The sequence below is a fragment of the Procambarus clarkii genome, chromosome 20 (assembly GCF_040958095.1).
Source record: "Procambarus clarkii isolate CNS0578487 chromosome 20, FALCON_Pclarkii_2.0, whole genome shotgun sequence".
Lineage (NCBI taxonomy): Eukaryota > Metazoa > Arthropoda > Malacostraca > Decapoda > Cambaridae > Procambarus > Procambarus clarkii.
The window spans coordinates 29009816-29265330 of record NC_091169.1 but is presented as its reverse complement, the minus strand read 5'-3'; the positions used below and the strand labels follow the sequence as shown (position 1 = coordinate 29265330).

At 40.1% G+C, this 255515-nt stretch overlaps 8 protein-coding genes across 17 annotated transcripts; 4 read left to right on the top strand and 4 right to left on the bottom strand.

Annotated features, from left to right (window-relative positions):
• Positions 1-15721: 15721 nt before the first annotated feature.
• LOC138366643 (zinc finger protein 62-like) lies at positions 15722-36737 on the bottom strand. The gene is made up of 6 exons (XM_069327831.1): positions 36654-36737; positions 35023-35209; positions 34554-34708; positions 33391-33672; positions 29226-29264; positions 15722-20068 (listed from the first exon to the last, which is right to left on the bottom strand). The coding sequence occupies exons 1-6, from the start codon at positions 36703-36705 to the stop codon at positions 16059-16061; spliced, it is 4725 nt and encodes a 1574-aa protein (XP_069183932.1). The 5' UTR covers positions 36706-36737; the 3' UTR covers positions 15722-16058.
• A 5423-nt stretch (positions 36738-42160) lies between these two features.
• LOC138366789 (zinc finger protein 11-like) lies at positions 42161-64038 on the top strand (the record flags this gene model as incomplete). Its single annotated transcript, XM_069328071.1, has 7 exons — positions 42161-42271; positions 44627-44714; positions 46159-46345; positions 46740-46813; positions 47696-47977; positions 52096-52134; positions 61283-64038. Coding segments are annotated over exons 1-7 (3537 nt in total), but the record flags the coding sequence as incomplete, so codon positions are not given.
• A 12-nt stretch (positions 64039-64050) lies between these two features.
• On the bottom strand, positions 64051-103193 carry LOC123755356 (zinc finger protein 729; the record flags this gene model as incomplete). Its single annotated transcript, XM_045737901.2, is given in 10 exon segments — positions 64051-64334; positions 64337-66235; positions 66238-66819; positions 75885-75923; positions 78415-78696; positions 79568-79722; positions 80037-80223; positions 81669-81756; positions 89542-91151; positions 103051-103193. Coding segments are annotated over 10 exon segments (5178 nt in total), but the record flags the coding sequence as incomplete, so codon positions are not given.
• A 3677-nt stretch (positions 103194-106870) lies between these two features.
• Positions 106871-114007, top strand: LOC123755357 (uncharacterized). 3 transcript variants are annotated; one of them, XM_045737903.2, is made up of 3 exons: positions 106871-107157; positions 110319-110463; positions 110768-114007. In XM_045737903.2, the coding sequence occupies exons 2-3, from the start codon at positions 110326-110328 to the stop codon at positions 113798-113800; spliced, it is 3171 nt and encodes a 1056-aa protein (XP_045593859.1). In that variant the 5' UTR covers positions 106871-107157; positions 110319-110325; the 3' UTR covers positions 113801-114007. The 3 variants fall into 3 exon arrangements, with proteins under 3 accessions (XP_045593859.1, XP_045593860.1, XP_045593861.1); XM_045737904.2 differs by having other exon boundaries at positions 106878-107838; XM_045737905.2 differs by lacking the exon at positions 106871-107157 and adding an exon at positions 109267-109661.
• A 9409-nt stretch (positions 114008-123416) lies between these two features.
• On the top strand, positions 123417-128642 carry LOC123755359 (uncharacterized). 5 transcript variants are annotated; one of them, XM_045737908.2, is made up of 2 exons: positions 123417-123557; positions 126494-128642. In XM_045737908.2, exon 2 carries the CDS (start codon positions 126521-126523, stop codon positions 128411-128413), a length of 1893 nt encoding a protein of 630 aa, XP_045593864.1. In that variant the 5' UTR covers positions 123417-123557; positions 126494-126520; the 3' UTR covers positions 128414-128642. The 5 variants fall into 5 exon arrangements, with proteins under 5 accessions (XP_045593864.1, XP_045593865.1, XP_045593863.1 ...); XM_045737909.2 differs by having other exon boundaries at positions 123485-123703; XM_045737907.2 differs by lacking the exon at positions 123417-123557 and adding an exon at positions 123591-123744.
• Positions 128643-132365: 3723 nt separating this feature from the next.
• LOC123755360 (tubulin alpha chain) lies at positions 132366-153096 on the bottom strand. Its single transcript, XM_045737912.2, has 3 exons — positions 152940-153096; positions 148130-148352; positions 132366-133807 (listed from the first exon to the last, which is right to left on the bottom strand). Exons 1-3 carry the CDS (start codon positions 152940-152942, stop codon positions 132639-132641), a joined length of 1395 nt encoding a protein of 464 aa, XP_045593868.2. The 5' UTR covers positions 152943-153096; the 3' UTR covers positions 132366-132638.
• A 5630-nt stretch (positions 153097-158726) lies between these two features.
• LOC123755361 (zinc-regulated GTPase metalloprotein activator 1) lies at positions 158727-251235 on the top strand. Of its 2 annotated transcripts, none has more exons than XM_069327828.1 (13): positions 158727-158939; positions 165121-165345; positions 167588-167684; positions 189328-189419; positions 195995-196054; positions 241363-241400; positions 242588-242634; positions 244998-245084; positions 245620-245664; positions 248734-248845; positions 249069-249203; positions 250176-250302; positions 250812-251235. In XM_069327828.1, the coding sequence occupies exons 2-13, from the start codon at positions 165135-165137 to the stop codon at positions 250883-250885; spliced, it is 1125 nt and encodes a 374-aa protein (XP_069183929.1). In that variant the 5' UTR covers positions 158727-158939; positions 165121-165134; the 3' UTR covers positions 250886-251235. The 2 variants fall into 2 exon arrangements, with proteins under 2 accessions (XP_069183929.1, XP_045593869.1); XM_045737913.2 differs by lacking the exon at positions 195995-196054 and adding an exon at positions 216269-216328 and having other exon boundaries at positions 158729-158939.
• LOC123755362 (uncharacterized) lies at positions 172061-181962 on the bottom strand. 3 transcript variants are annotated; one of them, XM_069327829.1, is made up of 4 exons: positions 181547-181679; positions 179228-179847; positions 176170-176287; positions 172061-172381 (listed from the first exon to the last, which is right to left on the bottom strand). In XM_069327829.1, the coding sequence occupies exons 1-4, from the start codon at positions 181555-181557 to the stop codon at positions 172372-172374; spliced, it is 759 nt and encodes a 252-aa protein (XP_069183930.1). In that variant the 5' UTR covers positions 181558-181679; the 3' UTR covers positions 172061-172371. The 3 variants fall into 3 exon arrangements, 1 of the variants encoding a protein (XP_069183930.1); XR_011229203.1 differs by lacking the exons at positions 176170-176287; positions 181547-181679 and adding an exon at positions 181948-181962; XR_011229202.1 differs by lacking the exon at positions 176170-176287.
• Positions 251236-255515: the final 4280 nt, after the last annotated feature.

Here is a 255515-nt window from a genome sequence, read left to right as displayed (position 1 = left end):
TGTGTTGGTTAGGTAATGAATGGTAGGTTTTAAAATATACGCTGCATTTACGGCTTCGCCGAGTAAGTGGTTCCATGGGTTCACTCACCCTGTCGGTGAAAAAGCATCTCCTGTTCTCAATCCTACTTTGTGGCTTGTTGAGCTTGAAACCTTTGCTCATTGCTTGTTACATCGGACCTTTTAAAGAAATTGTTCGGATCAACATCCTCCAAATTGTACAGTATTTTAAAAGTTTCAATGAGATCCGCCCAGTTATGCGTGGATTCAATAACATTTTCATTTCCCACTTTACCATAAATTTGTGTAGCATCTGCAAATTTGATGATGTGGTTTGTAATATTCTCATCTATGTCATTGACGTAATGGACAAAAAGGGAAGGATGGACCCCTGAGGTTCCCCAGTTCCCACATTTCTCCACTCAGATTCGTTCCCATTTAGCATGACCTTTGTTTTCTTTGTTTTAACCATTGTTTTACCCATTCTAGTATCTACCATTTATTCCATGTGTCTGTAATTTCCTTTCTAGTCTTTCATGTGGTACTTTATCAAGGGCTTTAGCAAAATCCATGTTTACTACATTAACCGGAAGTCCCTTGTCTTAGTAGCTGGTGACCGCTTCCAAAAATGTGAGCATGTTTGTATGGCAGGATCTATTTTTAACAAACCCTTGTTGTGTCGATTTTAAAAGTGTGTTCAATGGAAGATGGTGAATGATTATAAGTTTGCACATGTGTGGCAACATAGCCTCCCGGTTTGGTGCCTTCATTTGATAATTACTTTCTTGCAGATGTGTGATGTCAAACTGATCGGACGGTAGTTTTCTCCTGAGATCTGTATTTTTTCTGCTGTTCCATAGGTTTATAACCCTGTTGTTGAAAAAGCATCTCCTGTTTTTTGTCCTACATTGTGGCTTGTTGAGCTTGAAACCGTTGCTCCTTGTTTGTGTTACATCTGACCTTTCGAAGAATTTGCCTGTATCAATAATCGATGAGATCCGCTCTGTCATGTCTAGTTTGCAGTGATGTTAGCACTGTGGCCCTCAACCTTTCCTAGTATGAGAGCTGATTTAGTTCTGGAATGATTTGTTGTTGCCCAGTTGAACTATCTCCAAAAAAAGCTGTCATTCTGAAGATGAGGTATCGATGCTTGGATAAAATAATCCACGTGCCCCCCTCCCATCCCCCAGAGATTTATACACTTGAATAACTACCTTCTTTTCCTTAAAGTCAAAAGTTCGTTTGATTATTTCTTAGGCTTAGTTAGCTTTATTACTGCCTACCTTGAGGTGAGGTGATTGAGGTGCCGCTCCCACTTGTGCAACTTTCAGTGAAAGATGGATTCTGATTCCAAGGTCATTCTCTTCATCAATTTGCTGAAAGGTAATGGTGTTAATTTGGTAGTTGTGACATGGATTGTTATGCCCCGCATGCAAGGTCTTGCATTTATCGATATTAAAAAGCATCTGTCAAAATATATTTGTATTTAAACAAATGCTAAACTCTACGGACGTTGGGTTGCACATTTCATGTCCACTGACTTGGTGAATCAAAAAATGTTTATTCAGGCAAAAGTACATGCAATCTTTATGTACTTAATCCAAACAACTTTATCATTGTGTCCATTGCTGTCTTCTTTTATGTGCTAGCCATATGCTGTATTGTGCCTACTAATTTTTTTTCAAACTACCATTCAAGCTGTCATTGCAATCAATCTGAGCTACCTATGTGCTTTAATATACCTACAAATTTCTCTCATTTTTTATTTTTTTCTTGCTATGTACCTGTTATCATTTTTATAAATATTGCTAGTATTTACCTACTTAAAATTTTCTTAGATTAAGGACTTACCAGAAACGCTGCGCGTACTAGTGGCTTTACAAGAATGTATAATTACTATGCTATGTATCCTCACAATCCCAATATACCTTCTTGTATATAAATAAATAAATAAATAAATAAATAAATAAATAAACTTTGACTAAACCCTAATACTAATTGAGATTAAAGTATAAATTGTGTAGGAAAAGGAAAAAAACGGGGGAGGGGGAGGCAGAAATCAGCAATTATGCAACTTGGTCAACAAACAGTATTGTTTGAAAATATCAAGACATGAGTTGACATTTAGGGGGTAAGGTAGGTTACATGGAGTTTATTAGGTAGAACTTAGTTTTCCTCTTAAACTGATTGAGAGAAGTACAGCCTTTGACATGATTGGGAAGGTCATTCCACATTCTGGGTCCCTTGAGTTATATAGAGCATTTCTAATTTGGTTAAGCCATTTTATATCATGTCTTTGAAATCATAAACCGCCCACAAGATGGGTATGGGGTGCATAATAAATGAACTAAACTAACTTAATAATTAATTCAAATAATTAACATGTACGCTATGTGCATAAAACGATTTGAAAAGATGATAACCCAGACTTAAATTCCAAGAGTTTGGTTAACTCTTGGAATATAAAATAGGTATTTGTTTCTGGTGTGGTGCCCATGGGTTCTGTTACAACCTTCTAGGAAGTGTTTAAGGTCAGGATTGACATTCCAGTTCAGAGTTTTAAATATATAATAAATATACTGCCCGAAACGCTTTGCGTAATAGTGGCTTAAGCATTGTATGTACTAGCTCTATCTATAAAGCCAACAAACTTTGTAAAATCTCTTTATGTATGTACCTTACCTAAATAAAAATTATTATTATTATTATTATTATTATTATTATTATTATTATTATTATATAGAGTACACATGAGAGGATGTACAGTGACATACTTTCTGACATATTAAAAGATTTAAGGGGTACCAAGTGCTGTCTGGGGCCAGAGTTTGATTTTGTCCTAATAGCAGCTTTGTGTTGAGTAATTAGAGGACGTAGATGATTTTGGGTAGTAGAATCCCAAGCACAAATACCATAATTGAAATAAGGATAGATGAGAGAGTAGTAGAGCGTCACCAGGGCAGGGCGAGGTACATAATATCTGATCTTAGAAAGAATGCAAACAGTTTTAGAAACTTTTTTTGCTATATTTAGAATGTGATCCTGAAAATTCAGCTTGTTATCGATGAGGACACCAAGGAATTTACCATCCACTTTGTTACTAATTTGGATATTGTTTATTCTTAGATAAATTTGATCTGAGGATTTATTACTAAACAAAATATAGAAAGTTTTGTCAATGTTAAGGGTGAGCTTATTAGCAGTTAGCCAAAAATGGACTATATTTAGCTCAATATTCACTGTGACTCTTAGAGCAAAAAGGTCAGGACTGGAGAAAAGGAAGATTGTGTCATCAGCAAATAAAATAGGTATGAGGTGTTGAGAGGCATGTGGAAGGTCATTAATGTAGATGAGAAAGAGGAGAGGACCAAGGACCATGAGCACCACACCAGAAACAAATACAGTTTTGATATTCCAAGAGTACGACTTAAGAAAACTAGAAATGCTTTACAAATCAAGGGACCTAGAATGTGGAATGACCTTCCCAATCTTGTTAAAGACAGTACCTCTCTCAACCAATTTAAGATAAAAACGAAGCACTACCTAATAAATTCCCTGTAACCTACCTTACCCCTGTATTGTAAACCCATGTTTTTTTTTTTTTAACACCGCTGTTTGTCGACCTAATTATATTTGTGCTGCTTTTTCAGCCATGTTCCCCCGTTTCTTATTTTTATTTTTATTTTGTTCTCAACACATTTTATACTTTAAACTCAATTAGTATTAAGTTTTAGTCTTTAATGTTTTTCCTGCCCGAAACGCTTTGCGTAATAGTGGCTTTAGGCATTGTATGTACCAGCTCTATCTATAAACCTAGCAATTTTTGTAAAAATCTCTGGTATGTATGTACCTTACCTGAATAAACATTTATTTATTTATTTATAAATATGCTGCCCTGTGGAACACCAATGTTGATGGGTAGGGTGGGAGAAATGGAATTACTGTAGTCACAGAAACATACTGGAGGTAAGTTAAGACTGAATGCACTGGAGAGAGAGTAACCTCTAACTCCATAATGATGTAATTTAAGAAGGTTTTTGTGGTTAACAGTTTCAAAAGCTTTATGTAGGTCAACAAATAACCCACCAGGGAACTCATTTTTATCAAGAGCTGAATGTATCAATTTAATCATACTAATCAGAGCATCGTTGGTGCTTTTTTGGGGTCTGAAGCCATATTGGCAAGAGCTAAGTATATTGTGTTTGGCTGGATAAGAGTAAAGCTGCTTGTAGATTTTCTTTTCAAATATTTTTGACAAGGTTGGCAGAATTGATATAGGTCTGAAATTGTTGAATTCACACAGTTGAGGAGGGGCGTAAAGGTCGATTCCCCTTCAAAGAAGCAAATGGGGCTATCCTAAACTACCCTATGAGATTATCCAAAAATCACCAATTACCATGCAACACTAACCCCAAGAGTCTGACTTCCAACCATGGAAGGACACAGACAGACAAGACTGACTTTCCCTTTAATAGATAAACTATAGATGGAGATGGCATATCCAGCTGTGCTCACAGTAATCTGTGTGTCTGTTTTCCTGTAAGTCTTCCTTTTTTTCGTCTACCTTTCTCACTGCTTGTCTCTCTCCTTCCCATTCTCTATACCTCCTTTCTGTTCTCCCTTCTTCCCACCTTCACTCCCTCCCGACTGTTCTCTCTCTCCCTTCTGTTAACTTCCATCTTGTTCCTCCTGCTCTCCCTGTATCTTACTCTTCTGTTATCGCCCCTCTCCCTCATTCCCATTATCTTCTTCTTTTATTCATATTTTATCTATAAATTTTATTTTATTTATAAAAGAAATTATATTTTCTTTTATCCCCCATTTTCTCTTCCATTGTGCAAAATATGCTTGAGTAACTTTGAATCAAAGTTATCGATGTTTATTCAACGTCGATGAAAACAGGAAAATCTGATGTAAGCACTCTGTGGATAAGCAAGCCCCCATTTCAGAATTCATACGAGTTGCTGGACTTTAGAATAGGAGCCAGTCCTTCTTAAAGAGGTGCATGAGTTCAGAGGGCAACCCGTCCTCGACTCAAGTCCATTACATCCAGCTGTCGACCCATAGATGCATTCATAAATTTTTACATGCTGTTCATTCAAAACAGGAATTTTCTCAAATGTAATTTAATATTATAATATATTTGCATATTGTACATATAAAGGCATAGGTTAGGTGTTTATGTTGTTGTGATATGATGTGATGTGTTATGTGATGTGATATGATGTTGTGATATGTTGTTGTGATATGATGTTCGAACATCAACAGTTGTGAGTCGTGTGTAAACCATTTTTCATTCATAAACAGGGGGTTTGGCGGGTGCATGTAATCACTTTTGGGTCTTTATTTGTAGGACGGGCTGCAGAGGGTGGTTGGAGTTGATCCGAACCACACTCTGGCACTCACCGAACAATCACAAGTCACCATGCAAAGTTATGTGAGGCTAGCCCCAAGCTTCAGGCTTCTATCCTTTGACAGACAGACAGACAGCCACAGAGACATTAGAAAGAACATTTTCAGTGTCAGAGTAGTTAGTAAATGGAATGCACTAGGAAGTGATGTGGTGGAGGCTGACTCCATACACAGTTTCAAATGTAGATATGATAGAGCTCGAGAAGCTCAAGAATCTGTACACCAGATTGGGAGACAGATACACGGAAAATTAAAAGGAAACGTGTGGAACATTAAATGAAAAGTTCCAAAGTGTGTTTGTACAAAATGAGATCTTCAGAGAACCAGACACAATAAGAATTCCAGAGAACAGCATAGAGCACATACAGGTGTCTAGAGACGAAGTGAAACAAATGCTCTTGGAGCTAAGTAAGAACAAAGCAGTTGGCCCAGATGGAGTTTCACCATGGGTTCTGAGAGAATGTGCAACTGAGCTCAGCATTCCACTTCAGCTGATTTTTCAGACATCCCTGTGTACAGGACTCGTAGCAGATGTGTGGAAAAAGGCTAACATAGTTCCAGTCTACAAAAGTGGCAGCAGGGGAAGACCCCCTCAGTTATAGACCTATATCATTGACAAGTGTAATAGTGAAAATATTGGAAAAAATAATAAAAACTAAATGGGTAGAATACCTGGAGAGAAATGATATAATATCAGACAGACAGTATGGTTTTTGATCTGGCAGATCCTGTGTATCGAATTTACTCAGTTTCTATGATCGAGCCTCATACGTCAGGCTGCGAGCAGCCGCGTCCAACAGCCTGGTTGATCAGTCCGGCAACCAGGAGGCCTGGTCGACGACCGGGCCGCGGGGACGCTAAGCCCCGGAAGCACCTCAAGGTAACCTCAAGGTAAGGAGCCACAGAGATTTTACAGGAAAGAGATTGTTGGGTTGACTTCATCTATCTGGACCTAAAAAAAGGCTTTCGACCGAGTTCCACATAAGAGGTTGTTCTAGAAACTAGAAAATATTGGAGGGGTGATAGGTAAGCTTCTAATATGGATTACAAATCTTCTGATAGAAAAATGAGGGCAGTAATCAGAGGCAATGTATCGGACTGGAGAAATGTCACGAGTGGAGTACCACAGGGTCCAGTTCTTGCACCGGTGATGTTCATTGTCTAAATAAATGATCTAGCAGTTGGTATACATAATTATATGAACATGTTTGCTGATGATGCTAAGATAATAGGAAGGATAAGAAACTTAGATGATTGTCATACCCTTCAAGAAGACCTGGACAAAATAGGTATATGGAACACCACTTGACAAATGGAATTTAATGTGAATAAATGCCATGTTATGGAATGTGGAATAGGAGAACATAGACCCCACACAACCTATAAATTATGTGAGAAATCTTTAAAGATTTCTGATAAAGAAAGAGATCTAGGGGTGGTTCTAGATAGAAAACTATCACCAGAGGACAACATAAAGAACGTTGTGCGAGGAGCCTATGCCACACTTTCTAACTTCATAATTGCTTTTAAATACATGAATGTCAAAATACTAAAGAAATTGTTCACGACTTTTGTTAGGCCAAAGCTAGAATATGCAGCGGTTGTGTGGTGCCCATATCTTTAGAGGCACATCAACGAACTGGAAAAGGTGCAACGACATGTTACTAAGTGGCTCCCAGAACTGAAGGGCAAGAGCTACGAGGAGAGGTTAGAGGCATTAAATATGCCAAAAGTAGAAGACAGAAGAAAAAGAGGTGATATGATCACTACGTACAAAATAGTAACAGGAATTGATAAAATCGATAGGGAAGATTTCCTGAGACCTGAAACTTCAAGAACATGAGGTCATAGATTTAAACTAGCTAAACAAAGATGCCAAAGAAATATAAGAAAATTCACTTTCACAAACAGAGTGGTAGACGGTTGGAACAAGTTAGGTGAGAAGATGGTGGAAGCCAAAACCGTCAGTAGTTTCAAAGTGTTATATGACAAAGAGTGCTGGGTAGACGGGACACCATGAGCGTAGCTCTCATCCTGTAACTACACGTAGGTAATTACCAGTAGATTGACGGTTGAGAGGCGAGACCAAAGAGCCAAAGCTCAACCCCTGCAAGCACAACTAGGTGAGTGCAACTAGGTTGGTACAGACAGACCTAGTCTTCATTGAGCAATCTGAACTAGTTGAGAAAATGGAAGAATTTGACAGTACTGTACTCGGAAACAGTTAAACCCAACATTTAAAATGCTCCATGACTATATAACAATGATGGAGTGCTTGCTCAAGATCTCAATGTTGTGATGACACATTTCATTAGTTGAAACAGTTGTTCCATATTTCTTTGAATTAGATATGCATTATTATTCTGGGATGATGGTATACTACCTTACTGATTAATAGAGTTCCAAAGACATCAGATCCGTTGCAAAAGGCATTGGAAAATGTAACTGGGTAATAAAACAAAGCACCACTCCATTCTGTTTTTTGGAGCAGATAGACATTAGAACATCAAAACAGAGCCATGAAGGTTACAAGTGGAATAGTTGGCTCTGATAATTTTTAATTATGAGTTCAAGAGAGATAGGCTCATATCAGAAAATAGCACCTTAAACTTATGGGATCCTATAACAAACCTAATTTGTGTTCAATTGCAAAGAAGAAACAAAAAGGGAGATTAAATTGGACTGTCAAGGAACTACGGGTTGACAGATTCCCTTTTGCCCACCTACAGTACCAGTTATATGCCAATCTCAGCATCAAGTAGATTTAATGGTTATTAGGATTAAAAAAAAAAAAAAAGTTGTCTGCTGTACCATGATTCCTGTTTCCTTTTTAACGGGTGTGTCCTACTGCACCATAAATTCATCTACACTGATGCAAAGACCTCTCTCCCTCTCATCTCAGCCTAGACACCCAACCTTTCCAGCAGGTGGTCAGACGACCCAAGTGGGAGCCCCTACATTGGTCTCCATGGCAAGTACACTGCCAGGAGAGGGGTAGGGGGGGTAGAGGTGACCCCCTACCAGGCTCAGAAAGTCATGTGTGAACATTCCCCTCACCATGACAATGCAAGACCTCAGAGGGGGGTCAAGTGCCTTTAAGTGCCACAATGCAGTTCTGAGATTAAAGAAGTCTCTGTTCCAGTAAGTGCCCATGTATTGATCTCATGTGGCAGACACTTGACCTGTTGTAGCTAAAGACATTCCTCAAGTATGCTTATCAACTGGAGATGAATAAGGAAAAAAAAATAAATTTCTTGCAAAAATATATTTGCTTCGGAATATTTCATTTTGGAATACATCAATATCAATACAGTTCTGTACTTGAGCAGAGGCAAAAATTTCAAAAGATTTTATTTTAAAATTATGAACACTGAATAGTTTGAATACTATCCTAAAAAAAAAAAGTAGAGGACACACTATCTAAACTGTACCCTGAAAATTATTGTAACTTACATCAAAGAGTATGTATATTGCATGAAGTATATGAAAATACAAAATATACAATGAAATTTGCAATATATGTGATGGTTGTCAATAGCTATTAAAGGAAACAATGGCATAATCATAAAGTATACAATTTCATGTATTGCAAATCTTGAAGCACTGAGTTATACATTTTACAATATTTATGGCAATCTTGCCTTTTAATTTTATACTGTAATGTACATAGATCATTTGGATATAGATTTCAGGTTTTAATATCAATACTGTACACATTAAATTACAAAACATACACCACACTGAGCTGCAGTGTTCTCCAAAAATCCAATATTCTTATAATTATATACTACTGTTCGACAACAGACATTAAACTCAATGATGGCCACTGACCAAGATGTTAGGTAAGAACACACACATAGACTTTAATGTGCAGAAAAAGCCTTTATCAGGCAGAGAGGTGTTGGCCAAGAACAAATGACCATTATACCATTAACATAATTTATATAGTTCCCACATCCAAAATATGTCAGCTCTAAAGATTGGTGTTACCAAGAAGGGCCAACTTTGTCTAGGCCATCAATAGGTCAGTAGCCAATTCTGTGAATTTCATAAGCCAAACTGATCCTCAAGCTTTGCCCGAATCAGAAAATAGCGATTACTGGTTGAGGAAATGTTTGATGAGAAAAATGTTATCCCATACACAACCCTCAGACTTTATTAATTAAGCAATGTTTTTAGTGTTGGGGCTTAAAGCCTTTCAACTGCATTAAGGTAATTAAGGCCAATGCAACACCTTACTGAGTAACCAGTAAGTATACTTGAGTTCAAAAAATAATCAACGACTAAAGTAAACTGTCTTTACTAAAAAAACAGAGAAGAAAGGCATGTTTTATTATTGAATTATTGAAATAAAGTTCAGTAATTACTTGACAGGTAATTATGCATTTTCCAAAGGCAGTTACTTTAACTTGTGAAACAAAACAGTTTGTCACCATCACTAGGACTGTATGGCATCAAACCCTGGGCCTAAGAAGAATGTAGTGCCTCTGAATGTACACTTTAACAGATCACAAGTCCTAATCTTTATGAGCTGATATATGGCACCTTATGCAGCACATGTAATATACAGATATGAACCCTAAACAGTAGTTATTATGGTTTGCTCTTCTTTAGCTTTCGTGAAAGTAGCATTTTCACAATAATTTCACTGGTGAAATTATCATACTAGAGAAGTTTAAGTACAGTATGGTTAGTTTCATTCAAAGATTTTAAAAAGCATGTCTCATTTTATTCATTTTAATAACAATGTGCTGTATACCCTTGTCAAGAGGCTAAATTGTTTGAATTACCCCAATTTGTGAGAAAGAAAAGTCATATTTAATATGCAGTATACAGTATGTGACATTTGTATGAAAGAAATTTGTACATTTTAGAAAAATTCATAATATAGTAGTACAGTGCTATATTTATCACATTCATAAATGTATGCTCAGAAGCCAATTTTACTGTATCAAGCAGTATACATGTGGCTGAGATTATGTTTATATGTATGCTGTGACACTATTTACATATATTGTAAACTTAATGTACTGTATTCTGTAATTTTAAAAATCCCAATGCAGTAATATCACCACACTGAATTATGTCTGAGTGTATTCTGTGCAATGTCAAGTATTTTCTACACACGAGTGCTGATCCAGTTGCAGTTTAAGGATGTGTTAACTAAAAAGCCTTTTTGACTATTTTTTGCATAGAATGCTCCATACAGCATATTCTCTGAATGTCAGTCACAGAATATGTTTGTAAATATCCATATATGCATCTCCATATATCAAACTATTTTTCCCACTTTGTACTTTTCTATACTTTTATATACTGTAATTTGATTTATCTGGGACAAGAAACCTTGAGCTCCCCCATCCCCAGGATGCAACCCCACAACAGTTGCCTACCTCCTGGGTACTTATTTACCAATAGGTGAACAGAGGAATTAAATAAAAGGAAAGGTGCCCAACCATTTCTGTCATACCTGGGAATCAAACCCAGAATCTCTGAATGTGAGTCAAGAATGAAGCCAACTGTGCTACGAGACCCAAATGCATTTTCTCTAAAATAATGAGTACAACACTGAAATCACTTGGGAAAACTACAGTACATCATTATTAACAACAATCAGCCATAAAATAATTTGGCACTTGTATTTACTATTATTATTCTTACTTATATACAGCTACAATAGATTACATTAAAGCCACCCATTAATATCCCAAGTTCTAATGTAAAGGCTGCTATAATACATCAGCCCGTCCTCCAAAAATAGGGTGGTAAATGTAAGAAGACAAATAAGTGCAATTATGTACTATTCATAGCAGTTAGGAATTGTACTTATTTTCACTTAGTATTAAATCGTACTGTCAAATATATTGTGAATATTTGAGTTTACCTGAAAAACTGAATAGAAAACCACAACCTCACCTAACCGTCTTAGTTTTTTAAGATAATAATTTTGTTGTTTCTTAATTACAATTAGTACTTAACCTATAGCTGTATTGATATTACAGTTTGATAAAACTAATAAAAAAAAAAATATCAATAAATTGTAAAGTAATTCAGGATATTTTAAAATTTTGCATAAAATCTATATTGCTTAATAAACCTGAAAAAGAAATTCCTGATATTTAAAACTTGTGTATAGCAAATTGAAGTTGAAATCTTCATCCTAAAATTCTGAGTGTCTTAACAGAAAACAAGGAGAATTAAATCGGGGGAGGGAGTTGGGTAAATGTAACAGCCCTGTAAGTGTAATTATGCACTGTTTATGACAATAAGAAAGTGTACTTATTACACTTAGTATTAAATCGTACTGTCAATTTGGAGGATGGGTTGCATACATACAGGTACAAGGTTTAGTCTTATTCGACTTAACAGACAACTAAAGTAAACAATTACAATACATACATACATTCTGCTTAATACAACACTGCAATTTTAGATACAGTACTTGTATCTGACATTACAAATGTTATACAAGTCGGTTCATAAATTTTTGTTATAAGTACAAGTATACCACATTCATTACAATTGAAACCTTTAAAAAGTAGAGCATAAAATTTATTTAACCTGCAATATGACCAGTCTTTAAGTAAATTTATAATTATTTATACAAGATCACTCTTTGTTCGATGCTGAAAATTGCTTTGAAAATTTAAGATACTTAGTTAAGTCATAAGAATTAAGCAAGTAAGCAATTATTCAGAAACATATTACCCAAATATTTCATACATTTTATACATATATTGTTCCGTAGAATACAGGAGGTTGTGCATGTGTAGGGCTCAGCAGTATTGAGAGGGAAAGATATCTAGAAATTTATTAATATTCAGTGACAGTGCTATATAGAAAGTACTAAGCAAGGATGACTATGTAGCACTTTTGGGGGTACTGTACCTTTCTGTTCTTTCTTTTTCTTTTGGCTTGAGTTGATCTAGTATCCCGTTGCCTCTACTAGGGGGAAGCCAAAGTCTGGTTTTGATCCTTGGTAGGTCCCCTTGACTCAAAAGGGCCTGGTAGGGTACTTTAGGCCTTGAGCTAATAGAGTAGGGAACTTGGGAAGCCACTATAGGAAGCCCCTCCTAAGATATACCATGAAAACTTAAAGTTTTTTATGAAAGGCAGTACTACAAATGTCTATAAATAATGTACCATGTATTAAAACATTAAAGATTATTAACATATGATATAATACTGTACAGTACTATACAATAAAAAATTATTAAACAATAATTATCAGTAATTATTATACCTGTAATAAAACTTAATCAAACTTAAAAAATTATACACAAACTGTTGTTATAGAGCATCCATTAAGAAAAGCTCCCTAGAGTACAAGTCCAGCACACAACAGTGTATTTTTCTTTTGTCTTGGTGGTACAGTTGGGTTTGTTTTCGAATCACAATTGGGGATCCCGGGTTTAAATCTCAGATCGGACAGAAAGGGTTGGGCACATTTCTTATCACCTAGCAGCAAATAGGTACCCAGGAGTAGTCAGTTTGTTGTGCAGCTGCATCCTGGAAAAGGGTCAGTAGTTCGACCTTGGAGAACCTCCATATAAGCCTAACATATAGTATATACTAAAGGAAATAAATAAAGGATAGAATAAAGGAAAGGAAATAGAATAAAGATAATAAAGAAAGAAACAGAAAATAAATAAAGGAAATGCATATATATACATATACAGTATACACACACACACACAATTGGGCTTCGACTTACGATGCTAATCCATTCCCAGAGACGGATCGTAAGTAGAAGCGATTTTTCCCATAAGAAATAAAGGGATTTGAATTAATCCATTCCTCACCCTCCAAAATATTAACATACAAATACATTTTATACTGAATGCAATGTTTTTTTTTCTAACTACAATACAGTACCTAAGTTTATCTTACCTTTATGGAGGGTTCTTGATGGCATATGGAAGATGGTGATGATGGGGGAGGAGGAGAGTTGTTACTGTTTGGAAGGGGAGTCCCCTTCCATTATCACATCAGGCAGTGATGTTTTCTCTGGGGTACTCTCTCTCCTAAGTTTTGCCTGAATACCACTAGGACCTGGTTGTGGTTCAGTGCTTGTTTGTCTTACTACAAATTTGTCAAAGAGACATTTGTTTTTCCCTTTGTTTTAACATTTGTCTGTAATGATGCATCACTTTAGCACCCATAATGTCCTTTTTCTTAGCCAGTATGGTGGATATCGTTGACTGAGATTTGTTGTACTGCCTAGCCAGTCCAACAACCCGCACACCATCTTCATATTTACGAATGATCTCTTGTTTCTGCTCTATGGTCATCCTTACATGGGATCTCATATGTTGAGCCTTACCACTGACTTTCCTGGGACTCATGGCGTGATATATAATAATTACTTTAATGTTCAAAATGCAAAAAATCACCACAAACGCGGAATTTCTTATAGGCGCGATCATCACTAAACGGGCAGCTGTAGTAAACTGAGGCAGGTCAGACCGCGTGACCGGGAACCACGTGCTCGGTCGACCCGAACGTGTACCAACAAATATCATTAGTTGACGACACCATCGTATGTCAAGTCGTATTTTTTTATGAAATTTACATCGTAACTCGAAATTATCGCAAGTCTGGGCAATCGTAAGTCGAGGTGCCACTGTAGGTTTATTTTCTCTATTTCTATTGTAAGTACATCTGCCACCTCATATGTAGAGTTTAGGAGCTCTGAGCATACAAGGTCCACTCTAATATACAAACCTACTTGTCCATGTGACCTATTTACTGTATCACATCAATATAAATCATATTTTGGTATCCAGCTCTTACTGTCAAAGTATGGATAGCCATACAGTTGCCAAATGTGCTGTGTTGTTATTGTGAGTGTACAGCAAGTATTTGTATTATATTAAGTTTGTTAACTACTATTACACTTCTGCAATATTCATATATTCATTTGACAAATCCTATTTGTTGGTCCATTTATCTAAATTAGTACTTAGTTGTACATTGTCAATATAAATCTGGTGACATCCTGTGTTGTGAAGCTATCTCTTCCTTGGTCAAGAAAGGAAAACCCCAGACCTCTTCCATCCAGAAAGCCTCAAGGAGAAGTCAAATATCCTTGCACTGCTATGGGTGAGGCACTCTTTCAATGAAGTATAGGGGTACTCTTACCCAACCACTTGGGCTGGATGATAGAGCGACGGTCTCGCTTTGTGCAGGTTGGTGTTCAATCCCTAACTGTCCAAGTGGTTTGGCAACATTCCTGTCCCCGTCCCATCCCATATTCTTACCTTAATCCCTTCCCAGTGCTATATAATGTAGTCATATCTTTCTCCTGATAGTTCCCTTCTCTTCAGGAACAGCCACCCAAACCCACCAAGGAAAATAACCCTGGCTAGGTAATGACAACACCAACGAACACCCAGAAATTATTACTCTAGGCACATGCAGTTTGAAGTGAACAGTTAATCAGTCACATACAAGTGAGGCATAGATAAACATGCATTGCGAAACCAACACTAAATTATATAACAAATACACAAGCAAATGGCAACCGAAGGACAAAAATCATGTCCAGGATGGCTAACACTTCTGAATAATAATTTAATATCTGGGACTTGAAGAGATGGCAGGAATGAGTGTAACTGCAACATTATAGATGTGCATGCCAGGCAAAATGACTAAGGTTCAAGACTAGGGAAATGAGGAAGACGGTGTGCATTTCCCTGGTGGTGTGCAGGTGGAGCTACTTCACAACCTGGGTTCGAATTCATCAAGCAGTTACGCAAGTACTTACAAACCTGTACATTTTTTCTCAATCTTTGGCGGCTTTGTTTACATTTACGTATTAAACAGTTTACGAGCATCGAAACTTCCCTATCAAATACATCATGGCCCTTGTGGATTTGTTCCCAGTCAAATGTTGTTATTGTTATAAACAGCCTCCTAGTGCTTCGGAGCTCATAAACCATTTAATAAATGTAAACAAAGCCATCAAAATTAAGAAAAGATGTACTGTACAGGTTTGTAAATACTGTAGATACATAACTGCTTGTTGAATCCTGGCCCTGGTGGTTCATCTGTTTTAGGAGTTCGTGGTCTCATTTTCTACGTTTTGTTTACCTTGCTGATTGTATAGTTTGGTTTGCCCACCATTCTGGTTGCTTCTTGGTTAGGGTGATCAAGGATTCCCTGCTTCTTGTGACTCTAGAGGGGTCAGGTTTTGGCCTCTGGTCCCTGGGAGGCTTACAATGACTCATAAGAGCCAGGTGTGGATTGAATTGGGTGAAGATATCTATGTATTTAGCACCAAGGAGCCCTCTCAGAAATAAGATTCAAAACAGACAAGTACAGGTTTAAAATATTTAACACCACAGTATATACAATATATACAACAAACTTAATTTCATATAATGTGTCTTGTTTAAAATAAACAAATGAGAGAGAAAAATACTTAAGACTATGAATTTGTCAAAGGCTTGAATTCATAAATACTGTATAACTACTTACACAGAACAATATTTAAACACATTCCAAGATTTATATTTACTTGACTGGGAAATTCTTCAGAGGATATGAAACTTACTGAAAAATTATAAATATAAGCTACTACTGTATTTACAAAAAAATTGGCATCCAAATACCTATACTGTACTATGATGGTGAAACTTATAAATAGGTTATTCATCAATTGCATTAACATGAACAACAGCTTGTCCATCTGTGATAGTAGTAGTAGCATCACTGCGAACTTGTTGAAGGATAGATTGTAAGAGTTTGGGGTCCATGTCATGAGTTGCTACCACCTGTGGTCCCCCCAGCAGGTAATCTTTTAGGTAATCTGGGTGAACCTCCACTACAGAGTATGCTGCCTGTTGCTCTTCATTTGCTAGCAAATCAGCATCCATAGTTATTTCAGCCTCTTCTACAGTGGCCTGATTGCTTCCCTCCATGGTAGCCTCAGGAACAGAAGAAAGCATAGATATATCCACATTTTTTACCTCTTCCATACCCTCCATGTTTTCAACTGCTTCTGCATTTTCCAGGGAGTTCATTGCTTCAATCTGTGAAACATCTAAAATTTCATGAGCCTTGGCCAAGTGCTTTATCAGAGTGGTTCGTTGAGTGTAGCCCTTATTACATATACTACACTTGTAAGGATGTGAGCCAGTATGAAGTGACACGTGGCGCTCAAGCTGCAGCTGTGTGGTGAAGCCCTTACTACACACTGAACATAAAAATGGGTACTCTCCAGTGTGACGCATTTTGTGGTTAAGGAGATTCACTTTACTACGGAAAGGTTTGCGACATATATCACACTGGTATGGACGCTCTCCTGTGTGTTTGATTTTGTGTACAGCAACCTCAAACTTTTGTGCAAATCGTTTTCCACACACATCACATGCATGTGGTTTAACCTCCCTGTGCCTATATTTATGCTTTGTCAAATACTGTTTCTTGGCAAAAGATTTACCACAGTCATCACATGCAAAAGGCTTTTCAACCACCCTCTCCTCGTCCTCATGTTCTTCCATTTTTTCATGCACCATAATAACCTCTGGTTGTGGTACATTATCTGATTCAACCTGTTCTTGCTCTGGATCTGGTGCCTCTGTGAGCTCAGAATATGGTGTATTGGCTCCTTCAGGAAAGACCAAAAGTGGCTGTGAACCATCAACTAAAAACTGCTGTTGACTATTATCAACTAACAGCTGCTGGGTTGAATCCATAGCCTCACCAACCTCTCCCACTGTTTCAAACACATACAAGTGATGGGAATTATCTGCTGTTGTTACACTTTCTACTCCTGAGTTCATTATCATCATGCCTTGCATATGGCTTGCTTTGTGCTGATTCAAAAGCTCTGAGTTATAAAAACTCTCATCACATACATCACATCTTAATGCACTCACATCCTGGGCAGGATGTGAACGCTCATGACGTTTTAGATTTGATGAGCTACGGAATTCTTTTTTACACTGACTACACTTAAAGGGCATTTCTCCAGTGTGAATTAAGTTATGGTTCTTCAGTGCAAGACGAGATGCCAGTTGTTTTCCACAAAAACTGCATGGAAAGCTACGCTGACGTGAGTGAACATTGTGATGAGTATATAGGTATTTCTTCTTATCAAATACTCTACCACATATCTCACACATATAAAGATGGACCTCTACATTTCCATCTGTCTCAAGGCCTAGATTGGCATTCTGATATTGCTGTTGAAGGTGATGAAACTGTCTGTGCTTTTCAAGGTGATGCTCTCGCCGAAATTTGTGGTTGCAAATATCACACTTAAACATCTCCTCCCGAATGTGGTCCCGCATGTGTAGATTAAGACTACTGTTGTTTATGAAAGTCTTACCACAGTTACCACATTTAAATGGTCTTTCTCCAGAATGAATTCTCATGTGAATTTTGACTGATTCATGATTGGCAAAGTACTTGCCACAAGTTTCACATTGGTATGGCTTTTCTCCGCTATGCATTCTTTTATGCTTTATAAGCCGGCCACTCTGTGAACACCTGTAATCACACATATCACATTTGTATGGCTTTTCACCACTGTGAATACGCTTATGAGTGTTGTAATTACCACTTGTAGAAAAGCTCTTGCCACACTCACACTTGAATGGCTTGTCATCAATATGTTTCTTCTTGTGCATGATAAATAATGATCGCTTGTGAAAGTTTCGTCCACACTCATCACAGGTAAACATGAATGAATGCATGACCTTATGTCGAATTATATCACTCTTGTGCACAAACAATTTATTACACAAGCCACACTTTAGAAGTGGAGTGCCAGAGTGTAAAAGTTTATGGCGAACAAAGTGACTTTTATGTGCAAAATCAATACCACATTCATCACACTTGAGGATTAACGGAAGTGTACTTCCACTTATCATCTCCCCTCCCTCCTCTCCTTCCTCATGAATGAAGGGCAAATCAGGACCAGGACGAAGAGCTTCACGCAGATGCACATGAGAGTGTCTGATTAAAGTTAGTTTTGTGGCAAAAGCTTTCTTACAAATGTCACATTTCCAACTCTTCACTCCTTTGTGGGTTAATTTATGCTTTTGCAGATACCTTTTCTCACGAAATGTACGGTGACATACATCACATTTATAAGACGCTGATAGTTTATGTGTAAGTTTGTGAGTGAGAAGCGAGACATAAGATGGGAAAATCTTATGACAGTACTCACAATTATGCTCACCTTCACTCCTTAAATCTTTACTAATTTCTAAGTCTATTCTTTCTTCTTGCTTAATGCCACGACGTTGCTCTAATAACTGCTCCTCGACTTCTGATATTTCTACAAGACGAGATTTCACAGACTGGCCTGCATCTCCATGGCTATCAAGGTGATATCGAAGCAGGGCTGGAGTAAAGAAAGTTTTACCGCATAATTCACACTTATTTTGGTTTTTTAATCTGTGAGTCCACAATTTGTGTCTGACCAATGCTGCACTTTGTCGGAAACTCTTTAAACAAATGTCACATTTAAATGGTCTTTCACCAGTATGAACTAAAACATGCTTATCCAAAGCAGACTTCAGTGGAAAACCAGCACCACAAAGATCGCATTTATAGTTCTTTTCTTGTGTATGTCCTCTTTGATGCCTTACAAATTCTTGATGTTTTCTGAAGTTCTTTCCACAAATAGAACAAACATAAGGAAATTCCTCTGTTGGCAAAGTGTGTATTATAGATTGTTGTTCTTCAAAAATATGAAGCTGTTTGTGCTGCTCAAGTTGTTGTTCTGTAGCACAACCAACACTACATACATCACAGTACACTTCTTGATCACCAGTGTGAGAATTTGTGTAGTGATCACAGAGCACATCAACATCCGTGAATGATTCCTCACATATGCCACATTTGAATGGATTTGTAGGAAACTTGCTTTCAAGAGTTTCTGACTGTTTAGGTTCATCATACAGTTCAGAGGTTTTAGGTGCATACCCTTCATTGAGCTGTTCCCGAAGCTGTTCCACAATTGAAACTTCATCTGAAAATGGTTTCCCAGCAGCTTCATCTTCCTCTTTGACTTCAATGCCATCCCCGTGCACAGTGGTCATATGCTTTGTCAACGTTCTTTTGTAAGTGAAATTGGCTTGGCACACTGTGCATTTAAGTTCATCCTGAAGACCTCCAACAGGGTCACTAGATCTCTTGTGAACCTTTCTGTGCCGGTTGAGGCCACTGCTAGTGACAAAACCAAGACTGCAAATGTCACAGATAAATGGACGATTTGAAGTATGGGTTTTCATGTGAGTGTAGAGAGTATCACGGTGAGCAAAAGTGCGATTACACACTGAGCACTTGAATTGATGATTTTCTTCATGAATAGTTAAATGCTTTTTCAGCTGTGATGCCTGTGTAAATGCCTTGAAGCAATGCTGGCATTGATGAGGTCTCTCTCCTGTGTGTGTAAGAATATGCGTTTTAAGATGAGAGGAATCAACAAAACCTTTTCCACAGTAATCACAACGATGTGGCCTCTCTAATCCATGAACTTTGTGGTGAGCTTCCAGAGCTGTATGAGATGTACAAGTCTTGCCACACTGATCACACTCATATGGCCGAAGATTATGCTTCTGACGCAGGTGACGGATGTAGTCGCGTTTAAATTGGATAATGTCTCCACATTCTTCACACCTGTGACCATTGACACCAACATCATCTGAAATGAAGTTTTATGTAACTGAACTGTAACACTTTATATGTATTATATGTAAAACATGCACTCTTTATCATTGTTATACTGTATAACTTTTTATGCATTTATAGCAAAGTAGATAATGCAGATTTATCATAGAAAATAGAGCATCAAGTGTAATGAAATGCCACTTTCTGTGTGGCAGTTCAGTTGCTGTCTGGAGCTTATAGCACTTGTATTGCAGGACCACCCCTTTATTATCAGGTTCCTGACAATTTTGGGTCTACTGAGACCCAAATCCAGAATCTGGCTCTCTTTAATTAACATGTTCATTTCTGAAGCATGTTCCTTTGAGGAGAGCCAGAAAGAGATCCAACGTAGAAAGAGAATGCAGACGACACTATAAAAGAAGGAAAAAATAATGGAAATGCTTATGCAGACACGAATTTCCCGTCAAAGTAGGAATAATTTAAATAGGGAGACTGAAAAAAATCGAGCGGAAATTGAAACACTCATATCAAACTGAAAAAAGGCAGTTAGAACAGAAAGCAATTCAGGAAATAAAGAAAAATCCAAAATACTTCTTCACATATACAAAATCAAAAGCAAAAACCACTGCCAGTATTGGACCTATTCGTACAAGTGAAGGTTCATACACGGAGGATGACAAAGAAATTAGTGAAATCATAAAAAAGCAGTGTGAGGACATGTTTAGCACTCCAATAAACAACATGAAAGTGGAAGATCCAGACAATTTCTTTATGCAGGATATCCAAACCCCTGTAAATATAACTGATATCAACACGAGCGTACTAGACTTTGAAAGAGAAATTGAAAACATGCCCATGCACTCGGTCCCGGGTCCAGATTCATGGAATTCAATATTTATAAAAAAATGCAAAGTGCCAGTAGCACAGGCACTCAGTATAGTGTGGAGGAAGAGCTTGGACACGGGGGAGATACCAGATGCACTTAGAGTAGCAGACATAGCTCCTCCACACCAGGGAGGGAGCAAAGCATTGGCAAAGAATTATAGAACAGTTGCACTAATGTCACACATAATAAAAGTATTTGAGAGAGTGATTAGGAGTCAGGTCACCAATTTCATGGAGACCAATGACCTTCACAGCCCAGGCCAACATGGATTTCGAGCGGGAAGATCGTGCCTCTCACAGCTACTGGATCACTACGACAAAGTCACCGAGGCATTAGAATAGAAACAGAATGCTGATGTGATTTACACGGACTTCGCAATGGTTTTCGACAAATGTGACCATGGTGTGATAGCACACAAAATGAAGTCATTGGGAATAATCAGTAAAGTAGGACGCTAGATACTCAGTTTTCTGTCAAACAGGACTCGGTGAGTAACAGTTAACCATATAAAATCTAGTCCAAGTGCAGTTAAAAGCTCTGTACCTCAGGGTACAGTCCTTGCACCACTGCTTTTCCTTATTCTCATATCAGATATAGAATAAAAATACAAGTCACAGCTTCGTATCATCCTTTGCAGATGACACAAAAATCAGTATGAAAATTACCATGGCTGAAGACACTGAAAAACTTCAAGCTGATATTAATAAAGTTTTCGACTGGGCATCAGAAAATAACATGATATTTAACAGTGATAAATTCCAGGTACTCGGGTATGGTAAAAATGAAGACCTTAAAAATAACACAGGGTACAAAACACAATCAAATGTGCCCATAGTGGGAAAACAGCATGTAAAGGATTTGGGAATAATGATGCCTGACGACCTAACGTTTAGGGAACATAACCAAGCAAATATTGCGTCAGCCAGAAAAATGATCGGATGGATTACGAGAACTTTCAAATCCAGGGATCCTATCACAATGGTTGTACTCTTCAAGTCACTTGTGTTGTCCCGTTTTGAGTACTGCTCAGTACAGTACTCACCTTCCCCTTCAGAGCAGGAGAGATTGCTGAAATAGAGGGAATACAGAGAACATATATGACACGCATAGACGCGATAAAGCACCTAAATTATTGGGATCATCTCAAAGCCCTCCAAATGTACTCACTAGAAAGAAGACAAGAGAGATATCAAATAATATACACATGGAAGATACTGGAGGGCCAAGTACCAAATCTACACAGTAAAATAACAACGTACTGGAGTGAACGATATGGAAGAAAATGCAGAATAGAACCAGTGAAGAGCAGGGGTGCCATAGGCACAATCAGAGAACAATGTATAAACATCAGACGTCCACGGTTGTTCAACACCCTCCTAGCGAGCATAAGAAATATTGCCGGAACAACTGTGGACATCTTCAAGAGGAAACTAGATTGTTTCCTCCAAGAAGTGCTGGACCAACCGGGCTATGGTGGGTATGTGGGTCTGCGGGCCGCTCCAAGCAACAGCCTAGTGGACCAAACTCTCCCAAGTCAAGCCTGGCGTCGGGCCGGGCTTGGGGAGTAGAAGAACTCCCAGAACCCCATCAACCAGGTATCAATCAGGTAACCCTTGTGTTGCTAAGGGCTATTTAGGCTTTGTCACCCACAGGCACATAAAAAAAAAAAAAATCTTCCTAACCTGTTAATTTGTGTTCCCTGACCATGAGAAAGAAAAATTTAATTGTACTTACCAATGACGTAAATGAGCCAACAATATGAGCGATGACGTCACACCCTGCATGATTGCTCATGCAAGGTGCGTCCCGGAGGCGTCGCGCGAGGTCTTCAAGCAGCCAGAGTTGCCACAAATTTATTTTTGCCGCATTATATACAGTGTCTAGGCATATTTTATCACAAATTTTTTTCACTAATTGTGTTGCATATAATGTTACTTCATGTTCAATGATAATACAACTTGCATACATGAGTATACACATGTGCACACAAATGTTTTCAATTACGCCAATATAATATGTGTTCACATTTTTCATTATTATTATTTACACACATCCACGCACTATTTACAGGTTTTTGCACTATTATTGCATATTTAGAAGTCTTGGAGACAGCTATAGTCATTGAAGCAGTTGACAGCACACAATGGGACTGCACATGCTTCACACCATGTTTGCACCAGTTTACGTTTCTGTTCTCTTTTTTTTTTTTTTTTTGTTCTGCAAACTAAGCAATCACGTTGGCCTATTGCACGCTTTCCAGCTGGTGGCAAATGTTTTAGTCTGTGTGCTTGAAAGTCCTCCATGGAAGTGAGCCTGGGTGTAGCAGCATGCTGCAACACTGGGTTCATGATGGGTCTTTGTATGCCAGGAACATCTTTGCTAAACTTTGTTAGTAACTGTGTCACAAGTGTTAAACCAAATGAATGGAAACTTTGTTTACGTCCAGTTTCCATCAGATACATATTGTAGCTACTCAGCATGCTTATGTCAACATGATGGAAAAACACTTTTTTTGTCCACTTCAATGTTTTTCTAACACACTCGACAGTGCCCACCATCATGTCAGATTTATCAACCAAATGCATGTTGATATTATAATCAAGAACACAATCTGGTTTATATACTGGTTCTTGCGTTACTCAGTTCACCTTGCCACTGTTCACCATTGTACCATCATGAATGGTTGTCAGCAAGTTCACTTCTCTCTTGTCTTTCCACCTAACTGAGAGTATTTGATCACTTTTTCTTAGCTGGCAGTCACCAACTTCAAGATTACTGTCAAACACTGGCATTTCCCTTTTACTTGGCTTTACTGTGCCAACCATTCCAGTTCTATTTTCAATCAAGAACCTAGCTAGCAAGGACTTGTATAGTAGTTATCCGTGTATAAAATGTGGCCCTTGTTCATCCATGGTGCCATCAATGACTTCACCACACTACCTGAGAAACCATGTTGGTCGTTACCAGGAATGTCTACATTGCTAGCAGAATACAGAATCATGTGTAACACGTATCCAGTTTCACAATCACAAAGAACAAAGAATTTAAATCCAAATCTGTTGTGTTTGGAGGGAATATACTGCTTGAAGGCAACACATCCTTTGAAAAGCACAAGGAATTCGTTAATCGCCAGCTTCTGTGCTGGTACATAGAAATCTCTGTACTTTCCAATTACTTCATTCATAATGTGCCTGACTCTCGAAAGTCTATCATCCTCTGTCTGGTCTTCATTACTTGCAAAATGAAGACACCTGAGGAGTATCTGAAACCTGTCTTGGGACATATATTTCCCAAACAAAGGTGTTGGAACAGTCTGGTAATAATCCAATGATCTCTGACAGCGTGTTTAACAGTTTCATCAACATACATAGTGCCAAAAATACATACATTTCACCTACAGTAGTGTTTTTCCAACACTGTAATCGTGAAAATTCTGTTATATTTTTTCCAATGAGATGTGCCGCATGAAGATTCGTTTGATGTACAATATATTCCATGAGCGTCTTATCATAAAATGCTATAAAATAGTCTATTTCCCGCATGTCCTCATCAGTATCAGGGGAAAAGGTCTGTAATCCCAACGTCTTTATTGTCAAAGGCATAAATTACAGGAACAAAATCGTCACCATCACTCCACACAAGTACACCTGGTGCCCTGCGAGACGAAAGAGCGGCACGACGGCGAGAAATTGTTGCACACCATGGACCAGGAGTGAAGCCCGTCTAGGCAATGTATGGGTGCTACGTGAACGTGAGGTAAAATCATGTGAACATGAGGGTCTTGGTTCTTCATGTGGTGCCATGCGGCGGCGCTTGGCTGGGCGAGATGCTTCTGACACAACAAAATCTCGCTTGGTAACACCACTGGCACTAGCAACAGGCATGGTTATCTTCAGGTTATCTTGAGATGATTTCAGGGCTTTTTAGTGTCCCCGCGGCCCGGTCTTCAACCAGGCCTCCACCCCCCAAGAAGCAGGCCGTGACAGCTGACTAACACCCAGGTACCTATTTTACTGCTAGGTAACAGGGGCATAGGGTGAAAGAAACTCTGCCCATTGTTTCTCGCCGGCGTATGGGATCGAACCCAGGACCACAGGATCACAAGTCCAGCGTGCTGTCTGCTTGGCCGACCGGCTCCCTGGGTGCCCTGGTAGTACTATGCTCTGAATCCACTTCACTAAAACTAGAAAAAAAGAGTCACCTTTCTCTGACTCATCACCCAAAATATCCTCATACTCTAAATAAGCACAAGAACTGTGTGGTTGTGAGTGAATTGGAGTAGACACTGGGCGAGGTGGAACTGGTGAGCATGTAGGCCTCGCCCTGGGAGCAGGCTGTATCTCATATTCACTGTCTGTGCTACTATCATCAGTCAATTGTGTGTAGTCCTTATCAATGTCAGAGTCATCATCAGAAAATAATTCATTGGTTATTTGCTCTTGAGTAAGTGACTGCGTGCTGTGTGCCCGGGAGGCGTTTGGCCATGCACTCGCCATGGTGACTGCTGGGTAACTGAGGCCTCCCACGCGTTGGTGGCGAGAGCAGGATTTTTTTTACAAAATGGCGGCTGTTTACTGTAGCCCTTAGGCAGCGTATGCCCCCCCCCTACCTCGTTGGCCATTCAAATCTTGCGCGGTACTCCATCACATCATATGACATTATCTTGAGATGATTTTGGGGCTTTTTAGTGTCCCCGCAGCCCGGTCCTCGACCAGGCCTCCACCCCCAGGAAGCAGCTCGTGACAGCTGGCTAACACCCAGTTACCTATTTAACTGCTAGGTAACAGGGGAATAGGGTCAAAGAAACTCTGCCCATTGTTTCTCGCCGGCGCCCGGGATCGAACCCGGGACCACAGGATCACAAGTCCAGTGTGCTGTCCGCTCGGCCGACCGGCTCCCGTGTTGCGCAATTTTGCGTAAGTTACTCAACACGTCATATGACGTGTTGTGTAGTTTAAGGGTTAAAGAGGTTAGGGACACACATATGGGATCAAAGATTGCCTTACAATAAAGATGAACTGACCGAGAAAAAAGGTGAAACAAAACAATCCATTACTGTATGAGAAATTAATGAAATCAAAGAAAGCAAGGTAAACTATACTGCAAGAGCTCACTAATCTGGACCCCATTAACCTGGACTTTTGGGTAATCCAGCCAAAATCAAATCCAAGTTTTTGTCTGCAAAACTTCAACAACTTGGACAGAAATCTGGGTTACTGGGAGTTTGGGTAATCCAGCCAAAATCAAATCCAAGTTTTTGTCTGCAAAACTTCAACAACTTGGACAGAAATCTGGGTTACTGGGAGTTTTTGCTGGATTACTTAATAACACTGGAAGACCTATGCTCACAAGAAACCAAGGGCCTTCAACCAGCAAAGCCTCAGCAGCAGGCAGTCAAAACTGACCTTGCCAATCTCATGTACAGTAATTTTAGTGTTGTGTTGTGTTAATAAATGAACATTATTGTAAAGAATAAGAAAAATATAATACCAATAGTATATCAAATAATAATTATTTCTAAAAATTGTATGTCTAGGTTGTACAGTGTGTTTCCCTGCTAAAATGGGTATTTATTTTCACTTATGTATCAAATCTGATAGAGAGGAGGTCTATGGGAGGGTTCTGGATAGAAACTGCCACCTGAGGACCACATAAAGAACACTGCAAAGAGCGTATGCTACACTTTCCAATACATTGATGGTATATTCCTTAACTGGACACTAATTATGGTAGCCCTTGGAAATGGATAAATGAGAAGTGTGTTAACTGCAGTAGTTCTGGTGTTAAGCTCTGTGGAGGGAACATTTGAACTTAAGTGAGCAGTAACTGTTTGGTCCATGCAAGAGGGTAGAATACATAAATTAACTATGCTATGATGTGAGCAAATCATAGTGAACATTCATTGAAGTAGCAGTAGCCCAATAAAGGGGTAGAATAATTCAAATGAATTATGCAGTGTGAGGATGGTGTAACAAGCACTATTATAAGAACCAGAACAAGTGACAGTTATTCCTCTTAGAGAGAGACCCCTATGTGAATAATAGATTTTTTATTGTGTTTGAGGTGCTGACAACAAATACAGAATGAACTGAGCAGTGTCAATTGGTCATGGTAGCATGCATTCAGCTGAATCAAGAAAAACAAAGCTTGCGATATAATGCGCGAAGCTGTGAGATGCAGCATTACATTGCCAATGGGATGATGGAAGAGCCTAGTCAGGACAACCTGTGGACAGGGAAAGGAACTATCAGGAGAAAGTGCCAAGCCATTATGGCTATATAGCACTTGGAAAGGATCAGGATAAGTATTTGGGATGGGACAGGGGAAAGGAATGGTGCCCAACCACTTGGATGGTCGGGGATTAAACGCCGACCTGCATGAAGCGAGACTGTCGCTCTACCATCCAGCCCAAGTGGATGGGCACAGTCTGAGGAAATAATTCCTTATTGGGAATACAATTATTAGTGTTCTTCAGATGAATTTTAATGCAGTGCCCTTAAGAAAAATATTTAATAATATATTTGCATTAGAGAGAGAGATAAAGATATAAAGTTTGATGTCTATGCATAGCTTTCTGAAAGGAGATTTATTTACATTGATTACAGTATAACCATTCACTTATCTTCCAATGAGTGAAAATGATAAATATATTTGTGTATTACAGAATAGATAAATGGTGACAATAGGACCTAAGTGCCAAATTATCAAGTAGTGATTTCTATGCCATTACATATTTAAGAGGCAGTGTTAGACACAGTATATAATATTCCTATTTTATTTTTTTATTTTTTGTACTAGCTAGAAAAAATGTTGGTGTTTCAAGAGTCCCTTTCTTCATACCATAATGAGTGATGCTTGGATGGTAGAAATCTGTCAAAACAAGCTGGTGACCAGTAATTCACAACTGTTAGTTCTAGCATCCTAGAACCAGTAAGAAGTAGCAAGATGCTGATAGATGCACAGCGCCTGTATCAGTGTTGAGGGGAATCTAGCACTCAAATGTGAAGTACTTGGTGAGTAGTTTCAATATGAACATTTAGAATAAAAATGCGACTTGGTGTGCCAAAGTAGGCTCAATTCTTCTTAACACTTTCGTCCAGCGGCGACGCAGTCTGTGTCAATAAATAAATTAACGGATGTCTGCTGGTGACGCATGCTGCGCAAAATTTTTAAATATTTGTTAAGATTGCATTTATTGTTCAATTATTATGGGACTAGTTTTAAAATGCGCAATATAAACGATTTCATGCCAAAATGAATGACATAGCACAACAATTGAGGTCAGAACACTGGAAAGATTATAAATACTTGTGTGGTGATGAGCATCCAAAAATTAAAAATATTTGGTAAAATTAAATTTATTATTCGATTATTATGGGACTAGTTTATAATGCACACCTTTAGATTGTGAATAATTTGATACCATAATGAACGATGTAGCACAACAATTGAGGTCAGAACACTGGAAAGATTATAAATACTTGTGGTGATGAGCATCCAAAATATACTAGTACTGTATTTGTTAAAATTTCTTTTATTGTTCAATTATTAAGGACTAGTTTTATAATGCGCACCTTTAGATTGTGAACAATTGGATACTTAAATGAACGACGTAGCTCGAAAATTGAGGTCAGAACACTGGAAAGAGTACATATGTTAGTGTGGGTGAGTGCTCCCAGGAAACGCCAGGCCCACCTTGGGGTGGGTTTGGGCGCACGTGCCAGATGAGCAAAAGTGTTAACTGGGCAATCGGAGCCCAACAAGTCTCTCTGGGTAGTTGCGGCTCCTGTAGGGACTGAACAGATTAATGTTCTTTACTACCTTCCCTTGATGAAACTGATGACACCTAATGCATCTGTTCACCTAGCAATGAGTAGGAACTCAAGAGTTAGTCAACTTGTTGTGGGGATGCAATCTGGGCAGGGGGTCAGTCATTCGACCTTGGGTGGGGACCTCAACATAAGCCTGATGTATATGAATACACTATGGCTGCCTGTCTCCAACACAACGAATTATTATATTATTATTATTTCTTTGAGTTTTAATGAATGTACCTCTCTTCATCATTCTGAGCAAGTCTGAGTGATTTCCAGTGGCTCTCAAGCACCCATTATCACCCAGCAAGGATGCTCTGAAACTCTCTGAGGCACCTGGTGCTAGAATATCATCCTACTTGACTGTTTGTGATTTTGGTCAATAGACACATGTAGATCTTACCTTAGGAGGCAACAGAATGTGATGTCTCAGAAAAAGAAATTCACAATATTTTACTCAATATAATAATGTATAAATAAAATTAACTTACCAGTTGTAAGATCCATATCCTCTTCTGTCTGAGTACCTTCTGAAAATGACAAATAAAGCTTAAAAATAAAGTGAATTACAGTACTGTTCATATTATTTATTATATATATATATATATATATATATATATATATATATATATATATATATATATATATATATATATATATATATATATATATATATATATATATTATATATATATATATATATATATATATATATATACATATATATATATATATATATATATATATATATATATATATATATTAGTATATTTTGGTAGCAGTCTTTCCTGTAGACATATATTATTAAATATGACCGAAAAAGTAAGATTAATAATTCTAACACGAATTTTCTCAATCTTTCGTACATTTCTTTTCACTGTTGGAGGTAAATCAAAAATCAATTCTCCAAAATTCATTTTTATTTCTAGTCTGACGCGACACGAGCGCGTTTCGTAAAACTTATTACATTTTCAAAGACTTTAGTTTACAAATACACAACTGAATAGAACTTACGCATCTCCGATTTTATATCTACATTTTAGTGAGGTGGATGAGGTGAGGTGGCATTAATAGGGTATTAATTTCATCAACACAAGACAGAACAAGAGGTGGCATTAATAGGGTATTAATTTCATCAACACAAGACAGAACACGAAACAATGGGTATTGAATAGAAGTGTTTGTAGAAAGCCTATTGGTCCATATTTCTTGATGCTTCTGTATTGGAGCGGAGTCTTGAGGTGGGTAGAATATAGTTGTGCATTAATTGGCTGTTGATTGCTGGTGTTGACTTCTTGATGTGTATATGTGTATTACACATCAAGAAGTCAACACCAGCAATCAACAGCCAATTAATGCACAACTATATTCTACCCACCTCAAGACTCCGCTCCAATACAGAAGCATCAAGAAATATGGACCAATAGGCTTTCTACAAACACTTCTATTCAATACCCATTGTTTCGTGTTCTGTCTTGTGTTGATGAAATTAATACCCTATTAATGCCACCTCTTGTTCTGTCTTGTGTTGATGAAATTAATACCCTATTAATGCCACCTCACCCCATCCACCTCACTAAAATGTAGATATAAAATCGGAGATGCGTAAGTTCTATTCAGTTGTGTATTTGTAAACTAAAGTCTTTGAAAATGTAATAAGTTTTACGAAACGCGCTCGTGTCGCGTCAGACTAGAAATAAAAATGAATTTTGGAGAATTGATTTTTGATTTACCTCCAACAGTGAAAAGAAATGTACGAAAGATTGAGAAAATTCGTGTTAGAATTATTAATCTTACTTTTTCGGTCATATTTAATAATATATATATATATATATATATATATATATATATATATATATATATATATATATATATATATATATATATATATATTATATATATATATATATATATATATTATATATATATATATATATATATATATATATATATATATATATATATATATATATATATATATATATATATATATATATATATATATATATAAGCCTATACTTGCATAAACCACAAGTGAAGATAAATAATCTTTGGACAACACCCACCAGTGGGACTCGAACCCAGAAAGCACAACTACCTTCCAGTAGCTGGCATAACTAGTATGCTTTAACCCACTACGCCATCAGACCTTACAAAAGAAGTAGATAGTTCGAGATATATATATCTCAAACATCTCCACCTCCCGAAGGCACCAGATGAGTGAGGGGTCAGTCTGCATTTTTCGTCAAGCCACTGTCAATGTGAGAGAACTCGTGTCCAGCTTATAAGCCTATACTTGCATAAACCACAAGTGAAGATAAATAATCTTTGGACAACACCCACCAGTGGGACTCGAACCCAGAAAGCACAACTACCTTCCAGTAGCTGGCATAACTAGTATGCTTTAACCCACTACGCCATCAGACCTTACAAAAGAAGTAAATAGTTCGAGATATATATATCTCAAACATCTCCACCTCCCGAAGGCACCAGATGAGTGAGGGGTCAGTCTGCATTTTTCGTCAAGCCACTGTCAATGTGAGAGAACTCGTGTCCAGCTTATAAGCCTATACTTCTTTTGTAAGGTCTGATGGCGTAGTGGGTTAAAGCATACTAGTTATGCCAGCTACTGGAAGGTAGTTGTGCTTTCTGGGTTCGAGTCCCACTGGTGGGTGTTGTCCAAAGATTATATATATATATATATATATATATATATATATATATATATATATATATATATATATATATATATATATATATATATATATATATATATATATACATACATATATATATATACATACATACATATATATACTCACACACATACATATATACATATACACACTGTGGTACCTCGGAATACGAGTGTCCCTGTATACGAGTTTTTGGGAATACGAGCAGGATTTGCTCGGAAAATTTGCCTCGGAATGCGAGGGTTACCTCGGAAGACGAGGGTGTTGATACGCTTACAGGTCGACTAGCGCATGGTGGCACGGCAATCGCGCCCAGTGACTATCCCACCTGAATTCTTCACAAGGATTTACAGTTTTTTGTCGGATTTTTGGTCATCTGAGCATAAAAGTTGTTATTATATATCTTGCCATAGGTCCCAAGAAAGCCAGTGGTAAGGTTCAACCTAAGAAAATAGTTGTTAGTACTGTAGAGGCAGTAGAGGATGTCCCTTCGTCAGTGAAGACTAACATTAGTACAGTGGGGCCTCGATTTACGATGGTAATCCGTTCCCAGAGACGTATCGTAAGTTGAAGCGATTTTTCCCGTAAGAAATAAAGGAATTTGAATTAATCCGTTTCCTGCCCTCCAAAATATTAACTTACAAATACATTTTATACTGAATACAATTTTTTTTTCTCTAACTACAATACAATACATATGTTTATCTTACCTTTATGGAGGACTCTTGATGGCGTATGGAAGATGGTGATGCAGGGGGAGGAGTAGAGGTGTTACTGTTTGGAAGGAGAGTCCCCTTCCATTATAACATCAGGCAGTGATGACTTTTCTGGGATACACACTCTGGCATGTTTTGCCTGCATACCACTAGGACCTGCTTGTGGCTCACTGCTTGCTTGTCTTACTAAGAATCTGTCTAAAGACACTTGTTTTTCCCTACATTTTAACACTTGTCTGTAGTAAGACATCACATTGTCATTTAAAGGTCAATGCAATGGCCTGCTACAGCTTTATCTGGGGGAGTTTTTTCAACAAAGCTTTGCAGTTCTTCCCATGCTTCACACATTTTCTTAATGAGGAAGGGACATCCTCTACTGCCTCTACTCACAACTATTTTCTTAGGTTGAACCTTACCACTGACTTTCTTGCGACCCATGGCGTGATATATAATAATAATCAGTTTTATGTTTGAAAAGCAAAAAATCACCACTAAAACGGAATTTCTTACAGGCATGATCGTCACTAAGCGGGCAGCTCTAGTAAACTGAGGCAGGTCGGCCTGCATGACCGGGAACCACGCGCTCGTTCGGCCCAAACGTGTACCAACAAATATTGTTAGTCGACGACACTATTGTAAGTTGTGTCGCATTTTTCGATCAAATTTACATCGTAACTCGAAATTATCGTAAGTCGAGGTGCCACTGTACTTGATACATATCTCGTCATCAGTGTAATCATCTCTGTCAACTTATATTGTAGTTATATGTTGATATAAATTTTTGCCACATTGTACCTTTTCATCTTACCTGATATTTTAGATTTAAGAGCTGCCCAAAATGCTATGTGTGTGTTAGTTTCTTTGCAAGAATGTAAAAATACTAATCTTATGTAAACTCACAAACCCATTGTACCTTCTTGTAAATAACAATTATTATTATTATTATTAATCATCAAAAATAAGCAAGTGGAGAGTATCCCAATTAAGCAATTTGTTTCAATTATGAACTTATGTGGCAGGAGGTTGCAGGTCTGTTGAGTATTAGAAAATAGGGACATAAGTTCAAAATGGTTGGGAACTACTGGTACGGACATTTTCATCTATGAGAATCTGTCATTAACCACCTCCTCTTTAGCACTGATGTGCTTTAGTAGTTTCATAAGTAGTACAAAAATAACTGGAAGATAGGATACTTAACTGAGACACTGAACAAATACTGAAGATATAAACAACATGAGACTGACCTGTAGTTGTATGGTCATGGAATTCACTCTGATGCTGAGCTGCTGGTGGCGGTGGAAGCATGGTGATCACCATCTCCCCGGTCTCAGGCCTTTGGAATGTGATAAGCAAGTTGTGCTTTTCTGCATCTGTTAATTCTCCATCTGTCATGCTAGTGACCAAGTCACTGGCACCAACCTCAGTCATGTGGGCAGTATCCATGGCTCCTCCTAGAATGTGGTGCTGATTGTCTGGCTCCAACTTGATCATTGTTGAAGAACATGGCCAATGCTTCCTTGGGCGCCCTATTAAGAGAATTCTTAAATAATACCAAAATTATATGAAAATACTTCTAATAACACTTCCAATAAAATACAAAGCAAATTACTGACAAAATCAGATTGTAAAATCAGAATAAATTAAATAGTAATTTATTTTACAAAAATTATGAAAAATTCAGTGTTGATTAAAATATAACATCTCATTCTGGTGTGTCCCTCAAATGGGTCCCACCTGGGTCCCACCTGGAACTTTCCAAACCTTGAGTACCACACCAGGGTACTGCATTACCGTCACTGGATAGAAAACATGATGGAAACCCCACCTGAGCAAGCTTCATTCATGAAAGGACCCTTCTGGAAACCTGTGGTCATACTCTTTGCTATAAGGGGCACTGAAAGCTGAAGATGAATATGATGATTTACATCACAAGACCAAAAGAACAGAATTTCTACTTCCAGAGAAACATGAAGTTCACAACCCAACAACCAGAAGTGAAGGCCAATAAAGACAGCCTTTAAAAAGGATGTGCTCATGACCCAGAATGAGCACATCATCACTGGGTCATGGTTAGCAAGGACTACCTCACCTTTGACTAGGGCTGACAGATTCACTGTCCCCAACAAGGAGAAACCACCATTTATTGATGAATTACAGAATTATAGCCCAACAAATACATGTGTGCAGTCTACCAAAAGTCCTACATTTTTCTTGTTGCAATTGATCAATGCAATCATACGATACTACTGTAACAGAATGCTTCTATTACTTCCAGCTCTCCAGTATACAGTACTCAGTTCCATTCAAGTGGGAATCCACTGTACTTGTAACATTAATAAAGGCATTACACTCAATAAGGTTGTCTCTACACACTTTACACTGGGTGGTATAATAAAAGTTTCACTACCTCGTTTGCCTGGCCCTGATGTTCCTCTTGTTCGCGGTGCAGGTGGTGGTCGACGATATGTCAGGTAGTCGGGGGAAAAGTCATCTTCCTCACCCATAGAGAAGTCATCATCGTCATTTTCGCGCTTCTTTAAGGCTTGAATCATTTTCTCATATCTTAAATTAAATCATAATACTGTATACCACTACAAAAAATTATACTAATAATCTTTATATGATTTCAATAATAATTTGTAAAACCTGCTAAAGTATTTGTACAGTAATTCTAATACTATATGAATACTCCTTACAAGAATATTCCATATTTTCAGTATTGCAATGCACCTATATAAAACATTTAAAGTTTCCAGCAAAGTACAGTATCATAGGAGTCCTGTTCACAAGAAGTGTTTACTTTATCTATATACTATACAGTAAAGCATTTCTACCCAGTGGGACAAGTGCTTCCAGAACAACAGCATTCAACTTACCGTAATCCTCTCCGTCTGGGTGGCAGTTTTCGCTTATTGGGGTCAACCTCCTCTTCTTTCTTAAGCTCATAATCTAATGGTTCCTGCTTCAGGGTTCCCATCTCCAACACTCGCAGTTCTTGCAATCCATCATTCCCGTCTACACCTGCCAGCTCAATTGTTGGAGCATTTTCTGACAATTCACTTTCTGTAAAATGTTGAAACAAATATAGTCAATTATGAACATTAATCTATGCTACAGTATTATGATACAATTACATTTAACAAATTTCATGTAAATTAACTACTCACTAAAATGTACAACACTTTAATTTCACAGAAAAAATTATTTGTCAAGAAGTTTGTACTATTCTTTAATATAATACTGCTCACTACAATTGAAACACAAATTTTGAAACATTGCAAAGTTAGTTCAGTTTTCCTGTAAAGGGATAAGGTACTTTAATTCCAGCTGATACAATTGAAAATTCACTATCTACCTTCCAAAATACATAATTTGATTACTTTTATTTTACCAAATTAACAGCAATAACTCTAAATATGCAAATATGCATCTGTCATCAAAATTGTCACTTTGTCAATGTGGAAAAGAAGAATATAATAAATAACTATTTGTCTGGTAATGTAGGTGTACACGGTAGCTTGGTAGAGGGGTCAATGAGTGCACTATCACAGGATAAGCAATTTGTTGACTCAAGGTATATGGCTGTGGATTCGAGTGATCAAGATGGATCATTATGTTTGTGACGTCACTTATCAGTTTACATAATGTATTTTTGTGTTGAATAACTTGATTTATGTACACATGACTGACAAAGGCAGCAATTATATGTACGTAATTTCTGTATATGGACATACAATATAATACAGTATATTGCATATATTATATTGTATACCCATATGTACATTGTGTACACCCTATATGTAATATAGGTGTATATATAATATATACACCTATATTACACATGTAAACCAGTTCCTGGAATAGCTCATGCCAAACTCCTTTGCTGCTATTCTGTCTAGGAACAATGCCCAGAAACAGATTCAAACAAAGGCGGAAAAGACTAAATTGTGATCTGACAATATTTGTAAGTCATTAGTAAGTGATAGCCTCATCACAATTAAATCTGACTGCAGAATTTTTCTATAGGTCTTGGGTTACTCCATTACATCCATAAAGATGTACAGTATTATAACCATATTCACATTGATTGTATAAAAAACCAGCGATGAATTTAATGAAAAGCCCTTTTCTGGGTGAGCCCCGGAGGCTACCTGAAGCTATCGGGCTAATATGCGATACATTAGACCAGGGCTTTATTCAATGGAATTCTGCCTACCGGGGACCATGAGCCAGAACCTGGCCCCATTGGGTTCTACCATTGTCTGAACTGTCTGAATAATGTATCGCATATTAGCCCAATAGCTCCAGGGAGCCATAGAGGTTCCCCACAGAAAACTGGGGAAAAATTGCTAAAATTAAGAAATGATGATTTACTTCGTTGGCTCAGGGATCCACATATGATATAAAAGACCTTTAAGAATTAATGGAATTATTATTTCTAAAAATTAAAATTTAATGGGTAAAACTGTTTATATTTTAGCACTATAATGTGTATAATTTCACCAACCTTGGTCATCCTGTTCTTCATCCAATCGAGTATCTGGTCCAGTGTGTATCATGCGGGCTCCATGAGGTCCTTCAAGCAACGTCTCGACCTGATGGTGAGGGATTCTTTACTTCGCAAGTTAAGAATTTATAATTTGCTTTAAAATTTACTTTTTTTTCCAGTAAAGAATTCGGCCACAATAATTTTTTAATTACAAGGAGGTTCATATGAATTATGAATTAAAAACATACAAAAGTTTATTCTATCTCCAGTAGCATGATTTACACAATGTAGATAACATTAAATTAATAATTTAATCATTTTAACTTAATAACAATAATTCCTTGTGATCAGGAAGCCAGCATATATATATACATGTTAGGCTTATATGAAGATGTAAGATGTACATTGGGTCCCGGTAGTACAGTTGGGTTCATTCTCGACACACAATCGATAATTCTGGTTTTGAATCCTGGGCGGGACAGAAATGGTTGGGCACATTTCCTTTCACCTAATGCCTCTGTTTATCTAGCAGTGAGTAGGTACTCAGGAGTTGTCAGGTTGTTGTAGGGTTGCATCCTGGACGGGTCAGTAATTCGGCTTTGGAGGGGACCTCGATAAAAGCCAAACATGTATGCATGCACTCTGGCTTCCTGTCTCCTGACACAGTGAATATTTATATTGAGGTCCCCACCAAGGTCAAACTGCTCACCCCCCACCTCCCCTGAAATATGGAACCCCCACAACAAGCTAACTAGTTTCCTGGGTACCTATTTACTGCTAGATGAACAGATGCATTAGGTGATAGGACATGTGCTCAATTATTTCTGCCCCACCCAGGATTCAAACCCGGAATTCCCTATTGTGAGTCGAAAATGATCCTATCTGTACGACTGGGACCCTACATTAAATTAAGTACAGTAAATTGTTTTGTCTTCTATTTTTATAGGCTCAGTATTAATACTTTCACTCGCGGTGCAGGTGCACCGCAGATTTTGATGTCGTGCTCCCGGCGGAGCAGGCGAGCGTGCGGCGACACTGAAATGTGTATACTCGTTTCAGTTTTTTCACCTTAATTCTCGTGCTATGTCGTGCGTTTTTATATCATTGTGTTCGCAATAGAATTCCCTACAGGGGTATATGCATATAAGGTCCAAAAGCCCGTCGTGACTCCCTGCAGCAAGCCTAAAGTTGGCAAAGTTACCCATGAGCGCACAAAATCAGTAAAATGTGTATACTCGTTTCAGATTTCACACCTTAATTCTCGTGCTACGTCGTTCGTTTTGGTATCAATGTGTTCGCAACTGAATTCCCTACAGGGCTTTATGCATTTAAGGTCCAAAAGCCCGGCGTGACTCCCTGCAGCAAAGCCAAAAGTCAGCCAACTGTTACCTGTGAACGCGCACCAACTTGCACATCGCAACCTAATGTGTATACTCACTTAGTTTGATAACATCAATTTTCGTGTTACGTCTTTCATTTTGGTATAAAATTGCTTTATAAAGGCGCATATTTTAAAACTAGTCCCATAATAATAGAACAATAAATGGAATTTTAACAAATATTTTAAATTTTGGACGCTCATCACCACAAATTTATTTAAATCTTACCAGTGTTCTGACATCAATTTTTGTGTTACGTCTTTCATTTTGGTATCAAATTGTTCACAATCTAAAGGCACGCATTTTAACACTAGTCCCATAACAATAGTACAATAAATGGAATTTTAACAAATATTTTAAAATTTGGACCACAAAAGTATTTCTAATTTTTCAAGTGTTCTGACCTCAGTTGTCAGGCTACATCATCATTATTGTATCAAATTGTGCGCAATCTAAAGGAGCTCATTTTGAAACCACTCCCAGATTGATCGGATAAAATATAAAATTTTAACAAATATTTTAAAATGATGGACACAAGCACGAGTCCACCGCTCGGTATCGGGAGAAAAAATTATGGGCTCAAGTACGAGTCCACAGAGTGCAATAAGTGTAAAAATTAATATTTTTAGAAATTTTAACAATTACTAAAGTTGACATTGTCTTTATGATATGATACTGAATAAATGAAAATGAGCCTACCATTTTATTGTGGTACAGTATACTGAATAATGCATAGTTATAATGATCAACATTTGCCTACAATTATTACTTTCCTGGAGGGTCAAAAAGTGGCTTCCTGTTGTTACGCACACTAAGATAGCTCCACATTGTTAAGTCGCATCAGCTCTTGCGAGTCATTAAAAAGATTACTGGAGAGGGAGGCCAAAACTTGACCTCTTCAATGAGATGCAGAGAGCAGGGAATACATGATTACCCTCACCAAGAAATCAAGCCCCAGAAAGAGCAAAGCAAACAGAGAGCAGCAAGGTCTAGAGTAAAGAGAACAAACAACACAGCAAATAATCCACCTAGTAATTAGGTCAATGCCCCATCCTCTCCACCAGTTACTGCTGCTCATCATCAGGAGGTAGTACCGCTGGAGCTGCTGCTTCCATGTCAACAAGCCATCACTCATTCTACTGATGACTGCTCCATAGTCACCAATTTGCCAAGTCTCAGATTTTCCTAGATAAGTGTTGGCCATCCTTTTTCCCATGGGGTCCCATTTGCTTGTGTATCTTTCCAATCTTTAGTACAGTATTGTATCAACGTCGGTGTTCATCAGTGTTCAGTGTTCCGTATTGCATCAACATCGGTGTTCCTCAGGGCAGCATACTTGGCCCTCTCCTCTTTCTCATCTGCATTAATGACCTTCCAAATGCCTCCCAACACCTCAAACCAATTCTATTTGCTGACAACACAACCTTCATTTACTCCAGTCCTGACCCCCTTGCTCTAAATGCCACAGTAAATACTGAGCTAAATAAAGTCCATCTTTAGCTAACGGCCAACAAACTCACCCTTAATATTGACAAAACTTTCTATATTCTGTTTGGCAATAAATCCTCTAATCAAATAAATCTCAAAATAAACAATACCCAAATTTGTAACAAATTAGATGGCAAATTCCTTGGCGTTCTCATTGACCACAAGCTGAATTTCCAGGGACACATTCTAAATACTAGTATATCAAAAAGTTTCAAAAACTGTTGGCATTCTTTCTAAGATCAGATATTATGTCCCCCGCCATGCCCTCGTGACGCTCTATTACTCCCTCATCTATCCATATCTCAAACTATGGTATTCGTGCTTGGGGTTCTACTACCCAAATCATTTACGTCCTCTAATTACTCAACACAAAGCTGCTATTAGGACAATATCCAACTCTGGCCCCAGACATCACTCGGTACCCCTACTCAAATCTCTGAATATGTTAGATATTAAGTCACTGCACATTCTCTCATGTATATTATACATATATATAAAATGCTGAACTGTAATGCCAATCCTGACCTCAAAAGCTTTATTGAAGGTTGTAACAGATCCCATGAGCACCACACCAGAAATAAATTCAGTTTTGATATTCCAAGAGTACGACTTAATCAAACTAGAAATGCTCTACAAATCAAGGGACCCAGAATGTGGAATGACCTTCCAACCATGTTAAAGACTGTACCTCTCTCAACCAGTTTAAGATAAAAACGAAGCACTACCTAATAAATTCCCTGTAACCTACCTTACCCCCCTATTGTCAACCCATGTCTGTTTTCTTAAACAACGCTGTTTGTCGACCTAATTGTATTTGTGCTGCGTTTTCAGCCATGTTTCCCCCTTTTTTATCTTTATTTTATTTGTACTCAACACATTTTATTATTATACTCAATTAGTATTAAGTTTTAGTCATTAATGTTTTTCCTGCCCGAAACGCTTTGCGTAATAGTGGCTTTAGGCATTGTATGTACTAGCTCCATCTATAAATCGATCAAATTATGTAAAATCTCTTGAATGTATGTACCTTACCTGAATAAACATTTTATTTTATTATTTATTTTATTGTATTAGCTTCACATGTGTGTGTTTACAAGTCTTACTTGCTATGTGAACTGTGGCTACAATTTACCTCAAGCTGCATGTGATTAGGGCTACCCTTCCTTAAGCAATCACAGGAGATGCCCTGCACTGATAGGGGCATCTCCTGTGATTGCTTAAGGAAGGGTAGCCCTAATCACATGCAGCTTGAGTAAATTGTAGCCACAGTTCACATAGCAAGTAAGACTTGTAAACACACACATGTGAAGCTAATACAATAAAAAAAATAATAAAATAAAATGTTTATTCAGGTAAGGTACATACATTCAAGAGATTTTACATAATTTGATCGATTTATAGATGGAGCTAGTACATACAATGCCTAAAGCCACTATTACGCAAAGCGTTTCGGGCAGGAAAACATTAATGACTAAAACTTAATACTAATTGAGTATAAATAATAAAATGTGTTGAGTACAAATAAAAATAAAGATAAAAAAGGGGAAACATGGCTGAAACGCAGCACAAATACAATTAGGTCGACAAACAGCGTTGTTTAAGAAAACAGACATGGGTTGACAATAGGGGGTAAGGTAGGTTACAGGGAATTTATTAGGTAGTGCTTCGTTTTTATCTTAAACTGGTTGAGAGAGGTACAGTCTTTAACATGGTTGGGAAGGTCATTCCACATTCTGGGTCCCTTGATTTGTAGAGCATTTCTAGTTTGATTAAGTCGTACTCTTGGAATATCAAAACTGAATTTATTTCTGGTGTGGTGCTCATGGGATCTGTTACAACCTTCAATAAAGCTTTTGAGGTCAGGATTGGCATTACAGTTCAGCATTTTATATATATGTATAATATACATGAGAGAATGTGCAGTGACTTAATATCTAACATATTCAGAGATTTGAGTAGGGTACCGAGTGATGTCTGGGGCCAGAGTTGGATATTGTCCTAATAGCAGCTTTGTGTTGAGTAATTAGAGGACGTAAATGATTTTGGGTAGTAGAACCCCAAGCACGAATACCATAGTTGAGATATGGATAGATGAGGAGTAATAGAGCGTCACGAGGGCATGGCGGGGGACATAATATCTGATCTTAGAAAGAATGCCAACAGTTTTTGAACTTTTTTGATATACTAGTATTTAGAATGTGTCCCTGGAAATTCAGCTTGTGGTCAATGAGAACGCCAAGGAATTTGCCATCTAATTTGTTACAAATTTGGGTATTGTTTATTTTGAGATTTATTTGATTAGAGGATTTATTGCCAAACAGAATATAGAAAGTTTTGTCAATATTAAGGGTGAGTTTGTTGGCCGTTAGCTAAAGATGGACTTTATTTAGCTCAGTATTTACTGTGGCATTTAGAGCAAGGGGTCAGACTGGAGTAAATGAAGGTTGTGTTGTCAGCAAATAGAATTGGTTTGAGGTGTTGGGAGGCATTTGAAGGTCATTAATGCAGATGAGAAAGAGAGAGGGCCAAGTATGCTGCCCTGAGGACACCGATGTTGATGCAATACGGAACACTGAACACTGATGAACACCGACGTTGATACAATACTGTACTAAGATTGGAAAGATACACAAGCAAATGGGACCCCATGGGAAAAGGATGGCCAACACTTATCTAGGAAAATCTGAGACTTGGCAAATTGGTGACTATGGAGCAGTCATCAGTAGAATGAGTGATGGCTTGTTGACATGGAAGCCAGCAGCTCCAGCGGTACTACCTCCTGATGATGAGCAGCAGTAACTGGTGGAGAGGATGGGGCATTGACCTAATTACTAGGTGGATTATTTGCTGTGTTGTTTGTTCTCTTTACTCTAGACCTTGCTGCTCTCTGTTTTGCTTTGCTTCTTTCTGGGGCTTGATTTCTGGTGAGGGTAATCATGTATTCCCTGCTCTCTGCATCTCATTGAAGGAGGTCAAGTTTTGGCCTCCCTCTCCCAGTAATCTTTTAATGACTCGCAAGAGCTGATGCGACTTAACAATGTGGAGCTATCTTAGTGTGCGTAACAACAGAAGCCACTTTTTGACCCTCCAGGAAAGTAATAATTGTAGGCAAATGTTGATCATTATAACTATGCATTATTCAGTATACTGTACCACAATAAAATGGTAGGCTCATTTTCATTTATTCAGTATCATATCATAAAGACAATGTCAACTTTAGTAATTGTTAAAATTCTAAAAATATTAATTTTTACACTTATTGCACTCTGTGGACTCGTACTTGAGCCCATAATTTTTCTCCCGATACCGAGCGGTGGACTCGTGCTTGTGTCCATCATTTTAAAATATTTGTTAAAATTTTATATTTTATCCGATCAATCTGGAGTGGTTTCAAATGAGCTCCTTTAGATTGCGCACAATTTGATACAATAATGATGATGTAGCCTGACAACTGAGGTCAGAACACTTGAAAATTAGAAATACTTTTGTGGTCCAAATTTTAAAATATTTGTTAAAATTCCATTTATTGTACTATTGTTATGGGACTAGTGTTAAAATGCGTGCCTTTAGATTGTGAACAATTTGATACCAAAATGAAAGACGTAACACAAAATTGATGTCAGAACACTGTAAGATTTAAATAAATTTGTGGTGATGAGCGTCCAAAATTTAAAATATTTGTTAAAATTCCATTTATTGTTCTATTATTATGGGACTAGTTTTAAAATATGCGCCTTTATAAAGCATTTTATACCAAAATGAAAGACGTAACACGAAAATTGATGTTATCAAACTAAGTGAGTATACACATTAGGTTGCGATGTGCAAGTTGGTGCGCGTTCACAGGTAACAGTTGGCTGACTTTTGGCTTTGCTGCAGGGAGTCACGCCGGGCTTTTGGACCTTAAATGCATAAAGCCCTGTAGGGAATTCAGTTGCGAACACATTGATACCAAAACGAACGACGTAGCACGAGAATTAAGGTGTGAAATCTGAAACGAGTATACACATTTTACTGATTTTGTGCGCTCATGGGTAACTTTTGCCAACTTTAGGCTTGCTGCAGGGAGTCACGACGGGCTTTGGACCTTATATGCATATACCCCTGTAGGGAATTCTATTGCGAACACAATGATATAAAAACGCACGACATAGCACGAGAATTAAGGTGAAAAAACTGAAACGAGTATACACATTTCAGTGTCGCCGCACGCTCGCCTGCTCCGCCGGGAGCACGACATCAAAATCTGCGGTGCACCTGCACCGCGAGTGAAAGTATTAATACTGAGCCTATAAAAATAGAAGACAAAACAATTTACTGTACTTAATTTAATGTAGGGTCCCAGTCGTACAGATAGGATCATTTTCGACTCACAATAGGGAATTCCGGGTTTGAATCCTGGTGGGGCAGAAATAATTGAGCACATGTCCTATCACCTAATGCATCTGTTCATCTAGCAGTAAATAGGTACCCAGGAACTAGTTAGCTTGTTGTGGGGTTCCATATTTCAGGGGAGGTGGGGGTGAGCAGTTTGACCTTGGTGGGGACCTCAATATAAATATTCACTGTGTCAGGAGACAGGAAGCCAGAGTGCATGCATACATGTTTGGCTTTTATCGAGGTCCCCTCCAAAGCCGAATTACTGACCCCGTCCAGGATGCAACCCTACAACAACCTGACAACTCCTGAGTACCTACTCACTGCTAGATAAACAGAGGCATTAGGTGAAAGGAATGTGCCCAACCATTTCTGTCCCGCCCAGGATTCAAACCAGAATTATCGATTGTGTGTCGAGAATGAACCCAACTGTACTACCGGGACCCAATGTACATCTTACATCTTCATATAAGCCTAACATGTATATATATATGCTGGCTTCCTGATCACAAGGAATTATTGTTATTAAGTTAAAATGATTAAATTATTAATTTAATGTTATCTACATTGTGTAAATCATGCTACTGGAGATAGAATAAACTTTTGTATGTTTTTAATTCATAATTCATATGAACCTCCTTGTAATTAAAAAATTATTGTGGCCGAATTCTTTACTGGAAAAAAAAGTAAATTTTAAAGCAAATTATAAATTCTTAACTTGCGAAGTAAAGAATCCCTCACCATCAGGTCGAGACGTTGCTTGAAGGACCTCATGGAGCCCGCATGATACACACTGGACCAGATACTCGATTGGATGAAGAACAGGATGACCAAGGTTGGTGAAATTATACACATTATAGTGCTAAAATATAAACAGTTTTACCCATTAAATTTTAATTTTTAGAAATAATAATTCCATTAATTCTTAAAGGTCTTTTATATCATATGTGGATCCCTGAGCCAACGAAGTAAATCATCATTTCTTAATTTTAGCAATTTTTCCCCAGTTTCTGTGGGGAACCTCTATGGCTCCCTGGAGCTATTGGGCTAATATGCGATACATTATTCAGACAGTTCAGACAATGGTAGAACCCAATGGGGCCAGGTTCTGGCTCATGGTCCCCGGTAGGCAGAATTCCATTGAATAAAGCCCTGGTCTAATGTATCGCATATTAGCCCGATAGCTTCAGGTAGCCTCCGGGGCTCACCCAGAAAAGGGCTTTTCATTAAATTCATCGCTGGTTTTTTTATACAATCAATGTGAATATGGTTATAATACTGTACATCTTTATGGATGTAATGGAGTAACCCAAGACCTATAGAAAAATTCTGCAGTCAGATTTAATTGTGATGAGGCTATCACTTACTAATGACTTACAAATATTGTCAGATCACAATTTAGTCGTTTCCGCCTTTGTTTGAATCTGTTTCTGGGCATTGTTCCTAGACAGAATAGCAGCAAAGGAGTTTGGCATGAGCTATTCCAGGAACTGGTTTACATGTGTAATATAGGTGTATATATTATATATACACCTATATTACATATAGGGTGTACACAATGTACATATGGGTATACAATATAATATATGCAATATACTGTATTATATTGTATGTCCATATACAGAAATTACGTACATATAATTGCTGCCTTTGTCAGTCATGTGTACATAAATCAAGTTATTCAACACAAAAATACATTATGTAAACTGATAAGTGACGTCACAAACATAATGATCCATCTTGATCACTCGAATCCACAGCCATATACCTTGAGTCAACAAATTGCTTATCCTGTGATAGTGCACTCATTGACCCCTCTACCAAGCTACCGTGTACACCTACATTACCAGACAAATAGTTATTTATTATATTCTTCTTTTCCACATTGACAAAGTGACAATTTTGATGACAGATGCATATTTGCATATTTAGAGTTATTGCTGTTAATTTGGTAAAATAAAAGTAATCAAATTATGTATTTTGGAAGGTAGATAGTGAATTTTCAATTGTATCAGCTGGAATTAAAGTACCTTATCCCTTTACAGGAAAACTGAACTAACTTTGCAATGTTTCAAAATTTGTGTTTCAATTGTAGTGAGCAGTATTATATTAAAGAATAGTACAAACTTCTTGACAAATAATTTTTTCTGTGAAATTAAAGTGTTGTACATTTTTAGTGAGTAGTTAATTTACATGAAATTTGTTAATGTAATTGTATCATAATACTGTAGCATAGATTAATGTTCATAATTGACTATATTTGTTTCAACATTTTACAGAAAGTGAATTGTCAGAAAATGCTCCAACAATTGAGCTGGCAGGTGTAGACGGGAATGATGGATTGCAAGAACTGCGAGTGTTGGAGATGGGAACCCTGAAGCAGGAACCATTAGATTATGAGCTTAAGAAAGAAGAGGAGGTTGACCCCAATAAGCGAAAACTGCCACCCAGACGGAGAGGATTACGGTAAGTTGAATGCTGTTGTTCTGGAAGCACTTGTCCCACTGGGTAGAAATGCTTTACTGTATAGTATATAGATAAAGTAAACACTTCTTGTGAACAGGACTCCTATGATACTGTACTTTGCTGGAAACTTTAAATGTTTTATATAGGTGCATTGCAATACTGAAAATATGGAATATTCTTGTAAGGAGTATTCATATAGTATTAGAATTACTGTACAAATACTTTAGCAGGTTTTACAAATTATTATTGAAATCATATAAAGATTAATTAGTATAATTTTTTGTAGTGGTATACAGTATTATGATTTAATTTAAGATATGAGAAATGATTCAAGCCTTAAAGAAGCGCGAAAATGACGATGATGACTTCTCTATGGGTGAGGAAGATGACTTTTCCCCGACTACCTGACATATCGTCGACCACCACCTGCACCGCGAACAAGAGGAACATCAGGGCCAGGCAAACGAGGTAGTGAAACTTTTATTATACCACCCAGTGTAAAGTGTGTAGAGACAACCTTATTGAGTGTAATGCCTTTATTAATGTTACAAGTACAGTGGATTCCCACTTGAATGGAACTGAGTACTGTATACTGGAGAGCTGGAAGTAATAGAAGCATTCTGTTACAGTAGTATCGTATGATTGCATTGATCAATTGCAACAAGAAAAATGTAGGACTTTTGGTAGACTGCACACATGTATTTGTTGGGCTATAATTCTGTAATTCATCAATAAATGGTGGTTTCTCCTTGTTGGGGACAGTGAATCTGTCAGCCCTAGTCAAAGGTGAGGTAGTCCTTGCTAACCATGACCCAGTGATGATGTGCTCATTCTGGGTCATGAGCACATCCTTTTTAAAGGCTGTCTTTATTGGCCTTCACTTCTGGTTGTTGGGTTGTGAACTTCATGTTTCTCTGGAAGTAGAAATTCTGTTCTTTTGGTCTTGTGATGTAAATCATCATATTCATCTTCAGCTTTCAGTGCCCCTTATAGCAAAGAGTATGACCACAGGTTTCCAGAAGGGTCCTTTCATGAATGAAGCTTGCTCAGGTGGGGTTTCCATCATGTTTTCTATCCAGTGACGGTAATGCAGTACCCTGGTGTGGTACTCAAAGGTTTGGAAAGTTCCAGGTGGGACCCAGGTGGGACCATTTGAGGGACACACCAGAATGAGATGTTATATTTTAATCAACACTGAATTTTTTCATAATTTTTGTAAAATAAATTACTATTTAATTTATTCTGATTTTACAATCTGATTTTGTCAGTAATTTGCTTTGTATTTTATTGGAAGTGTTATTAGAAGTATTTTCATATAATTTTGGTATTATTTAAGAATTCTCTTAATAGGGCGCCCAAGGAAGCATTGGCCATGTTCTTCAACAATGATCAAGTTGGAGCCAGACAATCAGCACCACATTCTAGGAGGAGCCATGGATACTGCCCACATGACTGAGGTTGGTGCCAGTGACTTGGTCACTAGCATGACAGATGGAGAATTAACAGATGCAGAAAAGCACAACTTGCTTATCACATTCCAAAGGCCTGAGACCGGGGAGATGGTGATCACCATGCTTCCACCGCCACCAGCAGCTCAGCATCAGAGTGAATTCCATGACCATACAACTACAGGTCAGTCTCATGTTGTTTATATCTTCAGTATTTGTTCAGTGTCTCAGTTAAGTATCCTATCTTCCAGTTATTTTTGTACTACTTATGAAACTACTAAAGCACATCAGTGCTAAAGAGGAGGTGGTTAATGACAGATTCTCATAGATGAAAATGTCCGTACCAGTAGTTCCCAACCATTTGAACTTATGTCCCTATTTTCTAATACTCAACAGACCTGCAACCTCCTGCCACATAAGTTCATAATTGAAACAAATTGCTTAATTGGGATACTCTCCACTTGCTTATTTTTGATGATTAATAATAATAATAATAATTGTTATTTACAAGAAGGTACAATGGGTTTGTGAGTTTACATAAGATTAGTATTTTTACATTCTTGCAAAGAAACTAACACACACATAGCATTTTGGGCAGCTCTTAAATCTAAAATATCAGGTAAGATGAAAAGGTACAATGTGGCAAAAATTTATATCAACATATAACTACAATATAAGTTGACAGAGATGATTACACTGATGACGAGATATGTATCAAGTACAGTGGCACCTCGACTTACGATAATTTCGAGTTACGATGTAAATTTGATCGAAAAATGCGACACAACTTACAATAGTGTCGTCGACTAACAATATTTGTTGGTACACGTTTGGGCCGAACGAGCGCGTGGTTCCCGGTCATGCAGGCCGACCTGCCTCAGTTTACTAGAGCTGCCCGCTTAGTGACGATCATGCCTGTAAGAAATTCCGTTTTAGTGGTGATTTTTTGCTTTTCAAACATAAAACTGATTATTATTATATATCACGCCATGGGTCGCAAGAAAGTCAGTGGTAAGGTTCAACCTAAGAAAATAGTTGTGAGTAGAGGCAGTAGAGGATGTCCCTTCCTCATTAAGAAAATGTGTGAAGCATGGGAAGAACTGCAAAGCTTTGTTGAAAAAACTCCCCAGATAAAGCTGTAGCAGGCCATTGCATTGACCTTTAAATGACAATGTGATGTCTTACTACAGACAAGTGTTAAAATGTAGGGAAAAACAAGTGTCTTTAGACAGATTCTTAGTAAGACAAGCAAGCAGTGAGCCACAAGCAGGTCCTAGTGGTATGCAGGCAAAACATGCCAGAGTGTGTATCCCAGAAAAGTCATCACTGCCTGATGTTATAATGGAAGGGGACTCTCCTTCCAAACAGTAACACCTCTACTCCTCCCCTGCATCACCATCTTCCATACGCCATCAAGAGTCCTCCATAAAGGTAAGATAAACATATGTATTGTATTGTAGTTAGAGAAAAAAAAATTGTATTCAGTATAAAATGTATTTGTAAGTTAATATTTTGGAGGGCAGGAAACGGATTAATTCAAATTCCTTTATTTCTTACGGGAAAAATCGCTTCAACTTACGATACGTCTCTGGGAACGGATTACCATCGTAAATCGAGGCCCCACTGTACTAATGTTAGTCTTCACTGACGAAGGGACATCCTCTACTGCCTCTACAGTACTAACAACTATTTTCTTAGGTTGAACCTTACCACTGGCTTTCTTGGGACCTATGGCAAGATATATAATAACAACTTTTATTGCTCAGATGACCAAAAATCCGACAAAAAACTGTAAATCCTTGTGAAGAATTCAGGTGGGATAGTCACTGGGCGCGATTGCCGTGCCACCATGCGCTAGTCGACCTGTAAGCGTATCAACACCCTCGTCTTCCGAGGTAACCCTCGCATTCCGAGGCAAATTTTCCGAGCAAATCCTGCTCGTATTCCCAAAAACTCGTATACAGGGACACTCGTATTCCGAGGTACCACAGTGTGTATATGTATATATGTATGTGTGTGAGTATATATATGTATGTATGTATATATATATATGTATGTATATATATATATATATATATATATATATATATATATATATATATATATATATATATATATATATATATATATATATATATATATATATATAATCTTTGGACAACACCCACCAGTGGGACTCGAACCCAGAAAGCACAACTACCTTCCAGTAGCTGGCATAACTAGTATGCTTTAACCCACTACGCCATCAGACCTTACAAAAGAAGTATAGGCTTATAAGCTGGACACGAGTTCTCTCACATTGACAGTGGCTTGACGAAAAATGCAGACTGACCCCTCACTCATCTGGTGCCTTCGGGAGGTGGAGATGTTTGAGATATATATATCTCGAACTATTTACTTCTTTTGTAAGGTCTGATGGCGTAGTGGGTTAAAGCATACTAGTTATGCCAGCTACTGGAAGGTAGTTGTGCTTTCTGGGTTCGAGTCCCACTGGTGGGTGTTGTCCAAAGATTATTTTATCTTCACTTGTGGTTTATGCAAGTATAGGCTTATAAGCTGGACACGAGTTCTCTCACATTGACAGTGGCTTGACGAAAAATGCAGACTGACCCCTCACTCATCTGGTGCCTTCGGGAGGTGGAGATGTTTGAGATATATATATCTCGAACTATCTACTTCTTTTGTAAGGTCTGATGGCGTAGTGGGTTAAAGCATACTAGTTATGCCAGCTACTGGAAGGTAGTTGTGCTTTCTGGGTTCGAGTCCCACTGGTGGGTGTTGTCCAAAGATTATTTATCTTCACTTGTGGTTTATGCAAGTATAGGCTTATATATATAATATATATATATATATATATATATATATATATATATATATATATAATATATATATATATATATATATATATATATAATATATATATATATATATATATATAATATATATATATATATATATATATATATATATATATATATATATATATATATATATATATATATATATATATAATATATATTATTAAATATGACCGAAAAAGTAAGATTAATAATTCTAACACGAATTTTCTCAATCTTTCGTACATTTCTTTTCACTGTTGGAGGTAAATCAAAATCAATTCTCCAAAATTCATTTTTATTTCTAGTCTGACGCGACACGAGCGCGTTTCGTAAAAACTTATTACATTTTCAAAGACTTTAGTTTACAAATACACAACTGAATAGAACTTACGCATCTCCGATTTTATATCTACATTTTAGTGAGGTGGATGGGGTGAGGTGGCATTAATAGGGTATTAATTTCATCAACACAAGACAGAACAAGAGGTGGCATTAATAGGGGTATTAATTTCATCAACACAAGACAGAACACGAAACAATGGGTATTGAATAGAAGTGTTTGTAGAAAGCCTATTGGTCCATATTTCTTGATGCTTCTGTATGGAGCGGAGTCTTGAGGTGGGTAGAATATAGTTGTGCATTAATTGGCTGTTGATTGCTGGTGTTGACTTCTTGATGTGTAATACACATATACACATCAAGAAGTCAACACCAGCAATCAACAGCCAATTAATGCACAACTATATTCTACCCACCTCAAGACTCCGCTCCAATACAGAAGCATCAAGAAATATGGACCAATAGGCTTTCTACAAACACTTCTATTCAATACCCATTGTTTCGTGTTCTGTCTTGTGTTGATGAAATTAATACCCTATTAATGCCACCTCTTGTTCTGTCTTGTGTTGATGAAATTAATACCCTATTAATGCCACCTCACCTCATCCACCTCACTAAAATGTAGATATAAAATCGGAGATGCGTAAGTTCTATTCAGTTGTGTATTTGTAAACTAAAGTCTTTGAAAATGTAATAAGTTTTACGAAACGCGCTCGTGTCGCGTCAGACTAGAAATAAAAATGAATTTTGGAGAATTGATTTTTGATTTACCTCCAACAGTGAAAAGAAATGTACGAAAGATTGAGAAAATTCGTGTTAGAATTATTAATCTTACTTTTTCGGTCATATTTAATAATATATGTCTACAGGAAAGACTGCTACCAAAATATACTAATATATATATATATATATATATATATATATATATATATATATGTATATATATATATATATATATATATATATATATAATATATATATATATATATATATATATATATATATATATATATATATATATATATATATATATATATATATATATATATATATATATATATAATAAATAATATGAACAGTACTGTAATTCACTTTATTTTTAAGCTTTATTTGTCATTTTCAGAAGGTACTCAGACAGAAGAGGATATGGATCTTACAACTGGTAAGTTAATTTTATTTATACATTATTATATTGAGTAAAATATTGTGAATTTCTTTTTCTGAGACATCACATTCTGTTGCCTCCTAAGGTAAGATCTACATGTGGTCTATTGACCAAAATCACAAACAGTCAAGTAGGATGATATTCTAGCACCAGGTGGCCTCAGAGAGTTTCAGAGCATCCTTGCTGGGTGATAATGGGTGCTTGAGAGCCACTGGAAATCACTCAGACTTGCTCAGAATGATGAAGAGAGGTACATTCATTAAAACTCAAAGAAATAATAATAATATAATAATTCGTTGTGTTGGAGACAGGCAGCCATAGTGTATTCATATACATCAGGCTTATGTTGAGGTCCCCACCCAAGGTCGAATGACTGACCCCCTGCCCAGATTGCATCCCCACAACAAGTTGACTAACTCTTGAGTTCCTACTCATTGCTAGGTGAACAGATGCATTAGGTGTCATCAGTTTCATCAAGGGAAGGTAGTAAAGAACATTAATCTGTTCAGTCCCTACAGGAGCCGCAACTACCCAGAGAGACTTGTTGGGCTCCGATTGCCCAGTTAACACTTTTTGCTCATCTGGCACGTGCGCCCAAACCCACCCCAAGGTGGGCCTGGCGTTTCCTGGGAGCACTCACCCACACTAACATATGTACTCTTTCCAGTGTTCTGACCTCAATTTTCGAGCTACGTCGTTCATTTAAGTATCCAATTGTTCACAATCTAAAGGTGCGCATTATAAAACTAGTCCTTAATATTGAACAATAAAGAAATTTTAACAAATACAGTACTAGTATATTTTGGATGCTCATCACCACAAGTATTTATAATCTTTCCAGTGTTCTGACCTCAATTGTTGTGCTACATCGTTCATTATGGTATCACAATTATTCACAATCTAAAGGTGTGCATTATAAACTAGTCCCATAATAATCGAATAATAAATTTAATTTTACCAAATATTTTTAATTTTTGGATGCTCATCACCACACAAGTATTATAATCTTTCCAGTGTTCTGACCTCAATTGTTGTGCTATGTCATTCATTTTGGCATGAAATCGTTTATATTGCGCATTTTAAACTAGTCCCATAATAATTGAACAATAAATGCAATCTTAACAAATATTTAAAAATTTTGCGCAGCATGCGTCACCAGCAGACATCCGTTAATTTATTTATTGACACAGACTGCGTCGCCGCTGGACGAAAGTGTTAAGAAGAATTGAGCCTACTTTGGCACACCAAGTCGCATTTTTATTCTAAATGTTCATATTGAAACTACTCACCAAGTACTTCACATTTGAGTGCTAGATTCCCCTCAACACTGATACAGGCGCTGTGCATCTATCAGCATCTTGCTACTTCTTACTGGTTCTAGGATGCTAGAACTAACAGTTGTGAATTACTGGTCACCAGCTTGTTTTGACAGATTTCTACCATCCAAGCATCACTCATTATGGTATGAAGAAAGGGACTCTTGAAACACCAACATTTTTTCTAGCTAGTACAAAAAATAAAAAATAAAATAGGAATATTATATACTGTGTCTAACACTGCCTCTTAAATATGTAATGGCATAGAAATCACTACTTGATAATTGGCACTTAGGTCCTATTGTCACCATTTATCTATTCTGTAATACACAAATATATTTATCATTTTCACTCATTGGAAGATAAGTGAATGGTTATACTGTAATCAATGTAAATAAATCTCCTTTCAGAAAGCTATGCATAGACATCAAACTTATATCTTTATCTCTCTCTCTAATGCAAATATATTATTAAATTATTTTTCTTAAGGGCACTGCATTAAAATTCATCTGAAGAACACTAATAATTGTATTCCCAATAAGGAATTATTTCCTCAGACTGTGCCCATCCACTTGGGCTGGATGGTAGAGCGACAGTCTCGCTTCATGCAGGTCGGCGTTTAATCCCCGACCATCCAAGTGGTTGGGCACCATTCCTTTCCCCTGTCCCATCCCAAATACTTATCCTGATCCTTTCCAAGTGCTATATAGCCATAATGGCTTGGCACTTTCTCCTGATAGTTCCTTTCCCTGTCCACAGGTTGTCCTGACTAGGCTCTTCCATCATCCCATTGGCAATGTAATGCTGCATCTCACAGCTTCGCGCATTATATCGCAAGCTTTGTTTTTCTTGATTCAGCTGAATGCATGCTACCATGACCAATTGACACTGCTCAGTTCATTCTGTATTTGTTGTCAGCACCTCAAACACAATAAAAAATCTATTATTCACATAGGGGTCTCTCTCTAAGAGGAATAACTGTCACTTGTTCTGGTTCTTATAATAGTGCTTGTTACACCATCCTCACACTGCATAATTCATTTGAATTATTCTACCCCTTTATTGGGCTACTGCTACTTCAATGAATGTTCACTATGATTTGCTCACATCATAGCATAGTTAATTTATGTATTCTACCCTCTTGCATGGACCAAACAGTTACTGCTCACTTAAGTTCAAATGTTCCCTCCACAGAGCTTAACACCAGAACTACTGCAGTTAACACACTTCTCATTTATCCATTTCCAAGGGCTACCATAATTAGTGTCCAGTTAAGGAATATACCATCAATGTATTGGAAAGTGTAGCATACGCTCTTTGCAGTGTTCGTTATGTGGTCCTCAGGTGGCAGTTTCTATCCAGAACCCTCCCATAGACCTCCTCTCTATCAGATTTGATACATAAGTGAAAATAAATACCCATTTTAGCAGGGAAACACACTGTACAACCTAGACATACAATTTTTAGAATAATTATTATTTGATATACTATTGGTATTATATTTTTCTTATTCTTTACAATAATGTCATTTATTAACACAACACAACACTAAAATTACTGTACATGAGATTGGCAAGGTCAGTTTTGACTGCCTGCTGCTGAGGCTTTGCTGGTTGAAGGCCCTTGGTTTCTTGTGAGCATAGGTCTTCCAGTGTTATTAAGTAATCCAGCAAAAACTCCCAGTAACCCAGATTTCTGTCCAAGTTGTTGAAGTTTTGCAGACAAAAACTTGGATTTGATTTTGGCTGGATTACCCAAACTCCCAGTAACCCAGATTTCTGGTCCAAGTTGTTGAAGTTTTGCAGACAAAAACTTGGATTTGATTTTGGCTGGATTACCCAAAGTCCAGGTTAATGGGGTCCAGATTAGTGAGCTCTTGCAGTATAGTTTACCTTGCTTTCTTGATTTCATTAATTTCTCATACAGTAATGGATTGTTTTTGTTCACCTTTTTCTCGGTCAGTTCATCTTTATTGTAAGGCAATCTTTGATCCCATATGTGTGTCCCTAACCTCTTTAACCCTTAAACTACACAACACGTCATATGACGTGTTGAGTAACTTACGCAAAATTGCGCAACACGGGAGCCGGTCGGCCGAGCGGACAGCACACTGGACTTGTGATCCTGTGGTCCCGGGTTCGATCCCGGGGCGCCGGCGAGAAACAATGGGCAGAGTTTCTTTGACCCTATTCCCTGTTACCTAGCAGTTAAATAGGTAACTGGGTGTTAGCCAGCTGTCACGAGCTGCTTCCTGGGGGTGGAGGCCTGGTCGAGGACCGGGCTGCGGGGACACTAAAAAGCCCCAAAATCATCTCAAGATAATGTCATATGATGTGATGGAGTACCGCGCAAGATTTGAATGGCCAACGAGGTAGGGGGGGGGCATACGCTGCCTAAGGGCTACAGTAAACAGCCGCCATTTTGTAAAAAAAAATCCTGCTCTCGCCACCAACGCGTGGGAGGCCTCAGTTACCCAGCAGTCACCATGGCGAGTGCATGGCCAAACGCCTCCCGGGCACACAGGCACGCAGTCACTTACTCAAGAGCAAATAACCAATGAATTATTTTCTGATGATGACTCTGACATTGATAAGGACTACACACAATTGACTGATGATAGTAGCACAGACAGTGAATATGAGATACAGCCTGCTCCCAGGGCGAGGCCTACATGCTCACCAGTTCCACCTCGCCCAGTGTCTACTCCAATTCACTCACAACCACACAGTTCTTGTGCTTATTTAGAGTATGAGGATATTTTGGGTGATGAGTCAGAGAAAGGTGACTCTTTTTTTCTAGTTTAGTGAAGTGGATTCAGAGCATAGTACTACCAGGGCACCCAGGGAGCCGGTCGGCCAAGCAGACAGCACGCTGGACTTGTGATCCTGTGGTCCTGGGTTCGATCCCATACGCCGGCGAGAAACAATGGGCAGAGTTCTTTCACCCTATGCCCCTGTTACCTAGCAGTAAAATAGGTACCTGGTGTTAGTCAGCTGTCACGGCCTGCTTCTTGGGGGGTGGAGGCCTGGTTGAAGACCGGGGCCGCGGGGACACTAAAAAGCCTGAAATCATCTCAAGATAACCTGAAGATAACCATGCCTGTTTGCTAGTGCCAGTGGTGTTACCAAGCGAGATTTTGTTGTGTCAGAAGCATCTCGCCCAGCAAGCGCCGCCGCATGGCACCACATGAAGAACCAAGACCCTCATGTTTCACATGATTTTACCTCACGTTCACGTAGCACCCATACATTGCCTAGACGGGCTTCACTCCTGGTCCATGGTGTGCAACAATTTCTCGCCGTCGTGCCGCTCTTTCGTCTCGCAGGGCACCAGGTGTACTTGTGTGGAGTGATGGTGACGATTTTGTTCCTGTAATTTATGCCTTTGACAATAAAGACGTTGGGGATTACAGACCTTTTCCCCTGATACTGATGAGGACATGCGGGAAATAGACTATTTTATAGCATTTTATGATAAGACGCTCATGGAATATATTGTACATCAAACGATCTTCATGCGGCACATCTCATTGGAAAAAATATAACAGAATTTTCACGATTACAGTGTTGGAAAAACACTACTGTAGGTGAAATGTATGTATTTTTGGCACTATGTATGTTGATGAAACTGTTAAACACGCTGTCAGAGATCATTGGATTATTACCAGACTGTTCCAACACCTTTGTTTGGGAAATATATGTCCCAAGACAGGTTTCAGATACTCCTCAGGTGTCTTCATTTTGCAAGTAATGAAGACCAGACAGAGGATGATAGACTTTCGAGAGTCAGGCACATTATGAATGAAGTAATTGGAAAGTACAGAGATTTCTATGTACCAGCACAGAAGCTGGCGATTAACGAATTCCTTGTGCTTTTCAAAGGATGTGTTGCCTTCAAGCAGTATATTCCCTCCAAACACAACAGATTTGGATTTAAATTTCTTTGTTCTTTGTGATTGTGAAACTGGATACGTGTTACACATGATTCTGTATTCTGCTAGCAATGTAGACATTCCTGGTAACGACCAACATGGTTTCTCAGGTAGTGTGGTGAAGTCATTGATGGCACATGGATGAACAAGGGCCACATTTTATACACGGATAACTACTATACAAGTCCTTGCTAGCTAGGTTCTTGATTGAAAATAGAACTGGAATGGTTGGCACAGTAAAGCCAAGTAAAAGGGAAATGCCAGTGTTTGACAGTAATCTTGAAGTTGGTGACTGCCAGCTAAGAAAAAGTGATCAAATACTCTCAGTTAGGTGGAAAGACAAGAGAGAAGTGAACTTGCTGACAACCATTCATGATGGTACAATGGTGAACAGTGGCAAGGTGAACTGAGTAACGCAAGAACCAGTATATAAACCAGATTGTGTTCTTGATTATAATATCAACATGCATTTGGTTGATAAATCTGACATGATGGTGGGCACTGTCGAGTGTGTTAGAAAAACATTGAAGTGGACAAAAAAGTGTTTTTCCATCATGTTGACATAAGCATGCTGAGTAGCTACAATATGTATCTGATGGAAACTGGACGTAAACAAAGTTTCCATTCATTTGGTTTAACACTTGTGACACAGTTACTAACAAAGTTTAGCAAAGATGTTCCTGGCATACAAAGACCCATCATGAACCCAGTGTTGCAGCATGCTGCTACACCCAGGCTCACTTCCATGGAGGACTTTCAAGCACACAGACTAAAACATTTGCCACCAGCTGGAAAGCGTGCAATAGGCCAACGTGATTGCTTAGTTTTGCAGAACAAAAAAAAAAAAAAAAGAGAACAGAAACGTAAACTGGTGCAAACATGGTGTGAAGCATGTGCAGTCCCATTGTGTGCTGTCAACTGCTTCAATGACTATAGCTGTCTCCAAGACTTCTAAATATGCAATAATAGTGCAAAAACCTGTAAATAGTGCGTGGATGTGTGTAAATAATAATAATGAAAAATGTGAACACATATTATATTGGCGTAATTGAAAACATTTGTGTGCACATGTGTATACTCATGTATGCAAGTTGTATTATCATTGAACATGAAGTAACATTATATGCAACACAATTAGTGAAAAAAATTTGTGATAAAATATGCCTAGACACTGTATATAATGCGGCAAAAATAAATTTGTGGCAACTCTGGCTGCTTGAAGACCTCGCGCGACGCCTCCGGGACGCACCTTGCATGAGCAATCATGCAGGGTGTGACGTCATCGCTCATATTGTTGGCTCATTTACGTCATTGGTAAGTACAATTAAATTTTTCTTTCTCATGGTCAGGGAACACAAATTAACAGGTTAGGAAGATTTTTTTTTTTTTTATGTGCCTGTGGGTGACAAAGCCTAAATAGCCCTTAGCAACACAAGGGTTACCTGATTGATACCTGGTTGATGGGGTTCTGGGAGTTCTTCTACTCCCCAAGCCCGGCCCGACGCCAGGCTTGACTTGGGAGAGTTTGGTCCACTAGGCTGTTGCTTGGAGCGGCCCGCAGACCCACATACCCACCATAGCCCGGTTGGTCCAGCACTTCTTGGAGGAAACAATCTAGTTTCCTCTTGAAGATGTCCACAGTTGTTCCGCAATATTTTCTTATGCTCGCTAGGAGGGTGTTGAACAACCGTGGACGTCTGATGTTTATACATTGTTCTCTGATTGTGCCTATGGCACCCCTGCTCTTCACTGGTTCTATTCTGCATTTTCTTCCATATCGTTCACTCCAGTACGTTGTTATTTTACTGTGTAGATTTGGTACTTGGCCCTCCAGTATCTTCCATGTGTATATTATTTGATATCTCTCTTGTCTTCTTTCTAGTGAGTACATTTGGAGGGCTTTGAGATGATCCCAATAATTTAGGTGCTTTATCGCGTCTATGCGTGTCATATATGTTCTCTGTATTCCCTCTATTTCAGCAATCTCTCCTGCTCTGAAGGGGAAGGTGAGTACTGTACTGAGCAGTACTCAAAACGGGACAACACAAGTGACTTGAAGAGTACAACCATTGTGATAGGATCCCTGGATTTGAAAGTTCTCGTAATCCATCCGATCATTTTTCTGGCTGACGCAATATTTGCTTGGTTATGTTCCCTAAACGTTAGGTCGTCAGGCATCATTATTCCCAAATCCTTTACATGCTGTTTTCCCACTATGGGCACATTTGATTGTGTTTTGTACCCTGTGTTATTTTTAAGGTCTTCATTTTTACCATACCCGAGTACCTGGAATTTATCACTGTTAAATATCATGTTATTTTCTGATGCCCAGTCGAAAACTTTATTAATATCAGCTTGAAGTTTTTCAGTGTCTTCAGCCATGGTAATTTTCATACTGATTTTTGTGTCATCTGCAAAGGATGATACGAAGCTGTGACTTGTATTTTTATTCTATATCTGATATGAGAATAAGGAAAAGCAGTGGTGCAAGGACTGTACCCTGAGGTACAGAGCTTTTAACTGCACTTGGACTAGATTTTATATGGTTAACTGTTACTCACCGAGTCCTGTTTGACAGAAAACTGAGTATCTAGCGTCCTACTTTACTGATTATTCCCAATGACTTCATTTTGTGTGCTATCACACCATGGTCACATTTGTCGAAAACCATTGCGAAGTCCGTGTAAATCACATCAGCATTCTGTTTCTATTCTAATGCCTCGGTGACTTTGTCGTAGTGATCCAGTAGCTGTGAGAGGCACGATCTTCCCGCTCGAAATCCATGTTGGCCTGGGCTGTGAAGGTCATTGGTCTCCATGAAATTGGTGACCTGACTCCTAATCACTCTCTCAAATACTTTTATTATGTGTGACATTAGTGCAACTGTTCTATAATTCTTTGCCAATGCTTTGCTCCCTCCCTGGTGTGGAGGAGCTATGTCTGCTACTCTAAGTGCATCTGGTATCTCCCCCGTGTCCAAGCTCTTCCTCCACACTATACTGAGTGCCTGTGCTACTGGCACTTTGCATTTTTTTATAAATATTGAATTCCATGAATCTGGACCCGGGACCGAGTGCATGGGCATGTTTTCAATTTCTCTTTCAAAGTCTAGTACGCTCGTGTTGATATCAGTTATATTTACAGGGGTTTGGATATCCTGCATAAAGAAATTGTCTGGATCTTCCACTTTCATGTTGTTTATTGGAGTGCTAAACATGTCCTCACACTGCTTTTTTATGATTTCACTAATTTCTTTGTCATCCTCCGTGTATGAACCTTCACTTGTACGAATAGGTCCAATACTGGCAGTGGTTTTTGCTTTTGATTTTGTATATGTGAAGAAGTATTTTGGATTTTTCTTTATTTCCTGAATTGCTTTCTGTTCTAACTGCCTTTTTCAGTTTGATATGAGTGTTTCAATTTCCGCTCGATTTTTTCAGTCTCCCTATTTAAATTATTCCTACTTTGACGGGAAATTCGTGTCTGCATAAGCATTTCCATTATTTTTTCCTTCTTTTATAGTGTCGTCTGCATTCTCTTTCTACGTTGGATCTCTTTCTGGCTCTCCTCAAAGGAACATGCTTCAGAAATGAACATGTTAATTAAAGAGAGCCAGATTCTGGATTTGGGTCTCAGTAGACCCAAAATTGTCAGGAACCTGATAATAAAGGGGTGGTCCTGCAATACAAGTGCTATAAGCTCCAGACAGCAACTGAACTGCCACACAGAAAGTGGCATTTCATTACACTTGATGCTCTATTTTCTATGATAAATCTGCATTATCTACTTTGCTATAAATGCATAAAAAGTTATACAGTATAACAATGATAAAGAGTGCATGTTTTACATATAATACATATAAAGTGTTACAGTTCAGTTACATAAAACTTCATTTCAGATGATGTTGGTGTCAATGGTCACAGGTGTGAAGAATGTGGAGACATTATCCAATTTAAACGCGACTACATCCGTCACCTGCGTCAGAAGCATAATCTTCGGCCATATGAGTGTGATCAGTGTGGCAAGACTTGTACATCTCATACAGCTCTGGAAGCTCACCACAAAGTTCATGGATTAGAGAGGCCACATCGTTGTGATTACTGTGGAAAAGGTTTTGTTGATTCCTCTCATCTTAAAACGCATATTCTTACACACACAGGAGAGAGACCTCATCAATGCCAGCATTGCTTCAAGGCATTTACACAGGCATCACAGCTGAAAAAGCATTTAACTATTCATGAAGAAAATCATCAATTCAAGTGCTCAGTGTGTAATCGCACTTTTGCTCACCGTGATACTCTCTACACTCACATGAAAACCCATACTTCAAATCGTCCATTTATCTGTGACATTTGCAGTCTTGGTTTTGTCACTAGCAGTGGCCTCAACCGGCACAGAAAGGTTCACAAGAGATCTAGTGACCCTGTTGGAGGTCTTCAGGATGAACTTAAATGCACAGTGTGCCAAGCCAATTTCACTTACAAAAGAACGTTGACAAAGCATATGACCACTGTGCACGGGGATGGCATTGAAGTCAAAGAGGAAGATGAAGCTGCTGGGAAACCATTTTCAGATGAAGTTTCAATTGTGGAACAGCTTCGGGAACAGCTCAATGAAGGGTATGCACCTAAAACCTCTGAACTGTATGATGAACCTAAACAGTCAGAAACTCTTGAAAGCAAGTTTCCTACAAATCCATTCAAATGTGGCATATGTGAGGAATCATTCACGGATGTTGATGTGCTCTGTGATCACTACACAAATTCTCACACTGGTGATCAAGAAGTGTACTGTGATGTATGTAGTGTTGGTTGTGCTACAGAACAACAACTTGAGCAGCACAAACAGCTTCATATTTTTGAAGAACAACAATCTATAATACACACTTTGCCAACAGAGGAATTTCCTTATGTTTGTTCTATTTGTGGAAAGAACTTCAGAAAACATCAAGAATTTGTAAGGCATCAAAGAGGACATACACAAGAAAAGAACTATAAATGCGATCTTTGTGGTGCTGGTTTTCCACTGAAGTCTGCTTTGGATAAGCATGTTTTAGTTCATACTGGTGAAAGACCATTTAAATGTGACATTTGTTTAAAGAGTTTCCGACAAAGTGCAGCATTGGTCAGACACAAATTGTGGACTCACAGATTAAAAAACCAAAATAAGTGTGAATTATGCGGTAAAACTTTCTTTACTCCAGCCCTGCTTCGATATCACCTTGATAGCCATGGAGATGCAGGCCAGTCTGTGAAATCTCGTCTTGTAGAAATATCAGAAGTCGAGGAGCAGTTATTAGAGCAACGTCGTGGCATTAAGCAAGAAGAAAGAATAGACTTAGAAATTAGTAAAGATTTAAGGAGTGAAGGTGAGCATAATTGTGAGTACTGTCATAAGATTTTCCCATCTTATGTCTCGCTTCTCACTCACAAACTTACACATAAACTATCAGCGTCTTATAAATGTGATGTATGTCACCGTACATTTCGTGAGAAAAGGTATCTGCAAAAGCATAAATTAACCCACAAAGGAGTGAAGAGTTGGAAATGTGACATTTGTAAGAAAGCTTTTGCCACAAAACTAACTTTAATCAGACACTCTCATGTGCATCTGCGTGAAGCTCTTCGTCCTGGTCCTGATTTGCCCTTCATTCATGAGGAAGGAGAGGAGGGAGGGGAGATGATAAGTGGAAGTACACTTCCGTTAATCCTCAAGTGTGATGAATGTGGTATTGATTTTGCACATAAAAGTCACTTTGTTCGCCATAAACTTTTACACTCTGGCACTCCACTTCTAAAGTGTGGCTTGTGTAATAAATTGTTTGTGCACAAGAGTGATATAATTCGACATAAGGTCATGCATTCATTCATGTTTACCTGTGATGAGTGTGGACGAAACTTTCACAAGCGATCATTATTTATCATGCACAAGAAGAAACATATTGATGACAAGCCATTCAAGTGTGAGTGTGGCAAGAGCTTTTCTACAAGTGGTAATTACAACACTCATAAGCGTATTCACAGTGGTGAAAAGCCATACAAATGTGATATGTGTGATTACAGGTGTTCACAGAGTGGCCGGCTTATAAAGCATAAAAGAATGCATAGCGGAGAAAAGCCATACCAATGTGAAACTTGTGGCAAGTACTTTGCCAATCATGAATCAGTCAAAATTCACATGAGAATTCATTCTGGAGAAAGACCATTTAAATGTGGTAACTGTGGTAAGACTTTCATAAACAACAGTAGTCTTAATCTACACATGCGGGACCACATTCGGGAGGAGATGTTTAAGTGTGATATTTGCAACCACAAATTTCGGCGAGAGCATCACCTTGAAAAGCACAGACAGTTTCATCACCTTCAACAGCAATATCAGAATGCCAATCTAGGCCTTGAGACAGATGGAAATGTAGAGGTCCATCTTTATATGTGTGAGATATGTGGTAGAGTATTTGATAAGAAGAAATACCTATATACTCATCACAATGTTCACTCACGTCAGCGTAGCTTTCCATGCAGTTTTTGTGGAAAACAACTGGCATCTCGTCTTGCACTGAAGAACCATAACTTAATTCACACTGGAGAAATGCCCTTTAAGTGTAGTCAGTGTAAAAAAGAATTCCGTAGCTCATCAAATCTAAAACGTCATGAGCTCACATCCTGGGCCAGGATGTGAACGCTCATGACGTTTTAGATTTGATGAGCTACGGAATTCTTTTTTACACTGACTACACTTAAAGGGCATTTCTCCAGTGTGAATTAAGTTATGGTTCTTCAGTGCAAGACGAGATGCCAGTTGTTTTCCACAAAAACTGCATGGAAAGCTACGCTGACGTGAGTGAACATTGTGATGAGTATATAGGTATTTCTTCTTATCAAATACTCTACCACATATCTCACACATATAAAGATGGACCTCTACATTTCCATCTGTCTCAAGGCCTAGATGGCATTCTGATATTGCTGTTGAAGGTGATGAAACTGTCTGTGCTTTTCAAGGTGATGTTCTCGCCGAAATTTGTGGTTGCAAATATCACACTTAAACATCTCCTCCCGAATGTGGTCCCGCATGTGTAGATTAAGACTACTGTTGTTTATGAAAGTCTTACCACAGTTACCACATTTAAATGGTCTTTCTCCAGAATGAATTCTCATGTGAATTTTGACTGATTCATGATTGGCAAAGTACTTGCCACAAGTTTCACATTGGTATGGCTTTTCTCCGCTATGCATTCTTTTATGCTTTATAAGCCGGCCACTCTGTGAACACCTGTAATCACACATATCACATTTGTATGGCTTTTCACCACTGTGAATACGCTTATGAGTGTTGTAATTACCACTTGTGGAAAAGCTCTTGCCACACTCACACTTGAATGGCTTGTCATCAATATGTTTCTTCTTGTGCATGATAAACAATGATCGCTTGTGAAAGTTTCGTCCACACTCATCACAGGTAAACATGAATGAATGCATGACCTTATGTCGAATTATATCACTCTTGTGCACAAACAATTTATTACACAAGCCACACTTTAGAAGTGGAGTGCCAGAGTGTAAAAGTTTATGGCGAACAAAGTGACTTTTATGTGCAAAATCAATACCACATTCATCACACTTGAGGATTAACGGAAGTGTACTTCCACTAATCATCTCCCCTCCCTCCTCTCCTTCCTCATGAATGAAGGGCAAATCAGGACCAGGACGAAGAGCTTCACGCAGATGCACATGAGAGTGTCTGATTAAAGTTAGTTTTGTGGCAAAAGCTTTCTTACAAATGTCACATTTCCAACTCTTCACTCCTTTGTGGGTTAATTTATGCTTTTGCAGATACCTTTTCTCACGAAATGTACGGTGACATACATCACATTTATAAGACGCTGATAGTTTATGTGTAAGTTTGTGAGTGAGAAGCGAGACATAAGATGGGAAAATCTTATGACAGTACTCACAATTATGCTCACCTTCACTCCTTAAATCTTTACTAATTTCTAAGTCTATTCTTTCTTCTTGCTTAATGCCACGACGTTGCTCTAATAACTGCTCCTCGACTTCTGATATTTCTACAAGACGAGATTTCACAGACTGGCCTGCATCTCCATGGCTATCAAGGTGATATCGAAGCAGGGCTGGAGTAAAGAAAGTTTTACCGCATAATTCACACTTATTTTGGTTTTTTAATCTGTGAGTCCACAATTTGTGTCTGACCAATGCTGCACTTTGTCGGAAACTCTTTAAACAAATGTCACATTTAAATGGTCTTTCACCAGTATGAACTAAAACATGCTTATCCAAAGCAGACTTCAGTGGAAAACCAGCACCACAAAGATCGCATTTATAATTCTTTTCTTGTGTATGTCCTCTTTGATGCCTTACAAATTCTTGATGTTTTCTGAAGTTCTTTCCACAAATAGAACAAACATAAGGAAATTCCTCTGTTGGCAAAGTGTGTATTATAGATTGTTGTTCTTCAAAAATATGAAGCTGTTTGTGCTGCTCAAGTTGTTGTTCTGTAGCACAACCAACACTACATACATCACAGTACACTTCTTGATCACCAGTGTGAGAATTTGTGTAGTGATCACAGAGCACATCAACATCCGTGAATGATTCCTCACATATGCCACATTTGAATGGATTTGTAGGAAACTTGCTTTCAAGAGTTTCTGACTGTTTAGGTTCATCATACAGTTCAGAGGTTTTAGGTGCATACCCTTCATTGAGCTGTTCCCGAAGCTGTTCCACAATTGAAACTTCATCTGAAAATGGTTTCCCAGCAGCTTCATCTTCCTCTTTGACTTCAATGCCATCCCCGTGCACAGTGGTCATATGCTTGGTCAACGTTCTTTGTAAGTGAAATTGGCTTGGCACACTGTGCATTTAAGTTCATCCTGAAGACCTCCAACAGGGTCACTAGATCTCTTGTGAACCTTTCTGTGCCGGTTGAGGCCACTGCTAGTGACAAAACCAAGACTGCAAATGTCACAGATAAATGGACGATTTGAAGTATGGGTTTTCATGTGAGTGTAGAGAGTATCACGGTGAGCAAAAGTGCGATTACACACTGAGCACTTGAATTGATGATTTTCTTCATGAATAGTTAAATGCTTTTTCAGCTGTGATGCCTGTGTAAATGCCTTGAAGCAATGCTGGCATTGATGAGGTCTCTCTCCTGTGTGTGTAAGAATATGCGTTTTAAGATGAGAGGAATCAACAAAACCTTTTCCACAGTAATCACAACGATGTGGCCTCTCTAATCCATGAACTTTGTGGTGAGCTTCCAGAGCTGTATGAGATGTACAAGTCTTGCCACACTGATCACACTCATATGGCCGAAGATTATGCTTCTGACGCAGGTGACGGATGTAGTCGCGTTTAAATTGGATAATGTCTCCACATTCTTCACACCTGTGACCATTGACACCAACATCATCTGAAATGAAGTTTTATGTAACTGAACTGTAACACTTTATATGTATTATATGTAAAACATGCACTCTTTATCATTGTTATACTGTATAACTTTTTATGCATTTATAGCAAAGTAGGTAATGCAGATTTATCATAGAAAATAGAGCATCAAGTGTAATGAAATGCCACTTTCTGTGTGGCAGTTCAGTTGCTGTCTGGAGCTTATAGCACTTGTATTGCAGGACCACCCCTTTATTATCAGGTTCCTGACAATTTTGGGTCTACTGAGACCCAAATCCAGAATCTGGCTCTCTTTAATTAACATGTTCATTTCTGAAACATGTTCCTTTGAGGAGAGCCAGAAAGAGGTCCAACGTAGAAAGAGAATGCAGACGACACTATAAAAGAAGGAAAAAATAATGGAAATGCTTATGCAGACACGAATTTCCCGTCAAAGTAGGAATAATTTAAATAGGGAGACTGAAAAAATCGAGCGGAAATTGAAACACTCATATCAAACTGAAGAAAGGCAGTTAGAACAGAAAGCAATTCAGGAAATAAAGAAAAATCCAAAATACTTCTTCACATATACAAAATCAAAAGCAAAAACCACTGCCAGTATTGGACCTATTTGTACAAGTGAAGGTTCATACACAGAGGATGACAAAGAAATTAGTGAAATCATAAAAAAGCAGTGTGAGGACATGTTTAGCACTCCAATAAACAACATGAAAGTGGAAGATCCAGACAATTTCTTTATGCAGGATATCCAAACCCCTGTAAATATAACTGATATCAACACGAGCGTACTAGACTTTGAAAGAGAAATTGAAAACATGCCCATGCACTCGGTCCCGGGTCCAGATTCATGGAATTCAATATTTATAAAAAAATGCAAAGTGCCAGTAGCACAGGCACTCAGTATAGTGTGGAGGAAGAGCTTGGACACGGGGGAGATACCAGATGCACTTAGAGTAGCAGACATAGCTCCTCCACACCAGGGAGGGAGCAAAGCATTGGCAAAGAATTATAGAACAGTTGCACTAATGTCACACATAATAAAAGTATTTGAGAGAGTGATTAGGAGTCAGGTCACCAATTTCATGGAGACCAATGACCTTCACAGCCCAGGCCAACAAGGATTTCGAGCGGGAAGATCGTGCCTCTCACAGCTACTTGATCACTACGACAAAGTCACTGAGGCATTAGAATAGAAACAGAATGCTGATGTGATTTACACGGACTTCGCAATGGTTTTCGACAAATGTGACCTTGGTGTGATAGCACACAAAATGAAGTCATTGGGAATAACCAGTAAAGTAGGACGCTGGATACTCAGTTTTCTGTCAAACAGGACTCGGTGAGTAACAGTTAACCATATAAAATCTAGTCCAAGTGCAGTTAAAAGCTCTGTACCTCAGGGTACAGTCCTTGCACCACTGCTTTTCCTTATTCTCATATCAGATATAGAATAAAAATACAAGTCACAGCTTCGTATCATCCTTTGCAGATGACACAAAAATCAGTATGAAAATTACCATGGCTGAAGACACTGAAAAACTTCAAGCTGATATTAATAAAGTTTTCGACTGGGCATCAGAAAATAACATGATGTTTAACAGTGATAAATTCCAGGTACTCGGGTATGGTAAAAATGAAGACCTTAAAAATAACACAGGGTACAAAACACAATCAAATGTGCCCATAGTGGGAAAACAGCATGTAAAGGATTTGGGAATAATGATGCCTGACGACCTAACGTTTAGGGAGCATAACCAAGCAAATATTGCGTCAGCCAGAAATATGATCGGATGGATTATGAGAACTTTCAAATCCAGGGATCCCATCACAATGGTTGTACTCTTCAAGTCACTTGTGTTGTCCCGTTTTGAGTACTGCTCAGTACTCACTTTCCCCTTCAGAGCAGGAGAGATTGCTGAAATAGAGGGAATACAGAGAACATATATGACACGCATAGACGCGATAAAGCACCTAAATTATTGGGATCATCTCAAAGCCCTCCAAATGTACTCACTAGAAAGAAGACAAGAGAGATATCAAATAATATACACATGGAAGATACTGGAGGGCCAAGTACCAAATCTACACAGTAAAATAACAACGTACTGGAAGTGAACGATATGGAAGAAAATGCAGAATAGAACCAGTGAAGAGCAGGGGTGCCATAGGCACAATCAGAGAACACTGTATAAACATCAGAGGTCCACGGTTGTTCAACACCCTCCTAGCGAGCATAAGAAATATTGCCGGAACAACTGTGGACATCTTCAAGAGGAAACTAGATTGTTTCCTCCAAGAAGTGCTGGACCAACCGGGCTGTGGTGGGTATGTGGGTCTGCGGGCCGCTCCAAGCAACAGCCTAGTGGACCAAACTCTCCCAAGTCAAGCCTGGCCTCGGGCCGGGCTTGGGGAGTAGAAGAACTCCCAGAACCCCATCAACCAGGTATCAATCAGGTAACCCTTGTGTTGCTAAGGGCTATTTAGCCTTTGTCACCCACAGGCACATAAAAAAAAAAAAATCTTCCTAACCTGCTAATTTGTGTTCCCTGACCATGAGAAAGAAAAATTTAATTGTACTTACCAATGATGTAAATGAGCCGACAATATGAGCGATGACGTCACACCCTGCATGATTGCTCATGCAAGGTGCGTCCCGGAGGCGTCGCGCGAGGTCTTCAAGCAGCCAGAGTTGCCACAAATTTATTTTTGCCGCATTATATACAGTGTCTAGGCATATTTTATCACAATTTTTTTTCACTAATTGTGTTGCATATAATGTTACTTCATGTTCAATGATAATACAACTTGCATACATGAGTATACACATGTGCACACAAATGTTTTCAATTACGCCAATATAATATGTGTTCACATTTTTCATTATAATTATTTACACACATCCACGCACTATTTACAGGTTTTTGCACTATTATTGCATATTTACAAGTCTTGGAGACAGCTATAGTCATTGAAGCAGTTGACAGCACACAATGGGACTGCACACCCTTCACACCATGTTTGCACCAGTTTACGTTTCTGTTCTCTTTTTTTTTTGTTCTGCAAACTAAGCAATCACGTTGGCCTATTGCACGCTTTCCAGCTGGTGGCAAATGTTTTAGTCTGTGTACTTGAAAGTCCTCCATGGAAGTGAGCCTGGGTGTAGCAGCATGCTGCAACACTGGGTTCATGATGGGTCTTTGTATGCCAGGAACATCTTTGCTAAACTTTGTTAGTAACTGTGTCACAAGTGTTAAACCAAATGAATGGAAACTTTGTTTACGTCCAGTTTCCATCAGATACATATTGTAGCTACTCAGCATGCTTATGTCAACATGATGGAAAAACACTTTTTTTGTCCACTTCAATGTTTTCCTAACACACTCGACAGTGCCCACCATCATGTCAGATTTATCAACCAAATGCATGTTGATATTATAATCAAGAACACAATCTGGTTTATATACTGGTTCTTGCGTTACTCAGTTCACCTTGCCACTGTTCACCATTGTACCATCATGAATGGTTGTCAGCAAGTTCACTTCTCTCTTGTCTTTCCACCTAACTGAGAGTATTTGATCACTTTTTCTTAGCTGGCAGTCACCAACTTTAAAATTACTGTCAAACACTGGCATTTCCCTTTTACTTGGCTTTACTGTGCCAACCATTCCAGTTCTATTTTCAATCAAGAACCTAGCTAGCAAGGACTTGTATAGTAGTTATCCGTGTATAAAATGTGGCCCTTGTTCATCCATGGTGCCATCAATGACTTCACCACACTACCTGAGAAACCATGTTGGTCGTTACCAGGAATGTCTACATTGCTAGCAGAATACAGAATCATGTGTAACACGTATCCAGTTTCACAATCACAAAGAACAAAGAATTTAAATCCAAATCTGTTGTGTTTGGAGGGAATATACTGCTTGAAGGCAACACATCCTTTGAAAAGCACAAGGAATTCGTCAATTGCCAGCTTCTGTGCTGGTACATAGAAATCTCTGTACTTTCCAATTACTTCATTCATAATGTGCCTGACTCTCGAAAGTCTATCATCCTCTGTCTAGTCTTCATTACTTGCAAAATGAAGACACCTGAGGAGTATCTGAAACCTGTCTTGGGACATGTATTTCCCAAACAAAGGTGTTGGAACAGTCTGGTAATAATCCAATAATCTCTGACAGCGTGTTTAACAGTTTCATCAACATACATAGTGCCAAAAATACATACATTTCACCTACAGTAGTGTTTTTCCAACACTGTAATCGTGAAAATTCTGTTATATTTTTTCCAATGAGATGAGCCGCATGAAGGTTCGTTTGATGTACAATATATTCCATGAGCGTCTCATCATAAAATGCTATAAAATAGTCTATTTCCCGCATGTCCTCATCAGTATCAGGGGAAAAGGTCTGTAATCCCAACGTCTTTATTGTCAAAGGCATAAATTACAGGAACAAAAGCGTCACCATCACTCCACACAAGTACACCTGGTGCCCTGCGAGACGAAACAGCGGCACGACGGCGAGAAATTGTTGCACACCATGGACCAGGAGTGAAGCCCGTCTAGGCAATGTATGGGTGCTACGTGAACATGAGGTAAAATCACGTGAACATGAGGGTCTTGGTTCTTCATGTGGTGCCATGCGGCGGCGCTTGGCTGGGCGAGATGCTGCTGACACAACAAAATCTCGCTTGGTAACACCACTGGCACTAGCGACAGGCATGGTTATCTTCAGGTTATCTTGAGATGATTTCAGGGCTTTTTAGTGTCCCCGCGGCCCGGTCTTCAACCAGGCCTCCACCCCCCCAGGAAGCAGGCCGTGACAGCTGACTAACACCCAGGTACCTATTTTACTGCTAGGTAACAGGGGCATAGGGTGAAAGAAACTCTGCCCATTGTTTCTCGCCGACGTATGGGATCGAACCCAGGACCACAGGATCACAAGTCCAGCGTGCTGTCTGCTTGGCCGACCGGCTCCCTGGGTACCCTGGTAGTACTATGCTCTGAATCCACTTCACTAAAACCAGAAAAAAGAGTCACCTTCCTCTGACTCATCACCCAAAATATCCTCATACTCTAAATAAGTACAAGAACTGTGTGGTCGTGAGTGAATTAGAGTAGACACTGGGCGAGGTGGAACTGGTGAGCATGTAGGCCTCGCCCTGGGAGCAGGCTGTATCTCATATTCACTGTCTGTGCTACTATCATCAGTCAATTGTGTGTAGTCCTTATCAATGTCAGAGTCATCAAAATCACTTTCCTCATCATCAGAAAATAATTCACTGGTTATTTGCTCTTGAGTAAGTGACTGCGTGCTGTGTGCCCGGGAGGCGTTTGGCCATGCACTCGCCATGGTGACTGCTGGGTAACTAAGGCCTCCCACGCGTTGGTGGCGAGAGCAGGATTTTTTTTACAAAATGGCGGCTGTTTACTGTAGCCCTTAGGCAGCGTATGGCCCCCCTCCCCTACCTCGCTGGCCATTCAAATCTTGCGCGGTACTCCATCACGTCATATGACATTATCTTGAGATGATTTCGGGGCTTTTTAGTGTCCCCGCAGCCCGGTCCTCGACCAGGCCTCCACCCCCAGGAAGCAGCCCGTGACAGCTGGCTAACACCCAGTTACCTATTTAACTGCTAGGTAACAGGGGAATAGGGTCAAAGAAACTCTGCCCATTGTTTCTCGCCGGCACCCGGGATCGAACCCGCGACCACAGGATCACAAGTCCAGTGTGCTGTCCGCTCGGCCGACCGGCTCCCGTGTTGCGCAATTTGGCGTAAGTTACTCAACACGTCATATGACGTGTTGTGTAGTTTAAGGGTTAAAGAGGTTAGGGACACACATATGGGATCAAAGATTGCCTTACAATAAAGATGAACTGACCGAGAAAAAAGGTGAAACAAAACAATCCATTACTGTATGAGAAATTAATGAAATCAAAGAAAGCAAGGTAAACTATACTGCAAGAGCTCACTAATCTGGACCCCATTAACCTGGACTTTTGGGTAATCCAGCCAAAATCAAATCCAAGTTTTTGTCTGCAAAACTTCAACAACTTGGACAGAAATCTGGGATACTGGGAGTTTTTGCTGGATTGCTTAATAACACTGGAAGACCTATGCTCACAAGAAACCAAGGGCCTTCAACCAGCAAAGCCTCAGCAGCAGGCAGTCAAAACTGACCTTGCCAATCTCATGTACAGTAATTTTAGTGTTGTGTTGTGTTAATAAATGAACATTATTGTAAAGAATAAGAAAAATATAATACCAATAGTATATCAAATAATAATTATTTCTAAAAATTGTATGTCTAGGTTGTACAGTGTGTTTCCCTGCTAAAATGGGTATTTATTTTCACTTATGTATCAAATCTGATAGAGAGGAGGTCTATGGGAGGGTTCTGGATAGAAACTGCCACCTGAGGACCACATAAAGAACACTGCAAAGAGCGTATGCTACACTTTCCAATACATTGATGGTATATTCCTTAACTGGACACTAATTATAGTAGCCCTTGGAAATGGGTAAATGAGAAGTGTGTTAACTGCAGTAGTTCTGGTGTTAAGCTGTGGAGGGAGCATTTAAACTTAAGTGAGCAGTAACTGTTTGGTCCATGCAAGAGGGTAGAATACATAAATTAACTATGCTATGATGTGAGCAAATCATAGTGAACATTCATTGAAGTAGCAGTAGCCAAATAAAGGGGTAGAATAATTCAAATGAATTATGCAGTGTGAGGATGGTGTAACAAGCTCTATGATAAGAACCAGAACAAGTGACAGTTATTCCTCTTAGAGAGACCTATGTGAATAACAGATTTTTTATTGTGTTTGAGGTGCTGACAACAAATACAGAATGAACTGGGCAGTGTCAATTGGTCATGGTAGCATACATTCAGCTGAATTAAGAAAACAAAGCTTGCGATATAATGCGCGAAGCTGTGAGATGCAGCAATGGGATGATGGAAGAGCCTAGTCAGGACAACCTGTGGACAGGGAAAGGAACTATCAGGAGAAAGTGCCAAGCCATTACGGCTATATAGCACTTGGAAAGGATCAGGATAAGTATTTGGGATGGGACAGGGAAAAGGAATGGTGCCCAACCACTTGGATGGTAGGGGATTAAACGCCGACCTGCACGAAGCGAGACGGTCGCTCTACCATCCACCCCAAGTGAATGGGCACAGTCTGAGGAAATAATTCCTTATTGGGGATACAATTATTAGTGTTCTTCAGATGAATTTTAATGCAGTGCCCTTAAGAAAAATATTTAATATAATATTTGCATTAGAGAGAGAGATAAAGATATAAAGTTTGATGTCTATGCATAGCTTTCTGAAAGGAGATTTATTTACATTGATTACAGTATAACCATTCACTTATCTTCCAATGAGTGAAAATGATAAATATATTTGTGTATTACAGAATAGATAAATGGTGACAATAGGACCTAAGTGCCAAATTATCAAGTAGTGATTTCTATGCCATTACATAGTTAAGAGGCAGTGTTAGACACAGTATATAATATTCCTATTTTATTTTATTTTTTTTTTGTACTAGCTAGAAAAAATGTTGGTGTTTCAAGAGTCCCTTTCTTCATACCATAATGAGTGATGCTTGGATGGTAGAAATCTGTCAAAACAAGCTGGTGACCAGTAATTCACAACTGTTAGTTCTAGCATCCTAGAACCAGTAAGAAGTAGCAAGATGCTGATAGATGCACAGCGCCTGTATCAGTGTTGAGGGGAATCTAGCACTCAAATGTGAAGTACTTGGTGAGTAGTTTCAATATGAACATTTAGAATAAAAATGCGACTTGGTGTGCCAAAGTAGGCTCAATTCTTCTTAACACTTTCGTCCAGCGGCGACGCAGTCTGTGTCAATAAATAAATTAACGGATGTCTGCTGGTGACGCATGCTGCGCAAAATTTTTAAATATTTGTTAAGATTGCATTTATTGTTCAATTATTATGGGACTAGTTTTAAAATGCGCAATATAAACGATTTCATGCCAAAATGAATGACATAGCACAACAATTGAGGTCAGAACACTGGAAAGATTATAAATACTTGTGTGGTGATGAGCATCCAAAAATTAAAAATATTTGGTAAAATTAAATTTATTATTCGATTATTATGGGACTAGTTTATAATGCACACCTTTAGATTGTGAATAATTTGATACCATAATGAACGATGTAGCACAACAATTGAGGTCAGAACACTGGAAAGATTATAAATACTTGTGGTGATGAGCATCCAAAATATACTAGTACTGTATTTGTTAAAATTTCTTTTATTGTTCAATTATTAAGGACTAGTTTTATAATGCGCACCTTTAGATTGTGAACAATTGGATACTTAAATGAACGACGTAGCTCGAAAATTGAGGTCAGAACACTGGAAAGAGTACATATGTTAGTGTGGGTGAGTGCTCCCAGGAAACGCCAGGCCCACCTTGGGGTGGGTTTGGGCGCACATGCCAGATGAGCAAAAGTGTTAACTGGGCAATCGGAGCCCAACAAGTCTCTCTGGGTAGTTGCGGCTCCTGTAGGGACTGAACAGATTAATGTTCTTTACTACCTTCCCTTGATGAAACTGATGACACCTAATGCATCTGTTCACCTAGCAATGAGTAGGAACTCAAGAGTTAGTCAACTTGTTGTGGGGATGCAATCTGGGCAGGGGGTCAGTCATTCGACCTTGGGTGGGGACCTCAACATAAGCCTGATGTATATGAATACACTATGGCTGCCTGTCTCCAACACAACGAATTATTATATTATTATTATTTCTTTGAGTTTTAATGAATGTACCTCTCTTCATCATTCTGAGCAAGTCTGAGTGATTTCCAGTGGCTCTCAAGCACCCATTATCACCCAGCAAGGATGTTCTGAAACTCTCTGAGGCACCTGGTGCTAGAATATCATCCTACTTGACTGTTTGTGATTTTGGTCAATAGACACATGTAGATCTTACCTTAGGAGGCAACAGAATGTGATGTCTCAGAAAAAGAAATTCACAATATTTTACTCAATATAATAATGTATAAATAAAATTAACTTACCAGTTGTAAGATCCATATCCTCTTCTGTCTGAGTACCTTCTGAAAATGACAAATAAAACTTAAAAATAAAGTGAATTACAGTACTGTTCATATTATTTATTATATATATATATATATATATATATATATATATATATATATATATATATATATATATATATATATAAATATATATATATATATGTCGTACCTAGTAGCCAGAATGCACTTCTCGGCCTACTATGCAAGGCCCGATTTGCCTAATAAGCCAAGTTTTCATGAATTAATATATTTTCTCAAATTGTTTTCTTATGAAATGATAAAGCTTCCCATTTCATTATGTATGAGGTCAATTTTTTTTGATTGGAGTTAAAATTAACGTAGATATATGACCGAACCTAACCAACCCTACCTAACCTAACCTAACCTATCTTTATTGGTTAGGTTAGGTTAGGTAGCCGAAAAAGTTAGGTTCGGTTAGGTTAGGTAGGTTAGGTAGACGAAAGACAGTTAATTCATGAAAACTTGGCTTATTAGGCAAATCGGGCCTTGCATAGTAGGCTGAGAAGTGCGTTCTGGCAACTAGGTACGACATATATATATATATATATATATATATATATATATATATATATATATATATATATATATATATATATATATATATATATATATATATATATATACATACATACATATATATATATATACTCACACACATACATATATACATATACACACTGTGGTACCTCGGAATACGAGTGTCCCTGTATGTATACGAGTTTTTGGGAATACGAGCAGGATTTGCTCGGAAAATTTGCCTCGGAATGCGAGGGTTACCTCGGAAGACGAGGGTGTTGATACGCTTACAGGTCGACTAGCGCATGGTGGCACGGCAATCGCGCCCAGTGACTATCCCACCTGAATTCTTCACAAGGATTTACAGTTTTTTGTCGGATTTTTGGCCATTTGAGCATAAAAGTTGTTATTATATATCTTGCCATAGGTCCCAAGAAAGCCAGTGGTAAGGTTCAACCTAAGAAAATAGTTGTTAGTACTGTAGAGGCAGTAGAGGATGTCCCTTCGTCAGTGAAGACTAACATTAGTACAGTGGGGCCTCGATTTACGATGGTAATCCGTTCCCAGAGACGTATCCTAAGTTGAAGCAATTTTTCCCGTAAGAAATAAAGGAATTTGAATTAATCCGTTTCCTGCCCTCCAAAATATTAACTTACAAATACATTTTATATTGAATACAATTTTTTTCTCTAACTACAATACAATACATATGTTTATCTTACCTTTATGGAGGACTCTTGATGGCGTATGGAAGATGGTGATGCAGGGGGAGGAGTAGAGGTGTTACTGTTTGGAAGAGGAGTCCCCTTCCATTATAACATCAGGCAGTGATGACTTTTCTGGGATACACTCTCTGGCATGTTTTGCCTGCATACCACTAGGACCTGCTTGTGGCTCACTGCTTGCTTGTCTTACTAAGAATCTGTCTAAAGACACTTGTTTTTCCCTACATTTTAACACTTGTCTGTAGTAAGACATCACATTGTCATTTAAAGGTCAATGCAATGGCCTGCTACAGCTTTATCTGGGGGAGTTTTTTCAACAAAGCTTTGCAGTTCTTCCCATGCTTCACACATTTTCTTAATGAGGAAGGGACATCCTCTACTGCCTCTACTCACAACTATTTTCTTAGGTTGAACCTTACCACTGACTTTCTTGCGACCCATGGCGTGATATATAATAATCAGTTTTATGTTTGAAAAGCAAAAAATCACCACTAAAACGGAATTTCTTACAGGCATGATCGTCACTAAGCGGGCAGCTCTAGTAAACTGAGGCAGGTCGGCCTGCATGACCGGGAACCACGCGCTCGTTCGGCCCAAACGTGTACCAACAAATATTGTTAGTCGACGACACTATTGTAAGTTGTGTCGCATTTTTCGATCAAATTTACATCGTAACTCGAAATTATCGTAAGTCGAGGTGCCACTGTACTTGATACATATCTCGTCATCAGTGTAATCACCTGTCAACTTGTATTGTAGGTATATGTTGATATAAATTTTTGCCACATTGTACCTTATCATCTTACCTGATATTTTAGATTTAAGAGCTGCCCAAAATGTTATGTGTGTGTTAGTTTCTTTGCAAGAATGTAAAAATACAAATCTTATGTAAACTCACAAACCCATTGTACCTTCTTGTAAATAACAATTATTATTATTATCATTAATCATCAAAAATAAGCAAGTGGAGAGTATCCCAATTAAGCAATTTGTTTAAATTATGAACTTATGTGGCAGGAGGTTGCAGGTCTGTTGAGTATTAGAAAATAGGGACATAAGTTCAAAATGGTTGAGAACTACTGGTACGGACATTTTCATCTATGAGAATCTGTCATTAACCACCTCCTCTTTAGCACTGATGTGCTTTAGTAGTTTCATAAGTACAGTAGTACAAAAATAACTGGAAGATAGGATACTTAACTGAGACACTGAACAAATACTGAAGATATAAACAACATGAGACTGACCTGTAGTTGTATGGTCATGGAATTCACCCTGATGCTGAGCTGTTGGTGGCGGTGGAAGCATGGTGATCACCATCTCCCCGGTCTCAGGCCTTTGGAATGTGATAAGCAAGTTGTGCTTTTCTGCATCTGTTAATTCTCCATCTGTCATGCTAGTGACCAAGTCACTGGCACCAACCTCAGTCATATGGGCAGTATCCATGGCTCCTCCTAGAATGTGGTGCTGATTGTCTGGCTCCAACTTGATCATCGTTGAAGAACATGGCCAATGCTTCCTTGGGCGCCCTATTAAGAGAATTCTTACATAATACCAAAATTATATGAAAATACTTCTAATAACACTTCCAATAAAATACAAAGCAAATTACTGACAAAATCAGATTGTACTACATGATAGTAATTTATTTTACAAAAATTATGAAAAATTCAGTGTTAATTAAAATATAACATCTCATTCTGGTGTGTCCCTCAAATGGGTCCCACCTGGGTCCCACCTGGAACTTTCCAAACCTTGAGTACCACACCAGGGTACTGCATTACCGTCACTGGATAGAAAACATGATGGAAACCCCACCTGAGCAAGCTTCATTCATGAAAGGACCCTTCTGGAAACCTGTGGTCATACTCTTTGCTATAAGGGGCACTGAAAGCTGAAGATGAATATGATGATTTACATCACAAGACCAAAAAAACAGAATTTCTACTTCCAGAGAAACATGAAGTTCACAACCCAACAACCAGAAGTGAAGGCCAATAAAGACAGCCTTTAAAAAGGATGTGCTCATGACCCAGAATGAGCACATCATCACTGGGTCATGGTTAGCAAGGACTACCTCACCTTTGACTAGGGCTGACAGATTCACTGTCCCCAACAAGGAGAAACCACCATTTATTGATGAATTACAGAATTATAGCCCAACAAATACATGTGTGCAGTCTACCAAAAGTCCTACATTTTTCTTGTTGCAATTGATCAATGCAATCATACGATACTACTGTAACAGAATGCTTCTATTACTTCCAGCTCTCCAGTATACAGTACTCAGTTCCATTCAAGTGGGAATCCACTGTACTTGTAACATTAATAAAGGCATTACACTCAATAAGGTTGTCTCTACACACTTTACACTGGGTGGTATAATAAAAGTTTCACTACCTCGTTTGCCTGGCCCTGATGTTCCTCTTGTTCGCGGTGCAGGTGGTGGTCGACGATATGTCAGGTAGTCGGGGGAAAAGTCATCTTCCTCACCCATAGAGAAGTCATCATCGTCATTTTCGCGCTTCTTTAAGGCTTGAATCATTTTCTCATATCTTAAATTAAATCATAATACTGTATACCACTACAAAAAATTATACTAATAATCTTTATATGATTTCAATAATAATTTGTAAAACCTGCTAAAGTATTTGTACAGTAATTCTAATACTATATGAATACTCCTTACAAGAATATTCCATATTTTCAGTATTGCAATGCACCTATATAAAACATTTAAAGTTTCCAGCAAAGTACAGTATCATAGGAGTCCTGTTCACAAGAAGTGTTTACTTTATCTATATACTATACAGTAAAGCATTTCTACCCAGTGGGACAAGTGCTTCCAGAACAACAGCATTCAACTTACCGTAATCCTCTCCGTCTGGGTGGCAGTTTTCGCTTATTGGGGTCAACCTCCTCTTCTTTCTTAAGCTCATAATCTAATGGTTCCTGCTTCAGGGTTCCCATCTCCAACACTCGCAGTTCTTGCAATCCATCATTCCCGTCTACACCTGCCAGCTCAATTGTTGGAGCATTTTCTGACAATTCACTTTCTGTAAAATGTTGAAACAAATATAGTCAATTATGAACATTAATCTATGCTACAGTATTATGATACAATTACATTTAACAAATTTCATGTAAATTAACTACTCACTAAAAATGTACAACACTTTAATTTCACAGAAAAAATTATTTGTCAAGAAGTTTGTACTATTCTTTAATATAATACTGCTCACTACAATTGAAACGCAAATTTTGAAACATTGCAAAGTTAGTTCAGTTTTCCTGTAAAGGGATAAGGTACTTTAATTCCAGCTGATACAATTGAAAATTCACTATCTACCGTCCAAAATACATAATTTGATTACTTTTATTTTACCAAATTAACAGCAATAACTCTAAATATGCAAATATGCATCTGTCATCAAAATTGTCACTTTGTCAATGTGGAAAAGAAGAATATAATAAATAACTATTTGTCTGGTAATGTAGGTGTACACGGTAGCTTGGTAGAGGGGTCAATGAGTGCACTATCACAGGATAAGCAATTTGTTGACTCAAGGTATAGGGCTGTGGATTCGAGTGATCAAGATGGATCATTATGTTTATGACGTCACTTATCAGTTTACATAATGTATTTTTGTGTTGAATAACTTGATTTATGTACACATGACTGACAAAGGCAGCAATTATATGTACATAATTTCTGTATATGGACATACAATATAATACAGTATATTGCATATATTATATTGTATACCCATATGTACATTGTGTACACCTTATATGTAATATAGGTGTATATATAATATATACACCTATATTACACATGTAAACCAGTTCCTGGAATAGCTCATGCCAAACTCCTTTGCTGCTATTCTGTCTAGGAACAATGCCCAGAAACAGATTCAAACAAAGGCGGAAAAGACTAAATTGTGATCTGACAATATTTGTAAGTCATTAGTAAGTGATAGCCTCATCACAATTAAATCTGACTGCAGAATTTTTCTATAGGTCTTGGGTTACTCCATTACATCCATAAAGATGTACAGTATTATAACCATATTCACATTGATTGTATAAAAAACCAGCGATGAATTTAATGAAAAGCCCTTTTCTGGGTGAGCCCCGGAGGCTACCTGAAGCTATCGGGCTAATATGCGATACATTAGACCAGGGCTTTATTCAATGGAATTCTGCCTACCGGGGACCATGAGCCAGAACCTGGCCCCATTGGGTTCTACCATTGTCTGAACTGTCTGAATAATGTATCGCATATTAGCCCAATAGCTCCAGGGAGCCATAGAGGTTCCCCACAGAAAACTGGGGAAAAATTGCTAAAATTAAGAAATGATGATTTACTTCGTTGGCTCAGGGATCCACATATGATATAAAAGACCTTTAAGAATTAATGGAATTATTATTTCTAAAAATTAAAATTTAATGGGTAAAACTGTTTATATTTTAGCACTATAATGTGTATAATTTCACCAACCTTGGTCATCCTGTTCTTCATCCAATCGAGTATCTGGTCCAGTGTGTATCATGCGGGCTCCATGAGGTCCTTCAAGCAACGTCTCGACCTGATGGTGAGGGATTCTTTACTTCGCAAGTTAAGAATTTATAATTTGCTTTAAAATTTACTTTTTTTTCCAGTAAAGAATTCGGCCACAATAATTTTTTAATTACAAGGAGGTTCATATGAATTATGAATTAAAAACATACAAAAGTTTATTCTATCTCCAGTAGCATGATTTACACAATGTAGATAACATTAAATTAATAATTTAATCATTTTAACTTAATAACAATAATTCCTTGTGATCAGGAAGCCAGCATATATAAATACATGTTAGGCTTATATGAAGATGTAAGATGTACATTGGGTCCCGGTAGTACAGTTGGGTTCATTCTCGACACACAATCGATAATTCTGGTTTTGAATCCTGGGCGGGACAGAAATGGTTGGGCACATTTCCTTTCACCTAATGCCTCTGTTTATCTAGCAGTGAGTAGGTACTCAGGAGTTGTCAGGTTGTTGTAGGGTTGCATCCTGGACGGGGTCAGTAATTCGGCTTTGGAGGGGACCTCGATAAAAGCCAAACATGTATGCATGCACTCTGGCTTCCTGTCTCCTGACACAGTGAATATTTATATTGAGGTCCCCACCAAGGTCAAACTGCTCACCCCCCACCTCCCCTGAAATATGGAACCCCCACAAGCTAACTAGTTCCTGGGTACCTATTTACTGCTAGATGAACAGATGCATTAGGTGATAGGACATGTGCTCAATTATTTCTGCCCCACCCAGGATTCAAACCCGGAATTCCCTATTGTGAGTCGAAAATGATCCTATCTGTACGACTGGGACCCTACATTAAATTAAGTACAGTAAATTGTTTTGTCTTCTATTTTTATAGGCTCAGTATTAATACTTTCACTCGCGGTGCAGGTGCACCGCAGATTTTGATGTCGTGCTCCCGGCGGAGCAGGCGAGCGTGCGGCGACACTGAAATGTGTATACTCGTTTCAGTTTTTTCACCTTAATTCTCGTGCTACGTCGTGCGTTTTTATATCATTGTGTTCGCAATAGAATTCCCTACAGGGGTATATGCATATAAGGTCCAAAAGCCCGTCGTGACTCCCTGCAGCAAGCCTAAAGTTGGCAAAAGTTACCCATGAGCGCACAAAATCAGTAAAATGTGTATACTCGTTTAATGTTAAATACTATTTAACTATGTATACTATTTAATGTTAAATAGTAAAACTCAAACCAAACAAATCCCCAGGGCCGGATGAAGTGTTTGCTAGGGTGCTTAAAGAATGCAAAGAGGAGCTTTGTGACCCACTGTCAACCATATTTAATAAATCAATAGAGTCAGGCAGAGTGCCAGAGTTTTGGAAAGTTGCTAATGTGATACCAGTTTTTAAGAAAGGAGATAGATCACTTGCGTCTAACTATCGACCAATTAGCCTAACGTCTATTGTGGGAAAGTTACTCGAATCTATAATAGCAAATAAAATTCGTCTTCATCTTGAAAAACATAAATTAATAATTGAGTCGCAACATGGTTTTATAAATGGCCGTTCATGTTTAACAAATTTGTTATCTTTTTATTCTAGCATTGTTGAGGCAGTTGATAGTGGTAAGGATTGTGATGTTGTATACCTTGACTTTAGCAAAGCTTTTGATACAGTGCCACATGAAAGACTGATTAAAAAAATAGAGTCTCATGGTATTGGGGGTGCTATATTAAGCTGGATTAGGGCATGGCTATACCAAAGGAAACAGAGAGTTAGTATAAATGGAATCAAGTCAGAGTGGGAAAATGTTGTAAGTGGAGTGCCTCAAGGCTCTGTCCTGGGACCTCTGTTGTTTATAATATATATAAATGATTTAGATTCAGGTTTGAGTAGCAACATTTGCAAATTTGCCGATGATACGAAAATCGGTAGGGAAATTAATTCGGAGGAGGACTCACTATCACTCCAAGTTGATCTAGATAGGGTTTTGAAATGGTCAAAGGATTGGCAGATGCAGTTTAATGCTGATAAATGTAAAGTTCTGAGGTTAGGTAATGATGATAGAGTTACAAGATACGAGCTAGATGGTGTTGTGATTGCGAAGTCGGATTGCGAAAGGGATCTGGGAGTTATGATTAGTAAGAATTTAAAACAAAAGGATCAATGCATAAATGTTCGTAATAAGGCAAATCGGACACTTGGATTTATTAATCGCAGCGTTAGTAACAAGACACCTGGTGTGGTTCTCAAGCTATATCTTGCTCTAGTTAGGCCCCATTTAGATTATGCAGTTCAGTTTTGGTCGCCATATTATAGAATGGATATAAATTCACTTGAACGTGTCCAGCGTAGGATGACTAAGTTAATTCCCCAAATTAGAAATCTTTCATATGAAGAAAGATTAACAAAGCTTAAGTTGCATTCACTGGAAAGGCGAAGAGTTAGGGGTGACATGATAGAGGTTTACAAGTGGATGAATGGACATAACCGGGGGGATATTAATAGGGTATTAAAAGTATCAACACAGGACAGAACACGAAACAATGGATATAAATTGGATAAGTTTAGATTTAGGAAAGACTTGGGTAAATACTGGTTCAGTAACAGGGTTGTTGATTTGTGGAACCAATTGCCGCGTAACATTGTGGAGGTGGGGTCCCTCGATTGTTTCAAGCACGGGTTGGACAAGTATATGAGTGGGATTGGGTGGTTATAGAATAGGAGCTGCCTCGTATGGGCCAATAGGCCTTCTGCAGTTACCTATGTTCTTATGTTCTTATGTTCTTATGTTTCAGATTTCACACCTTAATTCTCGTGCTACGTCGTTCGTTTTGGTATCAATGTGTTCGCAACTGAATTCCCTACAGGGCTTTATGCATTTAAGGTCCAAAAGCCCGGCGTGACTCCCTGCAGCAAAGCCAAAAGTCAGCCAACTGTTACCTGTGAACGCGCACCAACTTGCACATCGCAACCTAATGTGTATACTCACTTAGTTTGATAACATCAATTTTCGTGTTACGTCTTTCATTTTGGTATAAAATTGCTTTATAAAGGCGCATATTTTAAAACTAGTCCCATAATAATAGAACAATAAATGGAATTTTAACAAATATTTTAAATTTTGGACGCTCATCACCACAAATTTATTTAAATCTTACCAGTGTTCTGATATCAATTTTTGTGTTACGTCTTTCATTTTGGTATCAAATTGTTCACAATCTAAAGGCGCGCATTTTAACACTAGTCCCATAACAATAGTACAATAAATGGAATTTTAACAAATATTTTAAAATTTGGACCACAAAAGTATTTCTAATTTTTCAAGTGTTCTGACCTCAATTGTCAGGCTACATCATCATTATTGTATCAAATTGTGCGCAATCTAAAGGAGCTCATTTTGAAACCACTCCCAGATTGATCGGATAAAATATAAAATTTTAACAAATATTTTAAAATGATGGACACAAGCACGAGTCCACCGCTCGGTATCGGGAGAAAAATTATGGGCTCAAGTACGAGTCCACGGAGTGCAATAAGTGTTAAAATTAATATTTTTAGAATTTTAACAATTACTAAAGTTGACATTGTCTTTATGATATGATACTGAATAAATGAAAATGAGCCTACCATTTTATTGTGGTACAGTATACTGAATAATGCATAGTTATAATGATCAACATTTGGCTACAATTATTACTTTTCTGGAGGGTCAAAAAGTGGCTTCCTGTTGTTACGCACACTAAGATAGCTCCACATTGTTAAGTCGCATCAGCTCTTGCGAGTCATTAAAAGATTACTGGGAGAGGGAGGCCAAAACTTGACCTCCTTCAATGAGATGCAGAGAGCAGGGAATACATGATTACCCTCACCAAGAAATCAAGCCCCAGAAAGAAGCAAAGCAAAACAGAGAGCAGCAAGGTCTAGAGTAAAGAGAACAAACAACACAGCAAATAATCCACCTAGTAATTAGGTCAATGCCCCATCCTCTCCACCAGTTACTGCTGCTCATCATCAGGAGGTAGTACCGCTGGAGCTGCTGGCTTCCATGTCAACAAGCCATCACTCATTCTACTGATGACTGCTCCATAGTCACCAATTTGCCAAGTCTCAGATTTTCCTAGATAAGTGTTGGCCATCCTTTTTCCCATGGGGTCCCATTTGCTTGTGTATCTTTCCAATCTTTAGTACAGTATTGTATCAACGTCGGTGTTCATCAGTGTTCGGTGTTCCGTATTGCATCAACATCGGTGTTCCTCAGGGCAGCATACTTGGCCCTCTCCTCTTTCTCATCTGCATTAATGACCTTCCAAATGCCTCCCAACACCTCAAACCAATTCTATTTGCTGACAACACAACCTTCATTTACTCCAGTCCTGACCCCCTTGCTCTAAATGCCACAGTAAATACTGAGCTAAATAAAGTCCATCTTTAGCTAACGGCCAACAAACTCACCCTTAATATTGACAAAACTTTCTATATTCTGTTTGGCAATAAATCCTCTAATCAAATAAATCTCAAAATAAACAATACCCAAATTTGTAACAAATTAGATGGCAAATTCCTTGGCGTTCTCATTGACCACAAGCTGAATTTCCAGGGACACATTCTAAATACTAGTATATCAAAAAGTTTCAAAAACTGTTGGCATTCTTTCTAAGATCAGATATTATGTCCCCCGCCATGCCCTCGTGACGCTCTATTACTCCCTCATCTATCCATATCTCAACTATGGTATTCGTGCTTGGGGTTCTACTACCCAAAATCATTTACGTCCTCTAATTACTCAACACAAAGCTGCTATTAGGACAATATCCAACTCTGGCCCCAGACATCACTCGGTACCCCTACTCAAATCTCTGAATATGTTAGATATTAAGTCACTGCACATTCTCTCATGTATATTATACATATATATAAAATGCTGAACTGTAATGCCAATCCTGACCTCAAAAGCTTTATTGAAGGTTGTAACAGATCCCATGAGCACCACACCAGAAATAAATTCAGTTTTGATATTCCAAGAGTACGACTTAATCAAACTAGAAATGCTCTACAAATCAAGGGACCCAGAATGTGGAATGACCTTCCCAACCATGTTAAAGACTGTACCTCTCTCAACCAGTTTAAGATAAAAACGAAGCACTACCTAATAAATTCCCTGTAACCTACCTTACCCCCCTATTGTCAACCCATGTCTGTTTTCTTAAACAACGCTGTTTGTCGACCTAATTGTATTTGTGCTGCGTTTTCAGCCATGTTTCCCCCTTTTTTATCTTTATTTTTATTTGTACTCAACACATTTTATTATTTATACTCAATTAGTATTAAGGTTTAGTCATTAATGTTTTTCCTGCCCGAAACGCTTTGCGTAATAGTGGCTTTAGGCATTGTATGTACTAGCTCCATCTATAAATCGATCAAATTATGTAAAATCTCTTGAATGTATGTACCTTACCTGAATAAACATTTTATTTTATTATTTATTTTTATTGTATTAGCTTCACATGTGTGTGTTTACAAGTCTTACTTGCTATGTGAACTGTGGCTACAATTTACCTCAAGCTGCATGTGATTAGGGCTACCCTTCCTTAAGCAATCACAGGAGATGCCCCTGCACTGATAGGGGCATCTATTTGCACTGCACTGATAGGGTTACTTCTGGATTTACCTGAATTTACTTGTGGGCCACTATGTCTCTAGTGGCCTCAACGAGAACTTAAAGTTGATGACGTGTCAAAGGTTCCCTCATATCTCCTGATGCTTTTCATCAAGCTGGATTTTGAAATTCAGCAGTGTTTTGGTATTTATGGCTTTGGCGGGTATGCAGTTCCATGGGTTTATAATGTTATGGGTGAAAAAGCATCTCCTGTTTTCTGTCCTACTTTGTGACTTGTTGAGCTTCAAACCATTGGTCCTTGTTTGTGTTACATCTGACCTTTTAAAGAAGCTGTCTGGATCAATATCCTCCAAATTGTTAAGCATTTTAAAAGTTTTGATGAGATCAGCTTTGTCATGTCTGGTTTATGTCTGGTCATGCTGTTAGCCCTGTGGCCCTCAACCATTCCTGGTATGAGACTCAACTTAGTTCTGGAATGATTTCTCATGCACAGTGTTGAATTTTCTTCAAAGTAGATACGTCTTTCTGAAGGTGAGGTTTCCTTGCTTGGATACAATAATCCAAGTGGGGTAATTATCTAAGTGTAGTTACAGGATGAGAGCTATGCTTGTGGTATCTTCAAAAAGTGTTGCAACACCCTTTGTTGCAACACTTTGCTTTGCTTTGAAACTACTGATGGTTTTGGCCTCCACTTCCTTCTCATTTAACTTGTTGCAATCATCTGCCACTCACTTTGCAAAAGTGATTTTTTTATATTTTTGGGGGACAGCATTGTTTAGTTAACTTAACTCTATGACCTCTTATTCTTGAAGTTCCAGGTTTGAGGAATTCTTCTTTATTTATTTTGTTTATTTCCCATTATTATTTTGTACATACTGTACTGATCATATCACATCTTTATCTTCTATCTTCTAGCTTGTGTATGTTTAATGCCGCTCCTCATGGCTTTTGTCTTTCAGTTCCAGAGGTAATTTAGTTGCATGTCTTTGCAATTTCCAGTTTGTTGATGTACTTCTTAAACTATGGGCACCATACAACCGCTGCATATTCCAACTTTGGTCTCACAAAGATCATGAACAATTTCTTTAATATTTCACCATCCATGAACAACAATTGTGAAATTGGAAAGCATAGCATATGCTCCTCACACAATGTTCTTTATGTGGTCTTCAGGTAACAGTTTTTTATCTAGAACCACCCATAGATTCCTTTCTTTATCAGAGTTTTTTAAAAGCTTTTTCACATAATTTGGAGGTTGTGTGTGTGGCCTATTTTCTCCTACTGTATTCCAGATAAATGCAGTCAATCAAACCATCTCTTTCCTGTAAAATCTCTACAGCTCTATCATAGAAAATAAGTAGATTTACTACAAAGGATCTTCCAGATCAAAAACCATATTGTCTGTCTGTTATTATGTCATTTCTCCCCAGGTGTTCTACTCGTTTGTTTTTAATACTTTTCCAATATTTAGACTACTACACTTGTCAACCACACAGGTCTATAATTAAGAGGGGTCTTCCCTGCTACCACTTTTGTAGATTGGAACTATGTTAGCCTTTTTTCATATATCTGCCAAGACTTCTGTACACAGAGACTGAAAAAATCAATTGAAGTAAAATGCTGAGCTCAGGTGTGCATTTTCTCTTTTGTTCTGCTCATAATTAAGGGTTTGTTAATATTGGAGCCATCAGCTTCAGTGGTGCTGCCACCTGGTTGTGAGCAGTCATAACCAGCAGCAGGAGTAAGGGGTGACCTAACTACTGGGTGGATTGTTTACTAGGTTGTTTGCTTTGTTGTTTTGTTTTTATAACAGTACTCTCTTTTGACCTTGCTGTTGTCTACTTTGGTTTGCTTCTCTCTAGGGCTTGATTTCTTGGTGCTGCTGATCGTGTATTCTCTGCTCTCTCTGCCTCTTTGAGGGGGGCCAAGTTTTGGTCTTTGATCCCTGGTAGGCTTTTAATGATTTGCAAGTGACTGATATATCTTGATGTGAAGCTATCTCATTATGGCTAGCAACAAGGAACCACCAAGAAAGAAGTACAGGTATTTCATTACATTCAATGTTGTTTTCATAAACGAAAAATATTCTAAATTTTGTAAGCTACTGTAGGTCAATTATAAATTTACAACTGTCTATGAATAAAGTTACAGATTGACTGATTTATTTATTTCACCAATTACACACTAAAATAAATTTACAAAGTGAGAAGTAAACTTAATACTGTACCTTTTTTGGTCTTCCAGGTCTCCGGCCTGTGGAGGATATGACATATGTTCCTCTGGGACGTCCACGACCTCTTTTTTTACGACGCCCACGACGAGGAATAATTGGTAAGGTGCAATTTAATTCTGGTAGTACAAATTCCTCAACCTCTGGTGGGCCTTTCACCAAAACAGCTGATGCTGGTGATCCACCAGGTAAAGTCATATCTACCAAAATGCCTTCACTTCCTGAATCCTCCAACTTAATGCTGCAGCCATCCAGGTGATGATCTGCAGAGGTCTCGGCAAGCAATATTGAATCACCTGCGACTTCCTTCTTCAGCAGTGACATAGTTTTAGCAAATTGTTCATTATCGTCTCTTACATCTATTCTAGATAAAGGTAGTGTTCTGCCACGTCCTCCCCCTCTGCCTCTTCTTCCATAGCGTTGATGGGGTCGTACTGGCACTGGAATCTTTCTGGTTCGAGGACTTTTTGACCCATAAAAATCAGAGTCACCAGATCCTTTGACACTTACAATTAAAGACTTGCTTTCTTTCAGCTTCTTCAAGTCTTCGGGACGTGGCAGGACAGTGACCATTCGGTTTCCAATCCTCTGAAGAACACCTTGTGCAGATATAGCCAGTGGACCAGTCCCAATGAACTTTCGAGGTTGTTGATTATAATTCTGCTTTCCTGACATGTAACTACTTGTTTTTAGGACGACAGGCTTTGAACTTGAATTATGAGACTTGGATGTTGCAATTGGAACATGAATGTGTTGAGTGGTTGGTATTCCATTATGATCCCTGTGAATAGTAGACTGAGAAGTCATGACACTAAATGTGCCACTAGCCGTAGTAGGTATAGTTGAAGATTGAAGTACTGAAAGAACTTGACTGTGCGTAACATCTGCACCACTAACGGAAGTCATATTATTTGAGTCAACTGTAGATGTTAATGTAATTGAATCTCCACTAGTTTCTCCTACTAGTGGTAACTGAAGATGGCTAAGCCCCTGTAATATGGACACCCCAGCACTGTCATTCAGAAATGAGAGTGGCAGTGTTATGGTGTGTGCTGACCCAGACTGATCACTTGCAGGTATCTGAATCAGTTGCTCACCTAAGATAGCTGAAGCGGACCCATCACCAGTATCCTCTGCAGCCGTAAGATATGTAATGGCTTGTGTCCCCTCGCTACTGGTCATGGTGACAGTTGAATGGCCATGTTCATGGTCTAACAGGGCTAGCTGTTCCCCAGTATCATCTGCAGTCACTACAGTGATTGGTCCTTCTCCTGAGAAATCTTGTTGAAGCACCATATCTGTTTCCTCTTGATCTAACGACAGCTCACCATGCACTCCAGGAAGGTCAACAAAGTTGACCAAACTTCCATCTGGTGTTCTGATCAAGGGCAGTGCAGACTGAGGATACACAACAGTGACTGCATTTCCAGACTCATCTGTTGTTACATAATGCACTTCATTTTGTAGGGCAGTATGACTTATAGTGTGTCTGCCATTATGTGTCATCATGGTGGTAATCTTGAGGGGGTCATTATCGCTGTCCATTTCGTCCTCATCATCATTATCGCCAGCCTCCACCAGATGATGAGTTGTAACTCCATGAACACCTTTAAATAATAATCAACATTTTATTAGAGTAAAATAGAAAACACAGATGTTCACACAAAATAAAATGTGCACTAAATTTATTTAGGCCTACCTTTCCTAGGACACTACTACATCTGTCCAGGAGACCCCCTCAGTAGCTCCCAGAGCTAGGTACTGGTCCAGACATGAAGCATCAGGCCTATGAGACCCACCCTCTTGCCTAGCATAAACTAGGACCAGAATCTGGGTCTCTATAACATAAAGGGACCTTGAGAAGCAGAGATCAACCAAACTGAGAAACAAAAACATAAAGCATAAACTCAACAAAAATCAGCGTTGAATGTAATGAAACAAAATTTTCTGGGTGAGACCCGAAGACTTCCCAGAGCTATCCAGGCTGATATGGATATATTAGATATCTAGCATTAGTCAATGTGTATGAGTTCTAGGCCTACCGGGGACTACGAGCCAAAATCTGGCCCCTTCAGAGAGGCCTGAGGAGGAGCAATGACCTATAGAAACCCCCATGTGGTTAGAGGCATTCTGTGTCTGCCATCGATCGGGTCAGGCACCTAGAAAAGTAAGCGCCCCAAAACAAACCCCTATTCTGGTAAAAAAACATTCCTAAAAAGAGCCGAACGAGTAGACAGAACTCCCCAAATGAAAACAAGCAAACTAGCATGACATCCCCACATTGCTGAGCCACTGTCTGCGCAACCTCCCCCACCCGGGAGGGAAAGGGGAAGTCCAGACCTTCACGCCAGCTACCCACCCTTCAATTCAATTCTTAAGGCTGGATGTTAAAAATGCGAAAAACCACCGACCGGAGGGAGGGAGGGTTGCCAGGGAGCCTCCAGGTCTCACCCAGAAAATGGCATTTCATTACATTCAACATTGGTTTTTTGAAGGGAGCCCCATCGGTTCCCTGGAGCTAACTACCCAAAGACAAAAACAAAAATGGGGACTTATCCGGGAGGCAGTCGGCCCTCGCTCCTCAACTCGAAGTCGAAACAACTGGCTGCAACCTACGACCCAATGCAACACAGGCCCTACGAGGCCCAGGAACATTGACAAGATAGAGAGCAGCCAGAACCCTGTTCGACCTCCAAAAATCCCATACCAGAATGTCAACCCAAAACATATTACCGAAGACGGCAGCCAAAGCAGCAAACTTACAAATGTCGTGGGGCACGAGGATAGACCGCTGGCTGGCTAGACCTGATAACTCTGCGGACGACCTAGGAGACCCGCTCCCTGGAACAGGGAAGAAGGGAAACTGGGTCAACCCAAAGCACGTCCCCGGCCACTGAAGCCGTGGCGTGCAGATAAAGGCAAAGACCTGCAATCGGACACAACACACGATGCACCCCTGACCTGACCAACCAAGCATCAACAACCCAAGGACCTCTCCGGAAACCAACAGACTTTGCCAGAAAAGAAGGAGACGGCTGCAAACGAACCAACCTACCACCAGGACCAAAAGAACAGAAACCTTTGTGCCAGAGGAGAGCATGAAGCTCCCCGACCTGACCCTCAGAGGACAATGCCAACAGGAAAAGAGCTTTAGAAAAACTATCCTGAGCCGAAGGGGCCACTACAAACCGAGGAGAAGAGAGAAGAGAGAGCACCCGGTCCAACGACCAGGACAGCTCAGGCGGCACATTAGCAGGCCAGAAGGGGAAACAATGCCCAAGAAATCTTGCGGAACCCGAGGAAGACCTTCCCTCGGGTCTGTGAACACATCGAGCGAGGGCTTAGGTAGGCGCCACGACACTGAATTCCAAAAAAAACGAAGAGGGAGCCGGCGACGCAGCTGCTGATGCAAGAACCCCAGGGTCCAAACCCAGCGATCGCAAGAGTGGCGGAAGGGACGTCCCTCGAAGGAACCAGAACAGATGCCAAAGCCAGATCCAACCCGACAGGTAGATCAGTACGGCAAAGTTCAGACTCCCGCACAGCTGCTCGAACAACTGACGAGTGACCCAGGTGCCCTCCAAACATAGCAGAAGGCTTGACTGAAGCTGCAGCAACACTGTTGGAGGGAGAGACAAGGAAGCGGTCCGAGAGTCCCAAACAAGACCCAGCCAACCTGAGAGGGAACCTAAAGGGACTTCCTCCAGTTCACCAAGAACCCAAACCTGGCGAGCTGGGAAAGAACCCAGAACGGCTGGAAACCCAGACCAGCCAGTCGTTGAGGTAAGCCAGAACCCAAACCCCTAACAGACGCAAACAGGTCACCACGACCTGAGTAAGGCGTGTTAAAATGTGAGGCGCCAGCCGTTCAAGCCAAATGTAAGGCAATGACAGTGGTAAGCTTTCCGCCCCACGAGAAAACCGCGCCAGGTCCTGAACCTTGGATGAATTGGGACGTACCAATACACGTACCGGAGGTCCAGGGACACCATCCAAGTGCCCGGCTCCAAAAGCAGCCAGACCTGGGACAGTCGTCATCCGAAAGGAGGGGCAAATGACCCAGGGGTTCAGATGGACAAGTCCAGAATGAACCTCAGATCTGCACAGTCCCATTTCAGAACTGGAAACAGGCGGGAAACCCACCTGAGGATGCCGTCGTTTTGACCATGCCCAAGCGTACCTACTCCAGGATAACCCGACAGAGCTCAGGGAAAGAGGCCTGCCCTGCCAGCCCCAAACCCCCCCAAAGGAGGAGGAGCCACCCAACGCCACAGCAGGCTGGAGGAAACGACCCGAAACGCCCATGAATTGTAGGACCAAGCAAGAGCAAAGAGCGCAAGCCTTTCCCCCATTGCCCCGTTGATGAGGAAACCGCAAAAAGGCAGACAACCCTTGCGAGAGCTCGCCCAACTCTCAGAGTGAGCATGGCTCCTCAGCAGGGGCCAGCACCGAAACTCGCACTACTGGCTTATGATGACTGAAGGAACCCCAAGTCCTGGCACCACCCTTCCAGGCAGGAATTGCCCCCCCCCCCCAAGATAACCAACAGGTGAGGCAACTAGACAAAGCTGCCTGCAAAAATATGCACCACCAGAGACTCTGCTAATAGCAACGAACAAAAAGGGACACAAATCTAAGAGCCAGAGCCAGAGAAGAGTCCAAAGAGTTGACGAGCACCGCCTGTCACCACACGGGGCGAGAAGCAAAGAACAGAGACACCGCTTCCTTCAGAATCAACGCAAACAACTTCATCAAGGCAGCAGATGCCCGAGCCACCAAAGCAAGCACACCAGATGCTAGCCCAGAATCCAGCTCCACATCCTCCTCGAGCCAGTCCGAAAACAGTTCCAGTAGGAAAATGCGCAAGACCGAAGCCAAATGCCCACGGGTGCACAAATTCTCAGCGACCAGGGACACCAAAAGGGAGGGAACCTGCACGTGAAGCTGCACCTGGCCGGTATTGCTAGAAAGCACAAGGGCGAGTAAGCATGCATTGAGATGCTCCAACTCGCCCCCAGGTAAACCTGAACGAACGTAGTCAACTCCCGCCAATCAAGCATGCTGGTCCGACAGAATGCATGCCATGCCCCCAATGAAAAGAAAGGGCAGTCTGCCAGCCAGGAAGACTCTGGCACCTTGTAATGCACCCAGGAAGGAAAAGAGGAGTCAAACTCAAAAGAAGGCGGCTCCATTATCAAGGTGTAATCTGTGCCTCGCAGGAGGTAATCCACAATGACCTCCCGCACCTCCCTAGGTGGGATTTGGGAAGCCAAAAAACCTCCAGAAAGAGGCACCAAGAAACCTAAGGGAACCCGGAACCGAACCTGGGGAGGAGCAGAACTCATATCAAATTCGTACAGGGAGGGGGATACAAAAAACCCTTACACCGTAACAACAAGCCCTGCGACGTGGGTACCACCACTCAATCGGGGTCAAATGAGGACCAAGCCCCCCCCCTCCCCAAGTCAACTCCTCCCCAGCCCTGGGATCCTCCAGATCAGGACTTGGGGCAGAGCCGTCCTCCAAACCATCAGCCTCTAGAGAAAAGGCAGAGTCCACCAGAAATGCAGGGAAGAAGGGTGTCCACTGACACAACCTGAAAGCCCCAGCAGGAGGAACAGGCTCGAATGCCTCCACCGCCGATCTGGAAGGGGCAATCTCCGAAGCTGCCCATATCTCACCACCAAGAAAGCCTGCCCAGACTCCGAAACCCTCAAACGTTTGGGAGCAGGGAACAGGAGGGGTGGAAAGGGGAGAGGAGGATGAACCACAGCAGGGAAAGGACAAGGGGGTGTGAACGAAACCAAAGGGCATCCAGAAAGGCAACCAACCTAAAGCGTTACAGCAATGTAAACCTCGCATGCAATGCCAAAGCTGCCTGCACACGAATATCAATAGCAATGGACTGAGTGAACTGGAGTACAAGCAAGGAACACCACTCGTAGGACTCCAGGGTCAAAGGTGTCATTGACAGGCAGGGCAGCAGGAAACATGGCGGAGGCAAAAGCGGTGAATGTCACCCAGAGACGAGGGGACAGAGCAACCTTCAAACTTGCACGAAGCGAGATGGTACTCAGAGGATGTATCAATTGGCCCAATGAGCCCAATGGGGGTTTCCAGGGCCCTTAGGCTGACTGCTAAGGGAAGCCTAGGCAAGATACTGCTAACCGGTTATCCCAGAACTACCAAACAAACAAAAGCTGAACCCGTGTGATGTGTGCACTCACCCGGACCTAGTGGAGGGCCACCAAAATAATACAAGTGGTTCTACAGCCCCACCAGGCAAAAGAAAAGAAAAGAAAATAAACACCCCGCAAAAGCACGTCTCCAGGAGGAAAAGAACCGATCGATATGTGTATTATAAAACAGCTGCACAGTACCTCGCACCTCAGCTAGCGACGATACTACCTTCTACCCAAGGCTAAACAGTGGTAGAAAAAAAAAAAAAACAGCTGGCCCCAAGGGCGGGCAATCACTGAGCAGCAAAAGAACCTTGCGGAGGTAGTCCCCGAACAGTTAGTGGAAGGTAACCCCAAACTGCAAGGGTACTACTTACAGGGCACCTAGGGAAGGTGACCCTAGGCGCATGCAGCCCCAGTACTTTGTGAATTACACCTGGCTCGCACACCACCACACAGCTCCAGAACCTCGTAGAAGAACCACAGCTCCAGAACCTTTGAGCAGTGCTGCTCAAAGGAGGGAGATAGAGTCGATCGACTGCCACTCAATACAACACCCACAGAACTGGGATTGGGTAGCCGGTGCTGGAGGTCTTGGGCTCCTCTTTCCCTATTGATGAGGGGTAAGAGCTTTCGTTCGACTTTCGGTTTGGAATTTTTAACCAGCTGTAGTTTGTTTTGGGATTCCTACCTTTCTGGGTGCCTGACCTGGTTGATGGCAGACAGACTGCTTCCAATTACATGGGGGTGTTTATAGGCCATTGCTCCTTGTGCCTCTCTGAGGGGGGCCAGGTTCTGGCTCATGGTCCCCGGTAGGCTAGAACTCCATTGATTGACTGTTGCCACGGTCTAATATATACACATCAGCCCGGTATAACTTAGGGAAGCCAAAGGGGCTCTACACAGAAAATATGGTATTTAGAAATTCTACTCAAGTGCTATCCATATACACGTCTAATAAAAGTCCATATATTTTTTCTCCAAGATTTTAACCAAGTTTTAAAAACCTTATATTTTGTCTGGCTTTTGACAGCCCATATGAAGCAGCGACACACAGTTCTCTAATTTCAATTGAAATAACTTTGGCTGGGAAAAATACTGTATCAAGTTCTGAGGAACTTGATAATGTTGAGAACAGAACATGAAAAAACCAGTGCTGAATGTAATGAAACACTAATTTCTGGATGAGCACCGGTGGCTCCCTGAAACAATATGTTGAGATAGTACCATCCACTAAGTCACATCAGCTGTGGCATTCAATAGGCCTTCTGGGGACCAGAGCCTGGGCCCTCTCACAGAGATACTGAGATACTGGGAACTGTGATATTTGTATTCACCACTTCATTGGGGAATGCAACCAGAAAATCAGAAAGTCAAAACAAACTACAATACTGCTGGATTCAAGAGAGACCGAAGCCTCAAAGCCTGCCTAAAGAACTCCCCCCAAACTATGTAAACAAATGGTGCCCCACCTCCCCCACTTGGTTGGGAAAAAGGGGGAGGTAGCTTACCACCTGCTGGGGTCTGAGCTCCAAGTTCTAGAGCAGATGTAGACATCGGGCACCTGACAGCTGGGTGGACAGCACTTCGGATTCGTAGTCCTAAGGTTCCGAGTTCGATCCCCCGGTGGAGGCGGGGACAAATGGGTAAAATGTTTCTTTCACCCTGATGCCCCTGTTACCTAGCAGTAAATAGGTACCTGGGAGTTAGACAGCTGCTATGGGCTGCTTTCTGGGGGGTGTAACAAAAAGGAGGCCTGGTCAAGGACCGGGCCGCAGGGACGCTAAGCCCCGAAATCATCTCAAGATAACCTCAAGAGCGTAGACATCCACCCAATGACCTGGAAGGGAGGGAGAGGATCAGGGAGTCACTGGGGATCACCCAGAAATTGACATTTCTTTGCATTCAATACTGGTTTTCTGGTAGGAGCCTCTTATGGCACCCCTGAAGCTAACTCTCACAGAGAAGGAAAAACACCAGGGAGGAGAAAGTACTGCAGGAATCATGACAGTGATGTGTTCCCTGGCCGAGAGAAACAACCCAAAGCCACACAAAGGTGCTGAGTCCTCTGAACATTCACTAAATACCAGGCCACCAAACCCTGTTTGACCTCCAAAACTGCACACACCCTAATATCATCCCAGGACATGTCTGCAAACACAGCCAGAAGAGCAGTATACTGCCTAATGTCATGGGCATAAGGGTACTCTGTAAGCTGGGGAGACTTAATAACTCTGCGGACGACCTGGGAAATATGAGGCTTGGAACAGGAGGCTGTAACGGTTCTATTGTTACGTAAAGTTTGGTGACAATAAACACAAACACTAAGAGAATATATATATTTGGTCGAGTATACAGAAATATGCAGGTGATACTTTGGCGAGCAATGGTGTGAGTTGAGCACACTAAGAGTCGTTACAGTATCTCGCAAGTGTCTGTTCTAGACCACACTTCAAAGTAGACTCGATATTATTCGCTACTCTGCTGCCTAAAAGCTCGGGCAACACCTCACCGTTCTCCAAAGGTTGACAGCAATATTAACTGGAAGTAGGGAAAGGTTTGAGTTCCATAATTAGTACTAAGAAGAGCTTTGCTTCTCTCATTAGGCTAATGCGTTTGGAGCGAGTATATTATTGGGATAATCTACTCGCTACAAGGCCAAGGAAACAGGATGGGCCCACAAGGCATCCACCAAAACAGAATTGGTGGCACAAAGGTAGCAGCAGAGAGCTGCCACTGGACACAGCAAATGATGCACCACTGGCCAAACCAACCAACCATCGATGACCAAAAAGCTCCTCCAAAAGCCAACCAACTCGTTCTTTGCCAGAAAAGAAGGAGCCAGCTGCAGATGAACAAAATGCCCATTAAGGACAAAAGAACAAAATACCCACCGAAGGAAAGCATAAAGCTCCCCAACTTAATACTCAGAGGCAAGAAAAACCAAAAACAATGCCTTTGAGATAGAATCACAAATCGAACAGAACACTGTGAAACAAGAAGAGAAGCAAGACCACAGTCCAGAGACCATGCAGGTACAGTGGATCCTCAGTTTTCGAATGCCCATTTTTTAATTTTTCAGTGTTTGAGCTCAATTTCTTAAAAAAATTTGACTCGGTACTCCGTAGTTTGCCTCTGTGCTCAAGTTTGTTGATTCATGTAAGGGCCGACCGAGCACATGGCGCACTTCAGTTTACCAGTGTCTCCCGCCTAGTGATGGTCGCGCTTGAATTCTTTGTGAAGAATTTCATTGTTTTTGTGCTTTTTTGGGTCTAAACATAAAAGTTCTTATTATATATCATGCCATGGGTTCTAAGAAAGTCAGTGGTAAAGTTCAACCTAAGAAAATAGTTGTGAGGATGACGATAGATGAAAAACAAAGAGATCATTCATAGTGAGTCAATGTGATGTGTCACTATAGACAAGTGCTAAGACGTAGGGAAAAACAAGTGTCCATAGACAGATTCTTAGTAAGACAAGCAAGCAGTGAGCCACAACCAGATCCTAGTTGCATGCCTGCAAAATGTAAGAGAGTGAGTACCCCAGAAATGTCATCACTGCCTGATGTTATAATGGAAAGGGGACTCCCCTTCCAAACTCTTCCCTCTTCTCCTCCCTCCCACTCCTCACCATTTTCCATATGCCAACATGATTCCTCCATAAAGGTACGGTACCTATGAGTAGTTTTCTGTATAAAATGTATTTTTCAGTTAATATTTTTGGGGGGTGTGAAACGGATTAATTTAATTTACATTATTTCTTATGGGAAATTTTTTTTCAGTTTTCGTATTTTTGGTTTTCAAACTGTCTCTGGGAACGGATTAAATTCCAAAACGGAGGTACCACTGTATAGGCATCGCATGAGGAGGCCAGAGGTGAAATAAGGCATGAGACAGCAGATCCAAGGTAGTATCGATACAGAATGCAAGTTACAGTGGTTCTGCCAGCACTGCATGATACGAGACAACAGCATTCGGCATGAGATGCCAATCAAGAAAAAGTGAAGAAAGAAAGGAGAGCACCACACGCTTAGAACTGAAGAGTGAAGGAAAGGAAATGGGAAAGGAAGTGCTACAATTCCTCATACAGTCCATGTGAACAGGAAAACAGGTGGGACTCCAATAAAGAAGCCACTTGCTTGCTTTAAAGATGGTGATAAAGACGCTTCAATAAGACCTAATATGAAAAGCTGAGGATAAGGCCAAACCAGTGAAGTACATCACAGTGCCAACCTTCTGATGGATACGGATAAGCAGAAATATGCCCGGGTTTGGACATCCTAGCAAGCAGAACCTGGGCCAAACAATCTCGCACTAATTCTAAGAGAATTGAATCATTTGTTTACATAACTGGGGGAGTTCTGTAGGGAGGTTTTGATGCTTTGGTCTCTTTTGAATCTAGCAATAGTTTGTTTTGACTCAGACATGCTGGATGCCTTCCTCCAGTGAGGTGGCAAATACAAATGTCCCTGCACTCTTGAGCATTTGTGAGGTGGGGCCAGATTCTGGTGCTGGTACTTGGTAGGCCTATACAACTCCATGGCTGATGAGACCCAGTAGTTGGTACAATCTTAGTGTATGGTGCCACAAGGGACTTTTCCCAGAAAATTGAATAAGATTATTTGATAATGAACTGAGATGCAAATAGGTGATACAGATTTTAAAAGAAAGGCAATGATTAATTATGCTGTTTCTTGTGGCTTTTTTTTTAAACAACATGTAAATGCATAAATAAATTATAAATATAACATTTTAATTAATACTGTACTGCTAATACTACTATAGTAAAGTAGATTGAACTAGAGATTTAAAGTGGAAATGAATTTATCTTTTAATGAGAAAAATAGGGTGTTGCAGGTCATTAATAGAACCCAATGATGTGTATTGCATTATTTTTATTTTAAATAATTGTAAAATGAGCTTATTTGATTAAAAATTAAAAAAATTCATGCTTCACATTCTGGGCCATTGTAGTAGTAATAAATTAAGTTACATTTACCATTTATTTCCATAATTATACCTCCTTTTGAGTCCTTTTTGGCATTTCATGGGATCACCTTTGTTCACACAGCAGAACATAGAGGGTATTTGTATTTGGGGACCTGAGTATAAAGTGAACAGTGGCTCTTATTCTGGGAAAAATAAGGTAAGGCCTCAGACTGTTATTATTATTACTACTTTATTATTATTATTATTATTTTACATGTGGGACAAGAGTGTAATCAGAGTCTCTTGCCTTACAAAGGAAGCACATCTCCAAATCTGTGCCACAAGCATGATGGAAACATTTACCATTCTCTACCAAAAAAATGGAACAGTTAAAACAAAGAATGCTTAGCATTTCTATTACTATGAATTGATAGGAAACATTGTCCAGCTTAATTAATACAGTAGAATTCAGATGCTCGGGTCCTTCATTTATCAATAAGGCATTATGACCCCTGAAGCTATTGTCATTCCACAAACTGTAACTTTAAAGCTAACTAAACCTATTTTTAAAAGAAATGCATAGATAGGAAATAGGAAAGGTTGGAAAATGGAGGATTAGTTAAGATATAGGCACTTTCATACAGAAGACACTTTTGACTTCCTCTGCCCTTCTACACATTCACTCCATGTACCTTCCTCTGCTCGCACCTCCCTTACTTTCTCATGTCTGCTTGGTGCCTGCTTCCTACATATCCTTCGCTTCCCACCCTCCGTCCCTCGCTTTCTTTACTGAGGTGACGCTTTGTGTTCGCCTTCCGTACTCCTCATTATTCAAGTCCTGTGTCCCTTCCCTCTCATCTGTTTCTTTTGCCTTTATCCTCATCCACATAGACGATGTTATCATCTTCCCGCCTCTGTCACATTGTGACCGTTGATGTGCCACTGTACATTGTAGCTGATACATCTTTCTACATTACCACTCGTGCAGTAATTGGGAGGATACACCTTCATGCAAACGCCACATATTGCAAAGACGACGACACTCTGCATACAAGTATTGTGACCTAACCAAACCTAACCCATGATACACTTTGTGAATGTGAAACCATGTAATATAGCATAGAAGCTTTATGAGTAAATGTTAACCCATTTACATCATAACCCTTCCAGTAAATTTCACATTTCTGGACACATTTGATAAGTTCAGTTAGGCAGGTCAAGTTAAGGCTAGGATAAATTTGGTTAGATTTAATAACTAATAATTCATTTGGCTGGGACAGGAAGCCTGTGTATATGTATATATATACTTTAGGCTTTTATCAAGGATTCCACAAGGACGAAATACTGACCTTTACCAGGATGCAACCTTGCAACAATTGCTTAACTCCCCAGGCACCTATTTATTGCTAGGTGAACAGAGGCATTAGGTGTAAGAAAACTTGCCCAACCTTTTCTGTCCAGCCAGGAAATCAAACCTGGCAGGCTTGACTGGGAGTTGAGAACAAAACCCATCATTTAAAACTGGATTTGGTTTATTTTGCAAACATTCATAAAAAAAATACAGCAGCCTTTGTGCCAAGTGGCAAAGTTTTATTTACAGTAAGTGCATAAGTAGTGGCTGTTTTACACATTTTAGTAGTGTAAAATGGTACATTTTCCTAAGGTCACTATAGGCTAAGTGTTTTGAGTAAATCTTGGATCTACCAAGTTGTTGAAGTGTACAGTGGTAGTTAGCAGTGACACAAGTCACATAGTAGCAAATCTATTCCACTACCACAAGTATCTAGGTAATAAAAAATTAATTTTAGTGATTGATGTGACCTAACCTAGCTTGTATGACCAGTCCGGAGTTGGAATTATCATAATTATAACCTAGCTTGTGGCAGGCAAAGATTAAATGGAAATTAATTCCAGAAATTAATCAAAGGGTGGATTAAAAATGACTTATCTGTTAGCCGTTTTATTCCCCTCTCATAATGGTTCTAATCATTTGTAATACTTATGCTAGGCTTTATCCCAAGCTTTCCAGCATTTGTGACAACTGTAGTAAATTATACAGATTCAGAGTAAGCAAAAAGTGAAGTAATAGAGTAATCTTTCAGGAATTCCTCCATCCTGCAAGAATTCACAAAATCAGGGAGGGATGAGAGTTAAATCCAATATCATTGTCGTGAGATAAGAGTGAGAGTGTATAGGAGAGTGAGAAGACATAGCTGGTGAGGGCCTCCACCCGTGTTGTGCACTTTTCACAACATGTTTATACTTCATCACTAACTAAAAGAAGTTCCAAAATTCGATGAGTAAACTGGATTGAGAAGCATGATTGGAACACTCACGATTCCCAATTATTTTGCAACATACGGCCCCCGTAGGTTGACCAACATCTGCTATAATATTACCTTCATTTATATGCTGCGTAGAATCCCCGGTTTCCACTTCAGAACTGGCCATTTTTGGTTTTATTCACTAAGGCAAAAGGCCTTTCTTCACAAAGGGATATCCGCCATGTTTGAAAGCCTAGAAATCCCGGGCCAATCAGCGGCGGCGGCGGCAGTGACGTCACAGGGGAGGCGGCGCCATATTACGACTAGTGTTAGTAACTCATTATTTTCTGGTTTTTATTTACAATACTTACAATAAAATTAGAATGTGACATATAACAATGTAGGTATGGAATTTATGTTCTTTGAAAGTCACTGATCCGCATACTGTTTCCCTTTAAACCTAATCATTTAGCCTCCTGACGTCTATAATTTTCAATATAATTTTGTTTATTAACATGCTGCTTCATCTTTATTTTTACTACTTCATTATCTGCGAGTTTCAAGCGATGTGTAAATTGCTCTTATAACGGGAACAACATAAATATTTTTTTGTATTCAAATATGTAGGCCGAAAAAATTTATATAAATTTAATCAAGAATTCTATTATTTCAATGTACTGAACGATAAAGAAAGGCGTAACTAATGAATTTGTCACATTTAAATAAACGTCATCATGCGTACGTGCAGTAAATAATTAAGTTACCCATGTAATTGATATTTACACCGCCAACTAATCTAAATTAATTAATTTTTTATTGACAGGTCGTTGTCTCGTTGTCTCAGAGTTTACTCACCGATAACCCTTTATATATCGGCCAGATACTGTATACATTTTATTGGGTTTCCTTTGCATGTAATGCAGTAGGAGTGAAACAGGCCTTTGTCTTCAGTTTCCTCTTTGTTGTAGGCATCGCATACGACGTCTGTGTTGACTTTTTTGTTATTAACAAGCTTAGGTATACACAGCAATGTGTTGTTATGCTGTTCTAAATTATTTAATTATTATATATACAAGAAGGTGCATTGGATTTATGAGAGTACATAGCATTGATGTTTTTACATTCTTGTAAAGCCACTACCACACATAGCGTTTCGGGCTTTGTGAAAGACTGCACTGTAGATTAAAAACAAGCTATAAGTTCATCTACTGGGCTGGACGGTAGAGCGACGGTCTCACGTCATGCAGTTCGGCGTTCAATCCCCGACCGTCCAAGTGGTTGAGCACCATTCCTCCCCCCCCGGTCCCATCCCAAATCCTTATCCTAATTGATTGATTGATGAAGATTAAGCCACCCAAGAGGTGGCACGGGCATGAATAGCCCGTAAGTGGTGGCCCTTTTGAGCCATTACCAGTATCAAGAGCTGATACTGGAGATCTGTGGAGGCGCGACTGCACCCTTCGTGACGGGAGATGTCTCCCGTACCAAATGGTGACCAGATGGTCCTTATCCTGACCCCTTCCCAGTGCTATATAGTCGTAATGGCTTAGCGCTTTCCCCTGATAGTTCAATTCAATTCATCTAATATCCCCATCTCATAGGATGGTTAGTCATACATGGAATCAGGAGAGAACATTAAATGCCAGGCTGATCTATTATAGCCTCCACTGGTAAAATCTGGGTACAGCTCAAGAATATCTTCCAATATTCGTGAGTGTATGAAGTATTTACAGAGCTCAAAGTACCTCATACCATTTGGTCTGAAATCACTGATAACAAGCCAATCAGCAAATATTGTGTTGGAGAGTATGTCCCAGCTCTTGTTCACAGAGTTTACAATTGGAATGTTCACCGTTGAGGCATTCATTGCCTGCAGTCCACCTGCCATATATATCGATATCCTAGCCAAATTTTGGCAATTACAATGTCACACTGTCTAGTGGAAGTTTTATGCTACCCGGACATATAATTCTCGGCTCTAAATATGTCATAGCTCTTTATACTCGTGCCTTGATTAATTGATAAAGATTAAGTCACCCTAAAAGTGGCACGGGCATGGAATAGCCCGTAAGTGAAGGCTCTTTCGAGCCATTATCAATACCAATAGCTGATACTAGAGATCTGTGGATGGATCATGGTGGATTTCACCCTCGGAGGGCTGGTTGTACCAGTTATGGAGCTGGTGGGTTAGTGTAGACCTCTAGGTCCTTCCGTTTTTCTTTCACGGAGACTTGCTGCGAGTTGATATGATCGTGCTGTCGTGGGAGTTTGGTGAGGTGGCCTCCATGAGAGATCTTGTACCGAGTATTTGTGCTGCGGAGGTGAAGCTCCTACTAAGATGATCTGATGAGTCTGTAACATCCGTAGTTGGTGGTTTCGTCTTTCGTGTCGCAGGTTAGTGGTAGAAGCTATTTCAGGAGCGTTGGTGGTGCTGTAAGTATTTGTAGACAGCACGTCTGCTGAGATGGTGATGGTAGAAGTGTTGGTAGACGCTGGAGAGGGAAATACCTTTTGTTTGTGCCTTCCGGGTCATGAGTGGTTTTGGAGTCTGTGTTGAGATCGACCTCGTGGTCGTCCGTGTGGTAGTCTCCGGAGTGGTAGTGGAGGCAGTGATACCTGTGTCTAGGGCGATGATGGGGTCCAGGCCGTTGGCTAAGTACAGCGTGTTGATTGAGTTCCTTGATGAACCATTGATTGTCTGGTCCGGCAAGCCACTCCGCTAGTCGAATAAGATCAGGAATTAATCATGCCTGCACGTGATACAAGGGACTGTGAGGGTGCTGGTTGATTCTTAGGTCCCCAGTGTGGGGGCCGGGTGGCCTGTTGGGAAGAGCCACTGGTAAACTTAGGAAGTCGGGCGCAAAGGTTACGCTTCAGGACTATGGTGCTGACACTTGTTGGTGGGGTGGGAGCAGTTGTAGTACGGAAAGCACTGTAAACTAAAGTAAATGTTTTTTAAAGTAAACTTTTATTTCATTTATTTATATATATACAAGAAGATACAATGGGGTTCATGAAAGTACATAACATTGATGTTTTTACATTCTTGTAAAGCCACTAACACGTATAGCTTGTTAACGTAGCGTGTTAGTGGCTTTACAAGAATGTAAAAACATCAATGTTAAAGATGGCTTTTCATGTTGCCTTTTGCTTCTTTAAATCTATTCTCATAATAAGATTTTGCTATTCTTACTATATTGGTAAGCATTGATGAGTACCTCTTAACTACTTCTTTTGTGACCTGGCCAATCCTAAGGGAAGAAGGCCTAAGGCCAATGTCTCCGTGGTGTAGTGGTAAGACACTCGCTCTGGTGTTCCGCGAGCGCTTTGTCATGGGTTCGTATCCTGGCCGGGGAGGATTTACTGGGCGCAAATCCTTAACTGTAGCCTCTGTTTAACGCAACAGTAATATGTGTACTTGGATGAGAAAAACGATTCTTTCGCGGCAGGGGATCGTATTCCAGGGACCTGCCCGAAACGCTACGCGTACTAGTGGCTGTACAAGAATGTAACAACTCTTGTATATATCTCAAAAAAAAAAAATGTGACTAAGGGGAAGAAGTTGCAGAAGCCACCTCCATTCACAACTTTAAGGAAAGGTTCGATAAATATATTGAGTATTAGAATAATGAAGCTTTAAAGCAACGGGTACAACAAGATAAGGAGGCGGGGCATAAAGACCTAGACCTCACTTTCCCGTAGTCACTGATAGGTAAGTAATCAGCTGGATTGGTCTCCCCTGTTCCCTCGAAGGGGTGGTGGGGGGACTCACCCGGAAGATAATACACTTATTTATCTTACTGTGTTGTTCGTTGTATAGTATGTTTGTAGCAAGTGCACTATAAATTCAAAATAATAAAAAAATTTACACTAGTATATTTAAAATCTTTGTTTTCAAGAAGTATGGCAAGTAGTTCGGTGTGCAGGGTAGACGAGGCCCTGTCTAACATAGAAAACGAAATCCTGACTACAAAAAAGCAGCACGGATCAGCTGTCGCCATAAACACAACATCCCGCCCTCGTCGCCATGCGCATCTAACTCTAAACCACGTCTGGTTTAGTGGTGACCCTTGCATCAGCTGGAAACACCAACACCTTCCAAGCCTGGCCCTATGACCCCCGAGGTTCCATTGTGACGCTTCTCCCAACATTTCCGCTCGTGCAGTGATAAGGAGGAGGAAAATATCTTGAAGAAAAGCTGTATTCAATAACTGTATGCCTGTCAAAAAGAAAATTTTAACTGTTAGTAGCATTATATTGTCGTTGTAATATTAATCAATAATTTATATTTGAAAGGTAAAAAAAAAAATTGTCCGAACTGGTAAAAATATATGGGTGCAAAGTGACTTAATTCATCCAAAAAGAGGCATTGGGTGTAAGGAAGCATGCTCAACGACTGCTGGAATCGAACCTGGAGCCAATCCGGTTACAATGAACTATATAATCAGTTACCCGCTATGCCATGAGACGCCAGCAGCTAGCAGATCTTGGAGTATCCTTGTGTGCTCTTGAGATGTGATAGTCGTCTGGCTCTTACTTCATCCATGACATTATTGTCTTGCACACACTAGGCCTACACTGTGTGTGGTGTGATCGGCTGGCTCCTTCCCTGCCGTGGGTCACCAGGTGTCATCAAGTGATTTACTTTTGCCAGTTGGCTTTGTTATTTTTAGCGATATTGGTTTCCACTCTGGAAGCTGGTCTGGCAAGCGACACAGCAGAGTTCCATCTTCGTCTTTAACTCAACAAGAAGTTCTCACATTAAGTCGGCTCCAAGAAACTGCATTCAAGCCTTGCCCAACCATCAATTGTGATGTGCCATTGTTACATTTCTCCCAACAATACCACTCGTGCTGTCTCTGGGAGGAGACCACTTCCATGCAACTTGTATATACCTTAAAGAAGAATATTTCTCAGCTCAAGGTATGAGACATCCTGCATGTTATTGTGCTTTTGTGACATTCTAATTACCTGAATTTACCGGAGGGGCCACTAACACATTAGTGGCCTTGACAAAGACAGGAACCTGGCAGCGTGTCAAAAAGGGTCCTCCTATTTGCCCCTGATGATTTTTTCCCAGCTGGATATAAAAATTCCAGTTTTAGCATTTACAGCATTGACTGGTAGCCAGCTCCATGGGTTTATATATATCCAACCACTTGGGCTGGACGGTTCTCCCTTCTCGCAGGCCTGTGTTCAATCCCCGACCATCCAAACGATTGGGCATCATTCCTTCCCTCCGTCCCATCCCAAAAATATTATCCTTTCAAGTGCTATACAGTCACAATGGCTTAATGCACTCTCCTAATAATTACCTCCATGGGTTTAGAACCCTGTGGGTGAAAAAGCATCTTGTGCTTTCATTTCTACATTGTGGCTTGTTGAGCCTTAAACTGTTGCTCCTTGTTTGTGTTGCATCTAACCTTTTGAAGAAATTGTCCAGATCAACATCGTCCATATTGTTCAGCATTTTAAGTTTTAATGCGATCCGCGATGTTCATACACTTAGGCTTATATCGAGGTGACCCTTCTCCAAGGTTGAATTCTGGCCTTTCTCCCCCAGGATGCAACCCCCACAACAAGCTGACTAACTCCTGGGTACCTACTTGCTATTAGGTGAACAGGAGCATTTGGTGATAGGAAATGTAAATCGCCTCATGGATGTCACTCTGGGACAGGCGTGGAGAATTGCTGTGAAGAGATTTTTACCTGTTTACGGTGGAAACTCAGTTGACACATGGAAGAGAGGCGTTAGTGATTGGAAGGAGAATCCCCTTTCATTATAACATCAAGCAGTGATGACTTCTCTGGGTTACTCTTTCTCCTACATTTTACAGGCATACCACTAGGACCTGGTTGTGGTTCACTGCTTGCTTGTCCTTACTACTACTACTATGTCCCAACCATGTTAAAGACTGTACCTCTCTCAACCAGTTTAAGATAAAAACGAAGCACTATCCTAATAAATTCCCTGTAACCTACCTTACCCCTCTATTGTCAACCCATGTCTGTTCTTTTTAAACAACGCTGTTTGTCGACCTAATTGTATTTGTGCTGCTTTTTCAGCCATGTTCCCCCCTTTTTTATCTCTATTTTTATTTGTTCTCAACACATTTTATTCTTTATACTCACTTAGTATTAAGCTTTAGTCATTTAAGTTTTTCATGCCCGAAACGCTTTGTGTAATAGTGGCTTTAGGCATTGTATGTACTAGCCCTATCTATAAATCCATCATTCTTTGTAAAATCTCTTGTATGTATGTACCTTACCTAAATAAACATTTATTTATTTATTTATTATTAAGAATCTGTCTGAAGACACTTGTTTTTCCCTACATTTTAACACTTGTATGTAGAGAGAGATCACATTGTCATTAAAAAGGGCAATGCATCGGCCTGCTACAGCTTTATCTGGGTGAGTTTTTTCAACAAAACTTTGCAGTTCTTCCCATACTTCACCTATTTTCATAATGAGGAAGGGACATCCTCTACTGCCTCTTCTCACAACAATTTTCTTATGTTGAACCTTACTTACTGACTTTCTTCGGACTCATTACATGATATAAAATAATTACTTTTATGTTCGAAAACCAAAAAAGCAGAAAAACAATTAAACTCTTTACAAAGAATTCAAGCACGAACATCACTAAGCGGGAAGCACTGGTAAACTGAACCACGATTGCCTGTGCCACCAAGAACCACATACTCAGTCGACCCATACTGTACTTGTATCAACAAAGTCGCAAGGTGAGGCAACATTCGTAACCCAATTAGAATTTTCCAAAGAAATTGAATTCGTAACCCCAAAAAATTGTAAAGAGGGATATTCGCTACCCCAGGTTCCACTGTATAGGGTACACTTGAGAGGATGTGCAGTGACTAAATATCTAACATATTCAAAGATTTAAGTAAGGGGGCCGAGTGCTTTCTGGGGCCAGAGTTTGTTATTGTTCTAATAGCTGATTTGTGTTGAGTAATTAGAGGACTAATCATCTTCAAGAGAAAATTAGATAGTTTTCTACAAGAAGTGCCAGACCAGCCTGGCTGTAGTGGATATGTGGGCCTGCGGGCCACTCTAAGCAACAGCCTGATTGGACAAATATCTCACAAGTCAAGCCTGGCCTCAAGACGGGCTTGCGGAGTAGAAGAACTCCTAGAACCCCATCAAGCAGGACGCAGATGATTTTGGGTACGAATACCATAATTGCGATAAGGATACATGAGAGAGTAATAGAGCATTACCAGGGCAGGGCAAGGTACATAATAACTGATTTTAGAACGAATGCCAACTGTTTTCGAAACTTTTTTAGCTATATTTTGTTACTCAAAGTTTTAGTTATATTTTGCTATTCATAGTTACTCAAAACTGCATTTTTAAATTACCCAATGTCATTCATTTTTCAGGAGCATAATGCCACGTAAATGTGTGGTGTGTGGAGCGTCACACAGCGTCAACCTTTCGGTGTTTGCCTTTCCCAAGTCACACTACCAACGCAGTGCCTGGGTGACTGCTATTCAGCAGATTTTTCCTGCATTCTGTGATCCACAGGTGTGTGAGCAGAGTTTAGACTGAAGATGTTCAGAAATTATTCTTCCAGCCAGATACTTAAAGGACTGGAATCTTTTGAAGAAAACTTAGATTACCATTCATCAAATGCTTGTTTTCATCCTGTAATTCATTTATTCAGACATACTGTAATTTCATTCTCACCCACTTCACTTTCATTAGTTTCTGAAATTCTTGATACATTATATATATGATATAATTTTGTAGGCCCTCCCTTGCTTAATTATTATGTTTAATGTAGGTAGATGATGTATTAAAATTAATTAGGCTAATTTTTCTCTCTTAGACTGATGGCCATGTAGCTGGTGCCCGAAATGGTGTATGTGTACGGCATTTCCATCCTGAAGATGTTAAAAAGGGAAAGACATCAAGCCTTCATCGGAAAGCTGTTCCGCTACTAGTTACTAACCTCGGTAATGATGAAGGTGTTGCTCGAGACAAGAGTAACCTTTCACTATCATTATCTGTACATGAAAGTGACAAGAGAAAAGAAAGTTTCATAATGAGTGAAAACATTTTCAAGGGTACTGCTCTAAATCATATGTCTGCTAATAGCAAGAAAGAAAATAACTGGCATGGAGACCAGTCAAAAGCTGAAAATTGTCTGGGTATTAATATCAATGATTATCTTCCAAATGAAAATTCTTATGTGGACTCGAACAAGAGCAGCATTAATGATAATGTATTTGCATTCAACAACATGGAAAGTTCAGGAAAAGATATTTGTCTTGTTTGTGGAAAAGATGATAACAATTTTAGCTTAATATGTATTTTAAGTGCCCATGATTATTCTGGTAACATTCCAATGAGTTTGTTGTTGGCAAAAATTGTGGGTAGGGCAAAACAAGAGACACTCTGTGTGAGTATGAAGATTTGCTCCAGGTGTGAGAATCTTGTCCAAGAAATAGCACAAATTGAAGATGATCTCAAATTTAAAAAGCAAGTTATAAAAAAAATGTTTGAGTCAACTCTCCAAGAGCACAAGGTGAAATCTAATGTGGTGGTATCCACTCCTAAAACCTCTGATGTATATTCAGAGGATGTAAATTGCAACGAAAGTTTAATAGCAGACTCGTGTCACATTGATGATGTGAATTGTTCAGAAAAGGTTCGAAAAAGTTCGAGAAGGCAAGCATCCTTCAAAAAATATCATTGTCCTCAGTGTAAAGAGGTTTATTCTAGTCTTGCATTATGGGTTCACCATTTATCAAAACATTCTGACATCGAAGATTTATCAATGAAAAATAAACCCAAACAAGTGACATCCAGAATGAAGAAGCATAAAATGGGTATTCATATTTGTGAGGAATGTGGCAAGACATTCTTTTGTAAACAGACCCTTCTAGCCCATGCATCTGCTCACCAGAAAGGTTGTGAGTGCTCTGTATGCGGTCGGTATCTAACCACTAAGGCCAGGCTCAAAGTTCATCTCTTTAAATTTCATGGAATAGGAGAAGAAAAGCATAAAGAGGTTGCATGTCAAGACTGTGGAAAGTGCTTCGGTACCAAAGCTGGACTGCGTTATCATCGTAACGTTGTGCATCATGTAGGCACCAAGTATGTATGTGAGCACTGTAATAAAGTGTTTTATTATCATGTACCATATAGAAGTCACCTGTTATATGCTCATGGGGAAAAAAAGATAGTATGCGAAACTTGTGGGGAGAAATTTTTTACAATATCCAAATTGAACACCCACATTAATGCTGTTCACAGAAGTGCCCAGTCGTGGACATGCGATGAGTGTGACTCAAAATTCACAACTTACACAGCATACCGCCATCATGTAAATGTGAAACATCTAAAAGTGCAATACACTTGTGATTATTGCAGTGCACAATTCCGAAAAAAATCATCACTGATGCTCCATTTCTGGAAACATTCTGTTTATATTTGTCAACTTTGTAGGGAGAATTTCTCTAATAACAACGAATTACGAAGTCACATGTCTCTTATTCATGGTAAGAATGTTAACTGGAAGAGCAAGAAAAAGCAAAATGCACAATTGCTAGAGAAGAAACTTGTTGAGGAAGTAGATGATCTGCAGAAAAACCGTGAATCAGATGAACATATTCAGCAAAATGAACATGTAACATCCATTGTAATAAATGATCTCCTTATGACTGCAGAATCTTACGATAACAGTAGTCTTCAGCCCTTTTCTCTGTCGTGTGAAAAGCTACCCGAGAAACATACATATGCAAATGATGAAGATATGAAGGTTAAAACTCTAAGCATTATTGATGCTGCCTCACAAGACCTCAGAGGTGTTGATCCAGTACAGTTTGATACAGTGGAAACTTTGGAGGTAAAGTCCTCCCATGATCACATTGAAATGACACCAGGAGTGTCTCTCATCAATGTGCAGATTCTTGGAGACATGGAAATTTCACAGAGTGATACACTGGGAGACTTGAAGAGTACTATGTTAACAGATGCTGCAGACCACCTGGCCCATGATGATCAGCTTCATAATGAGGAAAATATGCCCAGCCACTTGGCAGTTGAAACTCACCTTTCAGGAGAACATCTTCAAGTTGGAGGCGGCTTGGAATCTGCAAATCACACATTAGAAACTGCAAACGAATTGCAAACTACATGTCATTTAAATGCTGCAGAACATTTAGAATCATCTTGTCACTTAGAGGGTACAGACCACCTAGATGCAAGGAGCCATATTAGTCCTGAAAGTCGTATAGAAGTACCCAGCCAACTTGAATCTCATCACAGCCTTGAAACAGGAAACCATTTGGAGGTTGCAGGACATATTGACACAACAAACCACATGGATGTCACTAGTCATATTACTGATTCCAACCATCTTAATTCTAATACAAGTATGGGTGTTACAAGCGATCTTGACATCTCGGATCATTTACAACCAGCAGAGCATCTCCATATTCCAACTAATATCAATGACCCAGTACATTTAAATTCTTCAAGTCATTTGGAGCCTACTGATCAGTGCTCTCTCCCATCAATGATAAGTCAGATAGAGGAAGAAGTTGATGAACAGATGGTAGACCCGGTGGATACTCCTATGGTAACAGAAATAGATCCAGAAATATGTGATATGACAAGTGAAGTGAACACTCCAATCAGTGAGTGTGCAGGCACACACTTGAGTCAGGAAATTAGTCAGCATATGCCTAAAGGAACAGAAATTGAGATGGCAGATCAGAGTTTAGACAAACAAATTGAAAAAATAGATGATGTGGAACTAGAACCATTTTCTGTTACTCTAGATGGAAAAGGAGATGTTCAATATCAGTATGTGATGTATATATCTGCTCCTGGGGAAGATGATAATCGTAGTTGAAGGTGGTCTATATTTTTTTAATTTAATAATCGCATAGCTTATTCAAAGTGGAATACATCTTTAGACATCAAGGGTTATGCTTATTCTTAATCCCTTGTACATTTACGACATGCTTTGCATTTTCTTAATTTTATCTTTTACCAGATTCATATGGAGAGAAAGATGGATAGCTGTTACAAATATCAAATTACATACTATCAAATATGACCCATCACCACTGTCTTTATCCTACCATCAAACTGGAAGAGAAATATCTTTGGCTAGGTTACAAATTGGCCACACACAATTAACTCGTTTATGCACTTCCTTGTAGAATGTCCTGATTTTCAGATTGGTCAGAAGTTTTGCATTCCCACTGTTCCTTTGAGTCTAAGTCCTTCGATAAAATACTTGATGAATCTAATTCCTGATTTCTTTTAAAATGCTTATGTCATTTGAATATTCTCTGACATAAATGGTGTTACTAAGTCTTGTGGGTTTGGCACTTTTGATTACTACAGTAATTACATCTACATTTAACAAATTTCTTCTTGAATTGTGAGTGGTGACCATTTAATGAACATGATGATAATACAGAAGAGGACTGTTACAGAGTGCAGCTATTCAACTACTGTATGTATACACATCACACTAAGCATATTTAACTTAAGCTAATGGGTTGATATTGGATACCAGAGGTTATTTGCCTCTGCATAATTGTCTTGTAGTGGATTTGGTCCATTATAGGGAGGTCTGGATTTGGGAGGGTGCTCGGCATTTGAAGTGTTTCATGTGCACACATTTGTGATCCCAGAGATATAAATGCACTCTCATTAGGTAATGGTTTACATAGTTGAGAGTGCTAACAGGGAACAAATTATACTGTACTTGTGGAAAATACATTCCCTCAAGCAAGCTAAACCAGCATGTGATTGACATGGCAAATGGGTGGTTGATTTGCAAAATAATATTTTGTTGAGAACTTTTTTAGAATTCATGTGTATGATGTGTATTTTTAAAAGGAGGTCTGAGATGTATTAAGACACTATATAGACTGAGAAATGGGGCAGCAACCTGGGTCTTACTTCCCCTCTCACCAGTGTCACTGTCCACTTAAGGGGAGAACCTCAGTCACTCACAGGGGAAATGTCCCACATTAACTTGGTATGGAGTTGCAAGGCTAAGGAAACCGGCAGCTCCCAGATCTCCAATCTATGTGTCTGCGAACACAGATCCAGGCTCTTTGCTGCCAATTTGCCCCACCAAGTTGATATCCAAGGTTGCTAATCTGACTAATATTTTATTCAGGCCAGATCATTTCTATCAATACAGTGGTAATTCTGTCCCAGCCTGGCATTTTCTTAATTGTGCTCAGTGTTCCACCAGACCCAGGCAAACAATATAAAGGGTGAAGAAAGGAGTGAAACGAAACACAATGTAAAAGAATAAACAATTTACTGGAAATAAAAGTACATTTGCTTAAGGCCGAAAATATCTTAACTACGTATGATATATGGCAACACTCCTGCGGTGAAATTCAATAACAATATAGCAACACCTTTCAGTATTTTTAATAACAGAATTCATTAGACTTTTGATTTACTAAGTGTTCCAGCAAAGAGTATCACTATGAATTCACTTATATAATAATGTATTCATTATTATATAATATCCTTTTCATTATGTAATAATCATTTCGTTAATCACACACAATTTATCAAGGTCAATAAAATATGGTGCAACTCAAATTCATACTTATTCTGATACTGTCTTGAATATTGGCTCTCTCTCACCACAATAAATCGCTCCGCAAACATAGAAATAAATAATTTTCACTTCCTATGAAACGAGGGAAATTTAATCTACATTAGTACTGTATTGAAGAACAGAGGCTGTAGTCCTAGCAGCCTGTTGCAGTTGACAGATGCTTCAGGTGCTCTCTTGTGTGTTTCCTGCAAAGTTTTTCTTCTTATCCTCTTTAAAAACAATGGTAGATCATTTCTTCCAGCTTGTTAACAATCTTCTGACAACTGATCTTGGACGATCTCGCTAGGATCAGGCGAATGACTCCCAGACTTCCATCAATCTACCATGCTGAATACTGGTCCCCTTCTGTGTGGAAGTGTTCAGTAGCTACTTCCCCCAGGGCTGCTATGTTCCTGAGACATCAGGGCCAGGACTTCGCACCTACATTCTTCTCACAGCTCTAACCCGGTAATGTCCCGCAGATCGATTCTCGATCCCCCAGCACTGCCTCTTGAGTCATGCAGGAGTACTGATGTTACGGAGCTTCTTTCGACCTCCTGTCATGTTCCAGCTCTCTAAATCTTCCTCTAGAAGTTGACTATTAGCTCCTCTACATTGCCTCTTGAGTACTGCTTAGAGTAATGTCCCTTTTCGTAGCTTAAACCTCACCTATGTGGGACTGACATGCGACATGACCTGTCTCGTTCCTTCCTAGGTGGCTAGTGATAGCGGGTGGTGTTCCCATCAAGCAGTTCTGTTATTAATGTCATGCCATGGCCACTCTCTGGTCAAACTAGACACACCACCGCATCCAACCAGATTTCTTAAAACCAGGAATATTGTCGTCTCCTCCCTGCTGAGCTGCCATATTTGGTGCAGTGCTCACTCTCACCTCCCCAACAAATTAAAAAACTTAAATAATTCAAATCTTTGGCATCTCGCCTCCCTCTAAATATTGTCGAACAAAACTAGGGGCTTTCTTGGCTGTTTACATGGGTACGACTTTCTGGTCGGGTGAGGAGCGTATTTAGACGGTCCACCTAACACAAAGGGCAGTAATTGAATTTTCCATATATGTAATGCATACAGTGCTGGTATGATGTAGTTCTGTAGGAATATGATAAGGTTGCCAACCACATGTTTGCTCTGGCATATACAAGGATGTTGTGACATGCTGAAATTCATGCCTATTATAAGCTTTTGTGTCTGGGGAAGGTGACCCTGTTTAAGTGTTAAGACAAAGAAGTTAATCCTTTTTTCTTTTATTTTTTTTTATTGGAGGAACCCATTGCTGGCTCCCCATTACTGGGTCACATCAGTCACACGAGTCTTGTTTGGCCTACTGGGGATGAGGGCCAGAGCCTGGCCTCCCTCGCAGAAGTGCAGAGAGGAGGGGACTATTATCCTCACCCTCATCAGGATAACATCCGGGAAGCCAGTGGAGCTTTAAAGGCAACTGCAAGGTTCATAAAAAATGAAGCATAGAAAGAGCCAAATGGCTCTATGAATTATTCAGAAAAAATTATGTTCATTCTAAACTAGCTCAAATATGTTAGTACCAAGAGCCACCATCAGGAGGCCCAGAGACCCAGCCCACAGCCAGCTCCAATGGTCTGTCCTGTCACTGATGTGGTTGATGCCATTAGTGTGCTCCTCAGGTCTAACTTACAGCAAGTGCCACTGCTTTTGGCTAAATGCCAGCCATCCTTCGGACATTGTCCTGCAGGGGCCATTTGCTTGGTTTTTTATTTCCTTTGTGAACAGGGTATTTGGTTCACATGTGTGTGTTTCCTTCCTGGCAACTTACACTTCGAGTTGCATGTGTTCAGGGTTCCTTCCCTGTGTGCTCTTTTAGCATTGCCACTGTACTTACAGAGTTCTAGTTCTGGTGTGTTTGGGAGTTTGCTCTTTAGAGGCCTGATCATGGGTGGTGTGCCTCACCTTGGGCAGTGTCTTAATTAGTTATGTGGGGTGCACTAGGGTACACACGCACTTGCTTATATGACATGCCACATACACCCTTCATAGCTGGGTTGATGCTGATATGGACTGTGTTTGGTGTCTATTCTTTTGCCGAGCTTCCCTAGTGCCTGGGTGTCCTGCTTGACTAGTTACCTCCAGGGCCTGGCAATTTTCCTGCAGGTCTAGAGCATAGCTCGTTATGGGTCGACTCTTCTTATTTGAAAGATGCTCGTTGGTCGTGCTACTGGTTGTTGCTCATTTTCTCTGCCTCTGCTGCTATGTTTGCTTTACTGCTATTGGGTCAGTGACACCTATGACCCAGGGCCCTGCATTGTTTGTGCATGCATCTCCATTCACTGTCAGTTTGCTTCTCACATGAAACTTGCCAGGTAGCTGCTACTTTATTTGAATGATTTTCTATATTCGGGGTTTGCATCTAGATGCTCTTTGGATATCCAAGAGCTGGGCCTGCGTTGTATCTGGGTTTTAGTGTACTCTGCCCGAGTTCCTCTGCACTTTATTCCCTCCCCCTGAGTGTCTGAGGGTCTCACAGTTGGGGCAGGGTTTGCTTGGCCGTCTCCAGGGGTATTTCGATTCATTTCACAAGCAAAGGCAGTTGAGCTATCTCTTCCTGATAGAGATGCAAATCTTTACACCTAGCTCACTACCTCCAGTCCTTCTCCTTGGGATGACACATTTCTGTCCCAGGCAGTGGGTGTGGAACATGGCTCTGCCTTGGGGCCATCATGGTTGGCTTCAGTGTGCTATTCAGCATTTTCTTGTCTTCTTTGGTTGCTCTGGTCATGGGTGTTTGGACCTTGTTGCCTGCATACCAGCTTTGGCAACCTTGGCTGCATTACTGAACCCATTCCTTAGGGGGAGGGGGGCAGTGGCAGCATTCCACTTGTCTTATGTGTTGTGCTGGCCCAGATTTTCCATTCAGCCATGTCCTTCAGCCTTTTTTGGCTCCTCTTACCAAGGGTGCTGTTGCTCCAGTTGTTTTGATTGCTGCTGCCTGTCATCCTGTCAGTCAGTTGTTGTTTCTTTGGGGGTTCTGCTGTCGCCATTTTTTGGAGGCAATCTGGTAGGGTTGAACCTTGCCTGTTGTTGGTCAGGTATCTTGAGGTTATCTTGAGATGATTTCGGGGCTTTAGTGTCCCCGCGGCCCGGGGACACTAAAGGCCTCCACCCCCAGGAAGCAGCCCATGACGGCTGACTAACACCCAGGTACCTATTTTACTGCTAGGTAACAGGGGCATAGAGTGAAAGAAACTCTGCCCATTGTTTCTCGCCGGCACCCGGGATCGAACCCGGGACCACAGGATCACAAGTCCAGCGTGTTGTCCGCTCGGCCGAGCATGGTAGGTCTTCAGCAGTGTCAGATTTGCAGGCCCTTGAGCTTATTTTGGTGGTTGCCACTTCTGCTTGTCATCTCCATTCTGCATCATGGAAGGTTGTTATTGCTTGCTCCTCTTCCTGTAATTTGTGGGTCTTCAGGTCTCCTCCTTGGCCTTTGGTTCCCCCTCCTCTTTTTGGGTTTGGAGCTGTTGGGTCAGGAGTCCTCTCCTCAGCTGCACACAGTCTATGCAACATAGGTTGGACTGGAGTTTCTTCGAGCTGCCCAAATCTCTTAAGTGGGTGTCTCAGTTATTCAAAAATCACATACAGTACAATAAACTATGACAACAAAGCACTATTATCAGTTTATTTAAAAATGCTCTCACTGTATGCCATTACTCAAAAACTCACTGTTGCACAGCTACAGATGCCACCGAGTCATCAGTTCTAGTCCTGTACTAATTGTCTGTACTGTGTGTGCAGTGAGGCTAGTTGCTTTATACAGAAACAACAAACCAACCAGTGAAAAAAAATAAAGGTACGATAGCACGCTCGGACTTGGTGACTTGCAAATATCTGTTCTGGTACAAATTTGGTCAAATCATCTAAAAACATCCAAGATTTTATTTAAAGCCATGTAGATCATCTAAATCGGAATAGCATTTTCTGACAACCTGACATAACTAAATCATCTAGATCTAGATGTAAAACATCCAAATTGCTAACACTGACCTATAGGATGAACACGACCCAGTCCTGATCTAATTGTGCGTGACTGTGGATCACTGAAGACATTCAAGAGCTGCCCCACACTGCAACATTTTCATCTTTCTTGTAACACCATCCCACAGACTCCCCAAACCCAGCACTGGCATTTGTGATTGCTGACACACACACCCCTCTACTCCAACTCACTCCCTTGTGCACACCTTTTCAAGGGTGAGGGGCTTATGCCTGACCCCCCATCCCCATCTTACACCCCCACTTTTACTTCTGTTCACAACTTCAACCAGTTGCCTGCTAACTTGCACTCTCCCCTTACCCTCCTTACTTCCTCATGCATTCCTCACACACATCTTGTTACCTAGTAGTTTATGTTCACTGCCCCAATACAGCTTCCTACAAATTTGGACCTTTGGTTAAGCTGTATTCCCTTCCTACTACATGCACCTGGAATTTGTTCACATCACTTATGCATGCACAGCACCTCTTAACTGTGCTTACTTACATGAATACCATAACAATGTTCATTTACGCTTCTACTTTGTGTTACATAATTTTATTTATAGTTAAATAAAAAAAATCCTGCATTCTGTGTTTTGCTTGACCTCAGAAATACCCATCAGTGTTTACCACTTATGTTTGCTAAAGATAAGCTGGTTAGGTCATTTAATACAAAAATTATAAACAAAACTATTATTTCCTGAACTGAACTGGTCGTTACTCCATCAAGCATTAAGGTGTTATGGAAAAGATTGATGCTGGAGTTTATTATGATTATTAACTTCAATACCAAACTTACCAACATTGTCAAAAATATTTGACAGCATAGTCCTGTCCATTGGAATGACAGGACCTTGCTTGAAAGAGTAACTATCCATTCAACCACTTGGTTTGTCAGTACACTACAGGGATAGCCTCGCTTCATGTAGAGGGCATTCAATCCTCAAGTATCCATGTGGTTGTGCACTGTTCCATCCCTCCGCCTTATAGATAAGAACATAAGAATCAAAGAAACTGCAGGATGTCTATTGGCCCATATGTGGCTGCCCCTATTTATATCCACCCAAACTCACTCATATATACATATGAATGTCTAACCTACACTTGAAACAATCAAGGGATCCTATGTCCATTATGTTGACTGCTAATTTGTTCCACAAATCCATAACCCTATTACCACACCAATATTTACCCATGTCTTACATAAAGACCTGGGTAAATCCAAACTTAATCTTGTCCTCCTATCCATTCCAAATTCTATAGTCGCTTCTGGCTGTGCTTTATCCTGAAAATATCCTCCCTTTCATTTAGTTCAGAAAATAGTTTTATGTTTATAATTATTTTTGAATTAATTGATATTGGTTTATAATCGTTAAAGTCAATGTGAGCTGCACTTTGTTCTGTAGTTACTCTGACATTTATCAGAATACTGGTATTAGAGAATGCTCAGCGTTCTGGTAATTTCTTGTAATGTTATGGACTGCTAAAATACCTCGCAAAGCTCTTATAGGTTTAGTATTATCACTTAGTAGATTTCACAGGGGTTGTCTAAATTAGTTCCAAGTGAGTAGATTATACAAATAACACCTAAAGAACCTGCTGGGAAATGATATATATACAAAAATTGGGATAGTTGCCTGTGAGATGGATATGCAGTAGATGAAGTTGGTTTGTGATGTTTGGATCTAATATGCAACTAATTGTTCCGTTGAAGATTTACCTGATTTTTACCAGAGGGCCACTAACATAAGTGCCCTCGACAAGGACAGGAAGCCGGCTGCTTGTCAAAGGGGCCACCCCATTAGCCTTGATCTTTTCTAGGTGGATTTGAAAATCTAACAGTTTTGGCATTTGCAGCTTTGGCGAGTAGGCAGTTCTATGGGTTTATAACCCTGTGGGTGAAAAAGCATCTCCTGTTCAATTGTGGCACTAGCTCTCCACATGTCAGTTGCTTAATTTAAAAACTGTACTTGTGGTCGGTCTCGAGCCCATTGTTGATGTGACGATGTGCATTGAATTTTGTAACTATTATAGTTCATCAAGATTGTAACTTGCTTAGCAAAATAAATTGTGGGGTTTTGTCCCCGAGACTATTATGTGCCTGTAACCCTTTCCACTGGTGCAGGCTATTAAACACATGGCCCTGTATGACTAACCATCCTGCGAGATGGGGACTTGTATTACCACTGCTACCTTATTCAATCTTGTGTTGTTGATATCCTCAAAATGCATCCGGAGTCTGCCAGTGCAGACCGCCTATCACATGTCTCTGTATGACTAACCATCCTGTGTGATGGGGATTTTATAGCATCACCTAGTTAGTTTTTTTTTGACACACTGTACTCCACTTCATATAGTCTAGGGTAGCTGCACTAATGCAGATGTACCTCATAACTTAATAAAAAAAAAAAAAAAAATCCACTGCCGCCCACAAGATGGATATGGGGTGCATAATAAATGAACTAACACCTGTTCCCAGTCTTACATTGAGGTTTGTTTGCTCAACCTTGCTCCTTGTTTGTATTACATCTGACCTTTTGAAGAAATTGTTAGGATCAACATCCTCCAATTTGTTTAATATTTTAAAGGTTTCAATGAGAACCTCCCTGTCATGCCTTGTTTGCTATGTTGTTAGTCCTGGGGCCCTCAACCGTTTCTGATACGAGAGATGACTTTTTTTTGAGATATATACAAGAGTTGTTACATTCTTGTAACACTTGGCTCCTGGCTTGGCTCTAGAATTACTTTTGTTGCCCAGTGTTGCACTTTCTCCAGAGTAGCTATGACCTTCTGAAAGTGAGGTCTCTATTCTTGGATACAGTAATCCAAATAATACATTACAGCAGATTGGTGAAGAAAAGGACCTGGGAATCAAAATCCACCACTGACTAAAAGTTGCACAACCGGTAGGATCAGCAGTCAGAAAAGCTAATCAACCCCTGGGAATAATCAAACGTACTTTTGAATTAAAGGAAAAGAAGGCAATGATTCAACTGTATAAATCTCTGGTGCACCCCCCCCCCATTTGGATTACTGTATTCAAATATGGAGACCTCACTGAAAACTGATTTAGGAATTTCCTAAACTGAAAATCAGATGTTTTTTTTAACCCCCTGGGTTATAAGCCCATGGAACCGCCTACTCGCCTAAGCGGTAAATGCCAAAACTGTGTTAAGTTTTAAATTCTACATGGAAAAGATCATCAAGGCAAATGATGGGGGAGGGGGGAGTACTTCGACAAGCCGCCGGCTTCCTGTCCTCATTGAACCACTAGGGTTAGTGGCCCACAGGTTGTTGTGTTGTTTTTAGATTCCGCTACTTGAAACAAAAAGTTCCAAGTAGCACGGGATATAGCCAGTAGTGAACCACAGGTAAATCAGGTATACTGTGTTTTGGTATACAAGGTATACAAGGTTTTGCCCGAAACGCATTGCGTAATAGTGGCTTTAGGCATTGTATGTACTAGCTCTATCTATATATCAATCCATTAATGTAACATCACTTGTATGTATATACCTTACCTGAATAAACATCTGAATCTGAATCTGAATACTGTAAGGTGAGTATGATGCTTGACATCACTATGGTGAACAGGTTTATTAGGTGAGAGGAAATGCTCCCATACCATTTCTGTCACGTCCGGGATAAACCAACAAGGAATTATTGATTGTGAATTTATTTATTTATATACAAGAAGATACATTGGGTTCATGAATCGGATTATATTTATGCAACCCGTGAATTATGAAGTACTGTACCCATAAATTATGCAACTGTTGTGGTTGTTTTAATAAAAAAATACAAATGTTTACTAAATATTCACTGTAATCAGATCCTCTGTATTTGTTACAAATATGAATTATTATATTATTCTCTAGGAGGACCTCGATTAACCAACTAAGGCTTCCTGTCTCCGATAAGGGGAACCCATAGTCACCTTCAGCCTAGTCAGTATACAACATCTAAATCATCTGAAGCAACTGAGCGTTAGATAGTCAACTTCAGAGTTGTAAGCCACAGACATTTTCAGTCACTTATCATTCTCTCCTTGTATGTATTAGCTTAATTTGTTATCGCTTTCATAGGAAAATGAAGAAGGTGACCCTGACTTGGAGACATCTTAGCCGGTACGCGAGTGTGGAGTTTGTTTACGTGGTGAGTGCGTCTCAGCTGTTGGACATCTCTGGAGATTTTCGGTTGGTGGCACTAATAGCGGTAAATTACTTTTAGCAGACACTGACTCTTCTCATTTCTACCATTGATAAACCCTTCTATGCAACAGCAATTGAGTGCCGTTTATTGCCGCCAGGGCATTTTTGGTTTGGTCCAGTGTAAGGGGACTCATTTTACTGGTTCAGTTGTAAAATGTTTTAAGCTTTCTGTGGGATGGACATGGCAAGTGAGATTAGTGATATAATCCATACAGCACATAAGCACGTGATAATGATTTTTCTCAAAATATCGGGTTGCACGGTAGCAAGTTGGCAACACCATATAAGAGACAGTGAAGGCTTGTGGGGCTGTTAAGCGAGTCCACCCCAACTTCCTCATTATTTGGGGTCAATACAAATTCAACTCTCACTCCTAGCAATGAATGTATTTATATAGAGCTAAGTTATTAAGTTAGTCATAGAACTATTAGAATAAATTGTTCATAATATTGAAACAAAACAAAGCTATGTGAATTACTAAATGAAACATAACCAAATGTGCTGGATCGAAATGTGTTGAGGGTGAGAGATTTGTCCATGTATGCTGCCTTTTCAGGATAAAACATATTTAAACTGTCCTTTTTATTTTATTTTAATTTTTATTTGAGATTGAATTATAAACTGATGCATGACTATGTAATTTCAGTTCCAAACCATTTTATTGGACACATTTTAGAGAAACTTGTAACGTACGATTAGGTTATGTTGTCGGGTAGATTAGAGAGACAATGTTTAGTGAGTTTCATATTTATTTAGTAGTCTTGATTACAGTAGTCGGTTGTTGGCATTGTTGTAGATGTTCAGACCGAGCTTGGAGCAGAGCAGAGAGCTGAGTGCGGCTGGAGTCGCTGAGCTCTATTCAGGAGAGCGTGGCGGCTCGATGGGGAATCGTGAGTGCCTAAACTCGATGGGGAGTGAGAGCGTTGTAGCTCGATGCGGTCGTAATCTGCTGTCTGCTCTGTGTCGAAGCTGTAGTGTCTTGGGGTTGATTAGAACTGTACACGCCAAGTCTGTAATTTTGAAGCGCTTTATGACAGAGTGCTGGGGAGGTGGGACACCATGAGCGTAGCTCTCATCCTATAACTACACTTAGGTAATTACACTTGGGTAATTACACATGGTATGTGTGTGAGTGAGCACCAGGGGTAAACCGTGATGGAGGAAGAGGGGTGGGGGGGGGGAGAAGGGGTGTTTTTGCACACCTACCTTGCAAGGTTTCAGTTGAAGTTAAGGTTATTGGAAGACTCTCCAGGCATCAGGGAAAGATGTTGAGGATGTTTTGTGCTGATTCATTGATCGTGATTGCGTTCAGGGTGTCACAGGCCCCCCCTTCCCCCACCTCCTGGTTACCCCTTCCCCATCCCTCTCCCCCCCCCCCCTCCTGGTCACCCCCTCCCCCCTCCTTTCACATTATCCATTTCTGAAAATGAATAACGTGACCTAACCCACCTCTGAAAGTGACCCTCTGAGGACTTCAGTTCTGAATATGCAGTCCGTCCTCCTAAGGTTTTCCAACATCAAGAAAAAGGTCAATTTAAAGTGCCCCCTTGTCCTAACCTACCAGAAGCCCTAAAACACCAAACGAGACTGTGCGTTGCTTTTGCAAGTCAGTTTCGTTTTCTAGTGTGACGATTTTTGGCCTTATGTAACGCATACGAACGAAGCGGACAGGTTGCAGGAGGACAGGTTGCTTCAGCAACACAGCCCGGCCTCATCATCTCTCGAGCAGTGCTTGTTCGTGACCTCTGCTCAAATCCCACCTCTCTAAGCAGCTCGTCTTCATACAGCCTGTCCTCCAAACAGAAGACCCAAAGTCCATTCCATGCCATTCCATTCCATGTGGGCCTACGGGCCACTCCAAGCAACAGCCTAGTGGACCAAGCTCTCACAAGTCAAGCCTGACCTCAGGCCGGGCTTGGGGAGTAGAAGAACTCCCAGAACAACATCAAGCAGGTACATATGGACTCCAGGCTGGAGCTGAATACTCCAGGATTGGTCTGACATACAGTATGTGGTATACAAGGTTCTGAATGATTCCTTACACAAGTTTCTAAAAGCAATTCTTATGTTGGCCTATGTTGGTTCTTTTGTTGGTACTCTGTATATATATTGCAGTAAATAAATATTATTTATATGAAAAAAAACACCTATTATTGCATTGCTTTCTTACTTTGAAGGTACATAGCATATTATAATAATATTAATTTTTTTTCATCTATAGCGGGCCTGCCATTTTAGTGCTCTGGTTCAGCAGCAACACTACACCATAGTCCATTGTAAATCCAGCACTGGAAAAAACTTTATGGGGCCCCTATTTACTTGAGGCCCTAAGCATAGTGCTTATTATGCTTACTGGTTAATCCAAGGCTGTTCATAGCTGCTGGAAGCTCTGGCAGGGTGGGACATAGCCGCTGGAGCTCTGGCAGGGTGGCACGGGAGAGAGATGTGTTTTTCAACCAATGTTAGGTGGGCACTGGTCCATTCCCAAATTTTTCCAATCAAGGCTACTCGGGGGACAGAGACCTCTGGTAGTTGTGCTCTACCAAACATTTGCAGACTTTATGTAAAGTGTCTCAGTGCCTCCGCATTCATTGGCATGGTCTGCACACGCTCTGAAAGTGCTCACGAGCATTATTTACAGCAGAAGGGTTCAAAAGACTGCTCATCCATTTGATGTACAATTATGAATTATTAGATTATATTTGAATTATCTAACTATTTTTCTCTTATTTAGGTTTTGGGCTAACACAAAGGATCACTGATGCCGCTTCTGAAGCCTGTTGATCGGCTGGAGAAGTTATGTAGCTGGAAAATAGCAAATCACATGTTTAGTGTTTTTTCATCATGGTATAAGGGTGAAAAAGGTGGCAAATGTACCATTGGTTTGGAAAATACTAGACTTGACAATAGAAATGTTGTTGGCAATCAGATTAATGATGGAATACTAGATGAAACATTCAATATTTTGGACTATGGTGGTAGTATGCAAGTGGACTGGCATTATATCGAACCCTTGACCTACAGTGATGTATATGAGAGCAACAAAGAAATTGATTATTCCAGAGCTGGTTATTTTACTCCCGTTCCAGAGCAGTACAGAACAGTTAATGCTGTTACCCAGTGGTTAGCCAGAGAAGTCAGAAACTTTTTAACATGCAATTTAGCTCCTAGATTTCATGAAGAAATCTTAGTAACTGTGATAAATGTGATTGCATCTAGAATAGAAATTCCAAGACCAAAAGAAAAGATAAGAGTTTATGAGGAAGACTTGGACTTTCTAAATACTTTAGGCTTTCTCCTAAGTTCATGCTTAAGATGTCTGCTGACAAAGGGCGTCGCAGCCTTGGATCTCTCTCATGTATCACACTTGTTGAAAAGATGGAAGTTGCTTTGTTGGGAAGGCCAAACCATTAAAAGGAGTGGTGAAGTCTGTGAAAGCCCATATTTTGATATATTTAGTTATGCTTTTGATGCTGATATTTCAGGGCTAAGAACACTGAGGTTCATTAAGTTGCCCCATTTTGTTCATAATAGTTTTGTAAGGAAAATTGCATACTTGTGTCCCAATCTAAAAATACTGATTTTGCGATGTTCTGCAGACTGTGCCAATCCAAAGTATAATGTTCCAGTTGTTACTAATGTTGAAGTTCTTTATGGGGACGTTTTATTCTCTCGTAATGGACAAATAAGACTTACACCTGGGTGCAGGGATTTGGTGACTCTTGCATTACCTGAGGGTGTTGAGACTTTAGACATTACTAGCGATGCTATTGAGATATTGGCATGTATGCCAAACCTCGAATATCTTGTTGGAGCACCCATGATTTATGTAACTGAAGAATTTGAAGATGTTGTAAAACTGCCTATTCCACAAAAACTAACCAATTTTCATCATGGTGCTTATCCAAAATCTAACTGGCCTTCATTTGTTTATGAGGAATCTATGCAGGAGCCAGATCCAGAATACTTGTCAAAAGTTTTTACACAGGTTAAAGAAGTTGGTATTTATGCACCAACTGAAGTAACCGAGAAAGTTTTAAAAAGTTTTTCAAAAGCTCAAGACATTACCATTTTCACAGATGATTTTGATGTTCATGGTAAATACTTGAAAAACTTAACAACACTAGATATCAATGTAGGATATCAAGAGGAATGGCCTATCCTTATCTCCCTCTGTCAGACTTCTCCAAAATTAGAACAGTTAACACTTAGATCTTTTTCACTACAGATGAGTGGCTCTCTTGATCAAAAACCCAAGTTTCCCTTGCTGCACACACTTAAGTTTCATGGCCAGAATGTACTTCACGATGATGCTCTCTTAACCTTTATTCGTGGTTGTCCACTCCTCACAACATTTGTCCTTTCAATGATCACAGATGAGGATGGCGAAGGTCAGTTAGATGATGATATTTTGCTCCGAGCTGCACCATTGTTATCTAACATTCATAAATTTATTTATAAAGTTCAAAGTGCTCTGAGAACTATGGATGGAGTACCCTCAAGTCTTACAATGAAGTCTTGTGATGCCTTAATTAGTGCATGTCCACAACTTGCTTACATAGGACAGTTGGAAACGTGGAAGGTGACCAGGTCTGAAATAGTTGCGTTACAAGAGAAGATCAGAAAGAAAAACTGGGATCTAGAGATTATATGACATGTGTAAAATATGGCTGTTTCTAGTGTTGGTAATTTTTCTCATCAAAATTGTCTATACTGTATAGAAACATACAAATTCTGTTTCAGAAGTGTATAGGAATGTACTGTACTACAAATAAAATTATTGTTTGTAATTATTGTAAATGCTGTATGCTTTTGAGTTTTGGTCTGGCTGTGTCATTTGTGCAGTTGTGTAAAATAGTTATACAATAAAGGTAAAATTTTCATACACTTATGTCCAATTTTTCCACCTGTCTTAATTGGGCAACATGAATGGGGTCTAATAACCTGTACCTGTGACAAAAGAGAGAGCTTTTGTTAGTATAGAACAATTCTATACTAACCAGACAGATGAACATTCAATATTATTCTGTACATATTTCAGTTATAGAAATATTTAATAACAAACATAATATAGAATAAAAAACCACACTTCTGTATATATGTAAGGAATTGAAATATGCAAAATCTGCATTATCAAGGTCTGAGGATATGATTTGAATAGGACTTACATTTCCTGTTAGGGTAATGAACATTATTAAACTTCAACATTAAAAATAACGAATTCCTTCAATGACAGCTTCAACTTGTAACTGATGCCATGTTGTCCTGGGCCAGCAATCGTGGTTTCAAGTTCTCTACAACTAAGAACTGTGCTTACTCGACAGCAGATTGTTCTTTATCTACCGTTGTTGCTCTGTGGTAGTCCCCTTTGGTATAAAGATTCTGCTAAACTTTTGGGGCGGCTCGCATTTGTTTTGTTCACCTGATATATCTTGCCTCCAAGTAGAATGCTATAAGGCCTTTACCATACGTAGTCTTATCCCATAATTCCTGGTGGGGTTGAGGGGGTGATAGATACACACACCTCTCTTGTGCTACAGTATCTAAACAAAATTATGGCTGTCCTGCCTATCCCTCTGCTTTCCCTGTGACTTTTCATCATCTTAATGCTCTGCATCATACTGAGTTACACCTCGGCTCTGCTACTTTTCATCTATTCTATACCCTGAGCTTGTATACTGAAACCTGTTGTCTTTACAGGAGCATTGTGACCATTTGTCCCTGCAACATCCTCACTCTTGCTTATACAGTGCTTTGACTGTTACCCCCTCATGTGGGCACCACCTTACCTAACTTTTTTCTATGCAGATACAGTCTCACTTCCAAGATTTCCTCTCGGTTCATTTTAGCAATATTTCTCCTCGTGTCATTCCATCCCTGCCTGCATGGCGGGTTCCACTTGCAAAGTTTTGCAAGACCCTGACCCACATGGTATAGGTTTCCACTCCTTGTAGTTATGAAATGCCTTTTCCTGGAACACTTATCTTTCCACTCGTGCTCTATTGCCCTCTTCATGGATGGGTCAAAGTCTGCAGATGGTGTTGGCTACTCTTTTTTTTCTTTTTCTTTCCTATATGTGCCCCCTATCTCTGGAGACTAGCATCTTCATGGCAGAACTTTATGTAATTTTATGTGCACCTTCTTCCTACCACCGTAGACGACAGTGGGAAACGGCTTTGGCAAGGTTATGTATTGGCCATACATGCTTAATTCGTGGACATTTAATGGAATGCTCCCCTGATCCTTATTGTCTCACTTAGTCATGCACCTCCTTGTGGAATGTACTGATTTTCAGGATGCTCATACGTCTTCCTTTCCTAATATTTATTTATTATTTGTTTTTTATATGTACATGAAGGTACATTGCATTTATGAGAGTACATAACATTGATGTTTATACATTCATGTAAAGCCACTAGTATGCAAAGCGTTTTGGGCAGGTCCTTAATCTAACATGTAATTTTAAGTAGGTAACTTCTAGCTAAATTTTAAAAAATGCTAAAAGGTACATTGTAAGAAAATTTGACAAAGATTAGTAGGTACTGTACATTAAAGTATAATTTGAGGGTTATAAACAAGTACATGGTAGCATAATTTGAGGATTATTTCAAGGTATAATGCAATAAAATGTGCATTCAGTATAACAACCATTATATAAAATGAAAGCAATGATTAAAATGGTAAGGTTGTATGGCTTAGGTACATTCATTGGGGAATTGGGTAGCACTAGATACAGTGTGAGTTTAAAGCATTAGGTAGGAAACTCTGAAGATGAAATTATGTACTTTTTGGTTGTTTTTGAATAAGACAAAAGTTGGAGAGCTTTTCAATTCGTTAGAGAGCGAGTTCCATAGACTAGGTCCTTTTATTTGCACAGTGTGTTTACACAGATTAAGTTTGACTCTGGGGATATCAAAACTATATTTATTTCTGGTGTGGTGATTATGGGTTCTATTACATCTGTCCAGAAAGTTTCAGAACAGGGTTTGCATTTAAGAACAGGGTTTTGTAAATGTAAATGGCACAAGAGCATGTGTGGAGTGAGTTTATGTTTAGATGTTTAAGGATTTAAATGGGGGGGGGAGGTTGTGTGTTGTCTGAAAGCAGTTTGTTATTGTTCTGAAAGCAGATTTTTGCTGGGTGATGATGGGCTTGAGGTAGTTTGCAGTGGTTGAACCCATGCACAGATACCATATGTAAGATAGGGATAGATAAGTGCATAGTATAGTGAGAGGAGAGCAGAGTTAGGAACATAATATCTGATTTTAGAGAGTATATCAACTGTTTTAGAGAGACTTTTGGTTGTGTTGCATGTGGGTGCTGAAGTTAAGTCTCTTGTCTAAGTATAGGCCAAGGAACTTTCCATCATTTTTATTGCTGATGTTAACATTAACATTAAAATTAACATTAAAATAATTAATATTTTAATTAATGCATTAATATTCCTCAAGGTTGTTTGTCCCTTGACATAATTCTTGGTGAATCTGATACCTTTGATACTGTATTGCTTGTTTTATGTACTTTTGTTCTCATATTAGCATCCTCAGTGATATTTAACACTTTTTAGAATATCCAGCGAGATTGATGGTGCTACATAGCCTTCCCGGCTTGGTACCTTCTTTTGATAATTACTTGCTACCAAGTCAGCAGGACCTTGAGACCCAGTAATTGGTTAGGATCCAGACTTAGAACCCTGGTCTAGAAGAACACTAGATTAATATTAAAAATACTGCACTTTACATCATTTTAAATCAAATTAAAATTCTACCTGTTAGTTACCAAATTTCTTAAATTTGTTTATGAAAAACTTGCTTCTTTTACTTCTTCTATGCTTGCTTCTAATTAAATTGTTTTCTTTGCAAGGACCTTTGGTCCTCATAAAAACGTCATTAGTATACATGTGCCTTAATTCTATCCATTGACAACTGTTTTAATAACTACACACAGAAATCTAGTTAATTGTTGTTAACTAATTGTTAACAATTAGTTAACAACAACAAAGTTAATTGTTTAAGTTTTAATGTTCATGAGTGGTACAGGTGGATGTAATTTAGGCTCAAAGCCATACTAGGACCTGTTATACAAAAGAGAAGCTAGTCTCCTTGGGAAGGCCCCTTCTGTTCAAGTTATTAGTTACAGCTAACCTTCAATTTTATTCTAACTAGCTTCATATTTTAGTCACCTTAGCAGAGGATATTTTAATTAATGCAGCATACCTTAACTCTTGTTCGACTATTATTGCAATTTAGCAATCACAGCTGTGTATAAATATTGACAATGTGAAATAGGGTTCACAACAGTGATTATCCACACAATTTTGTAATGCATATTTATTTCACAATTGCACTGTATATGATTATTGTATGTTATTACATTCTACTGCAGAGTAATTTATGTATTTATTTATATACAAGAAGGTACATTGGATTTATGAGAGTACAAAGACTTGAAGTTTTACATTTTTGTAAAGCCACTAGCATGCATAGTGTTTTGAACAGCTTATTTAATTTTGTTAAATAAGATGCTTAGTTAAAGTTAATCCAAGGCAGGATTTGAAACCTGCACTTATTTAGGCAAACACAAATGGGTAGTTAGGAAAACAAGCATTAAATTAATATAATGTTTACTCTTCTTTATTCAAGTTTCAATAATATTCAATAATCTTCTTTATTCAAGAATAGTTTTAATAATATTCAATAATCTTCTTTATTCAAGAAACTAATAATAAAAGGAAAGCTACATGTGTCGTTGAATGAAGATCCAGTACCTTACAGAAGTTTGAAAATAAAGACAATACCGTATATCCCTGCCTAACATAGCATAACCTCTGAAATAAAAGTAAACATATTGTAATGAAGATTACACGTCAATAAATGTTGTTAGTAGCTATCATCTCCTTCAGTTCCAGCGGCGTAGTAAGTGGTCTTGGCTTCAGTCTCAGACTCAGAGCCGTCGACTGATTCCTTACAAACTTCTTCATAATCCATCTCAAGAGCACCCAAATCTTCACGAGCCTCGGTGAACTCCCCTTCTTCCATACCCTCCCCAACATACCAGTGAACAAAGGCACGCTTTGCATACATGAGGTCAAATTTACGATTAAGTTGAGCCCAAGGCTCTCCAATTGCAGTAGTATTTGACAGCATACATAAGGCACGACTTACTTCAGCCAAGCCACTACCAGGAATTACAGAAGGCTTCTGGTAATTTATGCCTACCTTGAATCCTGTGGGACACCATTCCACAAAATGAATAGCTCTCTTAGATTTAATATGAGAAATGGCAGCATTTACATCTTTTGGAACTACATCTCCACGATAAAGAAGACAGCAGGCCATGTACTTTCCAAGCTGAGGATCACACTTTACCAACTGGTTAATAGACTCGAAGCAAGAATTGGTTATTTCTGCAACAGATAACTCTTCATGACCTGCTCTAGACTCAGAAATCACTGGAGAATAGCTAACCAATGGGAAATGAATGCGGGGATAAGGCACTAAGTTAGTCTGAAACTCTGTTAGATCCACATTGAGGGCACCATCAAAGCGAAGAGATGCTGTAATAGAGGATACCACTTGGGCTATCAGCTGGTTAAGATTGCCATAAGAGGGAGAGTCAACATCCATGTTTCTGCGACAAATGTCATAGATAGCTTCGTTATCAACCATGAAAGCACAATCTGAATGTTCAAGAGTAGTATGGGTGGTAAGGATGGAATTGTAAGGCTCAACCACTGCAGTGGATATTCGGGGTGCAGGATACACAGCGAATTCAAGTTTGCTCTTCTTGCCAAATTCAACAGACAATCTTTCCATTAGCAATGACGTAAATCCTGAACCTGTGCCACCACCAAATGAATGAAAGACTAAGAATCCCTGAAGACCTGTGCAATTTTCTGCCATTTTGCGGACCCTGTTTACTACAGCATTTACTTTATCCTTTCCAATAGTGTAGTGGCCACGGGCGTAGTTATTAGCAGCATCCTCCTTACCAGTAATAAGTTGGTCTGGGTGGAAGAGTGAGCTATATGGACCAGTCCTAATTTGATCTGCAAGAGATAATTATTTTAGCACTCAAATCAACAGTTCAGTATTTCATTGTGAGTTGAATAAAATACCATTCTTTAAACTTCTTCAGGAGGTTATTGGATGAATAATGTACACATTAGACTTAACATAAGAATTAAGGGAACTGCCGAGGGCATATATCAGCCCATGCTAGGGAGTTTCTATTTATAGATAAACTTACTCATATATAGGTTTAATCTTAGCTTGAAACAAGCCAACAATCCCTTATCCTCTAATGTTACCTAGTAATTTGTTACATAATTCAAAATCCTATTCTCAAACCAGTATTTACTCCAGAGATTTTCTGAATCTAAACTTTTATATTTTGTATATTGATTGGGGTCCAGTTTGATATATTTAACACATTATTAATACCTGTATCCACTTTCATCCATTTCTATACTGTACTTAATCATGTCACCCAGTACATTTTGCCTTTGCAGATACAGTAATGTATATTAAGCATTCTTAACCTCTCATCATACAGGAGTGACTTTAGCAGTGATAAACCATAATAAAAGCATCTGAGGAAAATGCGAGTTCCAACTATGGTGGCAGGTAAACACTTATCACTTCATCGCACAGTGCCAATAAGAGAAGAATAACAATTATCTGCTACCGTATCTTTTTTTTTTTTAAGACCTCCTGCATTATCAGAAATTTGCCTGAATTTACCTGAGGGCCACTAACACTAGTGGCCTCGACAAGGACAAAAAGCCGGCAACTTGACGAATATTCCCCCCCCCCCCATTTGCCTTGATAATCATTTTCAGTTGGACTAAAATTTAACAATTTTGGTATTTATGGCTTTGGCAGGTAGGCAGTTCCATGGGTTTATAACCCTGTGGGTGAAAAGCATCTTCTGTTCTTAGGTCCTACATCGTGGCTTGTTGAGATTGAAACCATTGCTCCTTGTTTGTGTTACATCTAACCTTTTGAAGAAATTGCCGGATCAATATCCTCTAACTTTTTCAGTATTTAAAAAGTTTCAATTATATCTGCCCTGTCATGCCTGGTTTGCAGTGTTGTTAGTCCTGTGGCTCTCAACCGTTCCTGATACGCGAGTTGACTTAGCTCTGGTATGATTTTTGATGCCCAGTGTTGCACTTTCTCCAGAGCAGCTATGACCTTCTGATGATGTGGTCTCCATGCTTGGATACAATAATCCAAAATGGGGGACGAAAAACAGATTTATACAATTGAATCATTACATTATTTTCTTTAGTGTCAAGGTATGCTTGATTATTCCAAGGGTTTGGTTAGCTTTTTTGACTGCAGTTCCTACCTGCTGTGCCACTTTCAGTGAGTGATGGATTTTGACTCCAAGGTCCTTTTCTTCATCAGTCTGCTGTAATGTAATGTAATGTTATTAATTTGGTAATTGTGGCGTGGATTACTATGTCCCACATGTCAGGCCTTGCATTTGTCAATATAAAAAAGCATTTACCAGTCTTCTGACCATTTGTGGAGTTCATGTAGATCTTTTCGTAAGGCTACAGATATCATTATCATTTCCTACTTTACCATAAATATCAATTGTGACACTAGCTCTCCACATATGTCAGTTGCTTAATTTAAAAACCGTACTTGTGGTCGATCTCGAACCCATTTTTGATGTGACGACTTATACTGAATTTTGTAACTAGCTCATCAAGATTGTAACTTGCTTAGCTAAATGAATTGTGGGGTTCAGTCCCTGAGCCCATTATGTGCCTCTGTAACCCTTTCCACTACCGCCCACAGGATGGGTATGGGGTGCATAATAAATTAACTAAATTAAACTAGAATCTGCAAATTTGATGATGTGGTTTGTAATACTCTCATCTGTCACTAATGTATATGACAAAAAGTAATGACTTACTGTAAATATATAGCTCTTAAAATAGAACATTCTCTGTAACTAGCTGACATGTAACTATAAGGTGTGAAGGATAGATGAAATTCTTTCTGTAATAATTTAAGATGAGGTCTGATAAAGACCTTTTGTGCCCTCTGTAATGCTTTTTGCGCTACCGCTCAGAGGATGAGTATGGGGTGCACAATAAACTGGCAACAATCAATCAAACAATGACAAAGGATTGGCCCTAAAATGGACCCCCCTTACCTTGAGGTTACCTTGAGGTGCTTCCGGGGCTTAGCGTCCCCGCGGCCCGGTCGTCGACCAGGCCTCCTGGTTGCTGGACTGATCAACCAGGCTGTTGGACGCGGCTGCTCGCAGCCTGACGTATGAGTCACAGCCTGGTTGATCAGGTATCCTTTGGAGGTGCTTATCCAGTTCTCTCTTGAACACCGTGAGGGGTCGGCTAGTTATGCCCCTTATGTGTAGCGGAAGCGTGTTGAACAGTCTCGGGCCTCTGATGTTGATAGAGTTCTCTCTCAGAGTACCTGTTGCACCTCTGCTTTTCAACGAGGGTATTCTGCACATCCTGCCATGTCTTCTGGTCATGTGATGTTATTTCTGTGTGCAGGTTTGGGACCAGCCCCTCTAACATTTTCCACCTGTAAATTATTATATATCTCTCCCGCCGCGCTCAAGGGAGTACAGATTTAGGCTCTTTAGTCGGTCCCAATAGTTTAGGTGTTTTACTGAGTGAATTCTAGCAGTATAGGATCTCTGCACGCTCTCAAGGTCGGCAATTTCTCCAGCTTTGAAAGGGGCTGTCATTGTGCAGCAGTACCCCCTGTGGTACTCCACTTGCCACATTTCTCCAGATTCATTCCCATTTAGCATGACTTTTTATTTTCATTATTTTAACCATTGTTTTTATCCAGTCTAGTATTCTTCCATTTATTCCACGTGACTGCAATTTCTTTGCCAGTCTTTCATGTGGTACCTTATCAAAGGCTTCAACAAAATCCATGTATACTACATCAACCGGGAATCTTTTGTCAGAGTAGCTGGTTATCATTTCAAAAAAATGTGAGCAGGTTTGCAAGATAGGATCTACATTTAACAAACTCATATTGTGTCGATTTTACAAGAATGTTCACTGAAAGATAGTGAATGATTCCCTCACTGAGGATTCTCTCCATAAGCTTGCAAATGTGTGTTATCAAGCTAATCGGACGGTAGTTCGCCGAGCTCTTTCTGCCTTTTTCGAAAAGGCAGAAAGGGTGACATCTGCATATTTCCAATCTAGGGTGACTATCCCTTGGTCCAGAGATATTGTGGAAAGTAATTTCACTGGTAGGCATAGTTCTTTTGACAGTTTCTTTATAACTTTGGGTTGGATTCCATATATCCACACCTAGGGCTTTTGAGTCTTTTAGTTTGTCGATGCTCTTCCAGATTACATCGCATGTTATGGGTATATCCCTAAATTCATTATCTTTACCTCCTTCAAACATTTGTGTGGGTGATGAGATGTTATCTAACCTTTAAATTGTGAACACTGATGTAAAGTATTCATTTAGTGTTTGCTGCTCTTTTATTATCCATTATAATCTGGTAAGTCTCATCTTTTAAGAGTCCCAACGATCAAGTCCTGCGTTTTGATTTTACTTCTTACATAGGCATAGAACGGGTTTGGATCTTTCCTTATGTTTTGGGCAAGTTTTCTTTCATAGTTACTTTTGGATTGATTTGATTGTTGCCGCCGGAGGCGGCTGCTGATCTGATTTCCTGGGGTGGCTAAGTTTAGTGCCATTTTATATATCTCGTAATGAGTGATATCCATCGGGAATTTATACGTTCTCCAGAGGTTCCACTTAGTTATCAATGTTTGTTTTACTACCTTAAACGAGCATTCTAAAATACACGTACAGCAGGCTTCTCGAGACCAACCAAGTACACCCAGGGGGGAAATTAGACACTCGGGGAGTGGGGGGGGGGGAGGTATTCAACGACTGCAGGAATTCCGAAGAGGGATGCAGAAAACAGGGATCGGCTAATACGAAAAAACAACCTCATTATAAGAAATCTTGCGAACGAAGAGGGCAGGAACGATCAGGAACTCATTGAGGAAATGATTGAGAAACTGATAGGCAAGCATTAATTATATCAAATGTTGGGAGGTTAGGTAGGCCTGAAGCAAATATGGTACGAATAACCATTGCAAAATTTGCAAACATGGAAATTACTCAATAAAGCCCACTACCTCAAAGATCTTGAGGGGTATAACCAAGTATACATATCTACAGATCTCACAATTGAGCAGCAAAAAAACGACAGGTTGCTAAACCTATATTTTCGCACTCCATGAATTCAGAGACTGAATTGTCTCTAAATTCACGTAGTGCGAAAAGATACATGAATTCAGAGACAATTCTAGAACAAATGTTCCAGAGATGTGAAAATATTTAATTCAAAATGATAGGCTACCAGAAACCTTAGCCAAATATCCCCAGTTTGCTAACTGTAGGTAGTAACTAACTGATTGTAACCTATCCACCGCTGCCCACTGGATGGGGGGCAGGACAAACATATAAACTGTAGCACTAGCTCTCCGCATATGTCAGTTGCTTAATTTAGAAATTGTACTTTTGGTCGATCACGAACCTATTGATGATGTGACGATAAGTATTGAATTTTGTGACTAGCTCATCAAAATTGTAACTTGCTTAGCTGAATGAATTGTGAGGTTCAGTTCTTGAGCCAATTATGTGCCTCTGTAACCCTTTCCACTTCCGCCCACAAGATGGTTATGTGGTGCATAATAAATAAACCTACCTAAACTGCTAAGAGGAAAACTGGAGTTAAGAAAAAAAAACAATTCAATATGCAAAGCTAAAGATCAGGAGAGAGCAGGTGATCAAGATAGTAGATGTAGTATAATATATAATCCTTCGCTCAGCCAGACAACACTAACTCATTATATCTCGGAAGACAAACATGTTCAAAACCAAAGCGACAGTGTAGAAAATATTAACGTAATAAATAGAGGAACAATCTCTCAGCCCCCAGAAACAACGTCAATTTATATTGTTTTTACACAAATGCCAGAAGCCTGGTGAATAAATTTGACTCATTATGTGTGTATGCCGAGGCTGAAATTTCCGACATCATTGGCATCAGTGAAACATGGGGACGAGAGGACATGATAGAAGGGGAATTCTTTCTCCCAGGATACCATCCACCATTCAGAAGGGACAGCACAAGAAGAGCAGGCCGGGTAATGCTGTATATGAAAGAAAACCTGGATGTAATCAGAATGACGAACTGAACACCATGGGATCCTCAGTCTGCATGGTGCAATATACTAACTCAAGATGGAAGCAAAATGATAGTGGGAGTATGTTACAGGGCTGACACAGCAGCGGAAGAGGTAAGTTGCGGATCTGTACAATGTGACACTGTACAATGCGGCATCAGAAACCCATACAATAATGGGGACTTTATCCATGAAACCCTAGATTGGGTAAATATCGCAAGCAGAAGAACAATTTTCTAGACCTGTTAGAGGACTTCTTTCCATACAGTATGTGGCAGAGCCCACATGTGGTAGCAGCATTCTAGATTTTGTGCTAACATCAGAAGAGGGCATGATTGATCAAATTTCGGTGGGGGAAAACCTAACCCCCTCATGTGATCACCATATTTTATGATGGACTACGAATATAGAAATCCACATAAAGGTAAATGGTAATGAATTTCTAGATTACTATCGAGGAGATTATCAAGGAATGAGAGGAACTGCAAAACATCTGCTGGAGGGAGCTGATAGGGGAATATAGCATGGAATCATCATCGTGGCAAAATTTCAAGAGGGTCATCACGGAACTCGTTCAAAAAATGTGCCAAAACCAGAAAGAAAGGAAAGGGAACAAGATAGATGACACAGGTAAAACGAGCATTGATAACCAAGCGGAACCTCTGGAGATCGTATAAAACCACGATGAACATGATGATTATGAGATATACAAAAGGGCACTAAACTCGGCTACCCAGAAAATCAGATCAGCAAAAAAGAAAGTGCGAAAGAAAACTTGCCCAAAATATGAATAAAGATCCCAAATCGTTCTATGCCTATATAAGAAGTAGAACCAAAACAAAGGACTATGTAGGACCCGTGATATACGAGACTAACAAAGTTATAATGGACGACAAACGTTTAGAGCAAACGCTTTAAATAAATATTTTAACAACAGTGTTCACACTAGATGACATCTCATCACCCACACAAATGAATGCAGGAGGTGAGGAGAATGAACTTAGGGATATACCCATAACATGCGAAATAATTAGGAAGAGCACACAAGTTACAGCTCCACTCCTGTGCCAGATAAGTCGACTACGGGCGCATCATAGTCCATGCTACTTTGGGTCTTTTGTTCAGAGTAGCTGAATCTAAAACAACATCAGGAAGAGCATTTGATAAACTAAAAGACGCAAAGGCCCAAGGTGTGGATGGAATCCAATCCAGTTATAAGTGAACTAACTGAAGAGTTCAAGAGAAATGAACTAACAGAAAAACTATGCCGTCCGCTGAAATTACTTTTCACAAAATATCTGGACCAAGGGATAGTCCCTCCTTGAATGGAAATATGCAAATGTCATTGTTTAAAAAAAAATGTCCCTGTTTAAAAAAAAAGTCAGGAAGAGCTTAACTAGAAAACTACCGGCCGATCAGCTTGACATCACACATTTGCAAGCTCACAGAGAGAATTCTCAGGGAGGGAATCATTCACCATCTTCCAGTGAACAATCTTGTACAATCGACACATATGGGTTTGTTAAAAATAGATCCTGCTTTACTGCTCACATTTTTGGAAACGGTCATTGGCTAATCAGACAAGGGCCTTCTGATGGCTGTAGTATACATGGATACATGCCTTTAATAAAGTATCACATTAAAAATTGGCTAGGAAAGTACAGGCCCATGTAATAAATGGTAAAAAACTATAATGGATAAAACAGTGGTTGAAACAAGGGTAGTGCTAAATGCGAACGAATCTGAATGGAGAAATGTGGTAAGTGGGGTACCTCAGGGATCCATTTTGGAGGTAACCCTGTAACTTCACAAATGGCCGGAAGACTGGCAAATGCACTTTAATGTCGACAAATGCAAAACCTTGCTAGTGGGGCAAACAACAACTACGAAATCACTGCCATTACATTACATCATTTTTATGAAGAAAAGTATCTGAGTCAAAATCCACCACTCGCTAAAAGTTGCACAACAGGTAAGAATAACAATCAGGAAAGCTAACTAAACTATCGGAATTATCAAGCGTACCTATGACTTTAAGGAAAAGAAGATAGTGATTCAACTGTATAAATTTATAATTTGGATTACTGTATCAAAGAATGGAGATCTCACTTTCAGAAGGTCATATCTGCTCTGGAGAAAGTTAGCTAGTTAGCTAGTTTAGTTCATTTATTATGCACCCCATACCCATCCTGTGGGCGGTAGTGGAAAGTGTTACAGAGGCACATAATGGGCTCAGGGACTGAACCTCACAATTCATTTACTTAAGCAAGTTACAATCTTGATAAGTTAGTTACAAAATTCAATACAAATCGTCACATCATCAATTGGTTCGAGATCAACCACAAGTATAGTTTCTAAATTAAGCAACTGACATGTGGAGTGCAACACTGGGCAACAAAAGTCATTCCGGAGCCAAGTCATCTCTTGTATCAGGAACGGTTGACGGCCCCAGGCCTAACCACACCGCAAACAAGGCATGGCAGGGCGGATCTCGTTGAAACTTTTATAATAATAATAATAATAATTATAATAATTTCATTTTATTCACAAGACGGTCCACTGGGTTGGTGAGATGATACAAGTGATATTTTTACATTTTTGCAAAGCCACTAACAAGCATAGCGTTTCGGACAGATCTTTAATCTAACATATCAGGTAAGATGAAAAAGTACATTGTAGCAAGGTTTTATATCAACAATATAAATTGAGAGGTGATTACACTGGTAAAGATTAAGTACTTAATTAGCCTTAAAAGTACTAATATTGGGAAAATGGGAAGTACAAGATACAGTGTGAGTTTGAAGCACAAGGTAGGAAATTATGAAGATAAAATTAGGTACTTTTTGGTTTTACTTTTGAACAGGGCATAGGTTGGACAATTTGTTAATTCATCAGGGAGTGAGTTCCAAAGATTGGGTCCCTTTATTTGCATGGAGTGTTTCCAGATTTAGCCTGACTCTGGGATATCAGAGATATTTATTTCTGGTGTTGGGTTCTATTACACCTATCAAAAGTTTCAGATCAAGATTAGCATTTAAGAACAAGGTTTTGTACATGTATATAGCACAAGAGAATGTGTGGAGTGTATGTTTAGCATGTTAAGGGACTAACATGCTTAAACCTTAACATGCTTAACATCCCCCTCTGTGTTAACACACAGAGGGACTGTGTGTTGTCTGAAGACAGTTTGTTACAGTTCTAATAGCTGATTTTTGCAGTGATGATGGGCTTGAGGTAATTTGCAGTGGTTGAACCCCATGCACAGATACCGTATGAAAGATAGGGATAGATTAGTGCGTAGTATAATGAGAGGAGAGCAGAGTGGGGAACATAATATCTGATTTAAAAAGTGTACCGACCGTTTTTGAGACTTCTTGCGATGTGTTGTATGTGGGGTGCTGAAGTTCACTCTCTTGTCTATGTATATCATAGTGGATTTGTCGACATCACTCGGTACCCCTACTCAAATCTCTGAATATGTTAGATATTAAGTCATTGCACATTCTCTCATGTGTATTATACATACATAAAACGCTGAACTGTAATGCCAATCCTGACCTTAAAAGATTCATTGAAGGTTGTAACAGAACCCATGAGCACCACACCAGAAATAAATACAGTTTTGATATTCCTAGAGTACGACTTAATCATACTAGAAATGCTCTTCAAATCAAGGGACCCAGAATGTGGAATGATCTTCCCAACCATGTTAAAGACAGTACCTCTCTCAACCAGTTTAAGATAAAAACGAAGCACTACCTAATAAATTCCCTGTAACCTACCTTACCCCTCTGTTTGTCAACCCATGTATGTTTTTTGATTTTGTTTTCAAAACAACGCTGTTTGAATGTAATTTTCTGTAATAATTTGTAATTGTATTTGTGCTGCTTTTTCAACCATGTTCCCCCCTCTTTTACCTCTATTTTGATTTGTTCTCAACACATTTTATTCTTTTTACCCATTAGTTTTAAGCTTTAGTCATTAATGTTTTTCCTGCCCGAAACGCTTTGCGTAATAGTGGCTTTAGGCATTGTATGTACTAGCTCTATCTATTAACCCAACAAACTTTGTAAAATCTCTTTATGTATGTACCTTACCTAAATAAACATTTATTTATTTATTATTTATTTATTAGGCCAAGGAAGGGGAAAGGGAATTATCAGGATAGAGCACCAAGTCATTATGACTATATAGCACTTGGAAGGGATCAGGATAAAGACTTGAGATGGGACGGGGGTGTAACGGTTCTCGCTACAGGGAAAAGGAATGGTGCCCAACAACGTGGACGGTCGGGAATTGAACGCCGACCTGCATGAAGCGAGACCGTCGCTCTACCGTTAACCCCCTAAGTGGTTGTATAGGCCAAGGATCTTTCCCTCATTTTATTGGTAATAACAGTGGCTGTCTGCAGTTGAATCTGATTTGATGATTTACAACTAAATAAAATGTAGAAGGTCTTTTCTATGTTTAGTCTAAATTTGTTGGTTGACATCTATGAGTGGACTCTTTAATTCATTATTGACAATATTACAGTATTTAGTGTGCGGGAGCTGGGGTCAGAATAGATAAAGTTAGTATCGTCAGCAGATAGTATAGATTTAAGAATGTTTGAAACATATGGCAAATCATTGATGCATGTACGAAATAGGAGGTCCCAAGATTATGTATTATGTACTCTTTATGTACTTAATCCAAACAACTTTATCGTTGTGTTCATAGCTGTCTTCTTTTATGTGCTAGCCATATGCTGTATTGTGCCTGCTAAGTTTTGTTAAACTACCATTCAAGCTGTCATTGCAATCATTCTGAGCTACCTATGTGCTTTAATATACCTACAATTTTTCTCTCCTCTTTTATTTTTTTTCATGCTATGAAACTGTTATAATTTTTATAAATTTTGCAAGTATTTACCTACTTATAAGTTTCTTAGATTAAGGACCTACCGGAAACGCTGCGCGTACTAGTGGCTTTACAAGAATGTTATTACTATGCTATGTATTCTCACAATCCCAATGTACCTTCTTGTATATATATAAATAAATAAATAAATAAATAAGATGCTACCCTGTGGCACCCCTACTGTGAATGGTAGAGTGAGGGAGGTTATGCTATTGATGGCTACAAATTGGTGTATCACTGAGATAGGAACGAATATAATCCAGAGCAAGGCTTCGGATACCAGTGGTGAAGTTTAAGAGGTTTACAGTATATATTTTTGAACGAGTTCCGTGATTACTGTGAAGTTTTGCCATGATGCTTCCATGTTCACCTATTAGCTCTCCAGGATATGTTTTGTAATTCCTCTCACATTCCTTCGTAGTCTCCTCGATGGTAATCTAGAAATTACTCATGAACCTTAATGTCGGTTTCTGTATTTGTAGTCCATCTTAAAATATGGTGATCACATGAGGAGATAAGCTTTTCCCCTACCGGAATTTAGTCAGTCATACCCTCCGCTGATGTTAGCACAAGATCTAGAATGCTGTTACCTCGTGTGGGCTCTATCGCATGCTGAAAAAAAAGTCCAGTGCCAGGTCTAGAAATTGTTCTCCTTCTGCTTGTGAGGTTAGATTTACCCAATCTATGGTCTATTTACCCAAACCCACATTATTAGGGATTGGGTTTTTGATGCCGTATTGATCACATGGTGCAGATCGGCGTCTTCCTCTGCTCTTGCCCTGTAATTACCTAAGTGTAATTACCTAAGTGTGGCTACAGGATGAGAGCTACGCTCGTGGTGTCCCGTCTTCCCAGCACTCTTTGTCATATAACGCTTTGAAACTACTGACGGTCTTGGCCTCCACCACCTTCTCACTTAACTTGTTCCAACCGTCTACCACTCTATTTGCGAAGGTGAATTTTCTTATATTTCTTCGGCATCTGTGTTTAGCTAGTTTAAATCTATGACCTCTTGTTCTCGAAGTGCCAGGTCTCAGGAAACCTTCCCTGTCGATTTTATCAATTCCTGTTACTATTTTGTACGTAGTGATCATATCACCTCTTTTTCTTCTGTCTTCTAGTTTTGGCATGTTTAATGCTTCTAACCTCTCCTCGTAGCTCTTGCCCTTCAGTTATGGGAGCCACTTAGTAGCATGTCTTTGCACCTTTTCCAGTTTGTTGATGTGCTTCTTAAGATATGGGCACCACACAACAGCTGCATATTCTAGCTTTGGCCTAACAAAAGTCATGAACAATTTCTTTAGTATATCGCCATCCATGTATTTAAATGCAATTCTGAAGTTAGAAAGCATAGCATAGGCTCCTTGCACAATATTCTTTATGTGGTCCTCAGGTGATAGTTTTCTATCTAGAACCACCCCTAGATCTCTTTCTTTATCAGAATTCTTTAAAGATTTCTCACATAATATATAGGTTGTGTGGGGTCTATGTTCTCCTATTCCACATTCCATAACATGACATTTATTAACATTAAATTCCATTTGCCAAGTGGTGCTCCATATACTTATTTTGTCCAGGTCTTCTTGAAGGGCATGACAATCATCTAAATTTCTTATCCTTCCTATTATCTTAGCATCATCAGCAAACATGTTCATATAATTCTGTATTGCAACTGGTAGATCATTTATGTAGACAATAAACATCACTGGTGCAAGAACTGAACCCTGTGGTACTCCACTTGTGACATTTCTCCATTCAGATACATTGCCTCTGATTACTGCCCTCATTTTTCTATCAGTCAGAAAATTTTTCATCCATGATAGAAGCTTACCTGTCACCCCTCCAATATTTTCCAGTTTCCAGAACAACCTCTTATGTGGAACTCTGTCGAAAGCCGTTTTTAGGTCCAGATAGATGCAGTCAACCCAACCATCTCTTTCCTGTAATATCTCTGTGGCTCGATCATAGAAACTGAGTAAATTCGATACACAGGATCTTCCAGATCGAAAACCATACTGTCTGTCTGATATTATATCATTTCTCTCCAGGTGTTCTACCCATTTAGTTTTGATTAGTTTTTCCAATACTTTCACTATTACACTTGTCAATGATACAGGTCTATAATTGAGGGGGTCTTCCCTGCTGCCACTTTTGTAGATTGGAACTATGTTAGCCTGTTTCCACACGTCTGCTACGATTCCTGTACACAGGGATGCCTGAAAGATCAGGTGAAGTGGAATGCTGAGCTCAGATGCACATTCTCTCAGAACCCATGGTGAAACGCCATCTGGGCCAGCTGCTTTGTTCTTACCGAGCTCCTTGAGCATTTTTTCCACTTCGTCTCTAGACACCTCTATGTGCTCTATGTTGTTCTCTGGAATTCTTATTGTATCTGGTTCCCTAAAGATTTCATTTTGTACAAACACACTTTGGAACTTTTCCTTTAGTGTTTCACACATTTCCTTTTCATCTTCCGTGAATCTATTTCCCATTTTCAACCTCTGAATATTATCCTTTACCTGCAATTTGTTGTTTATGAATTTATAGAATAGACCTGGTTCTGTTTTACATTTGTCTGTAATCCGTTTTTCAAAATTTCTTTCTGCCTCTCTCCTCACTGCCATGTAGTTGTTTCTCGCATCTTTGTATCGCTGGTATGTTTGGGGGTTCGGCCTCTTCCTGTATTGATTCCATTTTTGTGTCTTTTGGTCTCTAGCCCTCTCGCAATTTCTATTGAACCAATCCTGTTTCCTAGTTCTGCATCTGTCTGCATCCCTGTAGCATACTCCCACTGTCATTTTGGTACCATCTTAAGCTAGTATGTTGCACCATACAGACTGAGGCTCCCATGGTGTTTAGTTCCTCATTGTTGGTTGCATTCAGGTCTTCTTTCACATATAGCATTACCCGGCCTGCTCTTGTTCTGTCCTTTCTGAATGGTGAGTGGTATCTAGGGAGAAAGAATTCCCCTTCTATTATATCCTCTCGTTCCCATATTTCATTAATGCCAATGATGTCGGGATTTTCAGCTTCAGCATACGTACATATTGAGTTTAAATTTATTTACTAGGCTTCTGGCATTCGTGTAGAAACAATTTAAACTGACGTTGTTCCTGGGGGGCTGAGAAAGTGTTCCTGTGTTTAGCACATTCCTGTTCTGTACCTGTTTGTCGTCCGAGATATAAAGTTAAATCCGCCTGGCTGGGTGAAGGACCATAACCTCTCTATTATCTGGATCACCTGCCCTCCCCTGATCTTTAGCTTCGCATTCTTGTGTAGTGGTCAGTAAATGGTAAGTAGTAATTGATACTTGTAGCACAAATCTTATACAGTAGTCAAATCTTATTCAGGAGTCCCACTATAGCATGAGAATAACAATTGTACGTATCTACAATTGCCACAGTGAATACTAGGGCGATGATAGTCTAAATCTTTTGGTATTTTAAATTTTGAATTTGATAAGATACCACCCAAAAGACAAGCACAGAAAATGCACACACAGTCCAATCCCATAGTCATTTAGAATAAAGCACTACTTCCATCACTCTAAAAGTCAAAACTATACTTCTCCCTAATTTATATCTGTAAAAGAGAATGTCTCTGTTTGAGGTTGGGATTGGAGGCTTGGAGTGATTTTGCAGTGACCAGTCTCCAGGTTATGGTCATAGGTGTATTGGAATGGAACATCATGCCATCCCCCCCCCCCACAATCCTTTGTACGAAATGGCATATCATAGTAATTTACAACCTAAATATCAAACTACATCCTCACTAAGATTCATCTCGCAAAATTTTTCTACATGAATAAATGGTAGTTTCTATTATGTAGTTTATTGACGAATTCAGTATTTAGTGAAGATGGTTACATGGATGAAGGGAAAGTGGTGGGAAGTAGAGAAGTTGGTGAATGATAAGGAATGTCTTTATGAGGGATATTCCTTCATGGGACCCTAAGCCTTTGGCTGGCCCATTAAGTGTTACTCGCTTCTGTTTTACTTAGGCGTAAAGTAAGTTTTACTTACTTAGAGAGAGGAAGGTGAAGGGTAGGGAAGATGTTGGCTGTATATAGGTGGGGATACCTAGCTACGTAATATAACTGCACAGTGACATTAAATAAAGTGTTTATCTATATAATCACACAATGAGTTTCTAGGGACCGGTATTTTTTGTGTATGATGAAGTAGGAATTTAATGTTAGTTTTAATGAGATGAGGAAAGGGAGAGGGGGAGAAAACGATCACCTTAGATGCTTACCAATGACACTTGGCTCAAGATCAACAAAGAGTGCTCTGGGAACGTATTTTCCGGTGCGAGCCTCATTGAAGAAAGTGCAGCATGAATTTTTCAATCCAGGAATAGTCTTGTCTTCCGGCATTTGGCCATCGGGTCCAATGCAGTGTTCCAAGCAATACAACTCCCAGCAAGAGTTGCCGATCTGGACGCCTGCCTGCCCAACGTGGATCGAAATGCATTCACGCTGTTAAATATTAAGAATGATAAAACACAGCAAATATATGTAACTAAAAATATATATCTGCATATTTAAGGTATACATGATGGCAAGAATATGTTTCAGATAATTCAACAAACGAGAACTTCCTGATAATTTAAAATCTACAATAGCTACTTCTTTCATAATTTGTTATATACTTATTAACATATACATTAGCATAGCATATTAATATACTTATTAACATATACATGTATACATGTTAGTGCAGTACATTGCTATAATTTACAGTATTATGGAAAAAATTATAAGTAAGCTACAGGTAATTTCACACAAAGTCATTAACACGCATATTCGTATTCCCTACCCGGACCTTCGAACAAGCCGCCGACTTTCTGTCCTCATCGAGACCACTAGGGTTAATGGCCCTCAGGTAAATCAGGTAAATATAATATCGATCAAACTATCATGCAAAAGTAGCCTTATTTCTGGGAATTAATGAAAGTCGGTCAAATTCAAATCCATATTTTTATTCACAAGAATGTGTGCACAAAGAACATAGTAATGTACAATTGTAGACACAGGAGTTAACACAAACTAATAAAGCCACTAGTATGCAAAGCGTTTCGGCCAAAACTTTAAAATAATTTGGTGAAAAAATTATTTAAAAGTGTAAAGGGGTAAACACTTAATACAAAAAGTAATGTAAATTGCTTACATATATATTTTTTCCACGATAAAATAAGTTAAAGAGAAATAACAGATGAATACAATAAAAAGGTGATACTAAATGATGACATAATGTAATAGGCTATTACATACCTGTTGTATGTAACTAACCCCATAATATAATGTACATAAATTACATTATGAAGATAGTAGGTCTAGCAACAGTACAGTAGTTTATTTACATTAATAACAGAACGGAAATACAGAGTAATGTAGGGAAGAAAATGGAACATAGCAAAACATAAGACTAATATAGTATATTTAAGTTTAATGGGGCCAATATTTAAAAATAAACAAGGATACAAAATGACATGAGTACTGTCAACACTTTATAAATGAAATGCAAAAATTACATGACATATGAAGAACACATTAATTATTAAATAAAAAAAATAATATTAACACAATAATAACTTAAAAGTAGGTAAAATGTGAATTTAAGACTTTTTAAGATGAGATTTCTGACTTGGCCACTTCTCCAGTATTGTAACTACCGTTTGAAGACGAGTAATTGACTACTAATGACCTGACCATTTGTCAGGTCATTGTAGACTATAACCGGCAGAGAGTTATTGACTTGTCACATTTCTAATAATTGTGGACTCTGCTTAATAATTTTGCGAAGAGTTTAGACTTTACCATTTGTCAATCCAGTTGTGACTTAGTTTTTCTGATGGCAAGTGAGTTCATTGACTTTTTTTTTTATTTTTATTGTTAAAACAAAGTAAAACAGCGTACATGCAACCATATAAACAGTAAAGCATAGAATTACAAAGAACATTGAAAGACATAAAATAACACAGAGCAACATAACAGAAAAGAGAAAACAAAGAACAAAAAAAATTCATAGGAAAGTACATGAACTACACATAAAAACAGCTAGTCAAAACAGTACAAGCAGTGATCCATAAAGCACAAAGAAACATGAGAACAACAGAAAGAAAACATAAAACAAAAACAAATAAGCGTACAATAGAAACAAAAGAAAAAAAAAGACTCAGAATGACATGGTACAAAATAATACAAATCTAGTAACAAGCCAGCCTGAAAGGCCATGTTCATTGACTTGTGATAGTGATGTCCATGCTTGGACTTTATACCTTATTCTGGTTATGTAACGTCACTATCCCACTATGTTCACAATCGTTCAGCAAGTCGTGAGTTAACTAGTGTACCAATGTTGTTAGGTAATTGTGGCCTAGCGACATCTAGCTACTATGATTTGTGCTGTGTGTTGATTTACTTTTATTATTTCATTGTGAGTATGCCTAGAGCGATTTGTGTACAGTATATAAGAACTGGTGTCATGTAGATAATTTCGCCCCAGTCAACAGGTGGATTTTACTAAAGACTCTCACTTTACCCTAGACCTGTTTACACTGAAATACATGAAGCCAGGTGGCTCATTGATTATTGAAGGAAAGTTCTGTTCCACGAGCATTACTGTGGATTGTGACACGACAGTGAAATTGAGTATATGATATTAATTACAAAAATTTATCATCATATAACCATAATGTGTTTCTGTTTAACATCAATGTAAGGTCTCTTAGCAAACACTATGATGTTAGTGCTTTATTGCAAACACTAAACTAGCAATTTTCTTTTTGTTGTTCTTACTGAGATCTGGTTGAATGATGACATTACCCTACTATATAATATTCCCAATTATTCAGCTATCCACAACTGTAGACCTAACCAGAGAGGTGGTGGTATGGCAATTTATTACTATAAGGAGTTATCATGCACAAAAGTTATCAAATCTAGAGATAACCATGGAGAGTATCCCAGTTCAAAATGAAGGGTCTGAGCACCAACTTAAATTTGGGAGTAGTCTACAGAATTCCAAACACTGCTGTAACTGAATTCAATTCCAATCTTAGAAACTTAATAATAAGGAACAATCTTAACAAAAGTCAACTAATATTAACTGAAGATTTCTATATTTATCTATGCCAGCCTGATAACCCACTTATTGCCAGCTTCCTCAACTGTATGAACTCCTGTATGATTTTGCCTTGATTACAGAACACACGAGAATTACTGAAACAACTGCCTCCTTCCTTCATCACATTTTGACAAATATTCCAGGTAAATTCAGGTAAATATAACCTGTGGAAGAATCACTGATGATACAACAGACCACTCTACCCAACAATTATCCTAACCAGCATTTCTAAGTCTATTAAAACAAAGAAAATAAGCTTTAGATTGCATAGTGAAGCCTCCATACTTTGTAGCTGCTGCTTGCACCATAAACTGGGGAACGGAAACCAAAATGTGACTAACATTAATCTAGGTGCGCAGACATTTCACGGAAACCAGAAATATGACTAACGTTAATCTAGGTGTGCAGACATTTCTTCACAAAACTCTTAAGTTTCTGTAATACTCACTGTCCTTTACTTACTAAGCAAATTACAGCTAAAAGGTCCAACAACCATTGGTTCACAAAGGGGTTACTTTCTTCAATTAATAAAAAACATGAATATGACAAGAAATGCAGGCTAGGTATCATTCCCAGAGAATTGACTATGCACTACTCCTCACTGCTTTCCAAGATATTACAAAAAACAAGACAACCCACTATGAAAATTATTTTAATCATATAATGATAAGATGATCTTTAATAAAAACCCCACCCTTATGTAATTTGTGAAAATTATGTAAATATTTACACCAAGGCTTTCGCACTCATTTGAGTGCTTTGTCAAGATCTGAGTTTGTGATTAGGACGAGACTTGCATCTCAACGCCTTATGAGGCTGCTACCCTGTTCCTGTTGTGGAGATACAGTAGTGTACATGGGGGCGCCGGGCTGGGAGATACAGTAATGTACATGGGGGCGCCGGGCTGGGAGATACAGTAGAGTACATGGGGGCGCCGGGCTGGGAGATACAGTAGTGTACATGGGGGCGCCGGGCTGGGAGATACAGTAGAGTACATGGGAGACGCCGGGCTGGGAGATACAGTAGTGTACATGGGGGCGCCGGGCTGGGAGATACAGTAGTGTACATGGGGGCGCCGGGCTGGGAGATACAGTAGTGTACATGGGGGCGCCGGGCTGGGAGATACAGTAGAGTACATGGGGGCGCCGGGCTGGGAGATACAGTAGTGTACATGGGGGCGCCGGGCTGGGAGATACAGTAGTGTACATGGGGGCGCCGGGCTGGGAGATACAGTAGTGTACATGGGAGCGCCGGGCTGGGAGATACAGTAGTGTACATGGGGGCGCCGGGCTGGGAGATACAGTAGTGTACATGGGGCCGGGCTGGAGATACAGTTGGGGGCGCCGGGCTGGGAGATACAGTAGTGTACATGGGGGCGCCGGGCTGGGAGATACAGTAGTGTACATGGGGGCGCCGGGCTGGGAGATACAGTAGTGTACATGGGGGCGCCGGGCTGGGAGATACAGTAGTGTACATGGGGGCGCCGGGCTGGGAGATACAGTAGTGTACATGGGGGCGCCGGGCTGGGAGATACAGTAGTGTACATGGGGGCGCCGGGCTGGGAGATACAGTAGTGTACATGGGGGCGCCGGGCTGGGAGATACAGTAGTGTACATGGGGGCGCCGGGCTGGGAGATACAGTAGTGTACATGGGGGCGCCGGGCTGGGAGATACAGTAGTGTACATGGGGGCGCCGGGCTGGGAGATACAGTAGTGTACATGGGGGCGCCGGGCTGGGAGATACAGTAGTGTACATGGGGGCTCCGGGCTGGGAGATACAGTAGAGTACATGGGGGGGGGGCGCCAGACGGTGTCAAAGATGGCGCCGCCGACCAAATGTCACATGTTCACTGGTCAGTCCATTATACAAACTCCTTGGCGCTACAATATACACAAACTTAAGGATAGGTGGGCGGAAAGTGAGAGTTGGAACGTACCATAATTGGCGAGATCAAAAGGAAAACAAAGTAGTGACGAGCAGTGGTAAAGGAGGACAGTGCACTTCCCGTGACTGCCAGAAGCCAAGTGCTCCCTCGGGCCAGGTGCAAGCAGTATTTATACTTTCCGTGACGTCATAGGCAGGCGCGGATTTGATTGGTCAGTGGTGGCAGTCGGAGGCTGCGACTTCCTTAAGAAACGGTCCAACTTGGATCCGATCAATTAAATTTTAATTCGAATTAAAAACTTTATTTATTTATTTATTTATTTATTTATTTACAAGAAGGTACATTGGGTTTATATGATTACATAACATTGATGTTTTTAACATTCTTGTAAAGCCACTAACATGCAAAGCGTTTCGGGCAGGTCCTTAATCTAACTGCTAATTTTAAGTACAATACAATACAATACAATTTTATACAATACAATTTTATTTAGGTAAGGTACATACATACAATAAATATTTACAAGGATTGTTTAACTTATAGGTATAGCTAGTACATACAATGCCTAAAGCCACTATTACGCAAAGCGTTTCGGGCATAAAGTGGGTAATTGTGGGTACAAGTGGGTAAAAGTGGAAAGTGGGTAATTTGTAGTTAAACTTGAAGAATATTAACAGGTACATTGTAAGAAAATTTGAAGAAAATTAATAGGTATATTATAGTAAAATTTGAGGATTATCAACAGGTACATTGTAGTACAATTTGAGGATTATTTCTATGTACGTTGTAGTAAAATTTGCGTTCAACATAACATATGATTGTAGTGATTACAATGGTAAAACTGTATGGCTTAGACACATATATCGGGGAAGTGGGTAGCACAAGATAAAGTGTGAGTTTGAAGCATTAGGTAGGAAACTATGAGGATGAAATTAGTTTATTTTTATTTTTTTATTAACTAGCTTAGGTATACCCAGTAATGTGCTACTACCCTATTCTATATGAAAGATTACACAATGTAGATAAAAAAGCCAGCTAAAAGCTCATCCAACATCCCAACCTCACAGGACGGCCAATATATGGAATCAGGAGGGAACATGAAATGTGAAACAACTTTCTAACAGGTCGTAACAACTATCTATCAAGTTGTAACAACTTTCTAATATATCATAAAAATTTTGCAATAAGATGTAACAATTTTGTAACAAGGTAACAATAGGAACCGTTACGTAGTGTATTTACAGGGAGGTGCACCCCCGGGAGTACCTTGATCGCAGGTTCGAGTCACCTCACTGCTCCAATTGATATTCTCATTGACATATTTACCTGATTTACCTGAGGGTCACTCACACTAGTGGCGTCGACGAGGACAGGAAGCTGGCGGCTTGTCGAAGATTCCCTCCATTTGTCCTGATGATCATTTCCAGTTCGACTTTGAAATTTAACAGTTTTGGCATTTACGGCTTCGGTGAGTAGGCTATTCCATGGGTTTATAACCCTTTGGGTGAAAAAATCTGTTCTCAGTCCTATATTGCGGCTTGTTGAGCTTGAAACCGTTGTTCCTTGTTTGTGTTACATCTGACTTTTTGAAGAAATTGTCCGGATCAACATCCTAATTGTTCAGTATTTTAAAAATGTCAAAGTTTCTCATTAAGTGAATATATATGTCTTAATGTGACATTTCACATTAAGGGTCCCGGTAGTACAGTCGGATTCGTTCTCGACTCACAATCGAGAATTCCGGGTGCGAATCCCGGCCGAGACAGATATGGTTGGGCATATTTCCTATACCTAATGGTTCTGTTTGCTTAGCAGTACGTAGATTCTCAGGAGCTAGTACTCACCTAGTTTTGCTCACTTTGTTGTGCTTGCGGAGGTTGAGCTCTGGCTCTTTGGTCCAGCCTCTCGACTGGTGTACAGATTCCGGAGCCTACTGGGCTCTATCATATCTACATTTGAAACTGTGTATGGAGTCAGCTTCCAACACATCACTGCCTAATGCATTCCAACTGTTAACTACTCTGACACTGAAAAAGTTCTTTCTAACGTCCCTGTGGCTCATTTGGGTACTCAGTTTCCACCTGTGTCCCCTTGGTCGCGTACCACCCGTGTTAAACAGTTTATCTTTATCTACCCCTGTCAATTCCTCTGAGAATTTTATAAAATAAATAAAATAAAATAAAATGTTTATTCAGGTAAAGTACATACATACAAGAGGTTTTACAAAAGTTGATAGATTTATAGATAGAGCATAGGCATACCATGCCTAAAGCCACTATTACGCAAAGCGTTTCGGGCAGGAAAAACATTAAAGACTAAAACTTAATACTAATTGAGATTAAAGTATAAAATGTGTTGAGAACAAATAAAAATAAAAAAGGGGGGAACATGGCAGAAAAAGCAGCACAAATACAATTAGGTCGACAAACAACGTTGTTTAAAATAATAGACATGGGTTGACAATAGAGGGGTAAGGTAGGTTACAGGGAATTTATTAGGTAGTGCTTAGTTTTTATCTTAAACTGGTTGAGAGAGGTACAGTCCTTAACATGATTGGGAAGGTCATTCCACATTCTGGGTCCCTTGATTTGTAGAGCATTTCTAGTTTGATTAAGTCGTACTCTTGGAATATCAAAACTGTATTTATTTCTGGTGTGGTGCTCATGGGTTCTGTTACAACCTTCAGTGAAGCTTTTGAGGTCAGGATTGGCATTACAGTTCAGCGTTTTATATATGTATAATACACATGAGAGAATGTGCAGTGACTTAATATCTAACATATTCAGAGATTTGAGTAGGGGTACCGAGTGATGTCTGGGGCCAGAGTTGGATGTTGTCCTAATAGCAGCTTTGTGTTGAGTAATTAGAGGACGTAAATGATTTTGGGTAGTAGAACCCCAAGCATAAATACCATAGTTGAGATATGGATAGATGAGGGAGTAATAGAGAGTTACCAGGGCAGGGCGAGGTACATAATATCTGATCTTAGAAAGAATGCCAACAGTTTTTGAAACTTTTTTTTATATATTTAGAATGTGTCCCTGAAAAATTCAGCTTGTGGTCAATGAGAACGCCAAGGAATTTGCCATCTATTTTGTTACAAATTTGGGTATTGTTTATTATGAGATTTATTTGATTAGAGGATTTATTGCCAAACAGAATATAGAAAGTTTTGTCAATGTTAAGGGTGAGTTTGTTGGCAGTTAGCCAAAGATGGACTTTATTTAGTTCAGTATTCACTGTGGCATTTAGAGTAAGGGGGTCAGTATTGGAGTAAATGAAGGTTGTGTCGTCAGCAAATAGAATTGGTTTGAGGTGTTGGGAGGCATTTGGAAGGTCATTAATGTAGATGAGAAAGAGGAGAGGGCCAAGTATGCTGTCCTGAGGAACACCGATGTTGATGGGTAGGGTGGGAGAAATTGAATTATTCACAGAAACATATTGGAGCCTGCCAGTAAGGTAAGATTTGTAGGTAGCGATCATGTATCCCCTTACTCTTCTGTCTTCCAGTGTCGTAAGGTGCATATCCCGCAGCCTTTCCTCGTAACTTATGCCTCTTACTTCTGCGACTAGCCTAGTAGCATACCTCTGAACTGTTTCCAGCTTTGTCTTATGCTTGACAAGGTACGGGCTTCATGCTGGGGCCGCATACTCCTGGATTAGTCATACATATGTGGTAGCTATTAGTCAGCTTGTTGTGGGGTTGCATCCTCAGCCGGATCAGTAATTCGACTTTGGAGGATGGGGGACTTCAATATAAGCCTAAGTTGTATGAATACACTCTGGCTGCCTGTCCCCCGATACAAAGAATTTGTAACGATTCTATTGTTACGTAAAGTATGGTGACAAATAAACACAGACACTAAGATACTATATATATATTTGGTCGAATATACAGAAGTACACAGGTGATACTTTGGTGTGAGTTGAGCGCACTGAGCGTCAGTACAGTATCTCGCAAGTGTCTGCTCTAGACCACACTTGAAAGTAGACTAGTTAATGTTTGCTATTCTTGCTGCTTATATTGCTCGGGCAACACCTCACCGTGTTGCCCGGGCAACGCCTCACCTCATTCATCTCCAAAGGTTGACAGGAATATTAACACTATATTTGGAGCGAGTATATTATTGGGATAATCTACTCGCTACAGAACTCCCCCTCCCAGGGGATGAAAGGAAAAATACTTGATCAAGGAACTTAGCTGGTCGGTGAATTGTACGCCCTGCTCGCGTTACATAACCATCAAAGTTAACTTCCTCCTCTTCGCTGATGTCATCTAACTGGGGTCGTAGGGTGGGAGGTCGCACAGGATCGTCCGTCGTCGTAGGATCAGGTTGTGGTGCGGCTGGTAATTGGGGTCGAAAAGTGAACTGCGTAGTCGGCGGATGTGTCTCTGGATTTAGCAGTGTCGCAGACGTTGAGACGAAGCCTGGAGCAGAGCAGAGAGCTGAGTGAGGCCGGAGTCGTGGAGCTCTATGTGGGAGAGCGTGGCGGCTCGATTGAGATTTGTGAGTGTCTAAACTCGGGGAGCGAGAGCGTGGCGGCTCGATGCGGTCGTAGTCTGCTGTCTGCTCTGTGTCGAAGCTGTAGCGTCTTGGGTTGATTAGGACTGTACACGCCGAGTACTACATTGTTGACTGTGGAAATTGTAGTCTGGTACCAAAAGATGTAGGCAGTGTGTGGACAAGCTCGGTGTAGCAGGAGAGAAGAATGTGCATAATTGTTGCGTCCTTGGGTCGCTGGTGGAGCATTTAGATCCGGGGCGGATGGGCTCGGGCACCAGGACATTAGGAGGTAATGTAGGCACGTAGTTAGGACAACGAGGTAATCACTGCTAGAGCTGAATTGTCCTGGAGGCGACGAAGAGTCGGAAACGCAAGCTGTAAGTCCTGTACTGCGCGAAGTGCTTGAGTCGGCAGAGTATCAGAATGCAGTGAACGTGTAGATGAATCTGACGAAAGAGCAGCTTTCGTGGGCGCCCCTGTAGAACAAGCAGTGCCCTGGCAGCGACGGAGAGTCGGCAGGACAGGCTGTAGATCACACATTATGTAGTTACTGATGAAGCTGCCAGATGAGTGAGTAGTGATCGTGGAGCAGCAAGCCGTAGTAGATGAAAATGCAGAGACGATCGCGATGAAAATCATAGCTATGGCAAGGGTGTTGGCAACGTTCCATGACAGGTGGCTGCGGTCCACAGCAAGCAGCAGCAGTGGAGGTCCAGTGAGAGTCCATGTTGTAGTCCATCGTGGCTGGGTATCGTCGAAACTCTCTGGGGTCACCAATGTAACGATTCTATTGTTACGTAAAGTATGGTGACAAATAAACACAGACACTAAGATACTATATATATATTTGGTCGAATATACAGAAGTACACAGGTGATACTTTGGTGTGAGTTGAGCGCACTGAGCGTCGGTACAGTATCTCGCAAGTGTCTGCTCTAGACCACACTTGAAAGTAGACTAGTTAATGTTTGCTATTCTTGCTGCTTATATTGCTCGGGCAACACCTCACCGTGTTGCCCGGGCAACGCCTCACCTCATTCATCTCCAAAGGTTGACAGGAATATTAACACTATATTTGGAGCGAGTATATTATTGGGATAATCTACTCGCTACAAATTATTATTAAATTAATTATTTGCCCGAAACGCTGTGCGTATTAGTGGCTTTAGGCATAGTATGTACTAGTTCTATATAGAAATCCAACATTCTATTGGTGACTCAACTTGTATGTATGTATTTTTACCAGAATAAGCATTTATTTATTTATTATCAAGAGCTCATTGGTGATGACATGGTCCCCCCCGTGAAAGTGGCGTGCCGCGTGCTTTGTGGTGGCGCACGTGTTCCCCTCAGCTGACTGCCGTCAACAAACATTGTCCAGTGTACTCTGGGGTCTGTGGACGGTGTATTCTGGGGTCTGTGGACAGTGTACTTTGGGGTCTGTGGCCTGTGTATTCTGTGGACAGTGTACTCTGGGGTCTGTGGACACGAATCTGGAGTCTGGACAAAGATTATCAATCAATTGCTAGCACTGCATCCTCTTAGGGTAGGTGGGGAATGATCAAATTTTACTCAAGTGTTTTGACAAAGATCACTTTCTAATTGTCAAAACCGTATATGGCCTTAGGTTTATATATGTTTTTATTAGCTTAAGGTAGGCTGCATTAGGCTCGGTGTGATTAGAGGTTAGGTTAGGTTGGTTTAGGTTAAGAATTTTACCTGTATTTACCTGAAGCCCACTATTTATTTTTTGTTTATTTATTTATTTATTTATTTATTTATTTATTTATTTATTTATTTATTTATTTATTTATATACAAGAAGGTACATTGGGGGCTAACAGAGAACATAGAAATTAAGTTGAATTTACATTCTTGTAAAGCCACTAGCACACAGCGTTTCGGGCAAGTCCTTAAACTAACAGATAATTTTTAGATAATTTACAGTAAAACTGACCAAAAATGTTTACAAATACTTTACAGCTTTACTTTACAGGTACAGATAATTTTATGTAGAATAATTACAGTAAAATTGACAAAAAATGTTTACAGGTACATTGCAAGATTTTTTTTTTTTTTTTTTTTGAGATATATACAAGAGTTGTTACATTCTTGTACAGCCACTAGTACGCGTAGCGTTTCGGGCACAAGGGCAGGAAGCCGGAGGCTTGTCAAAGCCAAGAATTATTAAAGTGGCCCCCCCCATTTGTCCTGATGATTTTTTCCAGCTGGATTTAAAAATTCAACAGTTTTGGCAATTTTGGCTTTGGCAGGTATTCAGATCCTTAAGTTTATAACCCTGTGGGTGAAAAAAAATCTGCTTTCAGTCTTGTTGAGCTTGAAACCGATGCTCCTTCTTACATTTTGAAGAAGTTGTCTGGATCAACATCCTCCAAATTGTTCAGTATTTTACAAATTTAGATGAGATCTGCCCTGTCATGCCTGGTTTGCAGTGGTGTTAGTGTTCTGTGGCCCTCAACCTTTCCTAGTACGAGAGTCAACTCACAACCAACTAACAAGAACTAACTTTGTTGCCCAGTGTTGCACTTTCTCCAAAGCAGCTATGTTTTTCAAGATGTCTCTATGCTTATACACAATAATCCAAGTGGCATTGCACCAGAGACTTATACAGTTTAATAACTACTGTACCTTCTTTTCCATTAAGTCAAATGTTTGCTTCCATATTCTTAAGGTTTGATTAGCTTTTTTTTTATTGCAGCTCCCACTTGCTGTGCAACTTTCAGTGAATGATGGATTCTGACTCCAAGGTTGAAGCAAGTGCTTTAGCCTGGGTTCGTATCCTGGCCAGGGAGGATTGAACGGGTGCCAATCCATAACTGTAGCCTCTGTTCACCCAGCAGTGAATTGGTACCTGGTTGTTAAACAATTTGGCGAGTCATATTCCAGGGAAAATTAGGATTAAGGTCCTGCCTGAAACAATATGTCTGCTAGTGGCTTCACAAGGATACTGTATAAGAATTCTTGTATTTATAAATATAGGTCCTTTTCTTCATCAGTCTGATGAAAGGTAATATTGTTTATTCGGTAGTTGTGATGTGGATTTTTCCCCCCACATTTTCCCCACATTCAAGGTCTTGTATTTGTTTATATTAAAAAGCATTTGAGTGTTCTGACCATTTCTGGAGTTCATGTAGATCTCTTTGTAAGGCAACAATATCATTTTCATTTTCAATATCATTTCCTATTTAACCATAAATCTTAGTGTCATCTGCAATTTTGATGTAGTTTGTAATGTTCTTATCTATGTCATTGATGTTTATGACAAAAAGGGTTGGCTTCAAAATGAAGCCCTGCAATACCCCACTTACTATATTTCTCCAGCCAGATTCATTTTTACTTTATTTTCATTATTTTATCCATTCTAGTATTCATTGGCAAACATCTTAAGTGCAGTGTGGCTTGTATCCAGGAAGGTTAGGTAAAGAAGTTGGCGTTGCTCCACAGGCATGTCCCACAAATTATCTGCACTGTCCATAATCTACATACTATTCATAAGGTTCATAGACTGCCATTAGGCCCAGGGCAGCCATAGACTTCAAATCATTCTGGTTTTTCATTCCAGTATAGGATCAATAACTTGTCTTATGAAACATAAAAAGTTACAGTATTAGCATCACAGTAAACCTATTTCCACTGTTTTCAGGTCAAGTATGTGACGCTGCATTTCCTTTTTGTTTATTGTATCCAAATACAGTAGTGCAATACACCGTGGGCTTGTATCAGTAGCACATCATTGTATATATAGTACAGTACTGTACCTGTATCCAAATAGCACATCATCCTATGGATCTGTATCTAAATGTGCATTATAACATCGACTTTAATCCAAATAGCATGGTACCCCCCATCAGCCTGTACAGTATATATCAATTGGACCCTTAATAGATGAGACTAACCAAGCTGTAATGGATGATAAAAGGGCAGCAAACACTCTAAATTATTATTTTACAACAGGATTCATAGTCGAAAGGTTGGATGACATCCCATCACCCCACACAAATATTTGAAGGAGAGGGAGAATGAATTAAGGGATAATCCCATAACATGGGGAAATAATTTGAAAGAACATTGACAAACTAAAAGACTCAAATGCGCCAGGTGTGGATGGAATCTAATCCAAAGTTTTTAAAGGAACTGACAAAAGAACTATGCCTCCTGCTGAAACTACTTTTCACAAAATCTCTGGACCAAGAGGTAGTCCTTCCTAGATTGGAAATATGCAAATTTTTCTCTATTTAAAAAAAAAAAAAGCAGAATGAGCTCAGCAGAAAACTAATGGTCAGTCAGCTTGACCTCACACATCTACATGCTCATGGAGAAAATCCTCAGGGAGGGAATCATTCACCATCTTTTAGTGAAAAATCTTGTAAAATCAACACACCATGGGTTTGTTAAAAACAGATCCTGCCTGACAAACTTGCTCACATTTTGGAAATGGTAACCAGCTACTCGTACAAAGGCCTTCCGGTGGATGTAGTATACAGTACTGTACATAGATTTTGCTAATGCTTTTGATAAGGTACCACATGGAAGACTGGCAAGGAAATTACAGGTCCATGGAATAAATGGTAAAATATTAGAATGGATAAAACAGTGGTTGAAGGAAAGAAAACAAAATGGTCATGCTAAATATAAACGAATCTGAATGGAGAAATGTGATAAGTATTCAAAATGGACCTGCCACAAGGGTCTATTTTGGGACCTACCCTTTTTGTTATATACATCAATGACGTAGATGAGAATATTACAATCCAATCATCAAATTTTCAGATGCCACAAAGATTTATGGTAAAGTGGGAAATTATAATGATATTGAAGCCTTACAAAGAGATCTATATAATTCATTGTGTCGGGGACAGGAAGTCAGAGTGTATTCATACACGTTTTGGCTTTTATCGAGAACCCCCCCCCCCCGCCAAGGCAGAATTGTTGACCCCGCCCAGGATGCAACCCCACAACAAGCTGACTAACTCCTGAGTACCGGCTCACTGCTAGGTGAACAGAGGCATTAGGTGAAAGGAAATGTGCCCAACCATTTCTGTCCTGCCCAGGATTCGAACCCGGAATTCTCAGTTGTGCATCAAGAACGAACCTGACTGTACTACAGGGACCCATGAACTTCTCAAATGGTCAGAAGCAAATGCTTTTTAATATCGACAAATGCAAGACCATAAATTTGGGACATAACAACCCATGCCATGACTTCCAAATTAATAGCATTACATTACAGCAGATTGATGAAGAAAAGGACCTTGGAGTCAAAATCCACCACTCATGTTGCACAACAGATAGGTGCAGCAGTCAGAAAAGCCAATGAAACTCTTGGGATAATCAAGCATACTTTTGATTATAAGGAAAAGAAGCTAATGGTTCAGCTGCATAAATCTCTGGTGCACCCCTATTTGGATTACTGTATCCAAGCATGGAGATCACATCTTCAGAAGGACATAGTTGTTCTGGAGAAGATGCAACACTAGGCAACAAAAGTCATTCGAGAGCCAAGTTATCTCTTGTACCATGAACGCTTGAAGGCCACAGGGCTAACAACACTGTAAACCAGACATGACAGGGTGGATCTCAATGAAACTTTTAAAATACTGAACAAGTTAGAGAATGTTGATCTGGATATTTTCTTCAGAAGGTCAGATGTAACAAAAACAAGGAGCAGCGGTTTCAAGCTCAACAAGCCACAATGTACCTTGCCTTACCTTGAGGTTACCTTGAGGTGCTATCGGGGCTTAGTGTACCCGCGGCCCGGTCGTCAACCAGGCCTCCTGGTTGCTGGACTGGTCAACCAGGCTGTTGGATGCACGTTGTCTATGGTCAGGACTAGAATAGGAGGACTAAGGATAGGGGTATTAGGATAGGACTAAGAATAGGAGATGCTGTTTCACCCACAGGGTTATTAACCCATGGAACAGCTTATGCACTAAAACCGTAACTGCCAAAACTGTGTTGAGTTTTAAAATATACCTAGAAAAGATCATCATATCAAATGGGTGTGGGGGGGACCTTCGACAAGCCGCCATCTTCCTGTCCTCGTCGAGGCCACTAGGGTTAGTGGCCCTCAGGTAAATCAGGTAAATTGGGTAAATAAGTCACATAAGCCATTAGCCTATACTGTATATAATATATCTACAAAATAGGTTAGATAGTAGTTTTCTAGGTTTCCTTATATAGTATACCAGTACTGTAGTTTAAATGCAATGTTATCCATACAATAATAAAAATGCCCAACAGAATTACTCAGCCATCTGCCTCACTCTCCCGTCTACCACATATTGACAAACAATACAATACAATTTTATTCAAAAGATGTTACTACAAAGAACAAAGTAGTAATGTACAAATTGAATGGAAAGGAAAGAGTTACACAAACTATGAAGCCTCTATTATGCACATTGTTTCGGGCAAAAAAATAAAATAAATAGACAACAAAATTTTACAAAGGTATGAGGGGATAAAACACTTAATACTAAAGAAGAAAAGCTAACAAAGTGAGAACGTTCGTGGAAAATAACAAAAGAATGCAAAAATGGTGACACTTAAGGATAACATGCATAGACTTTTACATTATGGAGTCAGTAGTTGTAGCAATAGTACAGTAGTTTAATTACATTAATAACAGAACTGAAATACAGGGTGTAGTTTAGAAGAGCAACTGGACTCTTTCTCATAACATTCTCAATGATGTTGTTAAACATAACAACTTCACTGACTTGGGGCAGAATCACTGATAAGAGAGTTGACTACTACAGTACCTTAAATTTCTTAAAACTAACATTATTAAACCTCCACTATGTGCAAACCACTACTTGTTGAAAGGTGGGACCAAAGAGCCGCAGCTCAACCCTCGCAAGCACAACTAGGTGAGTACTATAGAAACCATGAAAGTTAACTTCAGGACTACACAGGGAAATTGCAACAAAAATCTTGATTGAAGTCGTAAGAAACATAGGAGAATAAACTCTTAACCATTCAGGTTATCAAAGTAGATGTACAAGACACACATTTCTAAATAAAACACAGAGCTTCTATAACAAATTTACCTGATTTACCAGGTAAATCAGACCCTTAAATCATACTGTCCCATGCTAAATGGAAATCTTACAAATCATGGCTTACAAAAGGCATATATCAATCAAACAATAGAATGTTCAAGTACTGTACAAGAATAAATATAGATCATAAAGTTAACACTCCCTTGTAATAATTGCACCATCATATAATCATTAGCTCCCCTTTAGTCATCATACTCAGCACATATTACATGCTCTGTACAGTAGTTATTGCCACCCTATACTCTTTTTATGCTCCCTGTTGTCATTATACTCTGTACCTAATACATATCTTGTAATTATTACCACCCTGTGCTCTTTATGCTCCTTGTAGTAATTATGCTCTGCACTCAATACATGCCCTGTAGTCATTACCACCCAGTACTCTTTATATTTCCTGTAGTCATTATACTCTGCACTCATTACTTGCTGTGTAGTCATTACCACCCTGTTCCCTTTATGTTCCCTCTAGTCCTTACAACCTCTGTACTCATACTACCACCTGTTTATATTGTGACCTATTTGTTGTGGTGTGACATCTGCCTTTTATCAGAAGATATACTGCACCTATATATTACTGTTTTGCATAAAGAGTATTGAACAATGTAAAACTGTTTCAATAAGAATGTACCCTCATTTTTTTGTCCAGAAACCTGTGTTATAATGGGAGAAGAAAATGAGATTCCGATGTTAATTGGAGACGAGGGTGAGGGTGAGGAAGCCCCAGACCTAGTGGAGGCGGAGGACATTCCCCGCGTTCCAGTGACCATCCTCACTGGTTACCTTGGTGCAGGCAAGACTACACTGCTCAACTATATACTTACACAGCAACACAATAAGAAAATTGCTGTTATACTTAATGAATTTGGTGAAGGTGAGTTTATTTGAGGTTAAGTTGCTGGGTGGTGATTGGCTTTGATTGCTACATGGACTTCATGTAAATTTCTATTACGTATACAGAATTTTATTATTATTTAGTAAATTTCAACATAAATTTTCAGTACAACTTGTAAAAAAAATACCATTTTATGCTCAGTATTGATGTCCTAGGCTATTTACTTATTACAAACAGCAGTGCTTCAATAAGCCAATGTATATACACGTTTTAAAATACTGTATCTTTTCTGCTATTGTTGTTATTTTCTCTTGCATGCTTTTATCTACTTCACTATATTGTGTTCTTAAAAAGTCTCCCAAAATTTCTTAGTTTTATTTCTTTTGTCTGTTGTTGTAAAACATATAACATGAATGTAAAACACAACATTTTGTAAAACATTTATGAATTATATGCAATCCCAATTACAGCTACCTTCACCGTGAGTGCTCTTTTTGTGACTTCGTACTGCTCCTCCCTGTCTGCTTCTTTCTGTCTACTCTTCCCTGTCTGTTCCTCCCTGTCTGCTTCTGTCTGTCTACTCCTCCCTGTCTGCTTCTTTCTGTCTACTCCTCCCTGTCTGCTTCTTTCTGTCTACTCCTCCCTGTCTGCTTCTTTCTGTCAACTCCTCCCTGTCTGCTTCTTTCTGTCTACTCCTCCCTGTCTGCTTCTTTCTGTCTACTCCTCCCTGTCTGCTCCTCTCTGTCATGCTCACTTTGGATATGTCTCCTTGCTGTTCTGTACTTTTATTTATTTTTTCTTATTGCCATACACAGACATGATTCATGCCTTGCTCCACTGCTGTTTTCTCCCACAACCATTGATGTCTTTACTAAGTGCTTGTGGGAATGTAACTTTAACTTTATAGCGTCAACATTCTCACATCCACCACTCTCATCTGATATTGTTTTAATAACTTATTTACGTAGTGATAATAAATTTTCATACTGATAATGTTTCGTATGGACTTCGTGCTTAAAATCTCTCTTCCTGATAGCTTTTCCCACTAATAAATATTAATTAATACTGATAATTTTATTCTGATATATCATAATGATATCTTTTGTGATAGTTCATACTGATAAATTTACAAACTGATAATGTTACATACTGATAGTTACACATACTGATAGCTTTATATACTGATAGCTTCATATAATGATAGCTTTACATAATGATAGTTTACATAATGATAGCTTTTCATAATGACTTATCCATAAAATTCAAATCTCTAGACATTTAAAAAATGGAACAGGTACAAAATATGAGTTGGAGAATTAAGAGGTAGACCTCTCTGTCTTGAGGTAAATGTATGGCAGTGGGTTAGATTGGACTCGCAGTAAACATAATATTTTATAGATACAACATGTTATGGTGATCTCATTTTTGTATATAGAATGAGTATGGAGCAGAAGTGGTGGAAGTAACCACTATATACTGTACAGGTTTAAGAGGGAATAAGAGAGAGTACTGGAGAGACGGGAGGTATAATATAAGTGCACCTGGGTAAACTAGGTGACACATGATCCTCACAACATATGATCCTCACTGTTAAACAAATTTTGATTTGCAATTATTCTATACAGTTCATACAATCTCTACTAAACATGGCTAGGTTAAGATCTTCACATTACTGTATGCATTCTTCACTTGGGTTTTTTCCAAATGACTAGCCACTCCTGTTGAAGACTACAGTACATGCAGTGAATATCCTCACTATCTTCACTATATTTACAAAACACATCTGCAGGAAGTATCTGTACTATACACACAATCTTCAGTACTGTTGCTGACTCTTCTTCAGTCCCCCCAGATTTTGTATTCTTCTGATTTTGAAGGCCTTTTGCAGCCTATGGCCAGATGTGTAGCTGCTTATGGCCAACACTCTTCAGTTGGTGGACCTTAACTATCATACTATATTTGATTCATTTCTATTCATCTGTGTCTGCATGAATATTGGACATGTGCTCATACACTTATTTATATGCAAGAGGATTCTTTACCTTTAAGGTCTTCATTAGAACTTAAGTGAATACACTGGTATTCACTTAAGTTCTAATAAAGGGAGAGAAGTGAGGTTATGAGGGGAATGAGGAGGTTAAGCTAGGCAGATTATGCTAAAGCTTTGATCCACTGAAGTAATGCAGTTTACTTCCAAGCTGGTGTTTACATTTCTATGTGATTGTCAGCACTTTGTGCTTTGTTCAGCTTTCAATTAAATAAACTCTGATGTTGCTTTCAGGAAGTTCAATGGAAAAGAGCTTGAACATTGGACATGGAGGTGACCTTTTTGAAGAATGGCTTGAGCTACGTAATGGTTGTCTCTGCTGCTCAGTCAAGTAAGTGTGTGTCTTGCACATCATCTCTAATCATCATCCTGAAGTGCGATGTCAAACATAAAATACAGTCCAGGTGGTCCAGTATAGTACTTGAGTTATTCTTTCTGGACCTTTTACTGTGGGTATGACTCAAAAATAGCTGAGTAGTGTTTGATGGCCCGCTGTAGGAAGTGCCACAACAACCAGGTTGCAATGGATATATGAGCCTGGAAGCCACTCCAAGCAACAGCCTTTCAGATCAGTTTATCACAAGACAAGCCAGTCCCCAAGCTGGACTTAGGGATAGAAAAACTCAGAACCCACTCCAGATATACTTCAGTGTTGCACATTCCTCCTGATTGCCACACTCAGGCAACAGAAACCCTAGCAATTTCCTGGAGGAACTGCCTGACAGCGGCCCTCAGTAGTGGTGCTGGAGCTCATAGGCAGACCTCTGTTGACTAGCTGATCTACACACAGATGTCTCGTACCCAAACAGGGTGCCTTCTTTTCAGCAGGTTGCCTACAACTCTAGCTTGGGATAATTGGACTTCTCACACCCAGTGCTCACTGCATGCTTAGCTAAACTCACTTGTTTGCACCTTATGCAACCACTCATATATGAATGGGAGGCTTGGTTACCCATAAAATCAAGCCTTACTCATGCTTTCAGGTTTGGCATAATGCTGGCAGTGGATACTGTAGGTTTTGTAATTTGCTCTGGAACAAATGGCATCCTGTCAAGTGAGACTAAAACACTTAACCCCCCAAAACTGCCTCACAGCATTTGCAACTTATGCTCAGGCCTACCCTCTCCACAAGTATGTTCCACAGTGTATAATAGTAAATGTAACTCAACTCAGCACGTCTTATAAGTATAAAATACTGAGGAAGAACACAGAAACACAGTATTAATAAAAAATGTAATTTAACACTTTCGTGCTCTCGGCGCTCAAAAAAAAACAATACCCCAGATGCTTTCGGCACTTCGCGCGCCTACGCGGTAAGACCGAAAAAGTGTACACTCTTTTGACTGTCCTGACAATAATTGAAGGCGCACGTATTTAAATTTGGTATCACTGTGTTCGCAATGAAATTGTCTATAAGAGCATACCTATAAAATGCCGCCCAAGCATAAGGAGTATCAACACCAAATAAAAAACTATGCAGATCACTCGCCGAGAGCGCCAAACAGCAACAAAATGTTTCCACTCTCTTAATGGTTGCGAAGCCTACAGTTGTCCTACATCGCTAATTTTGGTATCATTGGAATCGCAATAAAATTCTCTACACGGACATATGCATATGAATGTTTAATATAGGTAATTGCCCACCCGCAAGAGTGTGTGAAGTGGAGAGTAGTTAGCCGCGAGCGCACTGGCGAAAACACGGGGGAAATCATGCTTGGAAAGTTTATACATTTATACGTTTCCTGAACCTACTTTTCTATGTACGTATTTCTTTTTTATACCAATGTGTTTGCAATAAAATTTTCTATAAGATGAAATGTATAACAATTGTACAAAGCATGTGTAAGAGAAGCGCCAAATATAGAACCACGTCGCTCAGTATGCGTTCGCGGCAGAAACGAACGCATTGTTTTCGTTCGTTTGATGTTTGTCATGTTTATACTTGTTGAAACATTTTATAATTTGTATGACAGTGATTGCAGTAAAATTCCCTACACAGACATACTGTATACATAACACATACAAATATTTCCCACGTGTTGGATATATCAACGGCTAAAGGGAACCCACTGCCACACGCCCGCCACACCCAGAGCCACACCCGCCACACCCCCAAACATACTTTGTTTTTTGTTTTTTACTCATAGAAGTTTATGTGATATAATATTCATTCTGGTACCAAAAAAATTGCAAATAAATTCTCTACAAAACATATATAATATAACTTCTTATAGATGATAAAGAATTCCAAATAGGTGTACTTACCCTGTCTATGTTGATTGAAGATCAACAGTTGAGCATTTTTTCTTCACTCCACCATCTTCAGGCTTCTGATCCTGAAGTTGCTCATCTGATGTTTCTTAGGTGGAGTGAAGCTGTTGCCAGTGGTTATTTTTTCTCCACCCAAAATATCTTTCTTCGGTGGTACCTTGTGTAGCAAGGCGCAGCGCACAGTGCCACATCACAAGTTTTACATCCATATATCACGTCCCTCCTTTTGCCAGACTTGAAACAAACACGGCATCTTCTTTTTTTAGCCAAGTGCACGAGTTCATGCGTCAACTTGTAGTTGTGACGTTGTTCTGAATCTATAATTCTTCTATTTCTTGGATGCACTGGAGGAATATTGTCTTCTACAGGAACCACCAAACTTGTAGTAGAATCTTCTATGAAATCAGAAACATCAAGTGGTTCTATGTCCTCAATGTCCATTTCAGAATTTGTGGTTGATGAGTGGGCTTGAGGTGTTGAGGTGAACAGAGGACGCCTCACACCAGATGGGCCGGGTGTTGAAACTGCCGCGTCAGCAGGAGGAGCTGCGCTGGCATCTATGTCGGGAACATGTGGTATGCTTGTTGTTGTTGGCCATTCCTCGCTGTTCCACGCCAATATGGCTGAGTCATAAGGCTAAGGCCAATCTAAGAGTATCCCCATCCATTTCGGTTAGAAAATGGAATTTATAGAAATATTTTTTCGATGGACTACAAAAGTAGTCTGTTATGCGGAATTGTAAGAAAAAACGGTGACGAGCTATCTCTAATCTAAAGCGCGAAAGTGTTAATGAGAAGACAAGCAGTACAAATTACATTAATAGCCTCTGCTAAAAATTTGAAATTAACTAACTAGGTATTTTAAACTTATCGAGCTTTCTTGGAATGTCATAGAAACAACAAATGAGCCTGTACTTAAATTCTAATACAGTACTACTTAAAAGGCTGACTTTTCAATTGGTATGAACTTTAAATTGAACTGGCAATTCACTATACATGAACAATAATCTACCATCTAACTTATATACACAAATAATTATTACGACATCAGTATTCAAATTCTAGATTGTTACTTGGAACAATACTACTTCAAAGTGGAATGCTAAGGGAACTGGTGCCGATCAGCTGTCAGCTATGCCCCCTTGCTCTAACGTGTCATTGTGGGCACGTGGGATATTGTAGTTCCTCCACACTCATCACTTGTTGCTTGATTCACAATGCACTCAACTTTGCACCTTTCTTGTGAGATCAGTGAGTAACACCTCACTGAAGTTAGTTTAGGTTGCTCCTTATGCATACCATAATCTGCAGGGCTCTTCAAAGCCTCTATTAGACATACAACTGACGAATTCTGCAAAATTCATGAGTATCGGCCAAGTGTGCTCATTCACCACCAGATCCTGGGACTCTGTGAGGCTCCTCTGTCAATGAGAGGCTACAAAGCTCGAAGTCATTGATGATGTCACCTTGGGTTACTCATGAATTTAAGAAGTCACAAATAGGTTACTTCAAGCAACTATCACCAGTCAATTTTCCTCTTCTCATTCGGGTCTCTGTGTCCTTGCCTCTGCTCCTCTACGCGCCAAAAATCCTCTCCAGCAGCGGTTCCTGTAACTGCTGTCTTGAAAAATGTAACTACTGTAGGTCCACCCCCTCCCCCTTTGAAAACCAAAAAATTTAATTTCTTAGAAGTGCTGCAACTCACAACCTTCCTGTAACAAATAAAATATTATCTGGGCCATCTAATATATATAATGAGGGGGGATGACTCTTGAAGCCAGTAAAGGTACTAAATGAGACGGCAATCGTAACACCAGGAATCGTAATGGGGAGCCACTAGGTTTATGTTCTGTCCAGGTTTTCTCTGAGGTGGTTGTATAATCTTATCATTCATCTTTTCCTATTGCTATAAAACTGTTTGGTCAGTATGGTTATGTTCATATTGACTGTTACGATCATATGGGTTTAATTGCTTCGTTTATTTGATACGGACTGCTCGGCAGTCTATCATAGCAATGACTTTCATTTGATGACCTATTACACAGCTTTGCATGGGAAATTTTTAAAGTTTGGACCAGAGTGTACTGGATCATGCATATATGTATTTGGCAAGGATTTTATTTACTTTTGTATTATTTTTAGTAAGGTTATAGGTATCTCGATATGAGTCGGCTACCGATCATCAAAATTGAAATGTTTTGGCAAGACAAGTACCGTATTGTTATTGATTATAAATTTTAAGCTATAATATTTTTCAAGTACAGTACTGGTACTTTAATTTTAGGACACTGCATGAAACCCGTAATGTAATGTACACAGTAATGTAATGTAACTAATGCTGAATACTGTACATGGTGCAGGCGGGACAACTTGGGGAGCATTAAAGTTATTCTTGAACAAACTTTTGCAGTGGTATTCTAGGATAGGAGACCACAAATACCTTCTTTGAGAACTTTTATGTGATCAGACAATACATTATTATTAATGCTAATGTTGTTAATGATTCAACAAAACTAAATTCATAATTTGGATAAACAAATCAATAGTTATAGCATATTACATCCATTTGGTATAGCTTGATGGTTCTTGCAAAGCTGTTAAAAATTGCGGCAGTTTCCAAGAGAATCTTTGTATGTGCCATAGATGCAGACGCATTGTTCTTGATTTTCATCCCAGTTGGAGAGGTAGGGACACACACACACCCCTCTTATCCGTATTTTACCATTTGGACACCTCTGTTGTGTCCTATTACTCGGTCCTGAATAAAAAAAAAATCAAGGAAAATATAAATGGTTCAGAGTAAGATATTATTATTTGTAACCATGTCCATGTTCAGGCAGACATATTGTCAGCCCTTAATCTTAAAAGTATATGAGAGAAATAGAGTTACATTCTAAAGTTACTCTCTTTATGACCCAAAATATTGCTAAACAGTATTTTGACAATGACTTACCAGCCTAAAATGTTATATAATGAGCACATAAAAATATTACATGACTGAAGAGCATGTGTATTTAACACTTGTGGCTTTTGTAGATAATAATGCTTTTTGTAACTTGAAAAAATTGGTTACTGGCACAGCCATGAAAAAAATTACTGTGTATGAATACAGTCATATGTTGTTCAAGACAAATAATCCTATAGTTAATACTACTACAGTATAGTATTTTTCAAGACATACTGTAATTCATTCCAAAATATTAATAACTGCTAATATTTTCTGGGGGAGTCCCTTTGGCTCCCTGGAGATATCCGGGCTGATATGAATGTATTAGACCCTGGCATCAGTCAGTGGAGTTCTAGGCTTACCAGTGACCGCTGTTTTTTGCTTCCCATCTCGTGTGTCTTGTGTGTCCGCTTGGGCTCTGGCTCATAGGATTTCTTCACCATTTTGCTCGTTGCTGTTTGCAGAGTTTGTGGTTGTGCAGTATCTGCAGGCAGCTGCTTCTAGTTGCCATCTCATGTTGGACATGTTGGTTCTCCGGGGTAGCTGGTCAGCCGAGCGGACAGTACGCTGGACTTGTGATCCTGTGGTCCTGGGTTCGATCCCAGGCGCTGGCAAGAAACAATGGGCAGAGTTTCTTTCACCTTATGCCCCTGTTACCTAGCAGTAAAATAGGTACCTGGGTGTTAGTCAGCTGTCACGGGCTGCTTCCTGGGGGTGGAGGCCTGGTCGAGGACCGGGCTGCGGGGACACTAAAAAGCCCCGAAATCATCTCAAGATAACCTCAAGATCTCTCAAGATAGCCCGTGGAGGGGGGATGATCTTCCCGGAAGGGTCGTGCCTGGGCTTGGGGTTCCTCCTGTCATGGTAGGCCAGTGGTGCCAGCTTTGGAGCCGGTGCAGCCTTCAGAACCATCTTCGTCTGGTTGGCGCGGTGATTGCTCTGTTCGGAGACTAGGTTCATGTAAGTGGCATCGTCCCTTTCGCTGTTCGTCCCATTGATGTGGCCATGGAGGGAGGGGAGGCTTGCTCTGTTTTATGCCTAGTCCTACGATTTGTGGGGTTTTCGGGTCGTTTTGTGAGGCCTGCTGTGGCATTTGGTGGCCCCTCCTCCTTTGGGAGCTTCAGGGTTAGCGGGGCAGGCCTCTTCTCCTGTGCTCTGTTGGGTCATCTTAGAGTGAGTTCGCCTGGGCGTGGTCGAAACGACCACATCCCTCAGGTGGGGTTCCAGCCTGTTTCTGGTCTTGGCGCAGGGGGTTTGGTTGGTTAGGCTGGGGTGCATCATGTGTTGTGTCCAGCCTCCCGGGTAAGTCCCTCTTGTTTTTGTCTTTGGGGAAGTAGCTCCGGGGAGCCGACGGGGCTCTTCCCAGAAAACCAGTTGAATGTAATGATACGCCATTTTCTGGGTGTGACCCCGGAGGCTCCCCGGCAACTCTCCCTCCCTCCGGTCTGCAGTTTTTTCGTGTGTTTTGACATCCAGCATGAGAACTGGGGTGTGGGTAGCCAGTGCGAGGGTCTGGGGTCCCCCCTTCCCCCTTCCAGGGAGGGGGGGCTTGCGTATACAGCAGCTTGGCGACGTGGTGACGTCATGCTCGTTTGGTAGTTTTCCTTTGGGCCTTCTGACTCGAGTCTATCATCACTTGAATGGGGCTCAGGTGGCTTCGTTGATGGTGTCCCACCTGCGTGCTTCGTCTCAGCAGTGGTATGAAGTTTCCTGGTGGTCCTTCCGTTCTTTATTATCCTTTCGTAGGTTTACTTCTGTCTCTATTTGGGTTGTCTTGTCCTTTCTTTTATGGTTGTTCCAGATGAGTCATCTTCTGCCGAATGCTGTCGCCTCGTATCGTATAGTGCTGGCAGAGCTGCTACAGCTTGCGTTCAGCATTGATGTTACTTCTACGCAGTTTCACAAGCTGTTTCACCTCCAGCCTGCTCATGCACCGCCTGAGCCGTCCTGGTCATTGGACCGAGTGCTCTCCTTTCTTTCTTCTCGGTTTGCAGTGGCCCCTTTGGTTCAGGATTGTTTTTCCAAAGCTCTTTTCCTGTTGGCATTGGGCTCTGGGGATTGGGTCGGAGAGCTTCATGCTCTCCTCCGGCGCAAGGGTTTCTGCTCTTTTGGTCCTGGTGGTAGGTTTGTTCGGTTGCAGCTGTCGCCTTCCTTTCTGGTGAAGAATGAGACTACTGCTTTCTGGAGGTGTCCTTGAGTTGGTGATATTTGGTTGGCTAGGCCGGGGGTGCATCATGTGTTGTGTTCGGTTGCGGCTCTCCACCGTTAACCCTCAAACCGCGCATATCATATATATATGATATCAGTGACAAAACCGAAACCGCGCACATCATTTATATATGATTTCGTGTCTAGCGCTATAATTTAAACACCCCGCCTGGGATAGGGGTAGTCATCGGCGAGCCTCGACCGAACATAAACAAACCCCGCCTGGGAAAAAAATCCAGCGTGGGTCCCCTTTGTGTACAGAGCTCAGTTACCCGGCGGACACCATGGCGAGCGCATCACATTCCGACGACCGACCCCGCTCAGCGAGACGTTCCTCGCGACCTCTGACCGAGGACGAAATTACTCGTAATTTGTTCCCGGATGGTGATGAGTCTGATATAGACGACTCCGACTTTGATCATGACTATACACAGCCTCAGAGGTGGATACGACCGACGACGAGTGTGAACATGCTGGCTCCACCAGGGCTAGGCCTAGCATCTCGCCCATGCCTCCTCGCCCTCACTCCACCCCAATTTCAGCAAGACCACACAGTTCATGTGCTCCCTTGCAAGATATTGATGTTTTGCTCGACGATTCTGAAGAAGGTGAATCATTTTCTGGTTTTAGTGACTTAGAATCGGAAAATAGTTTTGCTAGTGCCAGTGGAGAAGTGTGTGGTGTTGCCAAGCGACAATTTGTCGCGTCAGCAGCATCTGGCCAAGCCATGTGGCACCGCATGGCACCACATAAACAAAGACCCTCAACATCGAGGAATTTTCCATCACCATTCCTGCCCGCCCCTACTGTTCCTAGACCTGCTTCAGCTCCTGGTACACGTTTCCTCGCCGTGGTGCCGCTATTGGCTCTAGAAAGACACCCGGTGTTTTTGTGTGGAGTGATGGGACAGATTTTGTTCCACAAATTCCTGTTTTTGATAATTCGGATGTTGGAATTACAGACATTTTCCCTGATAAAGGTGCAGATATGTGTGAAATGGACTATTTTACTGCATATTTTGATGAGCCGCTAATGGAACATCTTGTTCATGAGACGAACAAATATGCGAGTCATCTCATTGATGAGGAGGAGTTATCCGATTTTTCACGTTTGCAGCGATGGAAAGATACGACTGTAGGTGAAATGTATGTGTTTTTGGCACTGTGTATGTTGATGAAACATTGTGTCAAACACGTAATCGATCATTATTGGAGCATAGACCATACTGTTCCAACACCAATGTTTGGCAAATATGTCTCGAGACCGATTTGCGATAATCCTCAGGTGTCTTCACTTTGCAAATGATGAAGACAGGAATGATGAAGATAGGCTTTGGAAGGTAAGGCACGTACTGAATGAACTTATCGGAAAGTACAGGGATTTCTACGTACCAGCTCAGAAGCTTGTGATTGACGAATCCCTTGTGCTTTTCAAAGGACGTCTTGCCTTCAAGCAGTATATTCCCTCCAAACGCCACCGATTTGGATTGAAATTCTTTGTACTCTGTGACTGTGAAACAGGAATTGTGTTACATATGATAATGTATACGGGTACAAATGTAGATATTCCTGCTAATGACCAACATGGCTTCTCAGGTAGTGTTGTGAAGTCACTGCTTGCACCATATCTGAACAAAGGCCACATTTTATACACAGATAACTATTATACCAGTCCCTTGCTAACTAGGTTCTTGCTTGATAATAGAACTGGTGTGTGTGGCACAGTGAAGGCAAAACGAAGGGAAATGCCAGTGTTTCCAGGTGCTATGCAGGTTAGTGATTGCGAGCTCAGAAAAACAGGTGGAATACTTTCAGTGCGGTGGAAAGACAGGCGTGAAGTGAACATGTTGACCACCATTCATGCTGGAACAATGCTGGACAGTGGCAAGGTGAACAGAACCACCAGAGAAATAATCTATAAGCCAGATTGTGTCTTGGACTATAACATCAACATGCGTTTGGTGGATAAATGTGATATGATGGTGGGAGCAGTGGAGTGTGTACGGAAAACAGTGAAGTGGACCAAGAAAATGTTTTTCCACCTTGTTGATGTAACAATGCTGAACAGTTACAATATGTATCTTGTCAAAACAGGTGGTAAACGTAATTTCCGTGCATTCAATTTTACTGTAGTAACACAATTACTACAGAAGTTTGGCAAAGTAATTCCTGGTGTACAGAGGCCCATTCTGAACCCGGTATTGCACCATGCTCCAACACCCAGGCTCGCTTTCAGGGATGCCTTTTTGACACACAATCTCAGGTTTTTACCACCAACTGGAAAGCGTGCAGTAGGCCAGCGTGCGTGTGTAGTATGCTGGTCAACAACCAAGAGGGAACAGAAAAGAAAAATGGTGATGACTTGGTGCACAGCGTGTCAGGTCCCTCTGTGCCATGTCCGATGTTTCAACGAGTATCACAGTCTTGATGACTTCTAAATGTCCAAGACTGGTGCCAAAACATGTAAATACAGAATAAGTGAGTGTATATAATGGAAATAAATCATAAGAAATAGTATATTTTATTGTGAAATAAGACATTTTTGTGCAAATACTTGTGACACTAATATGTGGATACAATATACATTGGCAACAGTTTTATGTTTATAAATCATCTTGTGAGAACATATTGAACCACACCAGTGAAAAAAATGGGTGTAAAATACGCCATAGATACTGTAAATAATAACGCGAAAATAAATTCGCGGCAACTCGCGCTCCTTCTCCGTCGCGCCTGACTCACCCCGGGCGCACAGCGTTAAGGCGAAGATCAGGTGTGACGTCATCGATGATCTTCTCGGGTCATTTACGTCCACGGTAAGTGTAATTAAATTTTTTTTATTATTTTTTCCGTGCTCAGGGAACACAAATAAAGAGATTAAAAAGAAAAAAAAAATTTTAGAATTTTTTTTTTGTTGCGCGTGTGGTGTTAATTCCATTTGGACCCCGAGCGGTTTGAGGGTTAAGGTGCGCGCCACGACCTCCATGGCCGGGGACGCGCTTTGGGTTGACCCGTTTTTCCTTCTTCCCTGTTCCAGGGTTTGGGTCTCCCAGGTTGTCCTCAGGGTTATTCGGTCCAGCCAGCCTGCGATCCTCGTGCCCACGACGTTTGTAAGTTTGCTGCATTGGCCGCCGTCTTTGGTAAAATGTCATGGGTTGACATTCAGGCATGCTGTTTTTGGAGGTCAAACAGGATCCTGGCTGCTTGCTACCTTGTTAATGTTCCTGGGCCTAGTTGGGCCTGTGTCGAATTGGTTCGGCGGATGAAGCCAGTTGTCTTCTGGCTTTGAGTCGAGGAGCGAATGGTGACTGCCTCCCGGGTAAGTCCCTCTTGTTTTATCTTTGGTTAAGCAACTCCAGGGAGTCAAAGGGGTTCTCCCCCCCCCCCCCAGAAAATCAGCATTGAATGTAATGAAATGTCATTTTCTGAGCGAGACCCAAAGGCTCCCCAGCAAACCTCCCTCCCTCCAGTCGGCAGTTTTTTTGCGATTTTTGACATTCAACCTGGGGGTGGATAGCCAGTGTGGGAGGTCTGGAGCTGCCCCCCCCCCTCCTGGGGAATGGGGAGCTGCACAGACAGCTGTGTGATGACGGTTGTGACGTCATGCTTGTTTTTAGCTTATTGAGTTCTGACCACCAGTTCAGCTTTCAGTAGCAATTTTATAACCAGATAGTGCTTGTTTTGGGGCGCCTACCTTTCTGGGTGCTTGACCCGGTCAATGGTAGACAGAATACTTCCAACCACACAGGGGTTTCTGTAGGCAATTGCTCCTCGTGCCTCTCTGAGGGGGCCAGGTTCTGGCTTGTGGTCCCCGGTAGGGCTAAGAACTCCAATCGATTTGACTGATGCCATGATCTAATACATTCATATCAGCCTGGATAGACCTAGGGAGCCTCCAGGTCTCACCCAGAAAATGGCATTTCATTACATTCAACTCTAGTTTTTTTAAATAAGTGTATTAATTTTTCAAGTGAGTTTTGATTTAAAATATATGCATAAGTACTCACCTAATTGTGCTTGTGGGGGTTGAGCTTTGGCTCTTTGGTATGTGGTACAGTTTGAAGATACAGTACATTTGAGAAATATAAAGATTGGATGCAATTGAGTATATTGGATACAATGAAAGTAGTTGAGAATGAAGTGTTCTATTTGAATTGGTTTATACTGTAAATTGATTATTTGAATGGATCTTAAAATCTTGTTCAGCATTTCCTACAGCTGAAGGCAAAGTTCAAACCAAATAATTAATTACACACAATGTAATTGGTTTATTTATTTATGCACTGTATTCTGTGGATAATTCTTCTATGGATTTCAACAGGCATAAAGAAAAGCTGCTGTCACATATTTGCACTAAAATGTGAAAGGTAAAATTTGGGGAATAGAATTAGTTCTGGTGCATGTGACTATTTATTCAAATTGTGTGAGGAATAAAATATATTTTAATTACCTCTCTGTCTGGATCTCCTGCCAGTGTTTGAAGGAGATGTGCGGGAAGCCCAGAGACTTGTGCGAGGAAGCACCCACTGTTTTCGCACTTTCTCTGCTGCCATTGGGTTTATGATGCTTTGTTTAATGTCTTGGTTTACAGGATATTTGTAATTGTTCTTTGTTGAAGGAAATATCCCTCTCTTGATATTTTTCTTGGTAGTTGAGTGCTTTACAGTACTTGCTTGATTCTTGGGCTCATACGATTGGCTTAAGCGTTCATCATTCTTAACTTGTTTTTGTTGGTACATGTGTGTGTATGATGGAGCAGCCTGAATTTTTTGGCTGTTGTAAGGCCTTGTTTGAGGAAAGCTGTGAACTCTTGTTGGATTAATTCCAATTCTTGGTAGAGACTGAACCTGATGTTGATTGTAAGGCCATTCTTGAGGAAAGTTTTGCATTCTTGGCATACCTAATCTTTGCTTTAAAAAGGGATTTGGCTCAGATACTTGGAGCAGTCTTTTATAAAAGTCAGCTTTATGAGGGTAATGCTTAAGAGTTTCTCTGCCATTATGTCTGGTCACTGCTGCTTCATTTACACCGAGTATGGCCAGTACCACGGTCAGTAACACGAGCACCACCCTGCAAGCAATTTGTTTTTTAGAACATGTGGGTCAAGTTATTGTTATAGAGTAAATGTTATCATCTGGACACCTAGTCTAAACTGAGGTCAATAAATGTAGGAAATTCTTCAGTCATGTTGTGTCCCAGTTTTACTTGGCTTCTGCATATATACCATATATATGCATTGTTTCAATCTATGCGAGTTTGCCTGGCAGTGCAAGTTGTTAGTACTAAGTGTGTCATATTATTTTAGTAGTTTTATCATTAAATATTAATTTCATAGAATTTTTAATCTAAATAATTTATGTATGTAGGAAATGGTAAGAGACAAAACAGAACCTCGGGGCACTCCACTTGTGACTGTTATCCACTCTCAATTTACTTCATTTATGCTGACCTAATGTTTCTGTGTAATTACCGTACCCTAATCCAGTTTAGAAGATACCCACAACAATTCCACACCTCTACTTTCCTAATCAATCTCTCATGTGGAACAATGTCAAAAGCCTTACTGCCATCGACTGAGTCAGGCACCCAGAAAGGTAGGCACCCCAAAACCTATCTGGTTAAAAAAATTGCTACTGACAGCCTAACTGTTCAGCTGAATTCCCCCCAACTAAAAATGAGCAAAGCAGCATGACGTTACACCTATCACCGTGCCGGCTATCCACCCCCAGTTCAGAGGTTGGCATCTTTACACAGGTTCTGTGTAGTGGGAAGTAGGACCTGCGTAGTGGAGGTAGGACCTGTGTAGTGGAGGTAGGACCTGTGTAGTGGAGGTAGGACCTATGTAGTGGAGGTAGGACCTGCATAGTGGAGGTAGGACCTGTGTAGTGGAAGTAGGACCAGTGTAGTGAAGGTAGGACCTGCATAGTCCTGGACCTGTGTAGGGCTGTAGTGGGTATGTGGGCCTGCGGGCCGCTCCAAGCAACAGCCTAGTGGACCAAACTCTCACAAGTCAAGCCTGGCCTCGGGCCGGGCTTTGGGAGTAGAAGAACTCCCAGAACCCCATCAACCAGGTATCAACCAGGTATAGTGGAGGTAGGACCTGCATAGTGGAGGTAAGACCTGTGTAGTGGAGGTAGGACCTGTGTAGTGGAGGTAGGACCTGTGTAGTGGAGGTAGGACCTGCGTAGTGGAGGTAGGACCTGCGTAGTGGAGGTAGGACCTGCGTAGTGGAGGTAGGACCTGCGTAGTGGAGGTAGGACCTGCGTAGTGGAGGTAGGACCTGCGTAGTGGAGGTAGGACCTGTGTAGTGGAGGTAGGACCTGCGTAGTGGAGGTAGGACCTGCGTAGTGGAGGTAGGACCTGTGTAGTGGAGGTAGGACCTGTGTAGTGGAGGTAGGACCTGTGTAGTGGAGGTAGGACCTGTGTAGTGGAGGTAGGACCTGCATAGTGGAGGTAGGACCTGCGTAGTGGAGGTAGGACCTGTGTAGTGGAGGTAGGACCTGTGTAGTGGAGGTAGGACCAGTGTAATGGAGGTTGGACCTGTGTAGTGGGGAGGTTGGACCTGTGTAGTGGGGAGTAGGACCTGTGTAGTGGGGAGTAGGACCTGTGTAGTGGGAGTAGGACCTGTGTAGTGGAGGTAGGACCAGTGTAATGGAGGTAGGACCTGTGTAGTGGGGAGTAGGACCTGTGTAGTGGAAGTAGGACCCATGTTGGTGGGTAGGACCCCGAGTGGTGGTGCGAGGCATTCAGTAGCAGAAATAATACCAACCTGGGTTGCATGATGAAGGTGCTCTCTGGTCACTTAGCTGGCATCACTCACACTAATGCTGCTCACATGCACTGCTGAGATAAAACACCACTCAGGCTGTGTCCCTGCTCCCCCCCCCCTTTCACCTTCCCAGCCTCTCTAATGCATCCCCGGACCCTCCCACACACCCCTAGATCCTCAGGTCCCCCTCCCCCCAGCTACCACTCCTATGCCACATCTGCCTGGGCATTTGGTTGAAGTGAGCTTTAAGATGAACTCCTTTTTCATAGTGCTGTTTGGTTGAAGTGAGCTCCAAGATGAAGTCCTTCTTCATAGTGCTGTTTGGCTGAAGTGAGCTCAAAGGATAGTCACAATATGTCAAAACCTACTGGAAACATACAATATCAGCTGTGATAATTTACTGTATACAAAACAGGACTACATGCGTAGTAACCACAACGGATGAATGTTATCACAGTGATTTAAGATGCACAATCCCATTCCATTATCTGGCCTTGATAGTTTGCTGACAGCATTCGGTGTCCACGACGCACAAAGCCAATCTCAGGGACCCTCAAGATAAGTAATCAAGATAGCACAATACATTGGTTGGGAAGCTCTTAAACACCCATATTAAGATTTCATGGCTGGTGTGACATCAAATGTGGAAAGGAAATGAATAATCAAATAAATAAGTTTAAAAGAGGATGAAGAGTCACAGGTAGTAAGCAAAGGCAAAGAGAAGTGTGAGCAGGTGAAGAATTTACCTGTGGCTGGTCTTAAGAGTTATTCTACTCCTAAAACCTGACCCAAAGCCAGGCTTTTCTGGTGATGACTTTATTGGTTGATACCGTTTTCATTTTCCTCCATTCATCTTGCCTAACATTTGCCTCATCATGCATAACCCTTTTATTTCTTTAAATAACCTGCTTTCTTAATTCCATTTATAAGGTTTAAATCATCTACTATATGGTCCAGGTTTCCAAAGCCTGCTATGTATTTGTGGGGAAAATCTACAAGTGATTATTTTATTAAATTCACAGTGAAACCTAGAGTGGCGAGCAGCTCTATCTATGAGCATTTCAAGTAACGAGCGAGCCACTCGCAAAAAAGTTGTCTCGATTGACGAGCTTACTTTTGATTAACAAGAAAACCACATGGTGCTTCCTAGTGTTTCTGCTGGTTCTCGCAAATTCTTGGACGCCTCCAACGATAGTGTTGTTGTTGTATCACGCAGGACAAGCATCCCTCTACATATATTTGTGCTTTTCTTTGGTATTATTGTGGTTTTGTGACTACAATTTGTAACCCACGATGTTGCCAAAAAAGTTGCTTGCTAAAGATAAGTGTTGTCAAGAGGAAGAAAGACACAATAACTGTAGATTTGAAGAAGGAAATCATAGCAAAGCACGAAAATGGTGTCCGTGTAACTGATCTCGCCATGGAGTATGGCAGGTCCTCATCAACAATTTGCACCATCTTGAAGAGGAAGGAATAATTTAAGAAGCTTGAAATGGGTAAAAGAGTTACCAAGGTTACCAAGAAATGTCCAAAAAATCCCAGATGATGTTGAAAAGGTACCATTGATCTGGATGAATGAAAGGCAATTACATGGTGATAGTGTCTCTGAAGCTATTGTTTGTGCTAAGGCATAGGTGCTGTATGTGGACCTTGTCAAGAATACACCAGGCGCGTCGTCTGAAGATGAGGGGATATTTAAGGCAAGCCGAGGATGGTTTGAGAAATTTAGGAAGAGAAGCGGTATACTAGTACATGTGTTGTGCGACATGGGGAGGCTGCCAGCTCCGATAAGGCTACTGCCGTGAAATTTGTACCAGTTCCAGGAATTCATTGCTAGAGAGGAGTTCTTGCCCCAACAAGTTTTTAATTGTGACGAGACTGGCCTATTTTAGAAGAAAATGACGAAGAGGACCTACATCACGCAAGAGGAAAAATCTTTACATGGCCATCAACCGAAGAAGAATCGGCTTACCCCTCGTGCTCTGTGCCAATGCAAGTGGCGATTGCAAGGTCAAGCCGGTGCTCATCTACCACTCAGAAAATGCTCAAGTGTTCAAGGCGTGTAAAGTGCACAAGACACAACTGAATGTGATGTGGAGGTCCAATAAGAAATCCTGGGTCACTCGGATATTTTTCAGTGAATGGGTCAATGACGTTTTTGGCCCCTCAGTGAGGAAATATCTTGAAGAGAAGCAATTACCACTCAAGGCCTTTCTTGTGCTTGATAATGCTCCTGCACATCCTCCACAGATGCAAGATGATTTGTTTCCAGAAAATCAGTTCATCACCATTAAGTTTCTTCCTCCTAACAGCACTCCACTCCTCCAATCCATGGACCAGAAAGTCATTGCCAACTTTAAGAAGCTCTACATGAAGGCCTTGTTGGAGAGGTGTGTTGATGAGATTGACACTACAGAGCTGACCCTCAAAGAATTCTGGAAGGACCACTTCAATACTTTGGGTGTCTTACGTTTGATCGATAAGGCCTGGGAAGGAGTGACACGGAGGACCCTAAACTGTGCATGGTGAAACCTGTGGGTTGAGGGTGTCCCTGAGCGAGACTTTGAAGGTTTCGATCATGCACTTGCACCTGCATTTGTGGACGATCCAGAAGTGCATCTAGTGGATGATATTGTCTCTCTTGGGGGCAAACTTTGGGTCTGGAGTTGGATGCTACTGATGTGCAGGAGTTAGTAGAGGAGCACAGTGATGAACTGACCACTGAAAAACTCCTGGAACTTCAGCAGAGCTGAATCAAGAGGAGGTACAAGAGCTCTCATCAGGGGAGGAGGAAGAGGTAAGGGAGGATGCCGCCTCTTCCAGTGAGATCAGGGAAGTGTTGGGAATGTTTGAAAAGGTGACCGCATTCTTGGAAAAGTATCACCCTGATAAAGCAGTGACAACACGGTGTGTGAACATGTTTAATGACAATTTGATGTCTCGTTTTAGGGACATCCTTTAAACGAAGACAAAAGCAATTGTCAATAGCTATGTTCTTTGGAAAGGTAAAGAAAAGACGAGCAAGTGATAGTGAACCACAACCCGGTCCCAGTGGGATGAAATTCCCAAGAAGAGAGAACCTGCCTGACTCAACAGGTGAATTCTCCTTCCACATCATAACCCCTCTCCTCTTCGACCACAGCGACCACAACCTTCGTGTGGCAGTCGCTGACATACCCTTGTGTGATGGTCACTGACATACCTTGTGTGGTGGTCGCTGATACACCTTTGTGTGGTGGTCCGCTGATACCTTGGGTCGCTGATACCTTTGTGTGGTGGTCACTGATACACCTTTGTGCAAGAAATATATTTATGGTGTCCATAGTTAAGAAATTCCCTTTGAACCCATAATGATTACTGATCACTGATAGAATTGATTATTGCTATCACCAAGAAATCATTTCATAAATGCCATGTAACAAGTAGCTATAAATTTTTTATCAATGTTAAGATTGTAGCCATTTGTCTCACTCAGCTCAGTTACATAGGATATGAATTAAATTGAGATTTCTTTTGTAATTACCGAAGTGTAATTACCTAAGTGTAGTTACAGGATGAGAGCTATGCTCGTGGTGTCCCGTCTTCCCAGCACTCTGTCATAAAACACTTTGAAATTACTGAAGGTTTTGGCCTCCACCACCTTCTCACCTAACTTGTTCCAACTGTCTACCACTCTGTTTACAAAAGTGAATTTTCTTATAATTTGTATCTGAAGGTCCATGCATTACCGCTACATACTTGCTTGAAACCTTCAAGACTGATGTATGATGATGTAAAGATGATCCCTATTGTTACTGGACCATGTAATCCCTTAGTGGTAGCTGTTACAACTATTTAAAAGAAAACAGAGAGAGCATTAGAGAAGTATGCATAGAGTTTCTTGAATGACACCTCAAAAACAAAAACAAATAAAGCTGGCCAAACTTTTTGCACATTTAGTATGTCATGGTGCCAGAGGATAATCCTTATAGTCTGGGTGACAACCATTAACCTAAAACATTTTGCATTAGTTGCAATTATATATATTTCTTATTTAGCAAGAAAGGTTAAAGATTATTCAGTTTATTTTAGAAAACTTTATTTCTTAAAACCATATCATACTCTTGAAGTTGCATATTCTTCATGAAGTACAGTCGGGTTGGGTCCCAGTAGTACAGTCGGGTTCGTTCTCGACACACAATCAAGAATTCCGGGTTCAAATCCCTGGCGGAACAGAAATGGATGGGGCACATTTTCTTTCATCTAATGCCTCTCTTCACCTAGCAGTAAGTAGGTTATCTTGAGATAATTTCGGGGCTTAGTGTCCCCACAGCCCGATCCTCGACCAGGCCTCCTTTTTGTTACACCCCCCTCCCCCAGGAAGGAGCCTGTAGCAGCTGTCTAACTCCCAGGTACCTATTTACTGCTAGGTAACAGGGGTATCAGAGTGAAAGAAACATTTTGCCCATTTGTCTCCGCCTCCACTGTGGATTGAACCCAGAACCTCAGGACTACGAATCCGAAGCGCTGTTCCTTCAGCTGTCAGGTACTCAGCTTGTCAGCTTGTTGTGGGGTTGCATCCAGGGGGGAATCAGTAATTCTACTTTGGAGGAGACCTCGATATAAACCTAACATGTATGAATACACTCTGGCTTCCTCTCCTCCAACAGAATGAATTATTGAAGTTATAACTGTAATGGCTGGAGGTGAAGTTATTCCTGTGGAACAGGACTTAGGTACCAAATACTCTTAGGTACCAAATCTTTATTGAGGATTCTTGTTGGCGTATGGAAGACAATGAGGAAGGGGGGGGGGAGGAGGTGAGGTGTTAGTGTTTGGAAGGGGAGTCCCCTGCCATTATAACAGCAGTGATGACATTTCTGGGGTACTCTCTCTCTTTACGTTTTGCAGGCATACCACTATGACCTGGTTGTGGCTCACTGCTTGTTTGTCTTACTAAGAATCTGTCTATAGACACTTTTTTTCCTTATGTTTTAACACTAGTCTGTAGTGAGACATCACATTGTCTCACTATGAATGATCTCTTGTTTTTCCTCTATCGTTATCCTCACAACTATTTTCTTAGGTTGAACATTACCACTGACTTTCTTGGAACCCATGGCATGATATATAATAAGAACTTTTATGTTCAGAAACCAAAAAAGCACAAAAACAATGAAATTCTTCACAAAGAATTCAAGCATGATGATACTAGGTGGGAGACACTGGTAACTGAAGCTCCACGCTTGCTGTGGACCCGTACGTGAATGAACAAACTCCCAAAACCAAGACAAACAATGAGTACCAAATCAAATTTTTCGGAGAAATTGAATACGAGAACAGGGGCATATGAGAACTGAGGTTCCATTGTACAGTGATACCTCGATTTACGAATGCCCCTCTTTACAAACTTTTTGGGATACGAGCTCGATTTCGTCGGAAAATTTGAATCGGGTTACGAACTTTACCTCGGGATATGAGTTTGTTGATACATGTATGCCCGACCTAGCGCGTGGTGGCACAGTGATCGCACTTCAGTTTACTAGTGCCTCCCGCCAAGTGACTATCCTGCCTGAATTTTTTGCAAGGATTTACAGTTTTTTATTTTTTTATTTTTGGCTTTTGAGCATTAAAGTTATTATTATATATCTCGCCATGGGTCCCAAGAAAGCCAGTGGTAAGGTTCAAGGCAAGAATACACATGTAAGAATGACCATAGAGGAAAAACAAGAGATCATTCGTAAACATGAAAATGGTAATCGTGTTGTTGAACTAGCTAGTCAGTACAACAAATCCATGTCAACGATATGCACTGTACTTGCCAAGAAAAAGGACATTTTGAGTGCTAAAGCGGCAAAAGGCGTATCAACAATCACGAAATAAAGAACACAAATACGTGAGGATGTTGAAAAGTTGTTATTAATTTGGATATACAACAAAGAGTTAGCAGGTGATACCATTTCAGAGGCCATCATTTGTGAGAAAGCCAGGGGTATTGCACGAAGACCTTGTAAAGAAAACCCCCTGGAACGAGTGCAGATACGTAAGACTTTAAGGCAAACAGGGGATGGTTTGAAAAATTTAGAAAAAGAAGTGGTATTCATAATGTTGTGAGGCATGGGGAGGCTGCCAGCTCAGACAAACCAGTGGCTGAAAAATTTATTGAAGAATTTAAAGATTTTGTAGAGAGTGATAGATACCTACCGCAACAAGTGTTTAATTGTGATGAGACAGGACTATTCTGGAAAGGATTGCCTAAGAGGATATATATTACCCAGGAGGAGAAGTCATTGCCTGGACACAAGCCCATGAAAGATAGGTGTACTCTTGTGCTGTGTGGAAATGCGAGTGATAATTTGAAAATTAAACCCTTGCTTGTGTATCATTCTGAAAATCCAAGAGTTTTTCAAAAAATATAATGTGCAGAAAAGCCAAATATATGTGATGTAGAGGGCTAATAGTAAGGCATGGGTGACTAGGCTATTTTTTACGGAGTGGGTGAATGAGGTGGTTTGCCCTTCCATACAAAAATATTTGCAGGAGAAAAGTTCGCCACTCAAGGCCCTGCTTTTCCTCGACAATGCTCCTGCTTATCCTCCAGGCTAGGAAAATGCATTGTTGGACAAATTTAATTTTGTCACAATTTTGTCACAATTGTCACAGGAAGTTCCTTCCTCCTAACACCACTCTAATTCAGCCTATGGACCAGAAAATCATTGCGAATTTTAAGAAACTTTATAAAAGGGCACTTTTTCCGGAAATGTTTTGAAGTGACTGATGCCACAAACCTCACCCTCAAAGAGTTCTGGAAAAACCATTTTAACATTTGTACTGATACCTGGTTGATACCTGGTTGATGGGGTTCTGGGAGTTCTTCTATTCCCCTATAACTAATATTCTAGTTCTTGGGGCCACGAAAGCCTGGTGGATAGCGCGCAGGACTCGTAATTCTGTGTCTCGGGTTCGATTCCCGCACGTGGCAGAAACAAATGGGCAAAGTTTCTTTCACCCTGAATGCCCCTGTTACCTAGCAGTAAATAGGTACTCGGGAGTTAGTCAGCTGTCACGGGCTGCTTCCTGGGGGTGGAGGCCTGGTCGAGGACCGGGCCGCGGGGACACTAAAAAGCCCTGAAATCATCTCAAGATAACCCCAAGCCCGGCCCGAGGCCAGGCTTGACTTGTGAGAGTTTGGTCCACTAGGCTGTTGCTTTAAAACTCATTGACAATGCCTGGCAAGAAATGACTCAGGGTTTTCCAGGACCAGTGCTCACTGTGCCTCTCTGAGGGGAGCCATGTTCTGGCTCGTGGTCCCCGGTAGGCTGAACTCCTATGACTAATACCCTAATCTAATGAAATGCATATTAGTACGACAGGTGCAGGGAGCCTCTGGGGCTCACCCTGAAAATGTTGTTTCATTACATTCAATGCTGGTTTTTTACCTAAAGCAATACAAAATGGACTTATAATATTTTAACACATAATATAAAAATCAAGTTTTAATACAGCTGTAGAGTTGGAAATAAACATCATGCAGTACTGTATGTTAGTAAATTTATATTTTTGCTCTCCATTGGAGTGAAGCTTCACTTGCCTCATGACCGCTGAATGACCAGTGTCCCTGTGCTGAAGGAATTTGTATACACTGTATATTCAATGAATACAGTACTGTATTTGTATAGAGCTGAAGCACTGTATAAAATACAGTACTTTAGATATAATCTCACCACTTGAGTCTAACCAACGGTATCAAGGCTGGTTATGTTCTGAATAGTTTATTATCATTATGATCATTATTTTGTCAGAGATAATGGTGTCAAGGCCATCGAGAACTTGATGAAGAAAAGAGGCAAGTTTGACTACATCCTCCTGGAGACCACTGGCTTGGCTGACCCAGGTGAGTACACTCTCGCATTCATGCTGCTCACTCATCCACCTGTCTCTCATGTACCTCCTCACTACAACAGTTCTCTCTCATTCATCTCACTCACTAAGCTCTCTCACTGATGCAACAATCATCTTCATGACTAACTCATCAACTCTCACTGATGCAACAATCACTTGTATAACTCACTCATACAACTCATTGATGCAACAATCACCTGCCTAACTAACTCATACAACTCCCACTAGTGCAACAATCACTTAATTTGCCCGTTCAACTCTCTCTGATGCAACAATCACCTGCATAATTAACTCATACAACTATGATGCAACAATCACTTGACTAACTCATACGCCTCTCACTGATGCAACAATCAACTGCATAACTAACTCATACAACTCTAACTGATTCAACAATCTCTTGACTAACTCATACAACTCACTAATGCAACAATCACTTAAATAACTTGCTCATACAACTCTCACTGATGTAACTCAGAGAGACAACTCTTAACATGGTTCAACTGAGAAGCTGGTCTCACTGTGGCATAACTACCTCGACCACACATCTGTCAGTGTATCTCTGGCATCCTTCCTAATACTAACATAACACTGTTGCAGTTTACACCGACGTAATTCCCACTCTGTGGTGATTCTCACCCTATGCTTACATGACTCTCACCACACTGACATAACTCTCACTCTGCAGTGGCATAATTCTCACCCCTAATTTGCCTATAAATATTACTACACTGCTATATCTACCACTGTACTGTGATGTGTATACCTCTCTTGCTATATGAACATAACACTCACTCTGTGCTGACATAGCTCTAATCATGCCTTGATATATGTCTCATCTTGCCCTGGTATTATTATAACACTATAATATAATTCTCACCCTACTCTGCTACAGCTTGGATCCTATGCTCTTATAAATCTCACCCTACTTTTGACAAAGTTCACCCCACACTGACCTGCCTCACCCTTTGCTAATTTAACTCACCATTCTGACAAAACTCACCCTACCCTGATATAACTCACCTTACTCTGCCTTAACTCATCTTATTCAGCTGTTACACTCAACTCTGCCATAACTTGCTTTTCTTTCTGTTATATCAAGTCTCGCTTCACTTTGCCAAATTTTCTTGGGGAAAACCGCCTTGTGACTCCCTGAAACTATTATATGCTGAGATGATACCATCCACTAGGTCGCATCAGCCATGGAGTTCTATAGGTCTGCCGGGGACCAGCGCCAGAACCTGGTCCACTCATAGAGGTGCAGGGAGTGGTGACATTCATTTACGTCACCTCACTGGGAAAATCAACCAAAAAGAGATGAAAGCCTCGAAACCTACCTAAAAAACTTCCTCCAGCTATGTAAACAAACGATCAAGTTCTTTTAGAACTAGCGCGAGCTCATTCGCTCCACCTTCCCAACTTATTTCGTGGGAGGGGGTAGTAGCTCAATGCCAGCCGGGATATCAGATCCCAGTTCTGAAGCTGATAAAGTGGGTACCAGGTTGCCTCTCTTCCATGTTGACTCTGGTGTTCTGCTTTTTCTGTTAAATGATGGTGTTTGCCCCTTGGTGGCATTTCCCGTAATCTGCAGTGTAGCATGAGCCACGTTTTGAGTGTGCTTGGAGCTGCATGTGTGCAGGGTTACCTTTGTGGTGTGCTCCATAGTGCTGCCCTTGCATTACCAGGGTTATCTTCTCTGGTTTCCCTTACAGGTTCCCCTCGCTTGTGGTGACCCTCACACAGTGTGAGTCAGGTGTCTTGGGACGTTCCTGTCTTAACTCATGTCAGGGGCGACTTTGGCTGGAAAGGTGAAATGATGGTTCATTTGCGTCTCAGCACGTCAAGGTCGGCCATCACAACCATATCGCCCAGGCTGTGTCGGCTTACTTTTAGGTCTAGCATAATGATCCCAGTGCCAGTTTGCCCTGCTTAGGTTTACCCTTCAGGCATTAGAAGTCCCTTGCAGGTTCAGAATCGGAATGGTTGCCCCTTCCAAATCGGGTGTGGAGACAGTTGAGCATGCTAGTCCTGCTGAGGTTTCTGGGTTTTCCTTTCAGCCAGTCCTTTCTTCCTTTGAAGCCTCTCTATAGGAATGCTTTTCTATCCCAGGAGCGCCAAATGTGGTGTCAGATGCCAGGTTGTTCTCCATCTGATCAGCGCCGTGCTAACTTTTTTCGGAAGGTATCGGCCTCTTGTGTTCAATCCGGCCCTTTTTGCAGTTTGCCCCTTTGACAGGTTGGTGGGTGAGTGGCTCACCCACTTTGCAATCTCTTGGCCCCACGATTCCTGTTTTTTCTTTTTCTGGTCGTTTCCCACGGCCCGTGGTGGGGTTAGTTGTTTCTCGCCCTTCTGGGGGGTTCGGGTCTTTCCGGGCAGGCTTTCTTTCCTCACCTACATCGAGTCATCTATGAGTGGGTGGCTTCTGGCATGTGTAAAATAACTTCATCACTTGAGTTGGGTTACCACCTCTTCTCGATCGTGAAAAAGAGATCCACAGGACTTCCAGTTGATCTTCGCTCTTTTGCAGCTGAACCAGTTCATTCCTTGCTCCTTGGTCTGCTTGATACCTGCTTGATGGGGTTCTGGGAGTTCTTCTACCCCCCAAGCCCGGCCCGAGGCCAGGCTTGACTTGTGAAAGTTTTGTCCACCAGGCTGTTGCTTGGAGAGGCCCGCAGGCCCACATACCCACCACAGCCCGGTTGGTCCCGAACGTCTTTTAGTAAACAGTCTAGTTTTCTCTTGAAGATGTCCACTGTTGTTCCGGCAATATTTCTTATAGTCGCTGGGAGGACGTTGAACAGCCACGGACCTCTGATGTTTATACAGTGTTCTCTGATTGTGCCTATGGCACCTCTGCTCTTCACTGGTTCTATTCTGCATTTTCTTCCATATCGTTCACTCCAGTACGTTGTTATTTTACTGTGTAGATTAGGGACCTGGCCTTCCAGTATTTTCCATAAGAAAAAGGAAGAAAAGGATGAATGTAAGAATAGGAGGAATGTAAAAATAAGGTCAGAAGAGAATGAATGTAAAAATAAGGTAAAAATAGGATGAATGTAAGAATAAGGTAAGAATAGGATGAATGTAAGAATAACATGTTACTTTGTATGTGGCTCCAATCCTTGATTATGAGGCCCCTCATGGTGGATGCCTTTCGGCCGGACTGGTCGAGATCGAGGATCCTGTACCCAGGGACTGCTGCTCTGGGTCCTGGCCGGGTTGGAGCCCTACCAGGGAAGGGTGATCCTTCGGGGTCCCTGGTGTCCAGTTCAGTTATGGTTTTAGGTGCTATACTTGCTGTGTCCAAACCTGGTGGTTTTCCACGCCTCTGCCTGTCCAGCCACTTGCGCTGGATGGTAAAGTGACGGTCTCGCTTCATGCAGGTTGGCGTTCAATCCCCGACCGTCCAAGCTGTTGGGCACTGTTCCTTCCCCCCGTCCCATCCCAAATCCTTATCCTGACCCCTTCCAAGTGCTGTATAGTCTTAATGGCTTGGCACTTTCCCCCTGATAATTCCCTACCCTCTATAAGAAGGTCGGCCCAGTGACGTACTTCAGTGGTTCGACCTTCTCTGCACTTCGCATCTGAACTTTGTGACGAATCTTTATCACCATCTTTCCGGAGGGCAAGTGCCTTCTTTTATGGTTTCCCACCTTCATTGTTGTTCTTCATTTTCCGTGCAATTATACTCTCTATTCTTTCTTGGCTTCTTCTTGATCGGCATCTTGTGCCAAACACTGTCACCTCATATCTTGCAGTGGTGGCAGAGATGCTGCAGCTTGTGTTTGGGGTCAGTGCGGCCTTGGCTCTGTTTCGCAAGCAGTCTCGCTCTTTATTTTCACCTCCGGCCTGCTTGGTCTCTAGATCATCTTCTCTCTTCTTGTTGATTTACAATGTAACCCTTAGGCCATGTTTATTTCTATAAGTTGTTGCAGCTAGTTCCATCTTTTCTAGTGAAGAATGAGTTGGTTGGCTTCAGGAGGGGATCGTTTGGTCATTGATACTTAGTTTGTTCGGCTGAGGGTGCACCAGGTGCGGTGTCTGGTGGCAGCTCTCTGCCATTACCTTCGTACCACCGATTCTGCTTCAGTAGATGCCTTATGGGCCAATCCCATTTCCTTGGCCTCCTGTGCCAAGGCTTGTCTTTGCTGAGTCATCCGCATTGTTTTTGGGTCTAGCCAGCCTTCGATCTATCTTCGTGTCTTTTATGTTAGGAGATATGCCCCTCTTTCAGCGGCATTCATGAACATGCCCTGGGCTGATATTCAGGTGCAGGAGTATTGAAAGTCGAACAGGGTTTTGGCGGCCCAGTGTCTGGTAAATATTTCCGGGCCTCGGCGCCCTTGTGTGGCTTTGGGTCATGTCTTTTGCCTGGGGTCTTTCCTTCGGCATGTCTCATGCGGTGCTTCCTTCTCTGTAGGAAGCCACAAAGGGCTTCCCCCACTATTTAATGTAATGAATTGCCAATATCTGGGTGAGCCCCGGTGGCTCCCAGATCCCAGCCCTCTGGGATCCGACGACCCTCTCTGGTCGTCAGGTGGATCTTATCTTGAGGTTATCTTGAGAGGATTTCGGGGCTTAGCGTCCCCGCGACCAGGCCTCCTTTTTGTTACACCCCCCAGAAAGCAGCCCGTAGCAGCTGTCTAACGCCGAGGTACCCATTTACTGCTAGGTAACAGGGGCATCAGGGTGAAAGAAACTTTTTGCCCATTTGTCTCCGCCTCTACCGGGGATCGAATCCGGAACCTCAGGACTACGAACCTGAAGCGCTGTCCACTCAGCTGTCAGGCTCCCTGACATATGCAGGCAAAGTGGATGCCTGCATATGCTTTAGAACTGGGAGCTGGAACCCTGCCTGGTGGTGAGCTCTCCACCGATCCACCCCACAAGCAACCCGTCCTCGACTCAAGTCCATTACATCCAGCGGTCGACCCCACAGACGCATTCATAAATTTTAATATGCTGTTCATTCAAAACGGGAATTTTCTCAAGTATAAATTAATATTATAATATATTAGCATATTGTGCATATATAGGCATAGGTTAGGTTAGGTGTTTAGGTTCTGTTGGCGATTATTTGTATTTGTAGTACGTGGGTGAAGCATTTATAGCGTTGTGATTCGAACACAAGTCGTCAGTGAAGCACTTGTTCCGGATATGTTCGAACGTCAGCAGTTGAGTCGTGTGTAAACCGCTTTTCATTCATAAACAGGGGGTTTGGCGGGTGCATGGAATCACTTTTGGATCTTTGTTTGGAGGACGGGCTGCCACAAGTGGGGGCAGCCCGTCCTCCAAACAAAGACCCAAATGTGATTCTATGCACCCGTCAAACCCCCTGTTTATGAATGAAAAGCGGTTTACACACGACTCAACTGATGACGTTCAAACACTTCCGGAGCAAGTGCTTCGCTGACGAATTTTGTTCAAACCACAATACTGTAAATGCTTCACCCACCTACTACAAATACAAATAATCGCCAACAGAACCTAAACACCTAACCTAACCTAACCTATGCCTATATATGTACAAGATGCTAATATATTATAATATTAATTTATATTTGAAAAAATTCCCATTTTGAATGAACAGCATGTAAAAATGTATGAATGCGACCGCTGGATGTAATGGACTTGAGTCGAGGACGGGTTGAGTGGGGGAGATGGGGTGAACAAGCTCGCGCTAGTTCCGATAGAATTTGATGTTTGTTTATATAGTTGGGGGGAGTTATTTAGGCGGGGTTCGAGGCTTCGGTCTCCATTTAAGCTAGCAATGTTTTCTTCCGACTCGCTGACTCTGATTGTCTTCCGTGGTGAGACGATGTCAATAAATGTCATCACCCCCTGTGCCTCTGCAACCCGTTCTCGCAAATTTAATAAGTCAATATTGACTTATTAAATATGTGCATAGGTGACATACTTAACATAATAGTTTCCCTTGAAAAGCTTCATAGAAAACACCGACCTTACCTAACCTACTTAGTATGTTAAGATAAGCATCTTATTGCTTCGTAATTACAATTATTACTTAACCTATAATAGGTTAAGTAACAATTGTAATTACGAAGCTATAAGATGCTTATTTTAACATACTAAGTAGGTTAGGTAAGGTCGGTGTTTTCTATGAAGCTTTTCAAGGGAAACTATTATGTTAAGTATGTCACCTATGCACATATTTAATAAGTCAATATTGACTTATTAAATTTGCGAGAACGGGTTGGCCTCTGTCAGTAAGCCAGGTTCTGGTGATGGTCCCCAGTAGGTCTATAGAACTCCGCGGCTGATGCGACCTGGTAGATGGTACCGTTCAGCAAATAGTAGCTCCAGGAAGCCACCGGGGCTCCTACAGAAATGCTGCTTTTTTGAGTAATGCAACCTTCCAGTTATTGCAAATTCATCATTAAATTTCTGCACTTCTTATGATTTGGATGGAAAATATAAGGCACTGTACCTTTATATATTAAATTCATTTTAAATTTATGGACTAAACGTGTACTGTGTATTGAATTTTGCTTAATTTTTATCAGATATATCAAGCGGCAGATTTTAAATTTCTTTTTTTGGTGACAGGGCCTATCGCTTCCCTCTTTTGGATGGATAAGCAGCTGGAGAGTGAGATCTACCTGGATGGTGAGTACAGTACAGTACTATAATATCTACAGGGAGTGAAGTTTAGCTCTTGGGTACCTGGTGCAGTTATTCCTTTAAACGTTCTAATGTCCAATCTAGTAAACCAATTGTTTACTGCTTAGTAATTTATTTTGTTGTATTTTATGTTTCCAACTTCCACCTTGTTCTGTTTCCCCTCATGTGGAATAAATTCTTTATCTCATATAATCCTCCTCAATCTATATCAATGTTTTTTGTCTGTTTATCTGTCAGTGTCTGGCTAAGGTTGGAGTCCAAGTGCTATGAGTTAGCCTCACCCAACTTTGCAGGGGAAATTGTCTGCGGCTTGGGACAGACATAGGCTGGGTAGGATTGGCTAAAGTTAAATACTTTTAAGAAAATAAGAAACATCAGAATCTAACCCTAAACATCTAGTGCGATTTTCATGAAGTCCGAAATGAAATCGCGGGTTTGTTTACCGTGGAGTTTTCTCATGTAGTTTACACACATTTTTCATGATTTACTCAAAAATGATGAAATGAATTAATTCGGCTTATAGTGATGAAGATATTGAGTAGGGAAGATTAAGAGAGTAGTGAATATGGTTATGGTGATGAAGATATAGAGTGATGAAGATATAGAGTAAAGATGTAAGATGAGGGGAGAGGGGGTGAGAGGGAAGATGGGAGAAGAGGACAGGCGAAAAGATGAGGGGGGAGGGCGGAGAGGGAAAGAGGAAGAATGGGAAGGGGGTAGAGGGATGGTAAGAGAAGGGGGCAGGGGTGGGAAGAAGAGGGAGAAGGAGAGGAGGGGGAAGGAGTGGAGGGGAGAGTAGAGTGAAAAGGGGGAGGAGTGAGAAGAGGAGTGGAGGGGAGAGTAGTGTGAGAAGAGGGGTGGGGTGGAGGGGGGGACATATAAACAGCAGCAGCATTACAACACACATATACGTACATTTGCATGGTGGTCCTGAGACCCGTCTTTGGATCCTTTATTACAGTCTTAGCAGATGATGCAGAACAAACAGACGGTCTACCATTTAAAAAATTTTTTACACCTCCAGAGGTGGTCTAAGAAATGGCTGTTGGACTCTAACTCAGTCAAATGCAAAGTTATGAAAGTATGAACAGGAGAAAGAAGACCCATAACGCAATATAGAATGAAGATCTGCATCAGAAAACGTCAAAAGAGCATGGGGTAAACACCCAGAACGTCAGAAGGGGGGCCCTGCATATACAAAATTAGCAAATGTCCGTGAAGCCTTCAGGAATTTTGGAAAAGGAAGCCTTTCGGGTCCCATTTTTAGCATATGTGAGGCCCCTTCTTGAGCATGGAACCCCAGTGTGGAAACCCACCATCTGAAAAGGCACATGACTTGGCTAGAACAATTCAAAGATATACAACAAGGATCATTCCAGATTTGAGGGACGGAACCCATCAGCAAGACTAAGGAAACTACATCTCACGACACAGGAGAGGAAAAATAAGTCTGCCACGACAACATATAAGATAATAATGGAAATAGATCAGATTGACAAAAAAAGTAATATTCATAGCGAGGAACAGCAGAACGAGGGGCAGATAGGGAAATTATACACAGATGAGTCACGGGGATATCAAAAGGCACTTCCATCAGTTTTAGACTTGTCAAGTGGAATGGTTTATACGAAGTAGTTAAAGCTAACCACTGTAGTTACAAAACCTTAATTACAATTAAAAGAACAAGGTGTTCAGAGAATGTTGCATTAAACTAAGACCTGCTTGGTGTGCTTGAGCCAGTAGGCACACTCAGGTGAGTACTAGTCGCTGGGAGACCCTTCAACACCACAAATCACAAAGACCAGAAACGGTTAAGATATTCATCCACAAATTGGCTCAAGGTTAGTGTAGAAAATTCAGTTTGGAGTGTAATATTTGGTTAATGGCGGGTTGCTATGGTGGAGGAGGGAGAGTCCCGGTACAGTCTGTGTGGTGGGACGCAGTGTGGGTCCTACTGTAGCCTTTGTGGTGGGCTGTTGTGGGGGGTGGGGGCAGTGTGGGGGCCCTGCAGCAGCCACTGTGGGGGCCCTGCAGCAGCCTCTGTGGGGGCCCTGCAGCAGCCTCTGTGGGGGCCCTGCAACAGCCTCTGTGGGGGCCCTGCAGCAGCCTCTGTGGGGGGGGGGGGGCCTGCAGCAGTCTCTGTGGGGGCCCTGCAGCAGCCTCTGTGGGGGGGGGGCCTGCAGCAGCCTCTGTGGGGGGAGGCCTGCAGCAGCCTCTGTGGGGGGGGGGGGCTGCAGCAGCCTCTGTGGGGGCCCTGCAGCAGCCACTGTGAGGGGGGCCTGCAGCAGTCTCTGTGGGGGCCCTGCAGCAGCCTCTGTGGGGGCCCTGCAACAGCCTCTGTGGGGGCTCTGCAGCAGCCTCTGTGGGGGAGGGAGCCTGCAGCAGTCTCTGTGGGGGCCCTGCAGCAGCCTCTGTGGGGGGGGGGGCCTGCAGCAGCCTCTGTGGGGGGGGGGGGCCTGCAGCAGTCTCCGTGGGGGCCTTGCAGCAGTCTCTGTGGGGGCCTTGCAGCAGCATCTGTGGGGGGCCCCTGCAGCAGCCTCTGCGGGGGGGGGAGTAGTAGGGTGTAAGCGCCACAGGTCCCCATTTTTTTTTTTTGCCAGAGGACCCCTGTGGGGTGTAAGCGCCACAGGTCCCCATTTTTTTTTTTTTGCCAGAGGACCCCTGTGGGGTGTAAGCGCCACAGGTCCCCATTTTTTTTTCAGGTCAAATATCCCCTTTGCGCCCCAAGGGTTTCAGGTAAATTTAGAAAATCCCCTGTGGGCCCCAAGGGTTTCAGGTAAATTTTGTCAGTCGCAGATTTTAGAAGTAAGGATTTCTTATGAGAAAAATAATTTCCGAGACTTAGAAGTTTGTTAAAGCCTTATGGGAGAAATTCAAATAACGTATGTAGCTCTTTAGGGCTTCCAGGAGAACTCTACGGACATATTTTACATGTTTTCAACTTACAAAATCGTCTATGTAAGCCTTAGTTATTCATATAAATTTAGAAAATCACCTGTGTAAGTCATTGTTTTCAGGGTTTCGTACATCACACCCCCCTCCCTCCCCCCTTACCTCGCAATCTGTCGCCTCACCTGTGTTTACTTTACGCCCGGACAGCCAGACCTCTTATCTTATGTTATCTTCTCATAATATCTCAACCGTCCCTCCTCTCTCTCTCTCTCTCGTTTCATTCAGTTCAACTATTTTCCAACATCGTATGTTTGCTCCTTTTCATTAAGCAAGTCAGTATGTTTGCTCCTTTTCATTAAGCAAGTCAGTTTTACACAAATAAATCATGTTAGTAAGCAAGCAAGTTCTAGCTCACGTTCCCCACCTTAGTCCCCTGTCGTATAAAGAATACTATCATTCCAATCCCTCTAAAATTTAAAAATAATCATATTTCAAATGTAGTTCAATACAGTAATTAGTTACCAAGCTCCAGCTCTTGTCCTCCGCCTTAGCTCTCTCTCGTATCTTCGTTAGTAACAGATCAATTCCCCTGAAATTTCTACCCTCTGTATTTCAGACACCGTAAATAAAATCAAGTCAGTTATCGAGCTCCAGCTCTCGTCCCCGCCTTAATTCTCTTTCGTATCTTTGTAAATAACCCATCAATTTCCCTAAAATTAAAAGCAGACATACTTCAAAGTTAGTAAATAAGATCAAGTCAGTTACTGAGCTCCAGCTCTCGTCCCCCACCCTCTTCCACCCTCAAGTCTTTGTAAATAAACCATCAATTTCCCTTAAATTTTTACCCTCTGTATTTCAGACACCGTAAATAAAATCAAGTCAGTTATCGAGCTCCAGCTCTCGTCCCCGCCTTAATTCTCTTTCGTATCTTTGTAAATAACCCATCAATTTCCCTGAAATTTTTACCCTCTGTATTTCAGACATAGTAAATATGATGAAAACAATTATAAAACTCTAGCTCTTGTCCTCTGTCCAAGTTCACTCCTGTAAATTCATTACTCTCAGTCCAAATCACCCAACTACATTTTCAGACATAGTAAATAAAAACCAGTTCAGTTATCAAGTTTCAACTCTTGTGCCCCAGCTTAGTTCATTTGTGCAAGTTCTTTATTTTCCAACTAAATCACCTGAGATTTAAGATCACCTTATTTTCTAACGTAGTAAAATTAATCTGGACATTAGCAAAGCTCCATTTCCTCAGCCTTAGATCATCAGACATAAATATATTCGATCAAGTCCCTCTCCAGCCTATCTGTTTATCTGAGTAATTACTTTACCCTTCTCATCCCCAACATATCAATCCCCAACGTATCAAAACCTTCAATAATCATACTGTATTTGCATATTTTCTCTATATTCAGCTGTGTTCTTCACATTTTGTCCATGTTTTCTGTGTTCACTCCATGTTCTTCAAATGTTCACAGTCCCATTCAGTTCATATTTTCACAAGTATCTCCATTTTTTCTGTAATCTTTCTCTTAGTCTCATTACTTTCTCTACAAATTCTAGTCATATTTTCTATGTTTTCATGTTCATCACATGTTCTCTTTACAACTTTTATACTCAATATTCATGCTAACTTCCATATTTTGTGTTCTTTTGCAATATTCATGTTCCTCTACAAGTTCATGTTCCTCACAAGATCACTTCGTTTTTTCACCTTCACTTACATGTTTTCTACATTCTTTGTCATATTCTCCATGTTCTTTACAAGTCCATTGTTCATTCTTTGTAATCCCTATTCTCCTTATCATGTTTTCATGTTCTCTGTAAGTTCATATTCCCAGCATGTTCACTGTATTCATCAACTTTTCTTACATGTGTTCTTTGCCATGTTCCCCATATGTTCTCTGGGTTTTCCCCTTACATGTTATTTAACGTTCCTTAACTAAAAAAATTTTTCGCCAATCAAACTAAAACATAGTCACTTTCGTCATTTCTCAACTAAACCTATTATCCAGTCAACTAAAAATAGTCAGAAATAGCCTCATTCAACACTGTTCTTAACTAAAACAACCTTTCTCTTAGCTAAAAATTGTCAAAGGAAACTTTTTCAGCACTTTCTTAACAGGCGCTATGTTTCATCAAGAAAAATTGTCAAAGGAAACTTTCCAAAACTGTTCATAACTAGCTTTTATCCATCGTCAATCAACTAAAAATAATAACTTTCATCATTTCTTAACTAAACATATTCCCCATTCATCAGAAAATAACCGTGTTCATCATGTTTCATTGTCATTTCATAACTAAAATTATCTGCCAATCATCAGAAAAAGTCATGTTCATCATGTTTTGGCTTTTGCTCAACTAAAAGTATTCATCGGTCAACTAAAAATAGTTACTTCTTCATGTTTCATTGTCATTTCATAACTAAAATTATCCATCAATCAACAGAAAAAGTCATATTCATCATTTCGTAACAGCCATTATGTTTTCGTCAAGTAAGAAAATATTGTCAAAGATATCTATCATCGTCGTTCTTAACTTCCATTTATACTTTGTGGAGCACTAAAAATAGTCAAATGTAACTTTTTCAACACTTTCGTAACTAAAATTATATGTCGTTAAGTAAGAAAAATAGTCAAAGGTGCTCTCCGTAACACCAAAGTTACTCTTCGAGATAACAAAAAGACGTTCTCAAACACTCAAAAATTTACTCGCATCCTCAAACTTATTCTCAGAGTCATCAAAAAGTTAATCTCAGTTATCAAATGCTATTCTCCAAGTAGCCTTTCATTCATCAGAGAACTTTCTAAGACATCTTCGTTCATTAAAGTTAATCTCAGAGGCATAAAAGTTATTCTGTCATCAAAAAGTTATTCTCTGAGCTAACAAAATACTACTCATGTTCTCAAAGACATTCTCCAATTCATCAAAGTTGTTTCAAAGACATCAAAGTTAATCTCAGAGTTATCCAAAGACATTCTCAAAGTCATCTAAAGTTATTCTCTAAGACATCAAAGTTATTCTGTCATCAAAAAGTTATTCTCTGAGCTAACAAAATACTACTCATGTTCTCAAAGACATTCTCCAATTCATCAAAGTTGTTTCAAAGACATCAAAGTTAATCTCAGAGTTATCCAAAGACATTCTCAAAGTCATCTAAAGTTATTCTCTAAGACATCAAAGTTATTCTAAGAGTTATCAAAAGTTATTCGCAGTCATGTTATGTTATTCTCTAACTCACTTCCATTCATCAAAGACAATCTCTAAGCCCTCAAAGTTATTCTCTAAGACAGCAAAGTCATTCCCAGAGTCATCAAAAAGTTATTCTTCGAAACATAAAATTTGCTCTGTAAGATATCTTCGTTCATCAAACTTATTCTCAGAGATATCTAAAGTTATTCTCAGAACAATCAAAAGTTATTCTAAGACAACAAAAGTTATTCTCAGAGCTACCCAAAGCTATTCTCAGAGTCACCTTCGTTCGTCAGAGAAACTTTCAAAACATCTTTGTTCAACAAACTTGTTTTCAAAGTCATCAAAAGTTAATCTAAGACATCTGCTTTCATCAAAGTTATTTTCAGAGACATCTAAAGTTATTATGTAAGACATAAAAGTTATTCTCAGAGACATCAAATGTTATTCTCGAAGTCATCAAAGATATTTTCAGAGACATCTAAAGTTAATTTCTATGTTATAAAGTTATTCTCAGAGACATCTAAAGTTAATCTTGGCCATCAAAGTTGTTCTCTAAACATCAATGTTGTTCTCCAAGACATCAAAGATGTTCTCAAAATCATAAAAGTTATTCCCAGAGCTATCAAAGTTATTCTCAAAGTCATCAAAGTTATTCAAAGAGCTAACAAAAGTTATTCTCTAAGTAACCTTTCGTTCATCAGAGAAGCTTTCTAAGACATCTTCGTTCATCAATGTTGTTCTCTAAGACACCTTCATTCATCAAAGAAACTCTCCTTCTTCCATCATGTTATTCTTTAAGACATCTTCAGTCATAAAATTTTCTCTCCAAAATGTAACTAGTTCAGCTTTTCATACCAAGCCTGCACTTGTTAAAATATATTTTCGCAGTCACGTTACCCTAAAACTGTTCTCTGAACTATCCTAACTTAACTTACCTTACCTTACCTATCTTACCTAACTTTACCTATCTTACCTAACTTAACCTGCTTAACCTATCTTACCTAACTTTACCTATATTACCTTACCATACCTTACCTATCTTACTGACTTTACCTATCTTACCTAACCTTACCTATCTTACTTAACATACCTTACCTATCTTACTGACTTTACCTATCTTACCTAACTTAACCTGCATAACCTAACTTTACCTATGTTACCTTACCTACCTTACCTATCTTACCTAACCTAACCTAACCTAACTTTACCTATGTTACCTTACCTTACCTACCTTTCCTAACTTAACCTGCTTAACCTATCTTACCTAACTTTACCTATGTTACCTTACCTACCTTTCCTAACTTAACCTGCTTAACCAATCTTACCTATCTTACCTATCTTACCTATCTTACCTAACTTTACCTATCTTACCTAACTTTACCTATGTTACCTTACCTTACCTTACCTACCTTTCCTAACTTTACCTATCTTACCTAACTTACCTACATTACCTAACTTAACTTAACCTGCATAACCTAACTTTACCTATGTTACCTTACCTTACCTAACTTATATAACTTATCTTACCTATCCTAACGTAACCTAACTTGCTTTACCTAACTTAATCTTACATTCCCAAACTGATGTATCCTAACTTACCTAGTCAAACCAGACATGATCTAACTTAAGTATTCCTTCTTGTCTTTGTGTTTCGTCAATCATTGTCTCATATTCATTTACTCATTTCATTAGTTAATTTCTCAAATGGTCACTTATGCATTTCAAGTGCTATTTGTTAGAGATTGGATATTTAAGCATTTCAAAGAATTATAATTTCTCAAATTGACGTTTTTGCATTTCAAGTGTTATTTGTTTAAGATTTGGTGTTTAAGCATTTCAAAGAATTTTTGTTATATATGGGCATTTACTCATTTCAAGGGATAATTTCTCAAATGGACGTTTTTGCATTTCAAGTGTTATTTGTTTAAGATTGGGTGTTTAACCATTTCAAAGGATTTTTGTTATATATGGGAAACTTACTCGTTTCAAGGGCTAATTTCTCAAATGGTCATTTTTGCAGATCAAGGGTTATTTGTTAAAGTTCATCAAGTTGCCCATAAGTTGTATTTATTATGTTTGTTATCATATGTTCTTATTCCCCAACCCCTTAACCTAACCTCTTGTAATCTTAGTGTATTTAGTAGGTTCTATCTTATGTTCTTATTCCCCAACCCCTTAACCTAACCTCTTGTAATCTTAGTGTATTTAGTAGGTTCTATCTTATGTTCTTATTCCCCAACCCTTTAACCTAACCTTTCAGATGTAGTTTGTGGTGTTTTTGACGTATTTGTTGAATATATTATCCTTTTCCTAACCTTTCAGATGTAGCTTTGTTTCTCCTTTTGTATATTTTTACCCAAACCCACCATCCCACTTAACCTTCTTTCCTTCTTTACTTTGTTTTCACATATAAGTTCATTCTTTATCTTAGTAATAATAAAAATTACAATAGTAAAGAATCAGATCTACTAAGACTTGAAATTGAGAAACAAGAGCTCAAGGGAGTGAGAGCATGAAAGAAGAGCAAGGAGTAAGAGAGAGGGGGAGGAAGAGAGAGAATAAGGAAGAGAGAATGAGAGAGAGTGTGGGCATGGGGGAACTAAGACTTGAATTGAGAAAAAGAAAAACTAAGTGAATGAGAGTGAGGGTGTGAGAATGGGAGAACTAAGACTTGAATTTGAGAAACAAGAGAGCATTTGAGCAAATGAGGGAGAGAGGGGGAGGAAGAGAGAGAATAAGGAAGAGAGAATGAGAGAGAGTGTGGGCATGGGAGCACTAAGACTTGAATTTGAGAAAAAGAAAAACTAAGTGAATGAGAATGAGGGTGTGAGAATGGGAGAACTAAGACTTGAATTTGAGAAACAAGAGAGCATTTGAGCAAATGAGGGAGAGAGGGGGAGGAAGAGAGAGAATAAGGGAGAGAGATAGAAAAGGAGGGTTAGAAGGAGTGGGAGTAAAACAAAGTAAAAGAAGGAAAGAAGGTTAAGTGGGATGGTGGGTTTGGGTAAAAATATACAAAAGGAGAAACAAAGCTACATCTGAAAGGTTAGGAAAAGGATAATATATTCAACAAATACGTCAAAAAACACCACAAACTACATCTGAAAGGTTAGGTTAAAGGGTTGGGGAATAAGAACATAAGATAGAACCTACTAAATACACTAAGATTACAAGAGGTTAGGTTAAGGGGTTGGGGAATAAGAACATAAGATAGAACCTACTAAATACACTAAGATTACAAGAGGTTAGGTTAAGGGGTTGGGGAATAAGAACATATGATAACAAACATAATAAATACAACTTATGGGCAACTTGATGAACTTTAACAAATAACCCTTGATCTGCAAAAATGACCATTTGAGAAATTAGCCCTTGAAACGAGTAAGTTTCCCATATATAACAAAAATCCTTTGAAATGGTTAAACACCCAATCTTAAACAAATAACACTTGAAATGCAAAAACGTCCATTTGAGAAATTATCCCTTGAAATGAGTAAATGCCCATATATAACAAAAATTCTTTGAAATGCTTAAACACCAAATCTTAAACAAATAACACTTGAAATGCAAAAACGTCAATTTGAGAAATTATAATTCTTTGAAATGCTTAAATATCCAATCTCTAACAAATAGCACTTGAAATGCATAAGTGACCATTTGAGAAATTAACTAATGAAATGAGTAAATGAATATGAGACAATGATTGACGAAACACAAAGACAAGAAGGAATACTTAAGTTAGATCATGTCTGGTTTGACTAGGTAAGTTAGGATACATCAGTTTGGGAATGTAAGATTAAGTTAGGTAAAGCAAGTTAGGTTACGTTAGGATAGGTAAGATAAGTTATATAAGTTAGGTAAGGTAAGGTAACATAGGTAAAGTTAGGTTATGCAGGTTAAGTTAAGTTAGGTAATGTAGGTAAGTTAGGTAAGATAGGTAAAGTTAGGAAAGGTAGGTAAGGTAAGGTAAGGTAACATAGGTAAAGTTAGGTAAGATAGGTAAAGTTAGGTAAGATAGGTAAGATAGGTAAGATAGGTAAGATTGGTTAAGCAGGTTAAGTTAGGAAAGGTAGGTAAGGTAACATAGGTAAAGTTAGGTAAGATAGGTTAAGCAGGTTAAGTTAGGAAAGGTAGGTAAGGTAAGGTAACATAGGTAAAGTTAGGTTAGGTTAGGTTAGGTAAGATAGGTAAGGTAGGTAAGGTAACATAGGTAAAGTTAGGTTATGCAGGTTAAGTTAGGTAAGATAGGTAAAGTCAGTAAGATAGGTAAGGTATGTTAAGTAAGATAGGTAAGGTTAGGTAAGATAGGTAAAGTCAGTAAGATAGGTAAGGTATGGTAAGGTAATATAGGTAAAGTTAGGTAAGATAGGTTAAGCAGGTTAAGTTAGGTAAGATAGGTAAAGTTAGGTAAGATAGGTAAGGTAAGGTAAGTTAAGTTAGGATAGTTCAGAGAACAGTTTTAGGGTAACGTGACTGCGAAAATATATTTTAACAAGTGCAGGCTTGGTATGAAAAGCTGAACTAGTTACATTTTGGAGAGAAAATTTTATGACTGAAGATGTCTTAAAGAATAACATGATGGAAGAAGGAGAGTTTCTTTGATGAATGAAGGTGTCTTAGAGAACAACATTGATGAACGAAGATGTCTTAGAAAGCTTCTCTGATGAACGAAAGGTTACTTAGAGAATAACTTTTGTTAGCTCTTTGAATAACTTTGATGACTTTGAGAATAACTTTGATAGCTCTGGGAATAACTTTTATGATTTTGAGAACATCTTTGATGTCTTGGAGAACAACATTGATGTTTAGAGAACAACTTTGATGGCCAAGATTAACTTTAGATGTCTCTGAGAATAACTTTATAACATAGAAATTAACTTTAGATGTCTCTGAAAATATCTTTGATGACTTCGAGAATAACATTTGATGTCTCTGAGAATAACTTTTATGTCTTACATAATAACTTTAGATGTCTCTGAAAATAACTTTGATGAAAGCAGATGTCTTAGATTAACTTTTGATGACTTTGAAAACAAGTTTGTTGAACAAAGATGTTTTGAAAGTTTCTCTGACGAACGAAGGTGACTCTGAGAATAGCTTTGGGTAGCTCTGAGAATAACTTTTGTTGTCTTAGAATAACTTTTGATTGTTCTGAGAATAACTTTAGATATCTCTGAGAATAAGTTTGATGAACGAAGATATCTTACAGAGCAAATTTTATGTTTCGAAGAATAACTTTTTGATGACTCTGGGAATGACTTTGCTGTCTTAGAGAATAACTTTGAGGGCTTAGAGATTGTCTTTGATGAATGGAAGTGAGTTAGAGAATAACATAACATGACTGCGAATAACTTTTGATAACTCTTAGAATAACTTTGATGTCTTAGAGAATAACTTTAGATGACTTTGAGAATGTCTTTGGATAACTCTGAGATTAACTTTGATGTCTTTGAAACAACTTTGATGAATTGGAGAATGTCTTTGAGAACATGAGTAGTATTTTGTTAGCTCAGAGAATAACTTTTTGATGACAGAATAACTTTGATGTCTTAGAGAATAACTTTAGATGACTTTGAGAATGTCTTTGGATAACTCTGAGATTAACTTTGATGTCTTTGAAACAACTTTGATGAATTGGAGAATGTCTTTGAGAACATGAGTAGTATTTTGTTAGCTCAGAGAATAACTTTTTGATGACAGAATAACTTTTATGCCTCTGAGATTAACTTTAATGAACGAAGATGTCTTAGAAAGTTCTCTGATGAATGAAAGGCTACTTGGAGAATAGCATTTGATAACTGAGATTAACTTTTTGATGACTCTGAGAATAAGTTTGAGGATGCGAGTAAATTTTTGAGTGTTTGAGAACGTCTTTTTGTTATCTCGAAGAGTAACTTTGGTGTTACGGAGAGCACCTTTGACTATTTTTCTTACTTAACGACATATAATTTTAGTTACGAAAGTGTTGAAAAAGTTACATTTGACTATTTTTAGTGCTCCACAAAGTATAAATGGAAGTTAAGAACGACGATGATAGATATCTTTGACAATATTTTCTTACTTGACGAAAACATAATGGCTGTTACGAAATGATGAATATGACTTTTTCTGTTGATTGATGGATAATTTTAGTTATGAAATGACAATGAAACATGAAGAAGTAACTATTTTTAGTTGACCGATGAATACTTTTAGTTGAGCAAAAGCCAAAACATGATGAACATGACTTTTCTGATGATTGGCAGATAATTTTAGTTATGAAATGACAATGAAACATGATGAACACGGTTATTTTCTGATGAATGGGGAATATGTTTAGTTAAGAAATGATGAAAGTTATTATTTTTAGTTGATTGACGATGGATAAAAGCTAGTTATGAACAGTTTTGGAAAGTTTCCTTTGACAATTTTTCTTGATGAAACATAGCGCCTGTTAAGAAAGTGCTGAAAAAGTTTCCTTTGACAATTTTTAGCTAAGAGAAAGGTTGTTTTAGTTAAGAACAGTGTTGAATGAGGCTATTTCTGACTATTTTTAGTTGACTGGATAATAGGTTTAGTTGAGAAATGACGAAAGTGACTATGTTTTAGTTTGATTGGCGAAAAATTTTTTTAGTTAAGGAACGTTAAATAACATGTAAGGGGAAAACCCAGAGAACATATGGGGAACATGGCAAAGAACACATGTAAGAAAAGTTGATGAATACAGTGAACATGCTGGGAATATGAACTTACAGAGAACATGAAAACATGATAAGGAGAATAGGGATTACAAAGAATGAACAATGGACTTGTAAAGAACATGGAGAATATGACAAAGAATGTAGAAAACATGTAAGTGAAGGTGAAAAAACGAAGTGATCTTGTGAGGAACATGAACTTGTAGAGGAACATGAATATTGCAAAAGAACACAAAATATGGAAGTTAGCATGAATATTGAGTATAAAAGTTGTAAAGAGAACATGTGATGAACATGAAAACATAGAAAATATGACTAGAATTTGTAGAGAAAGTAATGAGACTAAGAGAAAGATTACAGAAAAAATGGAGATACTTGTGAAAATATGAACTGAATGGGACTGTGAACATTTGAAGAACATGGAGTGAACACAGAAAACATGGACAAAATGTGAAGAACACAGCTGAATATAGAGAAAATATGCAAATACAGTATGATTATTGAGGTTTTGATACGTTGGGGATTGATATGTTGGGGATGAGAAGGGTAAAGTAATTACTCAGATAAACAGATAGGCTGGAGAGGGACTTGATCGAATATATTTATGTCTGATGATCTAAGGCTGAGGAAATGGAGCTTTGCTAATGTCCAGATTAATTTTACTACGTTAGAAAATAAGGTGATCTTAAATCTCAGGTGATTTAGTTGGAAAATAAAGAACTTGCACAAATGAACTAAGCTGGGGCACAAGAGTTGAAACTTGATAACTGAACTGGTTTTTATTTACTATGTCTGAAAATGTAGTTGGGTGATTTGGACTGAGAGTAATGAATTTACAGGAGTGAACTTGGACAGAGGACAAGAGCTAGAGTTTTATAATTGTTTTCATCATATTTACTATGTCTGAAATACAGAGGGTAAAAATTTCAGGGAAATTGATGGGTTATTTACAAAGATACGAAAGAGAATTAAGGCGGGGACGAGAGCTGGAGCTCGATAACTGACTTGATTTTATTTACGGTGTCTGAAATACAGAGGGTAAAAATTTAAGGGAAATTGATGGTTTATTTACAAAGACTTGAGGGTGGAAGAGGGTGGGGGACGAGAGCTGGAGCTCAGTAACTGACTTGATCTTATTTACTAACTTTGAAGTATGTCTGCTTTTAATTTTAGGGAAATTGATGGGTTATTTACAAAGATACGAAAGAGAATTAAGGCAGGGGACGAGAGCTGGAGCTCGATAACTGACTTGATTTTATTTACGGTGTCTGAAATACAGAGGGTAGAAATTTCAGGGGAATTGATCTGTTACTAACGAAGATACGAGAGAGAGCTAAGGCGGAGGACAAGAGCTGGAGCTTGGTAACTAATTACTGTATTGAACTACATTTGAAATATGATTATTTTTAAATTTTAGAGGGATTGGAATGATAGTATTCTTTATACGACAGGGGACTAAGGTGGGGAACGTGAGCTAGAACTTGCTTGCTTACTAACATGATTTATTTGTGTAAAACTGACTTGCTTAATGAAAAGGAGCAAACATACTGACTTGCTTAATGAAAAGGAGCAAACATACGATGTTGGAAAATAGTTGAACTGAATGAAACGAGAGAGAGAGAGAGAGGAGGGACGGTTGAGATATTATGAGAAGATAACATAAGATAAGAGGTCTGGCTGTCCGGGCGTAAAGTAAACACAGGTGAGGCGACAGATTTGCGAGGTAAGGGGGGAGGGAGGGGGGTGTGATGTACGAAACCCTGAAAACAATGACTTACACAGGTGATTTTCTAAATTTATATGAATAACTAAGGCTTACATAGACGATTTTGTAAGTTGAAAACATGTAAAATATGTCCGTAGAGTTCTCCTGGAAGCCCTAAAGAGCTACATACGTTATTTGAATTTCTCCCATAAGGCTTTAACAAACTTCTAAGTCTCGGAAATTATTTTTCTCATAAGAAATCCTTACTTCTAAATCTGCGACTGACAAAATTTACCTGAAACCCTTGGGGCCCACAGGGGATTTTCTAAATTTACCTGAAACCCTTGGGGCGCAAAGGGGATATTTGACCTGAAAAAAAAATGGGGACCTGTGGCGCTTACACCCCACAGGGGTCCTCTGGCAAAAAAAAAAAAATGGGGACCTGTGGCGCTTACACCCCACAGGGGTCCTCTGGCAAAAAAAAAAAATGGGGACCTGTGGCGCTTACACCCTACTACTCTCCCCCCCCGCAGAGGCTGCTGCAGGGGCCCCCCACAGATGCTGCTGCAAGGCCCCCACAGAGACTGCTGCAAGGCCCCCACGGAGACTGCTGCAGGCCCCCCCCCCCCACAGAGGCTGCTGCAGGCCCCCCCCCCCACAGAGGCTGCTGCAGGGCCCCCACAGAGACTGCTGCAGGCTCCCTCCCCCACAGAGGCTGCTGCAGAGCCCCCACAGAGGCTGTTGCAGGGCCCCCACAGAGGCTGCTGCAGGGCCCCCCACAGAGACTGCTGCAGGCCCCCCTCACAGTGGCTGCTGCAGGGCCCCCACAGAGGCTGCTGCAGCCCCCCCCCCCCACAGAGGCTGCTGCAGGCCTCCCCCCACAGAGGCTGCTGCAGGCCCCCCCCCCACAGAGGCTGCTGCAGGGCCCCCCACAGAGACTGCTGCAGGCCCCCCCCCCCCCCACAGAGGCTGCTGCAGGGCCCCCACAGAGGCTGTTGCAGGGCCCCCACAGAGGCTGCTGCAGGGCCCCCACAGAGGCTGCTGCAGGGCCCCCACAGTGGCTGCTGCAGGGCCCCAACACTGCCCCACCCCCCACAACAGCCCACCACAAAGGCTACAGTAGGACCCACACTGCGTCCCACCACACAGACTGTACCGGGACTCTCCCTCCTCCACCATAGCAACCCGCCATTAACCAAATATTACACTCCAAACTGAATTTTCTACACTAACCTTGAGCCAATTTGTGGATGAATATCTTAACCGGTTTCTGGTCTTTGTGATTTGTGGTGTTGAAGGGTACTCCCAGCGACTAGTACTCACCTGAGTGTGCCTACTGGCTCAAGCACACCAAGCAGGTCTTAGTTTAATGCAACATTCTCTGAACACCTTGTTCTTTTAATTGTAATTAAGGTTTTGTAACTACAGTGGTTAGCTTAACTACTTCGTATAAACCATTCCACTTGACAAGTCTAAAACTGATGGAAGTGCCTTTTGATATCCCCGTGACTCATCTGTGTATAATTTCCCTATCTGCCCCTCGTTCTGCTGTTCCTCGCTATGAATATTACTTTTTTTGTCAATCTGATCTATTTCCATTATTATCTTATATGTTGTCGTGGCAGACTTATTTTTCCTCTCCTGTGTCGTGAGATGTAGTTTCCTTAGTCTTGCTGATGGGTTCCGTCCCTCAAATCTGGAAATGATCCTTGTTGTATATCGTTGAATTGTTCTAGCCAAGTCATGTGCCTTTTCAGATGGTGGGTTTCCACACTGGGGTTCCATGCTCAAGAAGGGGCCTCACATATGCTAAAAATGGGACCCGAAAGGCTTCCTTTTCCAAAATTCCTGAAGGCTTCACGGACATTTGCTAATTTTGTATATGCAGGGCCCCCCTTCTGACGTTCTGGGTGTTTACCCCATGCTCTTTGACGTTTTCTGATGCAGATCTTCATTCTATATTGCGTTATGGGTCTTCTTTCTCCTGTTCATACTTTCATAACTTTGCATTTGACTGAGTTAGAGTCCAACAGCCATTTCTTAGACCACCTCTGGAGGTGTAAAAAATTTTTTAAATGGTAGACCGTCTGTTTGTTCTGCATCATCTGCTAAGACTGTAATAAAGGATCCAAAGACGGGTCTCAGGACCACCATGCAAATGTACGTATATGTGTGTTGTAATGCTGCTGCTGTTTATATGTCCCCCCTCCACCCCACCCCTCTTCTCACACTACTCTCCCTCCACTCCTCTTCTCACTCCTCCCCCTTTTCACTCTACTCTCCCCTCCACTCCTTCCCCTCCTCTCCTTCTCCCTCTTCTTCCCACCCCTGCCCCCTTCTCTTACCATCCCTCTACCCCTTCCCATTCTTCCTCTTTCCCTCTCCGCCCTCCCCCTCATCTTTTCGCCTGTCCTCTTCTCCATCTTCCCTCTCACCCCTTCCCCTCATCTTACATCTTTACTCTATATCTTCATCACTCTATATCTTCATCACCATAACCATATTCACTACTCTCTTAATCTTCCCTACTCAATATCTTCATCACTATAAGCCGAATTAATTCATTTCATCATTTTTGAGTAAATCATGAAAAATGTGTGTAAACTACATGAGAAAACTCCACGGTAAACAAACCCGCGATTTCATTTCGGACTTCATGAAAATCGCACTAGATGTTTAGGGTTAGATTCTGATGTTTCTTATTTTCTTAAAAGTATTTAACTTTAGCCAATCCTACCCAGCCTATGTCTGTCCCAAGCCGCAGACAATTTCCCCTGCAAAGTTGGGTGAGGCTAACTCATAGCACTTGGACTCCAACCTTAGCCAGACACTGACAGATAAACAGACAAAAACATTGATATAGATTGAGGAGGATTATATGAGATAAGAATTTATTCCACATGAGGGGAAACAGAACAAGGTGGAAGTTGGAAACATAAAATACAACAAAATAAATTACTAAGCAGTAAACAATTGGTTTACTAGATTGGACATTAGAACGTTTAAAGGAATAACTGCACCAGGTACCCAAGAGCTAAACTTCACTCCCTGTAGATATTATAGTACTGTACTGTACTCACCATCCAGGTAGATCTCACTCTCCAGCTGCTTATCCATCCAAAAGAGGGAAGCGATAGGCCCTGTCACCAAAAAAAGAAATTTAAAATCTGCCGCTTGATATATCTGATAAAAATTAAGCAAAATTCAATACACAGTACACGTTTAGTCCATAAATTTAAAATGAATTTAATATATAAAGGTACAGTGCCTTATATTTTCCATCCAAATCATAAGAAGTGCAGAAATTTAATGATGAATTTGCAATAACTGGAAGGTTGCATTACTCAAAAAAGCAGCATTTCTGTAGGAGCCCCGGTGGCTTCCTGGAGCTACTATTTGCTGAACGGTACCATCTACCAGGTCGCATCAGCCGCGGAGTTCTATAGACCTACTGGGGACCATCACCAGAACCTGGCTTACTGACAGAGGCCAACCCGTTCTCGCAAATTTAATAAGTCAATATTGACTTATTAAATATGTGCATAGGTGACATACTTAACATAATAGTTTCCCTTGAAAAGCTTCATAGAAAACACCGACCTTACCTAACCTACTTAGTATGTTAAAATAAGCATCTTATAGCTTCGTAATTACAATTGTTACTTAACCTATTATAGGTTAAGTAATAATTGTAATTACGAAGCAATAAGATGCTTATCTTAACATACTAAGTAGGTTAGGTAAGGTCGGTGTTTTCTATGAAGCTTTTCAAGGGAAACTATTATGTTAAGTATGTCACCTATGCACATATTTAATAAGTCAATATTGACTTATTAAATTTGCGAGAACGGGTTGCAGAGGCACAGGGGGTGATGACATTTATTGACATCGTCTCACCACGGAAGACAATCAGAGTCAGCGAGTCGGAAGAAAACATTGCTAGCTTAAATGGAGACCGAAGCCTCGAACCCCGCCTAAATAACTCCCCCCAACTATAAACAAACATCAAATTCTATCGGAACTAGCGCGAGCTTGTTCACCCCATCTCCCCCACTCAACCCGTCCTCGACTCAAGTCCATTACATCCAGCGGTCGCATTCATACATTTTTACATGCTGTTCATTCAAAATGGGAATTTTTTCAATATAAATTAATATTATAATATATTAGCATCTTGTACATATATAGGCATAGGTTAGGTTAGGTTAGGTGTTTAGGTTCTGTTGGCGATTATTTGTATTTGTAGTAGGTGGGTGAAGCATTTATAGCGTTGTGATTCGAACACAAGTCGTCAGTGAAGCACTTGTTCCGGATATGTTCGAACGTCATCAGTTGAGTCGTGTGTAAACCGCTTTTCATTCATAAACAGGGGGTTTGGCGGGTGCATGGAATCACTTTTGGATCTTTGTTTGGAGGACGGGCTGCCACAAGTGGGGGCAGCCCGTCCTCCAAACAAAGACCCAAATGTGATTCTATGCACCCGTCAAACCCCCTGTTTATGAATGAAAAGCGGTTTACACACGACTCAACTGATGACGTTCAAACACTTCCGGAGCAAGTGCTTCGCTGACGAATTTTGTTCAAACCACAATACTGTAAATGCTTCACCCACCTACTACAAATACAAATAATCGCCAACAGAACCTAAACACCTAACCTAACCTAACCTATGCCTATATATGTACAAGATGCTAATATATTATAATATTAATTTATATTTGAAAAAATTCCCATTTTGAATGAACAGCATGTAAAAATGTATGAATGCGACCGCTGGATGTAATGGACTTGAGTCGAGGACGGGTTGAGTGGGGGAGATGGGGTGAACAAGCTCGCGCTAGTTCCGATAGAATTTGATGTTTGTTTATATAGTTGGGGGGAGTTATTTAGGCGGGGTTCGAGGCTTCGGTCTCCATTTAAGCTAGCAATGTTTTCTTCCGACTCGCTGACTCTGATTGTCTTCCGTGGTGAGACGATGTCAATAAATGTCATCACCCCCTGTGCCTCTGCAACCCGTTCTCGCAAATTTAATAAGTCAATATTGACTTATTAAATATGTGCATAGGTGACATACTTAACATAATAGTTTCCCTTGAAAAGCTTCATAGAAAACACCGACCTTACCTAACCTACTTAGTATGTTAAGATAAGCATCTTATTGCTTCGTAATTACAATTATTACTTAACCTATAATAGGTTAAGTAACAATTGTAATTACGAAGCTATAAGATGCTTATTTTAACATACTAAGTAGGTTAGGTAAGGTCGGTGTTTTCTATGAAGCTTTTCAAGGGAAACTATTATGTTAAGTATGTCACCTATGCACATATTTAATAAGTCAATATTGACTTATTAAATTTGCGAGAACGGGTTGGCCTCTGTCAGTAAGCCAGGTTCTGGTGATGGTCCCCAGTAGGTCTATAGAACTCCGCGGCTGATGCGACCTGGTAGATGGTACCGTTCAGCAAATAGTAGCTCCAGGAAGCCACCGGGGCTCCTACAGAAATGCTGCTTTTTTGAGTAATGCAACCTTCCAGTTATTGCAAATTCATCATTAAATTTCTGCACTTCTTATGATTTGGATGGAAAATATAAGGCACTGTACCTTTATATATTAAATTCATTTTAAATTTATGGACTAAACGTGTACTGTGTATTGAATTTTGCTTAATTTTTATCAGATATATCAAGCGGCAGATTTTAAATTTCTTTTTTTGGTGACAGGGCCTATCGCTTCCCTCTTTTGGATGGATAAGCAGCTGGAGAGTGAGATCTACCTGGATGGTGAGTACAGTACAGTACTATAATATCTACAGGGAGTGAAGTTTAGCTCTTGGGTACCTGGTGCAGTTATTCCTTTAAACGTTCTAATGTCCAATCTAGTAAACCAATTGTTTACTGCTTAGTAATTTATTTTGTTGTATTTTATGTTTCCAACTTCCACCTTGTTCTGTTTCCCCTCATGTGGAATAAATTCTTTATCTCATATAATCCTCCTCAATCTATATCAATGTTTTTTGTCTGTTTATCTGTCAGTGTCTGGCTAAGGTTGGAGTCCAAGTGCTATGAGTTAGCCTCACCCAACTTTGCAGGGGAAATTGTCTGCGGCTTGGGACAGACATAGGCTGGGTAGGATTGGCTAAAGTTAAATACTTTTAAGAAAATAAGAAACATCAGAATCTAACCCTAAACATCTAGTGCGATTTTCATGAAGTCCGAAATGAAATCGCGGGTTTGTTTACCGTGGAGTTTTCTCATGTAGTTTACACACATTTTTCATGATTTACTCAAAAATGATGAAATGAATTAATTCGGCTTATAGTGATGAAGATATTGAGTAGGGAAGATTAAGAGAGTAGTGAATATGGTTATGGTGATGAAGATATAGAGTGATGAAGATATAGAGTAAAGATGTAAGATGAGGGGAGAGGGGGTGAGAGGGAAGATGGGAGAAGAGGACAGGCGAAAAGATGAGGGGGGAGGGCGGAGAGGGAAAGAGGAAGAATGGGAAGGGGGTAGAGGGATGGTAAGAGAAGGGGGCAGGGGTGGGAAGAAGAGGGAGAAGGAGAGGAGGGGGAAGGAGTGGAGGGGAGAGTAGAGTGAAAAGGGGGAGGAGTGAGAAGAGGAGTGGAGGGGAGAGTAGTGTGAGAAGAGGGGTGGGGTGGAGGGGGGGACATATAAACAGCAGCAGCATTACAACACACATATACGTACATTTGCATGGTGGTCCTGAGACCCGTCTTTGGATCCTTTATTACAGTCTTAGCAGATGATGCAGAACAAACAGACGGTCTACCATTTAAAAAATTTTTTACACCTCCAGAGGTGGTCTAAGAAATGGCTGTTGGACTCTAACTCAGTCAAATGCAAAGTTATGAAAGTATGAACAGGAGAAAGAAGACCCATAACGCAATATAGAATGAAGATCTGCATCAGAAAACGTCAAAAGAGCATGGGGTAAACACCCAGAACGTCAGAAGGGGGGCCCTGCATATACAAAATTAGCAAATGTCCGTGAAGCCTTCAGGAATTTTGGAAAAGGAAGCCTTTCGGGTCCCATTTTTAGCATATGTGAGGCCCCTTCTTGAGCATGGAACCCCAGTGTGGAAACCCACCATCTGAAAAGGCACATGACTTGGCTAGAACAATTCAAAGATATACAACAAGGATCATTCCAGATTTGAGGGACGGAACCCATCAGCAAGACTAAGGAAACTACATCTCACGACACAGGAGAGGAAAAATAAGTCTGCCACGACAACATATAAGATAATAATGGAAATAGATCAGATTGACAAAAAAAGTAATATTCATAGCGAGGAACAGCAGAACGAGGGGCAGATAGGGAAATTATACACAGATGAGTCACGGGGATATCAAAAGGCACTTCCATCAGTTTTAGACTTGTCAAGTGGAATGGTTTATACGAAGTAGTTAAAGCTAACCACTGTAGTTACAAAACCTTAATTACAATTAAAAGAACAAGGTGTTCAGAGAATGTTGCATTAAACTAAGACCTGCTTGGTGTGCTTGAGCCAGTAGGCACACTCAGGTGAGTACTAGTCGCTGGGAGACCCTTCAACACCACAAATCACAAAGACCAGAAACGGTTAAGATATTCATCCACAAATTGGCTCAAGGTTAGTGTAGAAAATTCAGTTTGGAGTGTAATATTTGGTTAATGGCGGGTTGCTATGGTGGAGGAGGGAGAGTCCCGGTACAGTCTGTGTGGTGGGACGCAGTGTGGGTCCTACTGTAGCCTTTGTGGTGGGCTGTTGTGGGGGGTGGGGGCAGTGTGGGGGCCCTGCAGCAGCCACTGTGGGGGCCCTGCAGCAGCCTCTGTGGGGGCCCTGCAGCAGCCTCTGTGGGGGCCCTGCAACAGCCTCTGTGGGGGCCCTGCAGCAGCCTCTGTGGGGGGGGGGGGGCCTGCAGCAGTCTCTGTGGGGGCCCTGCAGCAGCCTCTGTGGGGGGGGGGCCTGCAGCAGCCTCTGTGGGGGGAGGCCTGCAGCAGCCTCTGTGGGGGGGGGGGGCTGCAGCAGCCTCTGTGGGGGCCCTGCAGCAGCCACTGTGAGGGGGGCCTGCAGCAGTCTCTGTGGGGGCCCTGCAGCAGCCTCTGTGGGGGCCCTGCAACAGCCTCTGTGGGGGCTCTGCAGCAGCCTCTGTGGGGGAGGGAGCCTGCAGCAGTCTCTGTGGGGGCCCTGCAGCAGCCTCTGTGGGGGGGGGGGCCTGCAGCAGCCTCTGTGGGGGGGGGGGGCCTGCAGCAGTCTCCGTGGGGGCCTTGCAGCAGTCTCTGTGGGGGCCTTGCAGCAGCATCTGTGGGGGGCCCCTGCAGCAGCCTCTGCGGGGGGGGGAGTAGTAGGGTGTAAGCGCCACAGGTCCCCATTTTTTTTTTTGCCAGAGGACCCCTGTGGGGTGTAAGCGCCACAGGTCCCCATTTTTTTTTTTTTTGCCAGAGGACCCCTGTGGGGTGTAAGCGCCACAGGTCCCCATTTTTTTTTCAGGTCAAATATCCCCTTTGCGCCCCAAGGGTTTCAGGTAAATTTAGAAAATCCCCTGTGGGCCCCAAGGGTTTCAGGTAAATTTTGTCAGTCGCAGATTTTAGAAGTAAGGATTTCTTATGAGAAAAATAATTTCCGAGACTTAGAAGTTTGTTAAAGCCTTATGGGAGAAATTCAAATAACGTATGTAGCTCTTTAGGGCTTCCAGGAGAACTCTACGGACATATTTTACATGTTTTCAACTTACAAAATCGTCTATGTAAGCCTTAGTTATTCATATAAATTTAGAAAATCACCTGTGTAAGTCATTGTTTTCAGGGTTTCGTACATCACACCCCCCTCCCTCCCCCCTTACCTCGCAATCTGTCGCCTCACCTGTGTTTACTTTACGCCCGGACAGCCAGACCTCTTATCTTATGTTATCTTCTCATAATATCTCAACCGTCCCTCCTCTCTCTCTCTCTCTCGTTTCATTCAGTTCAACTATTTTCCAACATCGTATGTTTGCTCCTTTTCATTAAGCAAGTCAGTATGTTTGCTCCTTTTCATTAAGCAAGTCAGTTTTACACAAATAAATCATGTTAGTAAGCAAGCAAGTTCTAGCTCACGTTCCCCACCTTAGTCCCCTGTCGTATAAAGAATACTATCATTCCAATCCCTCTAAAATTTAAAAATAATCATATTTCAAATGTAGTTCAATACAGTAATTAGTTACCAAGCTCCAGCTCTTGTCCTCCGCCTTAGCTCTCTCTCGTATCTTCGTTAGTAACAGATCAATTCCCCTGAAATTTCTACCCTCTGTATTTCAGACACCGTAAATAAAATCAAGTCAGTTATCGAGCTCCAGCTCTCGTCCCCGCCTTAATTCTCTTTCGTATCTTTGTAAATAACCCATCAATTTCCCTAAAATTAAAAGCAGACATACTTCAAAGTTAGTAAATAAGATCAAGTCAGTTACTGAGCTCCAGCTCTCGTCCCCCACCCTCTTCCACCCTCAAGTCTTTGTAAATAAACCATCAATTTCCCTTAAATTTTTACCCTCTGTATTTCAGACACCGTAAATAAAATCAAGTCAGTTATCGAGCTCCAGCTCTCGTCCCCGCCTTAATTCTCTTTCGTATCTTTGTAAATAACCCATCAATTTCCCTGAAATTTTTACCCTCTGTATTTCAGACATAGTAAATATGATGAAAACAATTATAAAACTCTAGCTCTTGTCCTCTGTCCAAGTTCACTCCTGTAAATTCATTACTCTCAGTCCAAATCACCCAACTACATTTTCAGACATAGTAAATAAAAACCAGTTCAGTTATCAAGTTTCAACTCTTGTGCCCCAGCTTAGTTCATTTGTGCAAGTTCTTTATTTTCCAACTAAATCACCTGAGATTTAAGATCACCTTATTTTCTAACGTAGTAAAATTAATCTGGACATTAGCAAAGCTCCATTTCCTCAGCCTTAGATCATCAGACATAAATATATTCGATCAAGTCCCTCTCCAGCCTATCTGTTTATCTGAGTAATTACTTTACCCTTCTCATCCCCAACATATCAATCCCCAACGTATCAAAACCTTCAATAATCATACTGTATTTGCATATTTTCTCTATATTCAGCTGTGTTCTTCACATTTTGTCCATGTTTTCTGTGTTCACTCCATGTTCTTCAAATGTTCACAGTCCCATTCAGTTCATATTTTCACAAGTATCTCCATTTTTTCTGTAATCTTTCTCTTAGTCTCATTACTTTCTCTACAAATTCTAGTCATATTTTCTATGTTTTCATGTTCATCACATGTTCTCTTTACAACTTTTATACTCAATATTCATGCTAACTTCCATATTTTGTGTTCTTTTGCAATATTCATGTTCCTCTACAAGTTCATGTTCCTCACAAGATCACTTCGTTTTTTCACCTTCACTTACATGTTTTCTACATTCTTTGTCATATTCTCCATGTTCTTTACAAGTCCATTGTTCATTCTTTGTAATCCCTATTCTCCTTATCATGTTTTCATGTTCTCTGTAAGTTCATATTCCCAGCATGTTCACTGTATTCATCAACTTTTCTTACATGTGTTCTTTGCCATGTTCCCCATATGTTCTCTGGGTTTTCCCCTTACATGTTATTTAACGTTCCTTAACTAAAAAAATTTTTCGCCAATCAAACTAAAACATAGTCACTTTCGTCATTTCTCAACTAAACCTATTATCCAGTCAACTAAAAATAGTCAGAAATAGCCTCATTCAACACTGTTCTTAACTAAAACAACCTTTCTCTTAGCTAAAAATTGTCAAAGGAAACTTTTTCAGCACTTTCTTAACAGGCGCTATGTTTCATCAAGAAAAATTGTCAAAGGAAACTTTCCAAAACTGTTCATAACTAGCTTTTATCCATCGTCAATCAACTAAAAATAATAACTTTCATCATTTCTTAACTAAACATATTCCCCATTCATCAGAAAATAACCGTGTTCATCATGTTTCATTGTCATTTCATAACTAAAATTATCTGCCAATCATCAGAAAAAGTCATGTTCATCATGTTTTGGCTTTTGCTCAACTAAAAGTATTCATCGGTCAACTAAAAATAGTTACTTCTTCATGTTTCATTGTCATTTCATAACTAAAATTATCCATCAATCAACAGAAAAAGTCATATTCATCATTTCGTAACAGCCATTATGTTTTCGTCAAGTAAGAAAATATTGTCAAAGATATCTATCATCGTCGTTCTTAACTTCCATTTATACTTTGTGGAGCACTAAAAATAGTCAAATGTAACTTTTTCAACACTTTCGTAACTAAAATTATATGTCGTTAAGTAAGAAAAATAGTCAAAGGTGCTCTCCGTAACACCAAAGTTACTCTTCGAGATAACAAAAAGACGTTCTCAAACACTCAAAAATTTACTCGCATCCTCAAACTTATTCTCAGAGTCATCAAAAAGTTAATCTCAGTTATCAAATGCTATTCTCCAAGTAGCCTTTCATTCATCAGAGAACTTTCTAAGACATCTTCGTTCATTAAAGTTAATCTCAGAGGCATAAAAGTTATTCTGTCATCAAAAAGTTATTCTCTGAGCTAACAAAATACTACTCATGTTCTCAAAGACATTCTCCAATTCATCAAAGTTGTTTCAAAGACATCAAAGTTAATCTCAGAGTTATCCAAAGACATTCTCAAAGTCATCTAAAGTTATTCTCTAAGACATCAAAGTTATTCTGTCATCAAAAAGTTATTCTCTGAGCTAACAAAATACTACTCATGTTCTCAAAGACATTCTCCAATTCATCAAAGTTGTTTCAAAGACATCAAAGTTAATCTCAGAGTTATCCAAAGACATTCTCAAAGTCATCTAAAGTTATTCTCTAAGACATCAAAGTTATTCTAAGAGTTATCAAAAGTTATTCGCAGTCATGTTATGTTATTCTCTAACTCACTTCCATTCATCAAAGACAATCTCTAAGCCCTCAAAGTTATTCTCTAAGACAGCAAAGTCATTCCCAGAGTCATCAAAAAGTTATTCTTCGAAACATAAAATTTGCTCTGTAAGATATCTTCGTTCATCAAACTTATTCTCAGAGATATCTAAAGTTATTCTCAGAACAATCAAAAGTTATTCTAAGACAACAAAAGTTATTCTCAGAGCTACCCAAAGCTATTCTCAGAGTCACCTTCGTTCGTCAGAGAAACTTTCAAAACATCTTTGTTCAACAAACTTGTTTTCAAAGTCATCAAAAGTTAATCTAAGACATCTGCTTTCATCAAAGTTATTTTCAGAGACATCTAAAGTTATTATGTAAGACATAAAAGTTATTCTCAGAGACATCAAATGTTATTCTCGAAGTCATCAAAGATATTTTCAGAGACATCTAAAGTTAATTTCTATGTTATAAAGTTATTCTCAGAGACATCTAAAGTTAATCTTGGCCATCAAAGTTGTTCTCTAAACATCAATGTTGTTCTCCAAGACATCAAAGATGTTCTCAAAATCATAAAAGTTATTCCCAGAGCTATCAAAGTTATTCTCAAAGTCATCAAAGTTATTCAAAGAGCTAACAAAAGTTATTCTCTAAGTAACCTTTCGTTCATCAGAGAAGCTTTCTAAGACATCTTCGTTCATCAATGTTGTTCTCTAAGACACCTTCATTCATCAAAGAAACTCTCCTTCTTCCATCATGTTATTCTTTAAGACATCTTCAGTCATAAAATTTTCTCTCCAAAATGTAACTAGTTCAGCTTTTCATACCAAGCCTGCACTTGTTAAAATATATTTTCGCAGTCACGTTACCCTAAAACTGTTCTCTGAACTATCCTAACTTAACTTACCTTACCTTACCTATCTTACCTAACTTTACCTATCTTACCTAACTTAACCTGCTTAACCTATCTTACCTAACTTTACCTATATTACCTTACCATACCTTACCTATCTTACTGACTTTACCTATCTTACCTAACCTTACCTATCTTACTTAACATACCTTACCTATCTTACTGACTTTACCTATCTTACCTAACTTAACCTGCATAACCTAACTTTACCTATGTTACCTTACCTACCTTACCTATCTTACCTAACCTAACCTAACCTAACTTTACCTATGTTACCTTACCTTACCTACCTTTCCTAACTTAACCTGCTTAACCTATCTTACCTAACTTTACCTATGTTACCTTACCTACCTTTCCTAACTTAACCTGCTTAACCAATCTTACCTATCTTACCTATCTTACCTATCTTACCTAACTTTACCTATCTTACCTAACTTTACCTATGTTACCTTACCTTACCTTACCTACCTTTCCTAACTTTACCTATCTTACCTAACTTACCTACATTACCTAACTTAACTTAACCTGCATAACCTAACTTTACCTATGTTACCTTACCTTACCTAACTTATATAACTTATCTTACCTATCCTAACGTAACCTAACTTGCTTTACCTAACTTAATCTTACATTCCCAAACTGATGTATCCTAACTTACCTAGTCAAACCAGACATGATCTAACTTAAGTATTCCTTCTTGTCTTTGTGTTTCGTCAATCATTGTCTCATATTCATTTACTCATTTCATTAGTTAATTTCTCAAATGGTCACTTATGCATTTCAAGTGCTATTTGTTAGAGATTGGATATTTAAGCATTTCAAAGAATTATAATTTCTCAAATTGACGTTTTTGCATTTCAAGTGTTATTTGTTTAAGATTTGGTGTTTAAGCATTTCAAAGAATTTTTGTTATATATGGGCATTTACTCATTTCAAGGGATAATTTCTCAAATGGACGTTTTTGCATTTCAAGTGTTATTTGTTTAAGATTGGGTGTTTAACCATTTCAAAGGATTTTTGTTATATATGGGAAACTTACTCGTTTCAAGGGCTAATTTCTCAAATGGTCATTTTTGCAGATCAAGGGTTATTTGTTAAAGTTCATCAAGTTGCCCATAAGTTGTATTTATTATGTTTGTTATCATATGTTCTTATTCCCCAACCCCTTAACCTAACCTCTTGTAATCTTAGTGTATTTAGTAGGTTCTATCTTATGTTCTTATTCCCCAACCCCTTAACCTAACCTCTTGTAATCTTAGTGTATTTAGTAGGTTCTATCTTATGTTCTTATTCCCCAACCCTTTAACCTAACCTTTCAGATGTAGTTTGTGGTGTTTTTGACGTATTTGTTGAATATATTATCCTTTTCCTAACCTTTCAGATGTAGCTTTGTTTCTCCTTTTGTATATTTTTACCCAAACCCACCATCCCACTTAACCTTCTTTCCTTCTTTTACTTTGTTTTACTCCCACTCCTTCTAACCCTCCTTTTCTATCTCTCTCCCTTATTCTCTCTCTTCCTCCCCCTCTCTCCCTCATTTGCTCAAATGCTCTCTTGTTTCTCAAATTCAAGTCTTAGTTCTCCCATTCTCACACCCTCATTCTCATTCACTTAGTTTTTCTTTTTCTCAAATTCAAGTCTTAGTGCTCCCATGCCCACACTCTCTCTCATTCTCTCTTCCTTATTCTCTCTCTTCCTCCCCCTCTCTCCCTCATTTGCTCAAATGCTCTCTTGTTTCTCAAATTCAAGTCTTAGTTCTCCCATTCTCACACCCTCACTCTCATTCACTTAGTTTTTCTTTTTCTCAATTCAAGTCTTAGTTCCCCCATGCCCACACTCTCTCTCATTCTCTCTTCCTTATTCTCTCTCTTCCTCCCCCTCTCTCTTACTCCTTGCTCTTCTTTCATGCTCTCACTCCCTTGAGCTCTTGTTTCTCAATTTCAAGTCTTAGTAGATCTGATTCTTTACTATTGTAATTTTTATTATTACTAAGATAAAGAATGAACTTATATGTGAAAACAAAGTAAAGAAGGAAAGAAGGTTAAGTGGGATGGTGGGTTTGGGTAAAAATATACAAAAGGAGAAACAAAGCTACATCTGAAAGGTTAGGAAAAGGATAATATATTCAACAAATACGTCAAAAACACCACAAACTACATCTGAAAGGTTAGGTTAAAGGGTTGGGGAATAAGAACATAAGATAGAACCTACTAAATACACTAAGATTACAAGAGGTTAGGTTAAGGGGTTGGGGAATAAGAACATAAGATAGAACCTACTAAATACACTAAGATTACAAGAGGTTAGGTTAAGGGGTTGGGGAATAAGAACATATGATAACAAACATAATAAATACAACTTATGGGCAACTTGATGAACTTTAACAAATAACCCTTGATCTGCAAAAATGACCATTTGAGAAATTAGCCCTTGAAACGAGTAAGTTTCCCATATATAACAAAAATCCTTTGAAATGGTTAAACACCCAATCTTAAACAAATAACACTTGAAATGCAAAAACGTCCATTTGAGAAATTATCCCTTGAAATGAGTAAATGCCCATATATAACAAAAATTCTTTGAAATGCTTAAACACCAAATCTTAAACAAATAACACTTGAAATGCAAAAACGTCAATTTGAGAAATTATAATTCTTTGAAATGCTTAAATATCCAATCTCTAACAAATAGCACTTGAAATGCATAAGTGACCATTTGAGAAATTAACTAATGAAATGAGTAAATGAATATGAGACAATGATTGACGAAACACAAAGACAAGAAGGAATACTTAAGTTAGATCATGTCTGGTTTGACTAGGTAAGTTAGGATACATCAGTTTGGGAATGTAAGATTAAGTTAGGTAAAGCAAGTTAGGTTACGTTAGGATAGGTAAGATAAGTTATATAAGTTAGGTAAGGTAAGGTAACATAGGTAAAGTTAGGTTATGCAGGTTAAGTTAAGTTAGGTAATGTAGGTAAGTTAGGTAAGATAGGTAAAGTTAGGAAAGGTAGGTAAGGTAAGGTAAGGTAACATAGGTAAAGTTAGGTAAGATAGGTAAAGTTAGGTAAGATAGGTAAGATAGGTAAGATAGGTAAGATTGGTTAAGCAGGTTAAGTTAGGAAAGGTAGGTAAGGTAACATAGGTAAAGTTAGGTAAGATAGGTTAAGCAGGTTAAGTTAGGAAAGGTAGGTAAGGTAAGGTAACATAGGTAAAGTTAGGTTAGGTTAGGTTAGGTAAGATAGGTAAGGTAGGTAAGGTAACATAGGTAAAGTTAGGTTATGCAGGTTAAGTTAGGTAAGATAGGTAAAGTCAGTAAGATAGGTAAGGTATGTTAAGTAAGATAGGTAAGGTTAGGTAAGATAGGTAAAGTCAGTAAGATAGGTAAGGTATGGTAAGGTAATATAGGTAAAGTTAGGTAAGATAGGTTAAGCAGGTTAAGTTAGGTAAGATAGGTAAAGTTAGGTAAGATAGGTAAGGTAAGGTAAGTTAAGTTAGGATAGTTCAGAGAACAGTTTTAGGGTAACGTGACTGCGAAAATATATTTTAACAAGTGCAGGCTTGGTATGAAAAGCTGAACTAGTTACATTTTGGAGAGAAAATTTTATGACTGAAGATGTCTTAAAGAATAACATGATGGAAGAAGGAGAGTTTCTTTGATGAATGAAGGTGTCTTAGAGAACAACATTGATGAACGAAGATGTCTTAGAAAGCTTCTCTGATGAACGAAAGGTTACTTAGAGAATAACTTTTGTTAGCTCTTTGAATAACTTTGATGACTTTGAGAATAACTTTGATAGCTCTGGGAATAACTTTTATGATTTTGAGAACATCTTTGATGTCTTGGAGAACAACATTGATGTTTAGAGAACAACTTTGATGGCCAAGATTAACTTTAGATGTCTCTGAGAATAACTTTATAACATAGAAATTAACTTTAGATGTCTCTGAAAATATCTTTGATGACTTCGAGAATAACATTTGATGTCTCTGAGAATAACTTTTATGTCTTACATAATAACTTTAGATGTCTCTGAAAATAACTTTGATGAAAGCAGATGTCTTAGATTAACTTTTGATGACTTTGAAAACAAGTTTGTTGAACAAAGATGTTTTGAAAGTTTCTCTGACGAACGAAGGTGACTCTGAGAATAGCTTTGGGTAGCTCTGAGAATAACTTTTGTTGTCTTAGAATAACTTTTGATTGTTCTGAGAATAACTTTAGATATCTCTGAGAATAAGTTTGATGAACGAAGATATCTTACAGAGCAAATTTTATGTTTCGAAGAATAACTTTTTGATGACTCTGGGAATGACTTTGCTGTCTTAGAGAATAACTTTGAGGGCTTAGAGATTGTCTTTGATGAATGGAAGTGAGTTAGAGAATAACATAACATGACTGCGAATAACTTTTGATAACTCTTAGAATAACTTTGATGTCTTAGAGAATAACTTTAGATGACTTTGAGAATGTCTTTGGATAACTCTGAGATTAACTTTGATGTCTTTGAAACAACTTTGATGAATTGGAGAATGTCTTTGAGAACATGAGTAGTATTTTGTTAGCTCAGAGAATAACTTTTTGATGACAGAATAACTTTGATGTCTTAGAGAATAACTTTAGATGACTTTGAGAATGTCTTTGGATAACTCTGAGATTAACTTTGATGTCTTTGAAACAACTTTGATGAATTGGAGAATGTCTTTGAGAACATGAGTAGTATTTTGTTAGCTCAGAGAATAACTTTTTGATGACAGAATAACTTTTATGCCTCTGAGATTAACTTTAATGAACGAAGATGTCTTAGAAAGTTCTCTGATGAATGAAAGGCTACTTGGAGAATAGCATTTGATAACTGAGATTAACTTTTTGATGACTCTGAGAATAAGTTTGAGGATGCGAGTAAATTTTTGAGTGTTTGAGAACGTCTTTTTGTTATCTCGAAGAGTAACTTTGGTGTTACGGAGAGCACCTTTGACTATTTTTCTTACTTAACGACATATAATTTTAGTTACGAAAGTGTTGAAAAAGTTACATTTGACTATTTTTAGTGCTCCACAAAGTATAAATGGAAGTTAAGAACGACGATGATAGATATCTTTGACAATATTTTCTTACTTGACGAAAACATAATGGCTGTTACGAAATGATGAATATGACTTTTTCTGTTGATTGATGGATAATTTTAGTTATGAAATGACAATGAAACATGAAGAAGTAACTATTTTTAGTTGACCGATGAATACTTTTAGTTGAGCAAAAGCCAAAACATGATGAACATGACTTTTTCTGATGATTGGCAGATAATTTTAGTTATGAAATGACAATGAAACATGATGAACACGGTTATTTTCTGATGAATGGGGAATATGTTTAGTTAAGAAATGATGAAAGTTATTATTTTTAGTTGATTGACGATGGATAAAAGCTAGTTATGAACAGTTTTGGAAAGTTTCCTTTGACAATTTTTCTTGATGAAACATAGCGCCTGTTAAGAAAGTGCTGAAAAAGTTTCCTTTGACAATTTTTAGCTAAGAGAAAGGTTGTTTTAGTTAAGAACAGTGTTGAATGAGGCTATTTCTGACTATTTTTAGTTGACTGGATAATAGGTTTAGTTGAGAAATGACGAAAGTGACTATGTTTTAGTTTGATTGGCGAAAAATTTTTTTAGTTAAGGAACGTTAAATAACATGTAAGGGGAAAACCCAGAGAACATATGGGGAACATGGCAAAGAACACATGTAAGAAAAGTTGATGAATACAGTGAACATGCTGGGAATATGAACTTACAGAGAACATGAAAACATGATAAGGAGAATAGGGATTACAAAGAATGAACAATGGACTTGTAAAGAACATGGAGAATATGACAAAGAATGTAGAAAACATGTAAGTGAAGGTGAAAAAACGAAGTGATCTTGTGAGGAACATGAACTTGTAGAGGAACATGAATATTGCAAAAGAACACAAAATATGGAAGTTAGCATGAATATTGAGTATAAAAGTTGTAAAGAGAACATGTGATGAACATGAAAACATAGAAAATATGACTAGAATTTGTAGAGAAAGTAATGAGACTAAGAGAAAGATTACAGAAAAAATGGAGATACTTGTGAAAATATGAACTGAATGGGACTGTGAACATTTGAAGAACATGGAGTGAACACAGAAAACATGGACAAAATGTGAAGAACACAGCTGAATATAGAGAAAATATGCAAATACAGTATGATTATTGAAGGTTTTGATACGTTGGGGATTGATATGTTGGGGATGAGAAGGGTAAAGTAATTACTCAGATAAACAGATAGGCTGGAGAGGGACTTGATCGAATATATTTATGTCTGATGATCTAAGGCTGAGGAAATGGAGCTTTGCTAATGTCCAGATTAATTTTACTACGTTAGAAAATAAGGTGATCTTAAATCTCAGGTGATTTAGTTGGAAAATAAAGAACTTGCACAAATGAACTAAGCTGGGGCACAAGAGTTGAAACTTGATAACTGAACTGGTTTTTATTTACTATGTCTGAAAATGTAGTTGGGTGATTTGGACTGAGAGTAATGAATTTACAGGAGTGAACTTGGACAGAGGACAAGAGCTAGAGTTTTATAATTGTTTTCATCATATTTACTATGTCTGAAATACAGAGGGTAAAAATTTCAGGGAAATTGATGGGTTATTTACAAAGATACGAAAGAGAATTAAGGCGGGGACGAGAGCTGGAGCTCGATAACTGACTTGATTTTATTTACGGTGTCTGAAATACAGAGGGTAAAAATTTAAGGGAAATTGATGGTTTATTTACAAAGACTTGAGGGTGGAAGAGGGTGGGGGACGAGAGCTGGAGCTCAGTAACTGACTTGATCTTATTTACTAACTTTGAAGTATGTCTGCTTTTAATTTTAGGGAAATTGATGGGTTATTTACAAAGATACGAAAGAGAATTAAGGCAGGGACGAGAGCTGGAGCTCGATAACTGACTTGATTTTATTTACGGTGTCTGAAATACAGAGGGTAGAAATTTCAGGGGAATTGATCTGTTACTAACGAAGATACGAGAGAGAGCTAAGGCGGAGGACAAGAGCTGGAGCTTGGTAACTAATTACTGTATTGAACTACATTTGAAATATGATTATTTTTAAATTTTAGAGGGATTGGAATGATAGTATTCTTTATACGACAGGGGACTAAGGTGGGGAACGTGAGCTAGAACTTGCTTGCTTACTAACATGATTTATTTGTGTAAAACTGACTTGCTTAATGAAAAGGAGCAAACATACTGACTTGCTTAATGAAAAGGAGCAAACATACGATGTTGGAAAATAGTTGAACTGAATGAAACGAGAGAGAGAGAGAGAGGAGGGACGGTTGAGATATTATGAGAAGATAACATAAGATAAGAGGTCTGGCTGTCCGGGCGTAAAGTAAACACAGGTGAGGCGACAGATTGCGAGGTAAGGGGGGAGGGAGGGGGGTGTGATGTACGAAACCCTGAAAACAATGACTTACACAGGTGATTTTCTAAATTTATATGAATAACTAAGGCTTACATAGACGATTTTGTAAGTTGAAAACATGTAAAATATGTCCGTAGAGTTCTCCTGGAAGCCCTAAAGAGCTACATACGTTATTTGAATTTCTCCCATAAGGCTTTAACAAACTTCTAAGTCTCGGAAATTATTTTTCTCATAAGAAATCCTTACTTCTAAAATCTGCGACTGACAAAATTTACCTGAAACCCTTGGGGCCCACAGGGGATTTTCTAAATTTACCTGAAACCCTTGGGGCGCAAAGGGGATATTTGACCTGAAAAAAAAATGGGGACCTGTGGCGCTTACACCCCACAGGGGTCCTCTGGCAAAAAAAAAAAAATGGGGACCTGTGGCGCTTACACCCCACAGGGGTCCTCTGGCAAAAAAAAAAATGGGGACCTGTGGCGCTTACACCCCACAGGGGTCCTCTGGCAAAAAAAAAAAAATGGGGACCTGTGGCGCTTACACCCCACAGGGGTCCTCTGGCAAAAAAAAAAATGGGGACCTGTGGCGCTTACACCCTACTACTGGGGGGGCCTGCAGCAGCCTCTGTGGGGGCCCTGCAGCAGTCTTTGTGGGGGGGGGCCTGCAGCAGTCTTTGTGGGGGGGGCCTGCAGCAGCCTCTGTTGGGGGGGGCCCTGCAGCAGCCTCTGTGGGAGCCCTGCAGCAGCATCTGTGGGGGGCCCCCTGAAGCAGCCTCTGTGGGGGGGGCCTGCAGCAGCCTCTGTGGGGGCCCTGCAGCAGTCTCTGTGGTGGGGGGGGCCTGCAGCAAACTCTGTGGGGCCCCTACAGCAGCCTCTGTGGGGGCCTTGCAGCAGCCTCTGTGGGGGCCTTGCAGCAGCCTCTGCGGGAGCCCTGCAGCAGCCTCTTTGGGGGCTCTGCAGCAGTCTCTATGGGGGCCCTGCAGCAGTCTCTGTGGGGGGGCCCTGCAGCAGTCTCTGTGGGGGCCCTGCAGCATCTGTGGGGGCCCTGCAGCAGCATCTGTGGGGGGCCCTGCAGCAGTCTCTGCGGGAGCCCTGCAGCAGTCTCTGTGGGGGGCCCTGCAGCAGTCTCTGTGAGGGCCCTGCAGCAGCCTCTGTGGGGGCCCTGCAGCAGTCTCTGTGAGGGCCCTGCAGTAGCCTCTGTGGGGGCCCTGCGGCAGCCTCTGTGGGGACAGTGTGAAGCCCTGCAGCAACCTCTGTGGGGACAGTGTGGGGCCCTGCAGCAGCCTCTGTGGGGACCCTGCGGCAACCTCTGTGGGGGCAGTGTGGGGCCCCTGCAGCAACCTCTGTGGGGGCAGTGTGGGGCCCCTGCGGCAAGCTCTGTGGGGACAGTGTGGGCCCCTGCAGCAACCTCTGTGGGGGCAGTGTGGGGCCCCTGCGGCAACCTCTGTGGGGACCCTGCGGCAACCTCTGTGGGGACAGTGTGGGGCCCTGCAGCAAACCTCTGTGGGGGCAGTGTGGGGCCCCTGCGGCAACCTCTGTGGGGGCAGTGTGGGGCCCCTGCGGCAACCTCTGTGGGGGCAGTGTGGGGCCCTGCAGCAAACCTCTGTGGGGGCAGTGTGGGGCCCCTGCGGCAACCTCTGTGGGGACCCTGCGGCAACCTCTGTGGGGACAGTGTGGGGCCCTGCAGCAAACCTCTGTGGGGGCAGTGTGGGGCCCCTGCGGCAAGCTCTGTGGGGACAGTGTGAGGCCCTGCAGCAAACCTCTGTGGGGGCAGTGTGGGGCCCCTGCGGCAAGCTCTGTGGGGGCAGTGTGGGGCCCCTGCGGCAACCTCTGTGGGGACAGTGTGGGGCCCTGCAGCAAACCTCTGTGGGGGCAGTGTGGGGCCCCTGCGGCAAGCTCTGTGGGGACAGTGTGGGGCCCCTGCAGCAACCTCTGTGGGGACCCTGCGGCAACCTCTGTGGGGGCAGTGTGGGCTCCTGCAGCAACCTCTGTGGGGACAGTGTGGGGCCCTGCAGCAACCTCTGTGGGGGCAGTGTGGGGCCCCTGCAGCAACCTCTGTGGGGGCAGTGTGGGCCCCTGCAGCAACCTCTGTGGGGGCAGTGTGGGCCCCTGCAGCAACCTCTGTGGGGACAGTGTGGGGCCCTGCAGCAACCTCTGTGGGGGCAGTGTGGGGCCCTGCAGCAGCCTCTGTGGGGACAGTGTGGGGCCCTGCAGCAGCCTCTGTGGGGGCAGTGTGGGGGCCCTGCAGCAACCTCTGTGGGGGCAGTGTGGGGCCCTGCAGCAACCTCTGTGGGGGCAGTGTGGGCCCCTGCAGCAGCCTCTGTGGGGACAGTGTGGGGCCCTGCAGCAGCCTCTGTGGGGGCCCTGCAGCAGCCTCTGTGGGGGCAGTGTGGGGGCCCTGCAGCAACCTCTGTGGGGGCAGTGTGGGGCCCTGCAGCAACCTCTGTGGGGGCAGTGTGGGCCCCTCCAGCAGCCTCTGTGGGAGCAGTGTGGGGGCCTTGCAGCAACCTCTGTGGGGACAGTGTGGGGGCCCTGCAGCAACCTCTGTGGGGGCAGTGTGGGGCCCTGCAGCAACCTCTGTGGGGACAGTGTGGGGCTCCTGCAGCAACCTCTGTGGGGACAGTGTGGGGCCCTGCAGCAACCTCTGTGGGGACAGTGTGGGGCCCTGCAGCAACCTCTGGGGGGGCGGTGGGGGCCCCTGCAACAATCTCTGTGGGAACGATATCCTATCTTTAGATTCAATACTTTGTGCACGCATACGATAGTGGTGAATGAGGTGTGTGTATAATAACCTTGTTGTTTTCACCTAGTTGTGCTAGCGGGGGTTGAGCTTTGGTTGTTTGGTCCCGCCTCTCATCTGTCAATCAACAGGTGTACAGATTCCTGAGCCTACTGGGCTCTATCATATCTACATTTGAAACTGTGTATGGAGTCACCCTCCACCACATCACTGCCTAATGCATTCCATCTGTTAACTACCCTGACACTGAAAAAGTTCTTTCTAACGTCCCTGTGGCTCATTTGGGTACTCAGCTTCCACCTGTGTCCCCTTGTTCGTGTACCACCTTGTCCAACTTGTGCGTGCGTGCTTCCGTATGTGTGTTTGAAGGTACGTGTGCGTGCGTCAGTGTGCGCGTATGCGTGTGCGTCAGTGAGCGCGTGTATCTCGTCCTCTCTCTCACACACCAGCATATTTATCGTCCAATTAGAATAGTCTCACCGAGCAGAAAAACAGATTACGGCAAGACTCGAATTCAGTGAGGCGGTAAAATCGGAAATCGTTAAGGTTAAAAAAAAGAGGAAGAAGAAGGACGAACAAGTGTCCGCAGATCACACACTGGTGCAACAGTACGCCTCCTTCCCACCTCATCCTTTACCCCAAAAAATAAATCTCAAAAGAAATGAGCAAGGCGCTTTGAACCCGCACCTTAAAAGAAAAGAAAAAAAGAAGGCAGAGAATTCCCACCAATCTAGTGCCGCGTCTCCCTCCAATAATCTGTCCGCGCGTTTATTGGGGTGGAACAACCCTCTTAATTTGAAAATCCCGCCATTCATTTGAATTTCGCGCCCTTCCCCGTAATTTGATTTGAATTTTGCCGCACTTGTGCCCTGTTTGGTTGGCTATGAGGATCGGGATTTTTTTTCTTTTCGGAAGTTTCATTTGTGTTCCAAGACGGTTTTGATACAGTTCACCAGTTTGATTGTAGATAACACAATGTGTTTATGTTGCTATTGGGGGTGGGGGGTGTATAGGTAGTTGTATGTCATTTTGATATATCTTGTGGTGAAGGCAAGCATCGGGCTCTGGCAGCTCTTGGAGTCTCCGCCCTCGCTCGTCTCTTGCAGGCGGAGGAGGAGGAGTTCGAGAGTGGGGAGACGGGTGGGGGAGGAGGAGAGTCGGGGAGGGGAAGGAAGGTGTGGGTGAATCCGACCGTCATTGTGGCGAGAAAATGTGACACTTTTTAATTATGCCCTCAGGTTAGAGAATTAACTAGGCATTAAACGATCCCCTTATTAAATATGCAGCAACCCCGCTGTTTGGAATCCAACCTAGGTCTTCCTGCTGTCCAACTCCGTTGAAACCGACGTGTTATGCTAGACATTGTCTGAGAACATTCTGGATTATTTCTGAAGATATCGGTTGTTCTTGAGGGTGAAGGTGTTGGATAGTTAGCCTGAGTAGGGGGTGGAGGAGGGCTCTTCGGGCGGCCTCAGCCAATATTGGCAAAGGAGAGCGAGAGGGGAAATTAGCAGCGGAAAAAAGACGAGCCAAGCGATTGTGTCTGGCGGCGGCAGATTGCTGGGTGTGGGTGTCTCTTGTGTCTGTTGGCCGCCGATGGCAAGACGACCTTCCCCACTCCCTCCATGTTGATTACAATACCAAGACGACCTTCCCCACTCCCTCCATGTTGATTACAATACCAAGACCACCTCCCCCACTCCCTCCATGTTGATTACAATACCAAGACCACCTCCCCCACTCCCTCCATGTTGATTACAATACCAAGACCACCTCCCCCACTCCCTGCATGCTGATTACAATACCAAGACGACCTCTCCCCTATGTTAACCCCGATACCAAGACTATTTCCCAAATGTTAATCCTGATACCAAGACCTCTTCCCCTCCCTCCCTCGTGATAACCTTCATATATTGGTGGCGTCAGTTAGGAAAACACCGCCTCCCCCCCCCCCCCCACACACCGTGTTGGTAAATATTAACACAAACACCCTTGGCCTCGACGACTAAATTAACAAACAGCCCCCCCCCCCCGGTGCCCTTATGTCTGGAGGTGTATGTGTGAAGTAATGCAGAAACAGCGGCGCAGCGTTGATATAAGACTACAAAAGGTCTGCTGGAGCAAGACGCTCCTGTCTTGCACGTTGGTGGGCGCTGCTCTAAGCATTGATACACTGTACTCTGCGGCGCCTTCCCTAACCTATATGATGGTTTGCTGCTCACGTGACTGATTAAGAAGAGAAGGATAAGACCATGCGAATAGACGCCAGGGGCCAGATTCACGAAAGCAGTTACGCAAGCACTTACGAACATGTACATCTTTCCTCGATCTTTGACGGCTTTGGTTACATTTATTAAACAGTTTACAAGCATGAAAATTTCCCAATCAACTGTTGTTATTGTTATAAACAGCCTCCTGGTGCTTCGGAGCTCATTAACTGTTTAATAATTGTAAACAAAGCCGCCAAAGATTGAGAAAAGATGTACAGGTTCGTAAGTGTTTTCGTGAATCTGGCCCCTGAAGGCTTATTGGTCCATACGAGGCAGAACCTATTTATATCCACCCAAGCCCATTCATATGGCTAACCTACGCAAAATTGATGATGTGCAGAATAACTCGGTTAATAATTAAAAAGATAGGAACAAGGGATACAAATTGTGGAAGTTTAATTTCAGAACACACCTGGGTAAATACTGGTTTAGAAACAGGTTTGTTGATTTATGGAAGAAGTTACCAGGTAACACAATAAGGCTTGAAATCGCTGAGGTGTTTCAAGCGTAGGTTAGACCTATGGATGGGTGTGGGTGGATATAAGCAGGTGCTGCCTCGTGTTGACCAATAATCCTTCTGTAGATTCTTTTAATCTTGTAGCTTCTATATCTTATAGAAACCTATAAGTAGCTTCTATACCTTATAGAAACCTATAAGTAGCTTCTATATCTTATAGAACCCTATAAGTGGCTTCTATATTTTATATCACTTTGTTGTTTTATCACGCTTTATGTACTCATTGACCTCACGAGTACAAAGAGTCCACGTCAACGCACATAGTTGATATTTAGAGCCACTCTTACAGCCAACGTTCTCTTGGAGGCAGCCTGTCCTCTCCCGTTACCACAACGGGCAGAAAATGGTGTACTAAAACTCCTGAACCTTTCCTAACCTTACCGATCAGCCCACGCATAGAAAACGTGAATGTTTGTGAGCCGCCATGATTTAAAGTACATCATATTTTGACCGTTGGGGGGAGTTTGACGACAAAATGCGAGGTATTTGTTACAGAGAACAGGTTGGTGAAGGACACTCTCGGACACAGGAGCTTCATAATGTGGGTATTACACCATTCAATTACACGACAATATTTAAGGTGATAATTTCATCAAGGTTAATCGCTAATTATTCACCGACCTCGCTGGGGTAATTTTCACGGTGGTGTGGGCGGCTAGACGGCAGCGCTCAAGGGGCACTTGGCGGTGTTTTGAGTGATGACGAGATGCCTTGTTGTTATGGAATGTTTTTTAAGTCTGACGTAGCTGGAGAGAATGTTTTTCAAGTCTGACGTAGTTGGAGGGAATGTTTTTAAGTCTGACGTAGTTGGAGAGAATGTTTTTTAAGTCTGACGTAGCTGGAGAGAATGTTTTTTTAAGTCTGACGTAGTTGGAGAGAATGTTTTTTGAGTCTGACGTAGTTGGAGAGAATGTTTTTTAAGTCTGACGTAACTGGAAAGAATGTTTTTTAAGTCTGACGTAGCTGGAAAGAATGACTTTTTTAAGTCTGTCGTAGCTGGAGAGAATGTTTTTTAAGTCTGACGTAGCTGGAAAGAATGCTTTTTTAAGTCTGACGTAGCTGGAAAGAATGCTTTTTAAGTCTGACGTAGCTGGAAAGAACGTTTTTTAACGTCTGACGTAGTTGGAGATAATGTTTTTTAAGTCTGACGTAGTTGGAGGGAATGTTTTTTTTAAGTCCGACGTAGTTGGAGAGAATGTTTTTTAAATCCGATGTAGTTGGAGAGAATGATTTTTAAGTCTGACGTAGCTAGAGAATTTTTTTTTAAGTCTGACGTAGCTGGAAAGAATGTTTTTTAACTCTGACGTAGCTGGAAAGAATGTTTTTAAGTCTGACGTAGCTGGAAAGAATGTTTTTTAACGTCTGACGTAGTTGGAGATAATGTTTTTTAACGTCTGACGTATTTGGAAAGAATGTTTTTTTAAGTCTGACGTAGCTGGAGAGAATGTTTTTTAAGTCTGACGTAGTTGGAAAGAATGTTTTTAAGTCTGACGTAGCTGGAAAGAATGTTTTTAAGGCTGACGTAGTGTGGGGGGGGGGGGAATACTTTATATCAATGTAATGGTTTGGAAGTGATAGTGAGAATGGTACTGCGTACGGGGGTGTGGGAGGGCAGTCGATGTTCAACCTGTCCTCTAACAAAGAACTTCGCTTTTCGCTCGTATGATTTACTAAGGCTAAAAATCCCCGTACTGGAAAATAAAATCGGCTCGCGAAAGTGACGTACTGTCCCGTTTTCTGTTTTGGGTCCTCTGCCTTAGTCTGTTAGGTTAGGACACTAAATTGACCGGTTTCTTGACGTTTTGACACCTTAGGAGGACGGGCTGGTCTGTGAGCGCGTGTATCTATGGAAGCTGTGTGTTCAACCACTCCGTAAACATTGCAACTGTGGTGCCTAACCACAGTTGCAATGTTTCCGTCCAGAAACGTAACAAATGCAACTATTTTACCTAACCAAAAACGTAAAAGAAAAAGCAACCGTTTGGCGACGAGTAGCGTAAAAAAAAAATGCTGTTGTTTTGCCAAACCAGAAACGGAAAAAATACAACCGTTGTGCCTAACCAGAAATGTATGAACCCAATCAACCCACCTAACTTACCGAGACCGACGCAGAAAATGTCAGTATTACTTAGCTTTGATTTAAACTAATACGTCATTTTTAATGGATTGATGGACGTATTAGCAGAGCGGGTGGATTGAGTCGAGGTAATAATCAGAACACCCTGAGCCAAATGGCTATACAGCACTCACAAGGTATACGAGGATAAGGATTTGGGAGAGGACGGAGGAAAGGAATGGAGGCAAGGCATAGAGGAAAGGAATGGAGGCAAGGCATAGAAGAAAGGAATGGAGGCAAGGCATAGAAGAAAGGAATGGAGGCAAGGCATTGAGGAAAGGAATGGAGGCAAGGCATAGAGGAAAGGAATAGAGGCAAGGCATAGAGGAAAGGAATAGAGGCAAGGCATAGAGGCAAGGCATAGAGGAAAGGAATAGAGGCAAGGCATTGAGGAAAGGAATGGAGGCAAGGTATAGAGGAAAGGAATGGAGGCAAGGCATAGAGGAAAGGAATGGAGGCAAGGCATAGAGGAAAGGAATGGAGGCAAGGCATAGAAGAAAGGAATGGAGGCAAGGCATTGAGGAAAGGAATGGAGGCAAGGCATAGAGGAAAGGAATGGAGGCAAGGCATAGAAGAAAGGAATAGAGACAAGGCATTTGAGGAAAGGAATAGAGGCAAGGCATAGAGCAAAGGAATGTACGAAAGAAATGGAGGCATGAAATTATTAATTTACGGTAAAGAGGACAGGTGAAAGAATTCTAGTCATCAGTATAGTGTAGTGGGCGCCGGGCATGGCGGTATAGTGGTTGGATTGTTGTTATAGATTCAGCTACTCAGAATGTGCTGTTATCTCAGAGGTTGGAGGAGTACAGGAAACTGCCCAGAAATTGACCAGTGGTTAACCAAGTGAATGAGGCTTCCGACATCATATTTTGTCATTGAGACAGCTTGTTGATGGGCCTAGGAGAAAGGTTATACAGTCTTGTTGTAGTCATGGCATTTAAGTATTCTTGAGAAAGTCTTTTTATTATGAAATGATGAGTATATATATATATGACATCTTTGTGTAGGAGACCGGGACGGCACTTGATCCCCGGAACATCCACAAGGTAGGTAGGTAGGTAGGTAGAGTAATGTTGTGATGTTTCAATATATAATCATTTCTATCTTGTAAACTTTATTTTATAGTGAATTCTTTCCCTTGATATTATGATAATTACCGAAAACTAATATAACCTTTTACCATCAAAGTATATAATCTAAGTGACCGTTGTGATACGACCCTTTGTATATCTTGATAATAATAATAATAATAATATTTATCATTATTTATATTATTATTACAGCCTAGGTGAATATTTCTTCCCAAATGTCATCCTTCTTTGTGACGTCATCAAAATGGTGTATAATAATATCTAGTAAACTTCTTGACCAATTTCATTCTTTAAAAACACGGTTGTTGTAAAGACACCGTGTTTTAAAGAATTAAATTTATCAAGAAGTTTACTAGATATTATTATACGTCAGTTATTATACGCCATTTTGATGACGTCAAAATAATATAAATTATTATTATTATTATTATTATTATGATGATGATGATGATGATGATGATGATGATGATGAAGATATACAAAGGATCATATTACAGCGGTCAAGTAGTATTCTTATATTTTACAAAGGCATTAATTACGCATAGTGGTTCGGGCATGACTTAAAATATCGAGTGACATTAATTTTAAATTACCGGGGTAATAATGCTATAAATTGACATTAACTCGACACTTCAATACCCCTCATAAATTTCCTAAACTAAATAGGTCTCGAAATATGGTTTTTTAAACCATGCTCTAAGACTAAATGGGAATAAACCAAAATAGAGATACAGAAATAGTCAAAAGCAATAATTTTAGGGTCGGTCAAAACAAAGGAACTAGTACAGTGTTAATTTACTAATTGTATGTGGGGAATTTCTTGATATTATAAATGTATATTATTGTATTAATAATATGAGGCTACATATCTTTACCAAATACAATACAGATTTAACAAGTGTACAATACTAAACAAAATATATCTTTCAAAGTCCACCTTGTTTTAAAAGATTATAATAATGACATATCTTCACATACACAGATATATACACGTATCAGATTTTCCCGCAGCTCTTTGGGAATGTGGTGCATTTATACATTGTTACTGTAAAGCTTCGCTTGAGTGTGTTAGGACAACAACTGAACAGTGTAGAAGAGACGAGTGGGAAGGTTAGGTTAGATCTGAATCTTAGGTGATGCTGAGCATTTCTTCTAGTGTGGGTGATTGGTGACAATATTAGGCTTATCTTGAGGTTATCTTGAGATAATTTCGGGGCTTTAGTGTTCCCGCGGCCCGGTCCTCGACCAGGCCTCCACCCCCAGGAAGCAGCCCGTGACAGCTGACTAACACCCAGGTATCTATTTTACTGCTAGGTAACAGGGGCATAGGGTGAAAGAAACTCTGCCCATTGTTCCTCGCCGGCGCCTGGGATCGAACCCGGGACCACAGGATCACAAGTCCAGCGTGCTGTCCGCTCGGCCGACCGGCTCCCAGGCTGCTTAGACACTTGTATATAGAGTGAAACTGATAGTTTAATGGTCACGGACGTTCAGTATTTTGTCACATTTGTTCTTGAAATATATTTTTATAACTTGTAGGCTAATTTTTGTCTACATTAGACGTATGTTAGGAGGGCTAACGTAAGGGTAGACACGACTATATTACATTAACTTTATAATTGAACCATAAAATTAATTATCAAAAGAAGGCATCACGCCGAGAAGACTGTAGCTTGAGCCATAAAGATTTTTTCAAGTGTTGTGAAACACCGCATATATTATGTATATTGTTGTGTGCGCGGAGTATCGTAGTCCAAGGCTCCTTGCTCATCCTCTCCTCTCCCACAGGGATCGTCACGGTGCTCGACGCCAAATATGCCATGAAGGTAAGCTGCTGGTTAGTCATTCTTTCTTCAGCATTTTGAATGAATGCTGAAGGTAGTCATGATGGTGGTCATGTATACAGCATTTTGAATGAATGCTGAAGGTAGTCATGTATAGTCGTGTAGTGGTCTTGTATAGCAGTGGCAGCTCTCTCAGGGGTTTTGATGACGATAGGTATTTCCTGCAATCAGCAAACTTAAGAGAAAACTGCCAGTTTACAATCCACTCCACCGCCTCTGTTGACTAATGAGAATGAAAGCCCATACCCGCCAAACACACACCGAAACTACGACGTTGGTACAACGTTCAAACAAGTTTTAACACCTAACTAGTTATAACAACCAATATACCAAGTTGTAACAACGTTCTAATACGCCATAAACACGTTACGCCAAGATGTAACAACTTTATTACAAGTTGTAACAAGCGGAAAATAGAGACAGTTTAGGTTTGTGTTTCCAGGGTATTACCTAATCGTCTGGACACGGTAACCCCCCCCCCCAATCATTGCACCATGTAAACTATGACATGTGGTGTTTGTTCTTTATTCTGTGTGTGTCTGCCTCTGAAGATGCTAAGTTATACACTAGCAAAATGCATCAGGTCATTAAAAATTTTAATTTGTAAACTTCAAGTGAAGCAGAGCCTAAAAAATACAAGCGACATACACAATTATTATCCTTAAGGTCCCGGTAGAACAGTCGGGATAGTCTCTACTCACGATCGGGAAATCTGGTTCGAATCCCAAGCGGGACAGAAATGATTGGGCGCGTTTCCTATGACCTAATATCTCTGTTTACCAAGTAGTAAATAGGTTCCCAGAATTTAGTCAGCCAGTTAGTTGTAAGGTTGCTTCCTGGAGAGGGTCAGTAATTCGACCTTGGGTAGAAGAGGGGGGGGGGGGCACGTTAGGCAGTACGTATTATAACGTACGTACCCCCCCCCCCCCCCTATACATACGTTAAAGTGCGTACAGGGGGAACACGTTAGACAAATATCGAGGGGGGGGGGGTCCTAGATATTTGCCTAACGTACACTGGCTTAATGTTCCCCGACAAAATGAGTTATTTTTTAATTTAGTTATTATTATCCTGCTCCTCCTTGTACGCCTTCTCTTCCTTCTCCCTAATTTCCCTCGTGTAATGGACATTGAGCTGCATTACTTCTATTACATTTGTATATTTTTCAGAACATCAGCGAGAAGAAATCAGAAGGCGTCATCAATGAAGCTGTGAGGTCTGTATGTGTTTGTTAGTTAACACACATGTAGGTGCCTACCTAAATGTTTGCACTTATAGGCAAGGAGAATTAGGTCTGATCCTTGTTTCTACAGTTGCATAAATAAAAACTTCATAAACGGTTGCATATTACACGGAAATTATATATATACATGAATTCTTACATTTTTGTACAGCCACTAGTACGCATAGCGTTTCGGGCAAGTCCTTAATCCTATATTCCCCGGAATACGACCCGTCAAATCGTTTAACAACCAGGTACCCATTTTACTGTTGGGTGAACAGAGGCAACAGTTAAGGATTGACGCCCAATAAATCCTCCCCGGCCAGGAAACGAACCCAGGACAAAGAGTAAGGGAAACGCCAGGTGTAGTCTTACCACTACGCCACGGGACTGACTGAAAATTAGGTAAGCGAAAATCACAATAACAGTTCAACAAGTAGACATCATTATGTACTATACAATTTCCAAATATTTTTATTCTCTTCTTCAGTGTATGTAGGTTCCAATCGCAGCCTTGTGTCTTATAGCTGATAATTTTACTTTTACTGTTAATGTTATAAAATTTATGTCCAAAATGTTTTTCAGTTCAATTTTGAATTCTTGAATCGGTTTTGTTTAGTTCGTATGCCTCAAAAACTTGGCATTTCAATTCTATATTTGTAAGAAAATAAGTATTTATTTTATGTAGCAGCCCGTCCTCTAAACAAAGACCCAAAGTCCATTCCAGGCACCCGCCAAACCCCCTGTTTATGAATGAAAAACGTTTACACATGCAACCCGTCCTGGACTCAAGTCCATTACATCCAGCGGTCGATCCCAAAGACGCATTCATAAATTTTAAAATGCTGTTCATTCAACACAGGAATTTTCTCAAATATAAATTATTATTATTTTATGTTACCATGGTGTGCATATTTAGGCATAGGTTAAGTTAGGTTAGGTGTTTAGGTTCTGTTGGTGATTATTTGTATTTGTAGTACGTGGGTGAAGCATTTACAGCGTTGTGGTTCGAACAAAATTCGTCAGTGAAGCACTTGTTCCAGAAGTGTTCGAACGAAATCAATTGTGAGTCGTGTGTAATCCGTTTGTCATTCATAAACAGGGCGTTTGGCGAGTGCATGGAATCACTTTTGGGTTTTTGTTTGGAGGACGGGCTGAATGATGCAGCCAGTTTTCCAAAGGCCCAAAGTCCATTCCATGTACCCGCCAAACCCCCTGTTTATGAATGAAAAAGGTTTACAACTGATGACGCAGCCCGTCCTCCAAACAAGCACCCAAAAGTGATTTCATGCCCCTTCAAACCCCCTGTTTATGAATGAAAAACGGTTTCAGCTTATCTTCCAAACAGAGACCCAAAAGTAATTCCATGCACCCGCCAAACCCCCTGTTTATGAATGAAAAGCGGTTTACACACGACTCACAACTGCTGACGTTCGAACATATCCGGAACAAGTGCTTCACTGCCGAATTTTGTTCGAACCACAACGCTGTAAATGCTTCGCCCACGTACTACAAATACAAATAATTGCCAACAGAACCTAAACACCTGACCTAACCTAACCTATGCCTATTTATACACAATATGCTAACATATTATAATATTAATTTATACTTGAGAAAATTCCCGTTTTGAATGAACAGCATGTTAAAATTTATGAATGCGTCTGTGGGGTTGACCGCTGAATGTAATGGACTTGAGTCGAGGATGGGTTGACACCTAACCTAACCTATGCCTAGATATACACAATATACTATAATATTCATTTATATTTGAGAAAATTCCCGTTTTGAATGAACAGCATGTTAAAATTTATGAATGCGTCTGCGGGGTCGACCGCTGGATGTAATGGACTTGAGTCGAGGACGGGTTGCATCATTGTAGATGCCATCAATAAACGAGGCCAAGTTGCTCCGAGCGTCCACCACACAATTCACATCTCAATTGTTTGGGAAGCCTGAAGCAACTATCTGAGGGACTGTGGCTTGCTTATGTTAATGAAACACCTTCTGGAGGAAATTATCGAAAATAACGTAGACACGTAACTAAGTAATGTTCTTAACACTGCCACAAAACTATTTATAACGTGTGTTTTTAAATCAGTTATTAAGAACATGATACAGTGGGTAATTAGTTGTTAATCATAATATTTTGAATATGCATTATGTTAACATTGTCATGTACAATAGTTACATTTCTGACCTCGAGGTAACATTGCCATTTACAATAGTTACCTTCTTGAGGTTCAGGCTACTCCTGCCACTGTCACCACGCGGATGTCTCCGGAACACATAGCCGCCCTTCCCTCCTTGCCTTGCCTCAGTTTACAGGTTCGATAACCAGGTCTTCCCCTCCACAGACAAGTGGCTCTGGCCGACCTGCTTATCATCAACAAGACGGATCTGGTCGACGGTGGAGAACTCCAGGGCGTCACAGACCTTGTCAGGTGAGATCTACAGGAAGGGAAGGGGGATTATTAGGGGAGCTGAGGGAGTGGGGAAGATGGTTACTTGCTGGAGAAGGGTAGCAGGGGTGCTGACGAAGGGGGAAGTGTGCAGCAGAGGAGCTGATTTGCGGGGAAGGGGGGAAAAGGAAGTGGTTAGCAAGGGAACTCAGCAGCCCGTTCACATGATTTGCCATTGCGTTGAAAAATCCAACCTACTAACCTATCACTTCGATGCACAGTGGACGTAAAACATCTACGAAGTGAAAGGTTTGGACGTTCCTGGTTCGGTTAGGTCGAGTTTTTTAGGTAATGGCATATCAAGAGATTTGGCTGCTCAGTTCCTTGCTACCCACTCCCTCCTTCCCCCTCTCCTCCCCCCCCCCCGCTCCCCTTCTCTTCCCTTACCTAGCAGAGGAGAGTTTAGGAGGGGGGGGGGGGAAGTATGTAGCAATCTCCTAGGTACTTATCCCATCTTCACCTGCTGCTGACTGTATTGTACCTGGTGCTAAGACTTGCCCTTTTGTTGTGCCTGCAGGACGATCAACAGCTCGGCGGAGGTGGTGCTGACACAGAGGTGCAGGTACGAGCCCGGCCGGTCACTCCCTCTTCTAGTGTGGTATCTACTGCCTATTTTCGCTTGCTTTCCTCCAATCTGTTTTAAATGTACCAAGACAAAATATAATATCAAACAATGTATGTAAATTAAGTTTAGATTCGGGAAAGACCGGTTTGGAAACAGTTGGTGACTAAAGAAACAAACTAATAGGTTATAGGGATAGCTGGATTGTTTCATCTGTAGGATAATTAATATAGTGGTTGCCTATGGGACAGTAGGCTTTTGTATTCTTTATTCTTAATGAAAACTAATTTATCAAAGATTTCGATTTTTGACAGCTAATTGGGGAGGGGTCATTAATTATTTCTCTTAGCCAACAATCAGTGATAGTATCTACAACACATGAAATTATAAATTATTAGAACCTTTATACAGAATAAAAAACATATGCACTCCAGCAACATGTCACTACTTAACTTTATATTAAAGGACGGAATAAAACGGGTTCACCATGTTTGTTTTCGTGCATGATATCCGTATGTTTATAGGCCTACTGCTCCAGTAAATCCACTGCCCCTTTAGCTACGTACTGGTGGCTAGAGGCCCATCTGTCCACTGTAATCTCTTCCAAGTTATAGTCGTGATATTTAGTATGTTGATAATTTTCTGTATCTGATATCTAGTGAATTTCATGTGTCATTATTTTCATTTGGGAGATGTAGTAAAAGTGCATTTAAAGATAATGTAATATCTATTTTGTAACATATTCAGTGTTGGATGATGCTGTAATTGTAAGTAGTAGTTTGTCAATGAATCTCATTTTAAATTTTGATTCAATTGCTTTTAATTTAAAATACTTTACTGAAATCTTAATTCATATTTGTACTGATTTCCTTCATCTCCATCTTGTGTAACTCACAAGGTCTATACTGTGTGAGGTTGGAAGCGTTTGACACAGATGGTCAGCCACTATTGTAAACATTGCTGGCTGACACCTTCACTCTATCCTTGCCCTCTGTTCCTCAAGATGCACCAAGCCAAAACTCTTGCATGCAACTATGAGTGTTGCAGAAGGTGAAAGGTAGTACAGTGTTGCAGAAGGTGAAGGGTAGTGCAGTGTTGCAGAAGGTGAAAGGTAGTGCAGTGTTGCAGAAGGTGAAAGGTAGTGCAGTGTTGCAGAAGGTGAAGGGTAGTGCAGTGTTGCAGCTGGTGAAAGGTAGTGCAGTGTTGCAGCTGGTGAAAGGTAGTGCAGTGTTGCAGCTGGTGAAAGGTAGTGCAGTGTTGCAGCTGGTGAAAGGTAGTGCAGTGTTGCAGCTGGTGAAAGGTAGTGCAGTGTTGCAGCTGGTGAAAGGTAGTGCAGTGTTGCAGCTGGTGAAAGGTAGTGCAGTGTTGCAGCTGGTGAAAGGTAGTGCAGTGTTGCAGCTGGTGAAAGGTAGTGCAGTGTTGCAGCTGGTGAAAGGTAGTGCAGTGTTGCAGCTGGTGAAAGGTAGCACAGGGTTGCAGCTGGTGAAAGTGCCACTTGCCTTGCATTTCATTGATCCCTTCAGTTCCTGGACATTAGGGGAGGTAACTGCCCTCACGCGTGACATGGATGATGACCACTGTCTTCCCCACTACAATCATATTTACATACATAAGAAAGTCTGCCATAAAGGGTCGTGTCACAATTTTAGAGACATGAAAAGGGTGGCAGAGAGGGTCTTTTGGAATGAAGAATGAAGGATTGGGGAGCATATAAGGGATACAAAGGGGGGGGGGGGCTTTTGAAGCGGAAAGTATTAGTCTAGGGGAGGGCACCACTATTTGTAAGGATTTTTCTTGGCTTATATTATGTCTAGCCCCACGAGTGCCAGCAACAGTGATTTATCCCTGAACTTTGGTGTGTGTGTGTGTATAATTACCTAAGTGTAGTTACAGGATGAGAGCTACGCTCGTGGTGTCCCGTCTTCCCAACACTCGTGTGTGTGTGTGTGTGTGTGTGTGTGTGTGTGTGTGTGTGTGTGTGTGTGTGTGTGTGTGTGTGTGTGTGTGTGTGTGTGCGCGCGCGTGTGTGCGCGTGTGTGCGCGTGTGTGTGTGTGTGTGTGTGTGTGTGTGTGTGTGTGTGTGTGTGTGTGTGTGTGTGTGTGTGTGTGTGTGTGTGTGTGTGTGTGTGTGTGTATTCACCTAGTTGTTCTTGCGGGGGTTGAGCTCTGCTCTTTTGGCCTGCCTCTCAACTGTCAATCAATCAACTGTAACTAACTTAACTACTAACTAATTTGTTTATTTTTTTCACACACACACACACACACCCAGGAAGCAGCTCCATAACAGCTGTCTAACTCCCAGGTACCTATTTACTGCTAGGTAACAGGGGCATCAGGGGGTGAAAGAAACTTTGCCCATTTGTTTCTGCCTGGTCCGGGAATTGAACCTGGGCCACAGAGTTACGTGTCCTGCACGCTGTTCGCTCAGCTACCAGACCCCCATGTGTGTATCTACTGCACCATTCTAGTGCTCCATATAACTACACTGGGGAACTGGGGGGAGGGGGACCCCGCTGCACATGGGTCTGTTGCATCTCTCAACATATCCCTCCACTCACTCTCCAACATTCTTTCCATCCCCATGTCTCTTTCCTTCTTCCCCCTACCCTCTCTCAATATTCCCCCCATCTCACCCTCTTCCCTCACCTCTCTTCAATCATCTCCTATCTCCCCCCCCCCTCCTTTTCTCACAGAAAAATATAAAGAAATCTGGGGATGTGGCCTGCCAGTTTTGTGGGTAGAGTCATTATTAGGTTCAACCCCCAACAAGTATTGTCCATCCCGTACCCAAGACCATTCACTCTGCAAACTTGGGGTGGAGCTAGCACCAAGTATCTGGCCCCAACATTGGATAAACACAGACATTCTCTCATACTTACTGACAAGTACAGTACTGTACTGCCGAGTGCAGGAAATATACGCAGATCATTTTTATCTTTATCAATTGTTTCATATACATTATTGTGACATTCTCCGTATGTCAAAGTTCTTTTACTACGCCCAAGCCTCTGGCTGTATCTTTATACTAGACTGTGTTTTCTCTATCAACTATCATCAAGTTTCTTTCAGAATCGATTTAGACAAAATCCTGGACCTCCATGCATATGATAAATTTGATAACGAGTCTTACAATCGAACTCTTCATTCGCGTTTTGTTGATGGCACTCCACATCTAGACCAGGTGTGTTGACTGTCTCACTATAGTACTGCCATAAGCTCCTTTAGGAGATTCTAGAATCTCCTTTGTTACTCTAAAAAGTGTAAATATTTATATTATTTTCTTAAAGCTCATCCAACCCGAGTCACCGCTTGTGAAAGGTAGTATTTTAAAATGCATTTTAAAATGTTATAAATATTAATTATTATGTTTTATAATATGGCTTCTTACTTGTATGAGTGTGCAGCGGGTACGGACGGTGACTCTCGAGGCTGAGGGAAGCATGACTCAGTCTGCCCTGGACAGCCTGGTGGAGGTCCTCTTGTGGGAGCGCTCCCTCACCAACTCCGCGGGACAACATGTTAATATATACAGAATGAAGGTAAGAGGTCTGGGAATGTAAAAATATGCAAGAAAAACAAGAATGAGGAATACTGTAATTAATAAATATATACAAGAAAAAATCATAAAATTGTGTAATCTAATGTGATCTTTGTGTGGAACCATGGAATACATGTCTATTATCAAGTATTTAATTTTTCGGAAGAAAATAAATCAGCTGGAAACTTTAAAATTTGCAAAAATACTTTCACTCAGCTGTCTTAAATGAATGAGAGGTTAAATGTAATTAAAACAGAGGGAAGTTCACAATGTCAAGAGACATCTCTAGAAAATTTTATATTAATATAGAAAATGTTATATCTGATTTTAAATAGCATAGCAAAATGAATCTGAACATGTCACATTATTAAATCTAAATTTTGACCTGTTATTATATTGAGAAACTGATTAGAGCTAACACTGTCACATGCAGCCACAGCCAACACCGACACATGCAGCCACAGCCAACACCGACACATGCAGCCACAGCCAACACCGACACATGCAGCCACAGCCAACACCGACACATGCAGCCACAGCCAACACCGACACATGCAGCCACGGCCAACACCGACACATGCAGCCACAGCCAACACCGACACATGCAGCCACAGTCAACTCCAACACATGCTGCCATTGCCAACACCGACACATGCAGCCACAGCCAACACCGACACATGCAGTCACAGCCAACACCGACACATGCAGCCACAGCCAACACCGACACATGCAGCCACAGCCAACACCAACACATGCAGCCACAGCCAACACCAACACATGCAGCCACAGCCAACACCGACACATGCAGCCACAGCCAACACCGACACATGCTGCCACAGCCAACACCAACACATGCTGCCACAGCCATCACCGACTCATGCAGCCACAGCTAACACTGATGCAGCTAAAAATAACATTATGAATATCATGTCAAATAAGAAAGTACTGTAGTAATAAGACAATACAATTGCAGGGTATAATGTCTGTGGTTGGAGAGAGTCGGCGTGTCATGCTACAATCGGTGCAAGAGCTGTACGAGGCCGAACCTATTGATCAGTGGCAGGAAGAGATTCCAAGATCCTGTAAACTTGTTCTCATAGGTGAGAAACCCATTATTCAGTTTTGCTATAAGATCATTGTAACATCAGTCTTCTAAGAATGAGGTTTGCATCTGATAATGTATAGTATAAAAATTAACATAATTGTAATACTATTAGTCAAAAGTTGATGCCTTGCAATGGTCATGTTCTAATTCAGCTAATTAGTTGTTAGCATTTTGTTGAATAATCATTCGACTCGCTAATTACAATTACCTTAATGTATTGCATATGTATTAACATACAATACAGTATTTCAATATCTTTAAAATTAAATTTTATTACTAAGAGCATAATGATGAAAAATATAATATGAAATATATTTTCCTCTACTTTTAAACTTTTCCTCTACTAATTAATAAATCTCAAAATGTGTTTGAACAGTAATTTTTTTTTCATTATTACTGGATAAGCCTTTATGGATCATAAGCTTTTTTGATATTCAGTAATCAAGTACAATGCTTTTTACCAAATATATGTGGGATCTATCTTAACACTCCAGTTTATCTTAGGGGAAAACCTGGAAGAAGAGTGTTTATCAGACTTCCTGGGATCTCTTGTGGCAACATCATCTGTGCTGCCCTGAAGACTCGCTTCCGAGGGATGACCATACTTTCCAGACGACACACATCTGAGGGAAGACTGTGCACACCAGACATCACACGTCTGAGGGTAGACTGTGCTCACCAGACGACACACATCTGAGGGACTGTGCTCTCCAAAAAAAGACACATGACTTCTTTCCAGAAGATGTATCTCAATGTGAACATTTTGTATAATATTAGAACTTTAGATGTTTATTATTCAATTAATATTGTGAATACTCTAAAATCTTATTTTTTTTTTTTGTGCTTTAACTTTGTGTTGTCATATTTCCACAAATTTGAAAACAAATGTGTGTATGGTTAAATTATTAATAAAACTAGCATTTTACAATTAGTTTCATGTCAATTATCAAAATAGAATCAATTTTTAATAGCAAAAATTCACAATTTGTAAGAATCTTTTTAAAAACTACTATTATTTAGTAATTTAAGTACTAGTGGAAGGTGAACTGTATCCTGAGTAGCACACACATACAGAAATAATAATAATAATCGAGGGCCCCACCAGTGATAGCAAGCATAGGATGTCAATAACATAACTTGAACAACCATACTTACCTAAAGATGATTTTGATAGAACAACTATCATAGCATTGCCTGGGGCCAATCAGCTATGGTGAGTGTCTGTGCTCTGTACTTCTCTCCTATTTCAAGGCAGGAAGAATATCTGAAATAAAAGGTATACAGCAATACTGTAATTCATGCATAGACATAATAACACCAAAATTAATGAGCTTGTCACATGACACTATGTTCTGGAATGGGGACAAAAGAAATATCTTGCAATATATTCATTGAAGGTGCTCAAAGGTCAGGATTACTGAAACAAAGGTTAAATAAATTTCAAGAGTTGGAAATATCAAGTTCCTGCCAGTAATGTTGAATAAGTTGTATTTTGAGCCTGATAGGTAAATGATCACTGAGATTATAGTTTGCTAAAATGACTAAGTCATTAGGGAGTCATTCTCAAACATCTTAAATGTTACAGTTGAATATAAATCTAATAACTATCTACAGAAAAACTAAATATATAATATGAGGCTCATTATGTAGTTCCAACCATTTCCAAAAGCTAGAAACATATACAGTACACAGAATTGCAGACAGTTGGAAAGCGTTCAGTGAACAGGCGGTGGATGGCAAAACCATCAGTTGTTTCAAAGAATCGTATGAAAGAGTACCAAGAAGATGGGGCACCATGAGTACAACTCTCATCCTGTAATTACACTTTGGTAATTACATACATATGATCACAGATGCAGAAAAATTATATAACCATACTTTCAATGAAAAATATGCACTCATGCATAAGTAACACACCTGTACATACAAAGGATGGAAGAAACTATTCACAACTTCTGTGAGAGCAAAATTGTAATATACAGAGATTGTACAAAAAATATAGAACTTGGAAAGGTGCAACAGTATGCTATGAAATGGCTTCCAGACCTGAAAAACAAGGGCTACAAAGAGAGGCTAAAGTTATTAAATGTCAGAGTTAGAAGAAAAAGAGGCGATATGATCATTACATACAAAATAGTAACGATAAGTCATAGATTCAAGCTAACAAAACAAAGATGCAAAAAAAAAAAAAAAAATATTAGGAAGTTTTCTTTTACAGAGTGGTAAATGATTGGAACAAGTTAAGTGAAAAGGTGGTGGATGCAAAACCATGGCCATAGCTCTCATCCTGTAACTCCACTTGTAATTACTCATGTGTTCACACACAAATGCATGTGCTACTGTACCCAACACACATGCACACATATTTCCTTATACAGTACTGTACTCCTATCACCCCTTCCTCAGTAACCTGTATTGGTGCCCCATTCCATTTTCTCTTATCTGCCTATGAGCATAAAGTAGGACAACATGACCAACCACAAATGGAAAAATAGAAAAGCTGGGTAGAAATAGAAAAGTATGGGATAGGAGTGTGGAGGAGAATAAGTAGGTAATAATCCACGGAGACTAGCAATAGGGAATCTTGAGCATGGGATTGTATCACGAGTGAGGTGAAGGAGGAACCATAACAAAAATTATACAAGCTCAAGAGTGAGCTTAGGCCAGCCAAATAAGAAATAACAAACCTTGAAGAAAAAGCTTCCTGTACTTAAATTGGAAGCATTTTCAACACAACTCATTGAAAACACATTACAAAATTTACCCCTATGTCAGGATAGTGCTGCAGGAAGTGGTAGTGTAGGGAGTCATTGCAGAAAGGGCAACATAGGCAGTCACTGCAGGAAGCAGCAACATAGGCAGTCACTGCAGGAAGCAGCAACATAGGCAGTCACTGCAGGAAGCAGCAACATAGGCAGTCACTGCAGGAAGCAGCAACATAGGCAGTCACTGCAGGAAGCAGCAACATAGGCAGTCACTGCAGGAAGCAGCAATGTAGGCAGTCACTGCAGGAAGCAGCAATGTAGGCAGACATTCCAGGAAGCTGCAATGTAGGCAGACATTCCAGGAAGCTGCAATGTAGGTAGTCATTGCAGGTAATCATATCAGTAAGTAGCAAAGAGCAACAATTTGCGATGAGTAGAAAAAAAAGCAGCAGTTGTACTGAAAGGACTAGAAAAGTAGAGAGCTAAGGTCAATCCAGATCAAAACTACTCTGATAGGGTTCCCGAGAGAGATGCAGGGAACTAAACTGGAAATAACCAAAGACAATTAAAAAATCTAAGACTGAGAAATTTGTGCTCAACATATAACAGAGCCAGCTAGCAGCTAAAATATTCACAATCTGATCTTTACATACACTGAAGAAATTATCATGTAATGCATACTGTAATCTGATCATAAACTCATAGAAGTTCAAACAAACATTAATACACAATATACCCCAAAGAAAATTAAAAGCAGCAATGGCTGTTCACTAGATTCTGTTTCAACAAAGGCACTGACTGGTAAAATAATAAACAGAACTAGCAAGCATCCCAATTAAACCATCTTAAGTACCAAAACTCCTAGATAAGGAATAGAAAATTTGACTGTTGAAACATAACATTTACATGTTATATGCGACTATATGTGAGGCAAATTTGTTTATTTGATGCATCACGCTATTGTGATTTCTGTGTGTAATGTGAGGCACCCTTTTGAGGAGGACCAACATAGAAAGAGAATGTAGAAGACTTAAATGATAAGCCAAGTGCTCAAGCAAGCACAAATATCTCAATAAAGATAAAAATCAACAAAGATAATATATGTCGAAGGTAAGAAATAAAAACCGAAAAAGCCAATCAAGAGTTAAGAAAAACATATAAATACTTTCTTACATATGCAAAATAAAAATAAATACAGTATCCTCAACTAGTAGTCTATTGATCCTATACTTACAATATGAGATTCATGGATGACAAAAGAAATCCTGAATGAACATTATTATGCTTGAAGACCCTGACAGCCTCTTCATGAATGATATTTACACCTTGGAAATGTAACAAATATTAATGCAAGTCCAAGAAACTTTGAAAAAGAAATTGACATTCACTCAACCCTGGGTCCTGACTCCTGGAAAAAACTTATACAAAAAGTAAAAGTAAATGCAAATTACCAGTACTGTAGTATGGGCACCGTGTAACATGTTAATAAAACTTTGATATTGACAAAATACCAGAAGCACTTTAATTAGCAGATATAGCTCCACTCCACAAAGGATATATGAAAGCAAAGGCAAAAAACTAAAAGACTGGTTGTGCTAACATCATACATTAAAGAATGAATTATACAATCCAGGTTAACACTATTTTAAAGCAGGAAGATCTTTTGCAATTGCTTTATCACTATGACAAAATTACAGAGGTTTTATGAGCAAGCCAAATTACAAATGTTATATTCACAAACTTTGCAAAAATCATATGATAAATGTAACCATGGAATATTTGCCCATAAAAGTGAAACCTAAGACAATAACAGATTGTCTTACAATGTTTTAACAATTGTATTTTTTTTACAGACAGATTACAGGTAATTAAAACAGATTACACAGGAAGTACTCAGGCTGGATTTTGAATCCAGGTTGAGCATTGTGCAAAGTTTGGTCTCACGTTACTCTTCTCGCACCATTACTCTTCCTCATCCTCATAGAAGAAATACGAATACATGCCAAACATTCCATTCACCTGCGCTCTGGGAGACTCAACTATGGACCCCACACGTATGAGGCTGAAGTTCTTTTTATAATACATGCCAAAGTTTCGTGTCATCCTTCATTGAAGAAATCAAAGCAAGTATGAAAATCAGTGGAAGTTGTAGAAAAATTACAATCTGATAATAGCATGATTTTGAAATCGGCAACAGAAAATAATATGATGTTTAATGATGTCAAACTACAGTTATTTCGGTATAGGAAAACAAAAACCTTGAGAGTAGTACAGGATACTTGACAGTCAATCATAATCCTAGAAAAGAGTGACAAAGTCAAAGGCCTAGGAATATTGTTAGAAGTTTTAATGTTTGGAGATCATAATAAAGCAAATATTGCAACAGCAAGGAAAATTATTGGGTTAATAATGGAAATCTTCACAACATGGTCTGCCATACCAATGATGGTACTCTTCAAAATAATAGTGTTATCTCTATGAATAATACTGTTCAGCCTTCACA

Coding starts and splice junctions, on each gene's coding strand:
- LOC123755362 (XM_069327829.1), bottom strand. Junction 176,288..179,227: donor CAGGAGATCCAGACAGAGAG/GTAATTAAAATA, acceptor CCTGTTTCACAG/TCACAGAGTACAAAGAATTT.
- LOC123755359 (XM_045737908.2), top strand. CDS start 126,521: ATGCCGCTTCTGAAGCCTGTTGATCGGCTGGAGAAGTTATGTAGCTGG.
- LOC123755357 (XM_045737903.2), top strand. CDS start 110,326: ATGCCACGTAAATGTGTGGTGTGTGGAGCGTCACACAGCGTCAACCTT. Junction 110,464..110,767: donor CTGCATTCTGTGATCCACAG/GTGTGTGAGCAG, acceptor TTTCTCTCTTAG/ACTGATGGCCATGTAGCTGG.
- LOC138366643 (XM_069327831.1), bottom strand. CDS start 36,705: ATGATACACACTGGACCAGATACTCGATTGGATGAAGAACAGGATGAC. Junction 35,210..36,653: donor TGAAGAACAGGATGACCAAG/GTTGGTGAAATT, acceptor AACATTTTACAG/AAAGTGAATTGTCAGAAAAT. Junction 34,709..35,022: donor CCCAGACGGAGAGGATTACG/GTAAGTTGAATG, acceptor ATTTAATTTAAG/ATATGAGAAAATGATTCAAG.
- LOC123755361 (XM_069327828.1), top strand. CDS start 165,135: ATGGGAGAAGAAAATGAGATTCCGATGTTAATTGGAGACGAGGGTGAG. Junction 189,420..195,994: donor CACTGGCTTGGCTGACCCAG/GTGAGTACACTC, acceptor TTTTGGTGACAG/GGCCTATCGCTTCCCTCTTT. Junction 245,085..245,619: donor GGCGTCACAGACCTTGTCAG/GTGAGATCTACA, acceptor TTGTGCCTGCAG/GACGATCAACAGCTCGGCGG.
- LOC123755360 (XM_045737912.2), bottom strand. Junction 133,808..148,129: donor TCTTGAGCCAAGTGTCATTG/GTAAGCATCTAA, acceptor TATCTCTTGCAG/ATCAAATTAGGACTGGTCCA.